The sequence below is a fragment of the Archocentrus centrarchus genome, chromosome 24, assembly GCF_007364275.1.
Source record: "Archocentrus centrarchus isolate MPI-CPG fArcCen1 chromosome 24, fArcCen1, whole genome shotgun sequence".
Taxonomy (NCBI): Eukaryota; Metazoa; Chordata; class Actinopteri; order Cichliformes; family Cichlidae; genus Archocentrus; species Archocentrus centrarchus.
The window spans coordinates 7,940,135-8,173,278 of NC_044369.1; the positions used below are offsets into that span (position 1 = coordinate 7,940,135).

A 233,144-nucleotide genomic window follows, 5' to 3' on the forward strand; every position below is an offset into this window, starting at 1 on the left:
AGATGAAATAATTTATTTACTATGAAAACTACGAGTTGTTTTTGGAGATTATATTTAATGCAACTTGAGGCCTTTATTCGGACCTCAACAAGGACAATTTAATACCAGTTTGTGGTAAACATGGTCAATATTAAGAATAGTTTTTTCCCCAATATTTATACAGTACTGAGCCACCCCTTATTTCTTAGTATGTACAGCTCTAACAAGCTTGAAAGTCAATATTTGGTATGACCAACTTTATTCTTCAGCACAGCCTGATCTCTCTGAGGCAGCTTTCTTGTCATTTCTTTAATTAGTCTTCAGGAAACGTTCTCCAGGCTTCTTGAAGGACATTCAAAGCTCTTCTTTGGATGTTGGCTGCCTTTTGTTCTGTTCTCTGTCAGGATGATCCCACACTGTTCCAATAATGTTAAGGTCTGGGCTCTGAGGACCTGCTGCTTCTTCTTCTGTCCTCCACTTACAATTTTTTTTTAAAGGACACACTGCCAGTTTTTTTTTTTTTTTTTTTTTTGCTAATAACTTTTTGGGATCACCCTGTTGGTGCAAAAATACTATTTTATACCTGTCAGACTGTTATCTTTGGCATTTTTCATCGATTCAACTAATGACATGGGAACAGATGACAAACAAATGGTTTTTGATACAGGCTGCTAGTAAAAGTAAAGAAACAACTTAAAATCGATTCTTTGCTAGGTTGAATGCTCTGTGTAGACAACACTGGTTCATCCCTTGAGATAGATAGGTCAGTGTTAATTAGCTTGACCAAAAAAAAAGAAAAACAAAACAAAACAAAAAACATTCCTGTGAATATGATCAGGTATAAGGACTGGACTGAAAATGAGTAAAAAAGCAGCCAATGTCCAAAGAAAAACTTTAACCTTTAAACTGGACGACTATTGCTCAAGACCGCTTAAAAAAATTAAGTCTGTCTCCTTGGCTGCAAAATATAAAAACATGAGAGGTGGCTCAACACTTTAAAAGCGGCTTGTTGCTGCAACTTTTCTGTCTCTGTTGGATTATCGAGATTTATTGTATATGAATGCTTCTAGCTCAGTGTCTTCGGATGGTTGATACGGTTTACCGTGCTTCCTTGAGGTTCATTACTAAGTGCAAAGTGTCGACGCACCGCTGTGATTCATTCGCTCGGGTGAAAGGGCCACTCGTCGGATCTGTCACTATAAGGCAATTTCATCTATAAGTCAGTACTTGGACTGCTACCTGCCTCCAGTTGTGCTTTAATTGCATTGAAAAGTGATGTTGCTTATTCATTCCATTTTCAAAACCAGTTGCTGCTTTCTGTTCCATTTGCTCATATCGAACTAGGTAAAAAGGCCTTTGTTCATTCGGCTCCCTCCACATGGAACATGTTGCAGAATGACTGGAAACTGACTGAATTAATCTTATTGAGCGCTTTTTAAAACCAAACTGCGAGTCCTTGAGGGCAACTCCTTTTTTCTTTGTTTATAAAAATTTAACCATGGTATGTTTTAACTTTGTAATTTTGTAAAAGGTGTTTTGTATTTGTATTTGTTGAATGGATGGAGGGATTAATCAATTCATTCTTTAGGCATAAAAACATCAAAGGTAAATGACTGTCATTAAATATGAACCCAGGAACACACAGACCAGTTACAGCTGCTGGAGCTGATCACATCCGCTCACTACAAAGCTTACGATTCTACCAGAAACGCTACAGAACATTTCAGCAGCACCCAAGAAGCTGCACCAAACTGTGCGGGGCAGATGAGGAGGGCAAGAAGTCAGACACACAAATGGCATGGAGAATTTGATCCAATTTTCAGATTAAAAAATAAACGCTCTGCTCCTAAAAGGTTCCTGGTGTGATTTGCAGCCATGCCGAGGAAAGAAAAGACACAGAACTGCAACCAATGTATTCCCAGGGTTAATCCTGAGACCCCAACAGCAACGTTAAGACATCGAAATGCTGCAAATGTTCAAGTTTGAGGAGCCAGAATGACTAAACAACTTTAGAAATTTGTTTTAAAAAAATTGTTTGTATGATTTTTTATGACATGTGCAGTCTTCAAGCATTTTTCCAACAATAAACAAGTTAAATTCTCCACCGAGCTTCGGTTCACACATTTCCACCTGTTTTTAGACTCCAGCTGAGCAATGAGCTCCCTCTTCTGTTTGTTCGCGTCGAAGTTGATGCTCCGGGTCGGGATCACCTGTAACGCAAACAAACACACAGTTAAAGGTGTCCGCTGGTTTTGAGTGAATCATTTATCATTTACCAACCAAAATCAGTTCTTTGTGCAGTTGTAACATATGCATGCATTTGCTCTACTAGAGTTAGAGTTAGCAGAGATGTTTTCGACTCACTCCTGTGCTCTCGGTGTCGGCCAGTCGAGAAGTGTAGCGAGCGATCAGTTTGTGCTCGTCATCTTGCCTGCTGGGACTGTCGATACTGAAACAGAAAATCCCCAACTTACTGACTCCAGCATAAAAGTGATTGTATTTAAACAGCCAAGAGCCAACATGAGACACCAATTCATTGGAAGGCACTGCAGGTAAGTGTGATCAAATTTTAAATTACAGATAACATGAAACTTAAATTTTTGTTTGCATTTGCAAGTTTTCAGTAATATCTAGTTTAAGTATGTAAATGAGGTATTACCTATGCCTCTCTGCATCTCTATATCTAAAGCTATGTTTTGTACAGTTCTATACATTTTAATCAGAAAGTACAATCAATGGGGAAAATTTTTAAGTAAGAAGTATCACTGTTAAACGTTCCCTCATGTGAGTACATTTTCACTTTTCTGCACCATATACTTCATTCTGCTCTCTATTAACCCTGTTTGTTGTCACCCAGTTATTTAGCACACACCTTGTTCCTGTTATCTTGACCCCAGTGACCCCATATACAATCCAAACCTTGCTTTGGTCATAAGCTATCTACCCATGAAGTTTGGTAAGTGTAGGCCAAACGGTTCTGAAGTTGTCAAGTGGACACTTCAATGGACGCCACCCGGACGCCCACCTGCCCACCATGAGTGATCACATAATACAGCCCGTATTTCATAGTAATATTACTCTAATATTTAATATGCCTTACATTTAAAAAAATTGATCTGTATCATTTGTTTTTTATTTACTTTTATACAGTTTGTGAGGCTGGCATTAATATAATTTTCTTGTGTTGCCCAATTACAATAAAAGCCCTGAAAAAGCTGTAACTGCTACTTGGATTCGGCTAAACTGCGCAGCACGGCGCTCTCCTCCTCCTTACTGCCTGCCCAGCTCCCTTATGTAACCCCCCCCCCTCTTCTCACCGCGGGCTGCCCTGGAGGCGATTCACATACGCGGCGATCAGAGCGTGCTCCTCATTCATTCGCTGAGCCGCTTCCAAGCTGGACGGACACAAAACAGACGTGAAGCAATCAGTCAGCAACAGATAACCGTCTGTCTTAGAGGAACAGCATCAGTTTTATTTCATGTGAACACAAAATCTCTCAGTGCAATTAAAAATAAGGAAAAAAAACATAATAGGTTCTACTGAGCACTCACCAGTTTTGATTTCACAAAACTGTCAACATAAATCATAAATAGCTGGAAAACTCATGCAGATTTTTAGACGCTATGGCCATGTTTTTAATTTCAATGATTCACTAGCATGCCTCTAATTTATTTTCTATTAGTCAATACATTTTGTGGTGCATAAAATGTCAGAAAAAAGTCACTAGAACCCAAAGCACTGGAGTTTAATGTGGGCCTATTTTTTTTGTTATCTTCTGTCATATATATATATATATATATATATATATATATAGTTACATTGGTGGAAGCTCATATTAAACATGACTCAGGTTTCTAATAATGAGAATATACCATATACATATCAGTCTTCAGACTGCTTGAAACTGTCTCTGTTTAAGACAGTTTTCTACTACTGGCTCTGTATGATGTCAAAGAGGGGATATCCCTAATTTGGTCATCTCACAGCTCTGGCTGTGAGCACAGAAGCCCTGCCCACCTGCCTTTTAAACCTCCTGTTTGTAAGGGGAAGCCAATCAGAAGAAAGTTGGAGTAAGATAAATAAGTCTTAGTTTGAGCTTTGAATTATGCTTTCACCATCAAATTTTTTCCACTGATTAGTATTTCTTTTGGTCATTCCTATTAACCTACACTCTCTGTTTTTCATCCCTAGTAATAATTGGCTGTGGAGGCTCATCTACATGCATACAAACCCAGAGAGGGTGGAGCGGCTAGCCCTCTTAAATCAGCAGCAACTTTTCTCTTCAGCTGTGTTTTATAGCTTTGTTTTAGTTATTAATGGCTAGAATAGAATTTAAAATTCTTCTCCTCACATCTTATCGTAAAGACCTTATAGTACTGTATCACCCCAACAGAGCACTTCTCAAGCTTATAGCTATGGCTGATTTAATAATCCATCCACCCATCTTCTTCCACTTATCCAGTTCAAGGTTCTGGAGCCTATCCCAGCTGTCATGGGGCAAGAGGCTTTTAAATAAACATGTTTCTTTCATTACTTTTCAAAAAGAAAAAGTGCAAAATAGTAATAAGCAAGTAAAATTTTACAAGAAATATAGTGGAGCACATGCTGTGTCCTTTAGACAGACCCCTGCGTGCTGCAGGTACCTCTGCAAGACAGACCATCAGTGATGGCTGCTGTCAGCTTGCAGCAAACTTTACATTTATTAAAGTTCTTATAACAATCATGGCAAACTAAACAATAGAATAGAATAGAATAGAATGCCTTTATTGTCATTATACAGGATGTACAATGAGATTGGAGGGCCACTCCTGTTCAGTGCCATGTAACAGAAAATCAAACTCTCTAAAATAAAAATATTATAAAAATATTATAATCTAGTATGATCAATATAATCAATATAATCAAGAGATAAACAAGAGGTCTTTCTTCATGCAGACTGTTTTTCTTTTGCATTTTACTTTTATCATACTACCTCTGCTCACTGTAAATATCAGATACTTATTTATATTTATTTTCTATGACAATAAAGATATCTTATCTTACCCATGAGCTCTTAAATCCATTTCATAGTTCACGTGTCTAAATTTATTTTTAACTGCATGCAAGTGAAATGCTCTCTCCACTGAGCCCTGCATCACCAGCGTAGACCCTCTGCGGTGTACACACGTCGGTAAGAACAGCCTCTTTATTTCAAATGCTTCTTTCAACATGAAATTACTAATAGAAAAACCCAGTAAGGGTTCAATTCAGCCAGTTTGCCTCACACTGGAACTCGGAGCTGTTATTGATGGAAACAGCAGCTGGCTAACCAACTTTCCTGACACACAGTGGGTAAGTTGAAGTTTATATTTGCCTTAAACTGGCTTCTGCTGTGAAACTTATCAAGGAGAAATGTTAAATTTATGCAGAACTAAGAAATGAAGCCACTAGACTGCAAACTTCTAATCAGACCTAATGTCAGTCTTTACCTTCTCGAGGACTCGGGTGCTGATGAAGACAGCAGCATGGCCTCATTGGCGTTCCCAACAGGTCTCGAGGGGCTGAACACACAAACACAAACACGCGTTAGAGGTGTCTTATCAACAGTGCAAACACAGAGAAAGGATAACGACATTAAATCATTAAACCGCAGACGCCTGCCTATCAGAAAGCGCGCGCTCTTACACTCCCTTTCACACAGTCACACACTCTCACATGCTTTTGAGTGCGTTCATGCAACACTGAACTGTAAAAGGTCTGAGCAAACACAGACAGGCCAAAGATCAAACGAGGGAAAGAAAGCAAGAGAGGAGCAGCGTGTGCGCACATCCAGAAGAGAATTTTTTTAAAAAAGACATAAATAATCCCATTAAGTTTGAAAGAGACATTTTAAAGCATACTTTTTTAAAATCATACTCACACCCGTTCTAAGTTCAGCCTGCGTGTGTTGGCCTGAGTGTAAGCCTAATGCCTGCAGGTCCGTGATGACCTGGTTGGCTTCAGCGTGGAAAATCAAACAGTGCTGATGCACCACAGGGGGCGGAGAAACCAAAGGGTTTGGATATATAGAGGTGGGACTTTTTCTTTGTTATCTGAGCTTTCCAGGTTCATGTAAAATTTTGTAGGTCGAACTGTTAGCTATTAGATCGTAAATGTTACACTGTTAAACATTGACATCACAGTTACAGCAAACTCTTGAACCTTTTTTGTACCATCTAAGGTGTGGAGACCTTATTAGTTATATTCATCCACATCTTTAGTGACTTTAGAGACACAGGAGGTGTCAGAGAAAACAATCTAATCGGTAAATTCAATGCAGAACCAACCAGTTACACACTTAATCCATTTATAATCAACATGTAAACATGAGCTTGTGTAATAAGAGCAAATTATTTCATTTATTTAGGGGGCATTTAAAGTTTAAGGTCTATGTTAGCAAAATAAAGGTAGACACACATGAATTTTACAGCTTATGTGCAGTTCTCAATATTTGTTTATTTAGCGTTAATTCAACTATGCTCACACACTGCGGAAGGGCAGTGTGTAAGACCGCCAGTAAGACTGTCAGTATTTACTGTTTTCTCTTGTGTATATACAGTATATGTAAAGCATATAGGTTTCATTTTTCAGTTGATCTAGCTTAAAATAAAGTCAGCCAGTACTGTAATACAGGGCAGTAAATGAATCAATTCATACAAGAGCGAATAAATACAGACGCTAACAGAAGCATAAATATATATATAAATATATTAATATTTTTGTGGGTGCATCAGTTTCAGTCCTCCATATCTTGAAATCATCATTGTAAATGGCACCTAAAGGGTAGTTAAGGTAAGTCTGTTCTATGTTTATAATAAAGTTATTAAAATATTTTTTTACATTTAATATGAAGTATGTATGCAGAGTTTGTCTGTAATATCAGTCATTCAGCAGCGTAGAGGTGAAATTGATCCTTCTGTACCTCACTGAGTGAGACTGCACTCAGTGAGTAATCATAACGTGTATTAGTAAAAAGGTGCTGCTGAAAAAGACGCACAGGTCTAATTACATGTTAGCCATTTGACAGTGTTGGGAGGTCATATCATACACTATGTTGGCGAGGTTAAGGGTCCTCTCGGGTTCTTCTGGGTAAATGGGGTGTGGTGGCTCCCTGGATGACACACAGCCCAGAGTCCTGCTCAGGGCTCGACCAAACTTTGTCGCCGTTGACTTCTGCAGACAAAAAACAAACACACAAACAGCTCATGAGCTCAGACTGTATCAGCGTAGCCACCGTGATGGCATCAACTGATTTGTAAAGCACTGTTTTGAAGAGGCAACGTTTAGACTTTCATGTTTTTGGGGGTCAGAAATGACGATATTTGGACAAGAGTTAATCGCAAATACAGATACCTTCTAATTACTGCTAAGGATTTTACTAACAAAACACATGAATTTCACTTACAAAACTGCAGCATAGACTTTGTGAACAGACTGCTAGTACACTTGATCACACATCAGTCCACATAATTGCAATGAAAAAGGTTCAAAAGGCACAAACAGCAGAAACATGATGGAGAGGTCCAGTTCAGGGATTTGCTCATTAGTGTCACCTGTCCTGCCTCACCTACTCCCCTTCAGCTAATTATTCACTTGTGTATATTTACTCCTAGTTTCCTTCTGTTCGCTGCCAGATCCTCTCTTGTTGTTAGTTCTTGTCGTGTGTTAGCTTCTGGACTGGTTTTGGATTTTTGCGCTCTCCTCTACAACTTGCTGGATTTGTTTGCTTCCTGTGTGCCTGTCCTCCTCCGTGAACTCTTACACCACTTTAGCGCAGACCATTACATCGCCTCTTGGACATAAGCTGTGTGATTTGTTTGTAACCCAGTCGGCTAATTGGACGAATCTCCAGGAATAAAACGTTTTCCTGACTAAGCAAATAAAATAAAAATATGGCTGTTATTCTGGGTTTATTTACACAAGCATAATAGACATTTTATTTTTAAAAAATGATCAGAGATAAAGACACTCACTGTATTTACTGTACTTGGACTGATTGTGCTTATGTGCATATTTAGTCCCAAAGGCCCATTTTGAACCATCCAGTCTTCCAAAGGAAGACTGAGAGAATAAATACACACAGGATAACGAGGGAACAGGTAACAGTTGGGAGAGCAGCTGAAACTAATCGCAGATAAGGGAAGTAGAACACTGAGACCTGGAGTGAGATGTGCAAACTTGACACGAGGACAGAAAAGTAAAGACGAGACTAGACTAAAAAGGGAACTACCATCATTAAACAAGGAACCAGGATAAATTCAGAAGCATTATTATATTCAAAATATACAAAATATAGAAGAACAAAAATTGTATTTCAAATCCAAAGAAACTCAAAACTCAGGGTCAACGATCTAGAGATCATGACATTAACTGAATTTAATGCACTGACATTTAAAAATATGACAATCAACCTTCTGATTTTACTGTGAACCACATTCAGGTAGTTGCTGCTGGGTTTCTTTGTTTTAAAAGACCTTAAACTGAGACTAAAATCAAGCACAAAGCCCAATCCTGGAGGAAATCACATGTAAATATATGTAAAGCCTGAGCTATGATGAGAATATAATGTTACATAATGACAGGCAGGAGCTGCACTAGTTAGAAGATTTAGCTCTAAAACTGAAACATTAATAAGATAAATTATGCCAAAGACTTACTGATGAATAATTCAACAGCTATGTCTCCTTCTATTAATACATAATTTCTTCATTAAAAACATTTATTCCTTCAGGCTAGGGCAACTTTTATTTAAAATATCATGACAATTTTCTTGGATAAATCAGTCACCATTCAAATAAATACATCATAATTAGCAAGCAGCTGAAAATATTTGGCTATTGATACACCTGTATTTAGCTACTAACCCTATGTCCTGGGTGATGATGCTGCAATGATTTGTGTGTTTACAATGTGTGCTTTTATAGTAAAACCTGTTTGAAAGCAATTAAAACCTATTACATTACCCAGGAGGTTATGTGATTGATTTAGTTTGTTTGCTACCAGAATGAGGGTAGACCGAGTACAGCTGGAACAGCTGGAACACCTCAAATAACTTGTGTACCCAACAAGCCACATCTGTCACGTTTGGTCTGCACATGTGTATTAACATCATCTCTGATCGTGGGAAATTTGAAGTAGGGTGAAGTAGGCATCTCCGGATGTCCCTTTCACATTAAATAGTTCCTTTGGTTGTAACACTGTTAAACTGAACTTAGATCAACGTAATTGTCATTCTGTGCTGTAAAGACTGACATACGTCATGACATGGTGTCATTCGAGGATACTGAGAGAAATGTGAAGGGTGGTCAGCAGGTACAGTTGAGACACAATGTCTCAGCTGCACTGCAGTAGAACCAATTGTGTTGCATAATGTTTAGTTGAATGGTTCAATATTACTGGTTATAAGTCATGTTTAGACAAAGTGTGAATCAAACGAAAACACATCTAGATGTTTGTTATATTTATCTTCTTCTTTCACCTGATCTTTTTAGGAGTTGCCACAGTGGATTAACTGTCTCCATCTCGCCCTATTTCTAGCATCCTCTCCTGTCACACCAACCCCCAGTATGACCTCCTTCACTACATCTATGAATTTGTGGCCTTCCTCTTTTCCTCCTGCCTGGCAGCTCCATCTTCAACATCCTGTGTCCGACATTTCCACCATCCTTCCTCGGCACATGGACAAACCATGTCAGCCTTGCCTCTCTAACTTTGTCTCCCAACCTGAGCTCTCCCTCTGATGTACTCATTTGTAATCCTGTTCATTCTGATCACCCCCAACAAAAATCTGAGCACCTCCAGCTCGGCCTCCTGTCTTTTTGTCTCCAAATTATACATCATAACAGGTCTCACTACTGCCTTGTAAACCTTCCCTTTCACTCTTTCTGTCACTAATCACACCTGACTTTCATTCCTCTTCTCTCCAGTGCATACCTCCACCTCATCACACTCCGCCAAGGCAGCGCACTCTATGGGGAGTATTTACTTTTAAGGGAATAGTACTTAACTTTGTGTGTATTCATTTTGTTTTTATTGTTCTTTTTAAACGTACTTTAAGAAGTTTGTAGTGCAGATAAGGGTAACACGACAAATGCTTACTTTGATTACACAAACATTATGTGGGAGCAGGTAATCGTTAATAGGTGTTGATTTGTAAATAACAAATCAATACCTAATAAACTGTGCTGCCCATATTTACAATCCCCATATATCATTCCCTATATGCCTATATGATGTCAATACAAACAATGGCAGTGAGAAACAGCTTTAAGCAGCTTTATGTAGCATTAATATCGCTTTGACCTTCAGATCAATCTAATGACCTTGAAGGAAAGGTCAGAGGTCAAATGTGACATCATATTTTAAATCTTTATACCATACTTTATATACGCTAGTTTCTAAGTTATAAGGCTTTAACATGACCCCACTCTACACCCCTACAAATCTTTATCAGAATTCATATCGTGTTTACAGACGACATGACATACATGCACACATAAGGTACCAAAAACATTGCCTCATTGGCAGAGGTAATTAAATTAAATATGATTAAATATTTCTAGCCATTTCTTGTTCAATGTTTCACAAATTATCTCCTTTTTATTGTTGCTCAATAAATGAAATGAATTTAATTGGAACAAAAATGCACATTGTGTTTATAAGCCAACTGTGCAATTCACAACTACTTATAGATATTATTGATTATTACTTTTGCAGTACACAAGGAAAGAAAACATATGAAGTCTAATTGGTTTTCATTCACTAGCTTTGGTGCTGTGTAGTGGAAAAAGTTAAAAGTGTACAAACTGTACTCGATCAGCACAGATGCACCTCCACAAAGCGAGAGCCCCCCAGTGTGACGGATGAGTAACCGCTCTGTGACTCACCCAGGAAGAGTGCTCCTTCATCTGATGCTTGTTGCTGTGCGAGCCGCTGGTGTTGCCACGCCAGAAGCAGTTCTGGCAGAGCTGGTAACCGCGGCAATCGAGGCAGCGATAACGGAAGCCCGTCATGCCGTTGCTGCGACAGTAAGAGCACGAGACGGGATGATAGACTGAGAGGGGGGAATAAAAAGAGAGAATCTGTCAAACGAGTGTGATTCGCTGATAAAGAGAGTACACATCAGGCCTCTCTGCACACTGAGGAGCAAAGACAGAGCCTCAAGGACAGAAACAGTAATCTGCAGTACACAGTGACACTCTGTTTATAAATACTTCATTTCTTTAGGTTCTTTTTCTTTATTGGGATCCTTATTAGTGATTACTAGGAAAAAAAAAGTTTTACAACCCAAGAGTAAAGACACAATATCAAAAAAGCAAGAGAAAAATATGAGGGGTTAATAAATAGTTCTTTGCACAATGGAGTCAGTTTCTAAGTCAGTGTATCAGAGACCTGGGGTCATTAAGGTTAGCTGAATATTCCCGCACACTGATGCTGGTCACCGGGCGAATGTGTGGCTAATTAACTTTCCAGATACAGAAGATTGACTGGTTTGCCTGGTTTTACAAAACATACCATTTCCACTCCAGGCAGTTAGCAAAACTTTAGAGCAAAAAGTATTTTCAGTTTGTAGAAACATTTGGAGGAGGGATGAGGGTGGAACAGGGAGGCATTTTGGACATAAGTGTATTTTCTGTCAGCTCCAACATATGTTAGCATGTCTGCCTTAGTTCATTCACATTTATTGTGTCACATCGGTTTTATATGTATGTAACTGATCAATATTTCTAGTGCAAAGTGAAGCACTGCCAAGGTTAGTACCACAGCTATGATCAGTCTTCACAGACAGAATGCCATATGCAGCCCAAACTGATGTTCATTTGAAAGAAATGTGTTCGTGCTCTAACGAGATCTCTTCAATATAATCTCTTCTGTTACTCAGTTATAGCTTTCTGGTGTGACACAGCAATAAAATGCAACCCCAAATCTGCTCAATATTCAGGCAGGAATCACAAAAGAAGGACAGAACAGACAGGCCGCGAGAGTTTTACCACACAGGAGGGAACCCCACTGGGTTCTTTGGGATGGATTACACTGATGATAATTTTTCTTGCAGTTAATGTTGTTGTTCCAGTGCTAAGCCATTCCTTTTTATCATAGATGTTTGGAAAAACGTTAACTTTAAAAGTAATTTTACTTCATAATTTTAGATGTCACAGCTCGATGGAAATGAAACCTGAGCATAGTTAGAACATAGATACCAAAAGTCAAATAAAATGTATAGTGAACCATTTAATATCTTGACCAAATCAGACACCATCTCTCAGGTGGAAGCTGCGACAACCGCAAGATGTTGCTCATGGCTAGATGATGCACATCTCAGCTGTGGATTAAATTTGACATGGCTGCATTTTTCTTTTTGTAAAAAAAAAAAAAAAAAAAAAAAAAAAAAATTTATTGAATTCATGCAAAAATGTTCTTAGCATAATGGTATACAAGAAACAAACATGTACATTTCAATAATCTAATAAAGATTTAGTGTGATCGTCTACATAAAAATACAGTAAAATTGCATTTAAGTTGGAAAATTCACCTCATGCCATATGTGCCAGATCACTGATCTGCATGTATTGGATTTTTAGGTGTACATAACATCACGTATTTAAAGCTAAATGTACCCAAGAGGTCCAAATGTGAGAGATCAACACATTTGTGCTTCTCCAAGAGCGGGTGGCAGACATGCAGTTGGTGCGAAAAGCTACTTTTGTGTCCATTAAACAATGATCAAGTTTCTCAAAATAACATGATATGTAAATAATAAAAAAATAATTAAAAAAAAAAGTGCCCTTCATGTTGTATGTTGTCTCTTTTCTGATATCCCTCGTGGTCTTACATGATCAGGACTCGATTCAAGATCTGTCAAGAGGAAATGCAAAATCTTTCCAACTAAATGTGCGGCTACTTCCAGTTTGGATAGCTGGCGAGCTTTATCGCGTGATATGACCAACTGGAAAGCGCAGTAAGCCCAGTGGATCGCATGCCGAGTCCAGCTGAATGAGAGGTGTCTTGTTTTGGTCAAGCTTTCGAATCATTTGAATCATAGCCTATAAAGCCAAATGCTAGTAAATTTCTGCTAATATACCAGGACTGCTGATGAATAGTTTGCATCATATCTGCAGAGTCTGTTTGTGTGTCTGTACCATGCTCCACATTGGCCAAGCGGTGCATGAGAGGCAGCCAAATGAGGCACTGAGGAGGGTTGGCCACGATGTCCAGGAACATGTTGAGCATCACTCTCTTCTACAAAATAAGAGCATTTACAGCAGAGAAGACTCTTCATAAACACAGAAACAATGCACTGGTAAAATTAGTAACAGGAAAAAGGAGAAAAATTATCTTTATTAAAAATGACAACACAACTCTGTGCAGGTCAGAAGAATGAAGTGTGCGTGTGTGTACCTGTTGTGGGAAGCAGCAGCGTGCTAAGGTGTGTGTGTAGCCAAAGGAAGGTCCTTCATAGACAGCAGTGGGCAGCTTGAGAGCCTCCCTCAGAAAATTATCAAACTTGGACAGAACCAACACACCGTTGGAGTCAGATACCTGAGAAAACACATCTACACACACAGACACACACACAGAGTGAAGAAAGGTAACTTCTAGTACTACATGTCCAAACCCCATTGCTTCCCTTAACCTTGACTTTAACTAGTTAGTGAGACTTTAACTAGTAAGTGCATAAAGATCAGTGAGTGTCAAAACTGACCCTCTCAGATTGAGCTGATGTTTTTTCTTCATTAAGTTTATTCAGTGAAGTTATGTAAAAATTAAAAGTGAAAATTTTCCAGACTTACATCCCTTTAAAGTACACGGGGCTCAAAATTTCTTGAGCACAGGTGCTTTCCACATGATATTTTCAGGGCTGAAACACACATTTAAACAAAACCTAATACATTTCACACCCACTCCAAGTGTGACAATCTAAAGCCAAAATCTTGTGGTATTTTTTTCAGGGCACTTTTTTTAAAGGCCCACTCACATCTAATTCGAGGCCTTTGTAACTCGGACAGTTTTCATAGTATGAAAGTTAAATTTTGCATGGCTAAATCAAATGTACTGAAATTACTGTGGGGAAAAAAAAATCAGCTGAATCTGATGAGTTCAGCAGGTAACTTTTTTGATATGTGACTGACCCTCATAAACCCTTCACCGCAGGTAAGCAGCATGAGCAAGCAGCAGCACCGACATTTATCTTCCACCAGGTGGCGCATGTGCAACATGTATACAGAATGAAAGATTTCCTGCAAAAACCACTGATACAACTACATTTAAAATGTACCAAAGCTTGTACTAAAATGTTTTAAGCAGCGTGGGGAATGTACTTTTTTTATAACTCAATAAAGTTGTAAAGAAGTGTAATGAACCATCCATGCAAGGTGCATGAACAGATGCAAGGACATAGCAAAAAATAAGTCTACTCAGATTACAAAGAACCACATCAGCACGATTTAACTGTCTTACTTTGGTGTGGTACGACAGGCCATAGTTAATGCCTTTGCCAGTAAAAAGGCTGAACCAGACCACCAGGACGGATGAAATTAACAGTTCAACCGCTCTCATCGTAATGCCTCGCAAAACAATTTTGCTGGTGCAAAGTCTCCAAATCAGGCAATTTTCTCAACCCTCACACCGATGTCATGGGCCACTGCAATCAGTGGTTCTGGGTGAAACCACTGATCACTGATGAAACCTACTCTATCAAGTGACCTGGAAACTAAACACATCAACTCAGAGGATTAAAAACATAAGGTTTACAAGAGAGGATGCCAAGGATGACAGGTTACCGTCCTGGAGTGTACTGTGCTAATTGAGGAAGATGGAAGCCTCAACACTGAAGTTTACTAGAAGCCCACACACAAACCAGTACCTACTCTTTGACTCCCACCACCCACTGAAACACAAACTTGGGGTGATCAAGACCCTGCAACACCAAGCAGAAAATGTTCCCTCAAAGGCAGAAGGGTAAGAAAAGGAACACTGACATGTAAAGACAGCTCTTAAAACATGTGGTTAGCCCAACTGGGCTTTCATCAAATGAAGTGAAGATGCACAAGAAAGAAGGTCACACAGCAAATAGGGACAAAGAGAATGACAAACAGAACAACACTGTCATCCCCCATGTGGCAGAGAAACTCAGGAGAAGCCACAGAACCCAGCCACACTCTAACACAAAAACTGGTTCATTCCACGGACCAAACTCCCAAACACAAGCTTAGCACCACAGTATATGCTGTGCAGTGCAGAGAAGAGAGTTTGATTTCTCCAGTGTCGAGGAGACACAAACAGCTACTTCACAACAGAAAAAAAAACACCTCTACAGGACAAGATTCAGCTGTACATCTGCACCTTAAGGATAAAGGACACTATTTTGAGGATGCCAATGTTTGCATTTTGTTTGCTTATGCACACAAACAATAGTGGGTCAACAAACGCCACCAGAGGACAACCCCCACTGGGGTTTAAATACCTGGGACTCTCCACCTTTGGTTTTCAGAACTGAAAAAGCCTTTTGGATGAGAGGTCTTCAAGAAACTTAAAGAAGTCAAGTTTTGCTTTTTTCAAGCTCCCGAGACTGTATAGCGCTAATAGTCAGAGCTGAGCCTCTGAAATGACAAAGCTATGAGCACTGCGTGGTGAAATCTTAATTTAAATTCTAAGATGGGAAAGCAATGCAGTGCAACCAATGTTATAAAAGTCAAATTTATAATAAATAAAAGTATTTGTGTTCCACTTTTACATGAAGCTGCGTGCCACAGCCTGAACAGAAGCCTTGATAAAATTCATCATTTCAATCAGCAATCAGCTTGGCCTCTCACAGTGAAAACATGATTGCTACAATAACAGTTTGTGTACTCTGTGTAGCTGCATTTTAAAATAAAGGATCAAAATCATTCAGAGAAGATGTGCAGGGATGGGAAAAAAGTATTGGACCTCACCTCTTAATCTCTGAATACAGGTGTTTTCAGTCCCATTGCCACAGGTGTACAAAATCAAGCACGTAGCCATGCACTCTGCTTTTAAAAAAACATTTGTGAAAGAAATCTGAGTTCACTGAATTTGAGTGCGGTACTGTAATAGGATGCCGCAGTTGCAAACAAATCATTGTTTGTGAAATTACCTCCCTCCTAGATATTCCACAATCAAAGTCGTACTATTGCAAAGTGGAGACGTTTAGAAACCACACAAACTCCACAGGGGTGGAGAGTTTCGTTAGTCGCTGTGCTAGCGTACCGGCTAACGTTTCTGATGTTCAACATTTGTTCCGAATGACTTTTCTCTCAGGTCGATTGCACCCCGCCTGTCATGACCCTGTGCCCCACAGTTTGAGAACCACTGGGTTAAACAAACTATACCGATACTTTCAAGAAGCTTTAAAGACCTGGAAGAATCTGGCATTTCTTTGTTTTTTTTACTTGGTACATGATATTCACAATAATAATGCAATGGTGCTTTTCACAGTCCCACTGTACTAACTGGCAGATTAAACCACATTAAGTGACCAGGTGTATGCAGAGAAGATGTAGTTCAATATCATATCTGCATTCTGCTTCTATTATTTTAAAGTTTTTTTTTTCTCCATACCTCTCTGACTGTTTTACAGGTTTTTATGTTCCATATAGTTTGCATTTTGAAAGCATATTTTTTTGCTGCATATTTAAACATGTTCGTGAGTTTCTTAATATTTTTTTCCCTGTTTTTAATAAGTTTTTATGCTCGTGAAGCCCTTTGAACCTTTACATGTGATCATGGGCTGCACAAAAGAAACTAATTTGACTCATATGCAGCAAACAGCAAGAAAGTTATCACACTCAGTGCCATTCACACTGCTGTAAATACTCCTTGTGGTTTAAGCAAAGACACATATGCTGCTGAATCACCAAACTATTACCTGCACATTGGGCAGGTTAAGAGCATTTTCTAGAAAATGTAAGATGACTTATTTCATGCGTGTTGTGATGGTATCGACTGGTACTCACAGCGGAGTTTATCCACCAGCTTCCCTCCACACAGAACTGCCAGCATTGCCTTTACAGAGAGAACCGTCAGGCGGCTGTCCGGTTCGCTACAGCACAAACAAAAACAAGTGTGATGACGTTTGTGAAACTGCAAATCCTCTGTGGCAAAGACACACAAGTTTACAGATAACAGAATGTGGAAGACCACATCTCACTGCTGCGGCTTCTTAATCATTACCAGTCGATGGCAGCCAGCAAGAACTCCACCAGCAGGACGGTGCTCTGCTGCGGGTTGATGGTGTGTGTGGTGGGCAGGCGTTTGCTGAGCTGATTGAACAGAGAGGACACGAGGTTCTCCAGTCTGGTCACAGAGATGCCAGCGTTCAGTTCCACCGCATTTAGACCAGCATCCCGCACCGCTTCGATCACATTGTAAATGTCAATGAGATGCACTGGAAGAAGAAGAAAGTCAAAGTATTTAAACATACTGATTTTTTAAAGATTTTTTAAGTTTAAAAATCTTACTGTTTTCCATTTTAGGTCAGCCTAAACCATCACGTCATTATTTTAATAGTGCATATTTCTGTGCTAAATAAGGCCAGTTCTGACTCACAGTTGCATCTCTTCTGTATAAATCTGAGCTTGCAGGCTGTTCGATATGTTGACAGACAAATAGCATCAAAGTTCTGCTCCCCTGTAGAAGAAGAAGAAGAAGAAACGCAGCATTAGTGAATATCTCTCCTCAGTCTCACACTCATTTCCTCAGTGCTACTGATAATGTGATTTATTTAAGAAGATGTATTTATTTTTAAGGATGTTTCAAAACAAACAAGCAGCATTAGCTACAGGGTTGAAGAAACATTTAAGGGTTAAATGAAGGGTCAACGTCACTCACCGAGCTCCAGGAAAATCTGCCTTTCCTCTGCTCGGACCATCGCTGGAGCCCTCCTACCTCTGTCTCTCTGGCCCCCCTCCTCCATCACCATTCTGCATGAAACACCACAAGAAAACCTCAGCGCCTGGATGTTCATCCAAGGAGAAAACATGCTTCATTGGCTTGGCAAACAGAAAATAGTTCCTACATGAAGCTGCTCATGATGAGGTTTGTACCTATGGTTTTAAATTTTGATGACCATAGGGCAAGTCTACTGCTTCCACCTTATTATTTTTCCAAAACTGGACAATTCACAGCAAAAATAAAAAATAAAATAAATCTAGAAAAATCTGGATCAATAACTAAGGCTTTTGTCCTCCATAGGTCAAAAGTTCAGGTTATTATCTCAAAATTTAAACTTGAAATTTAAATTAAGCTATTTTCTTAACTGAGTTATTTTTGCTGAATTTTGAGTTAGTAAGTCAGTAGGTAAGCAATTTTTAAGTAATATTCGGAAATTTTGACTTATGGATGGCAAAAAAAGTTTGTTTCAGTGGTGGAAACAAAATTCCATAAATAGCCCCACAGACCAAAAAAAAACCAAAAACAAGTTTCCATAGTGGCAACTTGAGGCTGGCTCTAAAACCAAGTCAGTCCTCACAGACTCCATATTGAAAGGCCCGACTGCACAGCATTAAAAATGTTGTATTTACAGCCCGGTCCAAAAAGGTTTGGCCTCTCTGAATAGTTTACCCTTCATAACAACTGAACAGCAAGTGAAGTGATTGACAGATGCCTTGACACAGGGAGCTTTATCCGCTAGCTCCCTGCTGTTTCACACCTCATCTAACTGGAGTCACTGAACCGAATCTCTGGCACTGTATTTCTGCCACTGATGCCCTTTGGAGTATTTTAATTAAATCTGACAATATATCTTGCTGTGTAGTACAAAGACATTTGTGCAACTATATAGTACATTATTAACTTGTCACTAATTAGCAGATATCTGTGTCAGTGTAAAACACCTGTACATGTTTAAAATGCAGGGTCTAGAACCAGCAGGTGATGTCACAGTGCAAAAATGTGAATATGTGGATTTTCAAGATCCGTACAGCACAGCCTGTCTGCTCTCAGCGTATCAATGTATCTCTTTGTTCTCACAGGCCTTTTTTTAGATAATTTCGTTACATTTATTTTTAAAGGACTTGCAAAATTAATTGCTACATTGTATCAGAGTGAGCTCAATGCACTTATTTCTGCAGCCCTGGTTACAGGTGTTGTTTCTTCTGTGTGTTCTGAATCTATGTGCAATTTTGGTTTTGACTCATTTCCATTTTGGTCTTCGGGTCAAAAAAGGACCAACAGCGATCAATCTTAGATGTGCTAAAAATGACTCAGTCTGCAGGAAACACAACTGGTTTAATGCAACAAAACGATGTAATTAACTGTGTTAATGGAAGTCATGCAGACACTCCCAGCTGCAAACAAAACTAGAGCCAGAGAGTCAAGTTCAGGGCCACTAGAGGATGAGTAAATAAAGATATTAACAAGAGCAGCTGATGAAACCTGATCTGCAGGCTGGCATGGAACAAGGACAATTAAACAAGGATTAAACAAGGATACAGAGAGAGAGAGAGAGAGAGAGAGAGAGAGAGAGAGAGAGAGAGAGAGAGAGAGAGAGAGAGAGAGAGAGAGAGAGAGAAAGCAAGAAAGAAAGAAAGAAAGAAAGAAAGAAAGAAGTTGTCAGGTAACAAAGAAGTCACCAGAGGATAGTGTCACCATGGCAACAGTTACACTACACCACAAAACTGAATCACACACAAATATTTGCATTCCTTGTTCAAATGTGTAACACACACACACACACACACACACACACACACACACACACACACACACACACACACACACACACACACACACACACACACACATTCCAGAGAGGATTTGAAAGCTTCCCCGGAGACTTCATGCTTCTTCCAGACAAAAGAAGGATTCCTCCTTCCACTCGGTCTCTCACACACGCACACAAACACACACGTTTACATCTTTACGCAGCTGTCTCAGTGCTACTTCTGTGTGACACAAACTCACACAGGCTGATATGAGTTAGTCAAGTACAAGTGTAACTGCAGCCCTTTTAAAACAGGATATACTATATGTGACTGCTGCTGTCATAGGTCTGTTAAAGTGATCGTACTCTGTCATTTAGACACAGGACACATCTACATTAAAGCAGGTCTAATAGGCTTTTCTTTATGTGCTGTCATATAAATACTGTTCCAGTGGTGGACGATCATATTAAACATGAAGGTCAGAGTGTTTAAAAGTAATCCCTGTGAGCCAAATGCTGCTCTAAACACTTTTCTCTGCTCTTGGGTGTATGAGGTCAGTGAGAGGGCATGACCTTTAACAGGGTTATCTCAAAGAAGTCCCACCCACCTAATGTTCAAATCTTCTGTTTACAAGGTGCAACCAATCAGAAGGACGTTTTCCTAAATGGAAGGTGATCTTTAAAAAAAAAAGAGCACTTGAACTGTGAGTCATGCAAAGCTACGCCAGCAGGTTAAAGAAAATGAACAAAAATAAAAATGAACAGTCCTATTTAGTGTTCCTGGATGCCAAATCCACTAATTCGAATCACTGAACTGGGGCTTACCCTCTTTATGGTGTTGGCAAATTTTGAAGGCATTTTAATGTAATTATCTGCTGGGCAGTAACTTTCACTAAAGGGGTTCATTATGGGCATAACCTGGATAATCCTCCATTCTGACTAATAATTACCATAATTTACAAAATGAATTTAACTGAAAGCTACTTTCGGCTGTTCCCTTATTCACAAAGGGGTCGCAACAGCAGGCAGATTTTTAATGCTGGCTGCCCTTCCTGACCTAACACCGAAGGGATTTGTTGCTCTCCTTTGGGTCAAACCAGGGGTCTTTTGCTTGATAGGTGACTGTGTAAACCACTACAGCCTGGAGCCACTTATTTAACGTGACTAGAAACTAGTGACCGAGCCCATAAAGTCACGAGGGAACTGTTTACTGAGGTCTCAGACCTGATGTTTTCCCCATAGACTTCTGTGCAATCAGAACTTTTTCCTATTTTTTTTTTGCAACCAGTAAATTTGCCCCTATTGGCTTTAGACTCTGCAGCTACAGCTCTCCTGTCTCTTTTTTTTTCCGTGGATGTGTCAGACACTGCAGTGTTGTTCTGTGATAACAGGATCACAGAACAAACTCCAAACAAACAAATGAAGCTATCAAATATGTTTGGTAAGGCCTAAGCAGCCATTTAAAATACAGCTGTTCCTACTTTGATAGAACGTAGACCCTTTTTATTTTGTTTACTGCTGCATTACAAATGCACTAAATCCCCAGGTGGTCCCATTTAGTGTTTTGTCAAACCAAGAGTCAAATTACACAGATCTTTAGTTTCCAATTAAGAAATCCTCATATTTAAGAATGCGCAACCATTAAATTTTAAGCATTTCTGCTTATAAAATGACTCTCAAAATAGCTTGTTTAATTAACCTCTCTCAATTTACCTCCGAAATATCTTTAGCTTCCAATATCCAAGGGGAAGGCGGCTGAATCGGTGGCTGTTGAGGGTAAATTAAAAGTTTAATGACTTCACTGAACAGATTTTTTTCATTGGGCATACGTATGAGCCAAAAACAGATCTGTGACTGTTTCCAAAAGTCTCACCAGCTCCCCACTCACCACAGTGGACTCTCCTGGTGAGTAAACTGTTATTTCCAGCCTGGCCTTGATGATAACTACACCCTGACTGACTGACTGACTGTCTAAAGCTGACACAGAGGAACATTTGGTCTGTGAGCTGTGCTTCCTAATTTAACCCTAAAAGCTTTAAATCATCATAGATATAATTACGCTTCTTGCAATTAACCCCAACTATGTAAAAGGCGATAAAAATAGCTTGGCTGCTGTTTTCCAAATCCCTGGGTCCAAGTACAAAGTTTGGTCAGGAAATTCGTTGACATCGGTTTAAAATGAAACTCAGATATCAAACAGACTTTCACTGAATCACTGTTTGTCCACAGCTGCTTAAATAAACTAGACACAGTAAAATGCTCAACATGCTCAATTAAATACAGTAGGATGGTGGGCAACAAGCTTTTTGTTATCCAATGTTGAAACAGTTCCAGGCCTATTTGTATCAGGACCCCTTTAGTCAAAACAGGATTGCTATTTCCACCTGCAGTGATTTATTTTTGATGACACGGCTCTTTTCTGGGATCTCTCCACCCTTCCATGTGCATACATGGGGAGAGCAGCATCAGTGACAACAGATATGACACTGTTCAGTCAGAAATAGCATTAAATGAAGGACACAGGTCACTTTTACATTAAACGTTATGTGTTATACTTTTCCAACATCCACAGGAAACAAGTCCGACCTATTGCCGCCAATACAGACCAAGCTCTCGGTGTGGTATTACAGGGATGGAATGGCCCGCCCCAGATCTCTATGCGATGCTGCAGAGGCGTGTCAACCAAGACAGCCCTACAACATCCAGAGCCTTCAGGAACTTCAGGGTGAATCTTGTCCATCAAGGAGTTATTTAACCATCTCAGTGACCTCACCCCCAGTGATGGGCAAATCGTCCCCCTCGTCCCCAGACTTTCCTTCCACTACAGAAGGCGTGTCAAGAGGATTAAGGAGGTCCTCGAAGCATTCCTTCCACCGCCCGACTATAGCCTCAGTTGAAGTCAGCAGTGCCCCACGTGCACTATTATACTATGTGGATAGAGCACTGCTATCCCCTCCTGAGTCGCCTGGTGGTTTGCCAGAATCACTTCAAGTCTGTCTGAGTCTTTTTCCATGGCCTCACCAAACTCCTCCCACACCTGAGTTTTTGCTTTGGCCACCGCCTGAGCAGCGTTCCACTTGGCCTGCCGGTACCCATCAGCTGCCTCCGGAGTCCCACAGGCCAACCAAGCCCGATAGGACTCCTTCTTCAGCTTGATGGTTCCCTTCACCTTCTGACCACCATCTGGTTTGGGGATTACAACAATGACAGGCACCAACCACCTTGCAGCTGCAGCTCTGAGCAGCAGCCTCAACAATGGAAGTGCGAAACATAGTCCATTCAGACTCAACATCCTCAGCCTCCCTCGGAATGCTGTCGAAGTTCTATCTGAGGTGGGATTTGAAAATCTCCCTCCCCAGGCCTGGCTCCAGGGTGGGGCCCCGGTGACCCCATCACAGCCAGGGTAAACAGTTCCCTTGATGTGTCTTCCATAGGGGTCATTGGAATCACTCTTTGTCTGGCACCTCACCCAGGACCAATTTGTCATGGGAGATCCTACCAGGGGGGGCCCTGGAAAACATAGCTCCTGGGATCACTGGGACACAAACCACGATAAGGTGGTGGAAGGCTGGTCCTGGTGGCCTCAGATTCTCATCTCTGCTTTTTGCAGATGATGCGGTACTGTTGGTTTCATCGGGTGGTGGCTTCCAGCTTCCAGTGAAACAGTTCGCAGCAGAGTATGAAGCGGCTGGCATGAGAATTAGCACCTCTAAGGCCGCATTTACACGAGAAAGTTTTCAGTGGAAACTGTGTTGTTTTACCAAGTAATACATCCAGGGGAAACTGTTCAAAAACGGTCTCTGTTTACACGGAAACGCAAGACTTTGAAAATGCTGTAGTTCCCATTGCCAGGTCACAAGTTGGTGGTGTGGATATAGGAGTTGTAACCATAGTGCGCATGTGCCAGTACCCTCCGTTTTCAAAAAGTAGCGTTTTTGCCCATTTACACGGAAAGAGAGACTGGAGGATTTTCTAAACATGTCTGAAACCCGTTTTCAAAAATTATTGTTTTCACGCCATTCTCATGTAAGCAGGAGGCTGAATAGCATCAAAACTTTACCATTTCCAGCTGAAAATGTTCTTGTGTAATGGGGCCCAAGTCTGAGGCTATGGTCCCTCAGGGGACAAGTTGCTGCCCCAGGTGAAAGTGACTAGGATGCCTCCTGGGTGAGGTGTTCAGGCATGTCTGGGAAGGTCCTGGGGCAGACCCAGGACACAATGGAGAGATTATATCTTTCGGCTGGCCCGATGAGGTGACTGGAGAGAAGGAGGTCTGGACTGCTCTGCTTAGGCTGCTGCCTTAACGACCCGGCCCCAGATAAGCGGAATGGATGGATGGATGTTATGCTTTTCTTCATTTTCTGTCATACGGTGGAAGTGAATTTAAAACATGGCCAAAGTTTCCAATAGTAGGGCTTGAGTGGCCAAAGCTCAGGCTTCAGCCTGCTGTAAATGGTCATTTTCTTTCTACCCTTGGGTCTCTATGTCACTCTAGATACACAGCTCTGGCTGCAAAGGCACAGGCTCCACCTGCCTGCTGTTAAAACCTTCTGTTTACAAGGGGTGGTCAATCAGAGGGAAGCTGTCGTAAAGGGGGCTTTGTCCAAAGTACAGCACCAACGCCAGGTATCAGATACACAGTGATTATAAGTATTATTATTATTAGAGAAGGATTATTGTGAAAGGTGAATTGTGCAAACCTACTGAGCAGCAGTGCTAATCAGTAAGCCTACATGCTTCCTACATATGACAATCTCTTGGAGAGTAAAGCAGAATATGAATAGGGGTGTCATTTGATGTCAGATCCAAACCTACCTCCAGTTTCAAAACAAAATGGTGACAACAAAAATGCTGGGCTTGGGACTTCTATAAACAATGAGTAATGTCACGGTGGCAACATCCATATTTTATTTACAATCTGTAGTCGCAAGAAATTGGAAGGTATCAGATGGACACCCTCTGAGGACAAAATTTACACCACACTGACCCAAATGAACCCTGGCACCCATGTACGATATACTATTTAAAAACAAATAAAATAAACCTAATGATGGGAAAAAGTAATACTACTTCTTCATCATACATAAACGACCATACTTCCAAGAAAGTGGCTGCCATCACAGGAGCTAAAGTCTCAATGGATTACTACCAAAGTGCTTTGTTTGCAAAATAAAAGTGTGTCTTTACAGTAAATACCCATATTACTGATTTCTCAAAATCATAAAGCTGAGTTTTGGCTGACAAAGGAGGGATTCTTGTTGCTTAAGGAGTTCATGTATACAGAATAAGGTACAGGGGAGAGCACTTGAAAGGCAAGGGACGTGTAGAGTATTTACAGCTGCTGCTCTTCTGTGTGGGTGGGGATGCACATTTTTGTTGCACCATGGTGTTTTATTAGGGCTGACATTTGCTGAGCTTTACGAAAACAAACACGTAACTCTGAATACACACCATGACTCTTTCATCAGTTTCAGCATAGTACACTGCATCCCCATACAGGTGGTGTGTGTATGTCGCTGACTTTAAAGAAGATAACCGATGGCTCTCAAATGAACTGAAGAGGAAAGACTCGCTGCTGTTGAGCTTCATAGACATGCCACAGACAGTCCAAAAAGTTAGCCTCACTCAGGGTAGCCCTCGAGGACACAATTATGTGGGGCACCCCTCATGCTCAACACCTATCCTATCTGTCAGTCATTCTGGACTGAACTTGTAGTCCATGGTCACAAGCGGTACTTGCAGTTTTTTCCTCCTCCCTGCTTGAACCGCTCCAACCACAACACAGTCTTGTCAATGATTTGTCCTGATGCCCCAGAAGTTTTCTGTCATCTGAACTTGGATGAGAGGGAACTGCTTTTATCTATGCCTAAGCACTATTAACCTAACATTCATATTCCAATGGCTGCATCAGGGGCAACTCTGGGTTTAGTATTGTGTCCAACGATACTTTGCAGACTAGAGGAGCCGGGACTAGAACCACTGACCTTCACACTGGTAGACAAACTGCTCTACCTCCTGAGTCCTCTGACTCAGTGCCCATAATCCTGATTATTAGGTGGAGATCACAGTATAGGACAAAAACAACACAGAATGATTCCAGGAGCCTAGGTACTATTCACATGGTACACCACCAAACCCTACCACAGCCATTTATTTAAAATTCAGCTCATAGTTCTTGCCGCACCATCAGTTTTGGTTTGCTTAACAAAAGGTCTCTCTCCAATAAATCTTTTATTATCCTTGACTTTATCACCTCCAAACAAACTGACTTTTTCCTGCCAAAACAGACCTAGATAAATTCTGATGACAATCTCATTGAGAACCAAAGGTGATCAGGCCTTTTCTATCAGGGCACTCATTCTTTGGAAGAACCTCACTGGAGATCGCTATCATCTTTTAAAGACATATTTTTATAAGCAAGCCTTTTCTATGTCTCCTCTTTGAGCTATTTCTATATTTCCTTTATAATTGTTTTGTCATATTTTCTCTTTTATTTTAATTATTCTATATTTGCTTTTAATTTACTTGTTTTCCAGTTTTAATTTTCTTTTGCTTTTAATCACCTTGTGCTGCCAGTATTCCTATTCATACATGTTGTTTCCCATTCATCTGTGTTTTATTTGCCTTTTGTTTCCAATCTTATCTTCTGAAACACTCAGTAAATTTGTTTTTGAAAGGTGCTATGTAAATAAAGTTTGCTATTATTATTAACATTATTATTATTATATATATATATATATGTGTGTGTGTCTGCGGTCATACCTCTCTGTGTCAGGGGGGTCACACAGGACAGAGAAGCCTCAATAAGGGTTGTCTGGCAGAGAGACAGAGGGACAAGTGAAAGACAGTTTTAAAAGTGTTTTCAGCCTGTGAACAATCATTTCAAAGGCTCTTTTAGTACCGTTTCCCCACAAGTACACTTTACTTGGCTAGAAAATCCTCTTACAATTTGGTGAATTGTTTTAGCATTTTTAGTTAGCATTTTTTTCATCCATCCAAAAGAACACCACCTTTCACACCTGAAATACAAGCAGACAAGCCCCATAGTCTTATTTTCAGTCACTGCTAACCAGCTAACTGTGGCCCCTCTTGTCTCAACTGCTGGTTGGTCACTTTTGTGGCAATCTAATATTCAGCTGACAGAGTCCAGCATTTCTCCTGGTTCAAAATTGACCTCTGGGGAGTAAAGTGCAATTTTTCCATATACAGTTAAAGCAGCGTGCCTTAAAACAATGTTTAATGTTACTTTATAGAAGGCTACCCAGTCCCCTGTTATCTGGCCATTTGATAAACAAAAAAGAAATATTGTTTTTTTTAAATATGCAGGAAAAACCCTGGAGTATCTTTTCTGCCAGACTACAACTCCACCATCTTGGGGTGCAGAGGGCCATAGGGCCACTCTAACCAGAACCCGCAGCAGGCGGAGAAGCTGTTCAGTAGTGCTGAACAAGTACTACAAGCAACAAGCTCCTCAGCATGACAAACTCACTAGTGAGAAAACTGATTGCAGTACTTTATTTGTTACCATTCCAAAGAAGCTACTTATTAACAGTACTGTATGGTGCAGTCCCCCCAGTAACACTGCTTCCACCACAAATACAGTCCAAATCTGAGCGAAACACTGGTTAGACCAGGCAGATTTTTCTTCTCAGAGGGCAAGACTGACTGATAAAGTTAGTGAAGGGCTGCACACTTACTTTACATTAGGTTTTAATTTTTTATATTGTTGGGCTAACTACTTAATTTGTCAAACTAAGTCAAACCATATAGTAAATTAATACCATATTCTTAAATATTCTCTAAGAGCTGGAAAGAAAGCATTATTTGTGACTGCCGTGCTCCATTCCTTGGTTAAAAGCAACAGTGCATGCTGAGTGTTTCTGTGCCAGACAATCTGGTGTTTTATAGACAAATATACGAAAAGACAGCAAAAACCAAGCAGCCAACAATTGCCAAAAAAACATAACTATAATGACAGGCTCTCAACAGCAGCAGAGTCAGCAATCCTCCCACAACAAAGAATATTTTTCCTCTGGTTCTCATGCCCCACTACAGGCCCATCTTCCCACAAAAAAATATTATCCCACAAATATTGTCCCATAAAGCCTAAGACAGGAAAAATATGGGACATTTTTGCAATTTTCCTTTTCTTAGCTGCATATTTTTAAATAAATAAGTGTGAATGCACGGAAGACAGTTAAGGGCAAATTCAGGGCAGGCTTTTAAAACTTTGCTTACAACAGTAGATGGTCAGAACTGCAGTTGTAACATTAATGAGCTATTAGCGTGTATGTGAACTCGTGCTATAGATGTTGCTGTAATCTGCTTTATTTTATTTTGGTTGTTTCAGGCAGTTTTTAAATTACGCTTTTTTTCTTCTTCTTTCACTTTTGGCCACAGCGGCTTTTTGTTGCCAGTGGAGGGACACAGGAAATGGGGTAAAGATACAGGGGAAGACACACAGGCAAACTGGTGACAGGCCGGGATTCAAGCCCGCGCTGTCAGCACTGCAATGTGGCATATGCATGTGGTCACCCGCTCCACCACTGAGCCATCCGGACGCCCCTTTTTTACTTGCTCTTATGTGACATTAATTTTAAACAGTAACAGTAATGCTCATCAACAGCCTTGACTAAACCTCCTACACTTTTTTTATTTTCTTTCATATACTGTGTACACTCTTACTATGGTCAACACTAATATAAATCATGGGCAAAGTGTATTTGCAAGTAATCCCTGTGAATAAAAAGCTCAGTACTCAGCTTTCGAACCTGTACGATGTGAGTAGATATCCCAAATATTGCCGTTTAAAGCACACCGCTCTGGCTGTGAGCACAGAGGCTCCACCCACCTGCTGTTCATACCTTCTGTTTGCAAGGGGCAACCAATCAGAAGAAAACTGGATTAAACAGAAGGGAAAGGGAGCTAAAACTGAGGGGCCACAGTATAAGAGTATAAGGATTATTCTGAACAGTGACTCCTGTGAAACTAATCTAGGAGAGCACAAGAATAAAAATAAAGAGCTGGATATGATCATAATAGGTTGTCTTCAAAGCAAACTACAACAACCTGACAGTTGTGTTCCCTTTATGGAAGCTTGTTTCTGGCACTGAGAAAAAATTGCCATCTTTAAGTCAAAATATCATGTTAGTATTTCAAAATTGTGACTTAAAAACTTTAATTTCAAGATACCCACGTTGAACTTTTGAGATAACTTGAAATTTTGATTTGGCTCTGCCTGGCAATTTTTTCTTTTCAATGGCAGAAACAAGGTTCCATAGCTATCAGCAGGCATCACAACATTCACCAATCACAGTAACCATTTTCTATCTGCTGCGTCTTATACATTTTTTCATCCTTATTTGTCATCCATTTACATCAATTTTTATGACTGAATCTTATTAGTGTGATGAAGGGCCACAGGCAGTATAAAATATAGGGAATGATGAGGGGAACCAGCATTCTTCTTAGCCAAAGACCGCGCACAGTCAGATCATCATGTGTCAAAACACTATGATGGCGATAAAGCTCTGAGCTTCATAACGGGACTTTACAAACCAGTGGGTAACATCACAGTGGCTACATTCATCTTTTGTACTGTCTATGTGACTATCTGTGGGGTTTTTTTTTTAATAATGTTTGGGGAGTTAATTATCAAAATAAAATAAACATCAGAATCAGCTGTGGATATTTTAAAAATTGGCACAGGCCCAGAACTTCATAGTCGATGCACTATAGCATGCCACAGTATGTTGTGATAGTGTGCAAAGTGGGCGTTGCACAAGTGCTGACCACCCAGCCAGTGCACCTGTTCATTAACAGCTACCAGATACACACACACACACACACACACACGCACACACACACACCTCAGTACCTCATCAAAACAGTGGTTACACTTTTACAGGCTCAAAACCTGAGCATGACAAATAGTCTGTTAAAAAAACAAACAAAAAACACACACATCTTCTCTTCCACAAACACAACTCTCTCTTTTTCTTTCTCTCTCTCTCTCACACACACACACACACACACACCTACCTACCTACCAGGTTAAATATCAGCTGCTCTCCGTCTAAAGCAAACAGGCCTAACTCTCCTGCCAATAATCTCTCTCGACTCACCGCTGTGATCTGTGGGTGAATCCACCAACTGAAACTTTGACACGACGACACCGATACAGAAATGGGCGTCAGGCAGACACGGTGTTGTTTACCACCCTGAACACTGCATGCACGCCATGCATGCCACATGACCACATTACCACTTGCAGCTGCTCACTATTCTCACCGACTGCCCTGACAGGCCATAACTAGTGTGTGTGTGTGTGATGGGTGATGAATTTACAGTAGTAGCCGCTACAACTTTAGACACTGATGTTGCTGAAATATATTTATCCTCTAAATGGCACGTCACTGTAAAACAGGTGAGGCTTCTAGGCCAAACTGGAAAAAAATCCCTCTAAAACCTCTGCAGCAATTTTCTAAATTAATTATTTAAAAGTTCAAGTTTCACACAATTGAGACACTTGAATTTTGTGTGGTTGCCGGCATTAATGCATTTGGCTTCGTCTCAAGGGTCCTGAAGCATAATGGAGAAAGCTTAATGGAGACCAAATAAATTCTCACTTGGTAGCTCTATTTGTACTACATATAGTATTACTTCCAACTCCATATTTATAATTCTATGACTCTACTGGAGTACCTTTACATAATTCACAGATCAAAATAATCCTTATTAATCTTATACTGGGCCTTGGCCAGGCCCCTCATTTGCACCACTTTTAGCTCCCTTTCCACAACCTTCAAGCTAGTGCTTCACAAACTGAGGGGCATGAAGGACCAGATGAAAATATCCTTCAAGCATGCAGTGAAACTAAGTTAACTATGATTTATGTAGAGAAAATAAGCAAACTAGAGTCAACTTTATTCTGATTGGTTGCCCCTCATAGACAAAAGGCTTCTCTCAGGTGCCCAGCCCAGATGGACAGGTGTGTGAGCCTGAGATAATGATATTAGGGACATCTTTGGCTTTAATTTCCCTGACAGAATCTTCCTAAAGGGATTAATAACATTTTATCTAATCTAATCACCTCAATATGATATCATACAAAGCCAAGAGTAGAAAAAAAGATATGAAACTAAGCATTTAGAACAGTCTCATAGGGATAATTTGTACATATGCTGACCTCATTATTTGAAACACTGGTCAAGTTTGATTTGAATACTGTAAATTTTCCACAGTGAGGTGGTTGCAACTAATGACTCGTTTCCTTATACATGGCACTATAGTCAAAAACTTAAGAAAGAAAATTCACCACAATCACAATGTAACCACAGCAAACTTTTCAATAAGCAGTCCAAAATCCAAATATCAATTTACAAACACATCAGTAAACAGAAGTTGAAACTTTCTAATTTGACAAGTTAAAAATCAACAAATATTTAACTTTTGTTTTCAGGAAAAAGACAAAAAATAACTAGACAACAGCCTCTTTTTTTATCTTTGCCATTTGAGCTCCTATTTGAGCCCACCTTTCTTAGAGCCTCTTTTTCTTTATGAATCACCTTTGATTGCACTGACTACAAGCAAGTTGAACCAAAAACTCTTCCCACTTCTCACTCCTGACCTTTGATCTCTAAGCTGCAAAAAGAGACAGTCAGACTGAACCTGCGCGACCCTGGGGCTGTCACCAGGCAGGTAAAAACAGAAGCAGCACATCTCTGATTTCACATTTAAGATGTACAGCTAGCATGCCACGGATGTCTGGAGGGCTGCTGGAGAAGGTGCATATTCTAATCTGCAGATATGGTGGGGTTTATTGTAAATCAAGTCTTTTTAAGTTTCGTAAGCAATTATTAAACAGCACAATAATCCTTACAAAAAAGAGTATTTAATGCTTTTCTTTGCAAAAGGCAACAGTAAAGTGAGTCTGTCTGGATGTTGGTCAGACAAAACAAGTAAAGTTCACAAGTACTTAAAATTTTGCCTCTGTACACCGCTGCAGTATATTTGAAATCAAACTACCAAGTCGCTAAATTGGCAACATTCAGCTCCTGGAAATTTATGTTTAAAAGGAAGCTCAAAATTGCCATTTGTGCTCCCCTTTTCCACTTCTTTCCCCTCACTTTTGCTTTCTGTAGCTACGCAAAATCAAGCGTGAACAGGACTATCGTGAGATCACGCGTGCAGAACCCTCACATATATTCAAATTGTGTATTTAAACCATTATACCACATTACTGTAATGTACATAACAAAGCCATAATAAAATTAATCAACTATACTCAAAAAGTATCCCATGCCAACATGTTCTTGTAACCTACAGATCAATCTATTGACCTTGAAGGTGACATCAGTGGTCAAATTTGACATCTTTTAAATTTTTATACAGCACTTTCAATATGTTGACAATACACACTTTTAAAAATCATAGTTTCTAAGTTATAAGGCTTTTTGTCAATTTTTTGACCAATAAATCATTCAGCTGACGTTGAAGACCTTGATGGATGTAAGGCAAATTTTAATGGATTGTTAACATGACCCCAGTCTACACCCCTTATTTATCAGAATTCATTCAAAACTTTTCGACCTATTGTGTTTACAGACAGAATGACACACATACAAACTCTACCAAACACATAACCTCCTTGGCAGAGGTAACAATGACTTTCAGCTTTAATTTAAGGGGTTTAAAAAAAGCTGTTTAGGAATTATAGCGATTTTTATACACAGTTGCTCATTTTCAGAGGATCTAATTAAAAGTGTGCAGCAACCCTGCTGTGGCCAAACGAACCCTCAAACAATCAAGCTATTTCAGCAAAGCACCCCATCAGTATTTAAAATGTTTTAGTGTAACCAATTATGAATTTCAACAATTTTTATGCAAAAAGGAGTCAGGAAAAAAAAAATATATGAACAAAATTAGATTTACTGAGACAATCTTTGTGTGTTGCTTTTGCGATAAAACATTTTAAAACTTAAGCTATGTTTAAATTATATACTACAGTTATTATGCATTACAGTATCCTAGTATCACTTTTTGCCTCTCCACTACTATTTATCTACTTACTTACTTCCAAACTTCTGTAATATTTTGTGCCGAATCACTGAAAAAAAAGAATTATTTTTTTTTAGACCTTTATTTTACCAGGTAAAAATGTTTGAGAACTAGCTCTCATTTACAAACATGACCTGGCTATCAAGACAAATCAAGACTTCCGCAGCAGTAAATCTTGGTATAGCTATGGTTCACTGAAAATTACAATAAAACAACACCAGTATTTGCTAAAAACATACATGTATTTCCACACAAATTTTCACGATCCTTGCTGCACCAATTGCTGTAAAAAATAGACTGACAAATTCAGCATCTGGTCACTTGGAGGTTAAAGACAGAACAAAGACATGCAGAGGCTGATAAAGACAGAAATAACAGTTTGACTACATGATACCGATTTGAAGATAAGAAGAAAAACAATGAGAAATTGAGACACATCAAGACACCGGAAGGAAGCAAACACTGAGAAACCAAGATGTTGCAAACAACAGGATGACAGGGCCTGAGAAAAAAGAAGCGAAAGAGATGGAAACAGAAAGTTGTGTCTCAAGAAAGCAGAGTGACACTAGAGTAACACTAAAAATGTTGGATAAATAGGCCGCTCCTGCTGTGCATACTATAGTGTCAATCACTGCAGACTAACTATTACAGGAATTTAAAACAAGCCCTTATACAAATTTACTCCTCAACTTGTAATTCTGCACTGAAAACAAGCCTGTCATTTCACTGCATTTTACTGCATTGCTGCAAGCCATCAAACTAAGAAGCATCAAGCATGCCAGAGAGTAAACAGTCAGCAATCCCTGAGAGCAGCTGCTCCAACATGCAAAATGCTTCCATTTCACTATAATTTAATTCCTGAGAAATTATACAAACCAGAGGTGGGTAATCATAGGTTTCACCTTCACCTCTATTATCTTCCCACCCACAGTGGAGACAGTAACACAACTGCAAATCAGGAGACAATGAAAGCTTTCTGCACGGAGCCTCTGAGATGAAACATTATGAAGTCAGAGCTGGTGTGAAGACACAATCTCTGCAGGTAAATCAGGTAAAACAGTCGCTCGTTAAAAACTGCATTTTTAAAAAAATTTTTTATGCCTGGTTATCATGTGCAGGTTGGTAGATGCCAGGAAAAAAAACGAGATGGCTAATTCTTGCTTCCCCTTTCATTATGTTCCACTAAAGGTGTAAACAAATCGCCCACTCCTCAATTAAAGTGCATAATATGTATCTACCAGGGAAAATGTGCCTTCAGGGGATAGTGTGAGACACAATAATCAGTTACTGTGATCTCTCTTTTTCACTGCCTTTTTCAGCTTCCTCCATGGGGAGAAAATGTCTAAAGAAGCCTAATTTTCCTACAGTTTCCTGTATTTAGTCACAGCTACTCTGACTGTTGTGAACTTAACTGTTTAGATATTGTTGAAAAAATAAATTTCTTTAACGGCAGTTTGAAGGAAATGAGCTAATAAAGTTTGTTTTTAGAGGAATACAGAAACACAGACACACTGTGAGATTATCTCATCATCAGCCATCAAGTAAATTTTAATACCTCTTGAAGTGGGTTACAGTAATATTCATCTATTTTGATTATGATTATTCAGGTAAAAATTTTATTTTGATCTAGGTTCTCAGGTATGCAGATTCAATGATCTTCTCAGTAAATATCACAGTAAAGTGAATATCTTTGAGGATTTTAACTGCTGAAGACGTCATGCTGGACTCTAAAAAACAGTAAACTAGATTTTTAAAATCTTTTACAGACTAAACAAACACGTATGAGCTTACCTTTTAAGGGGGTGACTATACACATAAAAAGAATTGCATATTTGATTTATAAGGGTATTATAAATAAACCTTCCACAATCTATTACTGTGTCACCAACTCAATGAATCCTGACTCCACTTGGGCAATTCAGGGGCAATTTGACAGATTTGCTTCACACTTTTAAATCAAATTTAAGACTTTTCAAGACATTATCAAAGAAAATTTTGTACTATTTCCACAGTGCAGCAAAGAAAGGTGCAGAGATGTCACTGATTGTGATTTTAACTTTGACATGTGCTATTTCTGCAGAAAGAGACCCACCTGAGCATACTTTAAAGTTGCATGTGGGTGGATTGGGTGCTGTCATGCACTGCTAGATGCCCCAAAATGCTTTGGCTATCTCCAATAACATCTTCTGGCAGGCTTCTGGTGCCATTAATCATTTCTTCTGTCACATGAAACGTCTTATCAGTGGTTTTATTACAAGTCATAAAGAGTTATTAAACAATTTCCTTTCACCCAACCGGTCACATAAAACGATTTATTAAGAAAAAAACAATAGCATCATCAGCCTACTACATCTGTTTCCATTCAGCTTATTGCACCATAACTGTACATACACCCACACACGTGCTTTAATTACAACCTGAGTGGGCCGAATTTTATAATGCCCCTTTACGATGTAAAAAAAGTATTAAACTGTGCTCCACAAAGCTTGTATGGTTGGCAATCAGCCAGGTAAGCTAAAATTACCAGTTTTTTGAATGGATTAACGTTCCTCCCAGATGAGAGGACAGAAGTTTTGATTTAAAAAGTGGGCAGGACTTGGGTACATTACAGCACACCGGACAGGGACGGACACCTCTTTGGACTCACATTTTAGTCTTATATTTTATTTAGCAGTTTTAGTTAAGACTTTGGGGACTCCTACTTGAATAAAAGGCTTGAGTGAAAGCTCCTGTTTAGTTCTGCCTACTTCTGGGAAAGCTGAGTGACATCTGAGCGGCCATGTTGTAGAAAAGTTTAACTCCCTCTTCACCTTGTTCCCCCGAATGAATGTGCTCCTGAAACCTCTCACTCACAAACTCTGGCACATTTTTACATTAAAAGTCGCTGTTAATGCGGATAAATCGTTAAAGTAGTCGCCCAGCACATTGTTAAAAACCTCTAACGTGCTCTGTGAGACGAGCTGTACTCACCGGGATTATTTTCGGCAGGTATTCGCCTCCAAATACCAACATCAACACTGAAACGTGTGGCTCTGACTTTAGCTGTATCTCCGTTTCTTTCTTCTCTTTCGCTCTTCGCCGTACTTTAAATACGGTTTAAATAACAACGTCCCTCGGTCCCGTTATTTATTTCCGTGACGAGCCATGTCTCACACCCTCATACCCGCTGCTGCTGCCTCTGCTGCTGCTGCACCGGTTGCTGCTGCTGTGATGAAGAAGTGAACTATTTTTGAAAGAAAGTCACTCCTCTCAGTCAGTCCTGCTCCCTCCCCTCGGTTCAGAGCTGCTGCTGACACAAAAACAGCTCACTTGACAGCCAGTAGCACACTTTACAGTCTGATTTCACTCGCTCAATAAAATAACGTGTACTTCACTAAAAAAAAAAAAAAGAGGAAATAAATCAGTCGTGTTTACACGGCCGGACTAAACTGTATAGGGGCCCAGGGCAAAGTTAGTTTTTGGACCCCTATTAGCCCCCCCACCCCATTAAAGAACCTCATTATTTCCCATCTCCAGCTGAAAACAGAGAGAATTTCATGATATCATTTATTAAGTCTTTTAAAAAAATTAATTAAAATTTAAGAAGCTATCCAAACCTGCCTGGCCCTTTGTGGAAATTTGCCTCGCCTCTCTTTAAATCGTGAATTAACTGTGATTAGCCAGCTGAGTTCAGTTTGGAACCCGTCTGACGAAGTGAAGTAGGTTAAAAGATCTCAAAAAGCAACACAGAAAACATATCATGCCACTATCTAAAGGCATTCAAGAACAGCTGAGAAACAAAGTCATTGGCATCTATCAGTCTGAAAAGGGTTACAAGGCTACTTCTAAGGCCTGATTTAGACTTCTGCATTGGGTCCTTGTGGAACCTACATATGTAACTGGAAATCCCCTCTGAACCCTACACGGTAAGCTACGATGTAACCTGACACGGATCTCTCGGGAAATGTAACTGCACGTTGGGTCAACGCAGGATTGTGATTGCCACATATACGTAGGTCGCCGCAAAGACCCAACACAGAAATCTAAATTAGGCCTAAGGCTTTGGGACTCTAATGAACCATTGTGAGAGCCATTATCCACAAATGTAGAAAACAGTGGTGAACCTTCCCAGGAGTGGCCAGCCTATGAAAATTACCCCAAGAGCACACTGACAACACATCCACAAGGTCACAGAAGAACACTGAAAAGCTAAGGTCAGTGGTCATGATTCAGAGACTAGGTACAAATGGAATCCATATGAGCGTTCCAAGGTGAAAACCACTGCTGATCAAAAAGAACACAAAGGTTCGTCTCACTTTTGCCAAAAACCATTTCAGTTATCCCCAATAGAGCCGGCCCGAGACAGGCGGCTGTTTAGGGCCACCACACCAGCACAGGGCCCCCAAGAGCACTTGAAAGTCACATACAGGCTAATGAATGCATATTTCTTGTGTATATGATGTTTCAGTGGTGGTCATACAAGACAAAGCAAAATATTTTTAGAAATATGTTGACAGTCTGACAACTTAACACTACTGGTTTAATCATTTCAACTGTCTATGTCAGAGCAGGTGTCAGGTTCATATGCATTATAATTGTTTGCAAGTAGATCACAACAAGAATAATTACAGTATTTTCTCATAAATATTCACTGACAATGATGTTAATTAAAAAGAAGCATCAAAGAAACCTGCACTTCAGTCAGTGTATGATGAGCTTCTGTTGTATGGAAACTATTTGCATTATGGTTGTTAAACAACCATTGGCTCACTAGTCAGTTAGCAGCCTAGTAAACATGTGTGGTCCTAACTAGCCTTGATCATTTACATATTATAATGTAAAATATTGCATTAACTAGTTAGGCTGTAAAGAAGTGTTACTGATTAGGCTACTTTTTCTGTACTGAAACAAATCTACTGTTTTCTGGACTATATTCTAATTACTTTTATTCTAATTGATAAAACGAGGATATAAAACATGTCTTGTACAGAAACTTTCCCTTGTTTGAAAATCAAATAAGGAAGATAAGCCAGAGAAGCTTTGCAGGTGCAGCTCACTGAGCATTGCACTTCCTTCCCCAGCCCCACTAACTCTCCTACTGGGCCCATTAACTTCACATTAAGATGACATCACACAAATAAAAGTTGCTTTTTTGGACTTAGTAGAGGTTTTTCAAATATGACACTCTCATGAGCTACAAGCAGCTGGTTTAGCAGATGTTTTATAATGGTGGTCTACTGGGATAATGCCTTTTGAGTGACCACTGGGGAAAACAATGCAGGATTTTTGGTCCTGCATTGGTGTCCATTTCCATATCTTTTGTGGCTACATAGCAGGGGCACATACAACATGTAACCCGACAGCAATGACGCGACACCTGTATGTTAAAAGCTGATTGGTTGAACAGTTTCCTTCAATAGAAAAGGGAGCACAATGAAAACATCTAAGATCAGAAAGCACAGATAAAAACCCAAACTATGGCCACAGTGGACAGTGTGTATTGCAACATGAACTAGGGTTTAATATTTTTCCCGAAAATGACATGAATCAAATCCCGGGAAATGACGAGCCATTTCCCGGGAATCCCGGGAAAAAGTTTTTTTTTTTTCTTTATTTTAATTAGGCCTTCTGTAGCCTGTGTCGGCCTTAACCTATTGTGATATTGTAGAGGTAGCTTTCCAGCTATGTCCTGTTATGCCCAGTAGGGGGTAACGTCGGCTTGATTAACGCAATAAAACCTACATCTCTGCATTCGAGTGCTCGAGTGTTGTATCGTTCCTCAACACTCCCTTAACAAATATAATTAGAATATTCCTCCATTGTACATGGAATTATACCAAGCTATTTTACAACTGCTGGTGCAAAACAATACGGTTCATCTCCACAGCATTGATAAAGGCTCAGCCACGCTGTCGTGGCGACATCTGTTGCGCTATATCTCCACCAGTGGAACGCTGTAATAGTCATTGAAAAGTTAACTACCGTACTACACTATAATATGGCATAACACAGGGCCTTGAGTAATGCACCACGACTTGGTCATTGCCATTTTGGCAACAACAAATTTATAACACCGTGTCTGAGGGTTAAAGTAGGTTCGCTGTGAATCGTCTTTTGAAAAACTGGCCAATCATTATAGCCTAAAAAATATACATTTTACTCAACTCCATTTTAAAAGCGAAATATGTTAAAGCAATCTATTTCATGATAATTTCTTCACACATTAGGCCCGTATCCTAATTCATGATTGTTAGTAAGCGGCTGCAAACGAGGAAAAGAAACACTCGAAGTTAAACAGATATTTCTTTATTGTTCAGGGCAGGCATATTTTATAGGCTATATAATGCAATATAACAATATATAATAATATAGAATTATATAATACAAAATACCTTAGGGTAAACACATTGCCTACGATTTCAACAAATTAAAGAGGAAAAAAGTACAACTGTGTAATACCTCTATTAAAACGCTTGAGATGAAGGCTGAAGCCTTAAACGGAGGCTGAACGTGCCTGAAATGAAGAGTAATGCTTTTCGCATTAAACGAACCCTTCTCTCAATATTTCCTTAAATTTAACATTCTGAAGCTTTCTTTTCTTTCTGAAAGTCAAATCGACGCGCGCGACTTTTTTCCCGGTTTCCCGTTTAACGTTTCCCGGGAAACGGGAAATGGTTCTGATCGCATTTCCCGGGAATCCCGGATCCCGGGATTAAACCCTAACATGAACACGAGAAGTCCACATTACTGGTTGTTCACTTACTGGTTTTGAAAACATGTTGTAAATGGTAAATAAATTCTCTGACAATAAGCTCAGGTTTGTTTGTTTAATTCTTTTTCACAGCTGATTAGATGAAGCAATTATAATAAACATATGCAGTCTGTCCAGGAAGCATAATGGCATCTTTTTACAAGTGAAAATGATCACTGATGCAGCCTTACAATACACCTATCAGAGAGTAATGTGGCCTTGATCGAGAGTTTCTTTGTGTTAATCACTGCTGTAGCAATACTGGCACAATGCCAGGCCACCTCTGTGTCACTTTCTTTCACACAACCTTTATTCTCCCAAGGTTGTGAAATTCAACAGCCCTGTGTGATCAAACCACACACACTCACACACAAACACACTCATCTAAACTGGAGTGTTTCATTAGAGTAGATGAGAGTACAATGGAAATTAAACTTTGACCGTATTATGACAGCTACTTGTTTTTCTGATCAAAATTTAGAGTAATTACTCACACTCCAGTAAGCATCTCTCCTTCCCACACTGAGAGCTTTTTGCATTATAAACACTTCTTCACTGATTGTTCAGCTAAAATATTGGAAATCGTTATTTGACTCTTTAGTTTGTGCTAACTGACTTGTTAAGCAGTTTCAGCTTGAAACTATGGCTGACTCGTCACTTTGAGACATACAGTACACCTCTGTGCCAACCTTCCCTATGTGAGTATCTAAAGGATTAATCAACATGTGACGAAGCAACCAGAAAAGGTCTGATGTTTCAAAGAGCAAGAGCGCTGTGGGAGGAAGGAGAGCAACTCAGTGAAATAATGTACAAGTAATGTATTGCACGAGAGGAAGCAAACAAAATCAGAACAAATGTGACTAAAACAGCTTCCTGTGGCAGGTACATCCAGCTGTGTCCAAATATGTTCAGCACATAACAGAATTTCCACATCTAATATCATCACCTGCTGACGAACAAGGTTACTCATCTACTTACCTGTGGACGACTAAAAAGTACATAAGAAATAATAATAATAATAATCTCAAAAATCACTTCTAAAGAAATATTTTTACTTGTTTAATATTATAATAGCTAAATAACAACAGTGTTAATAAAAATATCAATAAACTTTATTTCTCTAGCACCTTTCAAAACCACAAACCAAAGTTTACAACACTAAAAACACAAGAAATGATAAAATATAAATGTTATAAAAAATGAGAACATGAAAAAGTAAAATCAAAAGATTTATAAAAGAATGAAACTTTTAAAAAGACAAACTGTTATATAAAAGGCATTCTCTCGGTTTTTAAAAGCTTTTTAAACCGACAAAATGACTTCTTGTAATAGTCAGAGTAGCATCTTCCATCACGTTGGGGCTAAAGCAGTAAACACACAGCTGCCTGGTGCTTGTATAGCTCACTGGGTTGAGCAGGCAACCCATCAAGGCTATTGCAGAGACCTGGGTCTGAATCTGCCCCGAGACCATTTACTGGGTGTCTTTTCTCCACTGTTATATTTCAATAAAGGCTAAAACAAACAAACAAACAAACAAAAGCTCCTTCTTGTTTTGGCCCAGAACCTGTAACAGCAACTGATTCTCTGATCTGAGGGGTTGGATGCAGAAAAATGGTTAAAAGTTCAGAGATATAGAAAAGCCACAGCATGAAGTCATGTAAAAGTAATCACTGAAGTTTGAAACTGGATACTGAAACTGTTGATTGCCTACAATGCTGAACCATTACATGTACGTATGTTTGTTGCAGAGGTACACTTAATTGGCTAGAAAAATATCTATAATATTGTAAGTCAGTGACACTGATATGTATATTAGTCCCTACAGTTGACAGCTTTTTAAAGAATTTAACAGGAAGCACTATCAGGGTGACGGAATGAAGAGGACCTGTATGCAGGACACAAGCCCCCATTCTCAGGATGCACAATATGATAAATGAGAATGGGGGACACAAGCTCCCATTCTCATTTCTCATATTGTGCACCCTGAGAATCCATGAGAAGGATCCAAAGCAGAATCCAAGGAAAGCAAACAGACGACCCCCCCCCCCCCCCCCCCAAAAAAAAAAAAGAACATGGGAGCCAAGTCAAAAAGCAGAGTTCAGATGAAAGCCAGCAGAAATCCAAAAATGAGCATAGAGAACCCAGGAGAAGATAAAAAGAAAAGGAAAGGAAAAAGAAGCCACTTACAACTTTTCTCATTTCTCTTATTTGTGCACCCTCATCTCCTCTGTCCTCCTTTCTCCTGCCTGTGACCCAGAAATCAATCTCACCGTGACTTGTCGAAGGATTTTTCAGTTCCTAAAAAAAATGTCTGGAGGACAGAGGAGCAAGGAGGCTGCAGGAGGAGCTGTGATCGAGGATGCACAGGTGTATCCTTTGTGGAAGTGTTTTTACCTTCAGTGTATAAAGTGGAGGGCACACAGCTGGAATTTCCAAACTGCTTTTCTCTTTCTGTGTGATTAAAAAAAAAAATCTGGTCACATTTTACCATGTGGTAAATTTAATTTAAAGTGGCCCTAAATATAAAAAAAATGTCATGACCACTGTTACACATGAAACATAAAAGTTTTTTTTTACTGACATTGCTTTCAAATGAGGCTCAAAAGCAGTGATGTCTCACTTTGCTCAGTGTCTGCTGCCAGGACTTCTTTGTGCTTGCATCTCTTACTCATATCTTCCGGTGGCCCCCAAGGGACTAAGACACAAGGAGAATAGTCGAGGAGAGGAGTCAAGGATATGCAGTTAGGGAAATGAGAAAAGGGGGTGAGACAGAAAGGAAGCAAAACCCAAAACAAGAACAGGAAACAACCAAAAGACAAGTACTAAACACACAGTAAACATAGACTAGAAACAGCACAAAATCAAAGATACACTTTTAGATTAAATATTGAAGCCTGACAGGAACTTACATAATACAAACCTGCAACCCATCTTTTGAGCCAGTTGTGCAACCTGGTGTAGCGGACGGGCCTGACACACAAACAAACACACAGAGAAGTGCACAGCATACAAGGTACTTCCCTTCCTCTCGTAAAACTGGACTTTGCACAAGAAAAAAGGAAATCCCCTTCAGCGTCATGTTTATGCTGCAGGGTCAACAAAACGCTCAGCACGTGTGATGCAAAACTCACAGATATAAACCACAGAGGGCTCTGCAGAATTCAGCTTTTTACTTTGGACTGACTGGATCCTCTTTTTCATCAAGGAAGAAGATCTGAAGTGGATTTCTTTGAGGTGCACGATGATGCGGACGCTTGGCCTTCAGGTGGTTGCCATCTGTGTTTTCCTGCAGGTCTGTAAACATAGATTTATCATACATGAGAATGTGTTTACAGTGTGAGATGTAAATTATATGCAAGCCAGTTCTGACTGTGTGTTTATCAGCAAAGTGGTAGACTCTATCAACTCTTTTTTTTTAACTGAAATTATCCAAATATTAGAGGTAACATAAACTATTTCAAAATCACCAAAGCAAATCAGAATTTTAAAAAGCAACAATATGCTAAAATTAAAGACTCTCTGACAGACAGTTGTATTAGAGAGAGTTATTATTATGTAGTATTAAAGAGCTCCTGGATCAGTGTTTGTGGAGGGCAGTGTTTGTGGCAGCCAAGCTGAATCATTCTGCTAGCTGACTGGTTCTACCGTAGTCCTACTTGCAAATGGCTAAATTTTAAACTTCCACTTCCAGGTGCCGGGCTGTTTCCCATCATGCACCATAAAGGGCTCATTAGCCTACTGTGGCTTCCAGAACCTCTACTCAATTCCTCCTCTCCCTCCTCACATCACCCATTTGTACCTGGAGATGAACAACATCAATGAGATCAACTCTACCTCGCTATCAAGCCTTGAGGGGCTGCAGATGCTGGACCTCGGACAACAGCGCGGGCAGCTTGTTATCAGGAACAACGCCTTCAGCAGACAAAAGCATCTGAGGAAGCTTTCACTTGACTGTAATGTCGGCCTTCAGCTGGAACCGCAGGCCTTTGAGGGGTTGTCAAGTTTGCAGAGTCTACAACTGGATTACTGCTCACTTAAAGATTCGATACTAAAGGACAAATATCTAGAACCACTGTCATCCTTAGAAACTCTCAGCCTCTTTGGTAACCAGATAGAAAGACTCCAGCCTTCACCATTCTTTTCAAAAATGACTAATTTGAAAAACTTGAATCTCAAGCTGAACAAAATTGACAAAATTTGTGAGCCCGATCTTGCTGGCTTTCAGGGAAAAAGCTTCACAGTTCTGAACTTGAACTCCGTCGACCTGAAAGCAATGTCCAGTGACGACTTTGACTGGCAGAAATGCGGAAATCCTTTCAGAGGGATATCCTTTCAAATGCTCGATTTGTCCGGGAACTGGTTTGGCATACGTCAATACAGAGAGTTTTTCAGAGCCATCAAGGGGACAAAGATCTTCCATCTGAAAATGTCAGGGCACATAGGCAGAGGATTTTCATTCAATAATCTCCCTGATCCAGACCGCAGCACATTTGAGGGCTTGCACAACAGTTCGGTCCGCTCTTTTGATCTGTCTAAAAACCGGATATTTGCATTGCAACAAGGGGTTTTTAGTCCACTGAAAGAAGTCTCAATCATCACTGTTTCCCAAAACAGAGTGAATCAGATACACAGAAATGCCTTTGAAGGTCTTCAGGATAATTTAAAACTTCTTAACCTCTCACACAACCTGCTTGGGGAAATCTATTCTCACACATTTGATTTTCTGACAAACCTTCAGGTGTTGGATTTGTCTCATAATCACATTGGTGCATTGGGTTATCACTCATTTAGTGGACTTCCCAACCTCAAAGTATTATCTCTGATAGGAAATTCTCTGAGAGACTTAGGCTTCCCTGCACTTCTACCAAGTTTAGATTTTCTTTTATTGAACGACAACAAGATGGCGCCCTCATCAATGAGCAGCATCACTCAGTTTGCCAGTAACATCATGCATCTGAACATTCAGGACAACAGATTAACAGACATGGGGGATGTCTCCACCATTTTGATTCACCTGAAACGCCTTAAGCACCTCTTTTATGGGGGAAACACAATCAGGAGATGCTCCTTCAGCAGACTAGTCGGTCTGCATAATCTCACAGTTCTGGATCTTCACAGCAGCTCCCTGCAGTCTGTTTGGGCTCAGGGTAAATGTCTCAATCTGTTTGACAATTTGGGGCAAGTTGCTGGTCTCAATTTGAGCTTCAACGCACTGCAGTCTCTTCCTCAAGGTATTTTCAATGGTCTCACCTCAGTACAGGAGATGGACCTCTCATCCAACGCCTTGACATATCTCCAGCCTGATGCATTTCCAAAAAGTCTGAAAGTACTCTACCTTTCCAACAACTTCATTGCCTCGCCTAACCCTGCCAGTTTCCACTCTCTGAGCTTCCTCAACCTCGGTATGAACCGATTCCACTGCAACGCTGATCTGAAGAGCTTTCTGACTTGGTTGAACGAGACTAACGTGATCCTCCTGAGTCCTGTTAATGAGCTCAGATGTGAATTTCCTGCTGGTTATCATGATGTTCCTCTGACAGAGTTTTCTGCCACAGTGGTCTCACAGTAGTGAAAGCAACTAAAAGTAAACACAAACATCTTTTATAGCTGGAAAATCATGATGAAATAATCAGTGGAGTAGTGCACTGGTGTCATGCAACACTGATTAAAGTTGTGCATGTGATCTGATCTGAGTTTGAAATGTATGATTATGTCAGTCTGTCACGGTTTAAAAAAACAAATGTAATAAAATATTTTGATTTATGCTCTGTTCCTTTGTCAGTTTTACTTCATTAGTGGAAACAAATGTGGTCCTTTCTGTGTTGAGTAGAATTCAAAAAACATTTAACATTTGGAGCCCTGTGAAAGAAAGAAAGAGCTTTATTTGTCACATACATATGCATGCAGTGACATTCATTCTCTGCATTTAACCCATCACACACATGGAGTATGTAGTACACACAGCACAGCATGGAGCAGGGGGCAGCCAAGGGGCGCCCAGGGAGCAACCTGGGGGGGTGGGCTTGCTCAGGGACCCACAGTGATGCCAGCCCGAGGATTTGAACCAGGGTCCTCTCAGTAATGAACCCTCTTCTTCTCCCCTAGGCCACCACTCCCAATGATGGACTGGCAACATGTCCAGGTGTACCCCACCTCTGGCCCTATGACAGGAGGGACAGGGTCCAGTCTTTGCTATCTTTCTGTCACAAATCACCCCAACGCTTGTCTGCTGCAACATTAAGTGCTCACATAATTCCATCATGTCACCAGCAGATGGAACTCCAGAACAATCACTTGGCACCTGATGAAGATGAAGTGGTAAATTTATCTGATAACTGCTGACGTGAGATAAACAGGGTTACAGTTGTGATATTAATTTGACTATAACACGTTTTAAGCAAATAACAAGACAGATCACATAAGCCCCCGTTCTTATTTATCAAGTTGTGTCCTGGAAATCCACGAGAAAAGTCCAAAGCAAAGTCCAAGGAGAACAAACAGACCACCCCCCACCAGAAAAAAAGGGCATGGGAGGTGGGGTCCAGCAGGAGGCAAACATACAGTACACAGCAGTGGAGGACTGCAGATCATGTAAAGCTGGACTTTACAGAAGCAAAAAGGGAATCCCCTTCACCATAATGCTTTCTGAACGGCTTTTTATATGTGGTGTTTCTCTTTCCATAACAGTCTGTGAGGTTTCAGCCTCCATTTCTCCAAACTCTTGACAAAGTTATTATATTATACAGGCAGATCTGCAAGCACGCATTAACACAGCACATCTGTCCACTGCAACTACAAAATTCATTAATAGTAGCCCCTTAACTGGCAAGGGCCCGGTGACGGGCCGTTTGTAGTCTCTTTTATATGGCAGGCTAGACCCTCCCATTTTTATTGACACGTCATTCGGCCAATCATGTAACTGGCTGCACCAAATCACCTGACAAAGCTACGTGACGCCCTCTGAGTATTATTGGCTCTGGGAAACCCATTTCTTAACATTATTGGCCGAATGAGGTGTCAGTCAAAATGGGCGGGTCTAGCCTGCCATATAAATGCACTTCATTCGGCCCGCGGACCAGACGCAGCCGATTAATAGGCTATGAAATGGGTTGTTCAGAGCCAATAATAACCAGAGGGTGTTATGTAGTTGTTTCAGGTGATTTTATTTGCTGCCAGTTAAGGGGTTAAGGTGCGTATATGCACCGTTAACTAGCTGCTTTAAAAATTCATGTAAGTGTTATATATTAGTCATACTGATCAACTGATACTTATTAGTATCAGTTTAGTTTTATTTATATAGTACTAATTCACAACAGCTGTCACCTCAAGGCACTTTATGGAGAAAACCTTACAATGTAGAAAAACTTCCTGTTTTACTATCAATAAGCATTAATTAGGAGGTTATTGAAGGAAAACTTCAAAGTAAAGAGCCAGTATGTTAGTAGTAAATATGTCCCTTGTCAATATGATTGGGTTTTTGCACAATAACTTTTTTCCTAATATGTTTTTTTTATACTGTGCTTTAATGGTAGATCACAGGCTACAATGTTTTCTCTCCCTGTGGTCTAAATCAATTTCTTCTGCCCCAATTAATGGCAGACTGAGTTAATATTTAACTTGGACATACAAGGATAAAAAGAGGACAAACCTAAACTATTTAAAAGAAATATAAACAGACTATGATTTATTGCCACAAAAGCTACACTGTATACAACTCAAGGTGAATCATTTCTAATCTAAGTTATATTTTAGATGAGTGTTGGCACTACTGTAAAGAAACCAAACTTAATTTAGTGGCAATTGTAAAACAAGCTCATTTAAAAGAACTTTATAGCTCAGTAAAGAATGCATTTTTACTGTTATTTTACTTTACCTGCATGTCATATTTTACAACTGAAAAAGAGCTGTGTGTAAGAGCAAAAAAAAAAAAAGAAGAAGCATGAATTTCATGATAAGGCAGCTGTTTTCACTGTCATCTTACAGCAGAGGGCAGCCTCAGCTCAGCCAATAACCGCTGACATCCATGCTGCTTTTCAGTACAGTATGGCCCTGCTAAAACAACACCATCCAGTCTTTTCAGTGCTGGGAATTGCGTGCAGCAATGCAGCACTGAGATGTCTGATCAGTTAGATAAAAACAGGAAGGCTGCTTCCAGCTGGCTCAAAAGCTAAATTATGGAGTTCATGCCAGTTAAGATTCACTCTGCTGCATTAGACAAAGTGGGTAAATAGGTCTGATAACTGCTGAGGCGAAGTAAGTAGGGAAAGAGGTCAACAAAAATAATGTTCACTTGACTGTAACTGAAGCATTTTTAGCCTGCAACAATACAAAACCACATCATTCTTTAATATCTAAACTGGGATTCAGTGCTTCGACTTCATATTGCTAAAATTAAATATAGTAGAGCCCACTCTCTAGTTTCTGTTTCTATTTGTTATCATCTGGTTGTAACTGAATACATTACTGAATCAAACGTGCTCCTAATAAAGCAGCTCTCTCTTCATTAAATATTAAAGATCAAGAGCAGGAGGATGGAGGGCAGACTGCTGATAAGACTCAGATTCATAGACCTGTGTGTGCATGTCTCCAAACCAAATCTGATACGTATGTATGTATATGAATAGCCGACATGAGCAGAAATGAAACAGGCGTTCAAACTAAACCAAATTTCACAGGGATGCTACAAATTATTCAAAGTTTCTAGCCTGAATGAGCAGAGAAATGTCTGACCTATTTTTGGTTACATTTGTAAGTAAACATATATAGCATTGGAAGACTTGTAACTAAGCATATCAATAATCTAATCAATAACAGAGTTCATACATTTGAATTTAATTTCAAATATAAGAGTTTTATTACTGTGGCTCTGTAAACACTCCGATCACAACATAAGACCCATGAAGGGAAATAAAACCAACAAATTAGCATGCGTTAACATCCTGACCATGTTTCTGGTTATCTTAGTTGCCTTTTACTAATAAAACATTCTCTGAAAATGAATAAGAACTTACATTAATAATAACATTGAACTTTGAACACTGATCAACTTCCTAATGACAGTCTTTGGTTAAGTGTTACTGGGAAGTCTATTCAACTTAAGATGAAATAATAAAACAACCATTGTTGATGTACAGTTGCTCTTACAGCAAAATAATCAGGACATATAATCAAGTTTGAAATGCAGCTTTAACTCATTAAAACACTGAAAAGCTATTAGAAATCTTATATTGTTACTCTGTATGATGAAATAACATGATGATCAACTTTGTGCTTGTGATTTTATTTTCCTTTTTCACCTTTGTTTTCCTTCCCGCCTTTTTTCTATCACTTTCCTTTTTTCAGTGCCATGTGTCCGTTTCATATTACGGCTCTTATTATACACAGTATGAGCAATTTCATCGTGACAAAGGTCACTTTATACTATTTTATCTCATCATTTGTATTTCAGCTCTTTTAAAATTGTATAACTTTAAAAGTAAGTGCACTTTGTCCTAAGACAGCATGCTTTAACTGTTTCCACCTTGATGTAGAGGTTGAACTTGCTATGCTGAAATACAGTAATTAAAGCCATCATATGATACATCGCCCATCCATAGTATTCTACAAGTGCCTGAAAAATATCGGTTTTCTTTGCTGTGATCAGTTTCATCTTCAAGAGCACCTTCAGGCGTGTGTGACACAGTGAGCTCCATACTATTGGATTCACAATCCATTCATTTTAGTTTTACATGCTGTATTTTAGAGCCGGTGTTCTTCTTGGTAAATTTGTTTGTGTTGCAGGGTAACCTCTAGAGAATGTACTGCCTTAATGAGGCTAATGGCATCCTAATTAATGAGATGAAGTGAGATCAAATGAAGCAAAATATTACTGCTCACTTTTGCTCAAATTAAAAAATAAATAAATAAATACAATCGCCTAAAACAAATCAACACTTCATTTATTGATCAGCGAATGAAACATGATTGATGAGCAGGAGCCTGCAACAGGATCTTTATTGAATTTCTGGGTTTTTTTTTTTGTTTTTTTGTTTTTTATCAGCGCCATCTGGTCCACCATGTTACATACATATCAACACACAAACCCCCATCAATGCCATCCCTATCCCATCACCCTCTACAGGCAGGTTACCATGGAAACAGGCTCAGTATCCACCTCCTCCACAGTTATTCCTCACTTCCTGATTGTCTTCGGATGCCTGCATCCATCCACCCCTCCTCCTCTTGTCCATCAGCATCCGCTCTTCCTCCTCCCCACACCCCACAGACACACACTCTCACACGATATTTTAGAGCCACAAAGCACATGATAAATATACATGGGTGGGTTTACTGGCTGATATGACCAAAATGTCTAGAAATTAGCAGAGCTTAGAGGAAAACTGCTGCTGTTTCATCATATCTTTGTTCCTAATTTTTTATTAATTTATTTTTAAATCACGCTCATGCTTGCATTGCTGTCTGCCCTAGAAATTAAAACATGATTCATGAATGTTTTGGGGGTACGACTGATGCTGCATTACAGAGGAAGATTAAACAGCATGCTTAAATTTGCATTTAAATGAGCTGTGTCAGCATCATAAACAACATTTTGTGTTATTGTTGCTTGAATGTCAATATATCTATAATTTATTTGAAGACTTATCCGTTACCAGAAAGAAATTTCAAGTTATGAAATAAAAACATGGTTTAAAGTCTTGTTTTTTAAGCCTCGAGCAAGGTGTTTTTAGTGTTGTTATCTTAGGTATGCAAAATCAGTAACTAGCGTGGGGGAAAATCTCATTGCAAACCTGAGGGACATTGCTCACTTATAGGCTAGTGACTTGTCAATCACAAAGTAAGCTCATCCCAAGTATATCCTGCTTTATCCTCCTTTGCTACCATGTTTTACAAAATAAATATTTTGTCTTTAATAAGACTGGAAGGTAGCGAGTGAGACCATAAACTCATTAGGAAAGTGTCAGTTGATCTCCCCATAGACTTACCCCCCCACAGTCACCCCCCTGTTGTGCTCGTAAGGATGTCACCACTGGTTTAAAAGGATGTTGCCCTCCCCAAAAATTTCTGGATGGTCTAAATGTGAACGTATTGGTATTAGGTATTTGGTGGACATTCAGCACAATTCATAAACATTAAGGGGGCTATTAAAATACAATGTTTCCTCTAGATCATTATACTGATGTTCTGATGTTGCTTGCAGACCTTTTAGTGACATTATGTTGTCATCTGAGAACATCCACCACAATATAAAGCATGTTGCCTGTCCCATTTCCTGGACTGCTCCCTGGTCCTCAACAAAATGTTATCATATCTCCAGTGAGGCCGTATTGGAGCACCTACACGACATGTCCCAGATGTCCCTTTTTTAATGAACCACCATGATGGCATGTTCTCTTAAAGTGTTCATTTCAATCCTACTATAGTAGTTTGTGTGACTCACTGTTCAAAACTTATCCTTATTTATCTTAGACTGGGCCTTCATGCAGCCACTGATACAAGCTCCTCTCTCCCTTTAAAGCCACCCTCCCTCTAAGAGGCCAAAAAGTAGTAATTTAGAAGAAAGTTTTTCAGATTGGCTGTCCCTCATAAACAAACGGTTTGAACAGTAGGTGGGTGGGTTTCTGTCCCCACAGTCTCACATCTGCTACTCTGACATCATAGATTACCAAATGTTAAGAAAAAATGTCTGAAACCAAGAAGTCTTAAAGCTTAAGTTTTTGGCTCGCAGGGATTACTTGTACAAACACAGACCTCATTATTTGAAACCTTGATACAAGTATCCACTCTTATCAAACAGTCTGCAGAATCTGAAGCCATATAGCAACTTCAAAATACTGCAATTTCATGACATTTTAAGAACATCCCCAGTGTTCTGTAAAGGTTTTGGGGTTATGCTTTTCAAACAAATACACAATATATTATTTCGGAAATACTATATATTTACAATCAATAATGCCTGTTCAGCTATACACACTCATATATCGAAAATAACAAAAAATTTCAGGAATGTCTAAGTTTCCATAAGCATATTTGATGTTTGCAGATCTGCTGTAAATTGGTAATGCACGCTGCACTTTCACACTGGTTGAGGACTGTTCTCTGCTGTTGTACACCCACTGAGGGGGGGGGGGGGGGGGGTTAGCTGCAACTTGATCTTTTGTATTAATAATATATTGATGATTAGTCAGCCTGACCCCCCGCTGTTTCCTCCTTTTACCCTTTAGGAAGTAAAGAAACCAGTGGCACTAAACTGTACACGCCTGACTGCACACTGCTGCATAAACAGCATTTTTCAGTCACTTCTGCTTCAAACGGGGAACCTTCAGTCAGCAAGTTATGTTACACGCACTTTTAAACCACAGCAGCTGTTTTTTTTGTTTGTTTTTTTTTTATTTTATGTCTGTTTTACAGTGTTTTCTTCTTCATTTACTACACAATTTCATAGAAACAAAACAAAAAAACAAAAAAAGTGTTCTCAGTACTTTGAAGAGATGTGGCTGCACATGAGATGGATTACAAACTAGGAAAAAATGGGACCCAGAACTATGGGGGACTCCAAAAAATGCTGCTTGTACTGAATTTTAAGTACAGCAGGTGCTTCACCCTGGAGGCTGCAACCTTATCTTGCAGATAGCCAAAATCTTTCCATCCATTAAGATTTCTTAAGAGATTAACAGAAAAACTTTGGGTAGTTTTGGTTTATAGTGGCCAGAGAGGTTTCTCCATTCATACACTAAGTTAAGCAATAGCTCGTCCTCATTACTTTACTGAACAACATGAATGTTTGAAGTAGGTGCTGCTGTACATGGAAATGATGACTGAGTGCATAAATCAAACATTTTGGAGGCCAAAAACAATAATATGATATAATATATAATATGTGTGCCCAAGTTTCCATAGTTTAAAAGAGGCTTAATTTGTAATTTTGATTCACAACTAGAGGCAGAAGTAGTTTTTTTCTTCCATGAGCTTCTAATGATTCTGAATCAGTCTCACAGTGTGAAATCTGTGACTTCAGGTGGAGAAAAACTTAAATGCCATCTTTTATTTTCACTCTTTAAGTGCCAAAGAAGGTGCCACCCAGGTTTTCGATTGATCACGCCCCATTTCCAGGGACTGCGATTGGGTTTAAACCACGTGACCATGTCAAGTCCATCCTTGCTCGTGCCTCATTGGTGTGTGTGTTGGAAACATATGATTGGTTTTATTTCTTTTACTCTATACATATGCTATTTAAACTGTTGTCTGTAAAATGTTTGACCCTGATGAAGGCAATGAGCCAAAATGCATCAGTCCAACAGTAGAGTTGCTCTGTATTCTACAAGTGTTGCTGGAAATTTATCCTACCGTGAGTTCAGGTACCAGCAGCTGTTTTTATGGGTTTGCCCAGGTTGAGACCATTATTTGCACAATAAAATGATTCTGACAATTAGACATGCCTCGTGTTCTTCATTTTAATGACATTAGTTTTTAAGACATTTCATTTAAATTGGACACTGAAGGGGGACAGATAAATGATGGGAGACAACAGGAATGATAAAGGTCATCATTCAGGTTTCGAAGCACCTCATCTGACCAACAGCAGTACACGTCATCCTTTTTTTTTTAGTGTACTCATTTCCAAAAGCCAACACAGACATAAACTTTCTGACGATAAAGTCCAACTTCTACATAGAAAACAGACGAAACCTGCTTTGAAAATCCAAGAATACAAGAAATGTTCACCTTCAGATCATAACTAGAAACACAAACAGGCCATCATACAGCCCTGTATATACAGCAGACACACACACACACACACACACACACACACACACACACACACACACACACACACACACACACACACACACACACACACACACACACACACACAAAACAGTCTGGGCAGTTCTGAGGCCACTGGTCTCAAACATGCAAGGGAGGAGAGGGCTCTGCCGGAGTAACTGGAGGAACTGATTTTTACAGAGTTTTTGAGGTTCATATGGTCATTTAGCTTCCTGTCAGAAGATCATTTCCATGTAGTCTATCAGGTTTCAGCAGAGGTGACGGTGGTGTGTTTGTGTCCCAGCTGTGGGCCTCACTGAGAAGTCTGTAAGACAGTCACTGGCCAAAAGAGGAAGAGGAAGTCGAGAGATTGAATAAATAATAATAATAATTTAAAAAAGCTCTCTTTATTAAAGCTTTACTGTGCCGCCGCAGGTGTGGCAGTGTGACATGCCGCCAGGGACACATTAGAAGAGGAGGAAGTCATGGATTTTGGAGTCTGACACCTGGAAATAAATATTAAAAAGTTGTAAAATACATGTATAATGCATACAATCACAGATTATTACGATTATCTAGCTGAGAAAATGACAGATAAACCATCAGATTAGGGCAGCCTGGAGAGGATGTGGCTAATCCTGAATAATCCCATTTACTGCAGAGATGATCCGATGCTAAACCATTTACAGTTTAGTGGTCACATACAGGCTGAACGGCACAAGCAGAAAAAAAAAAGATAAAATATTCTCAGCTTTTTGATACCAGGGCACCATATGAATCATAATAAATAAATCTCATCAATAATATAATAATTATATATATATATATATATATATATATATATATATATATATATATATATATATATATATATATATATATATATATATATATATATTTAAGACCAAGGAAAATAAATCTAAAACACATAATTCCTGTAATTTGTTATTAATCAAGTTATTTGATGCTCTTGAATGATATATTAGCCATACCAGCACATTTTAGACCCTACTAATCCTCTTTTTTAATCTCTCAAATGTGACCAGCTGTGTAAAAGATATGCAGTGAAGCAGCAAAGCAATAGCCTGCACTACTGTAAAACTTCTCCAGAAGTCAGTTAAAAATGTTAAACGTTACAAATAAAACAAACTAACTTAATCTTAGGTGTCAATTTTTAAAAATGTAATCAACAGCATCAAATTATTTCTATTTCCAGATGTAAAAACATCTGAAGCAGCAGCATCAAAGTGCAGTAAATGTAATAAGCCAATAAAGAAAGATAACATCATCCTTCTTAATTATGAATATATGAGAAGAGGTTGTATTGAAGGGAATCAGACTCACCAGGAGTGAGACTTTCGGATGCCTTTCTCCTTGGTTGGTGAGTTGTCCAGAGAGGGACTTTGGTTCAGTTCTGCGTCCTTCGAGCGATCGAATAAGGTGGTGTTTGGAGGAGTCACGTCCAGTTCCAGAAACATGATGTTCTCAGCCTGAACACAGAGAAATAGCCACAGTCAGTGATGCATGATATGGACAGAAGCACGGGGCTACACCTCTTTGAATTCAAATGTTTTCAGTCCCATTACCACAGATTTCTAAAATCAAGTACCTAGCCATGCAGTCTGCCTTTACAAACATTTGTGGAAGAATAAGAATGCAACAAGTCAGTTCATGACCTTTTCTTCCCTCCTGGATATAGCACAATCAACTTTAAGTGCTTTTTTTGTTCACAGAGTGGAGTTTAGGAACCACAGCAACTCATCCACAAAGTGGCAGACCACATAAAGTTATGGAGCATGGTTGCCGAGTGCTGAGGCTTATAGGGCATTAAGGTCGCCAACGCTCTGCTGACTCAATAACCTCCACTGGCATTAACATCAGCAAAAAGACTGTGCGCTGGGAGCTTCGTTTCCACGGTCACACTTACTGACTGCTGCGTTAACTCTCTAGTAAAAGTTTAGTCTGTGCATTTCAAAGTAAACGCTTGAATAAAGTTAGCGGTGCATGCAACAAATTTGCATCAAGGTTTTGTTGGCTTCACTTTATAGTGAAGGATTTTTTAATCAGCTTTTCATATACCACTTTGTTTCTACTTTCCTGAATTTCCTGTGCCTTATTTGTTCCCTTTTCTTTGTTAATTGCTAATTTTCATATTTCAGTGTCTTCTTGCATACATCTGCTCTTTAATTTGTCCTTATATACCATTTATATAAGATAAAGAGTAATATTTACATTTCAAAAACTGACACTTAGTCTTTCGGGATCCAAAAGGACAAATTTAACTGATTTTGGAACAAATGGACTGACTGTATACTTTGATGTTTCCTGATCCTTTTATTTGAATTGGATGAGCAGAAGAGAATGGATGGATGGAAATAAAAATATTAATAATTTATTTAAAGAGAGTTAATATTAAAATTAAAAAAATATCAGTCCTCAAAAAGAGGATTTCAAGTCACCACACAGCCACACTCACCCTGTATCTGGAATGACCTCCCATTGCTATGGCAACCCTGGCATACTGGCTGAGGGGTCGTTTGTATCCGACTGCAGATGTGGGCCTTTTCTTCATCTGTGAGGATTTGCTGAATGGAAGGAGAGTCAGGATCAATGAGACATTCAAAAATCAATCAGGAATCAATTCTCAAAATGCCAAAAATGCTTCTGAATGCAGCCAAGAAAGGAGGGCACCACTCAACCAGTAGTGGAGGATGACGGGAAGAAGCGATAAGCAAGTGAAGCACAGTGCCCAAAGGTCAAAAGGTCATGAAACCTGACTGAAATTAAGAGTTTATTGTTTTAATGAAATATTGTTACATCTAAAAAAAAAAAAAAAAAAAAAATGACACTGACCTTTCAGCGGGAACAAGTGGCTGGAACTTCCACTGATCCTCCTCGGGGTCAAAGATCAGCCTGTTCATGATCTTATTCTTCTCCTCGGGCGGGATGAAGTTCTCAATGATCAAATACCTGAGTGTACACAACACAAAGTGATGCAGCGATACAGCTCGATGTAAGAAATAATGGTTTATATTGTATACAAGTCCCTGGAGTCACATGGTTGTAATAACAGCAGCATTGTGACTAAAATTTGGGGTTTTATTAGTACATTCTTCAAATTGTAGACAGAAAAACTAACATTATTTTGAATTTGTGAAGCCTTTTTTATTCATAAACACTAAATCTATTGATAACTCTTGATAAGGAACATTTTTATAGTTTTGGCTGTTACTTCAAATAAAAAGAAACAAAGTCATTAACTGGCTGCAGAAAACCAGATTTAAAAGAAAAGATTAACAAATGTTTTACGTTCTTTAATACAATAATGCCATAAAGCACGTTTCTTACTCTGAGAAATAAAAGAAAAAAGAAAGAGAAAAACAGCTGCTATTACAGCTGTTAGTAGGGCTCTTTTTGGAAAGCAAAGTAAGACTTCTGACAATAAAGAAAAGATTAATTTAGTCAAACTGCAGTGATGTGTGAACACAGCAGGGGAGTAAAAAAAAACATTGGAAAATAAAGGCTCTACCTTTGCAGAAATACAATCGCTGTGGAAGCACATTTCCACTGTTTACTTTCACATAGAATTAAAGACAAGAAGTAAAAGCTTAAAGCATTTTGTTCTTTAGACTCTTATGATGTAAAGAGATCCCAAAGGCGGTAACTGTTGTTGGTGCAGTGGTGTTACCACCGCCTGAATTGCGAGATTTTATGCATTTAAAGGATGTTTAAACGAGGCTGATCTCTGATCCCTCGCTGCTTGGAAGAATTAAATTTAGCCTGTACTGTATGCACTTAATGGTGATTTTTGAGGACTCTTTGTGATCTGAGGTCGACTCACTTGAACTTGAGCTCTCTGGTGAGTTCGTTCTGAGTTTGCTCGAGCTCCTGTCTGCTCTTCACGTGCTCGTCGTTCACGTCCTTGATCTCTGCTTTGATGCACTGGAGCTTGGTGTACAGCTGGAAGAAAGGAGAAAGGCAAACAAGCAGAGAGGGGCGATCAGGACTGAGGTTCCCAGTGAAGATAAACTGGTCTACAACTCGCTGCAGCTTGGTTGCCCGTAGCAACAGCACTGGAGGCACTGGTGTCTGGTGAACAGGCCAGCCAATGGGAGCACAACAACATGGCAGCACTCCTCCTCTAATTCCTCCTCCTCGTTCCTCCTGAGATTTCACACTGTTCATTCTTTGACTTCACCCAGGGCTTCAAACAAAAAAGCAAATCCTGACTTCAGCCCTGAATCATGACACTGCAGGCTCTGCAGCTTGGACACAGCGAGCGAAAAGCTTTGAAAATGATCAAATCAATAAGAAGCAGGCAAGGAAAATCTCCATGACACGATGGCTCCTTTATTCAGACAGATTTTCACCAAAGCTGGCTTAGAATTTGACTCATTGTTAAAAAAAAAAACCTGGAATTGGAGCTGGAGTTTAATTTAGACTTTTGCTGTGTTCACAAAGCTGAGGCCTTAATGACACATCATGGAGGGGTACTCTCACTCTTTATGTGTTTTTTTTTTTTTTTCAACATTTTCAGTATTACAGCTGAATAAGTGATTCTTGAAGTAAACCTAATTATGGTGGATGCAAAGGGTAACACCCAAGCACCAGACCTCCATGGGTGTCTCTCTTTGGGCTAAAAGTGGTCGTGTCCATGCAGTTAAAAAGATGTTTTTGTAAAGTCTTTGGCGAGTTTTGGTTCTTGTTGGTTTTGCTGTGTTTCTGTGTGTTTCTAGTCTTATTTATCTTTTTGCATGGCAGTTTTCTCATGCGTCTTGTTTTGGTTTTTGCTTCCTGTTTTTGTTTGTCTCCTTTGTGATGGTTTGCCACACCCTCATTATTTTTACCTGTGGATGATTGTCTCTCATCTGTCTCTCATCTGTATATATATATATATATATATATATATATATACTTATTTAGTTTTGTTAACTCATCAGCTTTCCAATGCAGCTTGTTCTCTGCTTCACGTTATGCTCTTGGTATGCATTTGCTTCCACCTCTCTGCAAGACCCTGATAAAATGTCCCTTCATGTCTACACTAAGCTGAAAAGTGAAACATGAAAAGTTACAATATGGGATCAAGTGAACAAGGCCCCAGAGACTAGTCTGCAACCATATGGCAACCACATGTCATGAGGGAGAAATTTGTATTCCCCACCCAAATGCCAGTGATTGCTAGAGGTTGATGGCAGTTGCTGGAAAAATTATTGCTAAAGTGTCAGTCACACAGGCCAACAAACCAAGCAGTAACACTTTGGCAACCGCCTGTTGCTAGGGAAAAATGTGTATTCCCCAGCTGGTTGGCAAAAGCGTCCTTGTGATATTGCTGCTGTTGCAGTTTGAATGGAAGTGAATGTCTACAATCACTGTCCAGCTACTCTCCGAGCTGTAGTGAAACTTTGAAAAGTGAGACACAAACCAGAAACGGAGAAGGTTTGCCTTCAAAATAAAAGCTGCGCCTCAGCGCTGCAGCCAACATGTTTCAAAAAGCGTACCTTTTATTTAAAGGCTTTGCATGGCACTTTTTCAAGTTTTACTATCGCTGGGCAAGTAGTCAACAAGTATTTACAGACAAACATGAAAAACTACAGGCAACCATGGCAATCTGCTAGCAACCAAAGCAATCACTAGGAGATTTTTGGTGCTGTGCCTTCTGATTCAACTGACTTCAACCACTGGCACTGGAAACCTCCAGGAATCACTCCCAACCAATTTAGCTAGCAACTAATGTTTGTATCATATCCAAAAGTCTTGATTCTAAGTCTTTCCATTAGTACTGTACTGTACGGCCCTCAATAATAAGTAATTAACCTGTACAGTGCAACTGCTAAATAGACACAGACTGAGATTCTAATGACGTCTGACTAATGCCAGCTCTCACATATCCTGTGGAGATGTGATATTGTACGATTAAGTCCTCTGTGGAAGCCATAGTGGCCAATAAATTTTTGAGACGATGCTAGGTAAGTTGCATTGATAGCTTTCCACCTGCACAACTGTGCATTTATTTACTGGGGGTTATTTACCTGAAGTCCAGGAGTGGGACCACACCCCAGACAATTCCCCTCCTGTTGCACTCCAATAAATACCTACTTGCCCTACACAATTATTTGTTCTGGTTTCTCTGCCCAGCCCTCCCTCCCTCTTTGTCACCCTCTCTCATAGTTATTAGGTAGCTCTGCCAGGCCTGGTATCTGCCACCCATCCTAAAGGAGGCCTTCTGCTGCCTCTGGCTTGTCTCATTGCTTCTTATTCATGTGTCATCTTCATATTATCAGTGTTTTTTATTTGCATTTGGTGTTGTAGTCTGTGTTAGTGAATAGCACATTTTATCCCACGTGTTTGTTCATTTGGAGGCTGGAGGAAGATTAATTTTGGATTAATCTGGGAATAATCCAAAATTAATCCCAGATAGTTGATTGTGTAGTGTTTTTTTACAAGTGATTGTCTGATTGGAGGGGAGCTGCACTGCAGGCACAGTTGATAATTGACAAACTATTGTTCTAACTAAACATGTTTAACTTCTCAGTTGCTCATTAAATAATGAATTTGAAAGGAAAACAAGAAAAAGAAAGATAGAGTTCTGCACAGTTTTTTTTTTCAGCAAACAGGCTTGATGTCAGTGACATTTTTGTGCACGCTGAGCTTTACGGACTGCCCTCTGAGTTCTGAATGCACAGTGTGAAAATGTTTTTACGCTCACTCTTTTCTTCAGAGTGACAGCATCATGCAGCGTGAGAGGAGCCGATGGACCACGTTTGGGAGTCAGGGCAGCAAAGATCAGCATAGGATCATTAGTCACACTGTTGCTTGCTGTTGCACAATGGGCCACTCGGTGTTAGTCCTGCTGGTCGCGTCCGTGCAGCGAGATGGGGAAACGAAAAGAGAGGTGAAGGGTGTGATAGGTTCAGTGTTTACAGTGGCGAGGGAGACATTTAGTGAGTTACTGGGGGATTTGGAGCAAATTGACCAGGAAATAAAAGAAGACTGAGAATGGTGTGGAAAGCATGAAGGTGTAAAACGGTAGACGGGGGGAGGGAAGGGGACGGCAGGACAAACCTTGAGGTACTGAGATTTAAGTGTGTGTCCGAACGAAGCGAGTGTCCAAGGCAAGGGGTCATTTGGGATCCAGGTCAGGGGTCAAAGAAGGGAAGGAGTAAAGAGGGACATTCCCACATTAGGAACCAACAGGGAAGGCCTATAAGTGTGTGCATGTTAAAACACATCTATAATTTAAGTCCTCTTTTGCAAAAGTGTGTACATGTATATAAACTTAGCACAAAAATTATGGAAATTTGTGTTTGGTCAATTATTTCTCTGTTGTAACTATGCTTCTTGGCAATAAATCTTACACCTTTGGAAAGCCAGTTTATTTCCCCTTAAATGGAGCCACATTTGTCAGGAAAATGCATTTGTGGGTTGAGCAGCAGAGTTGCGGTTACGTCTCTGAAAACCTTGCAGAATCTTTTCTGCCAGTGCCAAACAGCTTATTCTGGTATTGACTCTTGTTTGGTGTTGTTGATGATTCAAGTCTGAAGAAACTGAATTTTATTCATTTAACAAACAGGGGCCTCAGTAGCATGTAGAAGAACCACACACAGCCACAACAGCCCGGCACCGCCTCCTCATGCTGGTCAACAGCTTGGTCACGCACTGCTGTGGGACCATTCTTCAACCAGCATTTGTCACAAGTCAGCCAGTGTGGTTGTGTTGGTCACTCTGGCACAAACAGCACGCCCAAGCTGATCCCATAAGTGTTCAGTGAGGTTGAGGTCAGGACTGCAGGCAGGCCACTCCACCCTCTCCACTCCCAAATTCTGGAGGTCCTTAACCTTAGTCCTCTTCATCCCTTTTGGGACATAAGGCTGCAAATGTGTTGATACCTTGTCGTTGTAGGGGAGCTTGTGTGTCTCAGTGACCCTTGAGAGCTATATCGGTGGGGGCTTAAGCTCCTGGCAGGTCTAACCAAGCTGAGCAGGTTGCGGGGTAGAGGCCAGACAAAACTCAGTAAAAAAATACCTTGTTACGGAAACTGCAAATTCTGGATGTAGTGTCTGATAAACCCCGCTCTGTGGGGGTTAGTGTTGTCAGCTTGGAGGATAATAGCTGAATAAGCTGTTTGGCATTGGCAGAGATTTGGTGAGTTTTTCACAGACGTAACCAACATACTCAACTCTGCTGCTCAACCCACAAAACTATTTTCCTTACAAATATGGCACATTCAAGGGGAAATAAACAGGCTTTCCAAAGATGTAAGATTTATTGCCATGAAGCATTGTTACAACAAAGAAATGATCAACCAAACACAAATTTCCTTATTTTTTGTGCTAAGTTTAAATAAGCATGCCTTCTATATTTCTACTTGTGTAGATGAGACTTTTTTTCTGCATTATCATGTGTACACGTAGTGATATTTTACCTTCTTGAGTTTCTTTGTCTTGGCTTCGACCTCCTGTTGCAGAGAAGTGAAAGTCTCTCTCAGCTCCAGCGTCTCTTCATCCTGAGCCAGCATTTGCTGCTGGATCTCCCGCTCATTACGCGTCTGAAAGCAGAATGCAAATATTTTGTGGATTACCCTTAGCTCTGTAGTGTTTTTATTGTTCAGAATACAGAAGTCACTCCTTTCTATAAGCTGTTAAATTTTAGCATTAAGTGCAGACTGTGCAGCTGTATTGGGTAAATTGATGTACTACAGTATCTAAGAATAAAAATATCTAACTGCCTTTTGGTCTGAACATTGCAAACACCAGTTTACCTGCTCAGCAATCTCCTGCCTTTTCATCTCCAGCATCTTTTGCTGCTCATTGGTGTGATCTATTATGTTCTTCCCGCCAACCAGCAGCTTGCTCTCCATCGCCTGAAAAAAATTCAAACAATACTTTGATTCATATTTCTGAAGCTACTGTGTCGTGTGCTTATAATGTCTGTTACACATCCTGCAGGGGTGTCGAGGATGTGTGCAGTAAAGATTCTGTATGTAACGTAACATCAAAAACTCATTAAATACAGAACACAATGTGCAAAATTAAAATGACAAACTGATACCGTCATGTAACAGGAACTGCTTTAGTTTTAAACACTAACAGAAAGTATTTGCTATCAAACATAATTAAGCAAGTGTCCGTAAATGACCCAGTATTTCACTGGCTGGTAACTCATTGGGTTTTTTTTTTCATTACTTCAGAAAAAGGTCATGCTGTAACAAGAAAAAGGTCTAACCTTTTGAAAAAGAACTTTATTGATTGAGAAACGCTAGACTGTGGTGATATTATATATAGAACTGCTTATAAGGGTGCACATCGAAGCGGATGTGGATTTTAGGACTGTGTTACAGTAAATTATTGATACATGTTTCAAATACGTGCTATTTTGCTTATCATTTTTATAGAACATGTGAGGCAACACATTAAAATATACATACACAAAAAAGCAAAACATAAGGAACATAATCAATAAAAAACATGTTCAAAAGAAGTAGGATGAAGGACACGTGCCATCTATCAATTATATAAATTGCCTGCTGTAAATTGATACCAATTGGGTCACAGTAGATTTGAATTTTCCTTGTAGCTTTTATTGTGATGATCTTTTAACATTTGCCCTGCATCATAATCAGTTTGTCTCACATGTAAACAAACATACAAAAAAGTACTGATTTGTGTCTTTTGTCCTGACTCCTTCCCCTTATATGTTTATATATAATGACAAATAAAGTCTTCTTCTTCTTCTTCTTCTAACCCCCAACTGGTCTCAGCAGGTGACTGCCACTCCCTGAGCCTGGTTCTGCCAGAGGTTTCTTCCTGTTAAAAGGGAGTTTTTCCTCCCCACTGTCACTAAGTGTTTGCTCACAGGGGCTCATGTGATTGTTGAGGTTTCTTTCTAATATTGTAGGGTCTTTACTTTACAATATAAGTGCCTTCGGGTGACTTTTGATTGAGGCAAGGTCAAACTAAGTGGACATTAAATAGCTGAGTTGCTGCAGTCGGTGCAGACTTTGTGCTGATGAGGCAGACGGATGCTGGAGGTTGGCAGCTTAGTATCGACATGACGACACACACGCCACAACAGGCTGAGCTCTGCTGAAACTCTGCAGCGTTTCGGACACAAACCACAAGCATGTCAAAGTAGAGCAGTATAAAATTACCCAGAAAAATATGTCAATAAGTCAATCATTGTTAAAATCCCTTTGGTTTAGCTGTTTTGTCACAAACATTTGAACGTTGAATGGTTTATTTAAAATGTATTTAGATAAGACATTCCTTGAGATTAAAATCTTTTTTTCAGGGATTACCTAGACTAGAAAGCATACTGTAATGACAGCATGAATATCAGGACCTATCCTCTAATGACACTAATGGTGTGTGTCCTCCTACAACTCCACAAACTTGTAGCTTCACCCGACTGGACTAGCACTTCTTTGTTTCCAACCCAAACAACCACAGTGACTCGTTTGCAGATTTTCTGAAAAACTGTGAGACAAGAAATGAGGAAAGCATGTGGCAAATCTGTCTTCATATCAGTTCAATATCCTAGACCTCAACTTTATGCAAACGCATAAGGGGGCATCTTGATGCCACATTCCTCCAAACACAATGTGACAGTACCAGAATGCACTGCATGACTACTTGCATAGACAGCGAATAGGAAGTATGGAAATGCCAGATCTTGTGGACGCATACATGCAGAGGTTTACATTTTTAGTTTTTAGTGTTTCAACCACAGACTGCTGGACTGATGTGACATGTGCAGACATTCATATCCCCATCAGGATTAACTGTAATAATTTGTTCATCTCTTAAGCTTTGATCTTACCCAATATCCATCTCTTGGCTTAATAACGTCTGAAAATTGTTACTTTAACTTTGTTTTACCATTTGTTCAGGGGGAGCATCATGGCCCTGGTATTCTGTTGAAAAGTTGTGTTTGTGTTTCTGCTTCATCCTGTCATTATGTTTAGTGTATTCTTCACGCCTCAGTGTTAGCTATGTCTTTTAGTCATTTCTTGTTTTACTTTGAAGGTTTATTTTCTCTTGTGTCTTATTTTGGTTTTACTTTCTGATTCTCCTTATTTCCTTCCTTTGTGGGTCTTTGCCCCGCCCTCATTGGTTTCACCTGTGATTGATTGTTTCCACCTGTACATGTATCTTGTTCCCCACTTGTATCTTGCTTTGCATCCTATGTGTAAAGTCTAGCCACATTCCAGGACAGTCTGTGTGTCAACACTGTGCAGCCTATAGGGCTTTCACTGTCTACTGGATTGTATGGGTGAGCACGAAAACACATTCTTATACCCATGCAGAGGACAGTGGAGTCCTTCAGAGGGGATGTGATTGCAGCAGGTTTCCACAGAAAGCCTCTTTGTTTCGAGCTGTCTTTGTGTTTGGTGTGCGAATGTGTGTGTGTGTGTGTCAGGAACTGGTTTGCTGCGCTTTGTGTTCTGTCATATTCTTTCAGTTTCATTAAAGGGCTGATTCATGTCAGGGATTTTCTCTCTCATGCATCTTATGTGCCCCCCCCTCCCGACAGGCTATGGACCCCTTATACACAGGCTTTATAATGTAGCCTGTGAAATGTTGGTTACTTAAATGGCAACTTGACACTTTAACTCAAAGCTTCACGTTTACTCCACTAGGAGCCTGTCTCATACATTTTGTACTAATCTAGAAAAAACAAAACATGTTTTAACTTAAAGTGGCGAAAACTTTTAAATCCAAATCCAGGATCCTCAAAGTGCTTCCAGAGGGTGCTTGGACATTTAATTCATCCACAGTTCATGTCAATATATTATACGGTCGCTCAGGGAGCATATCTATCCAATATCCACCTTTCTTTACTCCCAATAATTACACACTAACCCTTCTTAACTTTGACAAATACCACTGGTGTCAAGAAATCTTAGAGCCACGTCACTTACAATTAAAAACATTATAAACCAACAAAAAAAATAACAATTACTCTGTACAGAAAAGAAGGAGACTGTAATTAAAACAAGCATGAACCTGGGATTGGACCTTCACTGGATGGTGAGGGCTGCAGGTCTCGAGAGCGTTCAGAAGTTACATTCAGATCACTGATCAAGTATCAAAACCTATTATCTGCTTGTTAGCCTAATACAAGAAGATTTTTGACAGTGGAAGGCAGTCTTTACAATTGGTCGCTGGGGGAGGGGGTTTGTTGTGAATTGCTGTCTATTGCCACTTTGATTATAAACAGCTCCCTGTGAGCCTCAGCGGGTTCATGAAACTGTGTCAAACCCCAGTTACATCCATTCACAAATATAACAACATCCAATTAAATTAGAACAATGTTGTTGTGTACTGTGCATAAATGCTGGTTAGCCTAAATACAAACAGCCTGCAAACACTGTCAGGAAACAAGTGTATTTCTTCTGCACTGATTTCCAGCATTAAATTAAAATTAAACTTAAAGTGCAGAAAAAAAAAAACTCATTACAGACCAATGAAACCCTTTTTCATTGGGGTGTGATCATTTTTCACAATTTGAAGAAAAAAAAACTGCTCATAATCTCCAGTACTCCTGGGAAAATGTTTTGTGGATTAACGAGAAAAAATGTGAACTTTTTTTTGGAAGGTCCGAGTCCTTTACATCTGGTGTGAGGCTAACACAGCATTTCATAAAAAGAACATCACACCAACAATCAAACATGGTGGTGGTGGTGTGATGGTCTGGGGCTGCTTTGCTGCTTCAGGATCTGGACTGATGAAACCATAAATTCTGCTCCCTACCAGAAAATCCAGAAGAAAAATGTCCGGCCATCAGTTTGTGCCCTGAAGCTCAAGCTTACTTGTATTATGCAGCAGGACAATGTTCCATAACACACCAGCAAGTCCACCTCTCAGTGTCTCAGTAAAAACAGGATGTTCATGCCAAAAAACCCGGAGCCAGAGTCTGTTTTACAGTGTAATGAGCTAAAGGTTAATAGTCTAAATATAATACTATACTTGCAACTACAGCATTTTCAACCCTCTCATGTCCAGCTCTGCAGTAGTTATTCAACATTTCTTCAAATTCTACTTGTTACTACAGGGTGACTAATTTGTGTGTTAGTTATCATAGTGTCTCTTGAAGACATGTAGCTAACATTTATCTCTTTCTATCATCACAAGAAGATAACAACTGCAATCTCAGTTATCAGATCACGATTTTCTCTCATAACTTTCTCATTCATGGCGTGAATGCTGCATAAGGAACTTCCAGCAGCAAATTTCATGTTAACAGGTTAGCATCTGATTGTTAACATTTCATACCACTTTTAATACAAAAACCACTGGGGAAAAAAAAACAAAAAACTGTAATAGAGGTTTAGGGATGAGTCCTAAAACAAGGACATCACTCGGCCACTTCTCTTGTCTAGAATTATTTGGGAGCTACACCGATTAATATGAGGTCAATGCAGCTCCTGTGTGAACAATAAGGATTAGCTTAGTGTTCAATCAGTAGAAGGAAACAGCTAAACTACTAAAACCTCTAAAACTCACAAATTAGCATTTCCCATCTAATTTATTGAATCCATCCACAAACAGCTCCCTGTAGAGACTAGAGAGCAATGTCAATCTTTTCATGAATAGGCATATCTTCACAAGTAATCCCTTCACTGCTTAACACTGCAGTCAGTATCTTTTGACCAAACCTTTCAACATTTGCAGCACGTTCATTAAATCACTATATATTTGTCTGCAAAAGTAATTTAAAGCATAAGAAAGGAAAGTCAGTTAAGGTTAAAAACACTATCTTTCAAATCTTTCAGTTAACTTTTCTGATTCAAGCTGGTGCAACAAAGGGTGATGATTTAAAGAAGGCAGGAAAACAAGAAGAGGAGGTGGGGGGGGGGGGGGATGACTCAGGATAGAGTCCAAATGACCTCCACTCAGATGACAGTCGACTCACTGGAGTCACTGAAGTCATGATTCTGTTTCCAGACATCCAGGCAGATCAAGGTTTCAGTCTCAGACATAAAATCTTTCCATCAATCTAAAGGGCATCATATTGACTTACACTCATTTCTAACCATAGCCATAAACACAATGTGCCTAACCTAAGCTGAAAGCTAACCTTACACTAACCTTAAGTCAGATCTTTGTCCCAAAATTAAAAGATGATGAAATTACATCAAACTGTAAACAGATTCAGATTTATGTCCCTCGAGTAATACAAGCAAACACACATTATATTATAATTATAAACCTTTCTATAAAACTCTGTGCCTTTAACTTTTACTGACTGAAACATTAAACAACCAAATTATTTCAAACGTCTCTTACAGGTTTCATCAAGGAGAAATTAACTCCAAAAACTGAAACCGTTATTTGTACCAGGCTGTAAACATGTTTTTTTTTTTATGCCGTAATTTTGGTCATTTTATGGGAGTCTGTGGGGATTGAGTTGCTTTGGGAGCCAGCCTCAAGTGGCCAATAGAGGAACGGCAGTGACTTAAATTTTCAGCTCTGAAGGTTGTTGCTTAGTTCTGACAACAAAGGCAAACGTGAAGGGAAAAAATATATCTGGTTCTGAAGCTTAAATTTTAATTTCCACAATAATGATGCAACGTTTTTCATGCTGATAGTTTGCTGGTTTATCTGTCAGAAAGATTGCCAGAAACTGCTGAATTTAAATGAAACATTGCAGAAAGCAGTGGAGTCTGCAGGAGGAGGATGCTAAAGAAGGAAAAAAACAAGCATTTATAAATGCATTACATTGAGAGTGTGTGTGGGAGAGAGAGCCAGCCTGCATACTTGTTTATGGATATATAATCTGGCCATAAGTGCGTGCTCAAATTCTTCTGGCTGTGACTGATCCATTTGCTGATGGGAAAGCAAAGAGAATGGGAAGTGTTGCACATTGAGCTGGCTCGTCGGCATCAGCCAGCCAACCACAGTGAGGCCGAGGCCTGCTGGGAGCGACCGGGCTATAAATACAACGTGACGACAACAGGTCTCACTATGCAGCAGAGAGACAGAAAGCTTCCTGGGCAGACACACAAGCAGGAGAAAAGAAACGCTAAAAGAAAAAGACACTGAGCATGAAAAACAAAAGGTTAGAATGAAGGGAGAGCAAAGGTCAGGACATCTCTGAGAATCTGTTTCACATTAGTACTGGTCGATGCAAAAACCACTTAAACAGCCATGACGTGAAGCCTCAAATCTCATTACAGTTTGTTCTCCATCCGTCATCATCTGCATCCAACAGGAGGAGGCAAATCCAGTAAATGCCATGCAATCAGCAGAACATAACCCACCAAAGTTTATTTTGCTGGAATACAGACACAAATGCAAATCCATTTTTTTTATTTGACAGTTTAGGCAATAAAATTTCATAATAAAAGCCACAGACATTCATATCTGAGAAATAATTTTCCTCAACAGTTATCAAAGCATGAAGCAAAAATGTCCTATTTGTTAATATATTATAGTAGATAATTTTTAAAAAAACAAAAAAAACACTGTCCACTGTCAAACCCAACTTTTAAATATAGGATTTATTAGGAGCAAAGAGTGTGATGATAAAGATGTTTGAACTGTAAAATTGTGTAAGATGTATCTGCCACCCTGTATCAGGAGGAGTGTAACAAACTAATCGTGGCATTTCTTTCCTGGTGAAAGCTGCAGCATGTTTTTGGAGGAAGATTAAAGCAACAGTTCAGCATTTTGAGAAAAATGCTTATTTGGATTCCTGCTTAGGGCAAATAAGAAAATCTCTCCTGATAAATATGAAGCTCCAGCTTTGCTTAAGAAAAATACTTTTTTCCCCTTTTTTAATTTATTAAAAGCTAAATAATGTGTTCATGAGTGAGCTTTAGTGGTACTTTTCCTGAGGACTGTGGTACTACTAGCTGTTTCTTCCAGTTGGTGTAACTTCATATTTACTCTTCAGATACTCATCTTAAGCAAGTCTAAAACCCTCCTACCAGTGGCACTAATAGGGCTCACTAGTTACATATTATATCTCTGTTAGTATATCAATACACTCTCTTATGATTCAGCTACATGAAAGAGTATAAAAGTTTTTTCTGCTAGGCAAAATGGTTGCCAGCTGCATCTTCGAAATATTTTACTATGTATACACATATATCACTACGCTTCTGCACTGATAGACAACTGAAAGAGCAGGAAGCATGACTTGCGCATGCACACCTGTCTGCAGCTCGGCTGATGCCCTTCCTGACACAACCCCAAAGAGGATCTGTGTCTCTGGCTGGAAACAAACCAGCAACCTTCCACTTGCCAAGCGGATGTGTTAACCACGACACTATGAGCTGATGCTGGCATAAACTAAGTGCATTTGTTAAAATAAAAATTAAAAAGCAAATGCATGTAGCGGTCTGTTTTAGACCTTAGCTGTTTTTACATGGTTTATATAAAACTGTTTACATTAATTCGTTTTTCACCTAAACCTTTTAATTAAAGTTTTTGTATTTGCATAGTTTATACATGAACATTTACAAACCCAAGCCAGCAGCGTCAGAGCTTTTCTGCCCTACTGTGTAATTTGAATTACTTATATCCTTTCTTCGTTTGTATGTTAACCATTTGTCCCAGTCTTGTAAAAAGTTTTCTTCCTTCCTTCTCAGTCTGTCTGTGAGTTTCTCCATCATAAAAATCTCTTTGATAGCAGTCGTCCAATGTCCATGGTTGTTCAGTCTAGCCAGTTTTAAGTTATTGCTTTCTTTACTGCTGCCTGGAGAACCTTGAATTGGTCCCTTGGGTGCACATATTCCTTAAGATGACCCAAATATAAGATCTGGAATGATTGTGGAATTGCATAACCAAGTATTCCAACAACAGCTGAGTGAATAACATCCCAGAAGGGTATTATTTTCCTACATGACCAAAAAATATGAGTATGGTTTGGTTTCATGTGATCACATAGTCTCCAGCATGGCTGTTTCATGGCCATCTGTTTCTTCCAACTAAATTCCATCCATTTCAGTGACTGTGTCGCAGAGTGATGTGCTGCCCACATCTCGTACCACACCTCCTCTGGCATTTCCTCACCCTCCTCCTGCTCCCATTTATTTTTCACATATAAAGTTGAGCATTTTCTAGCTTCCATAAGAATGAGGTACATGGGTTAATGCCAGTCTGGGGACTGCTTCTTGATAAGAGAGTACAAATATCTTTAGAATTGGATGCATTTTGTCCTCATTTATCCTTAAACAGTTTATATAACAATCCTGTATCTGTAGATATCTAAAGAAATCCTAGTTTGTAAGATTATACCTGTTGTTCAGGTATTGAAAACTCTGCATCTGACCTTTTTTAATAAGTGTACATATAACTATAATACCTTTTCCTGCCCGTTTCTTAAAATTTGAGTCAAATTTGCCTGGTCTAAATTCATTCTGTTGGGTTAGGGTCCTTACTTTAATTCTTATAACTTCTACTCTGTCTCTCCAGTTATTGTTTGGATCAGGTTTCGATTTCTTTTCATCGTGCAACACAACTCGCATCACATCAACAGACAAGGTAGTGCAGGTGAGCTGCATGGAAATACTCCTATAAATTTGGGAGTGCCATAGCCCCCCTGTCTTTAGGTAGCTGCACTGTAGCATAGTGGATTCTAGGTCGCCTTCCTTCCCATATTAATCTAGAAACAAGCTTATCCCATTTTTGGAATTAGATTTGTGGTATTTCTATTGGCAGTGATGCAAATAAATATAATAGGCATGGCAGAATATTCATCTTAATCACGTTAATTCTATCATTTAATCCAAAGAAGTAGGTAGACCATCTATCAATGTCTTTTCCTACATTAGTATTTGTGTGGTCATAGTTGGATTTGTATAGTTTTGATGAATTTTTATTTAGAGTTACACCCAGATATTTGAGTGGTTTAGCTCCCCAATTAATTTTAAATTCCTTAAGTTTCCGGTCTGGTAAGCAGTTGAAGAATTTGAGTTTTCTGGATATTTACGTTATATATCCAGAAAACTCGCTGAATTTATCCAGTGCTTGAATCCACTGTGTAAAAAAAGGAATTTACTGGGTTAGACTGGGTGCCCGGTGTGCGCGTTGAATCTGGAGGTCCGAATCAATTGAGAATTCCTCTTTGAGCCATTTGTCCACAAACTTTGCTACCCGGTCACTCTTTGATTCTGCGTCCTCTGGAAATACAGAGATCCGTATGTTGCTTCATCTGGATCTTAGCTTCAAGTCGTCTAATATGGCCATTATCAATTCCTGGTTCTGTATTAATTCTTGTAAAGCACCGTTTGTTTTAAGACTCCACGCCTGTATTTCCTTGGTGCGTGCAAACTTCTGGTCAATGCCCTCTCTGAGCTCAGTGATATCTTCTTTCATTTGGGTGGTTATATATCAAATGATAATATATTACTTAGGATACAATATTAATTTTAGTTTACTTTACTTTACCAGAGCATGTGGCCCTCACAGTGTCTCCAAGAAAAATTCTAAACCTTGGACAAATGTATTTCATGAGCCCCGCTGTAGGGCCTGTATTTGTTTGATTACCTGCAGGCTACTCTTGGAGGTAGCTGTGCTAGCGACTGGTGCTGGTCTGCCCTGTTCCATTGTGGTATTGGTTACCTTGCTTTGGGAGTTTGGGTTTCTTTTTTATTTATTTTCGTTAAGCCTCCAGTCATAATTCTCAGTTTGAGGTCATTTTATAGTCAGGTCACGAGTTGTGCCGGGATTTCTTGTTGGCGTATCAGAGCTCACAACTCAGATGCCCATGCTTGCTCCCTGTCCCACCAGAAGTTGATGCTCTACATTTATTATTTAAATGCCTCATGAAGTGCAACATTGTATTAGCAAAATAGTACATATCTGGTATATCTTACATTGCCATTTTCACTTTCTGTGCCGTGCAAGATGTTTATGTGCAGACATATCTTTCTCTCCCCCTCTCTAGTGATCTCATGACACACATACCGACTTCATGTTGCCAAACACACATGGACACACATGGGCACACACAGAGTTGATTCATCAATATTTCAGTGATGCAGCCTTCCACGCTGAAAGATGGAGAGCAGCGATGAGCTTGTTCAGTTATCAGAGACACACACACACACACACACACACACACACACACACACACACACACACACACACACACACACACACACACACACACACACACACACAGGCCTCTGTCTGTCTATTCAGGTTTTTTCCTCTAATTTGACAGGAAGGCAGCTTTATAAACAGGAAACACCATTATTCTGTCCATAAAGCTGCATATGTGTGTTTGTGTGTAAAATACATCTTTCATGCTTAAGCGGATACTGTGGAAAGCTGATATGTACATACAGTGTGTGTATGCGCATGTATCTATGTGTGTGCGCTATCCTGATGACAGGCCCCATGAGGGAGCTGGTATTGTTGTTGACCACGCGCTCTGATTGGCTGAACTTCAGCTGGCAGGATGGAGGAAAAACTTAATGCACATCAATTTCCTGTGATAACAAAAGACAGAGTGAAAGATCCGTAATGGGATAAATTAGCTCATGCCTATGTGAACACTGAGCTAGGAAGCACGTGATACGAGTTTCAATTATTATCCTGCTTCAGGCCAAGTTGTCCTCCACTGTTTCCTGCAAAGCCTGATGATGCAAAGTCTATTTTAGTTTTCCTACAAAAGGACTCAAAAGATCAAGTGCCAACAGAGAAAGAGCCCAGTGTTTCCCATCACAGACTTTATCTGGGCAGCTTGCCATGGAAGACTTTTTATTCTGAGATTCAGCTTAGTGGATTCACACTCTTGAGAGCAGACTGTGCTAATAAAATTTTCTGTTAACACAGGCAAAAACTGCAGTTTGCTCTGAATTTGCAGTTACTGGTGGTGATTTCTTTAAATGGAAACTTCACACACTGAAATGGAGATGCATGTAATTGTCCTATTTGCTGCACCGCTTTTCAGAGAAAGCAGCATGCAGAAAATTACCAGCTGAACCAGCAGATGAGGCAGTGAAATAATCACTGCTGTATGAACTTAGTTTGAGGTCTAACCCATGCTATGTCTAAAACTTACCTTATGTGTTTTGGAGAAAGGTAAAGGTATTTTATTCATAGAAAAGAAAAATGGTTTCATAGTTTTTGGTATGTGTTAGTTTGAATATTAACTTTGAACATCAGATATTCTGACATTATAGGGTTAGGAATTAGGGATTAAGATTTTTGTACAGGACTTAGAGCTCTCACAGTCAAAGGGAAATTTACAGGGAAGAGAGCAGTACAGAAAGAAACTAAAGAAAAGGAACGTTTAATCAAGATTTAATTGCGGCTCAAAGTTTGCTTGACTTTGGAAAAAGCAGTTATGGAAATAATGTCACCATAAGAATCCTTTAATATCCATTTTGGGCTTTCAGACACAAGCTTCATTAGGTTGTGAGTCATAAAAATACAGAAATTCAAATCATAAACTTTCAATTTGGAGCAAGAACAAAAAACTATATAAATTTGAGACAATCATAACTTGAGAAGTGCTGCTTACATTCACTGTGTGGTGAAACAATAGACAGTATAAAAGGTGGACATAACTTCCTGGTATTTTTACATAAAATGAAAGCAGATTCAAGTAGATTTATACATTTCAAAAACTAACAGAAACATGAAATACGAAGGCCAGAAAAAAAAAATGATGATGTGAAAGGCAGTAGGAAGAAGAGAGCCTCTTCAGTTTTGACCCAGAAAACTGGATCTAAGAATAGTCCACTGAAGGGTCGGACACAGCATCCTCCTGAAGAGAAGCTGCTGCTCGGCATGAAGCTCTCAACAGCAGCTCACTGTTTCATAACAGCACGAATCAATGTGTGCTTAGGTAGGTTTAAAAAAAAAAAAGTCAAAGTAAGGAGAGCTGTTTTCTCACCCTTTAACTTTGAAAACATCTGCTTCATTAGATACATTATGGCAATCAAATGTAAGAAGGAAAGTTGTTGGTGTGGGACAAGCAGGCTGAATGAATGAGTCCCCCCCCTCACCCCCAAACAGTTGCTGCAGATGGCTGCCCCTCCCTCAGCCTCGTTCTGCCGGAGGTTTCTTCCTGTTAAAAGGGAGTTTTTCCTTCCCACGGTCACCAAGTACTTGCTCACGGGGGTTGTCTGATTGTTGTGGTTTTCTGTACTTTACAATACAAAGCATATTGAGGCGACTGTTGTTGTGATTTGGTGCAATATAAATAAAATTGAATTGAAAGGCCTAGAGAGTGGTGAATGACCTCCTGGCTACCATCGGTCACTAGGGAAAAATGGTTCCTCATTCATCTAATCACACACACATACGGTACTTTTATCTAGTCCTTAGCACTTCCTAACATTCACACTCCAATGGATGCATCAGGGGCAACTAGGGGTTTAATATCTTGTTTGCTAACCCACAGAAACTTAAATCCAAGGCATAAATTATACATTTAATCATTTATTATTAAATCTATTTAATGTGTAACCAAAATTCATTCAATCAAATATGCACATCTGGTTAAATGTTGTGACAAAGCAGCTGAGAAGCTTTAATTTTGAGTCGCTTGCGTGCAACATTTTGTGTACACTTTTTTGTTGATTTTTGACGTTCACAAGCGTCACAGAAAAGTGAAAATACTAAACATGCAGCTGTGCAGCTGTGAGGGACAGATGCCCAGAATAGTCTCTGTATTAAAGATCCACTAAGGTTGGCCAGTCTCATCTTATCATCCCCCTGTGGATGGGGTTATATGCACCTATTAGGGTAGCTTTATCCTCCTGCCATCATGCATGCATCAAGAGCAACTGGGGTTGCAGTATCTTGCCCAAGTATATGTTGGGGGAAGCCAGGGATCAAACCACCAGTCTTCCAATTAGTAGATGACATGCTCAACTGCCTTAGCCACAACACAACATTACAGTGCTCTCTTATTAGCTCTGAGAGTGACACATACATGGAGGAGTTTATTTCTTACTTCCAGCATAAAGAGAAAGAAGGTAGGCTATTCAAGCAGAACAGCCTTGTTCACATAATAAATTGGCCAGCTGTGATCAGTAAATGCATATCAGCTAAATCAGAGTTAAATCATAACATTTCTCTGTCCTTTTCCACTTTTTTCTATTTATGCCTGTTTGGTCTCCACTCTTCACTGTGCACACCCACACACAGTGGAGTGTTTCATCAATGGTGGAAAAAAGTTTAGGAGAGAAGATAATCTAGCATTTCAGCAAATGCAGAGTCAAATTAACCTCTAATTTAAAATCAAACCAACAGCGAGACTTCTTCTGTTTTCTCTTGTTTTGAGATGATGATGATGTGCAGCCGCTGCCCTCATACATTTCAAAGAGTGCCGAAGAGCAAGCGTTAATCTCATAATAATGATATAGATTCAGCGCATTAATGGGCAAACTGCCTTCATTGTCAAGCCATTTGGTGATCACATTGACCATCGTTCATACCCAAGATCATCGTCCATTTGCTGATTTCTAGCGGCTTTTACGTATCATAAAGTTGCAGTTTTTTTCACATGCCTTTTGATGTGGTGAGTCTGTGTTCAGCTGCACTCTGCTCAGTCCCACCTCAGAAAATGGTGAAAAGAAGAACATGACATGGACTCGAGGTCAGAAAGTCCAATTCGAACCTGGCATGTTGTGAATACGTGTGTTCTAACTGGGCATCACCATGTAAATTAAACCTGGCAGCACCTCCAGCAGTGCAGACAACAGCTCTACAACAGTTTCACCAACGTCACAACACAACCCACAGATGGAGCGCTGTACCTTGGAGGCCAGTTAGCTAACAGCACCCTGCAGAAGCACCAGCTGACCCAACACAGCCTCACAAGGCTGGTTCCTGACCTACTTCTGTTTGTTGTGTGTGTGTTTAACTGGAAGGATGAGTGTGTGTGAGAGAGACAGAGACACGAACAGATAGGGACTCTGTTGCATTATTACCTGATTTATCTATAATTGGCTATCCCTGAGTGCATTTCCACTGCCTCATCTCTGCCTCTGTTGCCTTGTCTCTCTGTCTTTCTGCCTAGTAACCTGTCTCTCATTGGTCAGGATAGCAGAAGGAAAAATTGAACCTTCAGGCAACATTGTGTGATTGGCAGGTTAATATCAGCCTAAGCCAATAAGAAGGAAGCTGGGCCAGGGTGCTGGAGGTGGGTAAGAAGCAAGGTGATCAGATGAATAAATTCATGATAATTTCTAGTTTTTAATCAATATAGAGCAACAGAACAATTTTCTATCTATATTTGAATGTTTTTACAATTTTCTTTTATTTTTTGTTATTACATAAAATAGGTTTTTATTGCCTTTGTATAAAAAAATCTGCCATGCAAACAACCCTCCCTTGCTCATCTTTCATGCAACTATCCATTTTTAATGAAACCAAATCAGCTAAACAGGTCTCCATTATCCAAATGATATCTATATAGGGAGCATTAGATTTGTGCTCTTGTGTAAAAATGAAATACAGACAGTGATGTATCTGATGTAGCTACTGGAAATAATAACCACAAAATAATAACACAACAAATAGCACCTAATTTATTCTCCATAATTACATTCACTCAGCTGCTTTACGGCTGAAAGTACCGGTTACTATCAGTGCTGAATAATCCGGGGAACATTTTCACCAATTAAATCCTTGAAAAAGATGATGTAAATGCAGATATAATTAATATAGTGTTATACAGTAAAGCAAAAGGTGGTTTTATGGAATGTTTCAAGTAAGTGGGTGTTTATATGTTTGAGAGGAACATCTTTAATTAAATCAGTACAAACTTTTATGCTATTGAGAAGATATTTCCATAAAACCATCTCGTCAGCTGACACACTGTGTAATCTAATCAGGCTGCACTACATATCTTTTTGACAGAGACTTCTGCTCAGGGAGAGATTATGGCCTTTCTTGCACTGGAAACACCTGTTGATGCTGCAAAAGCCATGACATTGGTTGAAAGCTGATTGGATTAGTAATAAAAAGCACATCCGTGGTGTATTTTCATGTAGCTTTACTTATTATTTTGTAAGGATTTATGGTTGTGGTCGTCCATGAGGTACACCTGCAAAGGCTGAGTTATAACATAAATTAATTTTTAGCTCATGAGATCTCAAGTGAAATGATACAAACTGGATGCACTTTCAGGATTTTTCCTGATTGTTATATTTTGACAGATTTGAATATAATTCAGTTCAGCTTTAACTGTTCATTTCTAATGTTTCATATATTTTTGAGGCTTCAAAATGGGTTAAATATCGCTTTATGTGGGCTTGGTGGTATTATCACATGCCTTAAATGGCTTTTTAACAATTACATTCAGTCATGAACTGATGGTATCAACAGTGGGTGTGTTTATGTTCATGGTAAGGACAAATCTATGTGACCGAGTACAACAGCGTGGTTCATATGTTGCTGTTTTTTTAAACTAGTTTTGGTTAACAATGGAGCTCTTTTTTTCAGACTTTAGCAATAACCCCAGTTATCTGTTAGATTTTACCGTTTGTTGGAACAAACAAATTAACCTTCATCTTGTATGACAAACATTGCTATGGACTATATCAGGTTTCCTTCTGACTGCTGCATCAAAGGCAGGAAATACTTCTTACCCTTAATCATCTTCCTCCCCGAGGGATGTTTCTGATTCTCATCATTCAGCAGCCACCCAGTCACCATCAAACATACAGACAGAGCCAAAGACAGTCTCAACTGTGCGCACAGAGAGTAGGTTTCATATAATATAGCACTAAACAGATTTGACCTCATGGTTGTTTGGAGAACAAGGAAAAATATGAGGACCCTCATGCAGAGATGAAAATGAAAGCGCTCACTCTGATTAGTAGGCCTATATACATTTAGCTGTGTCTCATGGGACTTCCCACACCTCAGACTTTCACTTACAAAGTGCCAAACAATAGAAATCAGGCAGAAATGAACATGTTTACACTGCTCTTAAAGTGCAGCATAAGCGCTCTGCCTGTTTCAGCCAATTTCAAGGATTTTAGACCTTTGGTTTTAAGCCTGTGCAGCTGATTCCACAAAATAAAACTCTGGAAGTCCATTCTGCTTCTCCTGTACCGAAGTTGAAAGCAAATTAACTTCTTAACGGGGTTACGCTGCGGTTAACCCCTTTAATCTGGGATATTTTGTAAAATTTCCACGTGAACAAACATACAAAAAAATTCATTAGCAGTTCAAAAACTGTAAGGCCAAACCTTGGGCTCTATGGACAGGATAATTTACATTAATAAGTATTTACGCCTTTACCTCTGAGTGCCGACACAGGCAGCTGCGGTCGCTAGCTGCCTGCTAGGCTTCACCTCCACTAATCTGAGTCACTGAGCTGCACCTCTTGACCATTTTTTGTGCTGTTGGTGCCTTTTGTTTTGCAATTATCTGATTAATAATATGGTTCTCCATTTGACACAGACAGTCCGAGAAGTCTACGCTTCAGTTTTAATGAGCGAAATTCAAGTATTTTACTTTATTAATTAGCAGCTATCTATGTCAGTGTGTTGCACATATATTGTCTAAGGATGCAGCCTGCTAACCAAGGTAGCTCCACCTTCTCATCAAATAGGGTTACTTCTGACTCCCAAAATCTGAAGATGGCAATGGCCATAATGCTAAAATTGGGGCTTCAAAATCTGGATATTGGATACCAATGATTCTCATGGTAACGGTGGCTCCATCCAGCTTCTGTATATAGCCTGTTACAATACAAGCCCATTTGCAGTACACGTAAAAAATGTTTTTTAAATCTTTCACTCAACTTATCAGACAATGAGGTGTTGTTTTTTTAAGAGCCACCACTGGGCAATGCTGATTTTACCTACATTTGCAACAATATGGTTATTATATTGACTTGAGCTGCTTTGTCTACATGTAAGAAATCCATATATAGGCAAAACAGATCAATTTGTCCATGCACATCAGTTGTATTTGGATTCTTGAGGTTAATTATAACCTTTTTAAATCTGTAAAAACCCTTTCTCCCCGTTATATCACTTCACCAATTGCTGCTACTGCTCTTACTGCTCTCTTTCCACCTACACTGAATATTTTTTAACCCACTGCTGAATGCATGAAGTTAACACCCCTGCTGTGGGAGCTGTTAGAGGATCTCTAGTAGGCAGAGAGAAAGTGGGAATGTCAAAAATTCAAACTACATCATTAATATTATCCCTAGAATAAACAGAACATCACAAACTGATAACAGCCGAGAAGGGTTTTTCCTCAAATACAAACCCACATTATACTGCCCTTTTATTGCTCCTGCAGAAGAAACACTGAAAATGTCTTTGTCCTCCTCTTGCCTCCTCACTCCGTGCCCTCAGGCTGTTCAGTAAGCCGATCCGGCAGCATCTCATGTTGGATGGTCGAGGCTGCAGCTAAAATATTATACAGTGCAGTCAGTCAGTCATTCTGCACGAGTGACTTATTGACTGGATATGCCCATGAATCAGAGCAACTAATTAATGCAGCTCTGACTCAGTCTTTGATTGCAGGCTGTGTGATGGCGTGTGTGATTATAGCAAAGAGAGAGCTGACATTTTAAGCTTCAGTGGCTCCAGTGCCTGTCGGGACATATGAGAGACACCAAACCAAACTGTGGATACAGGGCGCTAGGTGGGAAAACACTGAATAGCCGCAGTCCTAAATGAAGATTTAAAGAGGTCTGATCAGTTTTACACAAGATTAATACTACCTGATTTGGAGGGGGTCTCTATAATCGAGAAAAAAAAAAAGACTACAGAAATCATTTCTGGAGATTGGCGGCTACAGCGATGGGAGTGTGATTGGCAATATCAGACTAAATAATTGTACAAATTTTTATATTTCAAGGGGAACCCATGATAATAGCACTTTCAAAATACAGACTGCAGAGTATGAGTACACAAAACTGTTTGTTTGAAGGTCACATTGACACATTAACAACTTGACTGTATACTCAGGCTACAGGCCATCTTTCGTAACGCAGCATACAGAACAGATATGCATCCTATCAGCTCAGCCTCGTGACAAAACGTGAAATAATCACAAAAAAAACAGATACAACCTATTTGCATCTGTTTATTGACAGGCATTAATCCAGCAGACAATAATTTTTGTGACAGTCAGGACTGCTTTGAAACCATTCACCCATCTGTTTTCTTAACTAACAATACAATTCAGGGTCACAGGAGGGCTGAAATTTATTCGAGTTGTCATTGAACGCAGGGCAGGGTACAGCATGGATTAGTCTATTGCAGGGCTAAGACAGAGAGACAGAAAACCATTCACCCTCACATTTACACCTATGGTCAATTTACAATCACCAATTACCCTAAAATGTGTCTTTGGACTATGGGAGGAAGCAGGAGTCCCTGGAGAGAAACAGCCACAGGCACAGGGAGAGGAAAAGTCCCCCGCCGGGTGGTGGATTCAAACCAGGAACCCTTTTGGTGTGAGGCTGACGACTGCAAACAGCATGCCACCCATCTACATACTTTGAATCTATTTCAGTAGGAAGCATCTTTCATGTGTGCAACACGTATGCCGTCAAGCCACATTAGAGGGTATGCATCACCATAGCAACCAAGAAGAATAGCTTTGAATAAAGTGGCAATGGTTGTACTTTAACCCAAACCCAATCTGAACCTGAAACCCAACACAAAGCCTTAAAGCCTTACAAGCATCCATCAGCAGCTGCTGTGGTCCAGAGTGAGGACTGGATTAAATGTCTTAAGTTTTTACAAATGCCCTTATTAGTGTAGTGGTTTGCCCATTTTTCCTAATAAGCAAAAGATCCCTGGTTCAATCCTGGCAGGAGGTACACAGGTCCATTTGGGGTTGCATCAGGAAGATTATCTGGCTTAAAAACATTTGCCAAATCAAACATGCAGAGCTGCCCGCTGTGGCAACCTTTTTGTGAATAAGGGAGCAGCTGAAAGTAGCTTCTTCTTTTACAAATGTCCTCACTACAAAAAACTGAAAGACTCAAAAATTTCCCTTAATTCAGGAACCAGGAACATTTGGATTTGATCCACTGGATCATCATATGTATTCTAATAATGAAATAATAACTAGCCATCACGGACAATAACACTAATCGGTATATGTGTGAGTGAATTTTCATTGTAGATATTTCCATGCATCAAATGGAAGGTAATGTACAGCAGAGCTTCTCAGATAGTAGCTGATATTAAAGGGGTACACCAAGGCAACAAATCATCAATAAATACATTAGTCAGTAGATAAATGATGAACAGTTACTGCTGAATATTTCCGTAATGGAACTGAATGAACAATATTTTGCCAGACACTATCACTGATAAAGTCATTACAGAAAATTACTCATCATATAATTTGATATCTAATAATCAGTGTCGCTATATTATAGCAACAACAACAACAACAACAACAACAACAACAACATGTCCTGAAAATTAGATGCTAAAAAGATGCCTGTCACTATACTTGACAGTAAACTGAATATTTTGGATGTTTGGATTGTTGGCTGGATAAACTAGGACATCTGCAGATGTCAGCTTGGGTTATGGGAATATATAGCAGAGACTTCTCAGTTTTTTCACATTTTGTCAAGAAAAATATTCCAGAAATTACAAATACTGGCAGTGTCATTTCTTAAATCAGATTTTCAGATGCTCTGTTGAGCTTTCTATTTGACACAATGTTACCAGATGCACAGTAATTGGGCTATATCTAAAATACAAATTCTAAAAAACATAAATATATATATTGTTTCACAAAAGTGAACTGATTAAGCACCAGTGTATTTATCTGATGCAGTATCAGCAGTCCGGTTTGCCATTAATGATCTCTGCTAACATCTCCTGGTATTTATTACTGTACCTGCCAAGTTTGTTATGAAACCGTAGTTTGGGTTGATTATCCTCAAGTTTGTCTGTGCAAAAATAATTAACTCTAATCTGATTGCTTACAAGGCAGAGGACCAGCACAGTCTCACAGCAGCTTATGAAATCGTCATCAAAATTAATATTTTCTACATTTAAAGGGCTAAAGATTTGGATGCTGGAGGGTTTGGTAGTGTGGTGAATTATTTCACCACTCATATACCACAGACTGCAGTTTTGTTAAGCAACAAAAGCACTGGTTTAGATTTGGAAAAATATTATGGCTTAGGTTAAGGTCACAGTTTGGACTTATGATATTTAAAGTAAGGATCAAAGGGACATTTCCAACAAACCTGTTATATTTGTAGTATTTTCAATTTAATCCAGTAAATTTCTGTACCATTACAAAGTGTAGCACCATCTAACATTATCTGTGGAGTTATATCATCTCCCTACACTTTTCAGCTTTTGTTTTTAAAATTTGTTTTCATTGTTTAATGTCCCAGTCTTTTCTTTTAAGGCCTCTGAATGCACTACTAAATTTTGTCCTTTGTGCGTTTGTCTAGAATGAATGAAAAAAGAAAGAAAGTAAATAAAGAACAAAGACAGACAGGATGGTTTAAAAAAAAAACATCTTTTTGGACTCACCTTGTACTTGGCGGTCAGTTGCTCAGTGGCTTCCTGCTCCTTCCTCAGATCCACCATCATCCTCTCTTTCTCTCCCAGCAGCCTCTGCTTCTCCTCAGCCACCATGTACTCATCTCCTCTGATGGCCTCCTTCTCCCTCTCCAGCCGCTGCTCCTCCAGCTTTACGTACTCCTCTGCCTCCTTCTCCACCTCCTCATCCTCTTCGCCCTCTGTCTCTTTCTCTCTGTCTCCATCCCAGCTCTCGCCTTCCATCTGCTCATTCTTCTGTTTGCTCCTCCACTTCCTGTAGTTGAGCTGGGCCCTGAGGCGAGCAATCTCTCTCTGGAACTCTCGCAGCAGAGCATCTTTGGGGTCCTCATTGACTCTGGGCTGGTTCTGGATGTTCTTGGCCCGGTTGGCATACCGGAGGGTGGTGAGAGTCTCATCGTAGTGCTGGGGGGCCGGCCCAAGTGTGGCAACCATAACAGTCTTAGCATTTCCACCCAAAGAGTCCTGTAACAGCCGGGTCAGCTTGGAGTCCCGGTAGGGCACATGTCCGCTGCGCCCATCTGCTAATGCGGAGATGACATTTCCCAGGGCTGACAAAGAAAGGTTGATCTTGGCGGCTTCTTTTAGGCGCTCTCCCTGAACGCCGGTCTTGGCCTGCCGCTCGCTGCCAGCCAGGTCCACAAGGTTAAGGCGCCCAACCCGAATATGTTTCCTCCCATCTGGTCCAGGCTGACTGCACTCCACTGTGATCAAGAACAAAGCGTGGGACCTGGACGAATGCTCGTTCATGTCTGTTGCCCCAACTGCCCTCGCCTGATTGCCCACATTCATCACCTCCTCGATCTCTTTGATGCTCTTGCAGACACATGATGTGAGATCTTGAACATACACCCCAGTGTCTGGATTCTCTCTGAGCTCCAGACCTCTGGCATTGGTGTGGTTGGGATCAAGAAGGTCCCGAATCTCCTCTAGGTAGATCTCGAGGTAGGACGCTCGCACGAGGTATTGCTTGTCAGACTGGGAGCGGGAGATGTGTGTAAAGACATGGTCAAAAGCATTGGGAATCACACCTCGTTTCTCGGGGTCCAGCCATGCTCCCTGCATGGTATATGTCTTCCCAGTTCCTGTCTGCCCATAGGCAAATATGGTGCCATTAAACCCCGCCAGCACTGAATCTATCAGTGGCCGCACGCTCTCATCATACAGCTCCCGCTGTTTGGAGTTTGCATCATACACTGCATCAAATGTGAATGTTTTCTGGGGCTCGCTTGGTGGTGCACGAGGGTTTCTGAGGATTACCTGTCCCAGCCGCAGGTCCATCTGCACTATTCCCCCTGCAGGCCCACTGGACTCCTCTTTCCGGCTCAAAGGACGGCATCGAACTACCACCTTCACTGACTCACTGCTCTTGTTCTTTGACATGACTGGCTTCTGTTACTCGTTGCAAACAACAAAAAAGGAAAATGTGTATTATCCAAGTCCACAAACCCTTCTGAAGCCTTTAATGAGCATATATCCTGCCCGTTAACTGTATGTGTTTCTTTAAATCATTAATAAAAAATTCAGTATGGCTTCTTGATAATATCACAATGGAAAACAGCTACAGAGCCAGAGAGCATAGACTCAGATATTTACCAGTACAAATGATGAATTGCCACTGTGTGTAACAGCCAGTTTCCTTTGCTTATTGTGTGTGAATGAGCCTCCAAGCAGACGGACGGTCAGCACCTCTCACGCTTTGGATCGACGCTCCATTGCAGTCCCGCTACACGTCCGGATTCACACGGTGAAAAAAAAAAAATCCAACAATGCCGGTAATGACACAAATCAGTTCAGACATCACACTCATGTCGTCCTCGGTGTGCGCACCCGGCAGCTCCGCCACAGATCGCTGTACGCATCCTCCCGTCCTCCGCGCAGAGATGCTCCGAGGTGGATTTGAAGCTCTCGGTCGTCCAGAGAGACAGAGATTCCCTCTTGTACCCCCCCCTTACCCACCCCACATACACAGTCATTCAACCACCACCACACCCCACATCACTGCGGAGTGGAACAAAGAATCATGGGAAATTGAGTTTTCTCTCACTAGAGACTTGATTCTTGTCCAAGGCTGCCACCAACTCGTGAAATGGTCGTAGGTGGTTTGTACAGTTGAAAACCTAAACCAGTGTGTGGCCAGTGTGTGTGTGTGTGTGTGTGTGTGTGTGTGTGTGTGTGTGTGTGTGTGTGTGTGTGTGTGTGTGTTTACACAGTGGATGCCCCCATAATTTGAAACGTTTTCTTAAAATTATAGTTTAGGTTATTATTATAGGCCTAGCCCCTACATATAGTCCACACAGTTTCCCATTTAAGTGCATTAAGCTTGGGGGGGATGTTGGTATAAAAAACGACAAGTTCATCAAACTGTTTAATTTTTAGACTGTTTATTTTTGTTTTTATGGCTGCACCATTTCATCATTTCAAACAAAACTGGTATTTTTAGGAAAAAATTGAGATCTCTAAAATCAAAATAAAGCTTTTGCCCTTGAAGACTGTTTGGATGCCCAGCAGGAGTTTGTATTTACTGGATCACTGGAGGGTTCATTTTCTGTTTCTGTGCAATTATCTCAATTACCTTTAGTCTCACAATAAAAGACAGAAGATATTCAAGACACCCCCCCCCCCCACCCCCAGAAGTTATCATAAAGCTAGACTGTCACTGCATATAAACATGATAAACAGGTGATGTGATCAAACAACAGAGGCATTGGATACTTTAGTGAAAATAGACTTGTTAAAAGAAAAATACAAAGAGAAAAGACAAGTTTGTTAAAAAATGTATGCATTTGTATCCCTTCTTCTTTGTGCCACATATGAAGGCAATGGCTCACATTTTGACTGATGCTAATGTTCAAGTCAACACTGTGAGATAGACACTTTTCTAAAATCTGGCTCATGTCTAGTGGCTTTGAAGAAAACAATGAAGTGCATTTGTCAAGTGCAGGCTCTGCAGAGTTTGTCAGAATATAACATTAACTACTGCAAAGAAAAGGGAATGCGCCCACAGTAAAGACTGAGATCCGTTGATAGATGATTTTCAGACAGAGAATATGACGTGAAGTGTCACAGGCAGTTGTGGTGATGTGCCCTTACTGAAATCCCAAAATGGAAAACTAGTTAACAGTTTTAACAAAAAATAAATTTTTTTTTTTAAAAAAAGTAGGAAGGTAAGTTTAAGGCAGTTTCACAAGACCAGAAAAACAGTAAGACAGTAAGAACAAGTAACATCTCCCACATTTAGTTTGCTGGGCTCTGGTCACCCCTGGGATTTGATTAGTCTGGTACCCTATATAATCAAATAAAATGTATATTCCTCAAAAAGTAACTTCGCATAATGCCAATACTCTTATTTCCATATAGAATAATGTTAAAACACCTGTTAATGTTTGTTTGATAGTGACATTGTAAAAGAAAAATGTATTTGAAGATTTGAAAGAATTAAAGTCCTGTAGCATCACTACACAGTGAAAAAAAGAAAGGATCCACATATGAAGAAATGATCCAAAAATATAAGTAATAATTACTTATTGTTGCTTGATTTGTGCTGTAAATAACTATGCTTGCCAGATAGGTGGCTCTGGAGTGTGTAAGTATGGTCAAATTGTGGTACACTAGATCCTTGTGTGCCCTTTCGTCAATTACAGTATCACATAACTGTGGCTATGTAAATGCTTCTCATACGTAATAATTTATTCCTGATTTGGATGAATCCAGGAAGTATAACCCACATTTAAATGGTTACATATGAAAAGGAGTCATTTCCCACATTCGTGACTCATATATTGAACCTAGCAGGCCAGATCTTATAGAACTGTTGTCCCAAAGCAGCACAAATTGAGGACAAGGCGGGTAAATGTAAAATTAATCATTTAAAGACTTATTTAACCAGCGTGCGCGTCCAAATGTGACACATCAGCGCCCCCCTGCGGGATCAAGGGTGTCGTTCAACGTCACCTAAGGAGGTGGGGAAATTCACGTGAGCAAAGACGGGTGTTTCCAGGTGTAATGAAGGAGGTGACACTGTGTGTGTGTGTGTGTGTGTGTGTGGGGGGGGGGGGATTTCTGAGTGATTCTCTGGAAAACTACCAGACCTTAAATTCAACTACTTCCTACTTTACATGTGATTTTTTTTCAGTGTTCGCTGAGTAAAAAGCAAAAGTCTCCGCCACACGCAGAATTCAGCGCATGGTGGGAAAGCTAATGGACACAAATGACCCAACACCTCACTGAGATGTGTTTAATGTGCCCGCAGAAGCAATAATAAGTGAATGCACTGGACTGATGAAAATTACACATGATAGCACTATTACCCCGGCTCAGGTGATCCTGGTGTCACCTTTTATGAGTCATTCACAACCAAGGGTATTCAAGTTCACGACAGACTATAGCTGTGCGACGTAAATATATGGAGATGACTGAGAGTGATTTGTGTAATATAAAATGCTAAACAGCTGATTTAAAGATATGATGCAAAATATCAAGCATTTATGGGTCTCTACAGAAATAAACGAGCTTTCTAGAGTTCACTGTTGGACCAAAACAGGAAATTTAGGCATTTTTAATTAATCAAATAGTTGTTTCAGCTCCAGTGCAGTTTGGGTAAAGCAAATTTTCCAAATTAAACATAAAGTTTGGGGCATCAGTCAACATGCATATATCATACTGTCGCTCAATTATTCCCCACTCTCTTTTCATCTCCGAAATAAAGACAAAATGTCTCCTTATAGTCTGTTTTCTTTGTATAATAGGCAGAGCAGGGAAGAAATCTGAGAGGTACAGCAGTTGCTGTTCCTGTGAGACAAAACCCGAGGGGCCCCGAGGGATTTCTCTGTTGCTTTATTAGGGTTAAAAAGGTTGCCTAACAGTGGAAGAAGAATGGAGTGATTCAATTAGGATTAAAAATTATTATAATTGCGCCAGTGACACATAAAGTCTGGGATAAATGATTTCCTGTTGGTCCGGACAAGAAAAATCTCAACATGGATCCTACTATTTAGCTTATCCTGATAAAACTGTACAGACTTTCATGGATTTAAATAAACAGAACATAACAACAATGTGTGTATTTATTGCAATACTTTAGGTATAAGCGTTCATTATGGTTCCTACCTTATCACTTAAATGAATCACTTTGTGACTTATTGACTGCAGGCTTGTGCTTGTACAGTATGTTTATTCTTAATTTTCCATATATTGGATGACTCTTTGCTTTCCCGTGGGTGTTTGCCTGAGGAAGATCTGTGGTTGGCTGGCTCATGAAAAGGGAGTGATGAAGCCTTGTTGACTTTGGTCCACTGCACTGTGGCGCAGAACTTTTATCTCCTGGCTTTTCATCTTGTACCACAATGTGGTCAAATTTCAACTTGCCCAGTTCTCTGGTTGTGTTGTGACAGCTCTTTGTGGCAAGCATAGAGCTGCTGCAGTGGCAGTATAGACTATTTAGCCCTGTTCAAACCTTCCTTTTTACCGGACTTCTTTTTCGCTCTTCATATCTTTCTTCCTCCGTTTGCGTCAAGTCTGTACTTGGCAGTAGAAAGCAGGGCATACTCAGCATTCCTAAGGAGTGAGAGACTCAAACAACTCTGACAGGCGGAAGAAGGAAAGAGTCTCTCTCCCTCTCCGTCTTTCTCACACACAAAGCCAACTCTAAAAGGCCCTACAGCAGCTATGTGTACATGCAGATTGTCTTTCTGTGTGTATAGTTATTACGAGACTTTAGAGGATCAGTGACCTTGCAATTCGCGGAGCAGAGGATGTGGGAAACGCCCGTAACAAGCACAGAAGTACTTATATATGACATCACTTTGCCTGACTCACAGCTGGGATAGTCGCTGCACTAACTGCCAGCTTGCCGTGAAAACTGAAACACACCCCGGCTGCGAGAAACTCGGCGCCATTTTGGGTCACCAGCCGCATTTCACAGTGAGAGGTGAACGGAGCTTTGAGCCTAAATGTCAGTATATGTTATACAGTAACATTTGCCCTTTCTGTCACGATAAGACACGCCCCCTTTTACCTCTACAATGTTTGCAAGACTAGCCATTCAGATTAAGGCGCTTGAAAGAGCGGCAGTTGAAAGGACCAATCAGAGGCGTGAATTTTGACAGAAAGGGCGGGAGAAGGCGTGCCAAAAGGTCTAGGGTGTCGCCGCGGTGGCTCCCATTCGAAGGCGACGGCGGTCGTCTGTATTTCGGTTCTAATCTCTCCAGGAAAAAAAAAAAAAAAAAAAAAAGCGAAATTACTTGGAACAGACAGCAAATTTGACGCACTTTCATGTCGTGATTTTTCTCAGCTTCTTCTCGGTCGAGCTTGTGCCAGGGCTCTGGAATGACGGGGTGTGCCGAGAATTTGAATTAGCTCGCCGTTAGTTTGAAGAAAGAGTGAGTCGGGGTAGAGTGAGAGAGAGGAGCCATTTTGTCCCGACTGTGTGGGAGAAAAGAAAGAGTGGAAAAGAGGAATCACACAGGAGGAGATCCTATTTTTGCTCTCATGTTGTAAGGGGGGGAACCACAGTCGGGTTTGGGAATCTAGAACTTCTTGGACGATTCTACGGGCACATTATTTTGGGTGGTGTTTAGCCAACTAGCTTGCCAGAGCTAATCAACAAATCCACAGTTTGTTAACTGTTAACAGTCAAGAGGACAGTTGTTGGTCAGGGTGGCCAAGGAGCTGGCTTTAGACTTCACACAGGCGTACTGTAGGGTATCGGTTTTTGTATCTGTCGGGGTGAACACAAACTGGTTCTTCAATGGCGAAGAAGACGTACGACTTGCTGTTCAAGCTGCTTCTGATCGGCGACTCGGGCGTGGGGAAGACCTGTGTGCTGTTCCGCTTCTCTGACGACGCCTTCAACACAACCTTTATCTCCACCATAGGTAAGAAGAAGACCACGGGTGTTACAGGTGATTTTGTTGACCCTCCTGCATCCGCCGGAGGTAGTGTGACAGCTGTGAGGCTCGCCTGGCTCTACTCTGCAGCTGGACGCGTTTGTTGGTGGCTAGGGTGCTATCAGCATGCATCAGCTCTCCAGGGCCTGTACAGGTTAGCTGGAATGCTAGTTGTGCAGCCTTTATGAGCTCTTGCTAAACCCTCAGTCACACCTTTTTATTATTTTTTTCAAATGACTGCGACTTTAATAGCAAAACGCTATCTTTATTAATAATTTGGTTTAGGTGGGCAGCAACAAGCACAGCCCGTTTAGTTGCCAGAATTGCTGTCATTTCACTTGACCCAGTGGCTAATAAGCTAGCAAGGCTAGTAGCACCACAGGGCCGTGCTGCACTAGAGAAAAAAAAAATCTAAGTGACAGGTGTTTACTTCTCGGTATCAACCTATATGGGGTTATTGCTTGGTCCTTAAATGCAACAAATGTCTGGATGTTTTGAATTTGCAGCAATATAGAAATGCTTGTTTTACAAAAGCAAATTTTACTTGATTAGCACAAGTTAAAGGACTGATTATTTAGATTATTACTCCCCTTAATCTACACCAGATGGAGGTGAAGCTGTTTAAGCTGCTAGGATCTTTTCATGTGGAGAAATTGATCATATCATGTAAGAACATCACTTTCTAGATGTAAAATCTGAATGTAGTAAATTTAACTCTAGTAAAGTAACTGAAAAGTGCATTTTCTCTTCGAAAGTATAAGTGCCCCCAGTTTGTATTCCAAGTACTTGAGTAAATATACTTATTTACTTTGCTCAAGTGAGAACCATAAACAATTCATTATGATGGCATCATCAGCCTTTTTCCCCCCTTCTCCGTCCTCTTCACGCATGCGTCAAACATCACGCTCACATGAGTCAAGTGTCAAACTATGTCAACTCCCTGCGTGGCTCAAGTGAAAGCTCCGTTTACTCCTGTTGCTTAAGATTAGTGATGAGTAATATTGTAATATAAGATCTGCCTCAATGTGCTGGTGTTATTTACCTGATTCCTGGACTGAGCTTTCATTTGAAGCCCCGCTCTTTCTTACTATATGCCCCAAAGAACACAGTTGTAAAGGGCAAATGCATTATTACTGGCATCAAGGCTAGATTTGATTGGTTCAGGTATAGCTCTGACCTGTCACTCTGTTGTAAAGCTTCATGTCACATGTCCTAGTTTTATTGTTTTTGATATAGTTGTGGTTTTGATTTGACTTGCAGGAGTATTTTATTACACCCCATGTTGTTTCTCAGCATGCAGTAAAATTAGAACAAGATTTAGGCCTACGTGCTTTATTTGAGTCAAAGCCACCAGATCTGTGACCAGATCTGTGTCACTTCATGGAAGAGATGTGTGGTGTTGGTTGGATGCCGGCGGGGAAAAGCAGTCCAGACTAACAAGTTTCTCAGCACTCAGCAGTGACCTTTGCTCCTAGCATGGTGCTTTTTCTGGTAAGATAGGTAGTAAGTCAGCACCTTTAGGTGTTTAAAGCAATTGCACATGCTTTATTTGCTTTTATAAAAAATATATTTTATATACTGTCTACCCTCCTCAATGTGAAGCAGCTGAGGATGACATGTTAAAATGGTGCTAGGGGTATTCACACTGTAAACATGATAAAAAAGGGTTTTTCCTATAAGAAAAAAATGTGACACCATTATATAGATTGAAAATTGATTTGATCAAGATTGAAATGAAAATACTTAATAGATTAATTATGTGGGGTGTCATTTAGTCAAGCATACAATACACTTTTTTTTTTTTTATTAAATAGCCAGAAATAACAGTAATATAAATAGACCCATTACCTTAAGTGTATACAGATGTAGTTACCCCCTTAAACGTCCATTTTGAGGCAGGAAAATCCCCAACATACCCAATTTCTATCTAGTTTATAAAAACAGGATAGAGGTTTCTGGCATGAGTTCACCTAGTCCCAAGGTGCATGGAGAAGAGCGTAATGTCAGAACGTGTTGCCCCTCATGAACGTCACAAGTCAAAACACATCAGTCAAATGAAAGTTGTTCTGTATACTACAAATGTTGCTGGAGCTTTAACCTCTTTGTGTCATTACATGGGAACAAACTGTGTTTGTTGTGAAGGTATTTAAAGTATGATTGGGCTCCAGCACAAGTTCTTGAACAGAAACTGTTGACAACACTCGCTGTGGTCAGTTTAGTTTAGGAAGTGATGACTCTGGGGTTTGTTATAAGCTATCATCTTGAATCTAGTGAAGAAATACCAGCTTGGTACATTAGAAATCACAAAACTGAAATGATCTCAGTGCATTCTTTTTTCTAGTTTTTTAAAAAATTTTTGTAGAGCTGTCCCCTTTAAAACTGCAACGTAGTCCACGTACTTGCAAGCTTCTGTCTCGTCTTGTCTTTGTACTACCTCTGTATTCAAAACAAAGCTGCACGCAGAGTGATAAGCTGTAAAAAAAAAAAAATGTATGTAGAATATGTTATCTTTCTCCAGTTACTTAATCTGGATGTGTAGCTGCTGACACGGTTATCTAAGTAAAATTGTAAAATTATACTTTAATAATAATTCAATCAGTACACTTGCTGATGTTCTGGCACATTGTATGATTAAAATATACTAATATCATGTATGTAAAGATTAAACAAGTACTGGTCAGTATCCAGTACTGACCAAATTTCTTTATTTTTTATATTAAGGTTAGAAACTCAGATGCGGTAAAAAAGGTTCAAACAAAGTTGCAGGCGAAATGGAACAAAAAGCTAAAACAATACTAAGACAGTTTAAAGATGTCTACAGTAGATACCTTTGATTTAATCGGGATAACCCATTGAGATTGAATATCTTATTTACAGTGACACATTACAGTTGTAAAGGATAAATATGTTGTATTTTATATCTATGTAGTTGCATTTATAAATATATACAATGATCCCTCACCTATCTTGGGGGTTACGTTCCAGAGACCCCCGCGATAGGTGAAAATCCGCAAAGTAGCGGATCTGTATGTGGTCTCCTGCTCAACCTCTGAGCCAGTCCAGCGCCCCTATTATTTATATATATTTTAAGGCTTTATAAACCCTTCCCACAATTCTGAAAACCTTTCCCACTCTCTTACTACAACTTAAATGATGAAGATGACGAATTATGTAGCTGTGCAGTACTGATGGCGATGACGATGAGATGAATGTACAGTACTGCACAGCCAAGAAGAGCATTACAGCTCTTCTTGTACCATGACTTCATCAGGTGCTTCATCAGATGGTGCAGTACCTTCGCCCTCAGCTGTAACTTCTATTTCTGCTAAAGTAATAGGCATAACTGATCTCTTAGTCTGAGTGATGAGTTAAGGGGAGTTAAATAATTACCTATATACAGCAAAATCCCACGATATAGCGAAAACTCCGCAATACAGAATTTTATATATATATATATAAAATTCTGTATTGCGGAGTTTTCGCTATATATAATTTTTTAAAATCTGCGATACAGTGAAGCCACGATAAGTGAAGTGTGATATAGCAAGGGACGACTCTATATCCCAATCCCACACACACTTGTTGGTGCCTCAGGTTTTCTTAGGAATAAATGAACAACAGGCCTAATCACTTGATCATAAATAAAAATTAGACTCCATTATTCTGATGTATTTGCAGTTCACTCATTACCAGAACAATCTCTACAGCTTCTGGACAGCAACTGGACTAGTATGCTTTACCAGCTTCAAATGGCTATCATGGTACAGGTAGATGGAACCACAGTATTGAAACTGTGGATGTTGGTATTATGATTTTAGTCTGTTTCAGAATTGTCACACCTCTAGCTAAGTGATGTGCATCCCTATATGCACAGGCTGCCAAAAGGTTTTGGGAACAAAAAACATGAAGATTTTCTTTTAGAGACACCACATGTATTTTACTGGTTCCGTCTGTGGATGTCAGAAGTGTGTTCTCCCATTTTTGTTGTTTTAATGGTTGGTGGAAAACAACTTAACATTACATCCACAGGGTTACATCCTACAAGACACTGGTAAAAACTTTGGTTTGATGAAGCCACCAGGATGTCCCCACTGGTTTTGGACTTTGCATTTTAAAGCTTCAGTGCTGCAGTGATGTTCTTTTGGAGGCAAAAGTTACCTTATTTTGTTTAAAGGATGATGGCATGCTAAGTTTTCAGCTGCAAGTTGTATGCCTAAACCATACTGTAACACACAAATCCAGATATCAGCTGATGAGTGCAAAGAAACAGATTGGCTAAATACTAAAATGTCATTCACCAAACCTTCCGTAGCTTCTTGGATGGCTTTTAACATACAGTGAGTCATAATTTTAGTCAATAAAAAAATACTCTAAGAGGTACCAACAGCACACAGAGTGGAAGGGTCCGGGTCCATGACTTGAAGTAGCTGAAGTAAGGCCTAGCAGATAAGCCTTGCTTTATTTTCTAACCTTGTCTCTACATTAAGCAGTAGATAAAATGGCTTTTGATTTGAGATAATATTTACAGGCTGTGAGATAAGCTTGACAGAAGCTTTTCCAGAATAATTTTATAAACAATATGCCAGAGAAGCCTTAAAACTTCTCCCTTTTAGGAAAGCCTCCATTGAAGGAGCCAGATCAAACTCATTAATTTAAAAAAAAAAAATAAACACGTAAACTAAAAGGCTGAAAGAAACAAAAACTCCCAACGTCAGAAGCAGGACGTGAAAACAGGAGTGCGTTCTTCCTCTGACACAGAACTCATACCTTTGGCGACACAGATTCACAGCTGCTTCTCAAAATACTCACTGGAAAACCCCCTCTCTCATCCATCACTCAATTCTCACTTCCAATCCCTCTCTCAGCCCTTCCATCTTACATGTTACACATATTAAGTGAGTAAAAATCTTTTTGCATATAATGGATTTTGCACGGAAACTGGCAGATTCTTAAAGTGGCTTTCATACTTGTGGAAGGAATGGTTCCTCTGGTATTAAGAAGAAAGCCAACCATAAACCATGTATATCCAGTTCAACAGTTAGATCTCATGTAAACTTTCATTCTTTTCTGAATAGGTATGCCTGTTTTTCCACTGATTGGATAAATGATCCGTGATTCCACAATGCACAGTTTCTTGATAACTTGCCAGCCCACCTCAGAGTGAAAAAGTGAACCACTCAGTGTTTACGCTCCTCACTAGTAACACACACTTTTCACGTCATCCCAGCTGAGCCTGATTTCAAGAGCTTAACTTTTGTTGTTTAGAAAACTCGCCCTCTTTTACCAGCGTTAAATCCTCTTCTATCTTGCTGTTGAACTGAATCTTTCTCTCCCTGGGGTGTGCATAATATTTTGTGACTCACACTTTGGCAGCCAGTTCCCTCATTATTCTATGGGCCTGCCCCACCTAGAGCACAGCTGTTTCTTGGACTTTTTAACCAACCACAACTTCTGAAAAAGAGCAGAACCGACAGGAAAACACAACTTGTTGGCTAAAAATGAAAATGATGAATCACTCAGCCTTCATATTTACATTATAAGAGGATCATAATGCAGGGTGCTTTACTTTCAGGTGGGAAACTGATAATTGAATCATCTTCTTCTGCACTTTGTGTTTTCTAGCTTTTGCAGAAAGAAACTACTGGCATGAGTCAAAGCCTAACAGTTAGGTTATTTAGTTCTTTACAGTCTTGAAATGCAAGAAATCCTGCACAGGTGAAGTGTTTAACAGCTACAGTACAGATTGAAAAGGACATAAATAGGTTAAACTATGAGAAAGAAAAACATGACTGCAGTTGGGTCCCTGTTTAATAAGTAACCCCTCTACCTTTAACTTCAGCTCTATATCCTTATATCCAAAATAATAAAATTCAAAGACCATTGTAAATGAAAATAAGCCTTAGTAACTTTCCACTGCTTGACAGTTATTTGTAAATCTTGAAAGCATCCACATTGGAAAGATTGCATGCTGCCCCACCACAGAGCCTGCCCTCCCTGTCCAGTCTCCAACCAAAAAGGAAAAAACAACTTTGTGCTTAAACATCAGATATTACAAAACACCTAAAATACTCGTTTTGGGGGAAGGGGTTAAAGTCTTATTTCAGACCACCTGGGCTTTACAGTTAATGTGTGAGAGTAGTGCCTGAGAGTATACGAGGGTCCGGCTGGGACTGAATGATGTAAATTTCATTATCAAAGCAAACTAACTATGGATTCCTGGTAGCAGTGTATCCATCTTCTGTTTTTGTTTTAATGGTGAATGCCAGAGAGGTGCTAGTAGTTGTAGCCAAAAGGTGAAAATGTGTTAAGACATTAAAACATTTTGAACCAGGTTTTTCCTGGCTCAAAATGGACATCTGAAGTCTGACTACACTGTTATTCCCCATATGGTTGAAGCAATGAGATGAGCCTGTGTTACCTTACCTATCAGAAATTTCTAATAATTTTCCTGTTATTTCTCACCGTTTCAAAATACAAAATGTATTTTAATGCTAGAGTAAACAAAACCCCCTATAACAAACTGTTTAAAAACATTTTTACAGCAACCCTGGTGACTTTCCTTTGAGGAGGAACCCTGCATAGACCACGCAATTGTTTTTAACAAGAATTTAAAGACTAATTATCACTGAAATCATGACCATCTGTAGTTTTTACTAACCATTAAAAAAAAAAATTCCTGAATTTCAAATACACTTAAAATGAAAAACAAAACACATTTTAAAAGGAGGTTAACTTGATGGGCGACACAGGATCATCTGGTTTAGTGTGTTTTATTTTTCAACCTTATTAGTAGCAAACAAGGTGCAAACTATGTATACACTGTTAAAATTGTTATTAAAAAAATCTACTCACAGCTGTCTGAAAACAAGTATATTTCTGACCTCAGTAACCCAGTTTGTGTGTACCCGTTGTTGCCCAGCTGCTGATAGGCTCACAGCTTGGGCATGACACTGCAGAATCAGGAAGAGATAATGCTATTGTTTCTATGGTGGCAACACTTGTCACTCATTTCCTGTTTCTCCCTCTTTAAATGTCTTTTTGTAGCTGTTGCTCATTCACTGTTGTTGATTTATGTTTCTGAGCCTCACTTTCTTTGTTTGCATCAGTTCTGGAGCCATTTATCCATAAATCTCTTTTTATTCATGGTGCCTTATGTTTTACAAGTGATGGATATTGTTTAAGCTGACATGCTTGTTTTTGTTTTGCAGGAATAGACTTCAAGATCAAAACTGTTGAATTACAAGGAAAGAAGATCAAACTACAGATCTGGTGAGTCAGTCATAAGATGTGGATTTTTGTTGTTGTTTGTTTGTATACCAGTGTTATGCAGAAGTGTGCAGGGCTGAAAAACACCAAGGTTGTGAGAATCATGTTCCAGTGTAGCCTCTTCAGTTTGTGCCTCCTTATGTTGTAATGAAACATCTGTTTGACATACCTCCCTGAAGTACTGAAATATGCTGGAACAGGAAATGGTCATCAGTTCGTTAGGCCTGCTGCATGGTTATCATTGTCCGAAACAGCCCCCCCCCCCCGCAAAAAAAAAGAAGAAAAAAAAACAACCACCCAAATTGTGAGATTTGATATAATGTACAAACGGTGTCTAAATTGTCATATTGGAGAAATAAGCCAGATGAATTCGAAGAAAAACGTAGATTGTCCATAGTATAACAGTATTGTTTTGTATTTCATTTAATTCTTAGAAGATTCTATAGGACTAAATCATTTGAGATTGGTTCCAAAATCAAATTAACTTTTCTATTAATTTTTTGACTTGGATTTTGTTTAAAATTTCCATGGGAATTAACCCCCCCCCCCCCCCCCCCCCAAAAAAAAAAAAAAATCCCAAGTTCATTTTATTATTAGTGGGAAAGAGCTTAATTTAGAAAGTAAAGTTGTTGGCAAATCATGTTCAACAAATGAAAAATGATCAAAAATAAATTCATGAAAACACAAAGGAAAGGTGTTATTTTGAGGTCGTGTTATGAGCAGAGTAGTGACTAAAATGTTTGGATGTCCCGGCTGCAGCTGTCTGAACATTTGGAAATAGCAGTTCACGAAGAAATAAAATGCAATAAGCAGGATAAAATGACAGACTTATTGAAAACATAAGCAATTTGGTTTGAGATGACAATCGGAAAACACATTTGAATATGCAAGATGACACAGAGCCAATATTTAGAGGTAACTTTTCATAGTGAGAGCTATGGACACATTTTTAAAAAAAACTTCCTTTCATACAAAAGGGATATTAAAAAGAAATTGATCAGAGCTTCTTAATGCATAACTTGAAGTAGGAGGAATATGATGACTAAAGATACAAATGTGTTTTAGCACAATACAAGGAGACACAATTGTTGATCAGAAGCTTTTAGGTCAGTGCGGAAGCTGTAATAGATACACTGTCTGGATACAGTCCATTCAAGGGTAATCTTTTCATGTTATCTCGGAGACAGACACTTGTACATCCACACCCACTGTTACTTTAGAAAACAAACACAATGGACAAAAAAATAACTTATTTTTAGTGACACGTCAGCTCAGACTCTTGGGAAATTGTAATCGGTGCTTTTATTAAGACTACTATATACTATATTTATTGCTGTAGATTGTCAGTATATAAGTTATAACAGCCAGAACATTAAAAACAGCCTTTTAAAAAAAAGCTTAAATAATTAAGATAATGTACAGCTAAAAAGAAAAAATAGTGAGATATTTGTGTTGTCACTGCAAGTTTAATAAAAAGAGCTCAATTAAATGGAAAAAAGTAAAATAAAATGACTTGAAGCGTTGATAGTAAAAATCTAAAGCAATAAAACAATAAATATAGCACTAAATGGGGGATCAGCAATAGTGGGCAAACAGTTAATGAAGAACCTAATTACTGTTGAATGAATTATTGCACCTTCGATTTTTAAACTGTGGTTGAAAACTTTAAATTTTTTTTATGCATTGTCAGGATATATTTTAATTTCCTGAGAACAAAGTCTCTGTCCAAAGAAAGTGTTAGGACATATTTGAAATACGAGCATGTGTCTTCATGTTAAAATGTATCTACTTAGTTTTTGGTATGTGGTCGTAAACACATGGAGATGAATGAATATGAGGTTATGAAAGATATCTTGCAAGACTTTAATGACTTGCTCATGTATAAATTTTTGTTTGCCCACAGCTATGACTTTGATATGATTTAACACCAGATCACATACATTTCAGTCTCTGTTCAGATCAGAGTTTCCCCTCATCCTGTCCAAGCACATTGTCTTGATTAGCTCTCATCTCTAGTTTAACAACCTCCTTAAGTGTAGTTTATATTTGCTTTTAGTGAGACTGGTGCTCCTGGGTTCCTTTCTTTCCCTGTGTCAGTGGGGATAGATGGATGTTGGCAGAGCTTCCATACAAAGGAAGAAGTCATTGCTGAGGCTGATACTAGTGCATATGTGTGAGGGAACCTGTGGTGCATTTGAACCTGTTTACCTAGGTCAACCTGTCTTCTTCGGATTTGCAGGGTTTTAAAGCAGAATTAAAATAGAATAATATTGCTCTTCTGAGCCTCACAGATTCCTGCTCAGAATCTGAAGTGCGCATTAACTAAATATTTTATGATTTATGTCAGCCTCTAATGGTGACAAAAAGAATAGCATCACAAAAGCAGGTCACGTGTCTGGAATTCCTTGTGATGTTTGCAATGGGCACAAATAATGAAGTGTTTGCATTCAAAAGATTGAGATAAATAAGTGGCACTAATTTATTTTTATGCTATATAATAAAGAAATAATTAGCTTTAATCTCTTTACACTTCAAATATTAAAATTGTTTGACTGTACTGGGATTATGAGCCAAGTAGTATACATGTATTTCTGTTAAAATACTCTCCTGCACTCTTTAAACTCTGCAGAAACATAAACAAGTAAAACAATGAAATTTACATTATTGCTTGCTATAGAAGATGAAATATAGCTGTTTCAGATGGTTTACTGGATGAAATGCTGCTTCTTTCTCACACTTGAACTTTTTAAAGGTTTTTAAAATACTATCATGTTTTTAAATATATATCGAACAAAGCATCTGTAGCTGATAAAGGTGAGAAATCACATTTTATGAAGAAAATTAAGTTAATTGATCAAACTTTATTTGTATAGCACCTTTCATGCAGGTCAGTGCAGTTCAAATTCCTTCACAGATGACAAGCTGATAAGACCAAATAAAAATAATAAAACAAAGAATAAGCAAAACCTAAACACCAGAGCCAGCTTAAGTTGTGCTAAAGTGAAGATATTGGTTACTTATCCATTTATTTGGGCTGCACTAAACCCAAGGAAAAAAATTGCAAATAAAAACATCTGCTCTGTGCAGGGACACAGCAGGGCAGGAACGGTTCCACACCATCACCACCTCTTACTACAGAGGAGCCATGGGCATCATGCTGGTCTATGACATCACCAACGCCAAGAGCTTCGAAAACATCAGCAAATGGCTGCGCAACATTGATGAGGTGAGGCAAAAACACCAGCACAAAGTCTAACCAAACTCCTGAATATCAGCAGAAACAGAACTCCAGACACGACAAAGGCAGGTTTACTTGTTTCGGCCTGTTTTACATTAGGAGAGTTGAGTAACAGTGAATATACTCAGGGTGAGACAGCTGATGGCCCTGTAATGTCTTGTTAAGAGCACAGACGGTATAAAAGATGGATGGCGCTGCTGTGACTTCACCCACTGGTTTGTGAAGTCCTGTTATGAAGCCTCAAGCTGAGCATTGCCAGCACCATCTTGGTGTTTTGAAACCAGATGTGACGTTAGTGAAGTCACAGAGAAGAGGAGCTGAGGGCTGTTCTTCCTGTAGACTTCTATGCAAGTCCTTTTGCAACCATGGGACTTGCTACCTGTTGGTCAGGAAGAAAGCAGATTTCAGCAAATTTTTATTTTTTTTTTTAAGGTCCGAAAGCTGTGTCCATCTTTTATGCTGTCCTTGGTTAACGGTCAGATTATAGAGTGTTGTTTTGTGCTGGGTTGGTGTAGTGGTTCATGTCCGTATACAAGCAGTGGAAATGAACTTCCTCCAAAGGGTGGCTGGCCTCTCCCTTAGAGAGAGGGGGAGGAGTGTAGCCATCCAAGAGGGGCTTAAAGCAGAGCCACTATTCCTCTACATTGAAAAGAGCCAGTTGAGGTGGTTTGGGCATCTGTCTAGGATGGCTCCTGGGCGCCTCTTGGGTGAGGTGTTCTGGGCATGTCATACCAGGAGGAGGCCTGGGGCAGGCCCAGAGAGACTATATCTCTCTGCTGGCCTGGGAATATATAGTGTTCCCCCAGATAAACTGGAGGAGGTGGCTGGGGAGAGGAAGGTCTGGGTTTCTCTGCTTAAGCTGCTGCCTCCATGACCTGGCACCGGATAAGCGTAAGAAGATGGATATATATATATTTTGAGTCTTCCGCGATGATCACTGCATATCTGTGAGGCTGAACAGTGTGAGCTCACAGTGCTCTTCCAGCCCGTGGGTTTTGCTCAGTGCTGTACAACTGTAAGCACAACAAAGTGAAAAGAGAAATGAATGCTATTGGTGTATTTAAAATGGAGCAGTCAGTCAGTATTATACATCACTTCAGCTGCCATTTCTGTTTGCATTCTTTTTGTGGAAAATTGCTAGCTTACCCCTCATTTCCAGTGACATTCGCACACTTTGTGAAAGCACCAAGTAGGCTGTCATGACCAAATCATATCAGTCACCTCAATGCACTTTATATTGTGAGGTAAATACTGGTTGGGGCAAGGGGAGGGAGACAGGACAAAAGACATGCTGTGGTAGAGAGCCAGAGATTAATGATAACTAATGATTAAATGCAGTGTGGAGTATAAACACATAGACTGAAAAGACATGAGTGAAATTTAAACACTCATCATGCATCATGGGACCAGCAGCCTAGGCCTGTGGTAGTATAACTAAGGGATGGTTCAGGGTCACCTGATCCAGCCCTAACTATAAGCTTTATCAAAAAGGAAAGTTTTAAGCCTAATCTTTAAAATAGAGAGGGTGTCTGTCTCCCAAATCCAGACTGGGAGCTGGTGCCACAGAAGAGGGGCCTGAAAGCTGAAGGCTCTGCTTCCCGTTCTATTTTTAAATACCCTAAGAACCACAACTAAGCCTGCAGTCTGAGAGTGAAGTGCTCTATTGGAGTGATATGGTACTATGAGGTCTTTGAGGTAAGGTGGGGCCTGATTATTCAAGGCCTTGTATGTGAGAAGAAGGTTTTAAATTCAGTGTTGGATTTAACAGGGAACCAATGAAGAGAAGAAATGTGCTCTATGGGAGAAAATCAGCTCTCTCTTTCTAGTCCCTGTCAGTACTCTTGCTGCAGCACTTTGGATCAGCTGAAGGCTTTTCAAGAAGCTTTTAGGACAACCTGATGATGATGATGAAGAATTACAGCAGTCCAACCTAGAAGTAATAAATGTGTGAATTGACTTTTCAGTATAACTCTGAGACAAATGCTTCTAATTTTAGAGATATTGTGCAACTGCAAGAAAGCAGTCCTACATATGTGTTTACTATGTGCAGTCAAGGACATATCCTGGTTAAAAATGACCCCAAGATTCCTCAGTGTGTTACTGGAGGCCAAGTTAATGTCTTCCAGAGTAAGTATCTGGTTAGACACAATGTATCTAAGCTTTGTAGGGTCAGGTGCACTAACTTCAGTTTTATCTGAATGTAGAAGCAGGAAACTAGAGGTCATCCAGGCCTTTTTTGATGTGTCATCTGGCTTCATGGATGGATAAAGCTGGGTATCATCTGCATAGGAATGAAAATGTATGCTATGCTTTCTAATAATACTGCCTAAGGGAAGCATGTATAGTATCGAATGCTGCGCTGAGGCCTAGAGGGACAAGCACAGAAATGAGTGCTGTCAAAGGCCATGAGAAGATCATCTGTAACCTTCACTAATGCTGTTTCTGTACTGTGATGAATTCTGAAACCTGACTGAAACTCTTCAAATAAACTGTTCCTCTGCAGATGATCAGTTAGCTGTTTTACAACTACTCTTTCAAGAATGTTTTTGAGATAAGGAGGGTTGGTGATTGGCCTATAATTAGCTAAGACAGCTGGGTCAAGGGATGGCTTTTTAAGTAACGGTTTAATTACTACACCTTAAAGGCCTGTGGTACTTGGTCCATTAATAAAGATAGACTGATCATATTTAAGATCAAAGCATTAATTATTGGCAGGATTTCTTTAAGCAGTTTTGTAGGAATGGGGTCTAACAGACATCTTGATGGCTTGGAGGAAGTAACCATTGAACTTAGATCAGCTGGAAAGAGTCTCTGAATAAACAGTACTGAAAGTAGCTGTACATAATGATGCATCTGTTTAAAAATTTTGTGAAGAAAATGATTATTATTACAGTAAAATGTTCTGTTATTATAATGATAACCAAGAAAAACCTGACCAGGTGTGTGCAACTTTAATACAGCTCCTTTTTAAAAAGTTTCACAGTGATGTTAAAATATTTGAATTTATTTTGTTTAAGTTTCACTTGTTTATTTTTGAAATTGCAGTGCTCTGTGTTTTGTCAGTATAAACAGCATTCTTCTAAGACCAGAAACTGGACTTTGTGCATCTGTGTTTTATCAGAATGGATAAAGCCCCAAAGATGAGACCTAACGTACTCTGTTAAAATCACTGACATGTGAATAGATTTCAGTGTTCTGCTTGGAAACTTAGGTTTCCATGTGGCTGTTACTTTGACACGAACCAATCCACCCAAACATGGTTCGAGTCTTAAAGACCCCACCCCCCACCCCCACGCCCAGGTAGTTAGTTGGAGACAGATGTCACAAACTGTTGCAAAGTTAAGTGATTATCAGAAAAGCTGCAACATATGGTCAGTTTGTCCTGCTGCTGTGCCTCTGTGCATTCTGCCTCTTTTTTTTTTTTGTTCGGTCTGTGCCTTACAATTTCTGCTTCTGTCTCACGTTATCTCAATAGTGATTATTGTATTACACGAGTAATCCTCTGGATTCATTCCAGATCAGATTAGACCAGATAGCTTAATGTGACAGTTTGGATATTAGATATCTTGCATTAGCTGTCTGCATTATCTTCTGGTGCAATAACTCCTGGCATTATTATAATATGAGCTGATCATGATGTAGGTGTTGCAAATTAAGCAAAATGGATTAGAGACTGTGTCACTTGCCATTTTTCTCACCCTTGCTGTTAGAGCTTTGAGTTTGGTCAGGGAGAGGAAATGTGATGCATTTCCTGTTAACCAAAAGCTCTCCTTTGCTCTGTCTGTAAAAGCTTATAGACTTCTAATAAAATCTCACACTTCAAAAGTGTTATTAGTGACCCCTTTATATATTGTATTTTCTGAGTATGTTGAACATTTAGAGCCTTTTGCCATAATTTTGAAATGCATCTTATTCTAGAAAATAACTAATTTTGCCACCTGTTCTACCCAGTAGTGGTAATTGGAAACTTATGTTATTGATTTATTTAGAAAAGAAACCTATTCTGGCTAATTCATTGGCTTGGTTGGTCAGCTTGTTGGTCAGCTTGACTTGATGGTAAACTTGCTTCATTTGACAGATTGATCTAATCTTATTTATGTGTTTGGTATTTTTTCAGCATGCAAATGAGGACGTTGAGAGAATGCTGCTAGGCAACAAGTGTGACATGGAGGACAAGAGGGTCGTACCAAAAGCCAAGGGAGAGCAGGTGAGATGGTGCAGTCCTGTGCAGCTATAAGAGGTCGTTTGTTATCAAGGTCCTGCACACAGATTGGGTGATTTGTTGCTGTAGCCTTACATGTTCAGTTTGCAGCCACTCATCAAGTCATCTGCTGTCACTTGCAACTGATTTAGGGCAGTCTCACATTTCCGCGAGTGCATTGTCTGCTGATTCACCAGTAAACACAGTATTTGTTAAAACCAGGAAGCATGAATAAAGCATTTGAAATTATCTGCTAGAACAGCTTTGTTTGTGGAAGTGCAGCTCAAAAGTCCCCAAAAATCAGTACTTCTGTATAGTGTGTGCAGTAAGCTGCTGTTTGTATGCAAAATAAAAGCTACACTTAGCATTTTTAGACAAACTAAATTGAAATGAACACTCTGGAAGCTAACAAACTAAACTGATCTGGAAAGGAAAAATAAAATAAAACGAATTGGGGGGGTTCTAACTATAACAGCTGAGGAAGGCATAAACGACCAAAATTATACCTCCATTTTTTCCTCTGTGAGGGATACTGGACGTCTGATAGTTTGGCGGATGGATATGGAGTTGATTTAGAGTTCAGTTTCTGGATTTACTGTTCAGAGTTCAGCCCAAGTTCATCCTGAATAGAGGTCTAATCGGCCAGAACGAGTGGAAACACCTGTGTGGGACTGCAGGGCATTTAACAGATTTGGTTTAAAGTATCAGAGCAAACTCGTAGTGACAACATCAGTACACACACCTGCCTGCAGACCGTGGTGTGTGTGTGTGTGAGTGATACTTGATCTCTGTTCTGCGCAGGAGATCAGCAGCTTTATTTTTGGACTGGACCACATGCACACTTTCTAACTGGGTTTGCTTTCTTCTCCACAGATTGCGAGGGAGCACGGCATTAGGTTTTTTGAGACAAGCGCTAAGGCCAACATCAACATCGAGAAGGCTTTCCTCACGTTAGCAGAAGACATCCTCAAAAAGGTGTGTGCTCGTTCTGTAATTTTGTTCAGTTATGTGTTTTTTTTTTGTTTTTTTTTAGCACCAGCACAAGTAATTTTTGTACCGTAAGCATTCTGTATAGTCTCTGCATCAGTGGGTATAAAAGATGGACGGCGCAATCGAGACGTCACCCAGTTATGAAACTTGAGCATTTTTGCCTTCACCATCTTGGTGGTTTGAACCCATCTATGACAAGCAAGGGGTGAACAGGACAGAGCACACTCATTGGTTAAAAATGAGCGCATACCCTGCATAATCATCCTACATGACTACAATAATCATAACTCCTGAAATAAGTACTTTGGCCACAAGAGGGCGACTCCTGTGTACAAAGCTCAGCTCACCTTCTCTGTGACCTCACTAAACAGTTTCTGGTGGATTTATGGGCTGAACCATTAGTTTAAATTCTTAGTGAATACAATGTGATATTTAAATTGTGGCCCTCATTATAGTCAAGAAAAGGGATTAAAGCTCTGTATGCTGTACTTGTAATTGCAATAGAGCTACCATTTGGTTGTGCAGTGTCACGTTTACCTCTCATGCTTTAGGTCCGGTTTCAGGATGCAAAGATGGTGACATTATGGTGCCTATGTCTATCTTGTGTATATACTGCAGATATATTATAGAGTCAAATAAAATGGACAGGAAAGATTTGTCATTAAATCCACTCATTGATTGATGGAATATTGATACCATTTCTGGGTCCAAGTGTCTTCTGTGTTGGATGAGGCTCTCATCTTTTTAATGTGCTGCAGTGCTTTGTCTTTCTCTTCTCTGAGCCTCTAAAACTATTCAGCTGTCGTTCCACAGTGTCCTGGACACCAACATCTAGTTTCCCCACTTTATAGATTAAGCATAATCCAGGACTGAAAGAGAAATTCAGTGAATTCTTCATATGAAAAGTTTTTTTTTTTTTTTTTATATTTTTTGTCCAGGATTAGTCATAATCTGTGTCTGGGAAACAAAGCCCAGCTGTTTCAGGCTTCAGAAAATAATCACTCTCAGGCTAGCTAAGATGGTGTTAAACTTAATTTACACCATTCAGCACCATATTAATGACTAACTTTGTGTTGTGGATGGATCATCTCAGATGTTCTCTTGGCTGAACTTTGGCCTGTTTTTGGTGTCTTCTTCCTGCCATATGATGGCTTTGTCTGTTCTTTGGAGACCCTCAACATGAACTTTAAATGAGAACAATTTAACCTTCATCTTCCCAGTGCTATATTTATGTTTATATTAGTCTAACACAGCTCTGTACTATGAAGTGAGTTCAACATACCCAGGGTAGCTTTCCATTACCTGGATTCACTCACCCTAGCATCAGTAATAAGTGGTCACATGAAGCTGGTTATCAGCTCATTAGGTTAACCCGGGGTTGCCCATGCATGTTCACGTGAAAGAAGTGGTGTTGGCAGCTTCTGACAGAACAAAATTATGGATAAGTGTACTGGCAGCTGATTTTTACACAGGAAGATGACGCTACACAGCAGGAAAAATATGAGGAGATTAAACGCACAATACAGACCGAAAGTAACACAGCAGTGTGTTTGAGAACGAAAGCACTGTAGACTAATAAGTGTGTGCTGTAAGTGCTTTGGTTAGTAAGACTGGAAAAAAGCTGCTGCATTAAAGTTTCACCTATTTGAAGCCAGGAAAGCGAGCCAACAAAAATGCAAATCATTAAGACGGGTAAATCCGATGCATCATTTCATTATATTAAATTTTAAAAGACAATTTTTTTTTTTTTTAATTCTCTCCATTGCAGCCTCTGTGCTGTTTAACAGTCTGAGAGTAAAGACTAAATATAAAACCAGAATTCATAGCTTAAAACGCTCACTGATATACTGAATATGCAGTGCTGTGGGAACAGTAAAATAGTTTTTCCTCAGACGCACAGCTAAATGCTGCTCCGGTGCAATCGAGCCACTGAAATTATTTCTCTGCCTCCTCAGATGTGGTCCCAAGTATGCCAACAAGAGTGAAAACTGCCCCACTGACATCCTGAAATATGTATGAAAGCAGCTGTGATGCAGCTTCAATTCCTGGATCAAACCATGAAATTCTCCTTGCTGCTGCAGGGAGAGTCATGAGAGTTGGATGAACCCAGAATCTCTGTATCATCCTTCTCTTTAAGAAACATGAGGACCTTATCACATCATCACTTGATGTTGACTGCATTTTTTTTTCCTTTTCTCACAGTGCGTTTTTATGAGGATAAATTAGTCGCAAAAAATGCAGCGCGTCTGGTGTGTGTGTGTGTATATAGGTTACATGACAGGTTTGCATCCAAAAGATTCGGAATTCCCCGTTTTTTTTTTTGTTTGTTTTGTTTTTCACAACATATCCAGTGTGTAAAGGCCTTAAAAGTTTGCATTCAGTCAATACTGACATTCATTAGGAAAAGACAAAGACATTGGACTTGATTAAAAGGTTTTAGACCATTCTTTCAAGAATGGTGACACTGTTTACTGGAGGCATTGATTTCATACCTGTTTATCTCTAATATGAAGCCTAACCTACTACCCCGGAGCAGGTTAGGCTCGCAGCATAAGTAACACCATGCCAATTTACCCCGGTAAGAAGTCATCCACCTTTGTAGTACAGAAAACTCAGGGTTAACCCTCAAGTTACCTAGATAGGAAGAAACCCTGCTTCATACTACAGGCTTCAGCACACCTAACTAACCCTCCAAAAGGTGCCTGGATGTTAAATTTTATTGAAACACCTGGGAGAACAGACACACTGATAATTTTATGCTTCGGTCTTTGTTTGATTTTTGGAAACTAAAGGAGCAGCTGAACCAGGAAATGGTGATGATGTCAGCCTTAGCAGGGAGCTATGCAGGACACAAACCAGAGTCGCTGGTTCACATTTTTTTCCTTGTGCAGATTTAATAAGGTTTATTTTGTTTGTGTTTTTTTTTTTTCCCCCATGACAGACACCTGTAAAAGAGCCCAACAGTGAAAACGTCGACATCAGCAGCGGAGGAGGAGTCACAGGCTGGAAGAGCAAGTGCTGCAGTTGAACAACTCCTCTGTTTCAGTCACACTAATGCACACAAACACACACACACTCAGACACACACAATTTCTCTCTCTAAAACTGCTAACTCTAACTCGCCCTCTAACCTGTCTCATGAGTTTTCTTGCACACTGACACTGTCTCTTTATCAGAATAAAAACAGTAAACCACTTCACACGTCTAATCCCTTCGTTCCCCCTTCTGCATCCAACCATGCTCCTCCACTCTGCATCTGATGATCATTTTTATTTCTGATAAAAAGAGAAATCCAGTCACGTTTCTTGTCATTTGTTTTAAAGTTTATTAAGAAAAAAAAAAAAGTGTGGAAAAGACAAGCTCATATTTTTTAATATTTCCTTTGCACGGGCTCACCTGGTTGGACACCCTCACACCTTTCCCCTTTAACCCCACCCACCCACAGCACTCACCTTCAGTCAGAGGAAGTCAAAGTTAAAAAAACAGAAAATAAAAAAAGTAGGATTAACATTTTGTACACTTAGTCAGGTTTCTGTTGTCTAACCGAATTTGGTCATTTGCAATTTGTTACCAAGTGACAGAGGCGTGGCTAGCTCCTTTTGTATGTGGGGGTTTATTTTGTCCTGTGCCTTATATGGAAGACAGGGGTGGGGCTGTGTGGTGGGTGGAGCCACATCATTTAATGAAATTACAGTTTAATATTGTGTCGGTTCAGGTGCTTGTCGGAAGGCACCGAACTGAAGCTGAAGAGTTTGAATTTCTCCTCCAGCCAAGAGAACGGCATTATACAGTATGTCCTGTTTATTGATGTTTTATTTTTATCTGTATGATTTTTTTTTTTTTTTTTGGTTTTTGTTCTATTTTTTTTTTTTTTTTTTTTTTCCTGCATGCAGATTTCTTTGGGTTGGAAACGTTTCTGTAACGTTGTGTAACGTTTGCCACTGGGTAACTGTGGGCGGGAGGTACAGAAATTTTCTTTGGAAATTCAAACAATTTTGCAGATCCATTAAAAAATAAGCTTGTTTAAGTTAACTTTGTTTGTCCTCAATCATGTGCAGTGTCTAGTTTATTTATTCATTATTTTAAAACCAGTTTTCCTATCAGTGTCACACAATGTGGGAAGTTTGTGACCTGAAGATGATGCCTCAAAGTTCAGAAAAGCAAAAGGGGTGACCTTTTAGGTAGCAATAGGCTGTATATAAAAGATGGATGTTGCCACTATCATGTCTCCTATTGGTTTAGGACCCATTTATCTGCCAAAGACACTACCAGATAAATGGCTAATAAAGATGTCCGTCCATCCATCCATTTTCTTCCGCTTATCTTATGTATAAAGAGAAAATTTATACAATGAAATTTGTTAATCTTGCAAATTATTTTGCCACTCAATGTGCTCTAGGTGTGCTCCTCATTTCTGATACTAGTACATGCCCATGCTACAGTATTGTTTGGTCTGTGATTTTCTGCATCAGCTGAATGCACTTGTACACCAGTGGCAATGTGGCACAGTTTGTGCTGCTGTAACTTTTACAGCTGGCCTTCATTCAATGGTGTTAGTAACGCACAGCTGTGCAGCCTGCAAAAAAATTATTTGTTCAGCAGAGTATAGTACTTAAAGGGAGCAATGAAAATATGGAATCTTCTCACCATAACTTTCTCCAGACTAAGTTAGATCTTCAGCTTAAGTTACCATAGTGATCTAAAAAGAAAAAGTGAATTTTTTTTTACCTAAAAACTGAAAACTTTAATCTCAGCGTAAAATGTCCAGCAGGACCATGATGGGAAGTACAGTAATACTTCGTGGTTCGCGTTTCGCGTAAAAGTGTAAAATATTTATTGTGGTATTTTCACTGTTTCGCGGGGTTTTGCGGTACTGGTTCTTCACATGCGAAGCACGTGTTGGACAGTAATGTATATATTTGGTGTATAAGTGTGTGGGGATGGTTTATAAAAACTGAAAATAGTGTATAACTACTAAAATAATGTATAAGTAATAAAATAAATATAGTGTCCCTACTTCGCGGATTTTCACTTATCGCGGGTGGTCCTGTAACGTAACACCCGCGATAAGTGAGGGATTACTGTAATCCCAACATTAATCTAGTACTCTTGCCAGTGGTGATCCTGCAAAAATACCTAAAAGTTTCAGATTTCAACCCAAAATGGATATATTGGTTTGATTTTGACTTTCAGAATATGAGAAGAGTTGAAAATGCTAGTAATGTTAGTATGTTTATAGAATATATACGTATACATTAGGGCTGCAACGATTCATCGAGTAACTCGAATAATTCGATTATAAAAAAAATCCTCGACACAAATTTGCTGCTTCGATGCTTCGTTTAAACTCTGCAGCGCTCAGGTATCTCCGTGTAAATGGAGCGTTTCTCCGTAGTTGTCTTTTTTCTTCTTGTGGGTTTAATGGCGGTAGACAAACCAGCCTAGAGCTGCATTACACACTCCAGTCCAGTAGGTGGCGGCATCAGGCGTGTAAAAAAAACTCAGTCGCGACGACTGATTCCCTTTGACACTTAGTGGATCATCGCTGACATGGTTTTCCACGCCTCCACCGCTCTCTACCATATTTGTGGGTTGTGCTCGCTGTGCTGAGAATTTCAGCTGTTAATTTTTTCTCTACTTCAGCTTCCAGTTTAACCGCGGTTTACTAGCGAGTGCCGCCATTAGAACTAGCGATCGTCTGGTACGGGAAGGACCCCTTCCCCCATCATACTTTAATCCCTGATCAGTGACTCAATATAGACCTGCAGTAGAAACGTGTTTACGATAATGCTTGTGAATACAAAGCATTACAACATTGCGCACTTGCAGCCCCCAGTTTTTCAACATAAACACTGATAATAAACAGCAGTCAGCTGTTCTACGTGCAGTCTGTCTGCACAAGTGCAAAGAGGCGGTGCCGGAGACGGCGAGCTCAGATGGAAAGAAGCTTCCAAAAGAAGCATTTTCACCCCTGTAACCACCATTAAACCTTTACTGGGAAACAGCTGGAGGTCCTTCATCAACCACCTGATCAGTAAGTGAAGAAGAGAGAACTTTGCCTTCATCCACCCTGATTTTTCACACAGGGAAAAACTGTAGTATGGAATTTAAAATATGCAATGAACTGTTAGTACGAAAAAAGTATCTCTTATCTGATTACTCGAGTAATCGATGGAATAATCGATAGAATACTAGATTACTAAAATAATCACAGACTGTCTTTTCTCTAGTCACTGCCCTGTTAAACTGTTTGGCGCCATCTGGTGGCAGCAAATAGGAACCACTTCAAGAACAAATTCAGGGTTGCCTGGTTGTAAATCTTAAACATTTGCCTGATTTTATTTAAGTTTTTAAAGTTCTTAGGGAGACCTTCCACCAAAAAGCTTTTCTCTTTTCCTCGACAGGGAATATCTCAATGCTACTCCACAGAAAGTTGCTTCAGCTGATTTGAACTTTTGTCCTAAAAAAGAAAAAGGTGCTGATTCTTAAACTGTACAGTAGAACTATTGAGACAAAATGGAAACATTTTAATGCATTTTGTTATATCTAAAGATTGAAGCACTAAAACACATCGGGAGTTTCTCTTGTGAACCTGCCAGCATGAACTAAATCTCTTGAGTGTAGAGCTGATTAGTGACTTGCTTTTATAATTCTAGGTCTTTAAACCCAGTCACAATGCTGCAGTTTCTAATCCCATCAGGATTAACATCTGCAAGATTATGCCTAGCACAGAGGTGTTGCATTTAGTAGTAGTTTGGCCATTTAAAGTGTATATTAAGGATTCTAAGTAAAAATTAAATATAGGAAAGTCAGGTATTTTCCTAAAAGTGTAGGTTTGCTTCTTTTCATTTACAGTTCAGCAACAGGAAAATACTGCCTTTGTTTTACTTGGGGAAAATAATGAATAAAAAAACCAAAAAAACAAACATGTCCTTTCTGGTTGATTTATAGCAGAAGAAAGAATTTAAAGACTTTATCTACTTGATGCCAATAATAATACATCATGGTTGGTGTGTTTGTAAAACATGTTTCATTCTTTATTCATCCCCCTCGTCCATGTTCTCAAACCTCCCCGAGAAACAATTTTACACAAAAATAAAATTCTCTCAAAAAGAAAACAAAACCAGTGCGGTCACCATTAAGTCCATGATAACTACATTCAGAGGTTTCCTACACGCAGTGAGAAAAAGCACAGTGAATTACAAAATCATTGTGGTATGTGACAAAGAGTCCAAGTTTCTCTTTATTTTCAGTACAGAGGAACAAAAACTCAGCACAACAACAGGCCGGGCTGTGGTGATGATCAGGTGCTTTTCTGGATGATAGAATTTAAAAAAAAGAAAAAAGAAAAAAAGAAAAAAAAGAAAAAAAAGAAAAAGAGTTTTGATTTTCTAAGTGTGGTTCTCTCTCTCTCTCACACACACACACACACACACACACACACACACACACACACACACACACACACACACACTCTAACCCACATATTTAGTGCTTTGGTTGAGAGAGGAATGATATTAAAATAAATTTTTTTTTTAAAAAAAAAAAAAAAAAAAAAAAAGCATTAAATCTATTCCCAAGTCCTGTTAAACAATGTTAGAGACAAAAAGCAGCAGTGAACACCGATGAGGGCCTGCCCAGAGGGAGGGGTGAAGACAGGGGGGGGTGTCAGCTGACAGAGGGAAAAACCAAAAATTATTTACATCAACTGTATACAACTTAATTTATAAATACATCAAGTATAAATTAGAAAGAAAAAAAAAAAGAAATCTACTGTAGTTCAACCATCTACTGTTACTCATTTGATGCCAGTCTGATTTATTAACCCTCTTTATATTTGGTCCCCCCCCAAAAAAAAACACTGATCAAAAACAGCACAGCAATGAATAATTAGAGCCATATTTCTTCCTGCAAAATTTTTAAGTCACAACACTAAATCTCCCACTGCAAGAGATACTAAAATATAAATTAATTTTTTGCCAATGAATAAAACTCCTACACAAACAGCAGCTAGACTGCATCACCTGTTACAATTTCTTAAATAAATTAAGGCTTTAAAAAGGGAGAGTGCACCCTGCCCCCCCCCCCCCCCCCCCCCCCCCCACTTTTTTTTTTGCTGTCCATTCCTCCTATGACGTTTAGGCAGCATATGTCACACCTTAAAAATAGGAAAAAACAAAAAACAAAATTCTGGAATACATGCCAGAAGTAGGAGGAGGATACTAGAGCAGCTGGCCTGGCTCTGAGAAAAGTTAACCAAATCCACCTACAGCACCTGTGAAGCTCAATGCTTTACAGTTAGGGACTAAATATTTGTAATTATTTTAACGGCTTAGAAAAAAAAAAGAACCCCCACATTCAAATTACAGGTATAGATTTTATATGGGCTTAAAGCGCAGACTCTCAGGCTTAATTTGAGTGTATTAAAAACCAAATTGGAAGTAGTGTTTAGGAATAACAGCTCTTTAATCTGTGATGTCCATGACATCAGGCAGCAAAGGATTTTCTACAGAAACATGAACACTTGAACATTTTATGATTGTGTTATTCACATTTGAGCACCTGAAAACAGGGCTATAAAAATGGCTGTAATTCCTTAACAATTCATGTGAGTGATTGTGTTCCTCCCCCTGAACTAAAGGTGAAAGGCTGCACTTTAAATCCATCACCGCCTGCAGTTTTTCCCCCGACCTAAAAAAGGGTATATCCTTTTTGTTTAAGGTGTAAAAACAGAGCTGTTCTTTCATTTTACTCTGGTTAGAAAACAAGCAGCTGCTGCAGTGCAGCTAAGATCTAAACGCTTTAGAGTCGAGATATGATTTCTTTTTCTTTTCGATTTTCCAACTGAACGGCATTCCAAACATGACGAACTCTCGTCCTGCGGTGTCAGGTAGCAGCAGATCCTAAAGTTGATTAGTGTGTAACAACTTTCAGACAGGCAGTTTGTGTCAAAGTAATGTCCAAATAAAACACACTGTATTAACAGGTTACCTCACCTGTAAGTGGTTTTAATTTTGTGGCCCTGGTTCCCTAGGCAACCTTGTAGTGCATTTTTCATTTCCCTCACGTATCAATCAGTGGCATCCTTCACTCTCACCGATAGCTGCTTCACTCACCTCAAAGTGGCACGCTTACATCGTTACGCCACTGACAGTCTCCTCTGGTGTGGACCCCCGTCAGTACTTTCAGGTACCAGGCAGAGTGTGGAGGAAGCAGAACACACACACACACACACACACACACACGTAAGCTGTGTGAATTCACCTGTGCTATTACGTGAAAACATTACACAGACCGTGTACTAGGTAATGGGTCCTTGTCGTGTCCTCAAAGCCCAAATTGCATCCTAAAGTGTTTAAGATAGAAAAAGTGTGAAAAACTAGAAAAGTGCAAAAAAAAAAATAAAGCGCTGTGTGAGTGTGGTTTGTAGTGTAACAGTGCTTTATAAATAAAGTTTGTGTGCCTGTGTTGGACATTTGTGTCTAACAAGAAGCTCCCTTGGGGTAACAGAGTTGCAGTGCTGTGTCTCCTGAGCTTTAGTGGTGCTGACAGGTAGGTTTTAAGTTTGGACAAAGCCGTTTTTAGAGTTTAAGCTTGGCTAACTGATGGCCAGCTTCCCATTTAGAGCTCTATTATCTTCCAACTCTTGGCAAGAAAGCAAAGAATTATATTTCCTAAAAGTGTTGAACTGTTCCTTTAAGATTGTGGTTTTTGAACCAGTCTGTTAATGTGACTGTGATCCAGCTGCTCCTACAAACATACGTCCTATGTTTCAAATTCAGTACCATTGCAAACACCCTCACACACACACACACACACACACACTCGATTAACTCATTATGTACAAGCGTGTCAGTGAGTCTCGGGTACTACACGTAGACCAGGTCTCGTCCCTGTGGCGCTGAGGAGCTGGCCGCCTCCTGCCCCGTGCCCTCTGAGTCTGCCTCGTCCTCGTTGTAGCCCTCGTACTCGATGGGCTTGGGGCAGCTGTACGGATGGCCGTTGTCGTCAAAAAAGCGTCGGAAGGTGAACTCGTAGAAGGCGTGCTCGGGGTGCTTTCCGTTGCGGAACCAGACGTTCAGCGTGTCGTTATAGTTGTCCTCATCATCCCCGTCGCTGCTCCACATTTTATCCGGGTCCACGGGATCAAAATTAGAGGTGTCTGTGGAGTGGGTGATTGTAGGGATGTAGGGTGCCACCTGCTGTCTGAGGTCGCTGGAGAAGTCGATGCTTTTGAAGAAAGGATGCGCTTTGATTTCGTCCGCGCCATTCTTACCAAGGCGGTCCTCAGGGCCGCGGCATAGTTTAACAATGAGATCTGATGCCTCCGCGCTGAGCTTGGCCAGCGGGGGAATGTGCAGCGTGCTCTTCCAGTTTATCACCTGGTTTCAAAATGGAAAAACAACATGAAGGAAACAATGAACTGTGTGGATGCTCAGCATTTCAAAGCAGCTGCCGCACATACCTTCAGCTGTGTCTCCAGGGGTGTGGTTGCTAAGAAGGGAGGCTGTCCAACAACCATTTCATATAAGATCACGCCTACACTCCACCAATCGCAGAGCTGGGTGTATCCTGCAGAAGATTAAAGGCAGTATTACAGCAGTCAGTGTGAGGAGGGCTTTTGTTGTAGGGTCTTTACCTTACAATATAAAGTGCCTCGAGGCAACTGTTGTGATTTGGTGCTGTATAAATAAAACTGAATTTTGTGATTTTGGTGAACTTTAGATTTTATTTCTATGCATGAATTAGTGTTTAAAAAAAAAAAATAAAATAAAAACCCTACAGATCAAGGCAGGATTCTTTTAAAGAAAAATAGGAAATTATTCTGCAACTAATATAATAGAAAAAGTGCCAAACAATGTTTATTTCCATCTTCTGAATATGAAGCCGCTTAAAAAAAAAAAAAAAAAAAAACCCCACACAATTATAAAGTTAAGTTGTCTTATCTTTGGAATGATGGCTATTCAAAATGGGCACATTCTTTTCTTTACACCACTTTGGCGTAATCACTGAGAAGCTGTTTAAGATTAAGCTGACAGAATGAATGATGAATCATTCTGCAAACTTGCGTATAGAATTTACAGAGGGTGCGGTACTGCAGGCTCTCTTGTTGTCACAAACAGGACGATAAGATATAAATCTGTTCTCACCTGTCATGCATTTGTTTTCAGTAACTGTTACACTAATATCTGCAACAGTATGAAGTTATGAGTGTGGAGAGAAAACATGAACAGGGAGACCGACAAAGTGACAGAGGCACTAAAACACTGCAGCCATTGCACCTAAACTCAGGACAGACTCCACTGAACTCAACAGCAGCTGTTGACACAAGTACAGGTAGCTGCTCTTACATTTTTTCTTAGTCCACGTGAATCTCACTTTAAGGAGGCGTGTGTAGTTCGGCTGCTTATGGCAAAAATTATAATCATGATTACAATCCACTTAGAAATTACAAAAGAATTCTGACGTGTGACATTTGATGCTCAGAAAGAGACCACTAACCCCGTGAGCTCTATCCTTGACAGGATTGCATGCCAATTTTTGAATGTTGCAAAAGGAAGCATGTATATCTAGAAGATTTCTACTTCTCCCAAAAGCACTCATTAAGATGGGTCACCTCCATTAGAGTTCTTGTCAGCCAAAATAATGGACAGACTTTATATTTTTATATTGCTGCTTAAATGTTTTTATTTTATTCCCCCCATCCCAAATCAAAATTTCTACCTGAATGCTCCACTCTACCTGTTCTGAGCAGCACTTCTGGTGCGATATAGTTTGGTGTCCCCACCAGTGAATGGGCCAAGCAGCGCTGGTGCTGCCGGGCCTTCCTCCTCTCCAGAGGCTTCAGGCGGTCCGTACAGCGGCAGTTGGCTGGATCCTCCCATTCCTTACTGAAGTCCATGCTGTCCTGCCTCACGTGGTCCCCTGGAGAGAGGACACGTGAACATACACCGAGACAGCAGTTCCACTAATTTACATGAACTTCAATTTGCCATCCACCTTAAATATCCGAATTTACGAGGAAAAGAAAAACGCACAAAATGTCAAGTATTTAACTATTGTAGTTAAAATGCTGAAATCTGTAATTTTTAAAGCAAAATACACCAAATTCAGAAAACACGGCTTCATAAATTACAGGTCAGTTTAAAAGGAAAATTGATAGATGCTTTTCAAAATTTTCTGATTTTTTTTTTTTTTTTTTTAAATATATAAATAAGCTGAGAATTGGACTTACAAGGATAACTTGTACATACACTGAGCACATTAAAATCAGTCATGTTTAATATGTCCATCCATATCGTAGCAGTATGCATGTGACAGAAAATAATGTTGAAAACTTTAATAGGTCTACTCTGAACATGAACCTTTGGGTGATAAAATACTCACCACTCTGGTAATACTTTGAGTCGTGGGTCCAGCGGAAACCAGTGCAAAGCCCGAAGTCGGTCAGCTTTATGTGACCGTCTCTATCTATGAGGATGTTGTCAGGCTTGATGTCTCGGTGGATGAAGCCCATCTTGTGGACGCTCTCCACAGCGCAGGTGAGCTCTGCAATGTAAAACTGGGCCAGCTCCTCTTTAAAGATGCCAAGTCTGATAAGAAGGCTCATCATGTCCCCTCCGGGGATGTACTCCATGACAAAATACAGGTTGTCCTTGTCTTGGAAAGAGTAGTAGAGACGCACTACCCACTCGTTGTCAGCCTCCGCCAGAATGTCCCTCTCAGCCTTGACGTGAGCCACCTGGTTTCTCAGGAGCACGTCCTTCTTGCGAAGAGTCTTCATGGCATACAGCGCTCCCGTGTCCTCTTTCCTGGCCAAGCAAACCTCACCGAAGGCTCCGATACCAAGAGTCTTGATCCGTTTGAACATTGATTTATCCATCTTGGCTCGTTTTAGCCGGATGTAGTTGGATTCCTTCTGACAGAGCATCATACGCATCTGCTCCTGGGCTTCTGAAGACAAACCCACCTGAGCATACAGCAAAGTGAACAGTCATATAAAACATACAAATAAACTAATACTATTATTATTATTATTACTATTATTATTATTACTATTATTATTACTATTATTATTACTATTATTATTATTATTATTATTATTATTATTATTATTATTATTATTATTATTATAAACAAAAACAAAAAGACTGAACTTTAGAGCATGATGGGAAAGGAGCACAAAAGAAAATAAAGGAAACTAGTGCAATATAGTAAAATGCAATCATGTGGTAATTACCAATGCTAATCATTTTATTCCAAAACAAAAATTCAAACAGTGTCATGAGTGGTAAGATAGAAGTAGAGGGGTGACGTGCATTTCATTCAGTTCCAGAGGCCAACATGCTTTCATCAGAAGACGCACCACATTCAAAACACAAACATCAAACTCCCAACAATGTCATATGCCAGCAGAAATACCTTTACCTTTTAGATCAGCTGTTAGTGACAGTGGAGGAAAAAAGAAAGACAGGAAGAACAGCTGAGAAAACAAACAGAACTGTATGAAAAATAGATACACTACACGGCAACAGGCTAAGTAAAAAGGTAGGAAAATAGCCAAAAGCTGGGAAAATTCAGCAATAATTCGTGTGGAATAATTCTTACACTGATGTTCTCACCCTTTGCATCTCATTTTCCAGCTGCTTCCTCCTGCAAATCCGCTGCTGGTGATTCTTCAGGATGTTCTCTATGTGCTGCTCCATGAAGAACTTGAAGGCCTGTGGGGAATACAAAGCGACTCTTCCCGATTCCCCTCTCCGCTCTTTCTTGTTGCGACGGACGGGAACAGGTGATGTCGTGATTTGCTTCTTCTCCTTCTCTGTTGCTACACCGCCCTCAGGGCTTTCTGAGGTCTTCTCCCTGGAACTGTCCCCGCCACTACAGCTCTCCTCTTCAGCAGGATCCTCTCTACCTGCACTAAGCTTGTTGGCTCCTGTGTCATATGCTGGTGGGCAGGGTGCAGCCTGCGGTGGGAGGCGATACTTAGGGTATGGAGGAGGGGGTCCCTGGTAGCTGGGTACTTCTGCTACGATCTGGGGGACCGAGGTTGAAGGTTCTGGGTAGGCGGGTGCAGCAGGAGGTGGTGCAACCTGTTGCATCCATGGAGGATGTGTGGGAGCGACAGCAGTGTGCAATTCAGGTTTCTGGACACGTGTGCTTTTCACTGGCTGCAGGATAGGAGCCTGTGTGATGGCGGTGACGGTGGTGGCAGAGGGCTGTGAGCTGGCTGGGTGAGTGGGTCTGCTGTTCAGCTGATGGCTGTTGAAAGAATTGGAGCGGATTGGAATGTTGTGCTGCCATGATGGAGACAGGTCCTGGTTGCTGCTGTTGCCAGAGGAAGACTGGGGCTGGTTGGATCCCAGAGGAGCCTGGGACCAGGACTGAGGAGGACCTACATTGTACAAGTCAAGGTTCCCTCCATTTATGTAAGAAGGTGAGGATGCAGGTCCTCCTGTCTGCTGGTCAGTGGGACTGTGCCGGCTGCTCTGGTTGACAGGGTATGGCGGAGGGGGCTGCCTGCTGCCCCCTGTCTTGTAGTCAGGCTGAGGGGAGCTGTTCTGAGGCCAGCTAGGGGGGAAGGTGAACTTATTCCCCCCAGAGCTTTGCATTATGATAGGCTGGTGGCTCATGGGCACTGGGCTGATCCCACGTTGGTTCTGAGGTGCTGCACTTGGGTACCCCTCAGGCCACGCTCCCTGGGGTACTGGAGAGATGCGGGGCACAAGGTAATCCATGTTTCCCGAGTAGCGTTTGGTCGATGGGTTGCTGTCCCAGGATGAGGCAGGAGGCATGGTACCCCGGTTTGGTGGAGGTGTGACGCTGCGCACCTGAGGCAGGAGCGGAGGGTTGACCCTCTGGCTGTTCCCAGGATGGCCCTGTGGGAAGGCAGGAGGTGGTCCAGGGCTGTCAGACCGGTACATCTTTCCATCCACCATGAGGGGACCATGTCGAGGGGCCAGAGACTCCTTAGAGCCCTTCCAGCTTGGCCTCCTCAGCACAGTCTGCTGCATGTGAGAAGAACCTACAGCTACACAAAAAGTTAAAAGCAAAGTTAAGCTGAAGAAAAAAAACAAAAAGGGGGGGATGGATGAAAATATGAAATTGCTTGTAGCACATCAATGCCAAACTAATTTAATATTTAAAAAAAAAAAAAAAAAAAAAAAAAAAAAAAACACCCCCACACACCAAACACATGTAGAACTGAACCTGACCTAAACATATCATTTTCAATTGTTATTCTGTCTAAAACAATAATCTTAAAGCAATAACTGGAAAGGCCAAAGCAAAATTTCAATGCACATACATATTCATATTTAAAAACAGCCTCTGTTTAATCTGTCCACAGCCCACTGGAGGCATCTGGACCTTGCAATTTTATCTTGCACCTTGCCTCCATCACCTGACACTTGAACACAATCCAATAAATGATCCTGCTGCCTCTGATTCAGTGTTTCTCTCAGAGTGACTGAGTTCCAAGTGCCACTTTATCTTGTTTAGCACTATGCTGCATTAACCAGTTTCTACAGAAAGATGCCACACGCAGTCTGAAAGCTGTCAGCCTTCAGACTGAACGATCCAGATAAAGATAATAAGACGAGTAGCTTTCGTAAGAGTTTTACAATTATGTTTCTATTCTTAAGGTGGTGGTAGGTGGTGCTTTATGCCACATAAGTGCTGCATTTCTCCCTTGTTAAATTCCTCTTTCCCCTTTCAATTTATGTGTCACACACTCATAATTCCCTTCATCTTGCAACTGAGTGAATGAACTGGTGATACCTTTGATACAAGTTTTATAAAGGATATGTTTTAAACAGAAAATGCCTAAAAATATAAAAACTCTTAATTTTATTCTTAACTGTGTAGTTTCACATTGCAATAACAAAATTTGATTGCACAAAGTCACAATGCACATATGCTCTCATACTCCAGGGCATGGAGCCTACAATACACTTGACATGTACAATGTTATTGTGAATGATGGGCAGCTTTGTGTAACATCTAAATGTAGAACTTTCAGGTTTTGTTTTTGTAATAACTAAACAATACAGATATCCTATAAACAGTTAAGGTTTCTAAACAGATATGACATTTTCCTCCTTAAATATACTCCCACTCAGAAAACCAAAAATCTTCCAGTCAACTTCTTCCATTAGGTGATGGAATGACTCATGCTCTGTGTCAGCAGGATAGCATCATTTCTTTAAGCAAACGGCTCACCTCCCACAAACAATATTGAGACTGAACCAATGAAAAGGCCTGGATGGATGATAAACAGGAGAAGCAACAGTTAATCCCAGAGGACTGAAATACCTGGGGGTTTGAGGCCTGCAGTGCTAGGGTTGGAAACAGCCATCTGTTCCCTCAGTGGGTCCTGGTAGCTCACCTTACCCATGTAGTCTGTAGCCGGCCCTACACCACGACTGATGCTTGGCTTAAGAGGAGGGGGAAAAAACACAACACACGATACATTTAGAATTGAGCAATAAGAGGGATAAAATTGAAATGAGCCTATAGTAACATCTTTAACTTATTGTGTTTTTCCCCCATCAGCTGAATAGCAATCTAAAAACAGTAACAGAAAATCCTTGTATCCTCCTGTGCTGATGCTACAGAGACAGACAAACAATGGAAAAAAAAAAAATAATAATAAAATAAAATAAAAGCAGATTTCTTTGTGCTGATGGTGAGGTGGAACTGAAAACCACAGACTGGGAGTTGCTCCAAAGCAAATATGGTGACATATTAAACGGGCATCTGGAGCATTATTCATTTCCAGGGTAAGCTGTGGCAATGAGGAATGACCACCCAGGAAAAGGAAAAAGATGAAATCAAATATTTGAGAGCCTAACTAATGTTTTGGATTAATTTTGTGTTTTCTATGACCAAGTCAGGAAATGAATGCAAGTGTCTGTGTGATGGTATCCAAAGTCTTTGTTACCGTCATCCACAATCACAAAGGTTTCACATCAAAAACAGCTCAGAGGCCTTTCCAAAAAGTCTGTGAACCATGAAATACACAATGCTGGAGTTTATTCTTTATTCATGATCTGAGTGATCAGGCCTGTGGTAATATGTTTGTTTTTTCCAAAATAAAGAACCTGAGATATGATCCAAATCAAGTTTATACACTCCTACAAGTTACTGATTTAAAATAAAAATGTGAGGAAGTGCCCTAATTGCGCCACTTGAAATTTCTTTTCCACAAAATTCTCCTTGCCAAGGCTGAAAACCCCCTCCACACTACAAATGAACCAAGTCCCTGGATCCAGAGTAGTTTGTGATACTTTCTCAAGAACATTAAGACAGTGTTCCTACATTTTCCTATTTCAGTTTGATGTGCACTTATTAAGATATGGTGTGAAATGTCATGATGTGCCCTCTGACATTTTAACAACAAAAACAAATAAGATCATGGATTCAGTTTGACTCTAAAGGTTGATCGCTTCCAATTTCTGCCAACCCACACAACTGTTAACATTTTCATGCATCTTTCCTTGACTTTATGAGTAATCCCTCTAACACACATGAAATCAAAATGCAAACAGAACTGAACACAGAACCTCTGAATGTAGAGCTGATTAATCACAGCAAAAAAAAAACCAAACAAAAAAAAAAAAACATAGCCGCAGTTTTAATTAATACTGAGATTAAACTATTAAACAGTTACTCACAAAATTTGGAAAATAACTGGAAAAAGAGGAAGTGGATTTCCTTGAACTGTAATTTAACAAATGACCAAATGTAAAATGAACTCAACCTGGCAGGCAGTGAGTGGAATTTTATGTAGGGCCAAAAGTAAAGGAAAAGGATGTGGTGAAAGATAAAAGGATAGTTACTGCAAAACAGAGCATGGCACAATAATAGTTTTATCTTAATTATCTTCTTTTAATGACCTGTGGAAGCCAAAATTGTAGCTCAAACTCAAATTAGATTAACCGTGTAGCCCTACTTGGCAGACTACTGCATTGCATACTGTGCCAAATGCATACCTGGATTGCACGCACTTACGCAAAACAAGTTGCAAGTGCCAACTGAGAAACTACTTCTCTACTCTGAACTGTACAAGCTCGTAATTCCACTTTACATGCCTCTCATTTTCCAAATAATTTCCCTCTAAATGTGTACCAAGCCATTATTTGCAATTACAAAGATATGTACACAATGCCACAATCCTTCAAAACAACTTGTATCTGTGTCTATATTAAAAAAAAAACAAAAAACAAAAAAACAACACACTCCTCACCTCATCGAACCCCGGAAAAGAGGGTTCCCGCTGCATGTGTTTGTTCATATCTGCGCCTGAAGTATTGGGCTCATTCTTAAAAGGCATTAGGGCCTCGCGGATCTCCTGTAAGGTCTTGAAGTGGGGATTTCTGGGGTTGCTGCTGCGCCCCAGCTGCCTTGAATCCTCGGGGTGCATCTTCCCTTGTCCGCCAGTGTCCACTTTAGGTGGGTCGGAGGGTTTGGACAGGTTGCGCAAGCTGTTCCGTATTTCCTGTAGCATCTGTTGGCTGTTGCCACTGTAGTTGCTGACGGGGAACGTTTTGGGTCTCATATGCCTGTATCCTTCGGGTTTCTCACCTCTCTTCATGTACGAGCATGTAGGATGACGATGAAGGGGATGAAGAGGATGTCACCAGTCCAGCGTTGCAGTGGTAGCACAGGGTCTCTGATGTCTGAGCTTACATCTGCATGCTGCAGCTGGAAATATACAGTGTATGATACCCATGAGACAGAGCGCAGTAGTCCACAGATAAACAGACTATTTTATGGTCATCTATGGGAATTGGTGTGAGCCATTATCTTTAAAAACAGCTGGATTTCAATGCTTTATATATTTTATTTTTTAGCTAAAAATGTGTTGTAACATTTCAACCTTCAGAAGAAACCGTTTTCCTTTACAAATCAAGAGTTCGTCCACTTGCTAGCTGTTAGCACCGTACGCTAACAGAGCGCTGCTAATTCGAACCGTCCTAAGGTAAGATAGTAGCATAAAATGCTAAATACGTCCGACACGATCGCCCCCAAATCACCACTACTTAACGATCCGTGAGCTGCAGTCATCGTAAGTTTACTCTGCATTAAATCCAGCCCCGCAGCTCTATCTCTGCGGCCTGTGTGCTAAAGGCATCTATTTGCTGCTAGGCTAATTCAACAACAGGGTGCTAATTAGCCTGTTAGCTTGAAGCAAAACTGACAACATCTAGACAACTTACCAGAGCCCCCAGCTGCCGCTTTCTCTTCACACTTTTCCTCTTTCAACGGCTAAAGGTAGTAGCTTGACCTTCCTCAACAACGAGGACGCGGTTTAGACTCAAAACTGTCACTGTAGTTCGGCGCTGGCTGACTCCTGGTCGTGTTAGACTCCTAGGATGTCTGAATGACAAGTACAACAGCGCCAAGTTATAAACAAAGCTAACGGCGCCTTTCCGGTTTACAAAATAAAGTTCCGTTAATGTAATAATGATTTGATTAAGAAAACTTACTTTAGACTCTTAATTCATAGTGTGTATATATATATATATATATATATATATATATATATATATATATATATATATATATTTTTTTTTTTTTTTTTCCCCAGTTAGTTTCTCTATGTATGGAAGCTTATTTCTATCACTGACTGATTTTTGTTTGCCGTCAAAAGTAAGTAATTCAAAAGAAATTTTAAAAAAAATCCGGTTAGTATCTCGAAACTAACAACTTACTCAAAAAGTAACTCCAAATTTTAAATTAGTTCTGCCTGCCTATTTATTTTTCTCTGGCGGAAATAAGCTTTCGTAGCTTAGTTCATTTGTTTTTGTTTTTTTTTGCTGACTTTTAACAGTATTTTCATAGGTTTTACAGGTTTTCCTATTGATAAAGACCACTCTCATGGCCATTAGTACTATACCAAAGTAATTATGTAATAGATAAAGATTTAAATAACAGAAAAGTTACTGTTTTTCACACTCTACTATAGAAATTTGTTTTATTTCCAGTTAAAAAAACAAACAAAAACAACAACTTTGTTTTATAATTACAGGACAGTTTGTGCAATGAGCTACCAGAACTTCTGTCATTTTTTGCATTTCTTATCATTTAAGCCCAAAGAGTTGTGCTGACAGATTTCTTTTGTTTACTACAGCAGCATTTCTTTATCACGTAGAAAAACCGAGGTGGACTGTTTTTATTGGTTTCCCTTCTTTATTTTCTCCAGCACATCAGCCAACTTGTTACCTTTTTTTTCCCAGTAATAAATTGTAAGACTGCAACTACCTGATTATTTTTGGTTGTGTTGGACCCTTTATGCGGAGTGCTGTTCTCAGCTCATCGGCATCAAGTACCGAGACTGCAGAGAAAACCTGTGCTGCCATGAACATGATCATCGTCACTATCATCACAAAGCCATCATAAGGAATGAGCTGAAGGAGACGTGGTTGTTTTTTTTATTTTGAGGCCACTAGCAATTTTTTGCTGCATTCCTACCAGGTCCAGGTTTCTCTTGTAAAAGAGATTTGATCATAATGAGACTTTCTAGTTAACTTCAGGTTAAAAGAAATAAATCATGTAGTAAATTTAATTTTTAAACCAGGTCAGAAAATAGCCCTTGGAAAAAGTAATCTGGATGCTGAGTTAGTGGTGGTGTTGATTTTCTAAGAAGGCAAAGAAAAGATGAGCAATCAACCTTGAATTTCTGTATTTATTTTAAAAAAAAAAGTCCTGAGCCATTTCTATAAAGCATTTTTTATTATTATTATTTTATAACAGTTTTAAATGTCATCTGTACAAAAAGCATTGTTGGGTTGAACGATTCTGCCCGCAATGAAAAAGACAAATGTGGAAATAAAGCCAACAGCCTCATCATTTTAGGCCTCCTGTATGACCCTGAAGCTGACACCAAATAAACATCTTCATCCACATCCTGTCCAAGGAAATAACATCTCTTTTAAATCAGGACCTGTCTGTTGACAAAAATGGCCTCTCCGTCGGTACCGCAGACGAGACACGGTCCGAGCACGTCCAGGCTGTTGACAGACAGCGTCTGGCTTGGCAGCATGTGAGTCGTCTCCAGGCGGCCTTTGCTGGAGTCTCCACTGAGCCAGGCACTGATCAGGGACTGGTTCCCTCCGGCTGGGGCCATCGCACTGCGGGAGACCATGCTGCTGTTTCTGCCCCCTGGGAATACAATAACACTTATTACATTATGAGCACAGAGGAATACCTGTGCTGTTATTTTATTGAGGTATAGTTTCCTTAGCAAGTGTATAAGCCAACTTGTTAGATCCTGGCTGAGTGTAAGACAGTATAACATAAAGCTGACTTGCCTTGTAAGAAGGAGGGCATGTCTGAATGGGAGGATGTCTCCCAGTGCAGCAGTGAGCCGTCCTCTGAACATGTGAACAGGTGATCCGGGTTGGTTGGGTGGAAGTGAACCTCCCACACTGTCGGGAAAAACCAAAGACACACGTATTAAACCATTACTTGCACGCACAACATCTTTGAAGTAAAGTTTTAATATATCTGCCCACAATAAGCCGACTTTACTTTCAGCCGTGTGTGCCTCCATCAGTGAGAAGGGTGTGCTGCCTTGTCTCACATCCCACACACAGAGCATGCCGTCCTGGCCTCCTGTGGCCACGATGTGCTGCTGATTCGGATGTCTGTCCACGCAGTGCAAAGGAACACGATCCCCTGTTCTGGATGAATAAAAACCAACTCAGACTCTCTTATAATCAATATAAACTGGAAGAAAAAAATTCACTCAAAAAAACATTTATTAATGCATTTTTTTTTAAAGCTCATACAGGGAGAGAATCTGGGATGGTGAGTTGCTTTGTTGTCTGAAGTCCCACAGTTTGAGCTGGCCGATGGAATTCACCGTCAAAATCTCTGTGGTCCTCAGATAAGTCACTGCATGAATTGTGCTGCTGTCTGCATTTTCTAGCAAAAGTTAAACAGCCCAATAAACATGTTAGTTTCAACTCGTTTCGTAAGACTTAAACAACCTCTGCCTTTTAAACTCACCTATGACTCGAACCACTCCTTCCTGGTCGGCTCTGAAGACGATAATTCTGCCATCTTCACCCACCGTAACGATCTCTGGACTGCTGCACACGACGCCGGTACAGGGAGCATTGTCGCAGGGGTAACGATGTGCTCTCGCCCAGAGTTGAGAAATTGAAATTGTCTGTAGGCAAGAGGATTGAAACACAACAAATTAATCTAAAAACATCCCACTGAGCGGTCTATCTTATTCCCCTTCTGAATAAGGATTTCTTAAAACTGTTCATAATGTACTTTAATGACATGATCGAAGTTGTAACTATACGGCTAAAAAGAAATTGAAGCAACACTTTAATCAGAGTATAGCAACAAGTCAATTAAACTTCTGGGATATTGATTTCAGTTCAATTCAATTTTATTTATACCGCACCAAATCGCAACAACAGTCGCCTCAAGGCTCTTTATTTTGTAAGGTAAAGACCCTACAAAAATTACAGAGAAAACCCCTTAATCTGGTCAGTCAGCAGAGGGGGTTGTTAATCAGCTTCAGCTGCTTTGGTGTTAATGAAATTAACTGCAGGTACACTAGAGGGGCAACAATGAGACAACCTCCAAAACAGGAATAGTTTACAGGTGGAAACCACTGACATTCTCCCCTCATCTTTACTTTTTTCACTAGTGTTGCATTTGGCTAGGGTCAGTGTCACTACTGGTAGCATGTGGAGATCCCTGGACCCTACAGTGGTTGAACAGGTAGTCCAACTCCTCCAAGATGACACATCAATACGTGCCATTTAGGGTTTAATCCCGGGATCCGGGATTCCCGGGAAATGCGATCAGAACCATTTCCCGTTTCCCGGGAAACGTTAGACGGGAAACCGGGAAAAAAGTCGCGCGCGTCGATTTGACTTTCAGAAAGAAAAGAAAGCTAAAGTTAAATGTAAGGAAATATTGAGAGAAGGGTTCGTTTAATGCGAAAAGCATTACTCTTCATTTCAGGCACGTTCAGCCTCCGTTTAAGGCTTCAGCTTCATCTCAAGCGTTTTAATAGAGGTATTACACAGTTGTACTTTTTTCCTCTTTAATTTGTTAAAATCGTAGGCAATGTGTTTACCCTAAGGTATTTTGTAATATATAATTTTATATTATTATATATTGTTATATTGCATTATATAGCCTATAAAATATGCCTGCCCTGAACAATAAAGAAATATCTGTTTAACTTCGAGTGTTTCTTTTCCTCGTTTGCAGCCGCTTACTAACAATCATGAATTAGGATACGGGCCTAATGTGTGAAGAAAGTATCATGAAATAGATTGCTTTAACATATTTCGCTTTTAAAATTGAGTTGAGTAAAATGTATATTTTTTAGGCTATAAGGATTGGCCAATTTTTCAATAGACGATTCACAACGAACCTACTTTAACCCTCAGACACGGTGTTATAAATTTGCTGTTGCCAGAATGGCAATGACCAAGTCGTAGTGCATTACTCAAGGCCCTGTGTTATGTCATATTATAGTGTAGTACGGTAGTTAACTTTTCAATGACTATTACAGCGTTCCACTCGTGGAGATATAGTGCAACAGATGTCGCCACGACAGCGTGACTGAGCCTTTATCAATGCTGTGGAGATGAACCGTATTGTTTTGCACCAGCAGTTGTAAAATATCTTGGTATAATTCCATGTACAATGGAGGAATATTCGAATTATATTTGTTAAGGGAGTGTTGAGGAACGATACAACACCGCATAGCTCGAACACTCAAATGTCGAGATGTAGGTTTTATTGCGTTAATCAAGCCGACGTTACCCCCTACTGGGCATAACAGGACATAGCTGGAAAGCTACCTCTACAATATCACAATAGGTTAAGGCCGACACAGGCTACAGAAGGCCTAATTAAAATAAATAAATAAATAAACTTTTTCCCGGGATTCCCGGGAAATGGCTCGTCATTTCCCGGGATTTGATTCATGTCATTGGAAAAATATTAAACCCTAGTGCCATTGAAATAAGGTTTGCTGTGTGTCAGCACAGTCTCAAGAGCATGGAGGAGATTCCAGGAGACAGGCAGTTACTCTAGGAGAGCTGGACAGGGCTGCAGAAGGTCCTTAACACATCACCAGGACCGGTATCCGTGCCTTTGTGTGGGGAGGAACAGGAGGAGTACTGCCAGAGTCCTACAGAATGACTTCTAGAAGGCCACTGGTGTGAATGTCTCTGACCAAACAATCAGTGCTCTATAGGTTGCTAATTTTCATTTCCATCAAACGATGTGGCATCCTTTTATTCCTAATATATTATCCAGTCCATATCAGTATAGATATCCAGCATGATTTTTTACCCCCTATTGAGATCTGATGTGTTTTCAAAGTGTTTCTTAATTTTTCTGAGCAGTATATTTCTAACGGGTTATAGCCGTAGTGCTGTAATTCCTTCCTTGAGTATTTGTACTTTCAGATATCTGCCTTATTTTCACAGCTATATCAGTGCTGTGTTAAAGCTACGGTTGTTGCTTAACACTCAAAGCTTTGCTCTGGCTGTCTGGTTGGATGCCTTTATTGTGAAGAAACTGAATAAAGGTTCAGGTAAACTGTTACTGCTCAGCAAGACTAACCTCCTCCACAGTGGACAAACTCTACAAGTCTACCCTCTGTTATCTCTTGTCAAGGGATAAGAGTGAGACCCAGTGTTTCTCTAATCAAAAGTTCACTTTACCGATTTATCCTGGTTGGTTGCAACATATTTTTATCTTGCACAAAATTGACTTTAAAGATCCTTAAATATCAACTTTAGCAGTGCTAAAGTCCTGTTATATTCGTATTTAGATCACATCCATTTCACTTAAAGGTGATTTTAAGTGACTAAATGTGGTATGGTTGTTGCTGCCAGACAGGCTGGTTTGAGCAATTCAGAAACTTGATCTACTTGGATCTCTCACACAACCATCTCTAGGGTTTATAGAGACTGATCTGAAAACAGAAAATATCCAGCAATAAACATTTGTTACAACCAAGGTATGCAGAAGAGCACCTCTGAATGCACAACACACCAAACCTAAAAGCAAAAGGGCTGCAGCAGCAGAAGAACACAGTGAGTGCCACTCTTGTCAACTGAGAAGAACAGAAAACCTACAATTGGCACAGACTCACCAATGGCCGCCACAGTCACCAGATTTCAATATAAAAGAGCACCTTTGGGATGTGCTGGAACGGGAGATTCACGTCACTGATGTGCAGCCGCCAAATCTACATCAACTGTGTGACGCTGACATGTAAATATGGCCCAAAATATCTGAATGTTTCCAGCACCTTGTTGAATCTACGCCAAGAAAAATTATGGAGGTTCTGAAGGTAAAAAGGGATCCAATCTGGTACTAGCAAGGTGTACCAAATAAAGTGACCACTGAGCACATCTCATCTGCACCAGGGGTGCCTCAGGATCACCCAGTAGGAACTCAAAAGCACAGGTAGGGAAAAAGACACCTGGAATACCCTACTTAGCCTCCACTATCCTACTTCAGATGATTGGAAAATGATATCAAGCTGAAAACGAGGCCGTTTAATAAAAAAAAAAAAAAAAAAAAAAAAAGACATGCATGGGTTTACCTAGACCAGGGGTGGGCAATCCCAGGCCTCGAGGGCCGGTGTCCTGCAGGTTTTAGATGTTCCTGAGCCAACACACCTGAATCAAATATAGAAGTCATTAGCAGGACTCTGGAGAACTTGACTGCATACTGAGGAGGTACTTCAGCCATTTGATTCAGGTGTGTTGGCTCAGGAACACATCTAAAACATGCAGGATACCGGCCCTCGAGGCCTGGAGTTGCCCACCCATGACCTAGACTCTGCTGTTAATGCTTACAATCAGAAGTGGCTCTCTTTTAGTGGCTCGTTTTGATATATTTCCATATAGACCAGACCTCAGTGAACAGTTTATGTGAAACCTGACTGCACCTGACTGTTCTGGTGATGTCGAAAGATGGTAACTGCTCCTGTTGATGACGCTGTGACGATTCTGTTCTGGTCCAAAAACTGCAAATAAATGAACAAAAGCAGATTAAGCCTTATTGTTGGAGTTGTTACTCCCAAGGACAGAGGTTAAAGTGCATTTAGGTTATGTTCTGCAAAAAAGAACAGTGGCAAATCTGTACACCTATTATAAATAACAATGTGGTCTTTATTTAAGTGAGGTCACAATGAAGGCCTAACGCAGTGATCGAAATGCTAAATCAAAAAAAAAACAAAACTATTTATACTGCAGCAATTTTTGGCCTGGAAAATGAGCTGCACATCCCTGTGAGCGGCTTACCTGAAGGTCAAGAACATCTCCATCATGCTTGTGTTCACATATAAGTTGCGGGTCTCCTTCAAACCCATCTTCCATACCAGTACTTCCATTACTCCCAATGGACCAAATGGAAATCCTATTGTCCTGTGAGAGACACATATTTGGGTTAGTCAAGTTAAATTTGAACACATTTATCATTACAGTTATGATGCCTGTCAAATAACCGTCACTTATCAGTAACTATTTTACTTTATTTCAATGAATTGAGAAAAAAAAAGAGAAAGAAAACCGTAAACTCATGTGCAGAAAGAGTAAAGCAGGAATGTCGGTTTATGCTTTAGGACATGTCTTATATTGTACTCTGTCGTTAAAGCGTTTACAAGTCAGCCAAAGAGAAAAACAAGCAGAATTTCGTTATTTTTCTATTAAGTTTGGCGCGAGGTCTACTCTTTAAAACTGTCAACATGCCAACCTCGTTGTCCCACGAGCCAGTCGCAAAGATTTCTGGCGGCTGCAGAGAAGAATGTGACACTGGCCTCCATCTCGTTTTGCTGATTTTCTGGGATACGTATTTAGCGTTTATAGTCTCCATGGAAGCGGTTTCCTGCGTAAAATTAACGAAAAATTACGGATGTTAGCTTAGCATTCATAGGTAAAACCGGAGGAAGGTACGCGCCTGCTGCCAGAGAACTTCTAATAGGTTGGAGAACTGCCACTCTTTGGACATCCGGTTTAATAGGGGGCGCTCGCGAGATAGCCCAGAATGAATGGGGCTCTATGGCGCTCTAAAACCAAATGTGAAGTTCGTAGGGTAAACATTTTTCTTCTAGCACCGTGTTCGTGTTTCTGATAGATGGGACTAAGAGAATAGATAACCTTTTATTTTCATATAGTTTACAGGTTTCGATTTTAATAAAATACTATCCTGTAAGTCTTAGAGATGTCACAGCTGTATGAGCTACACTGCGTGAAGCCATCGCAATCAGACCAATCAGCATTCATTTACAGAAATGCTGGCATTTTGTTGGCTAACGTAGTATCGCTTTAATAAGTACTGTACATATTATCGATACATATCAGGAGAAACTATGTGGGCTTTATTTCCTAGAACCATAGATACATTCTCGTTTAAGCCAATTAACCCATTTCTGTACAATGGGATTAATGGAGAGAGGAAGAGTTCTCCTAGATCACCTCTGGCATCTACTCCGTCGTACGTAACTACGGTGGCCTAGTGGGAACAAACGAGTTACTCAGAATTGCTCACATTTATTGCTATTTCCCGCCACCTAGCGGCTGTTACCTGTACTAACTGCGGCAAACCCTGGTTAAGCACAGAGTGCTATTCTCCTCGCATCAAACACCGTGCTTGGATACATATCTTATAAAACTGATTAATTTGTATGAATTAAAGGACAGTGCTGTTTGTGATGGGGTGTGTCTGAAAGGGGGCCTCACGGTAAAAAAAAAAAAAAAAAAAAATCCCTCCGATGCCCGGTGACGTACCCGCTGCTCCGCCGTCCGCTCTGGAGGTTGTCAGCTTCATCGGCAAAACGGTCGGCGCAGGCGCGGCACTGACAGCTGCTGTCTACTTACTCCGCAAAGTCTGCTTAATAATGGCCTGGAAATCAGGAGGAGCTAGCCACGCAGAGCTCGTTAACAACCTCCGCAGTGAGTCTGCATGTTTTCACGAAAAAAGCGCCGGCGGTGGCAGCGACGCTTTCGCGGACGCGTCGCTTGAAAACGGTTTAATTTAGCACAGGAGCTGGCTGGTTGCTAAGCTATGTGGTATGTTGTTGTTGACCTAGCGTACCTCTCTCCACCCATTTCCCAATTCACGTAGGGGAGAGATGCATCCCCGCCTGCGGTGGCAAATGACAGAGCTATCTGTTAAGACTTTATTGGCCTCTCGTTCGTGTGCAGTCAGGGAATTTTTGTGCAGCTTAGAGATTTTCTGTGAGGTTAGCTTAGCCTGCTAGCTCTATGTGCGTCATTTGGGACGCTGTGAGCCAAACGGTGGCGGCCCTGCCCGCATCCACCGATGGCACCCCGTGTGTCATCCACTTTCACTCTGAATGGCAGTGACAGCTGTACATGGAAGGGCTTAGCTCGCGTCGGTGGGTGAGTGAAAGCGGCAGCTTGCTGTATCACAGCTGCGGTGGGAGCGGTGACTCAGTGCTACTACGATCGATCCCGTCGATCCCACATGGTTCAATCATGCTGTCGGGAGGCAGCGTGAAACTTGGCCACTGACAGCTCTGAGCAGGCATGTTTCTGCAGACCTGAGAGTCCGCTTCCAATATTAGGTTATATTCCAGGGCTATTTATATGCTTTGCACTTAAGGATATCATTGCAAGCTACAAGCTGCAAGCATTTGGCCGAAAGCTCTGTGTTTTTGGCCTAGCAGGGAAAAGTAGGTTCACATAGAATGTGCAAACCAGCGTTTTTCTGGTTCCAGATGGACTTTCTGGGGTGACTGTGCACATGTTATTTAATTCTATTTGTCTGTCTTTTTTTAAGCAGCAGTGTGTACTATGTTGGTTTTCAAACAGGTTGAAATATTTTCCTTTGGTAAATTTACTGGTTGGCATATTTTTTTTAAATATACAGGACCCCCCCCCCCACCCCGCCCCCCCCAAAAAATAGTAAATACAAGTGCAACAAAAACTGATTACAGAAAAGGATAAAAACAACATATGAAATATGGTCAGTTCACAGTATTTCATAGATGACTGACAGCCCATAATAAGATAAAAAAAAACAAACAAATTTATTATAGCCCATAGGTACAATAAGAGTAAATCAAGTAAAACCAAGAACAATTAGAAAATAGATGTAGTAATATAAAGAAAAAATAAAGTAAGACTAGATAAAATGTGATTAAAAAACATCTACGCCATAAAATAGAATTAAATCTACAAAAAGGAACAGGCTCTCATCAGTGAATAAAAATAAACTGATGCCACGCTTAAAAAAGAAAAAAAATCTTGAAGGCAATAAAATTTAAAACAAAATTTAATAAAACTAAATGTTAAAATGAAGGAAGTATATATATCATAATTAGTTAAAAGCCAGCATTTTAATTTGTACATTTTTAAGTTTGCTTCTGAAGTTTTGAACACTTCCAGCTTCTCTCGTGCTAGTTTTATAAACTAAAGATTGAGTAAATTAAACCTCTCTTAAAGAAAAACTGTTTAAAAAAAAAATTATATGAATTTATCTATCACTGGTGATTTGCCTTTGGTGGAAGACCAAAACCCGTGTCCTTTTTTTTTTTTTTTTTCTTTTTTTAAAGTTTATATGCAGGAAAACCCGTGGCATATTTCAGGGATCATAAATGAGCCCACACAGCTTTCCATTATTCAGTTATCCTCGCTGCACCAATAGACCACTTCCTGTTTATAAAAAAACAAAACCCCAATGAAAAAGGACAAATTCATGATGGGAAACATTTTTAGAATTAAAATTATCACTATATAAATATATGGCTGGTTCATACTTGACCACTTGAAGGGAAAAACCAAAACAGAACATAAAGATCCTTTGATTTTTTAAATTTTTTTTAAACTTTATTTATAATTAAACTGAAAAAACTAAATGTGAATGGAACTAAAAATACCACAGGCTGGTGAGGAGTCAATTTGGGCTTTTATGGATGTGCTGAAATGCAATAAAGGAGAAAGTGATAGCAAAAGAGAAAGAGATGCAATGATTCTTTTATTGGAATTGTTTTGTTTTAATAAGCTTTGGAAGCCATAATTGCCATTGAAATCAAAATTTGCTTAAAGGCTGAGTTCTAGCTGGACCTTTTTAGCTGTAACATCTACAAGGTGTCAAGATTTACTTTATTTATTTATTTTTAGATCATTGTTGTACATGATAAGATAAATTTAAGACTCTCCATCCAAGTTCATCATTAGCAAAATTCTGCACTCTAACATGCTGACATTAAAATGGCATTTAGTTTATATCTAATGTGATAATTAAGAGGTCTTACTGAAACAGTAGTACTGGAACTTTGCAGAGTTTGCATTACCATACTTAGCCAAAGTCTGTGCATTTACTTGTTATTTTGGGGGGTTCGCTGACCCAAAAAACAGTTCTTTATAATGATAATTACACGCTAGGAGTCAGCTGACCAGTTAGACACATAAACAGCTTAAAGTTAACCTGAGTTTATGTAAGCTGCATTTAAGCAGGTCACATGCAGGATGCATACTAATTCACAGCTTCCTCATTGTCTCCATCTTCCTGGTTGGTGCTCGGGAACCTGTCAAAAGGTGTTTTGTTTAATTCTGAATGAATCTTTCACTGTTAAAGTTCAACACGTAGTTCTGCAGCTGCAGGAAATGCAAAAGTATGCCTGTAATTTATTGAGCCAGTGTGTTTAAATGTTAGGATCAGTGTGAAGTTTGAGTGTTTGGTTTGAGAATAATTAAGGACAGGAGCAAAAAGGCTTGAAATGAACCATTAGATATTACTTTTAGAGGTCCACCTGGCTGCTTGTGTGGTTTTTTTTGTGTAATGTAGCCTAATGTGGCTCATGGCTCTGAGGATGAAGGGAGTCGGTGATGACAGAGCAGGAGCCTGTTAGGAGGGATTATTGTGAAGATGCTTCTTCTTCAAGAAACTCTATTGTTTGTTTTTTCTGTGAGTTGTCTGCAAGCTTTGGAGCTTCTCTGCTGCACACATACAGGATGTATGGTCATACGGTCAGCTCACCTGGGTCACGGCCTGCGTTTATGCTGCTTTTTTTTTTTTTTGCTGGGAACAGTCTCCCACAGTGAGAGAACCACAGTTTGCCCTGTAGTGACATTTGTTTTCAGCTAAACACACACAGCAAGCTGTGTCTTCAGGTTGCACAGTTTATCATATAAACATTAATTTTTGCCTTAAAGCAGTCCTGGGTTAAAAAAAAAAAAAAATATTCTCCCACGATGACCTCAAACACCCAGACATATGGGCTGTCTGTCTGACATGTTCACACCAGTCATTACAGCTGTGCAATTACTCATTTTAATTTCAGTTACAATTTTTAGCTTCCACCGATTATTAAAAGGTAATCAAGATAATAAGATCATTGTGCTGCATTATGTTTGCAATAATTTTCATTCCGTTCAGTTGATGTGTTTATTTGGTTTATTTACTTGGTTATAATTAAATTTCATGGAATATGCTTATTTAAAGAGACATCTTTCTTCCTTTTTTAAATCCGTGGGCTTTCCAAGTCTGTAAGCAGTCATGCTAAATAATTGTGAACGATGTTTGACATAAACAAACCATTAATCACACATGTTTTCATATCCTGCATGAATTCTTAAGTCTTCATTTCAACCTGAATTTTTTTCATACTTGACGTTTTTTTTTTTTTTTAAAACTAGTTTTACAACTACAACTACAACTAAAAAATAACAGGCAAATGCTCAAATTTCACTGAAGTAAGGTCACACAGACTCTGTCCCTTAAGTCTGTGTGGACTAATTGTGCTTACATGTGTAGTCACCCCCTTAAAGGTGTGTTCTGAGCCAGGAAGCACCCTAAACATGTGTAATTTGGGTTTGAAACGAGGAGCTGCAAAAATGCTTGAATCAGACGGGATTGTCTCTTTAAATGTCTGAGAAATTACAATACTTGACTGCAGTGATGCAAAAATATAAAGTCCAATAGCTTCTTAAAGCAGTCCCGCACTTTGATTTGGAAAATGAGGCTACTTACTAGTAATAGTAGTAGTTATTTGTCATGAAATGTCTGAATTTACTCTCTAATATCCGTTCTGTTCTTTTTTTTCTGTCTGTTTGATTCTGCTGCAGCATTATGTAATGTGTATCTGCCTTGTTCTTTTTGCATCCTCAGAAAATGGCATTATTAAATCTGACAAGGTCTATGAAGTCATGCTGGCCACAGACCGAGCACATTTCTCAAGGTGTAATCCTTACATGGACTCGCCGCAGTCAATAGGTACATCCGCTGTGTAATCATTCACACATCGCCGCACAGAGATCTGAGATTCAAACTAACCAAACCTCCTTCCTGTCTTTAAACCAAAAGGCTATCAAGCGACCATCAGCGCCCCACACATGGTAGGACTCTAATGACTTTCAGACATTTCTGCTCCCTGTGAATCACAACTTTGAATGTTTTTTTTTTTTTTTTTTTGGTGAAGCTTAGTCTCATTCAGTCATTTTAAAATATCTATTTTTAGTAGATAACAATAGCAGTTAACCAAACCCTTACAGATTTGTGTATTTGTGCTCATTGTTGGCATGTTTGATTCCAGTATTTGTTGGTAGAAGCTTAAAGTGGACCTGTTTCTTATATTACCATCACTGGTAATATGGTGGATGGCCTCTCCCCTGTACTGGTGGGTCTGGCTGTCTCCCAGGAAAGTTCGATGCACTCCCATCTCCACCATCATGGGCTGCTGCTGGCCATGGTAGTCCTAGTTCTGCTCTGGAAGTCTACAGAGAGCTGGAAGCCATCTCCAAAGCAGGTGGAGAGGTGTGCTGCTACTCTGATCTCAGAGGCTGCAGAACAGGGACAAGGACTACCATGGCAGCTGCAGTTTTAAGACAGTGGACCTGGCATTTGTGACAGTAAATAATGGCAGAATAATCAGCAGCTGCTTAGTCGGACTCTGCTGTGCAACTGTGAATTTTGCAAAGCTACAAGGATAAAAATATGGAGCTGGCGAGTTGGCCTGGGTGGGATTAATTGTGTGTAGGCCTGTGCTATGAGAATGATGGGTTGTAATGCCATTTTCTTATTTTGGCAACACCCCACCCAGCATGCCTATGCCCTGGAGCTTCTACACGACCAGTTGTATGAAGGAGCGAAGGCTCTGGACGTCGGATCTGGCAGCGGGATCCTGTCGGTTTGCTTCGCACGAATGGTGAGCCACACACGCGACGGGTAAACACATACGACTTTCTTTGGTGCCATTCTGATTCATTGCGCTGATTGATCCACCAATATGTCAACCAGTCAATGAAAATCAGTCAGACTGAATGTGTTCAATGTTGTGAAAGTCTTGTATGAACTGACGCCCCCACGCTTTTACAGGTAGGTCCCAAAGGGAAAGTTTTAGGAATCGATCACATCAAAGAGCTGGTAGATGATTCTATAAACAACGTGAAGAAAGATGATCCCAGTTTGATAACATCAGGCCGAGTCAAGCTAGTAGGTAAGAAAGATTTATCTGTCTTTGTTTTGTCGGTAGATTTTTTTGGGGGGTTTGGAGGAGGGGATGTATCCGACTAAACAGCAGACAGTTTAATGTTCCCCAGTGGAGAAAAACACAGCAGCTCAGTGAACAGCGTGCAGCTCTAAATAATTGAGCAGCGAGGACTTTTACCTCCTCTGCAGGACGGTTCAAGAGCGGTTCAGCGAGGGGATTGATAAGAGCAGTCTGCCAAAACTTTAATGCTTATTTATTTGTTTGTCTTTGTAAATCTAATTTTTACTTTATGTAATTATGGTTGATTATCAAGAAGATTTGCAGGTTTTCAGCACGAGTGCAGCTGTTTTATTTTCATTCAGTCTGAAGAAAAGGCATGCACATGATTTAGATTTGCTCTGTCATGAGACTGATTTCATTGTTTTGCACTGCACAACTGTCAAAAGAAACATGCCAGCAGTGAGTAATGGAATTGATAAATCTGGGAGGGATGCAGTCAGTCTGATAGATGGACAGTCGGGAACTCATTTTGGATTTCTGTCCCCTCTGTGTAAATAAAAACACTTGTAAGAGTACAGATTGAAAAGGTGTAGGCTGAAGCTTCAAGCTGACTGCGCCCACTTTGTATAACACATAACCAACAACATTTAATGTCAGAAAGTAAAATCAGATGAGGGAGATATGTTTATGTACTTAATCTATGATATGAAAGTAAATCCCATCCTTAAAATACTGATATTGAGATGCAGTTTTATCAGTATCACTGAGCTAATTACAGCTTTGGCTTCTAATTGATATGAATGTCGGATACAGCGCAGGATGGGGCAAGTAACGTGTATCCTCCCACCTTGTGAGGACATACGTCAGCGTTGTGTTCAGTGTGACAGACTGTAAGTGTTATCCCGGTGCTGTTTCAGTGGGAGACGGGCGATTGGGCTACACTGAGGAGGCGCCGTATGATGCCATCCATGTTGGTGCAGCTGCACCCACTGTTCCCCAAGCTGTGAGTCTCTCTGAATTCTCCTGATAAAGGTCACATGTTACAGTTGACTTCAAAACAAGGAATGGATATCCACTCTACCCCCCTCATATTTTATTTATTACGTTTTTATGTCTGATATAGTCATACTGGATATAAATAGAATCACTGGAATGTCTTTTTAAGGCTGACTTGATGAATTAGTGTCCTTTGCCTTCTTTGTGCTGTTCACCCGTTACCTCTCCCTTCTGCCTCCCTCAGCTTCTGGACCAGTTGAAGCCCGGCGGGCGTCTGATTCTGCCCGTAGGCCCGGCAGGGGGGAACCAGATGCTGGAGCAGTATGACAAGCTGGAGGATGGCAGCACCAAAATGAAGCCCTTGATGGGGGTGATTTATGTGCCTTTAACAGACAAAGACAAGCAGTGGTCCAGGTGGAAGTGACTTCCTTGTCCCTCTCCTCCCCCTCTCTCCTTCTCACAGTGGCAAAGGTGAAATGGTGTGGCTTGGAGCAAGGCAATGGATCACAAGGGGCTGCATTTTGCTGCTTGTTGACATTTTTTTGCTTCTTCCATACCATACCGACTAGCTGCACGTTTCCTTCATATTTTGTATCCCTGCAGTTCTAAATTAGTTTCAATTAAACCTGCTCGACTAATGCACTCGACTCTTTTTACACGATGAGAGGATGAAGTGAAATCGCAGCAGGTTGAAAGCATATGATTGGCTTTCAGGAGCATGACTGCTTTGCCAATTTGGAAGCTTATTACCCAACTCAAACTCAACTATTTTATCTGATCTTCTTCGTGAGACGAAATCAAAAGAATGAGCTGCTGTATGACTTTAATAATGACAGTTTATCTTAACACATTGCATGTGATCTTCTCTCTTAACTCTGTTTGCATGACAGCAGGGTTTTTGGTCGTGTTTCTTGCACCTCGACTCTGTTTTTTTTGTGTGTATTCTAACATTTAAATTCTGTTTCTCACAGGGATGAACTTTGAAGAGGAACACAGTCCATAATCCACCTTTTAAGTTTGAACCTGGAGAAAACTTGTAACGGGTCAGACAGCCCTTGACATTGTGTTCAAAGCATAACAAACCGTGCTTTTTTTTTTTTGGTTTTGTTTAATTCTAACAATGGACTAGAGTTTCACATTTGATGACGGCCCCGAGGGGCTGCGAGGAAAGACTGCTCGACGCTCAGCACAGAAATATGGGATAGAGATTCTTCTTTTTTTTTTTTTTTTTTTTTTTTTTGTTTTTGTTTTGCAGGCCTGCATCCTTTTTGGTTATGTGTTTGTTTTAACTGCTGGATTTTAAGTTTGTTTTTCTTTTTTTCCCCCCCTTTTTCTTTTTGTGGTTTCACCATTTGAATTGCAATCAGACGTTTTTCACAGCATTACATTTCAGCGGCATCAAAGCTGAATGTCGGAGGAACCCCGGACAACCAAGACGAAGAACACCTGAGCCTTTTAGATAATTCACCTAGCTACAGTCTGTGTGTGTGTGTGTGTGTGTGTGTGTGTGTGTGTGTGTGTGTGTGTGGGTCATAAAAACTGTAGACTTCTCTGCTAAAATATGAGCTTTCTTCCCGTGGCATCAGTATTAGGAACACACAAATGAACACACAAAGGCTGATGTAACCCCCACACGTCCTGTTTGATGTGCAGCACTCTTAGATCATTCAACATGTAAAATAAGTATTGGATCATACTGAACATACTCCGAAGGGAGCAGAGCACTAATAACACCGACACACGCACGCACGTTCAGGGCTGTGCTTTCCACTTGATGTGTTGCTTTCTGCCGCTGGTTTCCATTAACAATTTGTGCAGGCTCCTCTGGTGACTGACACTAAATGGGGAAAGCCAATGCTTTGCCAAAATAAACTCCAACAATATAAAGCAAATGAATGTCTGTTTTCTTGAGGAAAAAAACATTTAAAAAAAAAAAAAAAGCACATTTTATTTTATTTTGGGTGATCTAAGTGATGGATTATATTTGGCTTTCACAATTGCTGGAATGGCATATGAAAATAAAGAGATGCTTATGTTTTTGTCTGCCTTTTGTTATTGAATTTTTTCTGTACAAGTCTTAATACACTTGCCAGACACTTTGTTAGGTACATCTTACTACTACTGGGTTGGGTTTTGCCTGCAGAACTGCCTGAATTATCAGTGGCATAGATTCAGGAAGGTGCTGGAAACATTCCTCAGAGATTTTGGTCTGTGTGACAAGTCGGCTGCACATCCGTGATCTGAATCTCTTATTCCACTGCATCCCAAAGGTGCCAAATTGAGATCTGGTTACTGGAGTCCAGTGAACAGTGAACTCGTGTTCAAGAAACCAGTTTGAAATGATTTGAGCTTTGAGACATGATCTGTTATCCTGCTGGAAGCAGCCATCAGAAGATGGGTACACTAGTCATAAAGGGATGGGTGTGTTTGGCAGTAATGCTCATGCTCAGCTGGTATTAAAGTGTCCTATGTGTGCCAAGAAAATTCCTCCCACACCGTTACAGCACCCTGAATTGTTGACATAAGTCAGAATGGAGCTGTTTTCCAGTCTTCTGTGGTCCAAATCTGTTGAGTCTGTGGCAGTTGTAGCATAGGTTTTCTGTTCTTAACTGACAGATGTGACATCTGGTGTGGTCTTTATGCTGCAGCCCATATCTTCAAATTGTAATGCACGTTCAGAGACACTCATCTGCATACCTTGGTTGTAATGAGTAGTTATTTGAGATTCTGTTGCCTTCCTATCAGCTCAAAGCCGTCTGGCCCTTCTCTGACCTCTGGTATCGACAGCAGTTTTAGCCAGGGCACTGCAGCTCGCTGGAAATTTTCTCCTTTTGGACCTCTGTAAACCCTGGAGATGGTTGTGTGGGAAAATCCCACCAACAACCATAACAGGTTCAAAATCACTTATATCACCTTTCTTCTCCATTCTAATGCTCAGTTTGAACTTGTCTCAGTCACATCTACATGCACTGAGTTAGCGTCACTGATTGGCCGATTAGAGATTTGCAATAAGGAGCAGTTCAGCAGGTTTACCTAATGAAGTGGCACGTGTGTGCATACACACCTATTTTCCACTGAAGCAGTGTCGGTGCCAAATCAAAAACGAGTTCCATGTATAGCCACAATAAAAGACTAGGGTGCCACAAAACAGCTGGGCCCACCTACTGGCTCATCAGAGGTTTTTGGAAGAGGCTACAGCAACAAAACGATTAACAGATACAGTCTTCAAGTTCTGTCCTGTCTGTTCGTGTGCCACGCCTGTTGAAACATAGGTTAGTTCTCAAAAGTGACCAAGGCAGAACTGACTCAGCACCAGCACTTCCATCAGTAGAAAAGATGATGTGACGCATGCGCGCACGCACGCACACACACACACACACACACACACAAAAGATCAGGAGTCCAGTTTTCTTCATGTCAACCCCCAAACTGTGACAAAGTCATGAAAAGCAGGTTGTCAAACTTTATAGTGATTTTAAAATGAATTTTTCCCTTTATTTTTATTTCACATGATGATGCCATTATCAAAATGCCAGCAGAATAAAAGGGAAAAAATGTTTGAACTAATTTTCACTTTTCAAAATCATACAATTTTAAGATGAAACTCTACAGTTATGTTGGCCATCATAATAACTTTTTCTGTCCTCAGATAATAAAGGTAATGATGTGAAAAGTTAACCTAGTGCAGTTTTGTAAATACTGTTGTTGATCGATATCACCAGTATTTATTTCAATACATAATAAACTTTAATATGTTACATGAAAGAGCACTTTCAGGGAATAGATTTGCCAAAATAAATATATAGATATAAGGTATATACTCCACATGTTGCCTCAGTAAAGAAAAATATGCAACAAACTTATACAGGATTAGAAATTCACCCAAAGACTCTGCTATAGCTTTATGTGATTCTGGCAATCTTTAAAGGACACACGATAATTTCCAGCTCCACAATGCTAATTTTGGACTATGATAGAGTAGCTTTGTATGATTCAAAATTCAAAATAATCCTTATTATTTGCCAGGCTGGGCTTTGTGCAGCCCCTTGGTTCATCCTCTCTTTGAGCTCCTTTCCCTTAAAGCCAGTAATTCTCAAATTTTCTAGCACACCTCTTTTCAGAAGCCAAGAACAATTCACACCCTACGCTCCACAATTTTCATCAGTTACTAACAATAACAAAGGTCAGTGCTGAATTTTAGAGAAATAAAGGTCAGCACAATAGACTCAGCAAAGCCTCGAGTGTTTATTTTCTCATTAAAAAAAAAAAAAATCCTGTTTTTTCAACTTAGCGTGTTCACACCCAAGCTGCAGCAGTTTAAGAACCACTGCTTTACTCTACTACTTATGCTCATTTTATTATAGGTTGCATTTCATGTTTTGGCTGCTCCACATTTTGGGACAAAGAAAGCACATCTAATGTTTCTCAGAATGGCTGTTCCTCATGAACAGAAGGTTTGAAAGGCAGGTGGGTGGGGCTTCTGTCGTCACAGCCACAGATGTGTGTCTAAGATAACCAAATTATGAATATCTGCTCTCACTGACATCATACAGATATAGGAGTAGGAAAAAAGTGTCTGGAGCAGAGTAAAGACTGAAGCCGGAGCTTTTGGCTCACACGGATTACAAGTACATATTGCTGACCTCCTTATTTGACTCTGATTATGTGTAATATGTAACACTGTGTATATGACATGAAATAAGTTAAAGCATCAAGTCCTATAGCACTGTAACGGGCACTCAATGCTTTATGTGTCTACCCTTATGGCAATCTAACGTGATTACAATGTACAGCACAAATATGGCACATTAATGTCACTCAGAGGCAGAAATAAAGCATATTTTGTGCAGTAAAATTAAAACGTTTGTCTCAAAGTAATCAGTGTTTCAGGAATCAGTTATAATATAATAGACAAATGTCTGTTTTAGCATATGTATCAGAACTAAAGGAGAAATGCTGATAATTCATCAGACATAAATATGAATTCACAAGCATCTCAATATGTTCACTGATTCTGAAGGTGGCTTCTGTCAGCATCAGCTGTATAGTGCCAGTCAGAGGGGATCAGTGTGGGGGTGTTCGGAAACACTCATGGCAGCAGAGCTTAGGAGACATCAAAGAAATGCAGAGTGCAAATTCAGAACGTCCTGGATCGGGCTCTGGCGACCCCGTCCGTCTCTCCGGTCTCTGATTGGCTACAGGTACATGCCATTAATGAGGTAATCCGACTCCTCTGTCGTGAGGGGACGCGCTTTCTTCAGTTTGTGGCGTACGAGCCTGAGACGACAGCCGATCATGAGCAGCAGCAGAGCGGTGATGATCAGGCCAAGTGCCAGAGGAAGGATGGCACCTGGAGGAAGAAACGGCGACCATTCAGAATGTGAGGAGGAGAAGCAGTAGAAGAGGATATTACGCAGATATCAGAGCCACATCGAGGCAGACAGACCTGACTCTGGGACTGGGTGTCCTCCCATGACTGGAAATGGTTTGGAGATGGTGGCGTCACTCTCAGCTTGGCTCTGGGACACTTTAGAAGAAGCTTCAAAAAAAAGAAAACAGCCAACTGATAACACTGTATTACTGATATGTGTTTGATTCCCAGTTTTTTGTTTCTTTGGATGAATGTACCTATCTCAGTCTGTTTGGTGACTGGAGGGGCCACACTAGCAGGCCTGAAAGCTGGACCTAAAAGATGTTCATGCATAATAAAGTTAATCTTATAAGAAAATTAGGTAAAAAAAAATACATCAAAATGAATGTAAGGTAAATTCTCACTTTTTTGTATACATTCACTGACACAGTCAGACTCCTGGAGGAAGTTGTTGTGATTTCCCTGGCAGCCTCCGTACAGGAAGTGTTTGCACTCTCCTGCATTTCGGTCATAATACCACCGCGGGAAGGTGCCTTTACAGGGTCCCACAACTGGAGCAGCAACACACGGATCTAAAGGAACAAGGAGACACACATGGACTTTATAGTTGACACACATTTAAATGACTCCTATGAGTAGTGCTCATAGACAGTATTAATGTGAAATGAATGTGGAAGGGTCTTAAAGCAGCATTCATTTTAATGGCCAGCAGGGGGCGACTTCTCCAGTTGCAAAAAGACTTCCAGTTACATAGAAGTCTGTGGTAAAACAGCCCTCAGTGACCATCCATCCATCTTCTTCCTCTTATCCTTTTCAGGATCGTGGGGGGGGGGGGGGGGGGGGGGGGGGGGGGCTGGAGCCTACCCAGCTGTCATAGGGCTGAGAGGCAGGGTGCACCCTGGACAGGTCACCATCCTGTGGCAGGGCTAACACAGAGAGACAGACAACCATTCACACCTGTGGGCAATTTAGAGTTAAATAAACCCCACTAACTGCATGTCTTTGGACTGTGGGAGGAAACCGGAGTACCCGGAGCAAACCCGCGCAGACACGGTGGAGAACATGCACAGAGGCCCCAGCCGGAACCCAGTTGCTGTGAGGCAACAGTGCTAACCACTGCACCACCTTGCTACTTTCCTGGGATATTATTGGCTTAATCGTTAGCTTTTTTAGGTCAGAAATAATGCAAAAAAAAAAAGTTAATATGGTAAATTAACTTTTAGAGACAGAAAAGAAGGGTTATCCCTAATTAGGTAACAGTGGTGTCCGCAGTTCCACTGTTGTCCATCCCTCGCTTGTCACGTCTAGTTTAAAAACATCAAGATCATGATGTTGAACACTCAGGTTGAGGCTTCATCCTGGAAGGTGAAGTCACTATGTGCATATTTAATACTGTCTATAGTAACTAGTGCTATACTTTTATATCATACACACCAACAATCATGCTACAAATGGATTCAAGTAAATTAATTTTAGCATTGAACAATTATTAAACACTATTAACTGATTAAAGAGATTACTGTTACGTTGTGTTGTGTGAAAGAGACACGAGACTCAAATATGGCTCATGGTTCTAAGCATGCAGCTGCTATGAGATGTTATGAGTGACCGTTGAAAATGAAGTTAATTTAGGTCATGGTTCAAAATAATAAATAAATTGAATAAATTAAGCTAACCTTGTCCTTCCATGCACAAACCTGACAGAAGTATTGCCTCTGGTAGAAGTAACCCTATAGCGTAGTGTAGGTTACAGACAGTTACTGGATACATTGATAAAAAGATTGAGGGAATATTAGTCTGAGATTGAACAAACTCTGTTTTTTTGCCTTATATTTTGTATTTCAATGTATGTTTGCAGGTTTCAGTAAATTGCTGCACCTATTTCCCATTTTCCTAACAAAATATAAAGAAATTATGTGCTCAAGACTTTTGTGAAGTGGGTTTAACAATGTTCTGCTTTTCTGTGTTTGATACTGAAAGCCTGGGTGTAGAACTGGTGCTTGGACTTTGAATCTAAATAAAGAGATAAAGTCATAAAGAAATTAATGATTATTTTGAGTCCTTGTGCCAGTGACTTAAGATATTATCTAATGCCAACACCAGCCAGTGTAAAGGTCAAAGCTCTCTACACAACGACGCAGCAACTATTTTTCCTTTTCACTTCCAGCTCTCTCTGCCTTTCTGCTAAACAATGAGGTATCATCTTAATTTGCTAAGCATTTGGAGGTAGGACTGAGCATTTGTGAAATGAAGAAAAGACTCCTGAGAATGCACCTTGAGCACATAACATCTACGGTAAAACAGCAGCGTGGTCAGTGACATTCAGGGATCGGATGGCAGAGTGGACAGAGGAGCTTTGTTCCAGCACTCAGAGGGGATGCAGGCAAAGAGCTGCTTTCCCAGGGACTGCAGAGTGGCCCTGTGGCTTTGCCAGCATTTTGAGCTCAGTGCTATGACTCAGTGGCCGCCTATGGGCTCCATCTGCTTCAGTGCCCAGTACACAGCAAAGCCTCTTGGCCTCTTTACAAAGGGGACGCTTCACTAATGACAAAGTCAGTTGAAGTAAAAAAGAAATCTTGCAGAACTATATTTTCATATTGTGCCTAAACAGACTGCGATGAAGCAAGAAATGCTCCAGTGTGACTAAAATCACCATTTTATATTAAAAGCCTAAATCTGGAAAATAATGAGCTAGCTGAGTAGACCACAGACACAGCCCTTTATCCATGAAGGTTCTGGCTGCCATTGTCAATTTGGAAAAACATTTCCTGTCACTCCACCTGTCTCTGTCTCTCTGTCCTTCTTGTGGCGCTGTCTCTTTGGAGGCTGCAGCTGCTCCACAAAACTACACCTGTGATGACAAATGCCAACCTATTTCTTCAGGAGACAAGAGGCTGCCTGGGCTGAATGGTGTCAAGACTTTTTATTTCCTCCTAGATAAGTTTTACAATCACTATGCTGTGATTCATGGTCTCAAATGACAGTGAAATACTCACTGTGGACAACCAGTATTGCCTTCCTTTGTGTTGTCCAGCCTCTTTATTTTGCTATAATGCTTCGCATTCTGCAAAAACAGGCTACCGATATAACTTTGGTTGATGGAAACAACGCCACTTGCAAGAACAGACCAGCAGCTGGCCAATCAACATGTCTAACATCCTTTTTTACTAGCCTCGGACCACTGGCTATGTCACACGTCTGGCTGTGGTTTAGTGTAGATGTTCACCCCAACAGCTCTAAGTTTACTGTGTATGTCTGAAATTATTTTGTTTTGCTCTCTTGAAAGACAACTAATAAATCTATTATTAGTAACCTGAACTCTGTACAGATGTTGAGTGAACATTAGTTATTTTAATTATTGCTTTAATGTCTCATTAATTGAACTGAAATGTCTCGTGTTGGACTCGCTGCACTATCTTGTGGCTTAAAGTGGTCCTTATGAGAGAGCAAAGCCCGGCCCTATTTCAGCTTCACTTTATATCTCTGTGCCTTGCACTTAAAGAAGTTTTTTAAAGTACCTTAAAGCATAAACAGCATCGGCGACATTATAGCAGAGCCACGGCACTCAAAGAACCCTGAATAAAAATGGATGGGAGAACTATTAACTGCACAGATAGTGGTTGTCCCACCCCTGCCCAGCCCCCCTCAAGAGCCAGTCTGATGGTGTATGAGCCAATCTTATTGTTGCATTAAAGCATGCTCACTATAGAGATTCAAGATACTTACTTTTACTGTGTACTAGCAGGCATATCTATTCATTATTGTAGTAAAGATGTAGGTAAGCATCCTTATCATTTTTCTTGGCTTTTGCATTCACAAACGTGAACTAGGATGACATCTATTCAGTGCTCTGGTGGGAGGAACCAGAGACATCGATCGTGTTGCCACTGTGGATTGAGCCATTAACAAAGCCATAATGCTGAGTGTGCACAGTGGAAGTATATCTCTAAATATCTTTTTAAGCCTTATTTTGGGGTGAAACATGTTTTTTTTTTTAAATCAGATTTAACTGGTTATTCTATACATTGCAGTGAACATTAAAATTTGAATTTTAAAATGCTTTCAGAGTGGTGATTTGTGCTTCTAGAAGGACTTTGACCTCTTTACCTTGACTGACTGAAGCCCCCTGCTCACTGGCACTTTGTGGGGGAGTGGCCTTGCTTGTGTCTTGTGGCGAGATGGTCTTCCTGGGGCCAGCTGGGAACATGGAGACGTCTCCACCTTCCTTCGTTTGAGCTACGGGCCGCTGAGGACTGGGCAGGTCCACAGTGTGGGTTACTGACTTTCGGCTGCCATCAACTAGAACCCCCCCCCCACGTCCCCCCACAAAAAGCCATTAGTCATAGGCAGGTATGTGTACATATTTTTCTTGATGAAATGACTCAAGTCACCTGTTTTGTTCTTGACAAAAGACAAAAAGAGAGAGCTTCACAGTGAAATGAATGAATTTGATTATCTTGTTTGATTATAACTGAATTTAAAATCAGATGAATAATGCAGCTCTAACAAAGCGTTTCTTACAGTTCGGGCAGAAATCTTCATCTGAGCGGTCTGGACAGTGTTGCTTCCCATCGCAGGCGTAGGTGATATCAATACAGCAGCCGTCATCACACTTAAACTGGTAGTTCGAGCAGTGACCGGTACACACTGCGGGCACAGATAAAGACGCAGTAACTACACATCTTCTTTTTTAATTGGCAAAGGAATATTTCACATATCATGCACCCTGGATTTTAGGGGTAAAGCACAAATGAAGTTGCAACAAAAACCAGAAAAAGTTTTTGGTGAGCTCATCACCTTCTGCTTGGTGTTTTGGAGCCAGTACGGTGACAGAGACGTTATCGGAGCTCTTCTGTCCCACCATGTCAGTGACTGTCATCTGGAATGTGTAGACTCCTTCCTGAAGACCGCTGATCTTCAGCAGCCCTGGATGTGTTGACTTCAGCACACACAGAAAAAATAAGTCTCTGAGGGGCATCAACTAATAGGCTTAGATTTTGTCAAATTAAAAAGATCAAAAACAGTGATGACTACTGTAAAACAGCACTGGATTTTATACAGGGGAGTGATGTGTGGGATAGCTGCAACAACCCTTACTGGACTTACTAGCAGCTTCCCCAATAAACTGATTCAGCTCCACTGCAACAAGGACAGATACAGGAAATACTTCATACTCCACGCAATCAATCTTGATGCAACACATCTGTGAAAAATCTACTCTCTCATGGAAATAGTTTATTTCATCCCTGGACTTTACATTCTGTTTACCCTAAGCTACTTTATTACAGTGTTCACTACACTTCACACTGTTATACTGATGTCATCTGAAATTTATTATGCTGGTTTTTACTACATGTTTTTTGTTTTCTACATGTTTTATTTTGGTTTTTGAATTTGAGATATTGCATTTTGTTACAGATTACAATATTACTTATGATTTTCATTAAAATCTAATTTATTTATTTTTTTACTTTATTGTATTTATTTTGCTTTCAAATCAGTATTTACTTTTTTAACTGATGTGTTTTGTCATATTTTATTTCAGACATTTATACTTATTTAAGCTGTTCTGTTATAGGTTATATTTAACAATTTTTAGCTGCTAAAATAAAGGAATTTCCCAACTTCTGGGATAAGTAAGTATGTCTTATCTTGTCAACGAGGAGCTGAAAATGTGTACAGGTCTGGGTTCTAATCCATCTTGGCTCGGGCCTTTCTGTGTGGAGTTTGCATGTTCTCCCTGTGTCTGCGTGGGTTTCCTCTGGGTACTCCGGGTTCCTCCCACAGTCCAAAAACATGCAGTTACTGGGGTTAGGTTAACTGCTGATTCTAAATTGCCCATAGATGTGAATGTGAGTGTGGATGGTTGTCTGTCTCTCTGAGTTAGCCCTGCGACAGGTTGGCGACCTGTACAGGGTGTAACATGCTTCTCGCCCTGTGACAGCTGGGGTAGGCTCCAGCCTCCTCCCCCAACCCTGAACAGGATAAGTGCAAGAGAATGGATGGCTGGATGGTATACCAAGCTTTATTTATCAAGCACTTTAAAAGAGCCACAGCAAATACAAAGTGCTGTACACCAAATGAGTAAAAATATTAAGAGAAAAAAAATGGATGGATGATTTGAAAAAAATACTTATATATGAATGGAAAAACAAAAAATATTTGAAAAGGTCTGGGAACATTTTTTTTTTTTTTAGATTTCTTAAGGATTTGGATTTTACAGGGGGTCATGGAAGCCGCCATGTTGCACCACTAGCTTGAGTACAGTGGCCACAATGGACATCGCCGTTCTGCCTAATCGCATTTTATATGCAACAGCAGTGCTTACTGACAGAAAAGTTCAGGAAATCCTCAACAACTCACCTCAGTATTGCTGTCATCAGACAGAACTGAGCTTCACTGACTCATCTACTTGCACTGGTCTCCTTTCACAAAGTAAAAACGTAAAGGAGCAAAAATATGTAATTGACACATCCATTTTTATTCCTGAATTATTGCTAAGTGTCAATATTATTCAAATATGTGTGTACAAAAATATTTTTATACCCAAACAGTAGTAGAAACATGCTTGTATTTAGCCACAGTAGCTAGGATTATGCACTTGAACTGGGAGGGGTAAGAAAACAGAATTCAGTTGACCGCAATCTACTGACATCTAGTGGTGAGATTTTACACACTGTACTTTAATGTAAGCCATGCAGTATGCAGTTATTTCATTGGAAATGATACATGATTCATATTTTTCTCCTTATGAAAACTTGTTTTTTATTTATTTGGATTGCCACATTTTTGGATTTTCATGTGCATGTCACCTTAGCTTAGATGATGTCTGATTAATTTTCTTGAGTGTGCAGAGTGCGATGAAGGCTCTGTGTATTATTTTTAGCTGCTTTTTAGCAGAGTTTTGTATCTGACATCATTTGGTATTTTTGTACTATATTTAAATGCTGCTTCCCTTTGTGCTGCAGTCACAGTCACATTTTTAGTTTCATTCAAGAGTTACAATCAAAGAAAACAGGACAGACTCTCACATTGCTGCTTTCCTCAGGCAGTTTGAGGATAATAACCTCTGTGGAGCTCTGCACATAAGCTGCTCTGTTGACATAACTAATGCAAATACCCACATGCATTTTGCTCGCTGGTGCCTTTGAGGATGATTAGTGGCTATTCATATTGTGAATGAAATTGTCAGAGACATCTGACACCTAAAGAAGAGAACGGAGCTGAGCTGTGGATTTTTTTACTCCAACCCACTGTCGCTGCCATAGTTACAGGCTTTCAACCATACCTAGATTGTATAAAGCAAACACTGACCTTCATATTGATGGCTGTGTCCCCTTTAATCAGAGTCCACTCATAGCGGCTGATGCCGTGGTCATCCACGCTGTCGCGGCCGTCAAGCACAGCCCAGTCTGTGGGGAGCTGGATCACCACATCCTGCCCAGCGTCACTGCGAGGAGGTTCATCCACATCTGCAATATCAAACACCAGTTAAACGGAAAGTGTGTGTGCTGTGGGCTTACGTTATTTACTTTCTCCTGCCAATTTTCACATTGAATCATGCTGATTCTATGGCAGGATAAATAGATCTTCTCTTATTTAGACATATAAGACTGAAGGCCTTTGGCTTGCAACTATTCTTTTTTATCAAACAGGCTGCATTTTTTTTTTTTTACTGATAATCTTAATTTAGAGAAGATTAAACAAAAGAATCACACCAATAAATCAGTTAACTAAGTGATTCCACTCAAAGCTTACTATTACCCACTTACATCCCTAGACTTGAAAGACCACTTTCCTTCAATTTAACTCCATTGCTCAGGCCCAAAGCCTCTGACATACAAAAACACCTGCTTCTGGTCTCAGGAAGGCAGGGCTAGAAACCTAAAAGGTAAATCATTAACCCTCTCTAATGCATTATCTGGATAAGAAGCAGGTGATATAGTTTGGTTCTGCTGTTTAAAGTTATTTGGAGCTGTTACCGAGCTGACAGGAAAGTTATTATGCTGTTATAACAACACGTTTTATTGGTGAGATTAAATTGTAATTACAGTAAAAAGACAGAAAATTGGCCAAAGAAAGTTTTAAGTGTTGATCTTTGCTGCAAACTTGAGAAAAATTAAGACATTACTTTTGGGATCTTAGCTTATAACACCCAGTAGAAAAGATTACAAAGCCCTATGATCATCAGTGACTGATCCAAGCTCACCTATCAGTCCTATAAAACATGTCATGAAATATGTGCCTGCATTGCAGGAAAAGCATGCTAATGAATAATAACTTTTCAGTAACCAATATGAGCCACTGCACATGCTATTTTGTATTTACCACTTATATATATATATATATATATATATATATATATATATATATATATATATATATATATATATATATATATATATATATATATATATATATATATATATATAATTATCAGCAGGCTCTCCCACCTTCTCCATCATCCCCATCGGGAGGTCCTTCCCCGGGCCTCCGGGCTAAGCCGCTGGATGAAACAGGGAGGTGTCCCTGCGTTGTGTTGTTGGGGGTTCGGCTGTATGTGGTGAAGCCTTTCTGCGCCGAGAAGGAGCACACATTCTTACTCCTGTAAGTGCAGTTAAACAGGTAGCAACGGAGACTGTCACCGGGTTGCCTCTGGTCCTCGTGGAGCACCGCCAGGGTGCAGTGAGGCTGGGAGCAGCAGGCGTGCACACAGTCCTTCCAGGTGTACACCCTGTCCGGGGCCAGCAGGAAGGTGGCTCCCTGCTCGATGGAGTCCTTGGCCCGGATGATGCGCTCCTCCGCGGCGCTAAAGTCGCCCACGCAGGAGTCCATCGCTTCACCTGTCCTGTACGTCTGGTCCTGCTGGAGCTGCTTGCGGAATTCCTCCAAGAGCTCCTCCACCCCGGATATTTTGGATTTCAAGTCCGATATCGGCGAAGACCGAGCGTCGATGCTGCTGAAGGCGAACAGCAGCAGTAACAGCCCAAGACAAGCGAGCAGCAGCCGGGGATGCTGAAGCAGAGCCATGTTGTTGATCACACAGTCAGACGGCGTCTCCCTCTGTCTCCGTCCGGCCTCCCGCTCATGAAGCTCCCTGACGGCACAGATGGCCTTCCTACATGAAATTTATCCCAGTGACACTGCGTTTAATGGCACTATTTTACAAAATAATCGGCTGTTAACTGTAGAGGGGCTGAGGTTACGGTCCGTCCTTTTACTGTGCTAGAAATTTGCTGTTGTCATGGTGAGGGGGAGTCGGCGGTGGGTGCTGACGTCACGGGGATGGATAAACGTCACGAACAGCAGCACACCTGTTAACAGCGGAGGCTGTTTGAGTCAGTATCACCGTTTTTTATTAATCTAACCTGTTGATAAGTATTATATACATACAACAAAATAAATACACAAAATGTAAATAAATTAAACTAATACATACAGAATATCTTTAGTACCTCATCATACCATACCTGTATTTATTATTTTAATTTTTTAATTATCAAGCTCTTTATTGTATTATAAATTTAACCGTTTAATTTTATATTTAATTAAGGTTCCTCCTTTTGTTTACCTTGTTGAACCGTTTTGTCATCAGCCCATATCCTTGTGCATTCTTGGAAATATTTGAATCCTGTACTTTATGGAAAACAACCAATATCACAATTAATCATTAAAAGCCAACTCCAAATTCAAACTGCTAACTTTTTTTTCCAATTGTCCCCCAATTTTTAATATATCTTTACTTCTTTGATCTGGTTTTTATTTACTTTTCTATATCGGCACAAGTATTGCCAAAAGCATTCACTCACCCATCCAAATAAAAGAATCTAGGTGTTCCAGTCACTTCCATGGCCACAGGTGTATAACACCCAGCACCTAGGCATGCAGACTGCTTCTACAATCATTTGTGAAAGAATGGGTCGTTCTCAGGAGCTCAGTGAATTCCAGCGTGGTGATAGGATGCAGCTTTTGCAACCAGTCCAGTTGTGAATTATCAGCTATTTTTGTATAAAGTTAACTGAACCTGCTATATTAATATGATAATAAAATGGGATTACATGAGACTACAAACATTATTCCAACCTGAATTCTAACGAATGGACTCATCTTGAATCTGTTACCTACAATGTTGAGGGTGACTCTGCCTCCACACCTAAACACAAATATTAGCACAGTCAGGGCGCAGGGAAAAGAATCACAATACTTTCTATTGTGAGCTACAGTAGATTTTCTTTGGGTACAGGCTGTGATCAGCTGACATGTGGTGGTGCTCTGAGGTTTACTGCTCTTGGTGGATGAAGTGAATTTAACAAAATGTAACCCAATATTTCACAAGATATCTTGGCTGATTTCCATCTCTTACACTGACAGTATACTGCGGATATTGTCTTTAGACAGTATAATGTTTGTATAAAGGTTGAATTGAATGAATTAATCTAAGCACCACCAGCTTAAATTCAAATTCATTACTGCTACACTTGAGGTAACCAAACTCTGACCATGAGCACAGACACTGTCCACCAGTCCATCACAGAGCTTTACTGTAAATACAGCACAGCAAAATAACCTGTTGATCCTCACTTTGTCTGGCCTACCTTAACACCTGAGTGCAGCGCCGTAAATGACACAAATTATATGGTTTTGCTTCTTTCATCATTTCATATCAGCCCCGGTGATGGAGGCTACTCCAGTAGGATTGTGTGTTACGGTTCCTTCATTTAGGCTCAGATCTGTTTGATGTTTGAAGGCGCAGTAAAAACTTAAACCTAAAGTAATGAGCCTGTTTTGAAAATATAAGGAGTAGAAAGTACCAGTGTACAAAGTACAAAGTACAGTAACAAACTATTTGTACTTCATTACTTCCCACCTCTGCGCTTCTGGAAGAATGGTGAAAAATTCCCATAAACACACTCCTAACCCTTATGGAAAGCCTTCCCAGAAGAGTTAAAGATGTTATAGCTGCAAAGGGTGGGCTGACATCCCATTCTTAATATGGATTAAGAATGTGATGTCACTCAAATTCATATGCGTTTAATGGCAGACAACTGAAAACTTTTGGCAATACAGTGTATTTGAATGAACTTCCCTCTAGATGTAATTATGGAAATTACTGTTTTGAAATAGAGATAATGCCTTTCTTTATTCATTTTGGGGTAAAAAAAAATACTAAGGGTTAATATATTACTGAGAACATCTTCCATTATCATCCTCCTCCTTCAGGTTTATATTTAGAGTGAATTGTTAAAGAACATTTTTAACCACCTTCACAGCTTCAAGATGAAAAGTTTTATTTTAACAATATATCACAACAATCTTGAATGAGCTTAAATCTGAAACAAAACAGACACAACACCTCCCCCCCCAAAAAAATTTCTGACATCATGGCTTCAAATATTAATAATAAAAAACAGACATCAAAGTTCTTCCATATGAAATTTGTTTGCATGTCATATTTTTCATTACAAATTCTATCTGATTGAATGATACTAACACAACACAATCAAGATAAACACAATTTTGTCAAGTGAGCATGATCTATGATTTGTGATACTAGAAAATACACTAATATAGAATTTATTATTCACGTGTTCATAGCAGACTTGGTCCAATCTAAACAGAGATTTGACTGTGTTTAGAGATGTCTTTTTCAAAGTACATGAATGTCATTCACTGAATTATAGACCACCATATTTACATATTACATTTCTTAAAAATAAAATTGTAGATTCATATTATAAAAGGAAATGTGGGGAAAAAAAAGCATTGACAATTTAAATAAGTCTCAGTTTGAAAAACAAAAAACAGAAGCAGGACATGGAATGACATCCTTCAGATTGCTATAATAATTAAATTAAAACATTTAAATAAAGTAGTGATAAAAATATCAGTACAGATGATTGTAGTATTTTGTATCTCAGGCCTGCATTAAAAAAAACGGTCAGTTGTAAACATCACATCTTGTAAAGACAGGAGAAAATGCTTCTTTTTTTTTTTTTTTGACAGTTTTCAAGATTTCAATAATCAATTTTCCTACCAGTTGTCATTTTAAACACACCTGTAACAAAAGCTGTGTCCTGTCCAATCAGGCATAACAAAACAAGTGGCACTTCTCAGTAAGTTCTGCTTTCAAAATGACCTAATATCCAAAATCCTTGTTTCAAAATTATAAAATATTCCAGAAGATTCATGCGTGGGTGGAAAGCTGCACAATCTGCACGTGGTCAACACAGCTTCTTCTCCAAAATCTTGCTCTTATAAACACTGAGGTAAAGAGGAGTTGTTTGGGACAAAAAAAAAGTCCTGGCTTCTCTGAGTGGTTGTCACCACTTAAGGCCTTAGGGTTGCTTCTGCCTGTAGTCTGTGATGGCCTTCCATAATTTACACAAGACACCACCTCTGTCAGGAGAAACGAAATACTGTTAGCTTACAGTATACAGTCATTAATATTATACCACTTGTAACAAACCATCAGACATTACCCTATGTGACAATATCATATTTCTAACACATTTTAAATGGTTTATCTTGTCCTGAGAGTCAGAAGGTGCTTATGTGCACAGCACTGATATCTGTCTGATATCTAAATGTTGTATGAAGGAAGGCTTTTGCAAAATATCCACAGCGACATTTTGGAACATTTTAAGAGCAAAGTTAAGACTAAACATTCATGTAAAGAAAGTAAGCACACCCCATGATACAATCAATAGCTTGAGGAACCACCTTTAGCTGCAGTAAGTCGAAGTAATCGTTACCTGTTTGACTTTATCAGTCTCTCTCATCATTGTGGAGGACTTCAGGCCCACTCTTCTTTACAACATTGCTTCAGTTCATTTAATTTTGTGATCTGTTTTTGCACAACTCTCTTAAGGTTGCACCTCATCACTTCAATCAGGTTGAGGTCTGGACTTTGCAACAACTTGGTTCTTTTCTTATTCAGACGTTCGGTTATAGATTTGTTGCTATACTTGGGATCATTGTCCTGCTGCATGACCCAGTTTCAGCCAAGCTCTCGGTCAGATGTCCTCACATTTCACTCTAGAATACTCAGTGACTGCAATGTGCCCAGGTCCCGTGGCTGCAAAACATGCCCAAAATCATCACAGCTCTACCACTGTTAACAGTTGGTATGAGGTGTTTGTGCTGACGTGCTGTGTTTGGTTTTTGCCAGACATGGTGCTGTGCATTAAGGCCAAACAGCTCCACTTTTGTCCGGTCTGTTTAAAGGAGACTGTTCCAGAAGTCATCTGCTTCGTTCAGATGCAGCTTTGCAAACCTAAGCCGTGCCATGTTCTTTTTTTAGAGAGAAGTGGCTTTCTCCTGCCGATCCTACAAAATGAACACCATGATATCCTCAGTAAGGCATGAAACTAGCAAACGGGATGATAAATTCATCAGAAAATAATTTATTAAGGTCAAGAATCAACAGAAAAATGATGTAATTTTCTCTTGAATTTGATTTTACAACCAGAGGAGTCACCCCTGCTGGCCATGAGAGAGAATGGCAGTTTAAAGCGCTTCACTTTTCAGACCTGGAGGCCATGCCCATCCTTTTCCATGAGTCTGTGGTTAATATCTGTTTTACAATCATTACAGGCAGAGTATAAAAGTATGATTGAATCCTCCGGGCTCAACGCAGCCTAGAATTATATCTTATAAAATGATTAGTTAACGATTGCTGATTAATTAAATTAATATGACCCAAATAAGGAGCAGAATAGTGCTGGATGGAATAATATAAAATCATCCATTGTTAGACAATAAGCTCCACTGCTACTGCAGTGAGCAGCTGTAACAATGTTATCAGTGCATGCAATCACACAACACACACAATATGCTGTTGCAACAGTCTCACCTGCAGGTTAACATGTTTAACAGCTTGCAACTGATTACAAAACAAACAACAAAACAAACAACCAATCTAACAAACAAACAAAACTTCACACCTATTTGATTTTCAGGACTTTTAAAGGTTTATAGACCTGGTGTGCCACCTGGTTTGATATGACCACTGTGTGGCGCTAGATATCAAAGAATTATTCTGCACATCCAATAAGGACTTAACGAGTTCATAATAATGATGTTTTTTTTTTTATGTTTCACTCTAATCTGAACAGAGTATACTCAGAATGCTTAGCTCTGCACTGCTGCACAGAAACCTTTAAAGAGGAGGTTAAACCTGTAGTGGTAGCAGACATCAATATTAATGTTTAAATACAGCTGTGTGTTGTGTGATCAGTTAGTCAAATTATCCAAAGATTTTTTTGCTTTTCCTAAATTTTAGAAGATTTCAGATTACGTGTCACATCCTGAACATGGCAACATAACTACTTCTGGACCCAAACTGCTACTCAGAACTGAGAAACCCAGTATCTTACTAACCTGTGAAGTCCTATCAAATTAAATGTAACTTTTGTTCAGCCTTACAGAATTTGTGATAAATTCAGTCCTTCACATATTAGCCTCAAAGAACCGCCCAAGTACAAAACTGTCTTGTGCAACTTGTGTGCAAGAACAGGAAATGCCACAATACTTCCATTATGCAGCTGGCAACGGTCACGTTTTTGCTTCTCTTCATGTCTGCATGTGTTTCAGCACATATTTGCAGGGCTAAATACTGAATACGAAAATGAAGCCGTTACAGAAATATTAAAAAAGGACCAAAAAAAAAAAAAAATTCTACCTCAGTTTTAAACTCTTCAGATCGTCTCTTGTCACATCATGAAGGATGTCATTTAATGTGTACTCCTCACTGAGTATCTGGAGAAACAAAATGAAGGAAATTAGAGCTACAGCAATCTTCTATATCTAGTATAATCATTTAAAAAAAGAGCTTTGTTTGAAATAAATAAATAAAAATCTGTAAATCAGGGCCCCACCCTGTCTATAGCATCCTGGTCAGCACCGTAAAGCCTCAACCAGCTTGTCAGCTCCGGGTCTTCGTGTCTTTCTCCAGGTTGGCTCCTCTGTCCCTCGAGGTCATCAGGTAATGTAGGGATGTCTAACAGAGGAGACTCCTTCAGCACACTGAGTCCACTTATCAAACATTTAAACATTAACAACACCACCAATTTACATTGAGATCAAGCATGGCTTTTACACAGGAACTGCATGTAAAAGATGGGTATAGCCTCTGGATCTGGGCCTTAAATCATCATTCTTCCTAATGGCCAGCAGGGGGAGACTCCACTGGTTAAAAAATAAAGTGTGATTGTACAAAAATCTATGAGAAAATGACTGTACTTCTATCTCGATATGTGACTTCAATATGCACTTTTCTGAAGAGTTAACATAGATAATACTGCTCAAGCTGAGGTTTTAAAACAAGCGATGGCCCAGTGGCTATGTCCATCTTTTACACCATCTGTACTCAGAAACACTCTCATGATTGTTTGCTTGTATTGCAACCAGTAAAGGAGCAAGAAAAACTGCAGTAACTGCTGCAGTTACAGGATGTGCTGCTTTTTGTGCTACACTTTTGTAGCAAAAATCAACGTAATCATCACAAGTCTTAAACAACCACCTGGAGTATCTGTGGAAGTCAAAGCACTATCACCAGCTAAGAGCTGAGGTCTGTACACAGTACTGGAACAACAGATCAGACAAGCAAATTAATTTGCATCTCCAGTAAGTGATAAGAAAGCTTTGCTTATGTGCATTTTTCCTGTCATGGCTTATATTAAATATTAAATTATTTGCTGAGCTAGTGGGAAACATTTGTCTTCATATTTAATTGTCATGTGTTGCATGTAATATAAAACACATTTTGATCTAAAGCTTAGAAGTGAAAGGAGAGTCTTTCAGTGAGTCATAGCTGGCTGTAAAAAGCAAAGAGAGAGTGAAAGTAGCTCTAGCAGCGAAGGTGACGCTTAATTTACACACAAAGTGTGCAAGAAGGTAAGTTAGAGTGAAGTAGAGACCTTCGGGCTCAGATCGCAGCTTCAGTAGTCTGATCTCTTGATCTCTCTCTTCTAGCACTTGTTGCAGGATGGCCTGATACTCTCTCTCCTTCTCTAGCAGCTGTTCCAGCAACCTGGAATTAGACAGAGAGAAGCAGGTTAAAAAGGGAGGTTAAATCATAAAATGAGAATAAAAACAGATTTAAAAAAAAAATCCTGATAAATGAAGAAGTCCCATGTTGCTGTTAATGGTCTTTAACCACTCGTCTACCTGTTGGTCTCCAGCTTCATCCTCCCCAGCTCCATGCTCACAGAACGCTGTGCGTTTTGGGATTCGTGGGAGACGGTGGAGCTGAGCGTGCTGACTCCCGAGGTGGCCACGGTGTCATCGTGAGCGGGGACAGGAGGTGCCCGGCTCTGGTGGGTGGAGTTTCTGTCCGGCTCACCGTCGTCGTCAATGTCCTCCTGATCAGCTGCATCACTTTCTGAGGCCAGACTGAAGTGAGGCCTCAGCTCTGAATGCAGAGAATAAATCATTTTTAGAACATTTATGATTACAGACGAGACACCAAATATGGCTGTGTGACTTTGCAAAGACTGAAAACTGCATTCTCCTTAACATTAAACTTGTTATATGGTATTATATAGTAGTTTTACTGGTTCAGCCCCTTAAGATCAAATTAGGATGTAGGTAGCCCAAGAACTAAAATGAGCTGGACACTCCTGCATCATTTCAGATTACTTATTTACCAATAATTGGTTACTAATCTGAAAACGTCGTGAGTTCCTACTTTTTCACCACAACTTCTTTAACCTCATTTTTTTAAATAATCGTCACCACAAGGAGACGTGCCAGTGATTGTTGTGGGTAAAACTGGCCTTTAAAATACTGATATTTGATAGATGTGTACTGATAATGTATCGCAAGAGGAACTGACACAATACATTGCTGTATTGATCCCATCCTTTCTCATGAATTCCACCCCTAATGAATAATATTACTGACACCGATGGCCTTATTTAACTTACAGGGGCTTTTTCACCTTTGCCCGAATAAAAGTCAATAATTAACAGAGAAAAAAAAAATACTACAACATCCAAACTGCATCACAGGTTTTAACCAATATCTGGTACTGATGCAGTAAATTTCCTACAGGTTATGAGCAGGGTACTTTGTGCACGCTACAGTGAAGATGTTATCATATGCTACGTATGACAACGTCTTCACTGTAGTTTGTATTTTAAGATTAAAAACTTGATAATGAAGCAAACATATGGCTGGGGCTTTATTACAAAACACCATTATAAAAGAAGGAAGAAATCAAAAATAGTGCTTGGTATCAATGACATAACTGCAGCTAAATTTAGAGTTCATCCCACTGACTACTGATGTGTTATGAGTTTAATTCTTTGGTGAAAACGGCAAAATATCACAATCAAATAGTCGTACCGTTTAGATTTTAAAATCTCTCCTAACAAACCGCTTCACTCACTTCAACTACAACCTCTCTTTATTTCAATCTGGGGCTATAATCACTAAACATAATGTCTTACTAAGCATGAAACACAGGTCTGTTATGCATTCAAGTTGTCATCCCTTCACTTCCTGACTTTAAACTGTTCTGCAACCACAGGTTGTGATCACACGAAGGCCTGCACAGCAAACTACCTCCTCCTGTATCAGGTAGTCGTGCCCCGAGGTTAGAATCATAACTTATTTAGTGGTGCTCTGCTCCAGACACTGATGATCCTACCTGGCACCAGGATTGTGATAGCGGTCTGCACAGCCTTGCGAATGATGTTATCCAGAGCAAACATCCAGTGGGGCTTGATGTTGTGGTTTCGCAGCACTTTGTTCACCTGGAAATGGAGATTTTTCACCCACATTAGCCCACATTTAACTGCATTTCATTCACAGGTACATTCCACACCAATAATGAAAGTGAGTTCATTCATATTTGCGTTCACAGTTTTCATTCAGAGAATTGCTCTTAAGAGAATTGTTTATATTTCATTTTAACCTCTGCTGCAATAACCAAATATCCCCAAAGGGATTTTTAAAGCAGCCTACTCTACTCTTTATGGCATTATTAATATTTGCAGTCACGCACTGTGAATCTTCATCCGCTCTAAACTCTTTGCAGTGATGACCAGCAGGTGGCACCGGAGCTTCATCTACCTCCATGATTACACAATACCACTTACAAATATGAAAACAACCGCTTCCTCTGTGTCATTTCATCTGCATAACTGCAGTTTTGAGGGGGAGAGCAGAAGAGCCTTTTAAGAGAATGTGCAATTATTCCTGACAGATCTCACCCTTGTATCGCCTCACTTAAGGGTTACAAGTATTTCCACAGTTATCTGTCTAATCTCGGAAGAAAAGCAACAAGGCAGGCTGCTGCTGTCTGCAGCCCATTTAACATGATAACAATTACACTTTTCAGAGCCTGTGTTTCATGCAGAAGCACCTTTGCCTTCAAATAAGGACAAGATCAGAGAAAATAATCATCATGTGAGGAGAATTATAGCACCAAATCGTCTATGTAACAGTTCAGGTTTGTGACCCCGTCAGATTAAAATGTGATCCTTACTGTAGGTAAGCTAACGACACTTGGTTATAAAATAAACTTATGCAGCAAACATAAGAGATGTTTAATTGATTTGGGTTATCATGTTTCATATTCCAATTCTAATCAATTATTCATAAGCCCGGTGAGATGATATCTCACATGAAATGCAGCTGAGATTCACTGCATCGACCCCGCTTCTCTCTGATGGTATTTCTATTAGCACTTACAGCATCCTGGAAGCCAAACAGCATGATCTGCAGTTGACTGATGGCAGTGCTGTCAAAGTCCAGCTCCAGCTTGAGCTGAGACAGGGTGTTGGCGATGATTTTCCTGTCTGCCATACGAACAAAGTCAGCCAGACTCACCACAAGGGTGGAGATGTGCTGAGGTTTTAGCTTCATTTCCTCAGAGCCCTGAGGAAGGAAGAGAAAAGAGATGAAAACAGAGGTACTACTACTACTGCGCAGAAGATTTCACAAGTGCATGTTGCTGATCTTGTGATGTCTTTCTATATCCATTCATTCACTCCCAGTGGTTTCCAACCTGTGCCAGGGCCTCCATCAGGTTGGCCACCACCTTGTCTTGATCCTCAGTCAGGATTCGGTGCAGGGTTGCTCGCCTCTCGCTGTCCTTCCGAAGCATAAAGAAGCCGGAGTCCTTCTCATCAGGTGATGGAGGGGCACTGTGGTCCTCAAAGTTCTCCACTGGAATGCTGAGTAGAAAAAAAGTAATTAGCAGGGTTCAATTAATATGTCTTGTAGGTTACATTAAATATATGATACATATTTTGCATTGTTTTGATATTGTTTTGATATTTAACATGTTTAAATTTGAACCACTGTAGAACACAAAAACTGAGCAATGGAACTGGGCCTCATATCAAGAACGAGTGTCAATATTTGCAGTTCCTCAAATGGCCACTTGAAGCAGGCTCCGAACGCAAGTGAATCCCCATAGACTCCCACGTTAGTGTGCAACTTCACAGCAGAAATAAACACATTTACTATTTCTAATTTCAACCTGTGAAACAAGTGTACAGGTGGTGAAATCTTACATTATTTTATATTATTAAGGGTGTGGCCACTCTGAGTGACAGGAGCATTTTTAATTAGATTATCTGCTGTCTGGTTAATTGTACTAAAAGCCCATCCAGGAAGTCTGTGCTCCAATTTTGTTGAGTGTAATTCTAACACTTTATTTAGATTTTATTTAGCACTAATTAGCAGGTATCTTTGGGATGCACTCATACAGTCTATGAATAGAGCTTGATAACCAGGCTTGCCAGCTTCTGCATTAAAATAAAAAAAAAAGGCTTCAAAATGGGTTTACACAAACTAATGGGTGAAGTCACCATGGCCACATTTTATATACTGGTTTAGTAAAAAAAAAATCAATACTACAGTCATAAGGTTATAAAAATAACTGCATAATGTAAATCTGAAATAAAATCATTTGTGACCTCAAGTATGTCTAAGTCCAAATTGTTCTACCTGAGAAAGAGGGACCTCTGCCCCTTGACATCCTTCTCACTGTAGCACTTGATGCTTGGCTTGAAGATGAAGGGGTTGGTGTTGAGGTCGGTGTCGGGGGAGACAGAGCCATACTCGCTGCTGCTGCTGGTGTCTTCCACTACCACGGGCACTGGCAGTGAGATACTGCGGAGGTATTCTAAAAAGACACAGTTAACGCAAGATGAAGTACAACCATAAAGGTGTTTGTTGCATCCTTATGTCACTACAGATTTTGCTCTTTTTGTTTAATGCACCAATCAGTGTAAAAGAAAAGCCCACACCAAAATCCTTATCTGACGCGAGTCTATCGTTACAATCTGTGTCTGATGTATCTGGCAGTAAATTACAGTCGCTGTGTGCAACTGATGAAAGGGATTGCAAAGGTATTCAAGCATTTGGAAAGTTATCTTGTGGTTTACTTACTATCTTGAATGCTGGAAAAAGGGCAGAGTTGTACAAGGTAGGTAGCTACCACCAAGAGAAAAATGTAAACCGCAGCCCAGATCTTCTTCAGCAAAGCAGGCTGAAGTTTCATGGAACTGACATCCAGTTTATAAATTACTCCCACTACTGGTAAATATGTCTAAAAGAGTGCAAAGAGCAAAATTACTCACCTGATCCTGGTGTCAGAGCTGCAGGGAAAAAACAGAAAATATGTGTCAGCAGTTAAACAAGAACAAAACTGAAAGCAGGGTAACATTTTAAGCATGCAGCGAGGCACAAAGCTTCTTTCTATTCTTTTGCACTGCTGCAAAGCCACATGACTGCATTGATGCTGCAGGGTGGAAACTCAACAGGAAGTGTCTATTCTAAAATACAGATAATGAAACATGTGCTTCATCATTACAAGTGCTATTTAAAAAAAAACCAAAAAAAAAAAAAAAAAAATCACCAGAAACCTATTGTGGTTCACCTAAGGACATTCAGATAAGATTAAGCTTTTAATTAGCTTATTAAAATTTTGATGAATTTACAACAACAAGTGGCAGATTGAATAGGATATCTTCAACTGAATATCCATATATCCTGATTACACTGAAAACTGTTGCTCTCAGAGTTTAGTCTGCAGACTAGATGGCAGTTCCCATATTGGGATTACGGTAACTTCCCCTCCCGGATTTTCCCACTCGTGTTGTTTTAAACAGATAAGCACTTGTTGTGAAGTGTTTATTGTGCATATAGTAATATAATGATTTCTTTTCATCACTTCTAATGTTACAGTCACTTCACTGGTCTCTCCTCTACTCAGCTCCATGTCTGTAAGGAGTGAAAAAGAGAGCAAAGGAGAGGAGAGAAACTTTGCTGAAATAAAATGAGTACGCATAAATAAAGAAGGTTTGGGGGAGTTGTGAAGAGGACAGCTGTACTACATTCCTCCTTCCATGAGCCAACAGAGGGTAAGGAACTATTTCTTTATGGGTGCAGCTACTAACACAAACTTGTTTTTTTTAATAATCTTTTTTATTCTCTTGATATTCATGTTTTTTTTTCAACATTTCCTTGATTAACTGAATCTAAGTAATTTTAAAAAGTTTATTAATAAAAAAAAATAAAAAATTTTAATCACCTTATATGGACCCATAGCTACAACTTTCGGGAAGCCAAATGGGATGGAATAAAGAATAAAGGATATAAACATTATTATCATGATGCTTATGAACTGAATCCACCTGTGAAGCTGCCCTTGTTCTTCTTCTTGCGGCTGGTGACGGTGAGGAACTCATCTGTGAGCAGGTCGAGCGCGGTGGCACGCCTGTCCGGGTCGGGCTCAAAGCAGCGAAGGATGAAGGCTTTGGCCTCTGGTGACATAGACTCTGGGATCTCTGGATGGATCTTAAACATACCCACCTGCACAAGAATGAGATACATAAAACACAGTCAGAGTCTATATAACAAGATTTAAAAAAAAAAAAAAAAAAAAAAAAGCTAAGCCGCAATCCTGGCAGCTCAGCTGATCTTAATGCTTGCCTACATTAGATGATGGCTCATAGGGCACACTGTTAAAGCTGCTTTAGCATGTCCACTGTGCCCATCCGTTTGCAAACCACTTTGCAAGCCACCTACTGCTAGCCTTGCTGCTACTGTTCTCACCATATATTTTTGTGTATGTGTGGAAAGACGAGGAGGTTGCAAATTTGAACCTCATTTGAACAAATTTTTGACTATAGTGGTCCCGACTGAAATAAGTTTAAAATAACCGAGACCCCGTGAAGTTGCTAAAATGGGGAAATTATTTGATCAAGTGTAAGAAGCAAGAGCAAAGAACAGAGCAGTGTTTACACAGTGAGGTCTGACTATCCTCGAGGCCTGGCTGTGACTTAGGGTAGCAGCTGAGAGCAATGATGAATTAAGTGCGAGCACAAGATTCTCAATAGGAGCACGAGAAATTCCTGCTGTTGATGTGCAGGAATTTAAGATTAACAGGGAGATGCCCCTCCCTTGAGAAATTCCACAAAGCGTGTATCAGGACTGTTTAAGAAGTGTTACATCTCATAAAAAATGCAGACAAAACATGAGGTCCTTTAGAAGACTAGGATGCGACTGTACTTGCAGTTCTCTATATTCTGTGATCCTTGTTGATAAAGTGTGATAAGATCCAAGTTTCTCCTTATTCTCTCTACTTCAGAGTATCTGAAGTAGAGTTATCATGCATCTCCCTATTCGGATTCATAGCCCTTTAATTAAAACACATCATATGGAAAATTCCATGATTCAGAGCTTTGACGGGATAGCTATAATGTTTTCCAGACACCTCTTAAACATATCCACTGCCCCTAATGGGCCACACACACACACAGAGCAATAATTCCCTGGTATGGAGCACTTTACATTTCCATCTAAAGCAAACGCGTGTGTAAAAAGAGGGGTTAAAGACATCCAGCAAAGAAACACCCACACAGAAACTTGAGGCACACTGTGGAGGCTCCTGTTACGGGAGCTACGCTTTTGTTTGCGCTGAAACAAACGTTTGTGCGCTGACAGTACTTGGAGTTTCTGCTGGGCTTGGTCAGGTTACAGCCTGCAGGTGGAAACCAATGCAGGTGCAGAATGACTGATTTAATGGCTTTGTTTTCATAAAACGAGGGAACTGATAAGCGTACACGGAAGGGTAGGTGGTTATTTTATTTGATGTTATTTATTTGACATCTTTATATTGAGCACCTTTTTTAAAAGACACGGAGCATGAGGCTAAAAATAAAGCTGATATAGTCAACACAATGTTCTGTACATACTAGCAGTGTACACATACTGTACAATATGTTTCCATAAACAGCCCTGGGTGTGCTGGATGGTTGGCAAAGGTTAAAGAGTCCTGCATGGTGTCATGGTGGAAGCATGAAGTCACAAGGTAGTTTTTCCAAACGGTTATATAAAGTTTTCCACGTCTCCTTGCTTGCTTACTTCACCTGAAAAAACAGTTTCTCTCATGAACTCCCCCCACAAACACTTGTTGGTGTCATCTTTAAGTTCATTTGTTTAAGCTCATAAACTTGACAATGATAAAAGAGGAAAAAAAAAAAAAAGGACAAATTCCACCCAATTCACCACAAAAATAATTCGAAAAATATTATTCCGTTTCAGTGTATTTTCTCTTTTAGCCTGACTTCAATAATTAATAACTTCTTAAGTTTAACTAAAAGATATTTTCTTGCATGATTTTACAGTTTTTCAATGGGTGGATCTCATTTTCTTTTCTTATCCAAGACCATTTTATTCTAACAGTATTGCAGGCTTGGCTGCTGTTTGATTGACAGCTACTGGGTATCAGCTGACCTTATGTCAGCAGTTACATAACTCTGCCTGGTAATGCAAACAGAGACGTTTCTTCGAAATGAAAGAGCAAAAGCTTTCAGTCTGTCCGTGTGCAGGAAAAAACCCTCTTTCAGTTGTTTTTTTTTAATCATGGTTCACAAAACGACATAAATGGGTTGATCCCGCTTTTGGAGAAAATGTATAAATCTGATATGTTAATAACATGTGATGGCAAACTATTTGCCTTGACACTGTGTGTCTCAAGGGTGCAATTATCAGCTCTCAAACACCCTCAGATTCACTGACCTGGCAGAGTTGCAGCTGTTCATTGAGACTGCTTTTTGAAAGATGTAGTTATGAAAACAGCTGTTTGCCGGCCTTCTACTTTCTGCTTTCTACAATTAGACACATCACCCAGCAGAATAGTGGGATATGCAGCTGCTCAAATCTCTCACCTTGAACATGGCGGCTTGCGGTTCTCCCAGTTCATAGAAAGGTGGTTTCCCAGTGGCCATCTCTATGATGGTGCAGCCAAGGGACCAGATGTCTGCTGGTTTGCCGTATCCCCGAGGACCCTTGTCTATAATTTCAGGAGCCATGTACTGCAACGTGCCTAAAAAATTACACACACAAAAAAAAAATCCCTTACAAATATTGAAACATAACCACTGCAGAAACAGCAAAATTATTATTTTTTTTGTTTTTTTTGGTACACATTAAACAAATAAAACAAAACATTTCAATTAGTGAGCTTCAGAGGAGGTGGTGGGTGGATTCTGTATCGGGGTGTAAAGGTTTGAAACCCAAACTGAATTTGTGACGCAAACGTCTAACGCACTCCCGTTACTAATAGAGTATTACTAACAGGTTGGAAAAGTAAAGTGCAGAATGTCAACAAACAGGATAAACCAGAGGATTGTGTAACAGCCATAAGGGGAATGAGAGGGAATGCTTCATTACTAACTGAAAGGGACGCTGCTGGTATTCTAGCCAAGTTTCGTGGTGAAATGCATAGTTCAGCTGAGAGTTATGCCAGATTTTAAATGATTTATTTTGTGTTTATGTTAACAGCATATGTATAAATACAGGATGAATGATAGCTGCTCAATTTGTATGATTAGATACTGATATGCTAATTAGTTACATCCTCATTTTGCTCATGTCAGCTAGCCATGAGGAGCTATCTGCTATTGGACGAAAGCAGTGATGTTTAATGAATTTTATTGTTGTTTATGTCCTAAGTCATCTTCTGTACCTGTATCTAGCCTTATAATAGTCAAGGTTACTGCCGGGTAACAGTCTCAACAACAAAGTCTGATATCACAACACTCTTACTTTCCTCCCAAGCAAATAAGAATTAATGAACCATCCAACCAAATAATTGAGAAACACAAGCAGTCGTGTTATGAATAAAATAAATAAACAAATGTGCAGGAAAGGCAAACACTAATATTAACTACACTCAATTTACATGTCAATTGTGGATCAAACTAACCGTCTAACAGTTTGTTTGTATGTTTGTTTGGGTTTTTTTGCTCATTTTGCATTCTCTCCATGTACAGGCCTGATTCCAAAAAGTTGGGATGCTGTGTAAAATGTAAATAAAAACAAAATGCAATGATTTGAAAATCTCATTAACCCATATTTTATTCATGAAAGAACATAGAAAACATGCCAAATGTTTAAATTTAAAGAAAAAAAAAATTTAGATAATTTTAATGGCAATATAAAGTTAGGGAACAGGCAACAAAATGCTGGGAAAGTAAGCAGAACTAAAAGAAACGGCTGGAGGAACATTTTCCTGCAAATTAGGTTAACTAGCAACAGGTCGGCAACATGACACGATAGAAAGCTTCTTAGAAAGAGTTTCTTAGAAGCAAAGATAGACAGGGGTTCACCAATCTGCAAAAAAATTATTTTAGAATAATGTGCCTCAACATAAAAGTGCAAAGACCTTGAATATCTCATCGTCTACAGCACATAATATCAAACGATAATGACTCTCCTCAGTTCCCAGACGTTTAAAGAAGCGGGGATGCTACGCAGCGATAAACACTGCCCTGTCCCACCTTTTTTGAAGACTGCTTGATGTGTTTTCTCTATTGTGAATAAAATATGGGTTTGTGAAATTTGTAAATCATCACATTCTGTTTTTATTTACATTTTACACAGCATCCCATCTTTTTTGAAATTGGGGTTGTATGACACTAATGATGAGATTAGTGTTGCTGTTGGTAACCCTTCTGGTTTGCACTGCAGTGCTCCCAACAAAAAAAACAAAAAAAACAAACTAAAAATAACTTTTATCAGGCTTTGTGATTTTCATATTCAAAAACCCGAAGTCTGCGTGAGGTAAAAGTAGCGTCAGCAGGGTGCGAAAGAACTGATGCAAATGCCCAAAATAGCTTCCATTAGAACTAACTAAAAGTGATGATACAATTCCTGCAAATTACCAATCAGGTTAGAAAAGCTTTAACAAGACTTATGGCCTTGTGTGAGAAAAAGCAGTTTCTGTGTTGTCAGTTAATCACAGCTCAGACCAAAGCGACATTTTCAGATCCCCACTGAAAGGAGTCTTTTGTTCTAATAATAGCCCGCTGGCTGCTTATCCACATCCTTTAAAAGCTTGTGTACTGAGCTAAAAACAGGCAAGCACACATTTATAGCGGGCGTGGATTAAGAACAAGGAGTAGCCCAGTTTCCTGAAAGAGCACCACCTTTCAGGGTGTCCCCGTCTGCCTCAAGCAGCAGTCAGATGATCTAATTCCAGAGGTCAAACTAATCTCCAACTGGCAACTGCAGTGCTGACGTTACAGGTCCACAGATCTAGCTGATCTGACTTCAGACTCACGCCAAAACCAGAGTCTCTGAATAGGAACAGCCTGCTATTTTTAGTGATATCACACACTGTCCAAGGACCTGAGACTGGATTACTGCTCTGAAATGGTGACAGCCAAAGAGCAGCAGCTAGCTCACTGGTCAGCCAGTGCTGAGCAAAATTTAACCAAGGATGTTTCATGAAGTATTGTATTTTGGTACCTAAGACAACTCTAGTTGGCTCAGGTATTTCAGGTAATCTAAATAGTGGGTCAGAGTGTACCTGTGAAAGTCTCAGTGCAGGGGTTGATCCCAGCCAACCTTTTGGATGTGCCAAAATCTGATATCTTCAGCACGCCACTGTAGGTGTTGATGAGTACATTATCACCCTGTGGATTGAAAAGACATTCGTGAGAAGAGATGCACCAAATTCCAAAGTCATGATTGCATTGATAATGTGACGTGCTTGCAAACCCTGAAACTGACAAACAGTAGGTTACAACACCCATGTGTGGGAGGAGGAGGAGCTCTAAGCCAAAACAAAGTGATTAACATTTACGTGGTGCTAACGACCGAGTTGTTAAATTAGTAGGAAATGGCTTCTAACCCTAATGACTGTCTGTGGTGGGAATGCTATCAGTGTTGGTTTGCCCTAATGGAGCTAAAAAAAAGGGAGCGCCTCTTAAAAGAAAAAAAGGATTCCTGTTGTAGCCAATGGGCTAGCAAAGAAAATGGTGTGAGCAGCTGGGATGCTCTTTGAATGCATTCACAGCAAATCAAAGTCACTGTGCAAAGAGAGTCACACGGAAGACGTGTTGAGACTGCAAACAAGCAGTGAAGGATTTAACACACCCTAAAAACTGAATATCTGCAGCGGTTGAATGATTTTGCTCTGAAAGCTTCTCTGTTTTGAAAAAATATCATCTGATTACTTCTTGTTCATCTTCACATGTGGATGAAAGATTTATTGGTTTTAATTGGTTGGGCTTGGGTTTTCCCCAGCCCCCTAACCCTATATTTATGTTTGTAGGTCTTGAATTTTTTTTTTTTTTGTATTCTTCTGTTAAAGTTTGGGGTATGAAAAAAAAAAAAAAAATCAGAGATCCATATATGCATTAAAAATCATCTTGTTCCAAGTTCCCCCTGAGTTACTGTGCATCCACTGCTGCTAAGCATGGAAGATCTGTCCAGAGAAACACCAGAGGGAATTGTGTACTAAAAAGACTTTTCAGATTTTCAGCTTTAAGGTTTCTATTTGATCTGATTAAGTCAGACTGCTGGGGAGTCATTTTATCTCTTGGAGTGTTTTTAGAGCAAGGATTGCTGAGTTCACCACCACCTAAAGTGGAGGCAAAGGCACTTTTTATTGAGTTCATAGCAAGAAAAACCTGATTCGACTAATGCACGTTTTTGACTTTTAAAGGTCCCACCCAACTCAGGACCGGTCAGCACAGGTCTCACATTGCGACCCACTGGGAACCCCTGTTGTGTCATTTTTTTAATGTGCAGAGTTCAACAGATTTCCCTCAACATCTAAAGCAGATGAGACCAACCAGAAAACTGCTCTGCTCTGCTCATGCCATGACTGGCTCAAGCTGTAGTCTTACGGTTGGAGGTGTGTGTCATTGTGCCATGCACCACTTCACCTGCCTTTTATTTGGGACTTTTGTACATTTGACTGACTTCTTTTCCTGCTGACAGAACTTGTGTTTCTGTAGGTGGTGCAATATTATTCGTGTTTGGTCAGTTACTGTACCTCTCGCACTTACTGGGTCTTCTGTTTACTAAACCAAAAGGTAAAGGTTAAAAATGCGTCATCTCCTACATGCTTGTTTTTGCAACAGTGGATCACAGTTGTACGTTGACTATCTAGTTTACTTAAAAAAGCCCTTAAATGCAGCCACTTTGCAGAGCACATTTAAGTTGTTTTGAATTCATTCTGTCTGAAACCCTCTGGGCTTTAACATGAGGCCAACACATGAGTGTAGTTTCACTAATGACCACATGAGGATGGCAGCAGTAACAAATCAATCTCCATAGACTCCCATGTTAAAACGCCCAACTTTACAGCATTAAACAGCATGTTTACAGTTTGGTTCAAAAACATTTTGGTTTCCCTCTTTGTAACAACTATGCAGAAAGAGTTTTTTTTGTCTAACTCACACATCTGAATATTAAAGTTAGGGGTTGGCTGCTTTGACTGATGGGTATCCAGCACATGAAGCTGAAACTCAGCGTCCCAAATGATAATGCTGTGGCTTTAAAATGCATCCTATATACAGTCTATGCTAGATGTCACAACAGATTGTTAACTTGGCCACCTTGATATCTCTGTGTGCGATCAGGTTGTCGTGCAGGTATTTGAGCCCCTCCAGGATCTGCCGTGTGTAGAAGCCGATGGTGGGCTCGTTGTTTTTCAGTGGGCCCCACTTGGACCTCAGCAATGCAGACAGGCTCCCTGAACACCAGGGGACAAAGCACAGCAATAATGAATACACTCGCTCTGAGCTGAGATTAGCGGCAGAGGACTAAGGACAGGTTGTACAGGTTTATACTACTTCAGATAAATCCTGTACCAATCACTCATCCATAAATGCAAACACTGGTTTTATGTTTAGTGTACGTATGACTGGAACAAGGACATCCTGACATAAAAATAGATTTTATTTAATACCGGTTTGTCCCTTTTGGACAGTAAAAGCTATTTCGGGACAATTCCGTTCTAACGGTTATTTTTTCCACAGCACCAGGAGGTGTCTCACCTCCTGGCACCTGCTCCATGAAGATCTTGATGAAGCCGTTCTCGCTGATAGAGCCCAGGTACTGGACGATGTTCTTGTGCTTTAAGTGCTTGTGGAGGGCGATCTCCTCGTGGAGCGGCTGAGAGTACCTGCATAAAACAAAAGGAAAAAAAAGACACATCTAAAGGTTGAAAAACATTTTATCTCCTTGAAATAGGTTAGACTGTATATGCTGATCCAGCTGGAAAGTATCAGTGCTGCATATTTTAGCACTAAAGAGTGTTAGGCCATTGGTGGGCTTTTGAAGGCTCGAAACATTTATATGAAATCTGTTAAAATAATGCATTTGTAAAAAGATGTTCTCAATTTTATTTCTTTACAGCCTAAATAGAAATACTGAAACCAATAATGAAATAACATAAGAGCTAAAACACAGAGCAAAAATCTAATTCAAAATTGTACAAAACAAGGGGGAAAAGCCTGATTATGGTTAAAGCAAATAACTATCTTTGCTTGTGGCGGTGTCCTGCCAACATGTTTTGTTCCTTCAGGTAAAGTAAACCTGGTAGATAAAAGCACCCTAAACTGAAGACTAAAATGCTAAACCAGAACAAAAAAATCTGAGGCTAAATCCTGATATCTGACCAGAACAACAGTTACCTCTGTACTAGGGAAAAAAAATGCCTGCGAGCAATTTCTTTTCACATTCAGCTCTCTATACGAACCCCCCCCTTCCCCTCCTCCTTTTCTCCCTATCTTGAGATTTCACTCCACTTGTGAATTATTTACCCACATTCTCCACATTCTTTGCCGTCAAGCGCCCTGCTGGCTTGCTGATGTGATTAGAGGAACAAAGTGTGAAATCATCTAGTCTGCGAGAGAGTCTTGCAGTATGAGATGAGTAGGTGGAACTATGTGGAGACAAGCATTTTGAGCAAAGACAGTGATGGGAATAAAAAGGCAGAGGGTGGGAGTTTGCTTTCACAGCTCTGCACTAACCAGTCACTCAACTGGATACCAGTGCTCTGAGAGCCAGAAACCACCAGGGACGCAGCTGAACTGAGTTTGGCACTCTCCCTCTGAGAAAGGACTCATTTTTAATGATGCTCCAGAACTGCGCTGAGCAAAAGGAGACATTAGCAGCTCAGAGACTTGTTAACAATCAGGCTGAAATTTAATCTTTGTGCAGTACAAAAAGAGTAAACAGATGATCTGTAAGGACTGCCAAAAGAGTAAAACATGTCATTTTATGGTGGTATAGATTTAGACTATTTGTGGCAAGGAGGACAGGCATGTATGCAGGTGTGTGGTGAAAAGAGGCACATGCAAGCTTTCATAAATTAATTATTACATATTATGCTAACAAGACGCCCCTCTTCAAATATCTTAATAACCAAGTGCTTTGATGATTATTGCAGTCCGCAGTCTGCAGCTTTGGTAAGATTGGTGTAGCGGGACATTAAATGTCCACTTGCTGAAGGTTCTGGAAAGGAAGGTGAATAACATCCCTACAACAGCAGCCTGGCCAGAGTCCCAGGAAGAACATACTAGACAGAAAGGGCCAGGACAAGCCGACCAGCAGTAACTGAACTTCCCAAATAAGAATGAGGGATTGCACTTGTAAAATGATTACAGATTAAAAAAAATTTACCAGTCTTATAATTGGTGCTACAACAAATGTCATGAAAAATGGGATCCTCTGAGTAACAGGAATATCATTATTGTCTGACCTTCTTGCTAAAGTTGCAAACAGCAATAGAAATGATTTTTTTATGCCCAGAAGAGAGAGGATGGATGGATACAGAAAAAGATGGTGGCTCTTTTCTGACCTGCTGTCTCTCTCTGGTATTTCTTTGATGGCTAGGCGGACCTGGTTGCTGAGGTCTCGACCTGCGTACACCACTCCGAATGTGCCTTTTCCCAGAACCACCCTCTCTCCATGCTCATCGTACTCATAGTCGTACTGTGGAAACAAGAGAAACATGCAAGCTGTCATTTAAATGCTATATATGGTAGTTGCCATAAAGACCTAACAGTTCTGACCTACGTGTGGCTGTAGTACTGCAAGATTTGAATAAAGCTTTTTTATTTGGCTTACATGTAAACATGATGAAACCCAGGAGCACTTATGGCTACATAAAATCAATAGCATAAGTTAGGTTCCCATCCAGAAAAAAACTCACCGAAAAGACGAATTTAATAGATGCCTAGTAGAAATACAACCACCATGCAACACAGAATGACACAGAAATATAATTTACATGTAGATATACGCAAATAAATGAACTAGCCTGTTCTATATAGTTTGATTTTTTGAAACAATAGATATGAAACTACTAAAGTTTCACTATTTAACTAAATGTAGTTTTTTAATGTATTTTGAGAGGGACATTTTTTAAAGGGCACAACTGACCAGAAAACAATTCTCATGGTGGTCTCAGTTACATGCAATTTTTGATCTATATTCTTACACCTATATAGCTGTAGTCCTGATAAAAAAGTGATTTAATGAGTAAAACAACCAAGTAAATATGAACACAGTAAACCTTTTTTTTTTTTTTTCCTTGGCTTCTACTGCACTTTCACATTTTTATAATTCATTGATAGATGAATATTCTCTTCTTGCTGAATCGGGTTGCACTTGTTGCACTAATGAGACAAATCGGCACATCTTTTCACTCCAGTAAAGTGCGTCTGATTGGAGTTTCTGTAACTAACAAAGCATCTTTTGTTGTAACCTGATTTCCTTAGCTCTGTTACACCGATTTCTTCACCCCAAAGACGCCACAAAAACAAAACTTCAGAAAAATGTGAGAAAGACACTTTAAGAGCCCATTTTTGTGTTATGTTGTTAAGGGTAGGTAGAAGCTGAAAACCAACCATCCCAAAAGGCAGGCTGATTAGGAGTTGCATCACACACATAAAAATCCCGCTGAGAAAAACCTGTTAGACATTTGATCCATGCCATGCTGAGTCAAAGATAGGTGTGGCAGCATTTTGCGTAATTAGCTTATTCTTTTCCCTAGGCTCTGCTGGGAGAAAGCAAGCGAACGCAACAGCAGGTGCCTGTTCTGCGCTGTCACACAAAGCACACGAACAAAATCCAGGACTTATCCCAGCGGGCTCCTGTTCCTGTCTGAGTGTTCAAAGCTGAGTTTCAATCCACTTATTATCATGTAAATTGTGGTGAACTGGATTAGAAAAGCTAGACGTGGAATTTGATCAAACGAGAGCAAAAACACGTTGTTCACTGTTTAATAACTGAGTCATAAATGCTGCATGAAAAGAGTCGGTAGGCTGTCAGTAAAGAAAAAGAGCCCCAATTATCTTTTGAAAGATGGTTCTCTGTTTATTTTTTTTTTTTAACTGTCAGCACTTCATCTCTTTTCATGAAAACATCATATCGTATTTCCTGTGGCATTTTAAATGCAGCCAAAGTACACCGCAGAAACACAACAGGATGCAATTAAACAATGCAGAACAAAAAAAAACAAAAAAACTTGTGGAATATTTATTTCTCACCACCAATGCTCAGAAATGGAGCTGCATCATTGTAGATTTAAGAAACATTATGCATGTTATGTTTCTGAGGAAAATCCAGCGTTCCGATTTCAAGCGATTAAGATTTCTGCTTTCTCAATTCATTTTTTTCATCACAAGGGAATCCGGTATGAAATTTTTATGCTGCATCTTAGAGATGTCACACATGAGTAAAAGCATGTTTAAACAGCACACATTTTACTCAACACAGTTACAATTTCAGTTAAATATTATAGCCACTAAAACTCCTGAGGAAAATACTTAAAGGCTAAATTTTTTTTTTTTTCTTCCCTCTGAATGAATGAAAACAGTCTTTAGTCATCTCACCTCTAAGGCGTCAGTGTCACATTCTCCTTCCTCTGGACCTTTCCAGGCTTCCTCTGTTATGCTGTTGACCAGATCACAAAATCTGCCAAAGAAAAGCCCAAAGTCTATTTAAAAATGCTGATAACATATATGTATTTAAAACAGCTTCAGTAGCCTGCAACTATGTGGACAGTGGCATTTTATATTGCTACAGCTTTCAGCATATTAAATTTGACCCTTTAAAGTTGAAGATTTACAGGCATGGCAAAAAGTGTTGGCACCCCTGAAATTTTTTCCAGAAAATGCAGCATTTCTCTCAGAAAATTATTGCAATTATGGATGTTTTGTTATGCTTATGTTTATTTCCTTTGTGTGTATTGGAACACCATCCAAAAAAACCAAAACAAACAAACAAAAAAAAAAAAAAACCAAAATTGCTACAATTTTGCGCAAAATTTCAAAAATGGGCCGGACAATGTTATTGGCACCCTCAATATTTGGAAAAAAATATCTGAAATTAATTGCTTCCTATAACCAACAACAAGCTTCTTGCATCTCTCAACTGGAATTTTGGACCACTCTTCTTTTGCAAACTGCTCCAGGTCTCTCATATTTGAAGGGTGCCTTCTCCCAACAACAATTTTAAGCTCTCTCCACGTGTTCAGTGGGATTTAGATCTGGACTCATTCTGTTTTCGGTAAACAGTAAAATGATGCGCTTTACCAAAAAGGTCTATCTTGGTCTCATCTGTCCACAAGACATTTTCCCAGGCGGATTTTAGCTTACTCACGTACATTTTGGCAAACCGCAGTTTAGCTTTTTTCTGTCTCTGTGTCAGCAGTGGGGTCTTCCTGGGTCTCCTGCCATAGCGTTTCATTTCATTCAAATATCGACTGATAGTTTGCGCTGACACTGAGCCTGCAGGACAGCTTGAATTTCTTTGGAACGTGATTGGGGCTGCTTATCTACCATTCAGACAATCCTGCCTTGCAATCTTTTATCAAATTTTCTCTTCTGTCCACATCCAGGAAGATGAGCTACAGTGCCATGGGTTTTATCCTTTTTGATTATGCTGTGCACTGTGGACAAAGGTACATCAAAATCTCTGATGGACTTGTAACCTTGAGATTGTTGACATTTTCCCACAATTTTGGTTCTCAAGTCTTCAGACAGTTCCATTCTTTCTGTTCTCCGTGCTTAGTGTGACACACAGGCACAAAACGCAAAGACCGAGTCAACTTCTCTCTTCTTTTATCTGATTTCAGGTGTGATTTTTATAGGTGAGTTTAAATGAGCATCACATGTTTGAAACAAAGTTATTTACCCACAATTTTCAGCCATGACTGTTATGTGCAAAACAGCAACACATAAAGTATCTTTTTATAACACACAAAATCTCTGCCTGTGTGTTTATTTGATTCTTTGTCCGAGATCTCCTCCTAGACCATCAGGAGTTGAGCAGCCAAACTTGGCACACAGGGACATCTTGGACCCATGAATGTTGAATTATGCATCTTATGACACATCACGTTGTCTGGCAATAACCTACGGACTAAAATGACCTCTTTTTAGTCTTTATGCACCTACAGCACCTTATGAAAATACCGTATTGTTTTTTATTTCATTTATATCCACCAAAGCTGAACTATATATGCCTAGCAACCACTTAGCAACAAGTTAAAATGACCCATTTTTAGCATAGAAACAAAATCTACCACCACTATTTTTTTCTCAGTGTGATTACATACATATATCAGTTTTCCAGCAGCACAAACAGACTAAAGAACATTGTACATGGGGATGTACTAGTAAAGGTAAAGCATAGATCCATCCATCCATCATTTATGGAGAATTTGATGTTAATATGTGTCATGGCTGAAAAATAAGACTTGTGCAGAGGAATGGCTCACAGGAATGCATTTCATTCAAAATAAGAAAAGCCTCACATATTTTGGTGTTTCATAAGAATGAATGAAATGAACCAAAGAGCTTGGTTTTTAGCTTTCAGTATGTTAGAATGTATCCATGTTGGGTAAACAGAATATTCATGTAATGCATATAAATTCTGTGTGATGTCAGATTGCGAGAGATACAGTGCCTATGACTTAAAAAGAAAGTGGGATAGAAATATAAAATATGAAGGCTAATAGCTTCTTGGCTCTTCTACTTTGGGCATTTCTGCAAAATAAGGCCAAAAAGGCCTTTAAAGGCCAGAAATATACTGTAAATATCCCCCTGTTGGCACTGGTAGCAAAAACATATTTATGTATACTGTAATAATTAATTTGCTTTTTAAAGAAGGCCAAACCAGAAAAAAATACAAAAAAAAAAAAAAAATAAGGACGCTAAGTAGTTTGTCTCTATGTTAGCAGCAATACCTGTCTCAGGTGAACTCCTTATTTAGCCCAACTAAAAACAGATTATGGACCATACATAGTAGTATCTAAATATCTAAAATAACTCATAATCACAAACATATGGAATTATTTGTCAGAGATCCATTTGGTGCATATTGTGACTGAATGGTGTTGTTTAGTTGGTGATTTTATCCAGAAGGGGTTACAGCATGTTTACATGCACACCTCCCACATGCATACATGCATACAATGACCTTTACCACTCTCAGTGCACACAAGCTGTGAATTAGCACACTGCCTGATCCTGCCGTCACACACTGCACGCCCGCAGGTGTTCAGTGACATGTGCTTGTGCGTGCACACATGCACAAACACAATCAGTCTGGGTCTTTTCCTCTTCCCACTGTCTTACATCTATTTTCTTCTTCCCTTCCTTTGTCCCTCTTCTCACCACTCCTATCCCACCGTCACTGCTGTTAAAATGAGAGCAGCATCATAACAACAGCAGGCGTGAGTCAGGCATGACTCACTGACTCTCACACTCCAGATAATGGAACTGGAAGAGCGCGGAAGGCTCATATGTGAGAGTCACAAGTCTGAACACTCAGTGCTTCACATAGCAGCTAGTGAAGAAGAAGATGTGTCAAAATGAAACAAGGTGTGTACGTGGTGATATGAAAGGTGCGAAACGTCACACCTGAGTGCAGGACTAACAGGAAACACTTGAACTACTGATGAGATAGGCACAACTAACAAAGAGCTTAACTTACTTACTGAAGTCACAAGAACACACATGTACTGTAGCCCTTAATTTTTGTAGATTACTAGGCAGAAGTGCATGTGACAATGGAAATACCTGATGCACAAGGATCAGACATTAGCCAATTTTTAACCTGCAAAGTATTTTGTGCCTAGGACAAAGTGACTGTGATGTCAGATTGCTGCAGTTGTTGCATTATCACCAATTTTGCTTTCTCAGAAGTAGCACAGGAGGTAGTATGCTTCAGACTTTATATAGATGATGGATGCAGCCACTGTGGCGTCACCTATGAGTTAGGTTCTTTTGTGAAGCCTTAAGATTAGTGTCCTTCACCAGTCGGTGCATTGACACCAGGTGAGCTGACTCGTGATTTATTTATAGCATTGCAATTGTATCTGTTTGTGGAGGTATTTGCAAACAGATGGCCTGCGGAGAGAAGTTCTCAACCCATGCAAACGTGCGCCTGCACGTTGCTTGACGTGAATAATGCTGTGCGTTGGTCGAATGCTGAATGGTTGACAAGTCGGTCGGAATGGGGAAAGGCGCAACAGCGGAGTTCACCAGGAAAAGTATGGACAGTGGCTGCAGTGGACGCTTTTTCCTTGATTTTAACAATCTGTTTCACTTGAGCTGTTTGTATGTTATAACTTCGCTCTTCTCCAGACGAGCTGAGGGACCAACAACAGCACAAGCAAGAGTACCCCACAGATGTGATGTGCCATACATTATATATACATTGCCCCACCTGACAGAGGGTCTCTGTTGGTAGATGGGCAGTCTGTAGCTGCCCACAGACTACATGTGTGCTACCACTGCTGAACCATAACTTCCCCATAAGAAGCCAAGAGACGCTGCACTGTATTAATCACAGTGTAGGGCCCCTTAAATAAATCCCTACTTCACTGTCCTTTTCAATTCTAAAACAAATTTACAAAATGAGCATAAATTTGTATTCAATAACACTTAAAACTAGTGACTGAGTCCATAAAGTTATCAGGAAAGAGTTTGCTGAGGCCTTTGGATAAAAGGCTGTTTTCTCATAAACTTCTACACAACAATAAGTCTTGCTGGCCATTAGAAATAATGCAGGTTTAAGGAATTTTAGCACTGGCTTTACATTTAAAAAAATTAAAACCTTTGTCCATCTTTTTTATACTGTCTAAGCTTCAGATTTATTCTGACTACTGGTAATACTCCATTTGGTTTAGGCAAGGATGTTGCTTGGATACTACACACAGGAGGCATCACAACCTTTCACTTGCCAGCAGGTTAAAGACCATTTAATGTCTGATTTGACTCTGTTTGACATTTGTATTATCACATGCACATCCATTGGGCAATGCCTAGAAAAGGTTTGGCTTGGAGTATGAAAATAGTTATAGCTGTAGGGGTGCTACCTCGACTGCTCCTCTCTGCAAAAGCTTTGTGTGTAATGTATTCTAATGTGGGTATCACTAATTAAAACAGTGTCCTTTATTAAGGATTTACAACTGGCCCACTAAAGGCTCCAGTCATGCCCACTGGATAGCTTTGCAAAGTCTGAAAACTGTAGAGAGGGTGGACATAATTTCTGGACTTTAATATATTTTGTACCAGGAAGCGAGTCATTAAGCATGGATCGAGCTATGAGAGCGGTCTTCACTGTTAATTTAATCCGAGCCACAAGCCTGAATTGCCAGTTTTACAGCTGTTTACAGGGTAATGAAGACATTACCCATGGTCTGTCATACCACAATGAAGAAAGGTAGTGTAAGCTGGGAGCTGTGTGGACCCTTTCCTTTGATTTATGACAGCAGTATTTCTTTGTAGTAACTGTAAACTGACTGAATGTGGAGAAACTGAGGCATGCTGAAATTAGGTTAAGACATTTCGGGCTGTTCACCATCTGAATTTTTAAACAGATGACTGATTAAACATGAATGCTTTAATAATGTGCTTACAAGACAGATAAAAAAATATTTTTTTTTGGTTTAGTTTCATGTTAATAGAACAGGACATGTAAGTGACTGTAATCACATTAAGACAACATTTATTATGTTAACTGGCTTAAAATCGGACATTGCAACTGTATGACAGAAGAGATGGACCAACCTTTTGCAATGCATCTCTGTGCAGAAATAGATCTGGAAGTCTTCTGCATTGTGAAGGACGTAGAGGAAGGCACTGCGTTCATCAAACTTGGAGATGCTGAGGAGAAACAGCCCACAGTTAGTTATATACTAATCCCATTAGAATACATGTGACAATGAATTAACCCTTTTAGACTGATGACCTGTACAGCTGTTCATCCATTATGTTTAGTTACCCTTGTCTCACTGAATGGTGGAGAGCCATGGTTTAAATTTTAATGATAACTGGAACATATAAAAATTGTATATCCGTGGAATCAGCGGTCAAATGTTCCGTGTTTTCCCCCAGAAAAAGTTTTAAAAGGTTTATCCCACGGAGTTACACAACACTACAAAGTCACTAACAGCACTGCTCACATAGTCGTCTCTCGCCTATTTCACCAGAGATGAATAAATGCCATTCTATTTCATGTTATGGATAATAGTTAATCAAGAAAACCAATAATGTAATTGTAGCAGGAGAGCTTATCTTCTGCACCACCCCCACTCTCCCCCAGGGCACTTGTACCCTTATTGGGAATCACTGACTGAATGACTTTACATTGATGGAAACCACATCTAAAAATAAAACATAAATGCAGGCTGTGCACACAGATGTTTTAAAAGTACATCTTGCTAAAATGCAGATGAAATATTTAACGTTATGAGTATGTGTTGCAGTTTGATTCCTATGACCGTCTGCATCAGAAACAATCACACAAGCTGTTAAATGACGCTAATTTTCTGCACAAAAGACAGACAGCTACAATTGTACCAACTACATGGGAACTTTTATCCAGCGGGATTGGCAATTGCCCATTTCTTAGCAAGAATGCCAAGGCCAGAGCTGCTGAGGCAGACAACAGAGTCCCTGCATGTGTGGCTGTATTGTAGCCTGCAGGGCTGCCATTGTGTCCTGCTGACTGTCTGCAGGCTGAGTGGGCACAGAGAGTGAGTTGTTCCCTAGCAACATGTGAGCAGAGCCCTCCGCTTCTCTCCGATCTGACACTGAATTCCTTTGAGGACGGTGGAAAAAAAAAAAAAAAAAACAGCACAGAGGAGGACATCATACAAACTGTGTAATGCTGCAGCAGTCTGATAAAATCTGATGCCGTGAGAGCTGAAGAGATAGCAATGTATCAGGCTTACCTAAAACTCCTGCTATGGTGTTCACAACAGGAGATTGCATGCGGTTATTGAAACATTTTTGCTTTTGCGCATGCTTAGATACATCTGCTCGTGAGATATTTGGACTTTTCACACATGTTTAGCAGGAAATGGATGCATTTGTTTCCTTTTCCTTTATGTTGCACTGGGCTTTAAATACCATTTTTATTCAAATCAATGCTGCAATATTTCTGCTTTATCTACTTACATACTGAAATACGAGCTGATTTAGAATATAACCCAAAAATTTTAAGCATGTTTATGCATTTCTATTTAATTTTAAAAGCTTTTCACTTTTCATAATAACAACTTTTGGAACTTTAACGCTACAATTTATGCAGCAGCTGAGAGCAGATATGAGACAGGAGAGAGATATAACATGCAGAAACAGTCTCTAACCACACAGGAACCAGGAACTCTGTGTTCATGGTTTGTGCCTTAAAGGAGCAGTTTGACATTTTAGGAAATGCCCTTCCTTGCCTAGAGCTCAGAGCACTGCAGTGACTTCCCTGAGTCTGCTGACAGCCTGGAGTCCTGGAGGCCCTTTCCTCCTCCAGTCATTGTATTGTTGAAAATTTTTTTTACCAAAGCAAGAGCCATTATCTGCAGAATTGGCAGGTAATGGACAAGACTTTTGGTACTTGAGGCCTTCTGGTTTCTGTTCGCAGCCCATAAACATTCACTTTTGAGCAGGTTTTGGATCCATGCATGTAAACAAGCGGTGAGGACAATAAAAGAGGGACTGCAAGTTCTTGTGGCAATGCATCTGAGAATCACTGACTATTAACTAACAACAGCTTACTTTTTTTAGTTACTATTTTATATACATTTATAAACAATGACTGGTGGCTGGAACAGGAAGTCTTTGCTCAGATAGTTGCTGAAAGCATTTAAAGTCCTGTAAAAAGTCTGTCTGCTGCCAGTTAAGCTTCACTTCCTCCTTAATTAATTTAATAGAGGACTTTCTTCATGTTTGGGATAAATAAAGTATATCTTATGTTTTCTTATTTCCCAGTAAAAAAAGTTTAAGGTGTGCTTCCTCATGCACTGTCCTGCCTACAGTTTTTCCTGTATCAGTTTTTCCTTTATTTTTCCTTGATTTGACCAATTATCAGATGTGATCAAATCAGGAATAATGAAACACAACAGTGGTTTAGAAAAACATCGGCTACCTGAGGTGCGACTTGGATTCGGTCTAATGCTCGAGACTTAAATTAGTTTTGTACAAAGGCAGCTCACACTGACCTGACACCTCGTACAGATGTGGCGCTGAAGTTCCACTCATGTATCCCCTTGTTCTGCAGGATAGACCAAATCAAAACCATAAATTGCTAACTGAACATTACTGCAAGAATTATAACTAGAATCTAATCAATATATTACATCACTGGAGCTTTTGTAGCACATTTACGAGCATCAATTTCCAATGAGAAACCATTTACATTTATATGTAGGCTGGGAATAATGAGCAACAACGTGTGAAAAGAATCAATAAACCAGAGACATAAAGCTTCATTACAGGAAGCAACAGTGCATTATCACAACAACGCATCACCCCAAATATAAAAAGATGGATGATCACGATCTCAGCTTTCCTGTTTCATTAGCATCTGTCAGCTGACTATCTGCAGTTAAATCATCATTTACTGTAACAAGCTCAAGCATCAGAATGTTTGTTTTGGCATGACTACATCATACAAAGTGATGAAACCATCACAAACTGCTGTATGATTGAGGTGCGCCAATGTAAGATTTTTTTCGTTTATGATTTAACAACTGACAATCCAACCAGAGACAAAAATTTTCTGTGGTTATATATTATTTTTGCTTTGCACTATTTTCCACGACCCGTCTTCTTATTAAAAGGTAAACTAGACAATGGTAATCTTTATATATATATATATATATATATATATATATATATATATATATATATATATATATATAAACATGTCTTTCAGACATAATGTTGAGGATATTTATGTTGTTTGCTCAAAATATTCTAAGCTAAAACCAATGCACACTAAACATTTCCTAAGAGAACAAAGTCAAAGATGCTGTAAAGTAAATATATTCTGTAAATAATTTGATTTTACTCCAGTGGGACACCCACCTTGTCATCAGGAGCAACATGCCAGATAGACACTATATTGTCATCCACATCTTTGTTTATGGATAAATATGAAGGCTGGTACACTTTAGTTGGCTCCAAAATCAACACCTGGAGGAGAGATATATACATTGCACATATTAAACCTAAAATTTTCTGAGCTTGCATTAAATTTTTCTTTAATTTCTACATTTTAAAAACTTGGCTGTATTATTTCAGGTTAATTGGTGTTACTTACTGGAAATCGGACAGAAGAGATGTCTTTTTTGGTTGCCTCCACCAGGAAGTCCATCCAAAAATCCACCAGCTCCTGCTTGGAGGTTGGTTGCTCCACGCTGGGCTTGTTGAAATGCTGGAAGATCAAGATGGTCTCCACCAATGAGTGCAGATACCTGAAACCAGCAGATATTTTTCCAAATGACAGAATTCTACACAGCTTTATTGTTGTGGCATTTCTCTTCATGGCTCTGTCACACTAGAGTAAAAATAGGACAGCAACCTCCTTGCGGTGACCAATTGAAAGTAGCTGTGGTGACCGACATCCCTCAACCTCTGGGTGACCACTTTCAATCACAGGGCATTTGCACAGTTCACACGGTGGGAGGGAGCCCATCTCCAAACAATAGTGGTCAGACACACATTGCTGCCATCTAATTTATAAATGCAGACAAACTGCCAACATATTGGGATCAGACTGAGCCAGTCTGTGGCTATGACCGCAACTCGTCTGCAAAACTTCTCCTTGCAATAGGGGACTTGACTCAGCTGGTTGCCAAATGGTTGTATTCTGTCATTTTGCAATTAAATTGAAGATGTCAACTGACTGCAAGTGGTAGATCTGGCCCCCCATCTTCAAAGCAGCCATTTAAAGGCAACAAGACTAAGTTCATTGCACAGTGTTGCAACAATTTTATTTGTGCCGCAGTCTCCAACCAACGTTATTCACGGTGTGACTAAAACATGAGAAAAACGCAATATGAAGAGAAAGAAAAGAGAACTTACTGGCAGATAACTTTGCATTGTTTAAGAAAGATTGCAAAGAAAAACAGTAAGATATGATTGTTTTTCTATGCTGAGGCACAATTCACGGCACGAACACAAACAAAGAACAGTTGGGTCTTATGCAGTGTAGAAATATTATATTCCTCCACAGGTACATAAGATAGAGTCTCATAAAATCTGTCTGAAGTCTGAAATTACCATAACTCTTTTCCATCACTGTGAAGGGATTATGTCACGATGGGATAGATCGAATATTTTCATATGGCATCTTTCTGTAAAATATATCTGGATTTGCAGGCTAGTTTAGGTGACTAAAGATGAAAAGTCAAGTTAACCAGTTCTCAGTTGTGTCTCCTATTGTGGAAAAGTGCTATAGCACACTTTTAACAATTCACAACACGTCACAACACAATATCCAAAATGTAAAGAGAGGGATACTGCTCAAATGAGCAAAGTGGCTTTTTTGTGATTTTCTTTTTGTTCTTCAAATACACCAAATCCTCGCCAATGGCCACAGATGGCTGCTGTGGTTTCAAAGGAAAGCAGAGCACACTTCAGATGACAAAGACAGACCGGTTGGTGACGGAAATGGTCTAAAATGTGCTTTTTTGGCATGCTAATCTGTATGGATCATCCATGTTCTCACCAGATAGGGGCTTTGAGTTTGAAGAGTTTCTCAGAAGCCTGGATGACCAGGGTGCTGTCACTGGCCAGGATGCTAGCGCCCAGGAAGAAGCCCACATCCCAGTAACTCTGCAGCTTGTCCAGGCTGCCTTTTTTACCCAGCAGGCTACTCAGCTTAACTCCTGAAAACAAGGCAAAACAAAAATATCACTGTTTTGTTCTGTTTCCCTTTGGGCCAGACACACCAGTACACAAGACAGCTAAAGAAATACTTCAGAGAGAAAAATGGTGAAAAATTATTTCTATGCTCTACTTGGATGTGCCACAACCTGCAGTACAGCGGTCTAGCTATATGATTTTCCATTATAACTGGTAAGACAAGCTGCAGTTACATGCTTTGCACAGCCTGCTGCAGAAACCTGCCATTTGGAGAGACAGTGGGGGTCTTATGGGATAACCATAGGGATGTATAAAGGGATGGAGGGTTGGGTTAATTTAGGGAGCTGCAGGCCAATTCCCAGAAAAGCCAACTCTGTTTCCCACATTCCTGAGCTCCTCTGAGCCTCAGACCTCAGAAAAAAAAAAGTGGAGCAAAAGCTTAGCTACATGCCTGACTAAAAAAGGAAACAGTGCTGTACATTATTTGATTTTGCTTTACTGAAATATCTATAATAGAAATAATAAGGCTTGAAAAGGAACTTTACTCTGCAAAGCCTCTTTTAGAGTAGCTTCAGTATCTTTACTGCCTCGGCTTAAATTTGACATTCCATCCTCATCCTAATAGCATTCACCTGCAGGCAGTTTTTTTCTGTCACAAAACCTCTAACAAATGACTCTACACTGCACCAAATGGCAGGCAGACATAGTCAGTGGGCATTTAATGAACAATTAGCAGCTAAAGAGCCACATATCTCCCTCTTGCCTTGTTGTAGACTAAAACAAAGCTAGAAGGAAAGTGAATTTTGGACTTACATCCGTTTTGTGGTCAAAAAAAAAATCTGTTAAACATATTATCATTATTCACTGTGTCAACAGCTGACATGCCGAATGTGTTAGCAAACACTATTAACACACTCAGCAAGCATGCAGCAAAATTATCTCTCATTTGGAGCCACGTCGCTTGCCACTTGGGTGAATAAAATTCATCCAATTTTCACTTCCTCTGTATTTGCTATGGTTCCAGCCAACTCCAAAAAACAGCCACTTCTTTAGCTGTTAAATTGTACAGTTCTTGTTTGGTGTTGAGCTGGAAGCATATGTGGGTTTATTAAAAGTTTTCCATTAAAAACAGCTGCTGCTGTTGTGAATGGGGTTCATTTGACACCAAGGTACAACAAAAACAATGAGCTGAAAGATGCTAAAATGCACAGTAGATGTGAAGGGAACTGCATCTCTGTGGGTGACTCAATTTCTTTCTATTCACATGAGTTATCTATTTGTGCAGCTTTAACTGACCCATATTTCCATGTTAGGATACCAATCATCCTGTAAATTACAGACAAAGGACTGATTAGAGTTTGATTAATCAGTGGTAATTTAGCAGGCTTGGTGTAATAACAAAAAAGCAACATATTTAGGCCACAGTCTAAAATATCCAGTGTCCACTCACCCACTTTGCGGAGCTCGAAAGACGTGTCAAACTGGTGTCCAGCTGCCAGCAGAAGAACAGCATAGTTGATACCAGAATGTAGTGTTGGCTCTGACTCAAACCCTTTTCTAAACCTGAAAGGAGAAGAAAAATGATTCAGATAAACCGCTTTCCTCCAAGAAATGCGTCATTCCAAATCCCAAGCATCGCTGAGATAACGGATGGCTTCCCAGGGCTCCCCCGGCTTTCTGAGACACTTCAAGATAGAAAAAACAATTACAGCCATATTGAGTTGGGGGCCACAGAACGGCAAACAGCAACTGTGAGTACCCCCACAAAACAAGAAATTTCATTTATTTAATGAGCAATCTGTTCTGTGGAGGGGAGGGGTGCGAGTGTTATTTGAGACCTGTGCCAAGTTGTGACATGGAATTGAAAATAACAGCCAGATGGGAGCCTGATTATCTAAGCAGTCAACAAAGATATGAAATCTTAAAAAGCAATTTCCAGATAAAGACAATCAGCCGCCTCGTGTTCTCAATAAGCCAGCTTCCGTCGGCTAATGTTAGCCTCTGTGCGCTCGCAGCACAGCCACGCTCACGAGGAGATGGCAAATTTTGAGAGTTCAGATTCAACAAGCTGCTGGAAACCCTCCAAATGCATCTTTCTCTGTGCTTACTCATTAGTGTCATGCTCATTTAGTTGGATTTTGGGTAGCACGCTCACACTGTAAATATCCAGCTCTATCATATCCACATATCCATCTACAAAATATGTGGCTCCAAAAACTTGAATTAGAAGCTTAAAGGACCTTCATATAGATATATAAAAATATAAATGTAGTACATTTGAACAACTTGTTTATTAAACAGTGCCTTGTTTCCCTTTTTCAGGCTGTTACTATTACATTTTTGAAACTATTTTATTTGCCGTAACACCAGTAATGTTTATTTAATACCACTAATATGTTTATTAGAAGGCCAGACTGTAAGAACACACATATTGTATTAATTGTTTTAGTGCAAAGTGTGATCAAAAGGTTTTCTGCCTGCACCCCTAAAAAGCCACAGATGATTTTAATTCATCGGAATTCCTTTTAAGGTGGTTTCCTTGTGTACCACTGGGCAGCTTTCACTGCAGCCGCTATTTTTAGACCCTGAAGTCTTGATGAAGGTCGATGGAGAGATCATTTAATAAAACCGTGTTCCGTGTGGTGAATCTTTGATGCATGTTGGGTCTCCTTCACTGCGTTAAAAGTGAAATCCTACAACCAGATTTTCATTTTGAGGAGGAGGATGACGCTATGAGGGGTAAATCTAATAAGCTGGGTGGGAGGTGAACGAAGACTGCATTTGCGTGGCCAAAACATCCTCCTCAGTGCGCAGTGAGCGGGCACACAACACGCAGAAGGTGCCAAAATTAAGGGTACTGAAAGTTCTCCTTAACTGTAGATGCCTCCACAGTCCACACTGATAGCTGGACACTGGAGGATGAATTCACGATGCCATGAGCGTTAAAGAAACCACGTGCATGCTCATGGTTGTGCCTCTGACTTTATGCGCTGCCTTCAGGCAAAATAAATAAGACAAAATAAAGAAAACATGCATTTTAATGGTTTTCTGTCAGTGCCACTTAATTTAACATTTTTTTCTCTGATTGTATTATTTTAATATGCAGTTACATCAGTCTGACTTTAACCTAAAGCGGCTTAACTTTACTGAACTGAAAAAGTTCAACAATCTTTGGTCACACTTTGCAGCTGGAGGAGAGGATGCAGCATCTTTGAACAGACAGGGGACACATCAGTCTTAAACTGTATTATGCCAGATAATTACTTCCTGTTGCTAACAGCAGCTTGCATTGCTGAAACCAGTGTGCCCAGATGCATAGCTTAGCATGCACGTAACATTTAGCTGCTCAAACCATTATCACTGCTAATTTTAAATTGAACTCTTCAGTCATCTTGGAATGTCAAACCTGCTCCCTACAGTCAGGAATCGCTTCAAATTATTCTTATATCACTTTGAGGTGTATTCACGCAGTCTCAAAGACTATTTTGCATACCGCACGGCTGTCATGAGCTTTTATTTGCAGACTCATTACCAGCAAAGGGTTTTACCATCGTAATAGCCATTATGAAATCCTGCATTGATTGACACCATTCACGGTAAACTCTTAATGCTGTGATCTAGTGAGTCACTGCACTCCTCATGCATCCTGCCCTTAGAAATGGTAATTTCTGGTGAGTCAGAATCTGTTTGGCTCAGCAGAAATGTCACATCCTGCCCCGCTCTCTCACCAGAGTGCGCCGCTGTCTCTGCTCTGCGTGTCCGTAAAGTGAGACTCCAGGAACATGTCCTTATAGATCCGTCCCACCAGGCAGTACATGTCCGACGCTACCTGCTCCTCGCCCTCCACCAGGGGCAGCATGATGTCCAGGGCTTTCTGCCTGTCACCAGGCAGGTTCCTCCTATAACCGCACACAAGCAAAAACACACAAAAACATGCAGCAAGTTAATAACTAACCAAAAATAATCAGCTTTGAGCACATCAAGGCATGCCAGTGGATTTAAGTTTGTGATTGTTAACACTCATTAAGCTTAAAGGGGAACTGCAACACACATATCAGTGTCCACATAAAAACTCACTATATCAGTCCCCCTACCCCCCATCAAACTTACGGAAGTTCACAGTTGCCCTTTGGAGTACTCTCCAACAAATGGAATTTTTTAATGTAACACTCTCTCCCGTTACTTTCTATTTTCAGGTAATTACACAGGACTCCCCATATTCCAGGTAGTAAAGGGTGTAACTTTATTGACTTGATAAAGCACACCTTTTTCCCCTGCAGAAGTTATAAAACAAAAGCACAAAAGATAAATACTAATTCTGAATAAAAACATGTCTTCCTCTTGTCTAAATTTTGCTTGTGATCAAAGCTGGAAAGGGAAAGTACTCCTTTTCCCCCCAGTAGGAAGTCTGGGCTCAGCCATAAAGTTTGGAGAAAGAGCTCAGCCATCACAAGTGAGCTTAGAGTGCTGCTCCTTTGTGTTGAACACATCTGGTAAGGATGCCTCATGAGGACCTCCACTTGAAGGTTTTATGGGCACACCCATTTGGGATGACACCCATACATTTGCTTATCTAGCCTGGAAGCACCTCTGGCTCTTCTAGGAAGAACTAGAAAATAGTAAAAAAGGACATCCTCCACTATTTTAGATAATCAGAAGAAAATGGAAGAATGATAGATGGACTACTTATGATATAATCAAAACTGATGCAGCCAGTTGAGAGATATTTTTGCTATGCATCATGCGTTACACGCAATTCAAGTCGACCCTCCAACACTTTCTGGGAGATTTGACTTATCAATCACATGATAGCCATGTCATGAAGCACATCCTGTTTTCTTTCTTTCTTTATATTTTATTTATTTGACTCAAAAAAAAAAAAAAGAAAAAAAAAAAAGAAGAACAAAATGAACATGATGCTGTTTTGGTTGAACAGCAAAATAACTGTCTTACATAATCACATTGAGCGTTAATGTATTTTCAAAGCCTAAAGCATAAACATTAGAATGGTGCATGATGGCATTAAAAATACAGTTAGCAGAACATGAACAATTGCTTATAGAGTTGCAGCACACCAAAAATGAACGAGACTCAAAAAAAAGAAAAAAAATAGCTAAAAGGCCCTGTATAGTCTCAAGTGTATAATAAATAACTGGTTTGATCAGATTTCATTAAAATTAGCATCACCAGCAGCATGCATGCGCATGGGGAGTAGGGGTATGGGGCACATACATGAGTAGCTAGGCATTGTTACTGGACAGTGACACCAGGCACAGAGGAGACCACAGGGAGCCAGACTTAAATCCCAGCGGTGACTGGGTTCAGTAAGAGAATCCCCAGTTTTATTTAACAGTGAAGCTCCAACTGCACCGCAGGTGTTCATTCAGGCACTAAATGATCAGTTATAACTGACCTGTGAGGAAATAATTTGGGGCTCTCTAATGAGTACTCACACTGGAAAATAACAAAGAGAAGAAGGAGTCTATTATAGTTTTAGAAAATGAGCTACAACCTCTTCAGGTGTTAATTACTTACATTACATGGATGATAATGTTTCAACTTCTGATTCACTGGGTGTCAAGAGAAGACAGGTTTAATGCTGCTGCTTCGTTAGTAACAGAAATGCAAATGCGGCAATAGACTGAATCATAAATCTAACTCACACATGTAATAAACTGTCATCTCAGTTGTCTTTATTTATTAGGTACACTGAATTAAGTCTAATACGCCAGCCGTGCCATACAAAAAAAACCCCCAAAATCCTACTTCAGTATTCAAAAGGTATATCTCAAAACCATTATTTTTCTCTAAACCAACATTTAAACCATGGCTGTCAAGCTCACTTTAGTTAGAGGCCACATCCACCCCTGATCTCAAGAGGTCTGGACCAGTAAAACCACTGCGAAATCACGTGTTTCTTTTAAAGTAAAGAACCACAATATAAACTTTCTTTTAGCACGCCATCCTTTTACAGAACAGCCTAAAAGATCTTTAAAAAAAGTCATATGTCCTATTACCCGTGCATTACAGGTCACGGTTTATATACACGATTCACAAATTTTATCAAAAAAAAAAAAAAAAAAACACAAAAACAAAACAAACAAAAAAACAACAACACAACCCCCCCACTAAAAACGCTTTTAACTCTCCATAAATATTTCATGTCTGTGTACCAATGCTGGCATCACCACATCAGGAAATGAAATGCATTTTATTGAAAAAACTGGAGGTAATAAAGACATCACTCCAGGATTGTCTCCTCGTGGTCTCAAACCAGGGATCTTTCACATAATAGGCGAATGTCTGAGCCACTACACTATGGAGCCACTTTAAAAATGCAGTTAAATAATTTTTTTTAAAAAAGCAAATAAAATACTAAACTGTGATCAGAGGACACTTAATGGTTTCAAAAAGACACCTTTTGGCAAATGCATTCCTTCCTTCCCCAGTTGGTTTATTATTTATTTATGATAGAATTTTTCTGATTTCCCATCACACCATCTTTCACCTAAACCAGACCTTGACCTTGGTATTGTGGGGGAAAAAAAAAATATTTTTTTTTTTCAACAAAGCTTTGCAGCATTGCATTCTAGGCATGTTTGGGCAATTTATAAAAAAAATCATTTTGAGTTTAATTTTGGTGCCGCACACGTCTTGTTTTATATAAAGAACAGCGAAAGAAAGGAAAACAACATTTATTAATCAGACAGGATAAACAGATTGTGTCCAAACACAGACGTGAGAGCAGAAATGAGAGGTGATATACAGCAGAGTTAGGTCTCACACAGACAGAACGTGTGACAGTCATGAAAAAAAAAAATCCTTATTAACATAACGTGGCTTCTCTCCGGGGCGTGAAGGTTAAATAAAACATATGAGCTGACAGCTATTACCATGGAGACTGCCCAGAGGGAAGAGCACTGAGGGAAACAAGATCTGCTCTTTGCATGCATCTCTCCGTTTCCCTCTTTCTTCTTTTCAGAGTGCTGATGGGTATTTGGATATGGAGACTTTTTTCCTCGATCCTGTCAGCCTCTCAGCTGTGAGACCTGCACGACTGGCCCCTGAGCAGCGCTGAACATGCCTGAGGCTGAAGCCCCTTCAACCTAGCAGATTCATTTAGAAGCAGAGCACCTACTTTAGATCAATGATTAAGTGCCTATTAAGGCTAAAAATTGATAATCTCAGGGCATGGCGTGGGTTGCATGCTGCTTACTCAGAGCTCAATGAAGGTAATGGTCTATACAACTCCAAGTCAGTGAAGGAATTCATTCAGTTTCACTCTGAATAGAGCAGATTCTTTGAATGTATTTTTCTATGGTACCACCTACTACAACCTACAACTATTATCAAAAGGTAGTTATATGAGTACTTTAAATAACAGCTTTGAAATAGACATTTCCGAGCTTAAAGAGATTACATTACCAAGGACAAAATTCTCTTTCCTGGTGATTATAAATACATAAATTAAAGCTGCCAGAGTTTACTTTGGCAAAGGAGGCAACAGTTATGGCATCTATGGGAGGGTGAAATGTGGACAGAGGCTTCAAGGAGGAGTGCTAACAACAGTGTGGTAAATGTACAAAGTACAAAATGGGGAGTTCTGCTTTTGTCTAACCATGCAAATTAAATATGTGACAGTACAACACAATAAAACAACAAAACAAACAAAACAAAAAAAGCACCCCTATATTTATGCTGTGTAAAATTATTCCCAGAAATGATTACTTGGGCTACCTGTTGGGGTACAGTCTCACATGGTCTCCAACTCAGAATATGTGCAGACTAGTTTGTTTTTAATAGTGTTTGGTTTCAGTTTTGATTTTATGAGTTTCAGTGTTTTTGGCATCGTGATATGGGTGGTATTTGTCAGACTGTCATTGAGTTAATAATTACAGAACAGCACAATGAATATGCTACAGTAATATCAATACTTGGCACACAGTCATGTAGCAAGAACATCTGAGTAAACAGTAGCACCTGACCTAAATTAGACTAAAACAAAACATTTCCTCTATATTATTTTATTTTCATTAGTTTTGCAAGTACACAATATTGTTTAACTAGCATTCGTTTCTCTAAAGTCGTGTTTCTTTCTTTTTAGTTTGCTTAGTTTTAGTCAGCTGCCACAATCTGTGTGTGGTGTATTTATCACCTATAGGTTTCAATCCAAATGTGTTCTGGTTCCAGAGCTTTTAAGGTGCTTTCAAGTTTTTGGGTTCTTGTTTATTATTAAAGAGTTTTCCATTCATTTTCACTGTTGTTCCTGTGCTTGAAGTTTTGATTATAGTACCTTGAGCCTTTAGTTCTTGTACTAAAGATCTCGTTTTGTTTTAGTCTCTATGGAGTTTGTATTTGTCTGTAATTTCCTCTGTGTTTTCCCTTTGTTTTTCAGTGTTCACCTTATTCCTGCCCTAATGAACATGATCCTTGTGTTTTTGGATTCTGTCTTCCCTCTGTCTCGTCTGTAGCATGACTTAGAGCCAGTTTTTGCATCTGTGTTTAGTTGGGTTCTTGCCAGTTCTTGTTGTTCTTTCATAGTTAGGTGTCTCTTGTGTTTTGTTTTGCGTTTCACTTCCTCCCGTCTTGTTGTCTTGACGCTCTACACCTGTGTTTCGTGCGTTCTATTTCCATTTCCCTGATGTGTATAAATAGTCCTGTCCTTCCCCTTAGTCTTTGTCATGGTGTATCCCTGTGTAAATTTGGATTCCTGTTTATCTTTTGAACTTTGTGGACTCAGTGGACTCGTGAAGAACTGGAATTCTGTTTATTGGCTTTTGGACTTTACACTGTACCTGGCTCACAACCTTTAAACCTTTAAATTTTCTTTAAATCCTGCATCTGGGTCCTTTGCGTGAGCCCGTGTTATTTTACTTTAGGCTAATGATTTAGGTTTTAGGGTAATATTTTCTAATGAACAGCCTAAGTCAGTTAGATAATAAAAGAATGGTAGGATAGGGTGGTGTATATGGCTTCACTTTGTTGTGCCAAATATTGATATTTTCACACTTAAAGCGAGCTCTCTGCTAATTTGAGTTAAAGTCACTGATTCATGACTCCTCGTGGTGGTGCTTCTTGATGAATAAGGTAAATATGTAAATGTAAGGCAAATAGAAAGGTCAATTTTATTCATTAAGCACATTTTAAAACAATGCAAGCTGACCCAAAGTGCTTTTCAGGAAGGCATATTTACATTCAAACCTAATTTCAAAACATAAACTCACAAATAATAAATATAAATAAACAACATTATAAAAATGACTACCAAAAAATCAAAATATAAAAAAACAATGGAAAACAATGGGGAAAAAATACTAAAAACCTCAAAAAAATCTAAATTTGTAAAATCTAGAAGTAAAAGTAAAATAATCCAAATGCCATGAATAATTTTATGATCTGAACACATCCAAAGTATCAAAAGTAAAAAAATACTCATTATACAAAATGGTGCATTTTAGAATGATGTTTATCACATCACTGGATTCCAGCTGCAGAAGCATTACTTTGAAGTTGCAGCTTGTTGGCGGGGATAATAGTTGCTACTTTTTATACTGTCAGGCAGTTTAATTTGTATTAACACATCTAAATGTATTAGTTGTTTCTATTTATTATAAACAACTAATAAATGTATTAGTTGTTTCTATTTATTATAAACAACTAATAAATGTATTAGTTGTTTCTATTAAAGTCCCTACTAACTGAATGTGTCAAATACTGTAAAGTAAAAAGTGTAGTTATTGACTCCAAAAACCTCAAACAGAAGCTATATGACTAGTTTAACACCTTCAATGCACTCACAATGATTTTCTCCTTCCCAACAACAGCAGCAAATCAAACAATACAGTTGCACCACCCGTGGCATAACAAACTCCTGTGACAGCTATTGTATATTATACAATGGCTTACTTGTTGATAGGTAAACTGACATAAAAGCATTCCTTTGGCTGTGTCTCTGTTCATGTCAACCAGCTCTAAGGCTGGAGGATACAACTCAACCTCACCACAGAGGCAGAGTTTTCCATCATTAACACTTACTCAGTGAATTGGTCTCACAAAATATCTCAGTATGTCGCCTCAAGCTTGCAAATGCAATATCACATAGTAGGAATGAAGCAGCTAGCAACAGCGAGCACACGGGCATCTTGGCACCCTACAGAACCATTTTCCATTTGCTGCCAAATTAAAGAACAGCATGCTTTATTGCTGTTTGAGGCAGTCGCACCATGAAAACCGCAGGAAGTTCACAAGAAAAGCAGCTGGTGAGAAACAAGCAGCCAAAACCTCCTGTTTTGTACATCTGTCTCCGCCTGAGAAGAGTAGCTAGACACACACCAATAATATCGCTGCTGCTTAGAGACATAAATTTAGGATTTCAACACTGCTCAGTTAACGCAAGATAAATGAAATCACTACAATACATTTAAAGAATGTTCAAATACCATGAAATTCATTCTGCATACAGCACCCTGGTACCCAAGGAGAAAGGTCTAAGGCAAGGGCAAAGAGTGCAAGGCACTTTAAGAAATGTGTAACTAAATGTAAGTGCTTCATTGCAAAACCTGTGCTACATACTTATTTTATATAAGCATCCATCCATCCATTTTCTTCCTTATCTGGGGCCGGGACACGGGAGCAGCAACCTAAGCAGAGAAGCCCAGACCTCCCTCTCCCCAGCCAGCTCATCCAGAGGGACCCCAAGGTGTTCCCAGGCCAGCCGAGAGATATAATCTCTCCGGCCTCCTCCCGGTAGTACATACCCGGAACACCTCACCCAAGAGGCGCCCAGGAGGCATCCTAGTCAGATGCCTGAACCACCTCAACTGGCTCCTTTTGGTGTGGTTTACATATACAAATACTGAAAAATATCTAACAACTAGAAACCATCTGTTATGTCCACAGCAGAGCTTGCCATACTATTTATTGGGATTTGGAACTTCTGTAATAATCAATCAATAAATTTGTCCAATGACAAAAATCCCCATACAGAGAAGCAACAGAAGGTCTCTATTTTCTTTTACACTGTGCACCGCTGCTCTATGAACCTCACTGCTCAGTCAACAAATGAACAAGACAGCAAGAGGGCGATGTTTCCTGTACCAGAAGAGCCAGAGTTTGTTGTGAAGGAGCAGGAAAAAAATGGCTAAAGGGGTATGAAAAGTAGCTAAATTTAGAGACAAAGCCTCTAAGGTAGCAACTGTGAGGTAAACTGAGGGGTGATGATCACTGCTGTGAGCGAGAAGGATGTTGGGTGGAAAAGCTTTGATGGTTTATATTTCCACATTTAAAAAATTAAATATCCAACGGAATAGGAAGATATTGCAGCGTGAGTGCACATACAGGGATACACTGAATATATATCTACAGTATCAAAATGGCCTTGCGTTAGCTCCTGCAAATACAGGTGGTGCCCCCGGGACACAGTAACAGATCCACAAGGTGAACACAATACCAGTCACACTGTGGAGACGGCATAAGTCACATTACTCACATGTCAAGAGTCACAAAATCCAAACTGATCATAGCACCACACACAAAAAAGCTCCTAGTTTAACATTTTAATTTAAAAAAAGTCTTCGGTGTGTAGGACGCACACTGAATGTGTGTGCATGCTGCAGGCTTTGTGCCAGATAAGCTTGTGGGGGGTCAGTGGGCCGCTGGGCCGGCAGTACACTGGTGAAAAACCTGTTCTATCTGTGTGCGTATGGCTAAACGTGCAGGTCGGTGGTATGTTTTTACACTGTGGGTGGATCACTGTGTCGTGTATACTAGTTGCCTTACCGGTTTAGAGCAAATGCGTAGTGAAACTTCACATGTGGATGAGCCATGGGGTCAAAGGTCGGAAGCTTCTCCAAAGTCTCCACCAGCTTCACAATGGATTCATAATCCTAGAAGGTAAGAAAAGATTGAGCTATTGAGCTGCTGCTCCCGTCACTGGCATATCTGACGTCAGTCACATTGTTGTGATGTCACAGCTTTTGTGACTTAGGGGTAAACAAAGATCAGAGGAAGAAGATTGTCTTCAGTGCTATTTGGCAGAAAGGCTTTTGGAAGTAAGTCGAGATAATATTAAGGGCACCAAAGTTAGTGTAAGGAGCAGCTTAATCACAATCTCGTAGGAACACGGGGATCTCCGTTATTACTGAGCACTGTGCTACTGTACCTCTGTTCCAGTGCCCTCCAAACACACACTCTGACTCATCAGTGTATTTAGCTGCTGTGTTGAGGCTCGAGGGAGTTTCTGATGTCCTTTTATTTATTATTTCTGAGACTCGGCCGTCTGTGTATCACAAAAAGCACTTCAATAATTGAGTGGCCTCTTCATCACATTTTTGTTTCTTGTAGACACCACAGCCAAAGCATTTTGAATAATTCAACACATCCTCAATGCTTGTTGTTTTAATGAATGATTCATCAGACCGTGCACTGCCTATGGTGAGCGGGACGATCTGGACAGTGAAAGCCATCGCAACGTGGAGACTAAAGAGCGGAAAGAGCAGCACGTTTAAGACGAGCAGACCAAAAGCTTCGCCTAGAGCTCTCTACAGGCAGTCTGCAATGACCCCTGTTTGAGATAACAACACTCACAAATGGATGAGGCAGATATATTGAAGCTGAGGCAGTAAGCTTGCTCAAATTTGTACAGCAGGTTTGTACAGTAGCTTCTTCTCCAAGGTCAGGGATATCAGCATGCACATTCGGTGCATCTGAATTGACAGCTTGTTTAAACTTGCGAAGCGTGAGTGATGCTGAATGTCTGAAAGTTTATCTCGAAACTTTTTGGGATGCTCTGCTGAAATTTTTTGGCTTGTCCTGTTCCCAAGTTAAAAGTGGGGCTATAAGTTGGTTAATAGTTGTTTATCATGCAAATTGAAATCAGCTGAAAAGACCAAGATTGTGTAATGAGTTCTTGTTACTATTTTTGGTCTTTTTAAACACATAATTACAATTAGTGTGAGACTGAAAATTCTGGGAACTGATCACTAGAAAATATAAAAGCAGAATTAAAAAGTAAATGAAAATAAGTTGATCTCTGTGAAGCCACAAGGTTATACTCAGCCGATGGCTGAGCTGTACATTTCTCAACATGCAATTCGCTAATCTCATATAAGGTGTGCCATTTAAGCTGTTTAGTCCGCCCACAGTTACTGCTTCAACAAGCAGCTTTGTGACCCACCTCCACCACAGCCTTTCATTTCATGCCATTTCCTGCATAATCAGCGTCAGGAATGTTGTCATTGACGCCTTCTCTGCTCTGCTGTGTACTGCGGGGGGGGGGGGGGGTCTTGCTGCTGTTCTCGCCGCCTTATGCATTTCAAGTATGCACAATGAATGGCAGGGAAGTCCCAAAACAGAGCCATGCCAGCAAAAATTACGGCATATTGAAAATAACAATCTTCTTGTGACTATTACTGGTCCTGGCTAAACTGAACATTTTGTACTTTTGGATGCTTGGTCCAAACAAAACATGACATTCAGTTGTCTGGGAACATGTCCAGGAAATTGTGATGGGTATTTTTCAGTATATTTGAGATTCTTAGACAGAATAATAAATAATTGAGGAAAGCTTATTTTTACAATGACTTATCAAAATGAATTTGTCATGATTATGATTTTTCTGATTTGTGATGCTGTTACAGGGATGGATGCTCACGTTAAACATGATTGAAGTTTAAAGCTCATAAAATCTTGGGCACACAGCTCTGGCTTATTCTGTGAGAAATAAAGACAGATGAGCCACAGCCTCTTTGTTTGAAGTACCCAAAGGCAGTACATGTAATTTGACAAATGACAGTAATATGTTTATGTGCAGGGAGTCTGCACTCGGCAGCTGTACCTGGATGTCCCTGTACGTAAGCAGCAAATTGATGACGACATCTACTGAAAGGCACTCCACGTTGTCCAGCCGCTGCTGGATTCGGTTCAGCTCTGCAGCGAGCTCCATGCCAGTGTAGAGCTCCCGGGCTTTACGGATCTCATTCAGAATCGTCTCACGGAAATACTGGCTGGAGGACACAAAGCAAACAAACAAACAAACATGTAAATATACATGAAAGAGAACACTGTATGGCAAGCTCATGATAATGCAATATATGTACAATGTTATGAAGCTGATGTTCTTTGACAGCCGGTTTATTCAAAGTTAAATTTAAGTAACACCTGACTAGAATTTTTTTTAAGTAGTTTGGGATGTGCAAGTAAAATTGAAAATTTTACTTGCACAAATTCAAATTCAAGTAAAATTCTAACACGATTGCAGTTACTTCGTTCCCTGGATTCTCACACTGTTTTCCCATTGAGGCACAAGCTATTTTCATCTCATCTTAAGTGAGTTTTTAAGAGAAAGACAAATGATGATTCAGTTTTGCTTGGAACTCAGTGTAAATTGATAAGTTATTCATTGACAGATGAAGGGACTAATAAACCCGATAACCCTGGATATTAGCTTGACTTATTAAAAGCACAACAGACAAGTGAATTAACTGAAAGCAGCGCTATTTCCCAAAACCCTCTTCATCAGCTCTGACATGCTCTTAGATGTTCTTATGTAAAATAAAACAATTAATTTTGCCCAGTTTGATTTATGCTTTCCAAAGAATAAGCTTGTCTTACTTTAACCGTGGAAAAAAAGTGTTTACATATATCCTTATAATAAACTATTGAAAACGGTATAGCTGGTATTGGCATTAAAGCTCTGCACTCAAAAAGACTGATGCTGAATACTGTCACTCCCCAGCCTCTTGTAAGGTGAACTTGGTGTATTCTAGCTAAGAGTGATAATGTTAAGGCCTAAATGCCAAACAATGACACAGTGCATACTCTCTCTTCACATAATTAAGCTGTATAAAAATTTTGAAAAGATCCACATAGTGATGATAATCTGCTGCCAAGTCCCCAAGCGAAGTCTGGGTTGAACCCTCTTTGCAGGGAGTGATTAAAGCCTAAATAATCAGCAAATACAAACTCTGTCATTGCATAGTAAACATGTTTCATGTGACTAGGCCAACTAATCTTGTTCAGGTGGCTTTTCATAAAATATGATCTGATACAGATGATCAGTTTGCTGTATTTTTGCAGGCAGAAGTAATGTTAAAGGCCTAAATGCCAATATTTGTTTCATATGTGTAAACACTGAATTACAACATTAACACCGTAGCATCTTCATACCTTCCTTTCTGCTGGTCTCCAGGAGACACAGCCTTCATCAGTGTGCATGATTTTCTTTTCTGTCTGTAAAAACCTGAGTCACTATTCCTGGAGACGAGCTAGAAATGACTGGCTGCTGTATCGCCTGTTGGCAAGAAGGCCTGAAATATTACCCCAGCAACTGAGCCAAACAAATGGGTTTTTTTTTTCCTCCTTTTTTAAATATGTAAATTACCATGCAAGTAAAAGCTAAAAGAATGCATGTGCAAAAATAATTAGAACAAGTAAAAATAGGAAGAGTGGGATAATACAACAAAGTCCTGCTGCGCTGAAAAAACATGTAGCAGTGCTTCTCAAATGTAAACATAATGTAAAAATACCACATTATAATAGCTCCTTCCTCTTCTGTGCTGAACATAATATCAGTGAACTCTCACCTTAGTTTGCATATAATATAATATAATAATTTGTCCCATGAAATAATCATTTGAATATTGTTTCCCCATATAAAGACATATAAGGAAACATTCTGGGCATTTCCCATGCAGAATATAACTCTGTGATAAGTCATAGCAGTCTTACAGCAGTTTCAGAGGAACTTCTTGCCTGAAGCTTTAAATAGTTTTTTTTCTTTTTTTGCTTCCTTGTTCTCAAACTGATTGACTGCTTCATTAGCAACACCAGACAACCTAAATATAAAGCTGCTAGTATGTTCACTAACCCTATTCAGCTGATCCTGAACGCATCGCTGAGCATCCACCACGGCTGGTGGAACTTTTCTACAACAAGACTTTGCAGAGTGAGCTTCTCTGATGCTCTTCTTAATGGCTCAGAAATAATGAAAAGAACTGCACCTTAGTTTGCATGACACTTTGGTTCTTGCAGGCCCCCCTACTACACCACTACTGCACCACAGTTGTGCACTGACACACAAAAAAACCAACAATATTTCAGAGTGACAGGCAGTTGATTTTGCAAACTCAGGTGCAAACAAGCGTCCAACAGCTGGCTTATTTGCACCTCCAACAAAGTGGCAAACTTGTCTCAGTCCCTAATGGGTGTTCAAAAGAACCACAACACCAGTGCAGTACCTGCAGTAGCTGCATTTTTAGGTCATATGTAGTGTCTTAAATAGGCCTAAACTTTTAGATATCACAACATTTCTGTCTTTGTTATGCAGGAAATTCTCTTAGCTTTTAGCTTCTATCATTAGTCCTTTGTAGAGCAGTAGCGACCTCATAACCAGAGTGTTTGTATTGTTTAGCATCGCTGCTTGTGGCCATTATTGGTGAAAATGCTGAACAGCCTCAACAGGAGGTGCAATTTTGCTTAATACAATTTATATTTCAATTATAGCCGCTGAAGAACATATAAATAAGTAAAATATACTTACTGGGAGTTGGCTTGTGACACTTTAAGAAGCTGGCTGAAGCGATCCAGCAGGGGCATGCAGATGGGCCCCAGCAGCATCTCTAAGCTGGGCTGCATCAGCTCAGTCAGGCCCTTCATCAGGCTGCCCTCACAGCAGTACACCTTGTTCTGGGGTGTCACCATGTACGGGATGAAGGTGTAGTTAGCTGAGCACGTCTGTTAAGAGAAGAGAGTATAAAATATATATGAAACTATATACATTTTAATATGAAGTGTCCTTGCTTTTTTGGATGAAAATGGGGGGGGGGGGGGGGGGGGGGGGGGGGGGGACTGGAGCCTATCCCAGCTGTCATAGGGCGAGAGGCAGGGTACACCCTGAACAGGTCACCAGCCTGTCGCAGGGTCAACACAGAAAGACAAACAACCTTTCACGCTCACATTCACGCTCTTATTCACACCTATGAGCAATTTAGAGTAGCCAATTAAGCTAACCCCAGTAAGTGCATGTCTTTGGAATGTGGGAGTAAACCGGAGTACCCGGAGGAAACCCACGCAAGCACGGGGAGAACATGCAAACTCCACACAGAGAGATGGAGAGGCCTGGGCCAAGGTGGAATCGAACCCAGACCTTCCAGAGGTTATTCTAACTGTGAGGCAGCAGTGCTAACCACTGTGCCACCGTGCAAAAAAACAAAACAAAAAAAAACTTAGCTTTACAAAAAGTGTACAAAAAAAAGGTAATCTCCTAGGACATGTGTATTCTGAACTATAAAACCTCATCTTTATTAAACAATTAACTTATCTAAATTGTTCAATAAACACCATTTGCAACTGATTTTAATGACCTGTGCAGTAAAACATTAAAATCTATATAGGGAGGAAGCAGATTGCCTGGAGGAAGTCAGAGCAGTTTCCCCTATTTGAAATGGTTTTGGGAAATTACATGAACGTTCATTTCTGATCTGCCTGTGCAGACAATAGTATTTATGTGGTGCTGTCTTCGCTGAACTAGTCTAAACAGGCAGCAGCAGGGAGGTGAGATGTGCAACAGCTTCATTAGGAGGTGCTTTCTTATAACCACAAAGACTTACAGCACTGCAGTTTCAAATCTCACTTGCTCACACAGCCTAGTGCACAAGAAAAATCGAGCAGCAGCTGAATTCTCGCTGCTCACCTGGTGCAAAGCTCTGCCCTGTTCTTTGCTCCAGCTGTGCCTTTATGGAGTAATCATGCTTCAAGTCTGTTTCGGGTTTGGTCACACTAGTAGCATTAAAAGCATGTTCTTTTTTTTCCACTTAGCTTTAATACTCAACATCTGTTTTTCTGTATCTGCATTTGTTTTAACTTAATATTTTTCACCGCTTTCTTGATGCTTCTGTTGCGGTGGCCCACCACTGCTGAATAAACAAAGAGGAAACACATGCATGTGGTGTCTACAGACAGCAGAGAGAGAAAAAGAGGCAGGAAATCCACAATTGATATCCTCAAAAACCAGCAGAAGTCCTGTCAAGAAGAGCTATTCTCAGAGCGTGAGATCTGTGGTGAAACAACATGAGCATCTGAAGGCGGTTGGGCTGCAACCCAGCTGCATCCCGATGACTTTTAATATTCTATCATGCTTTCGTTTTTTTTTCAGCAACCTCTGCGAAAACACACTGCTGCTGCTTTCACTGCCATAAAAAGAGAAAAGAAAAGAGGAAGTGAAAGGAACGTGTGGCACTGAAGCAATGAAAGCCACCCGAAGATAACTACTTCCTCCTGTGCAACTGTGGTTCATGACATCATTAGTATCTTCAGCGGCAGTGCATGCCTTTCAAAAATAAACTATGACCCCTATTTCTTTTAGGCGTAACCAGACAGGTTGCAAAATCGTGGTGCTATATTTAGCTCCTTTGTGAGGTTCATGCCATCATGGGGATCACATGATAGATTTGTTTTCACACACCGATGCATATTTCAAAAGCGGCAGCAGCTGCGGGTTATTTGAAGCTAACCTCCAGTAGTCCTTTACAGGTAGCAGGTTTCCAAGCTGATACACATGTGACAACTCCGGGTGATGAATCCTGAAAATGAGCCAGGTATTCACTGAGTGAGTCATCTGGTTTGTCAGCGTTGCCAAGAATCCATCTGTTCATCTTCAATTACAGCATGATTGTACTCAAGCAGCCTACTCACTCACCTTCATAGACCCCGTTTACACTTAGTTTTAAAATGAGGCGTGGGCAAGTGGACAGCACTAAACACAAGTGTTAATGACCACCAACATGCATTATTCCTGAGCTGTTCTGAGACTGATTTGGCTCTTCATCTTCTGTTATGTAAATGCTAATATGTCCTGAATTATCCCCAAACAGGAAAACAAATATGTTGTCAAAACACTATATGAAGCTTTTAAGCTTCATATAGTGTTTTGACAATAACTGAATGTGAACAAAGGGGAACACCTTGGAGATGGATGATATTCACAGGTGTAAACAACTCATCTCCCTCAGGCAAAAGTCTCCATGGATGTTGTATTTTGGGCTAAATTTAGTCATCTAGTCAAATTTGGTTCAAATCTGAATCAAATGCAGCCTAATAATGAATAATGCCCTCTCTAAATAATGTCTTTTATTTGGATGGGAAATGGTTGTGATCACACAGCCAAACATTTATCTGTACGAGCTTGTGGAAGTACTGCTGCCTAATAAGAAGCTTCTGGATCAAATTTGGAGGTCATTTGCAAGCAGTTTTAGACATAAAGGGATATTTTCTTCTAGATGTCTCCTTAATGACCTGATAAGTGAGCTTTCACTTTTCAACCAAATCTCATCGCTCTTAGTGTGACTGGCAAAATTGTCTCTCACGTTGACTTTTTTCTGGGGTGGGATGTTTCTCGTTGTTATCCAATGGCAGAGACACAATTAAAAACTAAGGTCACAGGCACACGCGCGCGCACACACACACACACACACACACACACACACACACACACAAAACCAAATATTAGCACTTAGGTTATATGACTGTTCCAGACTTTAACCCACTAACAAACTAGTAATGACCTGGTCTCTCTCTTACCCAAAGGCTAAAGCTCTTCTAACGTGTGCCTGTGGGCAGCAAATGCACATATAAATCAGTGGGAAAGTAAACGAAAGCATACTGGCACAGAGGGACATTTGTGTATGTAATTACAGTAATTGGACACACACAAAGAGGTTAATTTCAATCATAATGGTAGTGAGTTAAATGCACTTTGTTAAAGACAAGTAGGAACATATGCTTTTCACTGATGAGAATAACCAGGCATATCTGCACCTGCAGCGTGCATTTTAAAGCAGTGACAAAAAATAAATGCATTTGCATCACCACAGAGGGAAGTTGAGAACAACCAACTCCTTCATAAACTATAACATATACAATTAGCACCTTAAACTAAAGCTCTTCTTGGGAAGTTTATACTGGTTCTGCTCAGTCTAGTTGACTATTTTACAACTTTATTGTTTCAGTTCACTCTCATGGTGCTGTTTTGGGGATTGATGGGCAGCCATTTCCAGTCAGAGAGCTTTTAACACTGTTTAACTACCTGCTGACAGAAACTAGAGGATAAACAAAGGGATGAATACAGAAGGTAAAAAGCTTGATATTCCCCAATTGCAGAGACCAAAAACAGAGCTACAAGACTCCTAAGACTACTGGACCATTTCATCAGGTAGCATCCATCCTCTTCCACTTATCCGTTTCAGGATCCAGGGGGTGGGGGTTGGAGCCTATCCCAGGTGTCATAGGGTGAGAGGCAGGGTACATCCTGTACAGGTTGCCACCCTGTTGCAGAGCTAACACAGCACAACCATTCACACTCATATTCACACCTATGGGCAATTTAGAATCATCAATTAACCTAACCCCTCTAACTCTCAGTAGTCTCTAAGCCTCTAACTAAACTACGCAGATGCTTATGTTTCTCCATAATGAGGTCATTGGGCAGCATGGTGGTGCATTGGTTAGCACTGTTGCCTCACAGCAAGAAGCTTCCTGGTTTGAACTCCAGCCTTCTGTATGGAGTTCATGTGCTCTCTCTGTGCCTTTTCTCTCTGTGGGTACTCCAGCTTCCTCCCACAGTGCAAAGACATGCATGTTAGGTTCATTGGTGATTCTAAATTTCCTGTATGTGTGAAAGTGAGTGTGAACGGTCGTCTCTCTCTCTGTGTCAGCCCTGCACTACACTAGTGACCTGTCCAGGGAGTACCCCTGACAGCTGGGATAGGCTCCAGCCCCTGTGACCCTAAATTAGATGAGTGGATGAAAATGGACGTGTCAATAAGGCCCACATGATATTATCATTACGAGCTGTGAAATTGTTCTTTTGTTTGCTTTTGTACAGTTACGATTACAGACACTCATGCCAACTCCAGTTTACCAGTTTATCTTGAATCTGGAGTTCAGTTAATTTGCCCCCCCAAAAAACCAAAATGACTTTGAATGATAGCACTGATATTACTTCTTCATTTTCTACAGATCCCACAATGATACTGTTACTTTTGATCATGATAATCATGAAGTGAAAATCTGATCCTATGACAGTCCTAGCTAAGAAGTTCAGCCTATCATTTTCATCCAGGTTAGCATTTCACTTTAATGGTTACTTTGACCTTTGGGCATCTACAATAGATTTTTCCCCCATTATGGTAAAATACTATTTGACCAAGCGCTTCTATAAACACCAAGAATCAGGTCGGTACAGCAGGTGGAGCTTCACTCACTTCAGAGTAGTGAGCATCATTTGTGAGCCTTTGGCTTGACTAGTTTAACAAACAACTTGTTATGTGTTAAATAACCTATATTCTTCAGCTAACTAAAAAAATGATAAAGATCCAGAAATGCTTTGAACCCCACTGAAAATCTCTGGGGAAAATGATGTAGTTCATCACAGCCTGACTGCACAAGCTGAAAGGGTTGGCTTGTTACGTTTCGCATGCTGCCCTGGTTGTTTGAATCCTTGTTTTTGAGTCATTAGTACACTGCACTTCCAAGGTGGTAAGGCTCGCCCATGGTGGTGAATGCTTACTAAGCTCATTATATACCTTCTGTGATAGAAAAAAAACACCATGTGGTCATGTTAAAGCTAAAAAACTTCATTTGGATTGGGAAGTCTTTAGCAGGCTGAAATGTCATGTCATGTTTGAACGCTGATGTGTGGTTTGCAGGAGGCTGACCAGCTGTGGCTGAAAGTTTTGTTGCTTCTTTGCATGGATATCATCTCTAAAACTTTTTAGGAATAAAAGAAAATAAAGCAGATATAAAATTGATATTAATTATGGTGCTTGTGGCAGAAAAAAACCCAGCAGTAATAACATTAAATTGATGGGAGAGGATGATCAAAAAGCCCAGTGTTGCAATTTAAATATACTTTTACCTGCACAGACGGCTAGTTAAGAGCATCTGCACTGGTGCAGAGTGCATTTAAGTGCATTAATACAAGCAGGAAAGAGAAAGAACAAAGACAGTAAGTGCACATAAGGGAGATCTGTAAGCTCACACTCTCATACTGTGAGCGATAATCAGCTCTCCTCTTGGTACGAGTCAGTGTCAGAGAACAGTACATTTCACGTAGCTCTCCTTTCACTGTGAAAGCAAATTAAGGAGAGCCTTTTATCTGACTCCTGAACATGGGCTCCAGACTGCATCTGTGTTACTGACACAATTATTGCCAATTTAGACCAATAACAGCAAAATCAATCAGAATTAATTTATCATTTTTAAGATGACAAACATTTCTTACATTTGGCCTCTGAAATAAGTGATTTTTGCGGCTTTTCTCAGTTTTATATCACAGAAAATTGAATTTTGTCATTGACACTTGGCCAGAGAAGAAAAGGGAGAGAAGACCGGAAACACCGGAATCTGGGAAACATTTCTCCTAATTTTTCAGCTTTTTCTCAATAACATTTTGTCAGCTTCTTTACAGTATGATCTGTAAAGAACAGGATCTCCTTAAGGCAGCACCTTATTTGAATACTGCAGTTTTTGCAGGCTAAATGATCAATATGCCTGCACTTGTTTTATGCAAATTGTGGCTGTGCAGTCACTGTAACTCACGAAGCAGCTGTCGTCTGAGAAATGCACGTTGAAAGTGGAAGGGAAGAGGTTTTCATTTCACGCGAAACCAAACATTTATCACAACTTCCAAACAAAAGTGGGCTGTGCAAGAGAAAGGCTTTATAACAGCCAATAGAGAAACATAAGGCCACAGGACACTGTGCTCCCTGCACGTTGTAAAAAGCATATTCTTTGCACCACATAATATGTATGATGTGTGAGCAATGAGTGAGTAATGTGTGAAAGGCAACGGCAAAAGAAAGAAATGCCTTGTTTACTTACAGTGTTCTTCTGGCAAATTATCTCCTGAAAGAAGAAAAGAGAGAAATCCATTTAGAAATTCGTCATGAGCATTTTCTCCAAGGGGCAATTTATGTTAGATACTGTGCTACTCAATGACACAGTATAAATGCTGTGATTTCCACTTAAATTCAACACATCCATACTTGAGGCAGACACATTTTATCAAGATGACTTTATGTCTTTATTGATATTTGTTGGTTTCCAAATAGTATGACTGTTTCCAGTGAAAAGCTGATGATTTTAACAAGGCGTGTTGAGCAAACTGCATATTTAAGGTGTGTTTGTCTTGAGGAAGGAAATTTCTTTTTTACAGTTAGAAGTGTGCATGTTTAGCTTTAAACTTGTTCAGTGTATAAAAAATTAAAACTATGCATCCATCAAGCATGGTTCAAGCTACAAGTGATGCTTTACCCATCTTATCTAAATAGATGAACATTTTTAGTGCATTTTACTCAGTGACTAGCTTCACTTCCTGTGTAAACAAAGCAAGAAAAAGGCCCCAGCATGTACAGAACAAGTGCTTGCTGAACAGTCTAGCAATGTCTGAAACCCATTTTAAACACAAAATCAGAGGGTCAGTGGTGTCCACCACATGCTGTGTGCAGTTTCCCATTAGCATTTTCCCTCCTGCAGCCTTCAACAGTAGCTTTTTAACAGATTACAGATTTACCCACACACACACACCGCACAATCTTTAAACCAGACACACAAAAGACTGATCGCACTGGGTAAATTGATGAATGGACTGAACTATGAAAAGAAGCAAACATTAAATGGCTCAGAGCATTAATGATATCTGAAGTTCTCAGAAGAACTGAATAATGTGTTTGCAAAACATCAATATCATATTTATTTGGCCTACATTATGATGGCCTTTAGGATATCTTTAGATGCCCAAAGGACCGTTTCTCATTATCAAATACATTTCTTGCTTGTACATGTTGAAGATTATGGTAGTGAAAAGAAGCATAATCACCAAGTGTCACTGAAACTGAGTACACTGTTTTTTTTTGTTTTTTTTTTTAGGATTTTTTTTTGTGAGCGTCATCATTTAAAGAAAAATTGTGACTATAAAAAAAAGCTGCCTTTAAAACAATTTGGTGGCCTGATAGAGATTACAGGAAACTGAGAATTCTTTATAAGCAGGGTGAGAACACGTTAACCTACGCCCAGCTGGATGGGTGGGCACCATGGCAGACCACAAGACACAAAAAACCCCACCCTTATATCACTAGCATGCACTGGAGCCAGAAAGATCGTCATCTTAAACAATTTTCTTGACATAAAAAGCAGACATAATACAGCTGTGAATGTCAGCTTTTTATGTTGTGTTTATTTTAACACACGCCTCCTCTGACAGGCTGTGCATTATGGGTTGACTATACTGCTTGTTTTCTGGCTCATGACCCCCGTCACCATAGTACTCCTCCCACTAGACTAACTAAAAGAAAAGCTTCAGTGTTCTTCTGCTACAAGTTGCCTACAGCAGGCAATTTTAAAATGTGTCCTCTGCGTGGGCCTCAGACAGTGTGAACTATGCCTTTGTCTGAAGTACAGAAGCCACAAGACTCACACCATTGTTACACACCAAAGCAGTCTGACATTTATGGTAAATAAACACAGCTTTGGTCAATGCATATATTGCCTGCAGATGCTTTTCAGTCTAACACACGTTTAAAGTTATTTTATCCTGAAGTTGTATTATGTAATTAAAGGAAAATAAATAAAAGCTACCCAGCTCACACTGTTGTTACATGGTGAAAAAGCCTGTCTTTTATGGTAAATAAACAGCTTCTATAGTTATGATTTCATATATGGATATTTCTCTTCTGGCCTGAGGTGCTATTGGCTGTTGCTTTGCGGTGCTCAAAACACCAAGAAAAAACATTAAAAATAAATCTCAAAAGTTCAGCAGCAATGTGTCTTTATAGAAGTCCTGAACACGATTAAAAAAAATAATTCACAAGACGTGTTGTGAACAATTTTAATCTACACTTGCCCCCATTATCACAAGTTTATAATTAACAACTAACTATAGGGACAGCATTCATGTTTACACCATATTAACAGTCAGTGGCACAAGCCTCATTTCTTGGTTGCACCCATGCTTCCTTCTCTTTCACACTAAAGCACTTGTCTGCATTAACAATGCTGATGTCAAATAAATAATCATTAAAACATCAATAAAAGAAATGCAAGGTTTCATGATAAAAGAAAAATTCTCCAAAATTCCCTACCTTCCAATGATGAGCAATTTAAAAAAAAAAAAAAATCCTAAACCCACACTAACACAGTGCTTGACTTCACTTCTCTTCAAAACATGTAAATCGAGAGGCCGGCCGTTAATGGATTTTTGGAACGATTGTCAAAAGTGATTTTTAGGGTGTAAAAGCATCAGATTTTCAGCTGTGATGCTGCCTGCGCTGCAGACAGTGGCTCTGCTGTACAATAAAACCATTCATAAATAACAGCACTCTTTTCTGCATTACGGTTCATATTCATATCAGCATATATCCGGCAATATATTCACTGACATGATATATCTGTGAAAGGCAAATATTGGTGGATATTATCTGCAAAAAACATTGGTCCGGCTCTGATCAAAATCAAGTATTTCTGTGTCTACTGTTTGCCTTTATCGACAAAAGTTGATCCAATCTACTTGGATATGTTGTCTTTCTTACATCTCTCTCTCTCTTTTTTTTTTTCTTATCCACAACTTCAGCCCACTGACTCCCCCCTGATACAAACTGGTTCATAAATTAATTTCCTTGCATCAAATTATTGATGGGTATATGTGCCGCTGCCACCAAATTGCACTTCAGTCCACCCCATGCCCCTCCCCGCCTCCATCTAAATATAGCTTTTAAATCACCATCTTCATGAACTACAGTGATTGTTTGGATTGGGAGCTAAAGTGACGAAGGCAGCACTGTCCTGGTTTCTGCTCATGGCGGCGGCTTACCTGCAGAGACTGGAGAGCGTCAGAGTTAGTGTCGCAGTACAAGATGATGTTGTTGGCCATGCTGAAGCTTTCTCTCACTCCCAGGTGGTAGAAGAGCGAAGGCTGGCGGAAGGCATCTGTCATCTCCACCACAGCGATGTCTGATGATAAAGCACAGGTTTATTTGTGATATCAGGAGTCAGGAGTGAAGAACACTCGTGATTAGCTTTCTGTGAGTTCTGCTATAACTCTACATGTGTAAGTCTAAATCCCCCATTCTTAAAAATATCATGAGCTTTTGAATAATACAGTTGGTAATGGGTGCACAGTACAGGCAGAAATACTTTTTGCACCCATTACCAACCCACAGAGGATGTTAATTCACTGCTGTAACAGGCTCCACGTTTCTGGTTTCAACCAGATTTTGGAATTTGGCTGCAAGGATGTGCTCCCATCCCTCTGTTCATTTCACTGCTAGCTTTGTGCACGCGTACACAAAGCTAGCAGTGAAATGGGAAATGCTTCTACCCAAATTTTGTATTTATTTTTTAATAGTAAACCCTTTCAAAAACTTACTTCTTTGTAAAACACATTTTAACAAAGTTTAGTAGAATCTCACAAACCAGTTTGCATGTATTTTTTAATTTATTTTTTTTAACATTTATATTCTTTCCCCAGTATCGACGTATTAGATGTTATTTAAAAGTTATTCGGATACAACCAAATTGCTCATATGGGATCTTGAAGACTCACACATTGTCTCTGGGAATTAGAGAGAACAATTTAACATTTAATGTTCGTAAAGAATCGATTTTAAAAAAAAAATCTGGCTGATATCTGGTTTTCATTAAAGCCAGCATCAATTTGCTTTTATTGTTCTGGGAGAGAAAACGATACAGCTCAATAGTTACAGGTGATGTTCACAACTCCTATTCATGCTGCTATCAGCTATAGATTTGCACGTCAGAGACACAAGTTATCTGAAAACCAATACACTCAGTCATGCACTGACTGCAGCAGGACTTAGCCATACTATCGGGGTCAATAGGTCAAGTAAATAGCGCCAACTGCCACTCAAGCCAGCAGGGCATCTGGTGAAGAGTTCACAAGCTTGATGTCCGGTGCGACAGGCTGTTATGGTACTGTAAGCACTGGACTTTCACCAAAGTTCTTACTTGTGGTACACTGCAGTGAGCAAATCTTTGCATGAAGCTGCCAGTTATGTGGCATCAAACACAATCATCACCATTTAGAATAAACATAATGGCTTTGCAGACCAACACACGAGGTGGGTGGGTGGGGGAGACTACACGCTGTTTCTGAGGTCGCCCCGGGCAACTGATAACAACAAAAACAAATCAGCCCATTGGCTGCGCTCCAGTAATGACAGAAGAGCTCAGAGTCACAGAGATAAAGCCGCACCCTGGTTTTTCATCAGCTCCCAAATCTTTGTGTCAACAAACACACTGCATGGCGCTGAAGAGCAGATTTTGTGTGACTCCGATGAACAAAATCCTTTGCCTCTAATGGGTCTTTTCAAAAGTTGGAATAGCAACATCCCTTTTTTCTGGACTGTTTACCTGCATGCAACTAAAACCTGCCAAAACAGGATTGGTCAATACAACTCGGACTACAAGCGCGCTGCAATTAGAAAGCAGAAAGTTTCAAGTACCAGTGTCTGACTGTTAATTTGTGTTGATATGCAGAAATCTGTTTATACAGACTTAAATTACAGCTCTATGGAGGGTTGCAGCATCTCATTTTTACTGCCAGTAATGATTTTGATCGATTTTACTGCTCTCATCAGCTGTTTTAACAAAAAGCTCATATAATCATAATGTGCTTGAGCTGCAACAAGTCAGTGAACACAGAAGAGCACTTAGCAGCCAACAGATATTTCTGGAGCTAATAGAGACTAAACATGCCACAAAGAGAGTGAAAACTGGACTCACATTGGCCAGGTGATCAGAAACATGACTCCTAAATCAAAGCTAGTGTTGCTAATGTGCAAAGAAGTGGCTGATAATGTAACAACTAGAGCTGGCAGCTAACTAAGCTCTTATCAGAGCCTTTTGCATTAACATTTTTTTTTTTCCAATGCAACACAATTTCTTTTTAAGCTTTTTTTTTAACCAGGAAGTTAAACTCCTGAGATACAGTGATAATGTCCTGGGCCAAGAAGGGCAGCATTAACCAGTCATGTTTTCTGATGGCAAATGAAAATAGTGCTTGTTAAGTTAAAGGAGTTCAACGTGCAGTGTGCACAATCAAAGCTTCCGGCACAACCCAATCCATCAAATTACTCAAACCAAGTAAGTGAATGCTTAATTATTTGAATGCACAGTTAAACATCAAGCATCCAGCAGCACACTTGGGAGAGAAGCCTGTCAGAGATTGGCCAACTGCAGCAGTGAAGAGGTTTCATCAGTGATGAGGGGCCTTGCAGCTCCTCCCACTCATCATCAGGAGATGCAAATTCAACCAGGAAGCAGGTACTTGTTGGTCTCAGAGGTTCTCATCATTAAACCCTTCATTCACACCAGGAAAAAGCCTCATATTTTCATCCCTTCAGAGTAGGCGGAGGACAGGATTTTAAGCCCTCTGGCTCTGTGCAGCGATGTGGAATTTCAAGATGAGCAGCGTCTTCACATTAGGATGCCCGTTCGCTGATTAAGTGAAACTTAGGTTACACTTTCTATCTTAGTAGGCAGACAGGGAAACTACACTTCAATCCTCTCCAACTTGTTAGTTCTGCATCCCTGATGCACTCATAGATACTGCTGCAATCAAACAACATTCTGAATATTGAGATGTTATTAAATATTGATCAACTGGATTTACTTACTGTTAACAAGACAAATAGTTTGTCCACAAAGCCTGATTTTTATACAATCCTAAATAATCCTGATAAAAAGGCTGTTTAGATTCTTCTCCTCCTCTTAACTATGCATTCAAGGTGCAGCTGAGTGTCAACATCCAGACGGCACAGGTTGTCTGTTGAATAAAACATAAGCTTGCCTCGTTTCGCCACCTGCAGCAGGTCCCATCAATATTACATTTGAACGAGATTTTAATGCAAACAGGCCATAAAAATGCAAAAGTATAATATAACTCATAAAAATATGAAGCAGCAGTGACTTGGGTGGGATATTTTTGACCTACTCTGTTTGGAAGCTTTATCTGCTTGGGTAAGATTGGTCTGAAGAAAGAAAATATTAGCTGTTTATCACAGGGAAGGGATAACAACTGATGAATAACAGGAAACTCCGTCTACATGTGAGAAAAAAAAAAAAGACTCAAGTGAGTCTTGTGCCCACTGTCAGGAAGAACAATCAGTTCTCATAAATGCTTTGTACTTATAGCACTTGACTAGCTGAATATGATGTTGTCAGTGTGAAGTGTTTATTTCAGTACAGTCTAATAATAAAGAACAATGCACTCTAGGTTTTACTGGGAAGCTGCTTACAACGGCAGCCACAAATAACCACTTTCATACTTCACTTCCTGAAGTGTTTGTGTTCAGCTTGACTTGTTAAATCTGTCTTCTCTAGGAAAACATTATTGTTAGTGTTCAGTTGGTAATCGAATCAATACTAATAAAGTGCAAAGTCATAGTAGGGTAAGTGTTCTTGTGCTAAATTTTGAACTAGGGTGGAGCCAAGGGGTGGTAACAGCCACCACAGACTCACCACACAATTGCTGACTAAATCTACAAATGGTTGGCACATTGATCATTGCTTGTGCTAACTGATGTCAACACAGCACCATAACCATTTGAACTTGAGCTCTACTCCACTCGTGGCAGTCTTCTCCTAAACAGTAGATGTCAGAAAAAAAAAAAAAAAAAACACCACTTTGCTGCTGGAATAAGAACAGAAGAAGTTAAAAGATGAAACAATGCAGAAAGATTGCAGAGGTTTTTTCTGGAGGAACTCTAATCTTTTTGAACTGCAATCTCACTCTGTGCCATCTGATAATCCTGTGCTGCTGCTTTGATCTTTCACAGAGGTACTTCTTTCAGTATTCAGTCCTGCTGGCCATGCTGCGCATGCCAGGTCACAAAAATTGGGAGGTGCAGAACAAACGAGGACATCGGCAAAGTGCACCGTGCAACACTTGCAATACTGTCATGTTTGACACATGCTCCTGTGGACAAGGGCAAGAGCGAGCATAAACTGCCTGCAAAGGAACTGCCTGTAAGCACAAACTTATGTTTGTTGTTCCCACAGGGATGCACAACCACCTCTTTAAATTCTAATCATCTTCTGAGCTTTGACAATTAAAAAAGATGAATATAAGCAAATTTGAGATTCTTAAACAAGTGGAAGATTGTATGAAAATGCTCATTATAAAAGTCTTGATGGTGTATTTATGCATGGCATGGTATGTATAAGCAAATGATGAGACTGACTGGAAAAAAAAGACTGGGTAGGCAGTGTAAGTAATGGTCTCAGCCTATGTAGACTCTGCTTGCTATCCTGTAATAGGTAATGTATATGTTTATTATAAGTTAGGGCAGCACGGTGGCACAGTGGTTAGCACTGTTACCTCACAGCAAGAAGATGTGAATCCACCGGCCAGCTGGGGCCTTTCTGTGTGGAGTTTGGCCGTGTGCTTGGTTTCAGCTTACTCTCACAGTCCAAAATCATGCATGGGGTTAGGTTTATTAGCAATTCTGAGCTGGCCAGGTGTGAGGTGTGAAACTGAGTGCGAATGGTTGTCTGTCTCTATGTATCAGCCCTGCAATAAACTGGCAACCTGTCTACGGTGAACCTTGCCTCTCACCCCAGCCTGGATAGGCTACTGACCACGAACTGGATAAGAGGAAGAAGATAGGTGGAAGGATGATAGAAAGGAGCAATTCTTTCCTTTCATGAACTGCTAGCTTACTTCCTCTTTTCACGTTTCTAGGAAGGCTTGCTTTAAGTAATTTATGGCAAAGTAATCACAGCACCAATACTGCATTTCAATAGCACAGGCTCTGAATGTTTTTGGAGCGTGTTCAGATGTCGTGATTGCTTACCAATGCAACAGCAGAGTGTAGTGCATGCCAATATAACAGCAGACCTGCCAACATAGTGTTGACAGAAGGCTGCGTGAAGCCTACAGAGGAGTTACACGAGTCTCCCAGTCACTCTTTTTTCACACACAATGCCACCTAATCCCTTCAGCTGGTGTTTTTACAATCACCTGATATCGCCAGTAAACCGAAGTCTGTATACACCAATGAGAGACAAAGAGGAAAAACAGAGTGAAACATACATACTGATGCCCTGATAATCCTGCTACACCTCCTACAGTTGAACCTTCCAATGTAGACCAAAACTAAATTGATTCATTCGCCTACTGCTGAAAGCAGAGGAGGGAAAATAATTCAATACTCTCTCACAGTGTTTGGCTTTCAGCAGCACTCGGCTTGGCGCTGCAGGTTCTTTGGGCCTCAGATGAGCAGCTCAGAGTGGAGAGCTCTGAATTTACTGGTGATTGTTCTGGTGTCTATTGGCTTCTCTTTACGGATCCGTCTCAGCCCTCCCCAGAGATCCTCCACCCATTCCACATGCTCTTTCTGAAAAGGAGCTGGGGGTTCGGCTCAATATTATGCTCTAAAATGCTCTGGAGAGTTTTCAAGTGGATCTGGGTAATTTCAGCAATGCAGAGCCTCTGTCTCTACTAGTGAGAGCACATGTTTGGACACAGAGAAATCTACTTTAAAGAGAGCGGGTTATGGAGAAAAATAAACAGTTGCTCCCAACAGTCTTAAGCTATAAGCTATAAACAATACTGAGAGACTGCACATCAGTTACACTATATATCCCTACAGCTGTAAACATTGTATGCATAGACATCATACAAAATAACTTCACAGTCCACTTTTTTGTTCATTCCCAACTTTATAATTTTATTTAAATTTTAACAGTCAGCATCACGCTTCGGTTCATATCACTGTTTCCGACTTCAGCTGTCATAGGGTGAAAGGTGGGCTACATCCCGGGCAGGTCACTGGTCTATTGCGGGGCTGTCAGATGACAAAACAGTGTGCAAAATTGGACCCATTCTTCCTGAATTGTCTTCAAACCGCCCACTTTCTGTCAAAGCTTTAAATACTTACAGCTGATTATTACTGAACCTCTGGAGCCTTTTAAAATTATGGGCATCACAAAAAAATAAAAACTAGAATCAATCCCTTTATGACTGAGCATTTTTAACTGATAATTTATGTGTTGAAGTATGTGTTAGAATTTAATTCTAATGGTCCAGAAAAGCTGGTTTCTAAATGCTTTTAATGGCCATTTTAGCCAGTCGCATTGAGAGGTTTATATATACTCAGATACCACTGCTGAAAATTCACATCTGCCCAAAATAATTATCAAAGAACCTGATGCATAATTGAAAGTAAATGCGAATACTGCTATCTAACTAAAGATGCTGCATAAATATGTACCTCCACACTGGAAACTTCAGTAACTTGTAGTGCAGTAGTAATTCCAGTACACCACAAATGTTCCATTACATTTTACATAACCTGCTTCATCTCGTGGGGAAAGAAAGGATAATATGTGCTGGTATGTGACCTTATTTATAAAAATGATATCGACTGGCAGTGATAAAAGCCACGCAATTACTTAAGCAGTGCAGGCTTTGGTCACTCACGGACCAGCTGTGAGTTTGACTCAACCAAGACAGTACCGGTTGGCACAGTGAATAAAACTTCATGACAATCTATTACATAACAGTTACACATAAGAAGTTGTAACCATAGAGACTCAGTGAAGGGGAAACTGCTTTAAGTGATGTGAGTGAATTGAAGTCATCAGTGTATATAGCAGCTGAGGTTTTTTCCCTGTATATCTAATGCAGAAAGGGGTAAATAGACTCGTGGAGATTAGTGGAGCAAAGTGCAGCTGGAGTTTTTCCCTGAAGCCCATCCTGCACAGAGGACAGGGAGATGCTCGGAAATATCTCGACGCACTGGAAATAATTTCCTACACTCAAGAAGTCCCCTCCCCAAAAGGAAACTTCGAGAGCATAAAGTCCAAACAATCTGCCAAATTTCCAGGAACAGCAGAGGATGCTTGTGGCATTTCTGCATGCTGGGGCAGCATGATAGTTGCCTCTTGTGCTTCAAACGATGCCTAACTGTTTAGCTGTCAGGTTGCAGAGACAAGCACGATTAAGAACTTCAGACTTAAAACAACAACCACTTGTTTACAGTAAAAATAATTATGTGATATGTTTAAGATCGCAGGTATTTATATTGTACCTGTTCTGTACCTGCTGTACAAAACGCTCCAGAGGGGTGTTTTGTGCTACAAATCAAATAAATAAGGATGGTGTGTTATACACTGGCAAGTTGTCTCGACTTGATGAAATAGATGGAACTGGTAACTTACATCCTATTACGTGGCTTGCGTTTCAAATAAAGATGCCAATCATATTGGATATCCTTAGGGACACAGCTCTGGCTGTGGGTGCAGATGCTCCGCCCACCTGCTGGTAGCCAATCAGAAGAAAATTGACTTCAAAGGAGTTTGGCCTTAGAGCAGACAAGCTAAAATGACTTGTTTCAGACAGTAAATGAAAGCTTGATGAAAACCTGAATGATAAATATGGGTTATTTTTGGATTGTTAAGCTACTCTAGTTGCATATAATAATAAAGTATGGGGCTTGGAATAAATAAAGCAGGTCAATTTTAAAAGTTGTGTGGGGAAAAGTTGTGTTCATGGGTTTGATTAAGAGTTTTGCTAACTTTTTACTTGCAATTTTCAAGAAGTGTTAAAAATTAAGCACATTTTCACAAATGAACTCGAGACTCCAGAAGTTGTTGAATCATGTTGTACGTTTTTTAACTTTCTTTCTCACGGTCAGCAGTTAATCCTCATTCTCAATACTGTAAACAGTCTGTTGGGTGTGGGTGAAGGTTCAGCACGCCCGCTGAATTCATGGGATTACTTGCACTGTTCTCATATGGGTGCAATCACACATTACACATACTTTGTACAAGTAAGCTGGCAACCAGGCCGATCGGACTGTGTTGGACTGTGTTCTTTGCATACATCTTTGCTGGGTAATTGAGAGATTTCAGAGCTGGCGTGCAGGCACGAAATCAGCTTCAAGTCTTTCAACTGAGCTTTTCTGTCTAGAAATGCATGCCTTGTCCCAGAGGAGAATATGGGAAATATAAGACAATGGATATTCAGTCATCTGACGCCCCACCTAGAAGAGAGATTAATGTTCCCTTTATTTTTAGGCCCATGTGCTTGACAGAAACGACCCAGAAAAAAAAAAAAAAATCATAACAGAAGAAATGAGAACTGTCTGCCAATTGCATGACTCTATTGGCAGTCTGGCCCTTTTTACCTTTGCTCCACTTTGTTGCCTTTTCTCTCACTGAGATATTTTACAAAGCGCAGTGCCACGGCCCCGAAGGGGAAAACAGCTGAGAACAGAACGTGAATTCATCTACCGCTGACAAGCACACTGGGATAAACCTGTGCTGCACTGCGAGTTGTCCCGACATGCCTACTTTATGTACGTCCTTGTTGTTTTTCAGAGAAACAGAATAATGCTATTGTCTGGTAAACAATTCCACTTTATCTTGCTTGCTTCACGTGATGAGACTGACGAGGCAGTTGTACTTGTTTGTGAAGTGCTGCATGGAAATAAAACTGCACTAGGCAGAAAGTAGTGTAAAAATACACGTGAAGACCTGGGAAAATGGAATAGATAACGAATTTTCCATCTGAAACAGCAGAAACATCAGACTCCAGCATGGCTGATAAACATTTTCTGACATGATTTCTTGGGACTTATGGACAAATTCTTTAAGACGTTAAGATGTTAATTGGAGAGATCAGGGGTCTTGACATCACCTATACTGGTTTTGAAGTGACTTTTTAGTCAGCGGAGACTTTTGGCCACTTGTTTCATTTAATATGTACTGATTCTGTTTTCCCTCCAAATGGACAGCTCTGAATCACAAATTGCTCTGTCCGGACATTCCTGTCTCCGGTTGCCTAGGTAACCCTCTAATGCATTTACTACTCCGAGAGCATCCTGCACACTCAGTGGTAGTTGAGTTAATTGTTTGCACTGAAATGGAGACAAGTTTAAGTTAGGAACTGCCCACTTCGCATAGCCAGCGGTTACATCAGCCGTTGTTGCTTGAAGTTGCCAAACATTCACTTTCTACGACGTCTGGTTGCTACATCACAGCTAGTCGCTTCCTGTGTGAACATCCTGTAGGACTTAAAGAAGTGTTAATGTTTATTCTTAATTTAATAGCGTTGTGATTGTCATTTCAGTTGTGTTTGGATATTGATCACTGTGGATGTGCAATGCGGTTTCCAGTCTTCATCAGGTCATCACGACCGAGCCTTCTGTGGTGATTAATGACTGCTGATCAGTATTCATGTTCAGCTGTGACTTTGAAGTGATTATTGCATGGGAATTGTCAAAATGTCTCTAGACATATATTATATTGTACTCAAATGTCCTCCACAGTCACCAGATCTCAGTCCAGTAGAGCACCTCCATTTCAGAAACACTGCTGCATAGTAACTGTAAAAAACAGGGCACTATGGGTTTGGGACAGCTTTTTTGCACATGTGGGGAGCGATTAGCTTCACCAGCTTTTACACGGACAGAAAGAGATTTGCTTGTAAAATCTGGGTGGCATCCTAGACCTAGACTGAAATTAGTATGAACAGTAAAAGAAAAAGTAAAAACTGCTGTGGGTTTTTACTTTTTTTTTTTTTAATTGCCAACCAAAAAATTTGCCTTTCCCCACAAACGCCCATACAGTTCTGCATTCATGCTGTGACCTTTGTGGTGGGTATGCAGGATCAAAACAAACCCGACTAAAGCAGCATACTGCATGTGAGAAAAGCAACTGCAAAGACAGATGAGTAAAACACACCTCTGCTGGAGCCTGGTTACAGTGTTATTATTAGACTCTGTATTGTGAACTTGTTGCGTGCAGCGAAAGGTTTTCTAGCTGGAGAAAATAATGTAACAACAGCTGTTCTACTACAGAAAAGAGACCACATGGTAGAGAAACTGGTAGCAACCCCCCCATCCCAAGCCCCTTCACCCCCATCATCAAATACATGAAAAATACAACCAGAGTACTCTCATAGCTCTTAGGGCTGTTAACTACCTTATTGTGATTGTAAAACTGATAAGAGTGAGTTCCCTCTCATACTCAGCTGGTTTCTAAAGACAACCGTACCCGCTCCTGCTGCCTTTCACCTCAAATGAACCCTGATAATCCAAAAGGGAGCTTTGATATCCTGTTTCTCCACCTGCTGTCCTATTTCTGAAGATCATTTGAGAGATATAACCTGGATTTTGTGCAGCACTTAACACTTTTTTCCACTGAAAATATTTCATGTAAGGCTGTATGGTATAATGTTTATCAGTCTACAGAGCAAGCAAAAAATTGATGTATTTTCATTGTCATGCAAGTAAAAGAAGAACAGACTGTCTGCTGTTGATTTTGAACTACCCTTTCCTTCCTTCCTTGAGAAATACCTGAAACAAAAAGCAAAAAAAAAAACAAGCACTCGCACTTCTGCCTGGAATCTCCCACAGAGGTCAAGGCAGTCCTCCTCAGATGCCAACAAAAGTCCCCTAGGCTAATTCCTCCTAACCTTGTGCCGTCTAACCTTTGAAAAGCAGCCAACCACTAGAGTAAACAGGGCAGAAGATAAACAACTTAGCAGAGGGCCAGCTGATGGGATTTTAGGGCAGTGTGGATTCTCAGTCAGGAATCTGAGTATACATTCTTGTGCTGGAGAAGAGACACGGTCTGCCGGCGCCCGGCAGTGTTGACACTGGACCAAGTGGGACGTCATCCATTGTGCAAGGATTGCATCTGTGTCGTTTCCTTCCATTTTTTTCAGAATACAGCTCGCTAGCCTGTTTGCTTAAGAGTTACAGTGGTTCACCAAATGGCCATGTGAGAAACATTTCCTGTTTTGTGAACTTCAAATGCTGCGCAACTCTATCATGTGAACAGGTCTAATGTCACCTGTTCACTGCTGCTAATGGTTGCTACTGAGGTTTAATCACTCAAATTTTTTTTTTTTTTTTTTTTTAGAAATATCATTTATCAAGCACAAATACAACAAATCAAAGCCAGCCTCTCAAATTTGAGGCTTTGGTATACAGGGGTTTACACTGTCACCTAATATGTGAAAGGTCTGTGGTTTGAGACCCAGAGGAGAGACAAATCCCTTTTGGGTTGCACCAGGGAGGGCACTGGGCATAAAAATCTGCCAAATCAAAACATGCAGAGCTACCCACTGTGGCAACCCCTTGTGAATAAGGCAGCAGTCTACTGTTATACATCAAATGTTGTTTGTACAGTATTTAGACTGCAGTCCTCACAAAAACATTTAAAAACATCCTCTTGGCTTGTGGGAACTTGTGAGGGGAATTCTATAAATAACAATGAACTCACTTACTAAAGAATGCATGTACATTAGGGCATGCAGAACAGAACAGTGCATGTGAACATTGGAATGCCCCAAGGTTGTGTACTTAGTCCAGTGCCGTACACTCTCTTTACTCATGCCTGTGTTGCCTCCCAGTACACCACCAGTATCATCAAGTTTGCTGATGATACCACAGTAATCAGACAGCATATAGGAGAGAGGTGACAGACCTGGAGACATGGTGTAACGACAGCAATCTTACCTTAAATACAGCAAGACTAATAAAATGATTGCTGACCCAAGAAGGAGGAGGGTGCAACACACACCACTCCATATAGGGGGAGAAGTGGTGGACAGGGTGAACACCTTCAAATTCGTGGGCACCCACATCAGTGACAATCACTACGCAGGACAGAAAGGCTCTTCAGAGGGTAGTGAAGACTACCAGAACCATCTCAGGAGTTGCCTTACCATCACTGGAGGACATTTACCACACTAGGGTCATCAGAAGAGCACGGATCACAATAAGAGATCCACCCCCCCCCCAACACGTCTTTACACTCCTGCCATCAGGGTGACGGTATCGGAGTGTGTAATCAAGAACCATCAGAATGAGGAACAGCTTTTTTGCACAGGCCATTCAACTTGTGAACCGCCACCTCTGACACGAGGACTGACACACACATATACAGTGCTCCTGCTGTGTGTTTTGGACTGCAAATTGCACTATATGCATATGACACTTTACACAAGACTGTTTACAATAACATACTTCATTCACTGCAACTGCCTCTATATGGTCTACCTCATGTATGTAAGTTGTATATTTTGTATAGTCCCCCCCCCCCTTTTCCTCCCATACTCTTCTTTTCAGATTATATAGATTTTCATATTTATTATTATTGAGCCACAGCAGAAGAAGTGCAGAATAAGAATTTCATTGTTCAGTAAAACTGAATGTTTACTGTGCACATGACAATAAAACACTGAATCTCTCTTGTATGCATGTGTTCTTCAAGCTTGGGTCCTTTACTATAGGCCTGAGAGTTTGAGGGTTCTGCACAGCACCTTAGCTGTTCCTAGGACTGCACCCTTCTGGACAGAAACCTCTGATGTTGTGCCTGGAATCTGCTGAAGCCACTCTTCCAGTTTAGGAGTTAAAGCTCCTAACGCTCCTATTACCACTGGGGCCGCCTTCCACATCTGCTCCAGTTGTTCCTTCGGTCCCTGCTATGTCTCTGTTTTCTCATGCTCCTTCTTCCTGATGTTGCTGTCCACTGGGACTGCCGCATCTATCGCAGATGCAGTCTTCTGCTCCTTGTCATCCACCACTGTACTTGCTTGATTGGCCTGAAGGTTGTTAAGGTAGACTGCCACTGTTTCTGTCTAGTTGATGCTAGACTTTTCTCAGCTTCAATCTATGGCTTTAACATGACACTTTTTAAACACATATGACTGCAAGAAAAAATGAAGCCAAAGTGAAAAAAGTATCCCCTGGAGGCTGACTTCAGAGGCGAGCCAATCCCCATAGACTTTCATGTTAAAATGCCAAAATTAAGAGCAGAAATAAGTGTCTTTCAAACTTGGCACAAAATTGGTTTTGGTTTCATAGCTAAAATCCTCCTTTCATTGCATCATTCTGTGAATTTTATCTCAAGTTCCCATTATTAGGGAGTAGGTTGATGTGACTGTGCTTGTGGTGTTGGTGCTATTTTAATGGAAATGATGTGTTGTGTTTATGTTATGTTTATCCAAATATGGTTTTCTATCTTTTACATATAGTCTATAATTTGTAGAAGTAAAGATGTTTTCAGCTTTTTTTTCAACCTTATGACTTATTCATCTCAGATCTCCTCTTAGCCTTTTCAATACTACTACTACATAGTAAAGCTCACACGTGGACAGCCCGAAAACAATTTATGAGCTATATCTGCGTTGGTAGAGTGGTGTGTGTGTGTGTATGTATGTGTGTGTGTGTGTGTGTGTGTGGTAAGCAAACACTCAGGCTGAGCTAGAGCAGCTTTTAAAGTGCTCAGGAATTGTTCACAAATTCAATGTGCGCCCTATAAATGACACAGTGGTGCAGTCTAATGATCAACAAGAGAGATAAAGCTCTGCATACCACAGCTATGACCCAACACACAAAACCACTAAACAGGTGCGCCAGGAGAAGAAGTCTGTATTTGATCCCCGGCAAGTACAACCATTAACTGCTGCATGCTCAACACTGCAAGAAGGGTTTTGAAACAGGAAGTATCCAAAAGAATTGTTACCACTCATTTAGATGTTACAGTCACTCCTTTCAGTCCAGGAAGCATGTTCAACCAACTCTGAGTTTAAAAATCAACACTGAAGTGATCGACTCTGAGATCTGCAACTTGGAGTTTCCCGTTCCAGAACAGCTGATCGGAGTAAGTTCACCCTGAGTTTAGTGCATGCGTGAGTGGAGAAAGAAAGCCACCATCATCTGATACCACGATTCACCTTGGCAACAGGTAAATAAAGAGCAGAGCCTCCATTTTAATCCAGTGGACCGTAGACCATGATGTTTATCTTAAAAAAAAAAAAAATGGGAGTAATTTTATCAGCTGGGACCACTCTGTCATTATCAGAACATTTCATTTAATTTTTCTATAATAATTGAGGAAAGGTTTAATGTACCAATGGGCTGTAACAACCTGATTTTTTGTTTTTTTAATTTCTGCTATTACTGGATATAAATGCTTAATGAGATTTGCAGAAAAACTCTTTAAAGTAACGTTAACGTTCATCAGTCTTACCATTTGTAATTGCATCTAATACTGGCCTTCACTGATAGAAGTTGGGCTCTTATGGCGTCAGATGTTTTACTCGGTTACTGGCAGCCTAATTGTAAGAGGTCATAGTAACTGTTTCACTTTTAATCCAAACGTTCAGAGCAGCTTTCCAAGTCTTTAATGAATGCCTTTACTGATAAAACTTTACAAATGTGAGATGTCTCAGCTTTTCTAGAGCGATCTACGTGGTGGTCTGCTAGATTTGAGATATTTTAGTGTAGTTTTAGAAGGATGAGACATTTTAAATAAGGAATACACATCGCCATTATGAATAGATCCTGATGGGATAAGCTGGGAAATGACCAGAGTCTAATTGAATCTGGGCATGATCTGAATCCGAGATCCTTATCCGTTTTAGATCCGTCCTGTCTGACACGGACACGGTTTGCTGCTCTGTTGCAGAGCCTGTTCAGGTGGATCTAGTTGTGGGTTGACCCACTGAGACTGAGTTAGGTGCTTTTCAGTGGAAAATATATTGAGTCTGAATTTCAGACACGGTTCCATCATTTAATGACTGAATCTGAAACTACTTTATTCACTGCGGCCTGCATTTAAAAAGTCACTTTAAAATACACGCAGTTCTGTTTTAGTCACTTCAGCCTCATCGTCACTCAAATATCCACGCCAATATCCAGCCGTGACAATCATTTTTCCATGAGTGTGACTGATTGTGACACAGAAAATGATCGTTGTGCTATGCATCTAAAGCTTTACATTGATGAGTTTTATTTAAATAGTAAGTGAAGAGAATCTGGCTGACAGTCTGACAGTTGCATTACACAGAGTCACAGTTGTTGTGACTGATTCAGAGTTTAAGTTAACCCTCTTTCTGTAACAGTAAAGCTGGCATTTCCCTCATGTCAGGGTGAACTGACTCAGAGTTGTTAACTAAACCTTCTTCCTGAAATACGCCCCAGCAGACAGGTTATCGTCACTGAACTGATTTACATCCTTTCTGTGCTGTTTTCAGGTAACACAAAAGTTCCTTTTGTGGCGGCTATGATGTCTACTGAGGGAACATGTCATTTGAAACAAAAGGAGCAGCATCCACGTCAGTGTCGCTGTGCACTTCAAGTCTCATCACCACTGATTCAAGCTTCTGAGCTTCTTCCACTTCACCCTCTGCCAAGGATATCAAGAGAGAAACAGCTCAAGCACTGAATCCTCATGACTTTGTGTCTCAAGTATGAGATGGACCACCGCAGAGGCCAGAGGAAATTTGGGCTCCAGAATTGGGGTTGGCATCAGGGTAATCACCAAAAAAATAACCTCCTAGAGGCCTTATGTGCCACTTAGTGTGAAAAAGACAGGTGAAGATTACCAGATGGTGAAGGAAAAACATAAATAGTACAAATAAGGAGAACTGGGTAAATACAATGCACAAAAAATACAGTCGATATAGGGTAATTTCACATGTCTCAAAATTGATATCTTATACAGAAGAGTGTGGCATAATGTTAGCCTACAAGGCCACTTTTGTGGTCATAATTTTTTAGTTAACAGTCATGAATGACCAAATGATTAATTGAAAGAGTAATTCAGTGTTTCCCACACAGACTTACTTAGTCCATGTCTCCCAAGTATATTTGGCTTTTCTTTTCTTTTTTTTTTTTATTATGTATTCATCTGAGAAAACAACATCGTCTGTGATCAACTAACTAGTGGACAATCAGCTCACTCTTATTTCTGAAAGTTCAGTCACAACTAGCAAGCTATCTCTGGCCCTTTCCTTCCTGTGTTTTCACACCTACAGGCTGGCTCACTCAGCCAGGTTGCTGTTGTGGCAGGCCCCTCAATGTTAATTAGCTGGCTTCTTCCAGAGAGGCTTCTGTCACACAGTTGGATGCATTCCAACTCCATCTCTTAGAGTGCAAATGGCGATGGTACTCCTTGCTCTGCTTTGGAGATCTGCTGTGAAATTATGCAGAGCAGAACAAGGATTCCCCATCTCCAGTTCAGGCAAGACGAGAGACTCACTGTCACAAAGTACTTGGCCAAAAAAAAAAAAAAAAAAAAAAGAAAAAAAAAAAAAATTTATATATATATTATATAATATATATATATATATATATATATATATATATATATATATATAATATAATAGATTATATATATTATATATAGATATAGATATATATATGCAGAGGGGACTTTCAAACTATATTACTATATAATTCATGAAGTAATCCTGCAAAAGAAGGCACACATACAAAAAAGTATCTAAATCAAAATTTGGGATACACAGTAATTGTTAGATATGTAATCTATACATGTCTTAATTCACACCCCCAACGTCAGTAAATATCATTGTGATCAGTGGGTGTGAGCGGTGAACGCAGCTAAACAATAGGAACTGCAGATATGACTTCATGAAGAACACTCTGTTGTAGGGAATCAAAATTCCCAGTGATGAGAAGCTAGTTAGCTGTTAAGTGGTGGCCAAACTTTGCATCTACATTTGTCCAAACACTTCTTGCGTTTCATATCCTGAGGGCTTGGCAATCAGGCTCTCCCATCTTTCAGCCAAATACCCTCTTTGTCCACACCATCATGCGGGGAGGACATGCAAGGACAGTTAGGAACAGCTTTTCATTGTAGGTGAAGCAGACAAATTGTGCTTCCAAATTACAGAAACCTACAAGCTTTCAGTCTCACTCTGAGCTCGTTGTTTAAAGTTTTTTTGTGTCTTTCATCTGCAGGAGGATAATGAAGAAGTGAGTGTGAATGAACAGATACAGCAGTGTTGTTTCTGGGGAAAATGCCACCGCCCTCCCCTGTGTATTATGAGAAACATTCCACAGTAGCTCAGAGGAAAGAGACCAAACAAAATACAGGGAACTTGATGTGTTTGTACAACTAATAATATGAGAAGCGAGAAGCATGTCGAGTGTAGAACAAACAATACGTCTGTCTGCTTTCACTGGTATGCTTTCATTTGACGCATTGATGTTGACAATATAATTGCTGTTACTGCATTTTTAATATTCAAAATATATTTTTAAGATGACTTCAGTTCTATTTAGATGCTGTTCCAGCTTCACAATTATGTTCCATTACTTTCTTGTGACGCTGCCATCGTGGCCAGAAGTCAAAGCAACTTAACTTTGTGTCGATTAAGGAATAATCACTGTTAGATCCCAGTAAAAAGTCATTTTATTAGCAGCTTCAAATTGAGCTTAAAGTTAAGTTTACTGTATGATCATCGATCCTGGACAATATGTCTCCTTGACCACTATCAGCCAAATACGATGAAGGTTGCTTTGTTTTGGCAAAATGGGAGGATGATATGACACAAAATACTAAATAAAAAAACTGGAGTTGGCTGTCAGTCAAAGCGCTATTTTAAACATCAGCATCAACCCAGAAATGTATAATCAGAGCATCGTTATATTTAGATAAAGGTTATTATATGCAACAAATTCCTTCCTCTATGTTACTTTCTGCATAGGACTAAGAAGTTGTTATGGTTTAATTCTACAGTTTGCAAATGCTTTTTAAATCAGTTATAACATGTTAATAAGAGCCTCGGGGTCCGCTGACCCTTGTGCCTTGATTTCTGTTACCCTTTATCAGTTATTACTAAGATCTGTGGGGCAGCACTGTGGTGCGCTGGTTAGCATGTTCTCCCTTAGCTTGGGTGGGTTATCGCTGAGTGTCCTCCTACAAATACTTGTTAGGTTATACTGTGATTCTAAATTCGTCATAGGTGTGGATTCAAGTATGAATCGCAGCGGACTGGCGACCTGGTCCAGTTGCCCGCCTCCCGCCAAATGTCAGCTGGGATTGGCTCCAGCACCCTGTGGTCTTAGCTGGATGAGTGGTTAAGAAATTGGATGGAGGAATTGCTGACCTTTTATTCCCTTTTCTTAATGCTACTAACTTGTTTGACCTTTGTAATGATGTTTTGTTTTAGAAAATATAATTCTTGACTCAGTGACTTAATGTTATTCTTATTACTGATAATACTCATCCATTAACCATAAATGAGACAACTTTTTTATAAGACCTTTGTAATCAATAATAAGTGTCATGGTGGTACAGTGGCTAGCACTACTGCCTCACAGAAAGACGGTCCTTGGTTTGAATCTGCTGGCCAGCTGGGGCTCACCACACAGAAAGGCTAGCGCATGCATGCTCTTCCTTTGTCTGTGTGAGCTGTTAGGTTAATTAGCGATTCTTCATTGGCCGTAGATGTGAATATGAGCCTGAATGGTTGTCCGGCTCTTTTCTAGCCCCGTGATTGACTGGTGACCTGTCAAGGTTGTACCCCGCCTCTCACCCAGTGACAGCTACGATAGGCTCCAGCCGCCCCGCAACCCTGAATCAGATAAGCAGCTAAGAAAATGAATGGATGGACATTTATGCAATTATGTCGTTATCAGAGGTATTTCTTCTACTATGCATCTACAATATAGATGTCCTTGTTTTGGACTATTGGTCCATTGGATACAACTACTCTCAGGTAAAATCTTATCACTATGCTAATAAAGAGGGAAGCAATGATTGTGTGTAGGGTACTAGAGTTTGAC

General features: G+C 39.9%; 9 protein-coding genes across 13 annotated transcripts in view; 3 read left to right on the forward strand and 6 right to left on the reverse strand.

The window, feature by feature from the left end:
- Positions 1 to 36,085, reverse strand: part of dtnba (dystrobrevin, beta a) — a 53,264-nt gene extending 17,179 nt beyond the window's left edge. For all 3 annotated transcript variants that reach the window (XM_030721160.1, XM_030721159.1, XM_030721158.1), the window contains exons 1-14: positions 35,688 to 36,085; positions 26,421 to 26,472; positions 17,846 to 17,937; positions 17,564 to 17,644; positions 17,189 to 17,402; positions 16,972 to 17,057; positions 13,397 to 13,551; positions 13,138 to 13,237; positions 10,885 to 11,051; positions 7,047 to 7,171; positions 5,449 to 5,520; positions 3,297 to 3,374; positions 2,344 to 2,428; positions 2,110 to 2,189 (exon numbers count right to left, since the gene is read on the reverse strand). In XM_030721160.1, the coding sequence (XP_030577020.1) occupies positions 2,110 to 2,189; positions 2,344 to 2,428; positions 3,297 to 3,374; positions 5,449 to 5,520; positions 7,047 to 7,171; positions 10,885 to 11,051; positions 13,138 to 13,237; positions 13,397 to 13,551; positions 16,972 to 17,057; positions 17,189 to 17,402; positions 17,564 to 17,644; positions 17,846 to 17,936 (1,334 nt within the window). In that variant the 5' untranslated portion in view covers position 17,937; positions 26,421 to 26,472; positions 35,688 to 36,085. The remainder of the gene's footprint in view (positions 1 to 2,109; positions 2,190 to 2,343; positions 2,429 to 3,296; positions 3,375 to 5,448; positions 5,521 to 7,046; positions 7,172 to 10,884; positions 11,052 to 13,137; positions 13,238 to 13,396; positions 13,552 to 16,971; positions 17,058 to 17,188; positions 17,403 to 17,563; positions 17,645 to 17,845; positions 17,938 to 26,420; positions 26,473 to 35,687) is intronic.
- A 6,522-nt stretch (positions 36,086 to 42,607) lies between these two features.
- On the forward strand, positions 42,608 to 45,117 carry LOC115774380 (toll-like receptor 5). Its single transcript, XM_030721629.1, has 2 exons — positions 42,608 to 42,739; positions 43,139 to 45,117. The coding sequence occupies exons 1-2, from the start codon at positions 42,689 to 42,691 to the stop codon at positions 45,014 to 45,016; spliced, it is 1,929 nt and encodes a 642-aa protein (XP_030577489.1). The 5' UTR covers positions 42,608 to 42,688; the 3' UTR covers positions 45,017 to 45,117.
- A 7,777-nt stretch (positions 45,118 to 52,894) lies between these two features.
- Positions 52,895 to 84,596, reverse strand: kif3ca (kinesin family member 3Ca). 2 transcript variants are annotated; one of them, XM_030720893.1, is made up of 9 exons: positions 82,664 to 84,596; positions 61,970 to 62,071; positions 61,634 to 61,756; positions 57,053 to 57,171; positions 56,065 to 56,181; positions 55,688 to 55,796; positions 54,556 to 54,701; positions 53,634 to 53,717; positions 52,895 to 53,550 (listed from the first exon to the last, which is right to left on the reverse strand). In XM_030720893.1, the coding sequence occupies exons 1-9, from the start codon at positions 84,071 to 84,073 to the stop codon at positions 53,481 to 53,483; spliced, it is 2,280 nt and encodes a 759-aa protein (XP_030576753.1). In that variant the 5' UTR covers positions 84,074 to 84,596; the 3' UTR covers positions 52,895 to 53,480. The 2 variants fall into 2 exon arrangements, with proteins under 2 accessions (XP_030576753.1, XP_030576754.1); XM_030720894.1 differs by lacking the exons at positions 52,895 to 53,550; positions 53,634 to 53,717 and adding an exon at positions 53,804 to 53,919.
- Positions 84,597 to 88,854: 4,258 nt separating this feature from the next.
- Positions 88,855 to 108,567, forward strand: rab10 (RAB10, member RAS oncogene family). Its single transcript, XM_030720895.1, has 6 exons — positions 88,855 to 89,565; positions 96,786 to 96,846; positions 99,931 to 100,069; positions 104,199 to 104,288; positions 105,156 to 105,257; positions 108,214 to 108,567. The coding sequence occupies exons 1-6, from the start codon at positions 89,439 to 89,441 to the stop codon at positions 108,298 to 108,300; spliced, it is 606 nt and encodes a 201-aa protein (XP_030576755.1). The 5' UTR covers positions 88,855 to 89,438; the 3' UTR covers positions 108,301 to 108,567.
- Positions 108,568 to 113,362: 4,795 nt separating this feature from the next.
- lats1 (large tumor suppressor kinase 1) lies at positions 113,363 to 124,681 on the reverse strand. The gene is made up of 8 exons (XM_030721915.1): positions 124,493 to 124,681; positions 123,520 to 123,977; positions 121,587 to 121,707; positions 118,895 to 120,303; positions 117,660 to 118,242; positions 117,015 to 117,197; positions 115,738 to 115,844; positions 113,363 to 115,654 (listed from the first exon to the last, which is right to left on the reverse strand). Exons 2-8 carry the CDS (start codon positions 123,865 to 123,867, stop codon positions 115,142 to 115,144), a joined length of 3,264 nt encoding a protein of 1,087 aa, XP_030577775.1. The 5' UTR covers positions 123,868 to 123,977; positions 124,493 to 124,681; the 3' UTR covers positions 113,363 to 115,141.
- Positions 124,682 to 126,015: 1,334 nt separating this feature from the next.
- On the reverse strand, positions 126,016 to 132,255 carry nup43 (nucleoporin 43). The gene is made up of 8 exons (XM_030721699.1): positions 132,030 to 132,255; positions 131,579 to 131,701; positions 131,224 to 131,301; positions 127,287 to 127,449; positions 127,067 to 127,202; positions 126,807 to 126,958; positions 126,587 to 126,703; positions 126,016 to 126,437 (listed from the first exon to the last, which is right to left on the reverse strand). The coding sequence occupies exons 1-8, from the start codon at positions 132,147 to 132,149 to the stop codon at positions 126,208 to 126,210; spliced, it is 1,119 nt and encodes a 372-aa protein (XP_030577559.1). The 5' UTR covers positions 132,150 to 132,255; the 3' UTR covers positions 126,016 to 126,207.
- A 782-nt stretch (positions 132,256 to 133,037) lies between these two features.
- On the forward strand, positions 133,038 to 141,767 carry pcmt (protein-L-isoaspartate (D-aspartate) O-methyltransferase). Of its 2 annotated transcripts, none has more exons than XM_030721857.1 (8): positions 133,038 to 133,228; positions 137,412 to 137,516; positions 137,607 to 137,638; positions 138,343 to 138,447; positions 138,618 to 138,738; positions 139,650 to 139,735; positions 139,973 to 140,199; positions 140,700 to 141,767. In XM_030721857.1, the coding sequence occupies exons 1-7, from the start codon at positions 133,048 to 133,050 to the stop codon at positions 140,150 to 140,152; spliced, it is 810 nt and encodes a 269-aa protein (XP_030577717.1). In that variant the 5' UTR covers positions 133,038 to 133,047; the 3' UTR covers positions 140,153 to 140,199; positions 140,700 to 141,767. The 2 variants fall into 2 exon arrangements, with proteins under 2 accessions (XP_030577717.1, XP_030577716.1); XM_030721856.1 differs by having other exon boundaries at positions 139,973 to 140,142.
- A 1,475-nt stretch (positions 141,768 to 143,242) lies between these two features.
- lrp11 (low density lipoprotein receptor-related protein 11) lies at positions 143,243 to 154,362 on the reverse strand. The gene is made up of 9 exons (XM_030720800.1): positions 153,553 to 154,362; positions 152,414 to 152,571; positions 149,897 to 150,038; positions 149,621 to 149,746; positions 149,207 to 149,398; positions 145,504 to 145,671; positions 145,357 to 145,413; positions 145,175 to 145,267; positions 143,243 to 145,078 (listed from the first exon to the last, which is right to left on the reverse strand). The coding sequence occupies exons 1-9, from the start codon at positions 154,127 to 154,129 to the stop codon at positions 144,924 to 144,926; spliced, it is 1,668 nt and encodes a 555-aa protein (XP_030576660.1). The 5' UTR covers positions 154,130 to 154,362; the 3' UTR covers positions 143,243 to 144,923.
- A 2,014-nt stretch (positions 154,363 to 156,376) lies between these two features.
- map3k5 (mitogen-activated protein kinase kinase kinase 5) lies at positions 156,377 to 214,528 on the reverse strand (the record flags this gene model as incomplete). The annotated part of the gene is made up of 29 exons (XM_030721972.1): positions 156,377 to 157,495; positions 159,780 to 159,856; positions 159,976 to 160,097; positions 161,017 to 161,129; positions 161,267 to 161,510; positions 162,750 to 162,855; positions 163,796 to 163,981; positions 164,112 to 164,280; positions 165,059 to 165,236; positions 165,694 to 165,711; positions 166,750 to 166,927; positions 169,288 to 169,445; positions 171,933 to 172,038; positions 173,971 to 174,107; positions 174,412 to 174,539; positions 176,220 to 176,353; positions 178,258 to 178,339; positions 183,445 to 183,540; positions 185,874 to 185,926; positions 186,742 to 186,849; positions 186,977 to 187,130; positions 188,387 to 188,546; positions 189,974 to 190,086; positions 192,252 to 192,422; positions 200,302 to 200,408; positions 202,358 to 202,526; positions 205,061 to 205,254; positions 211,399 to 211,422; positions 214,385 to 214,528. Coding segments are annotated over 29 exons (3,690 nt in total), but the record flags the coding sequence as incomplete, so codon positions are not given.
- Between the last annotated feature and the right edge of the window lie 18,616 nt (positions 214,529 to 233,144).

Excerpts from the sequence above, each read along its gene's own strand:
- LOC115774380 (XM_030721629.1), top strand. The coding sequence starts at position 42,689 with ATGATGCGGACGCTTGGCCTTCAGGTGGTTGCCATCTGTGTTTTCCTG. Across the intron at positions 42,740-43,138 it reads CCATCTGTGTTTTCCTGCAG|GTGCCGGGCTGTTTCCCATC; the intron begins GTCTGTAAACAT and ends TTCCACTTCCAG.
- kif3ca (XM_030720893.1), bottom strand. The coding sequence starts at position 84,073 with ATGTCAAAGAACAAGAGCAGTGAGTCAGTGAAGGTGGTAGTTCGATGC. Across the intron at positions 57,172-61,633 it reads AGACAAAGAAACTCAAGAAG|CTGTACACCAAGCTCCAGTG; the intron begins GTAAAATATCAC and ends CCTTTCTTCCAG. Across the intron at positions 56,182-57,052 it reads ACCAGAGAGCTCAAGTTCAA|GTATTTGATCATTGAGAACT; the intron begins GTGAGTCGACCT and ends GTGTACACTCAG.
- rab10 (XM_030720895.1), top strand. The coding sequence starts at position 89,439 with ATGGCGAAGAAGACGTACGACTTGCTGTTCAAGCTGCTTCTGATCGGC. Across the intron at positions 96,847-99,930 it reads AAGATCAAACTACAGATCTG|GGACACAGCAGGGCAGGAAC; the intron begins GTGAGTCAGTCA and ends TGCTCTGTGCAG. Across the intron at positions 100,070-104,198 it reads GGCTGCGCAACATTGATGAG|CATGCAAATGAGGACGTTGA; the intron begins GTGAGGCAAAAA and ends GTATTTTTTCAG.
- lats1 (XM_030721915.1), bottom strand. The coding sequence starts at position 123,867 with ATGAAGAGAGGTGAGAAACCCGAAGGATACAGGCATATGAGACCCAAA. Across the intron at positions 118,243-118,894 it reads TGGAAAATGAGATGCAAAGG|GTGGGTTTGTCTTCAGAAGC; the intron begins GTGAGAACATCA and ends CTGTATGCTCAG. Across the intron at positions 117,198-117,659 it reads CTCAAAGTATTACCAGAGTG|GGGACCACGTGAGGCAGGAC; the intron begins GTGAGTATTTTA and ends TCCTCTCTCCAG.
- nup43 (XM_030721699.1), bottom strand. The coding sequence starts at position 132,149 with ATGGAGACTATAAACGCTAAATACGTATCCCAGAAAATCAGCAAAACG. Across the intron at positions 131,702-132,029 it reads CTGGCTCGTGGGACAACGAG|GACAATAGGATTTCCATTTG; the intron begins GTTGGCATGTTG and ends TGTCTCTCACAG. Across the intron at positions 126,438-126,586 it reads CATGCCCTCCTTCTTACAAG|GGGGCAGAAACAGCAGCATG; the intron begins GCAAGTCAGCTT and ends TTGTATTCCCAG.
- pcmt (XM_030721856.1), top strand. The coding sequence starts at position 133,048 with ATGCCCGGTGACGTACCCGCTGCTCCGCCGTCCGCTCTGGAGGTTGTC. Across the intron at positions 133,229-137,411 it reads GCTCGTTAACAACCTCCGCA|AAAATGGCATTATTAAATCT; the intron begins GTGAGTCTGCAT and ends TTGCATCCTCAG. Across the intron at positions 137,517-137,606 it reads GGACTCGCCGCAGTCAATAG|GCTATCAAGCGACCATCAGC; the intron begins GTACATCCGCTG and ends TTAAACCAAAAG.
- lrp11 (XM_030720800.1), bottom strand. The coding sequence starts at position 154,129 with ATGGCTCTGCTTCAGCATCCCCGGCTGCTGCTCGCTTGTCTTGGGCTG. Across the intron at positions 150,039-152,413 it reads ACACAGCCATCAATATGAAG|TCAACACATCCAGGGCTGCT; the intron begins GTCAGTGTTTGC and ends TGTGTGCTGAAG. Across the intron at positions 145,672-149,206 it reads GGGGGCTTCAGTCAGTCAAG|ATCCGTGTGTTGCTGCTCCA; the intron begins GTAAAGAGGTCA and ends TTGTTCCTTTAG.